Below are 288,358 nucleotides of genomic sequence, written 5' to 3'. Positions count from 1 at the left end.
CAGGAGATGAAGGGAAGACGTGTGCGGGGGGCCGTCTGGTTATTTCTTTACTCTTTTGCACTTGCTGTTAAGTGTTGGGGGAGGGGCACCCATACCAGCTCTAGGGACGTGTTATTCTAACCTCCTTTGTTAAAGGGAGGAAACCCAACCAGCTCAAGGGGCACAGCCTCTGGACCTTCTGCAGCCGCCTTCTAGAATATGGAGGGGAAGGTCTTTCTGTGACCATCATGATCAGTGTTGGTCAGGTATGCATACAAGGGCTCTTAAGGCAGGAGTCTGGATGGCTACACTCACTTTCTTCTAAATTATCTCCTCCAAACACAACCAAGAGGTAAGGAAGTATTATAGTGTATGCCGTATCTGCCTGAGTAAGATTCATTTGTTTGTCTTTTGGAGACACAGTCTCATGTAGCTCTGGTTGGCCTCAACCTCGCTATGTAACCGAGGCTGGCCTGGACTCCTGACGCTCCTGCCTCTACTCCTAAGTGCTGGGATTAAGAACACGTATCAACATTATCAACATGCCCGGTTCTTATTCTAGTTATTTTTTTTTCCTTTTTTGGTTTTTGCCCAATAAAGTCTCACCACCTAGCACTGGCTATTCTGGAACTCACTATGTAGACCAGCTAGCCTTGAACTCTCAGAGCTTCGCCTGCCTCTGCCTCCCAAGTATTGGGATGCTTATAGTTAACACACAGGAGGGTTACATACTACATTCCAGCCAGTCTTAGCTATATAGTAAGACTCCATCTAAAAAAAAAAAAAAAATTCTGTGCTGGTTGTGATGTCACATATATTTAATCCCAGCACTTGGGAGGCAGAGGAGGGTGGATCTCTATGAGTTTGAGACTAGCCTGGGCTACATAGTGAGTTTCAGGCCACACAAGACTACACAGTGAGACCTGCCTTAAAAAAAAAAAAAAAAAAAAGTCTGGCTAGTGTAGTGGTTCATGCCTGCAATTCCAACACTTGGGAGGTTGGGAGGTAAAGACAGGAGGGATTCTAGGTCACCCTCAGCTACAAGACCCTGTCTCAATAAACAACAACAAAACAGTCTAGGACTGTAGCTTAGCTGGTGGAGCGCTTGCCTCAGCTACATAAAATCCCAGCGTTGAAGTTAAAGTGTCAACACACCGAAATCTGTGACCCCACCATGGGGAAGTGGAGGCAGGAGGATCAGGAGTGCAAGGTCGTCCTCAGCTACACCGTGAGTTCCGGACAGCCTGGAGTACGTGAGATCCTATCTCAAAAAATAAAAACAGGGGTTGGGGATTTAGCTCAGTGATAGAGCACTTGTTTAGCAAGTGCAAGGCCCTGGGTTCGATCCTCAGCTCAAAAAAAATTTATTAAAAAAAAAAAAAAAAAGGGCTGGAGAGATGGCTCAGAGGTTAAGAGCACCGACTCTCTTCCCAAGGTCCTGAGTTCAATTCCCAGCACCCACATGGTGGCTCACAACCATCTGTAATGAGATCTGGCGCCCTCTTCTGTGTACATAATAAATAAATAAATCTTTAAAAAAATAAATAAAAAATAAAAACAATGATAGAAACGAAAACCAAAAGACACTTTTACTACAGAGGTGTTTTCAACAGCACCTCGGACATTACCAGTGTGGGATCCTGTACGGGTCACTCTCCTAAGTGTGCCTTCCAGTTATGAAAAGGAGCTGATACCATTCATTTCCCCCAAGGACTCTTGGGCCCAGCCAAGGATCTGACACTTGGAAAATACCGGGTGAGGTTTGTTCTCATTGCTCCCCAAAGTCCTGCGATAAGCCAGACCATTCTTTCCCAACGCAAAACACTTTTCACCATCTACAGTGAACTAGTTTTTGAGAAACACATTTGTCATTTCTCACTGTGGTGCCCTGGGCCTTGCCATGGACTTGTAACAGTGGCTCAGCAGCAGCCATGGGGCAGAGCCCAGAATTCTGCATGGGGGTGGGGGTGGGGTGGGGGTGGGGTTACAGGCACTTTGGCGGCGATTGCTGCCCCCCTTTCTCCCGTGCTCTCATTAAGCACCCCATTCCCGTTCCACACCACAAACCTCGGGATCTAGGTCATCTAGAACATTTTCCAACTGTTTCAGTTCCTCTTCTGAGAGCTTGCCAAGAAGCTCATCCTCATCGATGTTCTTGTATTTCTCCAGCTCCTTTTGAAAGGGGAGCGCCATGGCTTCGGAGAGGCACCTTCCTCGGGCACGTTCAAGTGGGCCAGCTTCCCGGGGGACTTCACACTACCACTGTTAAAAGAGCAATACTGTCATCATCTCCTTACCGTAACTGTAAAATTAAGTAGTAGATTGTACTATGCTGGCCATGGATTCTACCGCACAGATGCTTCCTCGAGAAGGCAGCATTACCTTCACTTCCAGAGCAGAGTACAGCCCGCGATATTTGCACGCACAGCCGTATTTCAGTTATTTTTTTTCCCTTTAGGGCAACCCTGTAAGGAAGCCTGCAAGATACCATCATCACTCAATTTTACAGACTACGACTGAGCTGAAGGTGACAGAGACCTAGCGATGGGATGTGTGCCTGGCTTCTGGTTCCCAGGGGAGTGAGTGCTTTTCCATTCTACTATAAGACTTCTCCCAGCTTCCCATTGAAAACCAGTGAAGAACAATGACTAATTGTATGGCGGTTGTAAGCAGCATACTTGTGCCCTTTCAGGGTTGAGAGTGCTGTGAAGAACACAGAATGGGATTCATTCAGGGAAGAGTTTAGAGGCTCGGTGTGAGAACACATTGTCCCATGACTCGTGCAATGAAACCAAGAGACGTTCTCAAGCCCTGATCAAGCCATAGTTACTCTCTCTACTTCTCTTTCTCCTTCTATATCAACTTCTATTTTTTTAAATGACGTCTTTGAGAGTATTTTAATAGTATATTTTATTGTTTGAAAGTTCTCACCTTTAAATAATGTCTTTTGATCATATTCATCCACTACTATAACCCTCCAACACTTTCTGTGCCCTGTACCCCATCTCCCTCCCAGCTTAATGTTCCCTTTCTATTACGGTTGCTATTGCTTATGTAGCCATTCTCCCTAATTTTTCTTTCTTTATATCCCTAAAACATTCTCTTTTAGTCCCCCATCCCTCTGAAATGCTTCATTTTTTTTTTTCAGAGCCAAGGGCCAAACCACTACCACTGAGCTAAATCCCCAACCCCGAAACGCTTCATTCTTAAACTTTCACACCAAATGCAAGTTTTACTCAGTCTCTTGAAGAAAATTCTACAGATCTTCCCTAGCAAGACAACTCTGCATTCAGTCCAGCCAGCTCTTCCAAGACAGTAAGTGTCAGCTGTCTACCTGCCATTGCCAAGGGCAGTTCTAGAAAAGTTCCCTCAGGAAGGTCCTAGTTCACGCAAATGGCAGTAATACCATGTAATAAGTTACAATAATGTCTGAAGTGGGAGTCACTCCAAAGAGAGACTGTCACTGACCCTTGAAGGAAGAGGTCCTAAGGAGGACATGGGCATGAAAAGGCCATCCAGCATAGAGAAGAGCATAAGCAGGGGGACAGGACAGGAAAGTATGTGATGGGTTGGAGTGGCTTGGAGGAGGATTTGTGGAGGGGGGGAAATGGGACCTCTGTGAAGGGGCTTCTTTACGGGCTCCGCTAAGGGACCTGGATCTTACCAACCTACACCCCCAATCCCTAAATTAAGGGCCTATCATAGGGAAAGTATTCTGAACTGTCCGAGTGGGCACAATTTATTCCAAAGTAGTAAGGTGACGGAAGAGGAAGACAAGTGGCCATGGCAGGGACGGAAGGTCAGAACCTCATGGTTTTCGACTTTGGAGATGCAGGGAAGGCCATGAGAAGAGGACTGTGGGGACTCCGGAAGTTGGACTTTTCCCCTGCAGCCTTTGGAGAGCAGCAAGGTCCCACTGACACCAGCGAGACCCATTTGGGTCTCTAACTTCTGAAGCGGCAACACATTCATACTGTTTTAAGCAATTGAGTTTGCTCTTTGTAACAACAACAACAACAACAACAACAACACAGAAACTAATATACTCTTCCCCCAACACTCTCATGTCCAGGGTAACTGTTCTAGAATAGTCCGCTCATCCTTCCATGTCTGTTCTCCACTCTGCTGTGGCCCAGGAAGTGTTGTCTACCTAGACTGCACCTGGGCTCCTGTCCTTCCTGGCTTCTGTCCTTCCTGGCTTCTGTCTGACCCACAGGAGGCAATCAGCCACAAAGCAGGGGACACAGTGGCATGAGGGGGTGTGTGGAGGGGGCGTTCCAGAAGAGCATGTCACCCCACAGGCCACCCTCTTTTGCTGGCTTGGGGTGGGAAAGGGTCTCTGTTATGACTCTTGCCGGCTTTCTGCCTCCTTGTTTCTCTAAAGCTTCCTACGTCCTTGTAAATAGCCTCTTTATCGAAACCTTCTCAAGCTATTCGGTCTGAGCCCACCCTCTGTTTCTTGTCGGGAAGTTGGCAGATGTGGCACCATTGCTTGGAATGTCCCTTTCTCTTTGTGCTCTGTTCCTGAGGCCTGGCTAAGATCCCAAGCTCGGCAGGGCCACAGGACTTCAGAGTGAAGGGAGGCCTTTGGCCGTTCAGCCCGGCTCCTGCGTCTCCCTCATCACTCTCCTCTTGCTCTCTTTTCAGGTTCTCTTCCTTCGACTTACATACTGGTATTCTTCAAAGTCTTGTCTTAGAAATTATTTTCTCATCCCTCACCAAGGGTGCTTACTTAACTTGAAATTTTAATTATTTTATTTTTTTCTAGAATTAAATTTGAAATTTTAATTATTCTCTATATTCTGCTAACTCTAAAATCTGTATCTGGATCCTGAGGACCAGATCTGAGTTACCTAGTCAAAAACCCTCCCTTGGCTAGATTCTTAAAATCTTCCCTCAAACCCTTAAAATATGTGAGAAGAGCTCTTGCCTGCCTGTTCCTCCTCTAGAATTTCCAGAAACCAGGGTGTCCTTCTTGTCATTTTTCCTTCACCTCCTTTCTACCTACTAGTCACCAAATCCTATCCTTGCAGAGTGACGAGGAGAACTCATCTACTTCTCCGTCCATTCCCAGCCCTTGACCTGTGTAGTTTTGGTGTCTGTCCTGGATCTCACTCTGTAGCCCAGGCTGGCCTCGAACTCACAGAGATCCGCCTGGCTCTGCCTCCCCAGTGAGTGCTGGGATTAAAGGTGTGCACCACCACCACCTGGCAGTGATTTTTTTTTTTTTTTGTACTAACTTTATTTTACTCTTTTAAGATCCCCCAGTGGCTTCTCATTGTCCCAAAGATGAAGTTCACATTCACACTCTGGCCTCTGCGGTGCCATCTTTCTTTCTGCACTGCATTCCCAATGTCCTCCTGGACCACCCCCAATTCCTGGCTCATTCATGTGCCCAGAATTGCTCAAAGCCTAAGAAGCCTTACTCCAAGCCCACCCCTGCTGACTCTGCCACAGACTCATCTTCCAGTCTCTATGTGAGCCCCATTCCTCCATCAGCTCAGACCCTGAGTCAAAATCTGGGTCCCGTCCCGCCCCCGCGGTCCTCCTCCAACTGCAATTTGGCTTCAGCACAATTACTTGCTGATCTCGGTGAGGGCGGGGACTATATAACTTTTATTCACCAATAAAATCTTGGCTCCCAGCACAGATCTTGACCCACAGTAGACATCCAATAAATACTGACGTCAAAGGGAGGAAATGAGCTCAGAGTAGTGAGGTGGCCATGGGTCCAGAGATCTTTTCCCTGCAGCCATTTTCCCCATCACCCCCACCCCCTCCTGGAGCCTGCTGAGATCACCTGAGCCCACAGAAGTTGCTCCGCTCCCTGAATTGACTTGGTCTGTAATGAAGCTCACACTGACACTAGAAGACGAGTCTGGCAGAATCAGTGGCGGGTGGACTTAGAGTTACCCGTTTAACATTCATCGCGTGTTATCTTTCACACATATTACTACACAGTTCTCTCTTCAGTTACCACAACCCGCCTCCCCCAAGAAAACAAGGACCACATTCTAGTTCTCGACGCTCCTGGGTTTCTCAGACTCAGGCTTGGTCATTCCACAAATGTCTACTGAAAGCCTGCCTTTTCCAAACACGGCTGAGACACAGCCATGGACAAAACAGATGGTTCTCTGGGTGCTAACTGAGCCTATAATTCACAAGGGAAAGAGCATTAAGTAATAATTTAACCACCAATCGTGCCGGTCAAAGCCAAGTTCACATTCTAAAGCACGGGGCCAGGGGGTCTCAGAGCCAGAGGAGGAAAGAAAGTAGTATGTTTCCAGTGCAACACTGACCTGAAGATCCGAGGAGAGCCTAGCTGTTACTGTTGTTATGGTGGAGTTTTTGTTTTTGTTTTTTTGTTTGAGGCAGGGTCTCATACTGTAGCCTTGGCTAGTCGGGAATTCACTGTTTAGCCTAGGGCTGGCCTCAAACTTACTGCAATCCATCCTCAGCCTCCTAAGCATTGTGACTATAGGCATATATAACCAAGCCCAGCTATTTATCATTACTTATTATCATTATTTTATTATTTTTGAGACAGAGGCAGGAGGATTGACACAAGTTGGAGGCCAGCCTGGTCTACATAGTAAGAGTCCCATCTCAAAACCAAACCAAACCCCTAAAACAAATGTAGGGGTGCTGTAGGGAAGAATCCAGCCTTCTCATAGCCTCTCAAGTCAAATCCCTGATTTCCCAGTGCTTGGCTGGCTGGCCTGCTGTACCCCACCCAGGCCCTGCTGGGTTCACATTCGTTTCCCCTCCCAGGAGTGATGAGGCAGTGGAAAGTTTGCAAACTGCTGCCACAGCCTCGCCTCCAGCCGGGTGTCTGTCCCATGGCAAACATTCAATACGCAACAGGATACGAATGCACACACTGGAATGGAGCATGTGCCTCTGAGGCTTCCAGAAGCCCAGGTGGGCAAACACAGAGCCTATTGGCCGAATGGAAAACAGGCTCAGCAGTGAGCTGAAGGAAGCGTCTCTTCCTGTTACCCAGAAACCCAAGCCTTGGGAAGGAAAGTTAAGAGCGTGGTGTTCTGTGCTTCTTTTTCCACTGTCTTGTTAATATAACTATGCTGAGAAAGAGGGAAATCAGCTACAACATGAAGGGCCCAGCCTTTTACTCTCTCTACATAAAGACAGACCTAACTCCAGATTGCTGCTGCTGACTTATTTCTGTGTCAGTAAATATTAATCTTCATTTGTTTAATATACCTTCATTATTTCACCATACTTGAGATTTGCACAAGAGTCAAACCTCATTTCCTAAAACTAACCAACAGAACAACATCAGTTTATCAAAGGTCCAACAAAGCGTGCACTGGTCCTGCAATTAATTCATCTCTATATTTTTTCTGGGTTGGGATGAGACAGGCTCTCACTATATAGTCTTGTCTGGCCTTTGGAACTCGCACTGTAGACCAGGCTGGCCCCAATCTCACAGAGATCTTCCTGCCTCTGCCTCCAGAGTGCTAGGACTAAAGGCAAGGGCCACCACACCTCGTCTTTAACTCATCTCTAGATGCTGGGCAAATATAAAGATGTGACAACTATAGCCTGTGTTCTGAAACCTAGCTATTTGAAGACAGGCCAGCAAAATCTTTTTCTTCGTCTCAAACTGCCAAGAAGCCAGGCATGGAGGTGCAGGCCTGAAATCGCAGCATTCAGAGGTGGAGGCCGGAAGATGAGGAGTTCAAGGCTAGACACAGTGAGTTGAAGGACAATTGGGCTCCACGAGACTCTTTCTCGGAGAAATAACTATCAGAAGATGAAAGACACAGAACACAAGATAGGGAAATTTTCTGGCAAAAACTTACAGCAAGGCAGAGGGCAGAAAGGGCAAATTGGCAGTGAGGACGTGACCCTACCAGATTCACAGTGTTTTTCCTAGCCGAGACTGTTCGTTCTTATTGCATAATTTTATAGCACAAAAACTGTCAGATTTTTTTTTTCAACTTGAAAACAGACCCCTTTTATAACCATGTACCCGCAAAAGAAGGTTCCTTTCTAGCTTGGAGAGCACAGAAGGCCTTGTAGCATTGGCTGAGAGCTTAAAGCGACAGACTCAAAAGCACAGAAGACTGAACGCAAGCCTTGAAGGTAACCAGCCCGAAGCCTTACGAGGCAGACACACATGAAACTGATGACCTGTCCTCTGGAAAACAGGCAAAAACAAAAACAAAAACAAAAAACAAACAAACAAACAAAAAAAAAACCCACAAACCAGTGGGCAGGGCAGTATTCAGAGAAATGCATCATCAGGCAATTTTGCATTGTGCTAACATTATACCGTCATGTGTGGTCTGAAGACAGCTACAACAAATCGGGTGATGTAATTCATAGAATCCCCGTCATGCATGTGTTCCACTGCTGACCGAGACATCATCACATGGCTGTATTTATCTTGTGAGATATGGGTGATACTTGGGTCATTATTGTATTATGAGATGCGGTGCCTAGTTCACACAAACTCTCATAGTTAATTCTCTCTTGTCTTTGGTCTGGGAGCAGTCCTCTTTTGGAAGTATTCTTCCCCTCGTTTTCCTTATTAAGATTAAATACAGAGAAGCAGCATCACACAAGGCTCTCGAATTAGCATTGTTAAGTGTAACGAGCCTCCATGGTTAGTGGCTGTCCAAACTGATGTAGATTTCCACCTGGGCAGCAACCCAGACTTCTGGGGCAGAAGCGCGCTCGCTCGCTCTCTCGCTCTCTCTCTCTCTCTCTCTCTCTCTCTCTCTCTCTCTCCTTTTTTGGTTTTTCAAGACAGGGTTTCTCCATGTAGTTTTGGTGCCTGTCCTGGAACTCACCAGGCTGGCCTTGAACTTACAGAGATGCGCCTGGCTCTGCCTCCCGAGTGCTGGGATTAAAAGCGTGCACCACCACCGCCTGGCAAGCTCTTTCATGTGGAGGTCTTATGGCCTTCCCATGCTACCTCTTGCTTCCTAATTTTCTTGGTGGATCCTATGTTCCACTGCTGCGTGTCCCTCGTGGTTAGGCTCTATTTTCTGAGGAATTCCCACTTCTTTTTCCCATTGTGCCCCTCTTTTTCCCTACTGTGACATGGTTTTGCCATTAGTCCTGGAAGGCCTGGAGCTCACGAGGGACCAGGTTAGCCTTTTCTTTGTTGGTTCTAGTGGGGTGAACCACCATGGGGTGAACCACCACCATGCCTCACTGAATTCCCGTTTCTCTGTTTACCGCTTTGCCTTGTATTTTGGCCTTTCTGGTTTTTAACTGTCTGCTGCTGGTGGTGTTTTGTTTTGTTGTTGTTATTACTTTAAAAATTAATTCGTTTTTATTTTGTGTATTAGTATTTTTTGCCTGCATGTATATTGGTGGGCCATGTGTGTGTACAGTGTCTGAGGACACCAGGAGGTGTTGGATCCTCTGGAAATGAAGTTACAGTTGTTAGCCGCCATGTGGGTACTGGAAATCTAACCCAGGTCCTCTGCAAGAGCAAAAAGTGCTCTTAACCGCTGGACCATTTCTCCAGCCCCATCATCAAGCGGGGGTGGGCGGTGGGGGGGTGAAGAGTGTCTCATGTAGCTCTTGCTGGCCTTGAATGCCTGATCCTCTTGCCTCACCTCCCAAAGCTGAGATTACAGGTGTGGGCCACCAGCCCCGGTTTCATGCTGGTTTTAATGTCCCTCATCCTGACAGTGGGAATTTAAAGACTTCCAACTTCCTGACAGCACGGGTTTCCTGTTTTTGTCCTTGGATGCATCTCTTTTCCTGGCTTCCGCCTGCTCTTGGACTCTCCGATCTACCTTTTCTTTGGCACTGATTAGCTAAGTTTTGATTTCTGCCTTGTTATGATCTGTGGGTACTCTGTGCAACTTGACGCAGGATTGCTTACAAACTGACTCAGGATGAGAGGTAAGCCATACAGCAACTGGTGTGGAATGGCGCTGCCAATCAGAACGGCTGTCTATAAACAAGGGTGCTGTCTGGCCCCATCCACAATGACTACATGACAGCCATGCTCATGCGGCTCCAGAGTCCTCCAAGTGCTCTCCTAAGAGGCCTCTTGGTTCTTCCTTCATGCTGGTGCCCCAGTTGTGTGGTATTGTCCTGTCCAGGCTTGGTAGAGCCGGTCTAGGAACTCCTGTCAATCACAGTTCTAGAATCAACCTTTCGCCAGCCTCGCTGCCACTAAGGGAATCAGGGAAACTGGTAATATACATGAAAGAAATAATTAGTAGGAAAGTCTTTCTTTCTTTCTTTTCTTCCTCTCCCTCCCTCCCTCCCCCCTCTCTCTCCCTCCCTCCCTTCCTCCATCCATCCCTTTCTCTTTTTGCAGGGTGAATGGCAGACTTAAAACAGGCTCTCACTATGTAGAGGCTGGCCTGGAACTTGCTATTCAGCCCAGGCAGACCCTGAAATTGTGATCCTCCTGTATCAGCTTTCTGAGGGGCTGAGATTACAACCATGTGCCACTATACCTGACTGACAGGGGAATCTTGATACTCAAACAGGAAGGTTGAAAATGTAAGAGCAAAAATACTAATCGGTCATAGCTCTCAGGAGGAATGTGTTGAAATACAGGACCTAGTTAAAAAAATTCAGACTGGCTTTGGAGGGAGAAGAGCCAGCGCAGGAAATGCCTCTCCCTTAAACTGATACGTAATTGAGTGCTGTTTCAGAGACAGGGTCTCACTGTGTAGCTCTGGCTGGCCTGGAATTCACTCTGTAGACCAGGCTGAGCTCAAACTCACAGAGATCCACCTGCCTCTGCCTCCTGAGTGCTGGGTTTAAAGGCGTGTGCCACCATGTCTAGAACTATAATTGAATTTTTGGAGTACTAAAAATAAAAATTATTGATAATAAAAAAGATTTTCTAGGAAGAAACAGAGGAAATTAGACTGGGGTTAAATGGTCCACTAAAACTAGAATCTGAAATTTGAATTCTAACCTGCCAGGCAATGAGAAACACAAATGACAATATTTATGATCTACATACTTATGAGGGTGCTCTGGCCACTCACTCAATAATACACTGAAGGCAGGATTTCCAAAAGTTGATTCCAGTCAATGCTAGCTAGTTTTTCAAAATGTCCATATATATGTGTATATATAGGGTACATATAGTATATGAAATACCTATATTATATACATTATATAATGTATAATATTTTGCACAATAGCTTGGAAAACATTGTATACAATATTCTACAGATCCAAGAACTGTAACCCATGAAAATCTCTGACCACAAAGAACAAACCAGCTTTCCTGGATCTGATTAGGTAGGTTTTTTTTTCTTTTAACACCAATAACATTCTAAACATTTAGAAACATAACATCTGAGAGAATCAGAGAACACACACACGTATATCACTACAGACACATATCCGAGTAAATGTGAATGCTTTAAATGGCCATTTTCATACACACGACACCTAGTTATAGAAAAATTAACCTGGAACAAAAGGGGTCTGTATCAGAGATTAAATGCAATATCTTAATTAATTAATTAATTAATTAATTAATGTTTACACAGGGTCTCACCCTATAGCCTTCACTGGGCTGGAACTCACTCTGTAGACCAGGCTAGCCTGGGACTCACTCATGATGTGAAGCAGGCTAGCCTGGAACTTTTGATGAGTCTCCTATCTCTGCCTCCTGAGTGCTAGAATTAAGGGGCATGAGCCATCACACCTGATGAGAGTTGACTCTGTTCTTTTATTCTGTAGTAGGAAGGCTTCTGCACATGCCTTCTAGAAATTTCTCTGAACAAGATATAGAGGGTTTTTTTTGTTTTTTTTTTACACAAGGTCACATGTAATTGACACACAAAAAGACTAAGAGAGAATTTCATTATCTATGTTCTGTCAGACACTAGACCAGTTATTTCACTAGCGTTTTCTCAACCAGAGTAAAACGAACGACCATTTGATACTAGTATATGTTCTCAAACTTCCTTACATACTGTCACAGACCTCAGATGTGGAGGGGAAAATGAACTACCCTTCAATCCTAGCTAGAACCTACTTTCTCAGATTCCCTTACATACGGACACAGATCTCAGATGTGGGAAGGAAAAAGACAGCTGGTCCTGGTAGAGCAGGCCAGTCACCCAGCTACTCGGGAAGCTGAGACAGAAAGATCATGAGTTCAAGGCTTGCCTGAACAACTTTTGAGACCCCGACTCAAAATAAAAAACGAAAGAAGGCTGAGGCTGGGTGTAGTGACATGCATCTTTAATCCTAGCCCTCGGGAGGCAGAGGCAGGCAGATTTCCGAGTTTGAGGCCAGCATTGTCTACAGAGCTAGTTCCAGGACAGCCAGGGCTACATGGAGAAATCCTGTCTCAAACAAACTAACAAAAAACATCACCATCACCACAAATAGAAAACACATACAAACAAAAGAAGGCTGAGGATATGGCTCAGTGGTAGAGTGCTTGCCTAGCATGTGTGAGCCTCCTCTTCAATCCCCAATGTGACTAGGGTGGACAGTTCTTTCAGGGTAGTTCTCAGATAGGGCAAGAATAATTGGTAATTATTAACACAGTTGGCTCCACTAATAACTGTGAACTCCACATCTGCTACTTTAATCAATTGCAGGTCAAATCATTCAAACAAACAAACAATGAGGGCTGAAGACATGCCTGAGTGGTAGACGGCTTTCCAAGAAAGACTGAGTTTATTCCTAGAGCAATCTCTATTTGTGGATAGCTTTTTCTTGTCATTCCATAAAAACAGCACAGAACATTATATAATTACACTATATTAAGTATAACTAATTTAGAAAGGCTTTAAATATCTGGGGAGAATACATTTGGTCACATGTAAATACTACAATATTTTATAAAAAGAACTTAAAAATCTGCAGATGGGGGGTGGTGGCTTTCTATGACAAATTTCCCATGGGTACCAAGGATATGATGACACTTGGAGTTAGAGCTAGGGGATTCATCTCTTAAGCATAAATGATCAACAGTAGCTAAGAAGAACCAAGAGAAATGAATATTTCCTGACTCCATGAACGTCTCTGAGAAGACTTATGTCTTGCTTGGGAGTATGGAGTTAAGACTTTTCTCTCAGCCTCACCACAGCGGTCTGTCAGTTACCATGCAGCCCTCTATGGGCCTTTCTGTTTGGTTGCTTATTGTTTTAAAACTCGCCTTCACCGGGCGGTGGTGGCGCACACCTTTAATCCCAGCACTTGGGAGGCAGAGGCAGGCGGAGCTCTGTGAGTTCGAGGCCAGCCTGGGCTACAGAGTGAGTTCCAGGAAAGGCGCAAAGCTACACAGAGAAACCCTGACTTGGAAAACCAAAAAAAAAAAAAAAACCTCGCCTTCAATTTCTCATTTAAAAAGTTCAATCCTACACAAGAGCGGAGCAAAATCCAGCTGCACACCGCTCTTTTGGACTCAACTGGCTCTCACTGCTGTCTTTCTGCTGTGCTCCTGAACGTGCTCTCTACCACCACGGACGGCTCTTCCCTCAACCTGCTGAGCGTACTGTAGATGTCAGTGAGCTTCACCTCTAAAACCCTAAGCTTTCATTGTGACGGAGGGTGCTTTGTATGCTGCTGGGGGAGAAGAGTCATCAATGGATCACCCAAACAGTGAACCCTGAATGCTTCAACACTGACCTGCCAGGAAAGATGTGCTCACCGGTACAACAGTGGCGCGAAGTTATGGGTGCAACCAACCAGTCTGACTAAATTTGAGGCCTGCTCCACAGGAGGGAATTCATGCCTGGTCAAAAGACCCTGGCTTGGGAGGTTATAGGCCCTATTGTAGGGGGAGCCTACTACTGACTTTTTTTTTTTTTTTTTCTAAATGGTCACATCATCAAACTGTCTTCTCAATACTTGTGGCTATGCCCCTACATTAGTGATTTGCTCTCAACTTTGGCCAGGGAAGATTCTTCAGCAGTGTGCAGTAGTTATTGCAGAGACTCATAAATGATCAAAGTGCTGAGAATAAGGGACTATGGAGTGCTCATCCCTTTATCAACCACCTCAAAGCTCAGGGAGCATCACTTACAAGGGAGTGGAAAGAACCCAAGAGCCAGAGGATGGGAGTAGTCCAGTGAAATGCTGGCCTCTAGACATGACACAGCTGTTGCACTCATGAACTCACAGCAGCTGTGGTTACTAAGGCAAGATCTTCACATCAAGCCAACAAGACCATTTTACTTTGGATTTAGTAGGTTACCACAGTTACCACCATTACCACTACAACCACAACCACCACCAAAGGCGTGAAGGTGGGAAGGGGATGTATTGGGGGTTAAGGAGGGATGGATAAGCTCAAGATACATTGTATCAAGTAATAAGTAAAGGTATTTTTTAAAAGACTTAAAATTTAAAAAATACAGAACATTCTCTTATATACTACCACACTATTACTGCACCTAAGAACAGTAATTGCACATTGTCTAGTATACAGCCCATATTCAGGTATCAAAATATCTCTACTTATTTCTTTATTTTGGATGCAAGGTTGAGACAGGGTCTCACTATATGTTGCTGAAGTTGGCCTAGAACTCACTACGTAGACCGGGCTGACCTCAAACTCACAGGCATCTACCTGCTGGCACTAAGGCCGGCACCACCATGTCCTGACCCCAAAATGATCTTTTACAGCTATCATTTTCTCATCCAGGAGTTAAAGTCCACATATACCAATCCACAGTTACTCCGACTGCCATCTATGACAGCTGTTCCCCTACCCCTGCATCATCTTGTCTGGAATACTACGTGGGTGAAATTATGGTCTTTTTATTAGAACAGGAGGCTCACCAGCAGGAGGCTCATCTTGACCTTTGGGGGATGATGGAGACTTCCTAATCTCTGCATTGTAAAGATGTGTTCTGAGTAAGACACTCTGACATAATACGAAAATCCTGCTCTAACCCTTTTTCACTCAAAGCTTTTGTACCAGTTGATGGGTTAGGCCAGTGTTTGTACAGTGCCTCTCTCAGACCTTCTATTGTGCATTCACTTTTCACACAATAACCCATCAGTACCATTTTCTCTTTCCTCACTGTATATTCTCTCTGGTTATTTCTTGCGGAGTCCCGTCCCCCACCCCTCCCCCGCCTTCTCACAGAGCACATTTGACAGCTCAGGCCCAGCCCTAGGGAGCCACCGACCTTAATCAGCTGATCGCACCTGCAAACAAAACCACCACACTGTGGCCTGCCGATTTACGGTTAACATAAAATCCAAAACCTTTGTGATAGTGAGCAAGGCTGAAGAGGATAGAGGGAACCAGGGAAAAACAAACAAACAAAAAACCTCGATTAACTAAGCCCTGAAAATCTTGCAGCTTCCTTCGGGAAAACTGTTCTTTCTGTCCTCATCAGCTTTCTGTAAAAGTGCCAAACACTCTTGCCATTTCAGTATCCAAGAAAAGAGGTCCAGAAACCATTTCACCAAATACCCCATTTTACACGGAGAACGCAGCTCAGAGAGGTGAAGAGTCTGGCCCAGGATCCCACATTTCCTCAATGGTGGAGATGCTACGGAAACCATGCTTTTGTAATACCTCCTCTGATGTTCTTTTCTCTCCTTTCCCAATCGCATGGTGAATCAGATATTTAATAGGAGCCGAAGAAGCGGTGGCGTTCTCGGCCTCTTTATTGCAATTTGCATTTTAGCCGCATCACCTTCCCACCTTCTGACATTTTAAAGTAAAAATTCCCCAAACCTTTACTATTGCTATTTTAAACCAACCTTCGTTTTTTTTTTTTTTTTTTTTTGCAGGCCAACAGGTTAAGGCAAGGAAGCCCCGGGGAAGGCACAAACCAGCATGATTTTTACCAGGAAGAATAGGAAAAAGATTCTCTAGGACCTGCAAAGGGCGACTTTGTGAAGGCTGAAGCGTCCTGTGACAGCTTTGGGGACCTCAGGAAAGAAGCCGACCGGAGTCCTCCCTTCCCAGGCTCCTGCTCAAATGAGGCCGCGAGATGCTCCAGACTCCGGAGCTTATCACACGTTCGCCGGAGAGGAGAAAATGGGAAACAAAGCCCAACCTGGAAAACCCAAGCTCCGCAGCCCCGGGCGATGGGAGACCGCGCCCTCTCTGCATCTGCGTGTCGTGTGCGGTGCTATGGGGCTGCGGGGCTTCAGGGCACCATGCAGCCGGTACCCACACGCGTCCCCGGCCGCCCCTCGCCATCCCCGCCTCCCCGCGCACCCGCCACTCGGGTGCAAGCTGCTGCGGGCTGCGCTTGGCCGCGTGCCACGCCATGGAGCATCCTCCCGTGGACACGCAGGGTGCGGCGGCCGCTGAGCTGCGGACCCGGGCGCTGCAGACAGGCTGCCCCGACAGTCCCCTCCCGTCCCAGGTTCTCACCCTTGCTTGCACCCATCCCGAAGCAGAAGGTGCTGAGCAACAGCCTTTAGAGCTCCGAGTGCTCGGGTCCGACCAACAGGGGCGGCGCCGTGGCCCCGGGCTTGCACTGCGATCAACAGGCGGCTCCGGGCCGGGCGCGGCGCGGGGCGCGCGGCTGCAGCGGGGCAGCCTGGGAAGCGTAGTTCCGGCGGTGCGCGGTGGCCACGCCGAAGCAGGACCCCAGCCCCGGCAGCAGCTGGCTCTCTTTCCGATGCGCTGGTCTCGCTGGGTCCTCCCCTAGAGTCTGGAGCTAGATTCGCGAGTGCGCAGCGGGGCAGGTGGAGCCTGGGCTTGGGGGAGCTGGGTAGGCGCTTTGGAGCTGCTCGGGATCACTGACAGCGGTGGGTGGCAGAGGCTTGGCAAGATTGTGGACAAGTGAGCATCCTTCTGTGCTGCCTTGTGAAGGCCAGCTCAGGAACAGACCAGGCCTGACCTAGGATTTACTGGCTGGCGTGGGTGTGGAAAGGACTAAATTAATGGATTAATTACTTAGGGAAGAGGAGGGGAAAGCAAGCTGAGGTTTAGGGAGCTTGATAAAAGTTTTGGTTTGAGAGTGTTGGGAAACTTACATGCTGGCTTCACAAGATGTGACCCAGGGCACAGGACTCGAGACTCAGGGTCCTCATCTGTAAAATGTTTACAGCTTAAAGATACAAGGTTGGAGTCAATGACCTCAGGCTTGTCTGTACTAAGAGCACACACAATAAGGATTCCTTCACCATGGTTACAAGAGACAGTGTTTGGATGCAGTCTCCTGATGGGAAGGCCCTACAAAAAATGCCATGCAAAAGATAGCTGCGTCTCATTGGCCTGCGACTCACTGGGTAGAGTTCAAACTCCCCGAGTTTATTACCATGGATCTTTTAGTTGTCTCACTTTCTCCCGAGTATATAGTGGAATGCTCTTTTCTCTCTGCCTTGTTCTTAGGAACCATAGAATATTATCTTGTTTCTAAAGCATGAGAGTAGGATGGGACGAATCCCTGGCTTTGGAAGTACATTGTACATGGGTTCCTTCCAGAAACTTATTTTTGAGGGTGAGCAGGGTCTTATAATGTAGCCTAAGCTGGTCTTGAACTCATAATCCTTCTGATTGTTTCCTGAGGCTTGGGATTATACCACACGCACAATAGAGGCATTTTCTAATTTGATTAGGTCTCTCTCCTTTTGACTTCTTGTTGGGTACTTTGAGTATATAACCTTTGCTAGGGTACTTGACCTTTACAGCTGTGTTGAGGTTTTTCCAAGTTGCTCCATGCAGTATTCCATTGTATGGTGGGATTTGTGTTTAGAAACATAGTGTAGGAACATGAACTAAAGAGGTGGATGCAGCAGGGCTGATGGAATCTGCATCAGACAAAGGACGAATGAGCGTGAACTTGAGTGGATGCTGTCTGGAGTGAGGTATGCAATAGTCATGTGGTTAAAAAAAACACGCGGCAGAGGAAAATCTATAGTTGAAAATAATAACAGCAACTTTGAATTTGTTCAGAAATCCGCTTTCCCATTCCTGTGTTTACTTTATTTTTGTAACTGCCCTGTGAGATGGGCAGAGGGAGTTTTTATCCATTCAGAGTCATTCAAGGCAAAGAGGTAGTAGTACTTACTCTGGCTCATCCAGCTTAGCCAGTAATTATGGACATCTCCCCTTCTCCCCTGGCTATATCAGCATTTCCCTTTGTACATTTCCAAACAGGGGTGGCTGGAGACATGACTCGGTCACTAACAGAACTTGCTACTCTTCCAGAGGATACAACTTCAGTTCCCAGCACCTACAAGAGACAGAGCACAACAGCTGTGACTCCAATTTTGGGGTATCTCATGCCCTTTTCTGGTCTCCTAGATCACCCTCACCCGTATAACATGCACATTAAAAACAAACAAAAAGCAGGCCAGTGGGGTCAAGTCAGAAAATAAAACTGATCTTTGAAGGCCCTGGAAACTAGGGTGGTGAACACAGGTATATCATGGCTGCTGAGAGACATCTGTGTTTCCATGGTCAGTTATAACTCTGCACCCCTTCTTAGAATGAAAAGACTGTGCTCTGAAAGGAATAAAATGAAATGGAAGGTGTGACCAAACCAGCTTAAATAAGGATCTCAAATTTGCTTTTGCATTTATTATGCCAAATGATCTATATAACAGACAGGATGTCTGATATATCTGTTCAGATATGTCATTGCAATCATTACAAATCATAGCCTTTTACTAAGTAAAAACAGGGCTGTTTACAGATCATTTTTACAAATCAGTCTTACTAGAGAAAGGTGTTGTAGGCATAAACTAAAGGTAATAGAGCCCCTTTGTTCAGACTGGAGGCAAGAGTAGCAAAGGTAGCTGGATGCAGACTGTCTTCTTTTGTGGCGATCTCATGGTTCTCCATGAAGAAATGGATGCATGTGATACAGTGAATGGAGCGTTACTTCAGAAGCAGTCTATGAAATGAAGCAGACACAGAAGTGATTTCTTACACTGTAGTCACAGTTGGCAGCCCAAGCAGAGATAGAGAGCCATGTGTGGGCTCTGGGAAGATGTTGAAGTCACACTAAAGATGCCTGAGAAAAAAAGAACATCTAGTCAACCTCTGTCTGTCCCATGAGGGTTAGAAGCAAGTAGATGTCAGTGGCTATACAAATAAGGAAGGCAGGATACTTCACTTTCCGATTTTTAACATTAGCAATCAATAAGCTAGGCATGGTGACGCACACCTAGCGCTTATAATTCTAATGTTTGGGAGATGGAAGCAGGAGGATCACAAGTTCAAAGTCATCCTCAGCTACATAGTAAGTTTAAGGTCATCTGGGCTACAAAGAGTTTGTCTCAGAACAAACAAACAAACATTGATAAGAAGCTGGGCTGTGTAGCAGGGTTTTTATTTTGGCCACCAACCCAAATCATGACACGGATACCTATTATTAGTTTTGTATGCTCATCCTTAGCTTATTTTAATCTGTTTCTCCTTATGTTTTGCCTTGGGATTTTCTACCTTTCTTTCTTTTTGTATACCTTACTTTCTTTCTGTCTCCATGTCTGGCTGGCGGCTGCCTGGCTTCTGGCCCCGGGCATGTCCCTCTCTTTCTCCCTCGTTCTCTCCTTCTCCTCCTTCTCCTTCTCCTTCTCCTTCTCCTTCTCCTTCTCCTTCTCCTTCTCCTCCTCCTCCTCCTCCTCCTCCTCCTCCTCCTCCTCCTCCTCCTCCTCCTCCTCTTCTTCTTCTTCTTCTTCTTCTCTCTCTCTCTCTCTCTCTCTCTCTCTCTCTCTCTCTCTCTCTCTTGCCTAGCTTTTTCCTCCTACTTACTCTTTCTGCCTGCCAGCCCCGCCTATCCCTCTCCTGCCTAGCTAGTGGCTGTTTAGCTTTTTATTAAACCAATCAGGTGCCTTACTCAAGCAAAGTGAAACAAATGCAATACATCTTTATATAATTAAACAAATGCAGCACAAACAAATGTAACACACTTTCACATAGTTAAAGTAACTTTCTGAAACATAAACAAATGTAACACATCTTTACATAATTAAAAAAGTGTAACACACCTTCACCTAGTTAAAGCAATATTCCACAACATAAACAAATGTAACACACCTTCACCTAGTTAAAGTAATATTCTACAACAGGGCCATGTAGTGGAATTCTGTAATTCTAGCGCTTGGTAGTTGATGCAGGAGGATTGCTGAGATATTAAGGTTAACCTGGGCTACACAGTAAAGTACGAGACAGCCTTCGTTACAGTGTGAGATGCTAGTTCAAAAAGCAAAATAGCAGCTGAGTGTGGTGGCGCACACCTTTAATCCCAACACTGAGGAGGCAGAGGCAGGAGGATATCTGTGAGTTCAAGGCCAGCCTGGTCTACACAGTGAGTTCCCAGAAAGCTAGGCTACCTAGTGTGACCCTATCTCACAAAACAAACAAACAAAAACAGCTACAATTCCAAACAAAATAAATAGTGGGTATGATGGTGCAAACCTTTAGTTTGAGCACTTGGGAGGTGGAGGCAGGGGGGTCAGGTATTCAGGGCAGCCTTTTCTATGGGAGAGGCAACAATAAAAAAAAAACCAAGCAATCAGGGCGCTAGTGGTGCATGCCTTTAATCCCAGCACTCAGGAGGCAGAGACAGGAGAATCCCTGTGAGTTCGAGGCCAGCCTGGTCTACAAAACGAGTTCCAGGAAAGGCACAAAGCTAAACAGAGAAACCCTGTCTCGAAAAAACAAAACAAAACAACAACACCAAAAACAAAAACCCAAGCAAGCAAACAAACAAAATAAACAATAAATTAATGGGAAGATGGGAAGATAGCACTGGTTCCAGTCTTTGTAAGTCTTCAAAACTAATGGCCATGTTCTAGGTTTTTTGTTTTTTGTTTTTATTTTTAGAAGATAGGACATGGTCATACCTATAACTTAGTTTGAACTTGCCAGCATTTCTAGACCATTTCTAGACCAGTTAAAAATGGTTTTCTTTTGAGAAAAGGTCTTATATAGCTCAGGCTGGCCTCCAACTTGGTATCTAGCTGAAGGTGACCTCGAACTCCTGATCTTGCTTCAACCTTCCAAATTCTGGTATTACAGGCCTGTATCACTATGTTAGTTTTGCCCTTAAACTTTAATTTTCTCCATGTGTGTGTGCATGTGTGTGCAGGTGTGCATGCACATATCTGTATGTGTATGTGGAGGCTGGAGGTCAACCTTGGGTGTCATTCCTCAGGTGCCATCTGTTATGATATATCATGCGGTGGACCCCCAGCTGGCTGGGCCAGGGTATCCCACGTGTGAGGGAAAACATGCTGGCATGCAGGGCAGATGCAGGGGAGGGTGGCTGGCGAGACACGCCATGCAGGCATGGCGGTGGTGGTGGCGGTGGCGGTGGCCATTTATTTACAACCCGGGCGCTTCATTCATGTAGAAAGAGTTTATTAGAAAGAGAAAGATAGGGACAGAAGGAGAGAGGAAGAGAGAAGGGAAAGCAGAGGTGTGCACACCTTATGGCGGGGAAGGAGGGAAAAGCAGAAGAGAGAGAGGAAGGGGAAGGGGTTTTTCCTTAAAATGAGGCTTTTATGTCTGGATGCAGGGCAGCGCCAAGGGGCGGGATTTTAAGGGGCCGGTCAGCACATTAACACCATCTATCTTTTTTTTTTTTTCTTCTGAAACAGATTCTCTTTTGGGACTGGGGCGGGTCAGTGAGCCCCTGTTTCTGCCTTCCCAGCCTTGGGGTCACAGGTACTCACTCACTGCCACAGCTGTCATTTTACGTGGGTGCTGAGGATCAAGCCCAGATCCTCAGGCTTGTGCAGCAAACACTTTACCAATGGAGTCAATTCTCCGGCACCTCAACTGCTTTCTGGACTGTGCAGATGTAGAATAAAGTAGAACTGCTAGATTGCAGATCGTCTGGTGTAGCCTCTTCCTGCAGATGAAGAAGTGGACACGCGGCAGAAAATGTCAGACAGTAGAAAATAAAAATGCAGTAGTTACAAGGAAGTGTTTTAATTATTCACGAAGGAATGTGTAGCACACCCCCGTGGGAGCCGGTAGCGGTATTATTGGTTGCCTGTCCCACATCCATTCTATTTTCTTCCTCTTCTCCTCTTTCTCCCTCCCCTCCTCCTTCTCCTTCTTTGGTTTTTTGAGACAGTATCTCTCTCTCTCTCTCTCTCTCTCTCTCTCTCTCTGGTTTTTTGAGACAGGGTTTCTCTGTGTAGCTTTGCGCCTTTCCTGGAACTCGCTTTGTAGACCAGGTTGGCCTCAAACTCACAGAGATCCTCCTGCCTCTGCCTCCCGAGTGCTGGGATTAAAGGCGTGCACCACCATCGCCCGGCATGATGTAAATTTTTAATAATGTTTATCCATCTCTAACTCTCTCCTACTCCTTCCAGATACCTCCCAATATGTCCCCCTCTCACTATTGTGTACCCCCTCATTGCATCCAATTAGTGCTGTGTGCTGAAATACTGATTTTGTTGGCTTGATCTCACAGGAAATAATAACTACAGTGGGTTCACGAGAGCAACAGCTACGTGCAGAAGACAGCATTTCCCAGCACTTTTCCTCACTTTCTGGCTCTTAGCATTGCTCCTGTCTCCTCTCCCGTGTCAAGGAGCTTCTTGCCCTTACACAGAGAGGCATAGAGAAACATGCCATCATCCATGAAGGAAGTAGTTCCATGGGGCTATTGGAATGGCCATCTTATAACCATCAGAAGTTCTAGCTGAAGGGCAAAAACACACTGATGATGTCCAAGGGAAGAGACAGAATGGCCTGGGATCTGCAATGCTGTTGTTGAGTCAGTAAGCCAACCACCCTGGGTGTTGACCTACTTGTAGCTTTCTTGTTGTGTGAGATAATAAATATCCTTACTGTTGAGTGTTATGGCATAGTCTTTTTGTACACTGAAGATGTGTTGCTCTCATTGGATTAATAAAGGGCTAAATGGCCAATAGCTAGGCAGGAAGAGGTTAGGTGGAACTGTAGACAGAGGAAAAGTATGGGGATGAAGAAGGGCAGAGTTGCAGGAGACGCAGGGAGAAGCAAGATGAACTTGCCCTGTGCTGAAAAAAGGTACTGAGACATGCGGTAGTACATAGATAAAAAAATATAGGTTAATTTAAGTTGTAAGAGCTAGGTAGTAACAAGCCTAAGCTATTGACCAAGCGTTTATAATTAACTATAATTCTCTGTGTGGTTATTTGGGAGTGGGCTGGCAGGTTTTCTATTACTTGGAGCTGAAAGCATCTCAAGTGTTATTTAGGATATGAAATGTAAAAGTTTTTTTTAGCTAGACTGAAAGAGTACTTCCTAGAGTCTTAAAACAACCAACCATCATGAGCCTCAGGCAAAGAGATGTGAGGGGACATTATCATACAATGGATAACAAGATGGGTTTTTAACATCAGATAGAGTTTGAGCCCAGGTATTTACTGGTGAATTAACTGTAGTCAAAATTCCTTAACCTCTTTAAGCTTTGTGTTCTTCATCTCTAGATTAGGGATAATAATAAGAACCATATGGGGTTGTTGTTAGGAAGATCGGATGAGATCACTAGCTTCAAGAATGCTACAAAGGGTGCAGCCATTATTAAGGACTACAAGAGCAACAGCATGTTGATGACAGACGGATTAAATCATATTTATAGCCGAATTGGCAGCAATCACCTAAAATTGAGTCACTGTATAATAGTGAACATGTTAAATGACACCCTATAATTCCACCAGCAGAATCCAGACTGTAGCAGGCATCTCAGCATTTCTTCCTGTAGCAAGCTACACGCCTAACATTGTATCATTTCTTCAGAAAACTGGAAGAAAAACAAAAGAGTGAAGGGAAGCTTGAAACTATGTGGAAATTCAATAGGTAAACCAAGTAGAATGTGTAGATATTGGTTTGAACAAAATCGCTATTAAAAAGTTACAGCAGTATCTGGCCATGTGGCACACACTGTAACCCCCTCTATTGGGAGGTGGAAGCAGGAGGGTCAAGAGTTCAAGGTTATCCTCAGCTACAGAGCAATTCAAGGGAAGATTGGGAGTACTGTACACACACATGCACACAGACACACACACAGACACAACACACACACACAGACACACACACACACACAGACACACACACACACACACACACACACACACACACACACACACACACACACGAGACAACCAGGGAAAATGTAAATCCAGGGCTGGGGATATAGAATACTTGTATAGCATGTATACCACCCAGCACCAAGATGTAAACACAGGATATTTGATTATATTAAGGTATTATTTAAAGATTAGGGGTGGTAATAATGGGATCAGAATCATGTTTTTGTAGAATCCTTATCTTTTGGAGTAATAAACAATATTTATGGGGGGGCGCTGGAGAGATGGTGCAGTGGTTAAGAGCACTGGCTCCTCTACCAGAGGACCTGGGTTCAATTCCCAGCACCCACATGGCAGATCACAACTGTCTGTAATCCACTTGTAGGGCATCTGACACCCTCACACAAACAAGAAAATAAATAAAAATATTAAAAAAAAACAATATTTACAGAAGAAATGGTTTCTGGGCTTTGCTTTTAAAATACTCGTGTGTGTGTGTGTGTGTGTGTGTGTGTGTGTGTGTGTGTGTGTGTGTGTATAGGAGCAAAGTACAGGTATAGATGAAATAGGTTTGTCTGTGAGTTGATAATTGTTGAAACCCCCGTAAATAGTGTTTTCTGTCTTAGGATGTTTTGTTTTAAAACAGGGTCTCAAATAGGCCAGGCTGTCCTCCAACTCACTATCTAGCTGAAGGTAGCCTTGAACTTCTAACCCTCCTGCTTCCACCTCCCAAGTGCTAGGATTGCAGAGGTGCACTGCCATGCCCAGCTGGTTTTTTGTTTTTTTGTTTTTTTGACAAATCTCCACTATGCATCTCCAGATGTATTAGTCTTCAGTAGTCTTCAGTTTTCTTTTCATGTCTTTGACTGGTTTCGGCATTCGGATAGCATTAGCTTTATAGAATGATGTTAGTGTTTTCTTGTCTTCTGTCCTTTGGACGTGTTTGTGAAAGCATGGCATTCATTCTTCTCTAAATGTTTGGTAGAATTTGCTGGTGAAGCTATCTGTAGAGTTGTTTTGTTTCTAAGCAAGGAGCTCACTATGTAGCCCAGACTAGCTTCAAATTTACGATCCCGACTCAACATTACTGAATGTTGGCATAAAGGCACGAGCTTGGATTCCTGCCTTTTGTTGCCGTTCTTTGTACTGATTTTGAGGCAGGATGCCACTGTGCAGTCCAGTGTAACACGAATTCTAATATAGTCTTTAAATAAGAAACTCAGAGCCTGATATTGGGGTGAATGCTGAAAGATCAGAGAGACAAAGGAACAAGCCACTGCCACGTCTCACCTCACCAACTCCACGAATCCTCTGGCTGAAATCCTCCAGCCAAAAAAGCCTCTAGCTGAAAGGGATGCTTCTACCAAAAAGCCTTTAGTACTTGTCTCCTCATGCCTTATATACATTTCTCCACCCAGCCATCACTTCCTGGGATTTAAGGTGTGTACTTCCCAGTACTGGGATTAAAGGTGTGAGATCTCAAGTGCTAGGGGATTAAAGGCGTGTGCCATCACTGCCTGGCTCTGTTTTCTCTTCTAGACTGAGTCAATCTCGTGTAGTCCAGGGTGGCTTTGAACTCACAGAGATCCAGACAGATCTCTGCTTTCCGAGTGCTAGGATTAAAGGTGTGTGCCACCACTGCCTGGCATCTATGTTTAATCTAGTAACTTGTTCTGCTCTCTGATCTTCAGGCAAATTTATTAGGGTACATAATATATCACCACAGTCCAGGAAGGCTGCTGACTTGTAATCTTCCAACATCAGTTCCTCCAGGGGTGCAGACTGTAGGCATGCACTATTCTACTATTCTGCTTTGGCTTTTCTCTATTCAGAGTTTTAAAATGACTAAATTGGTCTTTTTTTTTTTTTTTCCCCCAGAGACGGGTTTCTCTGTGTAGTTTTGGTGCCTGTCCTGGAACTCGCTCTGTAGACCAGGCTGGCCTCAAACTCACAGAGATCCACCTGGCTCTGCCTCCCAGAGTGCTGGGATTAAAGGTGTGTGCCACCACCACCCAGCGCTCTCTCTCTCTCTCTCTCTCTCTTTTTTTTTTTTTAAGACAGGATATCATGTAGCCCAGACTATCCTGGAAACTCACTGAGGCTGGCTTTGAACACCTCATCCTTCTGTCTATCTTCTGAGTGCTGGGGTGATGACCAGCGTGGATTTTATGCCTCTTCTTGGGTTAGTGCCATTAGTTTGTGTCTTTCTGATAATTTTTCCACTTCATTTAAGTTATCTTATGTGTTAGTGTAGTTGTTTCCAATGTGCTATCGTTATTCCTTTTATTTTAGTAAGTATTGATGTTGTTTTAGTCCCAATTTTAAGCACTTCAATGTGAGTTCTCTCTTTTCCCCCTTGGTTAGCCCATGTAAAAGTTGATGAGCTTTGCTCATCTATCAAAGAACTATCTTTTGGTTTTGTTGATTAGTCCACATTTTTCTAATCTATTTTTATTTGATTTTACTCCAACATTCGTTAGATTAATTGTGATTTCAGGGTGAATTTGTCCACACCTGTAGGGAGAAATTCTATCAGTTTTATACAATCTTCACACAATACTTGACTCCATCCCATGAGGCCAACATTGCCTTAATTCCAAACACTACAGTACAAGAGAATCACAGGCAAGCCAGTGCCTCCCACGGATACAAACACAAAAATCCTACAGAGTCTTAGCGAATTGGATGAGACCATATAGAAAATGAACTGCACAGCATGATGAAGTGACTGGATAGTCAGAAACAGTTTGATTGATTACATCAACAGAGGAAAGAAGAGAAGAGGTGACCACACCTATACATGTGTTTGTAAAGCTTTTGACAAAACTTCATGTATATTCATGTTAGAACGCTCCCAGCAAACTTGGAATAAAAGGATGCTTCCTTGATTTGATAAAGAGAGCCTATTAAAAAACAACATCTCTACAGCTAACATAACACACTGGTGAGAAACTATGTTTTCCTCTAGCTGCATAAACAAGGCAAGGATCGTCTCCCCCAGTATTCCTAATCAACATCACGGTGCTAGCTGAGGCAATAAGATTTTTAAAAAAGGGGGCAGGGTGGGGGGACTGGGTATAGATGGTGAGGTTGGGGTAGGGTGGGGTCAGAAGTAAGAGGATTTCCTCAAGGTTTGGGCTAAAATTCTAACCCCGGGGCTGCCCCAGCTGTCAGTGCAGCTGTGGATGCAAACATCACTGACACCCCAGAAGTCAGTCTGTCGGTCGCTCAGAGAGCCAAACACAGCCTCAGCCTAGGTCTAGTAAACCGTGCTCCTATAGGAGTTCAAATTTAAGACCACACATCAACCTGTACATAAAAGTTCACAGTTGCCCCAAATTGGAAGCAACAGAGAGGTCTTTCAGAAAGTGAACAGATAAGCAATAAAACATGGTCAAATAGTGAGAGGAAATGAGCTGCAAGATTATAATTTTGTGTGTGTGTGTGTGTGTGTGTGTGTGTGTCTGTGTGTGTGTATACATACGGTGTATGTTTGTCTGTAGTACACCAGTGCCATCGCACACATGGGGAGGCTAGAGGACAACTTTGTGGACTGGATTCTCTCCTTCCACCTTTATATGGTCTCTGGGGAAAGAACTCAGGACGCTGGCCTCGTGCAGTGTAAGTGCTACAGCTCAGAGGGGAAAGTTTCCCCTATACAAGCCTTGCAGCTCTGAGAGGAAATCCCCAGTGCCTGTGGAACAGCTCCAAGAGGAGAGGTTTCCCCATGTCAACTGTTACAGCTCTGAAGGTAACTATATTCCGGCAGTTCAGATCCCTTTAGAACTAGCCTGTCATCTTCCTCTAGCATCCTGCCCCCCTTGGGATGTCAATTGCTATCGCCTAGAGTTTAGAGGCTAATTATAGAATCTTGCCATTTTTATGACGTTGAGTCTTCCAGCATAGCTTGTTTTGTGTGTGTGTGTTTGTGTGTGTGTGTGTGTGTGTAATGGGTTAGTGTCATTATAAAACAGACCCAAGGGCTTTCATTGTCACTCTCCACCATCTACCACCATTTAAGAATACAACATGAAGGTACTGTCTATGAACAAGGACACAGTTTCACCAGACACTGGATACGCCCTCCCCCATCTTGGAGTCCTCAAGTCCTTCAATTGTGAAGAATAAACTCAGTATATGATATTTTGTCAGCACAATCCCGATGAACTAGGACAAACACTAACAAAAGAATCTTAGAAAATACCATTAAGCCATATCTTTTGAAAAAAAATTTATTGTTTGTTTTATTGAAACAGAGTCTCTCTCACTATATATTTGATATAGATCTGGAACTTGCTTTATAGACCAGTCTACCTTCAAACTCGAAGCAATGTTCTTGCTTCTGCCTTCTAAGTGCTTGTTAAGGAGTGCACCATAGTGCCTAGCCCATTGACTCAAATCTTGATGAACTCTTACTAGTTTGAACAGTTCTACTGTAGCTGTTATCGGTGTTGCTTGTAATTGTTTCAGAATTGCCTGATCTGTTAGTCATCTTCCTGTGGGAGCCCACAAAGATTCCAACTTGTGGTTTGACTCAAGGTCACAGAGTCAGAGTTTATCTTGCTCTCCAACCACATAAGAGGATGCAAAGGCATGGTTACCAGGTGTGTTCTACTTCAAGGTCTTATCACAGGTTGTTTTTCTGTGGGGCATGGTTACCAGGTGTTTTGAAGGGTCTACACATGGTTGTACATTGTGCGTTGATCTTGAAAGAGGGAGGTCTTTTGCCTCTCCCTTGCTATCGTATAAAAAGCCCATTAGAAATAAACTTGAGGCTGTTGAGTATTGACCCAGAGCCCTCCCGAAGCTATCCTGCGTCTCTATCTTTTTTCTCCGTCTATGTCTATATTTCCTATCTAACATTTCAATTCTTCACTCCCTTCTTCAAGAGACCCTTCGATAGGTCAGGGCTGAACCCCAACACTAGACCCCAACATCTTCCTGTCACCATAACAAAATTCTGAGGTAATCAGCCTAAAACATGGGAAGTTAGTTTTAGTTTACAACTTCAGAGGCCTCAGCCTACACTCAGTGGGCCATCTTGCTCTTATAGCAGAGATTTATCACAGCAGGGAGTATATGCTAAACCAATTCAGACCTTAGTATTTTCTACTGTACTTCAGCTACATGTAATACTCTGTATTTTTTATTTTACTGAGGTAGGCGCTGTTTGAGCTAAAAAAAAAGGGGGGGCGGAGGGGGTTGGTTGAGGGAAGAACCAATTATGCCTCCCAGGAGCATGCATCTGGTGGAGGAGATAAGGTAAATACACAAATGTTTCAAACAAAACACTGGGAGTTTAAAGCTGAACAAGATGTACAAACTACCCTGGAGGTTCAGAGGGGAAACAATAACAACTGGGCAGGCTAGGGCTAGAGACAACTGGGAGAGAATCAGAAAAAAAAATCCCATGGAGAATATATCACTTGATTCTAGCATATATACGTCCTCAGAGTTCTGAGAATACACTGTTTGAAAAGGGACCTTAAAGATTTAAGAAATCTGGGCACAGTGGGTCCCAGCATTTGTTGTGCCTAAAACTGGAGGATTACTTGAGTTCAAGAGCTTTAGACTGGCTTTGGCAACATAACGAGACCCAGGTAACACACACAAACAACCGAGATGTGGTGAGACACACCTGTGATCCCAGTACTTTGGAGGCTGAGGCAGGAGGATTTTGAGTTTAAGGCCACTCTGGCCTACATGGGCCAGCCTTGAAAATACAGGGAGATGTTGTCCCCGAAAAATCCCCCAAATGCTGGGGCTGGAGATGTAGCTCACTTGGTAGACTGCTTGCCTACCAATCCACAGGTTCAATCCACAGCACTGCATAAACCCTTTGGGATGGTACGTGCCTGCAATTCCAGTCCATAGGAAGTGGAGGCAGGAGAATCAGGAGATCTAGTCTGGGCTATGGGAGACCTTTTCTCAAAAACAAACTAATCTGGCTGGAGAGCTGGCTCAGCAGTTCAGAGAGAATGTTGATCATCCAGAAGACATGAGTTTAGTTCTCAGCACCCACATTGGGTAGCTCACAACCACCTGTAATCCCAGCTCCAGGGGGTGGCATCCTTTTCTGGCCTCCATGAGCACCTGAATGCACATGGAGCACACACACACACACACACACACACACACACCACACACACACACACACACCACACACACACACACACACACACACACACACACACACACACAAGTCTAAAAAAAAAAAAGAACAACAAATGAACAGTAGAGACAGGATATTGGGAGAATACTGTTGCCAATGGAGGGAACGACATATGCAAACATGAAGGTGGGAATCAGGAAAGAGTTTAAGTGGCTCTGCCCAGGATGAACTGTAGATGGGGTAGAGGCTAAAAGCAAAAACAACTAACTTGGGTGCTCATGTGGGTTTGTACTGATGCTGTTATTCTCAGGGAGCAACAGAAGAAGCTCAAGTGGTGATGTGAGGACCACTGCTCCTCTGAGTGGTGATGTGGGGACCACTGCTCCTCTGAGTGATGTGGGGACCACTGCTCCTCTGAGTGATGTGGGGACCACTGCTCCCCTGAGTGGCGATGTGGTGACCACTGCTCCTCTTCTTGTGTTTCCTGTGTGTCTGTCAGCACAGCAATAAACCAAAACTTTAGACAACCAATGACACCTCATTCTCCTCTTCTACCTGGGGCACTGGGTGTGGGTGTGGCGAGGGTGTGTCTCTCAAAACTCAGGGCAGAAGGTTCCGGTTAATTCCGCTCTGCACAAGCCCTCTCTCTGAGCCAGCATTGAGGAGAGGGTGCTGAGATGGAGACGATAGACAAGAGACTTTGGTGGTTTAATGATAACATCAGGGGAGTTATGATTTCAGGGTGTCAAAGAGGAACCGGTAACAGAGACACAGGCAGCAAATTACAAACAGTGTGCCAGGAGAATGAACCATAGCGGTAGGTTCTCAAGACAGTCTAGGCCTTAAACTGGCACTGCTTGGCAAAGAAGAAGGAATCCCAAACAACGGAAGGGTTAGATAGCGGCTACCCAGCAGGCCTAAAAACTAAACAGAAAGGATTGGTGTACGTGGGCATTATAGGTCAGTGACAGAGCGCTTTCTTGCTTAGCATGCGCAAGACTTTGGTCAATCCCCAGTACCAAGCAAGTGTGTGTGTGTGTGTGTGTGTGTGTGTGTGTGTGTGTGTGTGTGTGTGTTGGGAGGAGGGTGTCAGAAGAACCGTACCCCCAGGGTGGAGAGGGACCCTTGGAAGTTCTGTTCAGAGATCCTAAGGTTTCCTCCCACCAAGACTTTGATGTCACCAAGCAGGTACCACTGGGCAAGCTGGCCCAGCTGCACCATCGGTAGTGGGGGTGTCTACTGTGGCCAGCAAAGGCTGTAATCGGGCTCTTTTCTGTGCACGGTTGCTTCTGGGGTCCACCTGAGGCCCACAGGCCTCAGCGTGCTCCCTCTCCCGCTTCCGCAAGGCCTCCTCCCGCAGGACCCGCACCCTGCGGCGGGACCTCGGCTCCCTTTTTCCCCTCCCCGGCGCACGGGGAGCGCGGGTGCCGGGAAAAGCGGGCCTCAGAGGGCGGCGCACGCCATGCGGGACCCGCAGCTCCCCGCCTCGGCCTCGCGCCTGCCGCCCCCGCGGCACGGCCAGCAGCAGCAGCGGCGGCAGCGGCAGCAGCGGCCCCAGTGAGGAGGAAGAGGCGGAGGAGGAGGCGCCGCCCCCTTGGCGAGCTCGGCGCCCCGGCGGCCTTGGCAGGACCCATGGCGGATCTCTCGCCTGCGCCGGCCCCGCGGGAAGGCGGCCCCCGTGCGCACCGGGCCTCGGCGCCCTCCCCGCCGCCGCGCTCTCGCTCCGGCTCGGAGCCGGAGGAGGCCGAGCTGTCGCTGAGCCTGGCCCGCACCAAGACCCGCTCGTACGGCAGCACGGCCAGCGTGCGGGCGCCGCTGAGCGCCGGCGTCATCGAGCGCCATGTGGAGCACCGGGTCCGCGCCGGAGACACGCTGCAGGGCATCGCGCTCAAGTACGGAGTCACGGTGAGCCGAGCGCGCCTCCGCGGCCCGGGTCTGCGGCCTCCGGGCGGGGTTGGGGGACGGGGAGCGGAGGGAGGGGTGGGGAGAGCAGGCCGTGCGTCCCCGCGCCGCATCCCGGCGCGCGCTGCTGCAACTGCAATGGGAGTCTAAGCTGCTGCTGCGGCTGCTGCTGCTGCGAAGAGGGACGGTCTTGTGCCAGTCTCAGATCGTGTCTGTCGTGTGAGAAAACACTAAAGGAGGCCCGCGTTTTGGGCATAACCCATTCTGCACCTTTACCCATTCTGCTACCCGGGGCTCACTACATATTTACTCAAAGCCAAACCGATGCGAATGCTGCGCTGTGTAAACAAGCTGTGATGAGTCAGGATGTCCAGTTCTTCCCAGGGATGGTTCTGGTTCTATCGATTCTGCTTCTTTATTTAGAAGTGAAATTACACCCCTGGGCTCACTGGCAACCCTGAACGTGACACCTGTCGCCAAACAGCAGCCAGGAACTGTGGTCTAGGTGAGCTAGAGGGCTGTGTTTTTACAAATTTATAAGGGTTTGCATCTTGGGTATATTGCATTACACCTCAGAGAAGATCATGGAAACCTGAGGGAAGAAGTTCTTTCATTAAAATTACTTATAATTAACTGTGAACTGTGTGATAGCCCTTTCACATTGGAGCTCCGTATCCGTTTTCAGGGCTCTTTCCCGAAGCTTCGTGGGCAGCAAGCTTCGGAAGAAAGATGATCCCGTCTGCATCTTCAGAGTAACCTATTTTGCATATTTAACCAGGTGTTTGTTTACCAGCAAGTCTTTCTATCATTTAAGGGCACCGAGAGCATTAGCACCCCATTTGGAGACCCTTTGTGGCAGTTCTAATGTTAACATACATGTGTACAGCTGCCTTCATGCACATCCTTGGGGTCTGTTTTGGGTCAGAGCCAACGAAAAGCAGAACTGAGAAATCTCAGTGGCTGCTTTTTGCTGAGTACCCGCTGTGTGCCAGGCATCACATTTGCCTGTTTTCATTTGTAGGAAAATGATTTTCTTATTTTTGTGAGTGTGAGTGTTTTGCCTGCATGCATGTATATGCACCACCTGTGTGCATGGTGCCCATGGAGGCCAGAAGAGGGCGTCCTGGAAATGGAGTTACAGAGGGTTGTAAGCCATCTTGTGTGTGTGCTGGGAATTGAACCCTGGTTATCTGGAAGAGCAGCCTGTGCTCTCCAGCCAGCCTCTGTTTGTCTCATATTGATCTTATTTAATTTGACTTTCATAAGAAGCCTAGGGGAGACAGGTGTGGTTCATCTTCTTACAGATGAGAAGAGAGATAAGAGGGTAGGGTATTTCCAAGTATAGTTATCATCTAGACTGGCTTGTAGTAACACAGGGAAAAGTATTTTCTTTGCTCTAGATATTACTTCTGATCTTAGCAAGAGCTCTCAGCATCCTCCTCTCTGAAGAAGGAAGGTCATTTTGTCTGGTTTCTGTGCGTCTTGGCTACTAGGTTAGTATGTGTATACTTCCGAGTCTGCGATATCCAAGAGTCGTATTTCCTGTGGTCTCTTCCCATCGACAGTTCTTCTGAGACCCATGTTCTTCTAGAATTGCTTGCATCTGCTAGACACTTGCCTAGTTCTCCACTTTTGTTCAAATGCCTTCTTTTTTTAAAAAAAAAAATTCGGAGCTGAGGACCGAACCCAGGGCCTTGTGCTTTCTAGGCAAGCGCTCTACCACTGAGCCAAATCCCCAACCCCCCCTTTTTTGGTCAAATGCCTTCTAATCTACAATTTGTCTAATGTAGGCCCTGTTACTTTTAACCTTATTACCCTTTCTCATTCAAGTCTAACGCAGATCTTCCTTACTTTTATAAAGGTTTCTGATTTTATATTTTTTAAAATGCTATTTATTTTACGTGCAGGGGTGTTTTGCCTGCGTATATGTCTGTGTACTACATGCATGCCTGGTGCCTGTGGCAGCCAGAAGAGGGCCTTGGATCCCCCTGGGACTGGAGTCACAGCTTGTTGTGAGCCACCATGTGGGTGCTGAGAATAAAAAACCTGGTCCAGGGTAGAGCAGCCAGTGCTTTTAACTGCTGCAGTCTCTCTCCAGCCCCCAACTTCTGGTTCTAATGTGGTAGAGTCAGGTATAATGAGTTAGGCACTCCATCTATGGTTACAAGAAGTCTAGACGGTGACTTCTCAACCTCAGCGCCATTGTTAATATGTTTTTTTTTTTTTTTGGTTTTTCGAGACAGGGTTTCTCTGTGTAGCTTTGCGCCTTTCCTGGAGCTCACTTGGTAGCCCAGGCTGGCCTCGAACTCACAGAGATCCGCCTGGCTCTGCCTCCCGAGTGCTGGGATTAAAGGCGTGCGCCACCAACGCCCGGCTGTTAATATGTTTTTTATTCTCATTTATTTATTTTTTTCAAGCCAGGGTCTCATGTAGCCCAAGTTGTCCTCAAACTCCCTATGTAGGTGAGGATGACCTTGAACTCCTCATCTTTGACCTGCTAGAGTACAGGTGTGCATCAGTATGCTAAACTCTGTTGATACAGATGGTGAGACTCCATGTTTCAGGAGGCGGTCCTGTACAGTGTTGGATATTTAGCAGCACCTCTGTGTCTAACCAACAGATACTGACCTTCCTGCTCTCATTCATACATTGCTAGATGTTCTCTTAAAGGCAAACTCAGCCCTGGTTTTTTTATTTATTTTTCTTATTTTTAATTTAATTTAATTTAATGTTTTTTTTTTTTTTTTTTTTTTTCCGAGACAGTGTTTCTCTGTGTAGCTTTGCGCCTTTTCTGGAACTCCCACTGTAGTCCAGGCTGGCCTTGAACTCACAGAGATCACTCACAGGTCTGGCTCTGCCTCCCGAGTACTGGGATTAAAGACGTGCACCACCACCGCCCGGCTTTTTTTTTTTTTTTTTTTTTTTTTTTTTGAGACAGAGTTTTTCTGTGTAGCCCTGGCTGTCCTGGAACTCACTCTGTAGACCAGGCTGGCCTCAAACTCAGAGATCCCCCTGCCTCTGCCTCCTGAGTGCTTGGATTAAAGGCATGCGCCACCACCGTCTGGCTCCTATAGGCCAATCTTAGAGGAGACATTTTCTCAACCTGGAGTCCCTTTTCTCAGTGACTCTAGCTTGTGTCAAGTTGACGTAAAACTAGCCAACACAGGTGGGTTTTGTTTGGAGACAAGGTTTCCCTGTGATCCCAGTCTGACCTTGCATCTGTCATCCTGCCTCAGCCTCTGGAGTGGTGGTATGTGCCAGCAGGCCTGACTGTAAAGGGTCATTCTGGCTGCTGCTTTGATAACAGACTCTATGGACCAGGACCGAGGAGAGACCGGATAGGATGAAGGCTTCTGCAGTGATACAGATGTACTAGACCGGTAACTTGGATCAAAGCAGTGAAGAAGGACGGGTGACGTGAGAAGTGGCCAGGTTCTGGGTGATCTGTTGATAGGCTGTCAACTGTAGCCCAGGGCCACATGCAAACCAGCTACAAATGTGACTTAGTGTAAAATTATAAGCCAACTTAAAACATTATGGATTTGTTTTTTGGAAACCTAATTGCATCAGTCAAAATGTCAGAAAGATGGCTATGTTTGTGTATTCTGACTTGTTTACTGTTTCTCTTGAGTATATCTGACCTAGACATTTGCCTGGAGGCCCTGGAGGTTGTAGCAGGAATCTTAAAAGTTCTTATTAATAAAAACAAACCTGAAGCCAGGTATTGGGGTGAATGCTGGAAGATCAGAGAAGCAGAACAAGCCATAGTCACCTCACCTCGCCAATTCCTCAGCTGATCCTGTTTCCTCAGACTGGAAGGTTCTATGCCCTCATCCAAATGAATCTCAGCTGAAATGCTGCTCGAAAGCCTGAAGTTTAACCAGCTAAAAGCTTCTAGTTTCTGGTCCTCACGCCTTATATATCTTTCTGCTTTTTTCCATCACTCCCTGGGATTAAAGGCGTGAGTCACCATGCCTGGCTGTTTCCAATGTGGCCTTGAACTCACAGAGATCCAGAGGGATTTCTGCCTCTGGAATGCTAGGATTTAAAGGCGTGTGCTACCACTGCCTATCCTCTATGTTTATTATTGTGACTGTCCTGTTCTCTGACCCCAGATAAGTTTATTAGCATGCACAATATTTTGGGGAACACAATGCCACCACAGGAGGCCTCTCTGTAAGAAAGAAGAATTCTGCTCAAGACTTGAGCCAGGTCGATTGGGCCCAGTTCTTTCTCCAGTGAGTTAGAAAATAGGACATTTCCACAGTCTCCTTTCTTCAATGAGCCACTAATAGCTCATATTCATTATTTCTTCCTTTACTTGTATTGGAGCTGGATTATTTGAGGCCCTGGATTATTTGAGGCCCTGGATTATTTGAGGCCCGTGCTAGACGCCTGGGCACTTGATGGGTCTTCCATATGCATGTGGACCCAATCCACAGAAAGTCGGACTGGAATGAGATTTTTGCCCCAGGAGTTAAGCAGGTCCTGGAAGGTAGGATCCTGGGTTGGGACTATGAGAGGACACACAGCCTGCTGAAGATATGAACTGCAAGAATTGATTAGTGGGGCTGGAGAGACGGCCCAGTGGTTAAGAACACTTGTTGCTCTTGCAGAGGACCTGGGTTTGTTTGTCAGCACACACATGATGACTCACAACCATCTCTATGTAGTTCTAGGAGATCTGATACCGTCTTCCGACCTCCTTGGGCATCAGGCATGCACCTGGTGCACATGTATACATGCAGGCAATACACATAAAATAAATAAATAAATAAATAAATAAATAAATAAATAAATAAATAAATATCAAATGGCATTTACTTCTTTGGGTTGTGGGGGGAGGTATGACATGCACCTCTGTGTGTGAGTGGAGGTCAGAGTTCAACTTACAGGAGTCAGTTCTCTCTTTTCATCACGTGGGTCCCAGAGATCCATTTGAGGTGGTCTTACTTGGTGGCAAGTGCCATTAACTACTGAGCCATCTTGTAGACCCTCGTTTTTTGTTTCTTTTGAGATAAGATGTCAGGTAGCCCCAGCTATTCTTGAAATTACTACGTGGCCCACACTGGCCTTGAACTCCTGATCCTCCTGCCTCCATTTCGGCGCTTGGGGTTGTGGGCGTGAGCCATTCCACAGGGAAAGACCATTTCTGTCTCCCAGCTGCGGCTGCTGGGGTGCTCTGTTGGTGTGTGCTCTCCCCTCCTCCAGTGGTGAGTGTCACACTCATTTAGGCATCTCTACTAGAGTTTGAGGAAGTGGTTCTGGGAAACCGAAACCATTGGGGGGGGGCTGCTTGAGAAAACCATTAACTGCTGCCTGAGCCTCAGACAGAAGCTTGCTGGGGCTGGAATGTCCCTGGCTGTGTTTGTTTCTACGGAGACACGCAGTCCCCTTCCTTCGCTCTGGCTCTCGATTCAGCTATTGTTTTTTTCCAGCATCCCGGCCCCTCCCTGCTGTGTCTAAGCCTCCTGGGGACATTGGTCAGCGCTCTCAGTTACCACTTAGAATATTTTATTTGGGGACCTTGGAAAAACTAGAGGGCAGCATAGGAACTACAAATAGGAAGGAGGCAGCAAAGGAGATGTATTTGCATCCGCCCCCTCCTTCTTTGACAGAGTCTAGAACTCACTCTGTATCAGAGAAATGCTGAAGTTGATCTCCCTGCTTCTGCCGCCTGAGTGCCGCGATAATGCGCCACCGTGTCTAGCTTCAATCAGATTTAGCCCCAGGTCGTCATCCCTCGGGTCCATTTAGCTGCTAAGCTGAGTTGCTGCGCATGTCCCTACATAAAACTTCCCTGGCTGGGAGAATGTGGTGTGGTCAGGAAGAGGAGTCCTGGGAGTCAGGCTGAACTATGTGGTCCAGGTTAACTGTCCTAGTGGCACCCAGATGAAGGGGATGGCGGGGTAACCTGTAATTTGGGGTTTTAATAGTTTTTCATGTCCCCCCCCCCTCAAACACTGTCCCTGAGGTATAATTACAGAGCACAAAATTCACCCATTTATGTTTAATAAGTTTACAATTGTGAAGTCCTTGACACCGTTCAATTTCAGAAAGTTCTTTCACCCCAAAGATAGCTCCAGACTCATTTCACTCACTCACCGTTCTCCAGTTCCAGGAGATGGATAATATATATTCTGACATATATTTACCTTTTGGGGGCATTTCCTGTGAGTGGATTTCATATATTCTTTTGAGAATGAGGAAGGACAAACAAGCTACCTTTTCCTCCATGGACACATGGTGATGGGAAGGTTCTGGTTTCCACTAACACCTGGAATGGAACATGTCACAGATAATTATTTACTATTTACAGAGATAATCATTGCATGGCTTTTTCCAGTCTGTTTCTTAGTGAGCAGGTGGTAGGCTGGTCGCATTGGGTCACACTGCTCACACCTGGCTAGGAGAGGATGAAAGTGAAAGTGTTCCATTGCTAAACCTCCCTTTCCTGAGAAACAGAAACTCATTCTGTGTCACTTTGAAAGGTCACACTTTCTGTTCCCAGGATTGAATGGCCGTGAGGAGGAGCCAGGGACCTGTGGAAATGAGATTTCCAGCTCTTCCTTGGCTGGATCATGAGCTGTCTTACTTTCCTGTGAGGTGAAATTTCCAGACCTGTATTCAGATGGAAATAGAAAGCATTCCTCACAAGGTAGAGCATCTTCTGTGGCCTGGACTATCCAGTTACACAGCTACTGCTGTGAAGATCCCCACAACTCCAGAGTGGTTGATTTTTGTTTATAACTGATGATCTTTAACTATAATTAGATCACATCTCTCCCTCTTTCACCCTTCAGGAACTATCTTTTTGTTTTGTTTTGTTTTGTTGGATTATTGAGACAGGGTCTCATGTATCCCAGGCTCAAACTCAACTGTGGTTTATGCAGCTAGTGTGGGCTTGAACTTCCAATCCTTCACCTCCCAAGTGCTGAGGTTACAGATACACATGTTCTAGGATTACAGACATGTGCCACTGTGCCTACTAGAAACATCGCTGGAGACTGTACCTAGGACTCAAGCATGCTAACAAAAACTCTATCAACTGAACTATACCCTCCCCCTCCCACCCCACTCTCACTTTTTTTGAGACAGTTTCACTGTGTATCATAGGCTAGCCCCAACCCCACAGTGTATGTAGCCAGGGCTAGCCTTGAGGTTGCAGGGTTCTTCCTTCCTTGGCCCCCAGCACTGAGACTACAGATTTTGTATCACCACGCCTGTCCAAGGGCTTCTTAGCACATTCCAAATGAACTCCAGCTTCTACACTTGACCTTAGCGGAGCGGCAGGATGCAGTGAATTCCAGTTTCTTTACCATGGCTGGACGCTTGTTGTTCCCAAGCTGTGCCACTTTCTCTGCAGCAGAATTGGTGCTCTTTGCGTGGCTAGTGCCACACTTTGACATTAGGTAAACCGAGTCTGGCAACAGTGCTGTTGGTGCAAGCCATTGCTCGTGAAGAATATAATCAAGAGCATTACTTTTTGAAAACCCTTTTAATCTCATTTTTTTATGATCATATGCTAATGGTACAAAACCTCTGACATTTTCATGCACTCACACAGTGTACTTTGATCATATTCCCTTCTCATTCCCCTCTCCTGTCCCCTGTTCTCTCTTGCTGGGCCTTTTCTTCCCTCTTCTGTTTCCATGTCTTTCTCCTTTTGAATCTGCATGGGGCATATTTGTCTTTCTGAGTCTGGCTTATTTCTCTTTACGTGAGGACCTCCAAGTTCCATTCCTGCAAATGACATGATTTGTTTTTTCCTTATGGTTGAATAAAACTCCATTGTGCATAAATACCACGTTTCTGTATCCTAGCCATTCATCTATTGATGGTCTTATACCAGTTACATAACTTGGCTATTTTGAGTACTCACACTAAACTCTGTAGGGTAAAAGAATGATACACTATTTGTATAATGTCCCCTATCTCCTTTTCTTACCTGACCCGCAGGTACTAATTCTTTTTTTTTCCCTTGGGGGTTTTTTGAGACAGGGTTTCTCTGTGTAGCTTTGCACCTTTCCTAGAACTCACTCTGTAGACCAGGCTGGCCTCGAACTCACAGAGATCCGCCTGGCTCTGCATCCAGTGCTGGGATTAAAGGCGTGCACCACCACCACCTGACATTTTTTTTTTAAAGTAGTTTATTTTTATTTTATGTGCACTGGTGTTTTGCCTGCATGTGTGAGGGTGTTGGATCTTGGAGTTTCAGACAGTTGTGAGCTGCCATGTGGGTACTAGGAATTGAACTCAGGACTTCTGGAAGAACAATCAGTGCTCTTAACCACTGAGCCATCTCTGCAGACCTTCAGGTACTAATTCCTTAAGGCCCATTTGAAGTCAGAAGGATAAAAACCGGAGCCCACTGTCTTTGAGAGGCCCTTTTCCATGGTTGTAGCTCTAACCTACAACATTCTTTGACATTCTGCTCAGACACATGTCTCTACCACTTCCTGGGCCTATTAATTTACCAAGCAGAATTCCAGAGATATTGGGATCCCTCTACAAGTAAGAGTGTATCAATAGAAAGACTTTTAAAAAGCCAGGTAACGGAAATGTTCAAATAAGAATTAAGTTCAAATAAGAATTAAGTTAATTCCATGGAGGAGCGCTGCTTACTGGCTTGTCCCTCATGGCTTCCTCAGCCTGCTTCTGTCATCCAGGACCACCTGCCTAGGGGTGGCACTACCCCTGTGGGGCTCAGGGGTTAAGAGCACAGCCTACTCTTTCAGAGGTCCTGAGTTCAATTCCCAGCAACCACATGGTGGCTCACAACTGTCTTTAATGAGATCTGGTGCCCTCTTATGGCCTGCAGGGATACATGCAGGCAGAACACTATATACATAATAAATAAATAAATCTTAAAAAAAAAAAAAGGAATTAAGTTAGTCCTAAAGGGGCTGGAGAGATGGCTCAGCAGCTATTCTTCCAGATGACCTGGGTTTGATTCCCCAGCACCCACATGGTGGCTCACAGCCTTCTGTAATGGTAGTTTCACAGGATCTCATGCCCTCTTCTGGCCTCTAGGGAACTGCTTGCATGTGGTACACAGACATACATACACACAGGCAAAAAAAAAAAAAAAACAAACAAACAAACAAAACAAAAAAACACCCATTCACACAAAATAATAAAAAAGTGTGTTTTGAATGAACAAATAAATGATAAAAATTCTACATCTTTGTGTTTCAGTGGTTAAGGGCCGCTGATAGTAAAAGGTGTCTAATCGAGGAAATAGTAATTGTTAGAAGCTGCCTGTAGAGGGCAGGGATGGGCTCAGTTGGTAGAGTGCTTGTCTAGCATTTGTGAGGCTCCAGGTCTGATCCCCAGCATTATATAAACCAGCTATGGTGTCACCTGATGTTAGCACCAGGGGGGTGGGGACAGAGTCAGAAGTTCAGTTCAGTCATGCTCAGCTTCATAGTGAGTTCAAGGCCAACCTGGGTGACATGAGATCCCATCTCAAACAGACAAACAACCCTCCCCAAACCCCAAACAAACAAACAAACAACAAAAAGCCCCCAACAAAACAAACAAATCTGCTTGTAAAGGAGGAAATGACTTTCATGTTATTTTTGAAATAACAGGAGTTCCCTGCAGAGGGAAAGATTCTAGAATGCAGAGAAAGCATTTGCCGAAGAGTTTTTATTGCTGTGATAAACACCATGATCAAAAGCAACTTGGTCGATTTCAGGTTATGCTTCATCCTCAAAAGGAGGCAGGCCAGGGACTGGAGGCAGGAACTGATCAGAAGCCATGGAGGAGCGCTGCTTACTGACTTGGTCCTCATGGCTTCCTCAGCCTGCTTCTGTCATCCAGGACCACCTGCCTAGGGGTGGCACTACCCCTGTGGGATGGGCCCACCTACATCAATCACTAATCAAGAAAATGTACTACAGACTGTCTATGGGAAAGTCTGATGGAAGCATTTTGTCAATTGAGAGTCCCTCTTCCCAAATGACTCTAGCCTGTGCCAAGTTGCCGTAAAACTAGCCAGCACAGCATTGCACACAATTGTTTCTGAATATGTACAGTCCCATGTTTATATTAAGTTCAGCTCTGGAACTTAGTTGTATTTAACTCTGTGTTTCTTTTTCTTTTTGTGTGTTTTAGATGGAACAGATTAAAAGGGCCAATAAACTGTTTACTAATGACTGTATATTTCTGAAGAAGACCTTGAGCATCCCGATTCTATCAGAGAAGCCTCTGCTCTTTAATGGACTTAACTCCATTGATTCTCCAGAAAAGGAAACTGTTGACAGCAGTTTTTGTCATGAGGAGGAGCCTGTGTCGGCTGGGGAAGAACTGCCCCCTCCCAGCCCACAGGACCCAGACCCCGAACCTGCGCAGCCTGAGGAAGTGTCTGCTAGAGATTTCCTGCAGAGACTTGACTTACAGATTAAACAATCAACACAGGCAGCCAGGAAACTCAAAGAAGAGACCAGGTGAAGGTTCCTGGTAGAGGTGTCAGAGTCTGGACCAATACTCTATGATGTTCTTGTTTGAAAAAAAAATCTATCTTAATGGTAGAAAGTAAGTGTGTGTGTGTGTGTGTGCGTGTGCGTGTGCGTGTGCGTGTGCATGCCTGCAGGTGTGTGTATGCACAGGAGTGTGGTGGTCAGAGGTCAACTTTGGATGCCTTTCTTCAGGATCCTGTCTACCTTGTATTTTTGAGACTGCATCTTTTGGAAGTGACTAAATAGGCTAGGTTGGCCGTTTGGGGAACACCCCTGGCCCTGCCTCTCCAGCACCGGGATTATTATGAATCTGCCACCATGCCCGGCATTGTCTGTGGGTTCTGGGGATTGAATTCAGGGCCTCATGCTTGTGCAGAAAGTACTTTATGGACAGACAGCCATCTGTCTCCTCGGTCCTAGAAAGGCATCTTTGTGAAATCCAAGTGGAGCTGCTACCCACTACATGGGCTGAGTCTGTTACCCTACCTCTGTCTCTGCTATTTCACATAAAAAAATTTGCTTCTCTGCCTAGTGCTGCTGTCCAGCTAGTAGTCTGAGGTAGCAACTGGAACTAGAGCATCTCATGACACCTCCAAGGGAAGCAGTGCCCTGGAGAAGACATAAAATACTGATTCCTGGTTTTGTTTTCTATTATGTATTTATTTTTAATTTTATGTGCATTGGTGTTTTGCCTACATGTGTGTGTGAGGGTGCTGGATCCCCTGGAACTGGAGCTGTAGACAGTTGTGAGCTGCCATGTGGGTGTTGGGAATTGAACCTGGGTCCTCTGGAAGAGCAGCTGGTACTCTTAACTGTTGAGCCATCTCTCCAGCCCCAAAATACTGATTCTTATAATGCTTGTGCAAGACATGGCTGCTGTTGACCAGGATTCCCCTAAGATTCCTTTTGAGCAGTTTAAATTTGACCCTAGGGCAAACCTTTCTCTTTATGTATAATGGTTTTTTTTCTTTCTGTATGATTTCATGAAGGGACACAAACTACTGTTTCCTTTTTTTTTTTTTTTTTGTAAGTAAAATTGATACCAAGGTTCAACTACTATGTCTTTTTTATGGTTAATATATTGATTTCTTAGTCCTTGTTTTAAAATTTCTATTTTATAATACATACCAGTTGTCATATAGACTTCAAATCCTTTTTATTTTAATTTATTCATTTATTTTTGAATAAATACAGTGTCTCATTGTAGTTCAGTTGGCCTCAAAGTCTTGGCTATCCTCTGTCTCAGCCTTCCAACTGGCATGAGCTACCACTCCTGGCTTTTAAATCTTTTTGAGAAAGAAGAGGAATATAGACAACAAATATAACTTAGAATATCGTTAATACATTCAAATATTATGTAAACAAATGCTGTTGTTTCTTCTGATAATTGAGTGTCCCTTAGAAAGAAGAGGGAAGAAAGTTCACCTGAACATGGTCATCACCTGGCTTCCTAGGCACACATAATGCTTCGTCAGTCTATTTCTGCTGTTCTTTGACAAATGGATAGTAGGTCGTATGTGTGTGTTTCTGAGTACAGTTGTAAACACTGATTTCTGCTGTATTTCTCTTTTTCAGGGATGAAGAAAGCCCCTACGCTGCTTCGCTCTATCATAGTTAGTGACTGGTGGACATCGCTCTAACCCACATCACAAACTGGCTGGACCCTAAAGAATCCACCGACTGGGGGTTCCGGAAGTAACGCTGCTTCTGGACTCCCATAGCGCGCACCTTTGAGCCACAGATAGGTAGAGCAACCGCAGCTGCACTGAAGTGATCAGTTCCTCTGGCTTCCTGTAGTTACGTCCTCTTCTGGCATGATAGCAAAACTGTATTCTAAAGCCTATCACTTTTGTAGACGGCGGTAGTTTTAGACTGGCCTTTGTAGCTACAAAAAGCATCCAAGACTATTTATATATTTAAGCCAAAAGCAATGTTTATTTCCCAGTGAGATTCCAAGTGTATGAAAAACATGGTGGCTGTGAAGTGATAATGCCTTTGCTGTGTGTTTATAACCCAAGTGCTATAATATATATTTCAATATCGTATATTCTGTACTACTGTAAAGAATCAAATTTTGTCTGCTATTTTGTAAAAGTAAAATACAGATGTCTGGATGAGAGAATAAACTATGTTTTCACATAGGAGCCTTCATTTCTTCTTTTCAAAATGGGGAAACAAAGTTGATTTTTTTGTTGTTGTTGTTCAAAAGATAGGGATTCACATAGCCTCGGCTGACCTTGAACTCCTGATTCATTTGTCTCTACCTTCCACATGCTAGGATTGCAGAAGGACAGATAAAACTCCAGCCGTGTGAGACACACTGCATTCCATTTAGAGTTTATCTCTGTCACTTCAGACTCTTTACAGTGTGTCATCCATCACTGCTCCTTTGAATTAAAAGTTAGTTGTTTGTTTCAGTTAATCCATCTTGTCTTTATTACGTGTATAAGTTACAGCAGCAAACTTTCAGCTATGTACAGCTGATAGATTTTTTTAGTCTTGACATCTACTCAGTTACTAGTTTAAATAAGTTTAATGAGGTTAATGAGGTTTAACAAGGCTTCCGCAGGAATTTCCCATCGTTACCCCTCCCCAACATTCCCTAAAGAGCCTGATGTCTGGGGAGTAAAAGCGACTTTTTTTTTGCCTGCTCCTGTTGTCCCCTTTCTTTTGCTCTATTATTCTTTTCCTTCTTGTTTTGCACCTCTCTCTTTTGCTCATCAGGAGCCGGTGCCCTGGGGTATTAGTGGAGTGGAGGCTGCAGTCCCAGGTCCTGGTCTTAGTAACTTTTCAGTTGCTGTGCTAAGACACCATGACCAAGACAACATCTAGAACAAAGAGCTTTGGGGGGGTTCACAGTTTGAGATGGTTGAGTCCATGACCATTATGATGGGGAACATGGCAGCAGGCAGGCAGACAGACATGGTGCTGAACCGGTGCTGAGGGCTCACATGTTGATCCACAAACATGAGACAGAGAGAACTAACTGGGAATGGCCTGGGCTTCTGAAACCTCAGAGCCCTCCCCTAGACACACCTCCTCCATCAAGGCCACACCTTCCTAATCCTCCCCAAATAGTTCCACCATCTGGTGACCACAAACTCATATATGTGAGCCTCTGGGGGCCATTCTCATTCAAACTACCAGACTCAGCCTTGGGAGGGCCAGTCGATGCCATGATGGGAAGTGGAAGCTGTTTTTGTCTTGTTGGTTTGTTTGTTTCTCACTTAACATAATCCTTTGTGTTTTGTTCATTGTTGCTCAAAGCACCCTTGAAATAGGGTGTTTCTCTCTTGCTGTCTCTCTGTCTCTGTCTCTATCTCTCTGTGTGTGTGTGTGTGTGTGTGTGTGTGTGTGTGTGTACACGTGTGTTTGTGTGTTTCTGGAAGATGACAACGGGTGTCTTCCTCTATCGCTTTACATTTTATTTATTGACTCAGGCTCTCTCTCTCTGAACCTGGAACTCACCAATTCCAGCTAGTGGAGCTATCCAGTTTGCCCCAGGTTGCTTAGCAGGAAGAGATTTATCCCCTGAGCCACCCTTCCAGCCCCCATGCCCTTTTCATGTGTGCAAGAGATCTGAATTCAGTTCCCCAGGCTTGCACATGAGGCCATCTCTCCAGCTCAGAGTTGGGCTAGTCTCTTGGCAGTATGTTTCTGCTGCTGTTTTTTTTTTTTTTTTTTCCTCTTTTTCTGTTGTTAATACTTGAGCTGTGGAGGTTTAACTGGAAAAGGAGAAAACCAAAAGGAAGACAGAAGAGGCCTAAGCAAGCTACTGTGGATATAGGAATAATAAAAACATAGTTATGTCCTGTAGAAACATAATTTGGCCAAGACTGATGAAATCACAGAAGCTCAAATTTGAAATTATGACCATTGGCTCAAATATATTTCTCAAGTGTTTTATTTTTTTTTTCCTGTCAGCAATTTCTAGCTAAAATTATCTTGTCTTCAAACTGAGTAATTTTGTAGCCATGATTTAACTGTGCTGGACTAGAGGGATATTTTGTTTGTTCTGACAGGATCTTGTTATCTAGCACAGGCTGACTTTAAACTTCCTATGTAGCCCTACCTTGCCCCAAATGCACAGCAGTGCTGCTCAGCCTCCTGAGGTATGCCACACAGGCCAGGCTGCCTGGAACTGCAAGTTGTTAAGTATCCCAGGCAGCCTTCAATTCCCAATCCTCCTGCCTCACTCTCTCAGAGTGGGACTGCAGGCTTTTGTCATCAGGGTTGGCCATTTCTGTTTCTTTTTCTCCTGTGACAGGGTCTTGCTGTGTAGCTCAGGTTTCCCTCAAGCTTGAGCCCCTGCTGCCTCTGTCTCACGGACAGAGTACTGAAGTACCCTTGGAACAGAATCACTGTAGAGAGGCTCTAGATTCTCAAACCTGACTTCTGCTCCAGGGTCTCCACCTGTTGACCTCATGAATGTGAGCTTATCCAGTGTCCTTGATCCCTTTGTCAAGGGATATTCTTGTTTATAAAATAGGATCAAGTGTGCCCCTTCTGTCTTGGTTACCAAGAGGCACTAAGACGATTACAATAAGAGAAAGAAATTTCTTACTGAAAAAACCCTGCATAGATACTTAGTTAGGTACGCTTTGGAAAAGTGAGAGGCTAAGGTGATCCAGCCTGAACCGGTTTCCTATCTGAGGTAGGAGCAGATGTGTGCCATGGCTAAAGTGGAGTCTGTTGACAGAGCTGATTCATTAAACCGTTTGAGTCATGGCGCCTCGGGAAGTGCAGTTTGGGCAAAGGCGTTTTGAACCTCCCTCTCCACACTCACCTGCTGCTGGGTACTGGCTTCTCCAGAACGCCGCCGCCGCCACCGCTGGGAGAGATTAGTTTGTGTTCCTGACAGGCTTTGTGTTTTGTTTGCTTCTGTAGCTATCTTAGGTATGAAAGCCCAGTGTGACTGGCTTCAGAACAGCAGCCCAGGCGCCAGCAGGTCCCAGGAAGTAAGTGCAGCTAATTCACAAAGCCTGTAATGTTGATGGTTCCGGGCGAGCATATATAATGTACTTACGCAATTATCTCACACAGAGTGATGTATTCCAGTGCCACCTTTGATCTGGGAGCACCGACGTCCAGGGAGGACCACTGAGCTGTGTGGTTGTTTTTCAGTCCTGTGCTTGTGGTGGCGGTGAACACACAAGTTGCAGGAACCTAAAGTCTATAACCTTTTCTTTCGGGTGATTTTTATCCCTGTTGCTGCCCATACCTGCCTGCTCCTTTGCTGGCCGGAGAGAAAGCATGGCTTGTGTCAAATCCAGGTTAGATGACTGCAATGGAGCAGACACGTTGACGTTGCGTTTGAACAGTGTGTGACCTCATTTGGCGTCTTGTCTATGTAAATGTTCATCTCTATGGAGTGAGCAATAAGTGTTTGAAAACTCAAAGAAGTTTAAAAAAAAAGGGAAATATAGGTAGGGAATAAATTGTTAATAAATTCAATTTTGTGTGTGTATTTATGTGCATGTCATTTATGTGTTCATGTGTGTGACTGTGTGCAGGTATGTGTTCATATAGGTGTGCATTTATGTGAGTGTGTGTGTGTGGTGCTGAGGATTAAATCCAGGCCTTCACACAAGCATTCTGTCACTGCTATACTCCCAGGCTATATTCACTGATTCTTGTACCCATATTCAACCTCCTTTTTGTGTCATTGGGTCTAACAGAGAGCTGATTAAGAAGGGCATCCCTGCCGGGTGGTGGTGACGCACACCTTTAATCCCAGCACTCGGGAGGCAGAACCAGGAGGATCTCTGTGAGTTTGAGTCCAGCCTGGTCTACAGAGTGAGTTCCAGGACAGGCACCAAAACTACACAGAGAAACCCTATCTCGAAAAACAAAAAAAAATAAAACAAACAACAAAAAAGGGCATCCCCAAAAGGAGATGTTTTGTTGTTTGTATGTTGGGGACACAGAAGGGGCTGGAAGGAGAGTGGTTGGGACAGGCTAGAGCAGCAGTTTGCAATCTGCGGATCTTGATCTGTTGGGGGGTTGAGCGATCCTTTCAGTAGGGCTCACCTAAGACCAGTAGGAAAACAGATATTTACATTATGATTTGTAACAGCAGCAGAATTGCAGTTATGAAGTAGCATGGAAAATAACTTTATGATTGGGGGTCACCACCACATGAGGAACTGTGTTAAAGGGTCAAAGTACTAGGGAGACTGAGAACCACTGGGCTAGAGGGAGGAAAAATGATATAATTCTATTTCGATGAAAACCTTTTTTTTTTTTTTTTAAAGAAGCTGCTGTTTCTCAAGAGCATCAAGGCTATGAAGAAATGTGGATTTATTTCAGTGCCCAACAGAGAACTGCTAGTGGAAACATCGTTTAACAAACATCCAACAAGGTGCTCAGGTGTCCAGCATGCCTTGAGACAGGACCACTCAGATCTTCCGGGAGCTTCAGACAGTGGGAGGAAGGTTCCGATCTATGTGCAACCCACTAGAGGCTTTTCCAGAGCAGCACATCTCTGATTATAAAATGTAAATCCAAGAGGGAATACGGATTCTATATACAAAAACCTCAGCTTACGAACACTTTACTTTTCATAAGGTATTTATGGCAAGAGAGCTCTATTTTGCCCATTCCTAAGGGGTTAACTACTATAAATTCAGCACATTCTAATACTCCTGGGCTGGTAAATCTTTAACCGCCGAATTAGTTTTGAAGCTATATTGTTTTTGCTGGAACAGTTGAAAGGCTCGGGTTGCTTGCCATCTTCACAGGCTGCTGTAGATGCGCTTGATGGCATTGGCTTCATCCTTATCCAGGATGCCTTTCTCCACGTAAGCGTCAGCTTGCTGGTTGATAAAGTCCCTCATCTTTGAAAGGTCATAGCCTAGAAAATATGATTAGAATATTGTGAGCAAAGATCAGGAAAAAAGAAAACCCATCACTGTAGGTAGAGTTTTCTCTCCAGGACCTGCCAAGCCCGGCAGTCCGACAGCCCACTTATAAAATAATCACTCAGACGCTTATATTATTTAAACTGTTTGGCCTAATGGCTCAGGCTTTTTGCTATCTAGTTCTTCCATCTTAAATTAACCCATTTCTATCAATCTATACCTTGCCACGGTGGCTCGTGGCTTACCAGTACCCTACATCTTTCTTGTGGCGGTGGCTGGCAGCGTCTCTCTGCCTCAGCCTTCCACTTCCCAGAATTCTCTTCTCTGCCCATCCCGCCTATACTTCCTGCCTAGCTACTGGCCAATCAGCATTTTATTTATACAGAGTGATATCCACAACACATCACAGTATTTATCATTAAGAGACATTTTGTGCCGGGCGGTGGTGGCACATGCCTTTAATCCCAGCACTCAGGAGGCAGAGCCAGGCTGATCTCCATGAGTTTGAGGCCAGCCTGGGCTACCAAGTGAGTTCCAGGAAAGGTGCAAAGCTACACAGAGAAACCCTATCTCAAAAAACAAAAAACAAACAAAAAAAGAGACATTTTGTGTATTAAGTGAATTTCCAGCCTTGACCTTCATAATGGAAGACATGATGTTCTGGGCTTGAGCTGTACTGTGTGTGCTGTTTAAAGTGTTTTTGGGTACCATATTATCTCTCTGTTACAACCCAGGGGAATATACCATCATCCCTTCTGGCCAACAAGGAAACAGCTTCATAGACCAGGGCTTTATAAATTTTAATGTTCATGTGTGTGATTGTGTGCATGGGGCTCTTGGAAAGAAGCAGATTCACACTCAGGTCTGAGGTGAGGACCCGGTCTTTGCACTTTAAACAAACTCCCAGAAGGTGCTGCTGCTGAATCAAGAATGGTCCAAAAACTGCTGCTTTCACACATGTAGCAAAATTATGGTTAGAAGCAGCAGCTATTCCAACCTCCTGAGTTTATGATTTCAGCTTATGCCCTTGTTGGTATGATAACACATTTTTTTTTTTTTGCTTTGTTTTTCCAAGTTAAGAATTTCTGTGATCCTGAGTTCTATACATGGATTAAAAAGTCAAACCTTTCCTGCTTCCTATGTCCATCTTTAAAAATCTAGGCAAACCATCAAACCATGCACCCAAAATAAAGAAGAGGTCCTCAAGGAAGACCACACCATCTTTCTAAGACCCCCACACCCTTCCCACATCTCTTTGGTTCTTCAAGTATTAATTTTTGTTTTTTTGTTTGAAACAGGGTTTTACTCTGTAGTTTAGACTGGTTTGGAACTCACTGTGAAGACCAGAGATTTGAACTTGAGGCAATTCTCCAGCCTCAGCCTTCCTAGTCTTAGAATTACACATGTGTGACAGCATGCCCAGTTTGCAATTTACTTTTTTTTTTTTTTTTGATTTTTGAGACAGGGTTTCTCTGTGTAGCTTTGCGCCTTTCCTGCAGCTCACTTGGTAGCCCAGGCTGGCCTCGAACTCACAGAGATCCGCCTGGCTCTGCCTCCCCGAGTGCTGGGATTAAAGGCGTGCGCCACCACCGCCCTGCGCAATTTACTTTTTAAAAAGCACAGTATATATCCCTGTACCTGGAAGGTAGAGGCAGGAGAATCAGAAGTTCAAGGTCATTTCCTACTGTCTAGCAAGTTCAAGGCCAGCCTTGGCTACCTGGGACCCTGTTTTGAAAAACAAAATCCAAGAGGCTTATGGTTTGGACGATAAATGTCCACCGGAAGATCACGTTCAACACTTGGTCCCCAGTTGGTCATGCTTAGATGATCAAACTCATAGGAGATGTAGTCTTGTTAGAGGGAGTATGTCCCTGGGGATAGGCTTTGAGTGTTTATAGCCTTACCCTCCATGGGGCTCTTACTCATTCTCTGCTGTCTGTGAATGGATAAACTGTGATAGCCAGTTTCCTGCTCTGGCTGTCTGCTGCCATGCATCTCTTGCCGTGTGGACCCCTTCTCGGAGCTGTAAGCCCAAATCAACTCTTTCCTCTATTGGCTGCCTTTGGCCATGGCATTTTAACACGGCAACAGAGAGTAAACAATACAAAGAGCTTGTCAGCATCCTTGTAACCACACAGATTTTTCTTCCCCGGGTTTTAGAATGAGATTCAGGTCACCCAGGCGCCCGACAAACAGGAAAATGACAGAGGCCAAAGGTCAGAGTTCACCGTTAGTTGTCCTGTCTATACAGCTGCAGTCAAGGCAGGACCCTAGCACCTAGACCTCCACAGGCATCCAGAGTCACCCTGTGCACGCCAAGCAGCACTCATAGGGAAGCTGAGGAGGCAGAGCTCACTATTTACCACATGGTGTCCTTGCTTCTTGGAGGCAAAGGAAAGCAGAGACAATACCCTCATGGCGAAGTTTTCTCACAGTCCCTTCCTTCTTCAAACACAGAGTTCGAGGCTGCACTGGGTGGCTCACCCTGGAATGGGACTGGATGGGAACAGCACAGTGCTGGCTGTGACCAGAAGTCAGATGCACGTGTGAATCAGAAGTGAACACTCCACACTGGTGTGTCTGCGATTTGCACCTGCTTTTGAATGCAGTTTGGTGCATGATGAATTTCTTTGACACTCAGAGGAACATTTGCCAAGCAGTGGTGGTACACGCCTATAATCCCAGCACTGGGGAGGCAGAGGCAGGCGGATATCTGAGTTCAAGGCCAGCCTGGTCTACAGAGAGAGCTCTCGGACAGCCAGGGCTATACAGAGAAACCCTGTCTCGATAAACCAAAACAAAGGAACATTTTAATTTTTGAGTATCTGAAGTCCTTGATAGCTTTAGTGATACAGAAAATTTGCATTTTAAAACAGTGTCAGGGTTGATGAAATAAGGTTGTGTAAATTGTTTCGTATGTGTCTGTATGTATATGCATGTTTGTATGTGTGTGGAAACACCTGTGTGGGTGTGCATATGTGTATGCATGTGGAGGCCGGAGGTTGATGTTGTTTGGCTTCTTTCTGTCTGTCTTTCGAATGAGCACTTCCTTTGACCCGCTCCTTAATTTGTTTATTCACTAATTTATCTATTTTTGTGGTAATAGTGATTAAACCTTCTATAGGCCAGGAGGCTAGCACTAAGCTATATCCCCGGCTAGTTTTTTTCTTGTTTTGAGACAGGGTCACATATTGTAGACAGGACTGGTCTTACACTCACTATGGAGCCTTATCTGGCCTCGAACTCATGGTGATCCTCCTGCCTCAGACTCTCAGGTGCTGGGCTGACAAGTTGTGAGGTGCCGTACCAGACTCAGTGTATCACCTGATTGTATTTGTGTTTGTTTCATCTATGATGTCCTACAATGGCGAAATCCCCTGTTAGCACATTTCTTATATTCAGGGTGGCACACCCCGTTGCTTAGAAGATCTTTTGTGATCTAAATGATTCCAGAGCCTGGGGGCATTGCTCTGCAGCTGCCCTGGCTGACCACCTGGAATCAGTCTGAACTGCTCACACTCCTCCCAGCCCGTGAGCCTCTCTTCTCTCTTCATTTCCTCTGCTCGCTTATGTTTCTGCCTCATCTTTTCTTGCCTCATGGTTCTGCTTCAGATCTTGGCCCCCACTTGCTCTCCAGGGCCTTATTTTCAGTCTGTAGCTACACTACTGCTGGGTGCTTTTCTTTTAAAGACACGTTAGCTTCCAGCTTAGGCTCCTGTGGCTAAAACTTACCCTCCACTGTGGAGCATACAAGCCCCTTTCCTGGCCTGGCTGCCATCGCTTCCTATACCTGACTGCTGCCCCTCCCCACAGACACACAGGTTCCTGGGGGAAATAAACAGCTCCAGTTCCCGGAACACAATAGTCTCCTTGCACGCTTATTAACTATAGCTATCACTTCTCCTAAAGCAAGAGACTCGACCTCCCTGCAGCCCTTTTCCCAGCTGTCTGTGTTGCCAAGACGACCCACCCGACCCTCTCAGCTCCTTACTGCTCCTATGCCTGAGGAGGACAATACTGAGTAGTCCAACCAGGGTCCCAGGATAGGGTAAGCTCCCTGTGTGTGTGTGTGTGTGTGTGTGTGTGTGTGTGTGTGTATCTCTGTGTGTGTTTGCTGCATCTATTTGTCCTTTACATCTCTGGAACTCTGAACAGGGTCTGGTTCTTAAGTTTGTTTTATGTAAGTGAGGGACTGCCTTTGTGGCTACAGAATATACCCAATATGTGCTCAGAAAATACCCGTTTAAAACGCTCTAAGAGCCAGGTGAGGTGCCTCACACCTGTCATTCCGGCACTGAGGAGGCTGAGGCAGGAGGATTGCTGTGATTTGGACAACAACCTGGTATATAGAGTGAGACCCTGTCTCATAACAAACAAAAATAAATGACAGTGATATTAATAAACCTCGAAGAAAGCTGGGGTAGGTAAGACAGGATAGACAAAATGTCAAAAATCTGATCCTTATTCAAGACAGGTGCTAGAAACATGGGAATATTATATTGTTCACTTTGTCTTTACTTGACATTTTTCATAATAAGATAAAAAAGAAAATGCTTTGAAAATCTGATTTGAAAAAAAAGAAATGAGGTTTCATATTTCAATAAAAACAACAAAAACATACATGATACATACATATCAAACCTGCAGCCAACCTTATACTAAATAGAGAAAACCTGAAAACATTTCTTCCAACACTTGTAACATCTATCGTGAGATAAGTGAACACTCTGTCCACTTTTATTCAGTATAGTATTTAAAGGCATAAGGAGAGCAATAAATCAGGATAAAGAAAGAAAAGCAACAAAAATAGAAAAGATAGAAGTGAAATTGTCCCCATTTCAGAGGACACTGCCCTACATCGAAAAGACCTTAAAGACTCCACTGTCCCTCTTGGATCTGGTAAACACGTCGGCAAAGCAGCGGGACACAAAATCAACCCGCAGACAGCAGCAGCCTTTCTACAAAATAATAACAAACCCACTGAGAAGGGAATGAGGAAAGTATCCCATTCATAACAGCTTCAAAAGACCAACGAAACAAACAAGCCCCCAAGCGAAGTGTGGCAGTGCACACCTTCAATCCCAGCACCGCAGGGGCAGAGCAAGCAGATCTCTGTAAGTTCAAGGGCAGCCTGGTCTACATGGGTTTCAGGCCAGCCACAGTCCTTTACCTAACCAAGGAAGTGAAAGAAATTAGATGGAACGATGTCCCATGCTCATGGACTGGAAGAATTAATATTGTGACAATAACTATATTACCAAAAGTGGTATACAGATTCAATGTCATCCCTATCGGATTCCAATGACATTTTTCACATAACTAGAGAAAAAACATCTTAAACCTCACATGGAAACTCCAAAGACCCTGACTAACAAGCAGAAAGACCAATGTTGGGAGTGTAAAACCAGACCTCAAATTATACTACAGAGCCATGCTGACACACACAGTATGGTATCAATAAGAAAAAAAAAAAAAGAGAGAGAAATGTAGACAAATAATAGAATAGGGGACCAGATATAAATCCCACCTAATTTTTGACAAAGGCATTCAAAACATACATTGGGGAGGAAAACAAAAAATAGTGCTGGAAAAAAACCGGATTTCCACAGAAGAATGAAATTACACGTATACCTCTAACCTTGCACAAAAATCAATTCAAAATGATCAAGTAACTTTAAAAAAAACTTTGACTGTAACTATTTTATGTGTATGTCTGTTTAGCCTGCATGTAGGTCTGTGCCACTGGAGGTCATTGGCTCTTCTGGAACAGAGTTATATAATTGGGAGATGGCAGGGGGTGCTGGGAATTGAACCTGGGTCCTCTGCAAGAGCAGCACGTATTCTTAACTTTAGCCCCAGATCAAAGATCCTGATATACGACCTAGAGTGTTGAAACTGCTAGAGAGAGACAGCAAAAGCATTTCCAGATATAGGCATGTGCAAGAACTTTCTGGAAGGATTCCAGTGCTACAGGAAATACCTCCAGGGCATGACAAGTGGGATCACATGGAATCAAAAGGTTATCACTAGAGTGAAGAGGAAGAACGGAAGGAAGTCTTGGTCAACTTTACACCAGACAGGAAGTTAGTACCTAGACTATATAAAGAGCTACCAAAGTTAAACATCACAAATCTAAATCACGGCAGCTAGAGATGGAGATGGAGTTGGTAAAATGCTTGCCATGCAAGCGCGGGGACCTGAGTTCAAAGCTCCAGCACCACTGTGAAAAGCTGAGTGTGGTGGAGCACATCTGTAATCCAGTGCTGGGGAGGTAGAGATAGGGAGATTTATTGATTTATTTTTTTAAAGACAGCAGGCTGGCCTCGAGCTCACCGAGATCCACCGGTCTCTGCCTCCCAAGCCCTGGGATTAAAGTTGTGCATCACCACACCTGGCTAAGACAGGCAGATTCTTGAAGCTCACTGGCCAGCCAGTCTTGCCAATGGCTAGCTTCAGGTCCAGTGAGAGACTCTATCTCAAAAAATGATATAGAGGGCCAGGGAGACGGCTCAGCAGGTAAAGGTGCTTGCTGACAAGGTTGGCCACTTGACTTTGATCACCAGGACTCCATGGTGGAAGGAGAAAGCTGACTCCTGCAAGTTGTCTTCTGATTTCTAGAGACCTGCTGTGGCATGTGTGTACCCCCTCCCCAAATGGAATAAAAAATAAAGTGAAAAGCAATCGAGGAAGACACTTGATGCGACCTCTGGCCTCCCACATATATACATATGTACACTTGTGTAAATGCATCCACACAAATGGAAATCATCTGATCAATAAATGGGCAAATGGACTGAACAGGCAGGTTTTTTGTTTGTTTGTTTTTAGAAAAAGTGTCCCACTATTTAGCTCTGCTATCCCTGAACTCACTACTTAGACAGGGTTGGACTTGAACTCACAGAGATCCAAACAGGTGCTTCTTAAAAGAAGCACAAATGGCCGATGAATACTTGACAATGTGTTTCACATTCTTAGCTATCTTACCTCACTCAGAGTGGCTAAGAATGAAAACAACAAATGTTTGAGGATGTTAGGGAAGCAGGTCCTTATGGGGATATAAACTGCTGCATCACTACAGAAATCTGTACAGTGCTTTCTCAAAACAAAACAAAACAAAACAAAACAAAAAAACAACAACAAAACAAAAACTGCAAATAAAGTCCTTTGAATATAAACCCAAGAGTGGTATAGGTGGATCATGTGGTGGTCCTAGGCCCTGCCACAGGGTTATGTGTAGGTCTGTGTTTAGTGCTGCACCATTCATAGCAGCTAAAAAGTATAATCAGTCTAGATGTTCATCAACAGGTGAGTGGATAGAGAAATGTGGTTCATCTACACGACGACATTTTATTCAGCTGTAAAGAAAAATGGAATTATGAGAATTGCAGGGAAGTGAATGGAACTGGAGAAAACTATGTTAAGTGAAATAAACCAGACCCAGAAAGATAAGCAGCATGTTCTTCTTGTAGATGCAGATTCTGGATTTTAACTCTTGTATGTATCTCGTGTGTGTGTGTGTGTGTGTGTGTGTGTGTGTGTGTGTGTGTATGTGTGTGAGTAAGGGCATAAGACAGGAAACTAGAAAGGGGACCATGAAAGGTCAAGAAGAGATCTTATGGGAGACAAGAGTGAGGAAATATATGTGACAAGGGAGCAGGGGTGGAGCTACTGAAGGGGGGGACCAGCAGGAGGAGGGCAAAGAGCTGGAGGAGGTAGGGAGAAGACCAATAAGAAAAAAGTATTAGGAAAATGCCGTAATAAAACCCATTACTCGGGCTTGGTGTGGTGTGGTGTCGCACACTTTTAATCCTAGAACTAGGGATGCAGAGGCAGGTGAAACTCTGTGAGTTTGAAGCCAGCCTGGTCTACACAGAAACTTCCAGGCTAGCCTAGGCCACACAGTGAGACCTTGTCTCAAAAATAAAACGATCAAGCAAACAAAACCATTCTTCTCTACAATGACTTTAAAAAAGCCAAATAGAAGTGGGGGCATATCCCCCCTGACACCTGAGAGTCTGAGTTTGAGAGGAGACATTAACTCAGTCAGTTGGACTCCAAGGATCATAGTGTGATAAGACCCCGGGGGATGGGTGAGTTTGTGAGGTGTGGCTGCAGCAAGCTCCTACCTTCTTTGTTGCCTTTTTTGTTGTGTTTCTTCAACCACTCGATGTTTTTCCTGATGGCTTCCAAATAGGCTTCCGTTTTGCCTGGAAAAAGGAAGAAGAGAGTCAGAGCAAACATAAAACGTCACCGTACCTCTTCTTCAAAGGCACAGCCATGTTCAAAACCATGAATACTGAACCTGGAGAGCAACTGGTAGGTGGATTAACAGCTGAGTAGTGTTTATGGTTCTATACATGTGTGCACACATGTGTTCATGTGTAGGGAGTTTTTTTTTTTTCTTTTGAGACAGGGTTTCTTTGTGTAACAGCCTTGACTGTCCTGGAAATCACTCTGTAGACCAGGCTGGCCTCAAACTCACAGAGATCCACCTGCCTCTGCCTCCTGAGTGCTGGGATTAAAGGTGTGCACCACCACTGCCCAGTGTCTAGGGAGTTTTCAAAGAGAACACTTGTGGATAAGATTCCAGACACAGACCATGTTGCTAAGTATCAAGGATAGTTAGTTATACTGCACACAAATTTAGTTTGATGTCTGCTTAGACTTTTTTAAAAAATGATTTATTTTATTTTTAATTGTGTGTATTTGTGTGTGTGTGTGTGTGTGTGTGTGTGTGTGTGTGTGTGTGTGTGTGCATGTGTGAATTTAGGTGTCCATGGAGTCCAGAAGAAGGCATCAGATTCCCTGAGGCTGGACTTACAAGCAGTTATGAGTCGTCTGATATGGGGGCTGGGAACTGAATCAGGTTCTCTGCAAGAACATTATGTGCTCTCAACTGCCATCTCTCCAGCCTCTGCATAGACATTTCCATTCCATTTACCAGATCGATGGGTCCCCATGATTCTTAGACTGGGTGATTTCAGGTTAGGGATGGTGCTTCTGAGGAGCAGCCTCAAGTCAAGGGATGAGTCAGACTGGCAGATATTTACCACCTCCATCTGTTGAAGGTCCCAGATCTCTGGCTGTAGTATCTCTTATGACTCTAAGCCCAGTTTTGAGAGGGTCTAAGTCAACACTCAGATGGGAAGGTGGGACCAGGCCTTTGGTTCTGTCTGGATGGTGAACTTCTGAACCAGCTCTAATAAAACTCCTTCAGATATACTGATATATGAATATAAAACTATATATACAACTCTTGGTTGAGTTTCCCAGCATAACTGAGCCTTGGGATACCGGGTATTCCGGGATACCATTGGCGTCGGTGTCTGGAAGTAGGTATTATTACCTTAAGAATGAGGAATCTGAGTGTTTTGGCTAAGGCCCAGAAATAATAGCATTGGAATTTGGGCGGTGACCTGCTTGGTTTCTCATATGTGCATCATCTGAAAGACCAGATCCCACCTTCAGACACAGACAGTGATAGAACTCATCATACACAGAAGAAGTCGATCATCTCTAACCAGATGAATTCTCCATGTTCAAAGTGTATGCAGCAAGACACCAGGTAGCTCCTCCCCATTTCATCTAACAGTAGAGGCCTTCAAAGTCCAGAGCCTCTGTGGAACAGGCCCAGGCTGCCCAATGGCAGTATGGCAATGACATCAACCTGAGGCCACATCAACCCGATGCCACTCGTGACTGCCTAGAGCTCTGTCTGGTTGAGCTGGGCCGAGCGCTTACCAAGTGCCTCGGGCTATTCTTTCTGCTCCCAAAAAAAATGTATTCTCATCTACTCTTCTTGCTAAACAACTTTTTGAGGCAACCCTATTGTCATCCCTTATCTCACAGATGAAGAAGCTGGGCACAAAGAGAGCAAAGCAATATCACATATACACGTCCAGTTAGTCGCAGAGCCAGGACTGAGCTTGGGGAATCTGACGACAGTCCGTGTGCCGTGTATCACTGCCCTAAGATCTGCCAGGGTTCTAGTTTCCACAGCCGCCTTTAAGAGGGCTCTCTGGACGGCTCTCTGCCTGGCTTGAAGCCCATGCAGACTTCATCATTATGACCTCATGCTATCAGGTTTCCAACGAAGTGCTGAGAAACTTCTATGGAAAAAGGATAAATGGCCAATCAAAGTGATCTGCCATACTTTTCAGCCCTGTTCACTGTCTTCGCCTATGAGGAGTGGCTTTGGTTTCAATGGCTTGTTTTCATGGATGTCAGGGGATGGGGCTGGCAAAATGACTCAGTGGGTTATCAGCACTTGCTTCAGAAATCTGATGACCCAAAGTTTGATACCAAGAACCCACGTGAGGTGGGAAGGAGAGAACTAGTGTTTGAGAATTATTCTCTGACTTCCACATACATGCCCACTCCCCCTCTCATAAATAATAACACATTTAAACAAATAAAAAAAATCAGAACATGTACAAAACAATGTCCCTGGTTAGTGTTAATAATTCAGCATAAGCAACATGTACATTGTTACTGTTTGCTACTTGTTGGTGAGTTGGCCAACAAGATTTGGTAAATTAGCTTATTAATTTATTTGAGACAAGGTCTCTCCATGATTCCTGATTGGTCTGGAACTTTCTACGTAGACCAGGCTGGTCTCCAACTTGTGGATACCCTCTTGCCTCTGCCTTCTGAGTATTGGGACTATGATGTGATCCACCATGTCTCTTTCTGGATTTAGTAATATAGTGATTTCTATTTCAAAATAATTTAGTTAGATGAGGCATTTTGAAGAAGAAAATAAATCTTAGTGAAGTTTAGACTACTTCAGACTTAATTTTTCTTATAAAGAGTTTAAATCAAGTTAGTGATCTTCATATGATTTATTTTAATAAATAGATAACAAATTATCATATTAGATAATTAGGGTTTCTGAAACTTTTGAGTATATCTTAATAAATTCTTTAAATAATTTTTAAAAATAATTCAAAGCATTCTTTTGAAAATCTAATCTTTGATATCATATTACAATGTGGAAATCTTATGTGAGAAAAAGAAAATCAGTGCTTCCTCATTATTTAAATACTACATTAAAAATGCTGAATTAAGAAGGTTGAGACTATCTTGAGGGCCTGAAAATAGAATGTAGTTCAGTTCAGAGTGTTTGCCTAGCATGTACAAAGCTCCAGGTTCTATCCCCAGCAACACACAAACCAGGCTTGGTAATCCACGCCTGTAATCTCAGCACTTGGGAGGTGGAGGCAGGAGGGTCTGGAGTTCAAGGTCATCCTCAGCTACCTAGGGAGTTCAAAAGCAGCCTGAAAATTTTAAGCCTGGAGGGGATAGAGGCCCACTCCCCCCACCCCCAAGACAGGGTTTCTCTGTGCAGCTTTGCGCCTTTCCTGGAACTCACTTTGTAGACCAGGCTGACCTCGAACTCACAGAGCTCCACCTGGCTCTGCCTCCCAAGTGCTGGGATTAAAGGCGTATGCCACCACCGCCGCTGAGGTTCACATTTTTAATCCCAGCACTTGAGGCAGAGACGGGCAGAGGGGCAGAAGCAGAGTTAGAGGCAGAGCGTCTCCCTGAATTTGAGGTCAGACTGATCTACATGTTGAGTTTCAGGGTGGCCAGAGCTTCCTAGTGAGACCCTGCTTTAAAAAGACACAACACACATTCTTCACCTTCGAGCCCTCCCCATTGAAAGATTTATTAATTTTCATTTTATGTGTATCATCTTTGTGCCCCTTCTAGTTAATGATTTATTATTTTTTTATTTTATGTGTATGAGTGTTTTTTTTTCTTCTGCATGTATGTAAGTGCACTGTGGGCCTGGTGTCCCTGGAGGCTAGAGAGGGTGTGGGATTCATTGGAACTGGAGTTACATGATGGTTATGAACTGCCATGTGGGGTCTGGGAACGGAACCTGGGTATTCGGGAAGAGCAGCCCGTGCCCTTCACGACTGAGCTCCGGGCCTCTCTTTATTCACCTATGATAACAGGGCAGCTCTCAACTGATAGAAAATAAAACGACAGGTCAGCCCTTCGCCTCCTGGTTCCTCAGGCATAGTCATGGTCTCCTCAGTGGGTTTAAGTCTTTGCTGCCCACTGACGAACCCTGAAAATGAACACATATCTAGGGATAAGCAAGCATCAGCCTTTTAACAAATAATCCTGAGGTGGTTCTAATGTGTGGCAAAGTCTGGCAGCCAATGCCACTGGTACTGAGCCCTCCACACATTTACTGGGGCCTGGGCAAAAGCGGAAATGAAGTCAGGTGTCCTCTGCTCTCGGAGAGGAGCAGCTGGCTTTTATTTACATTTTCTCTTCTCTGAGCTCTAAAGTAAATCTTTTATTTATGCAGCATGCACTGAAAGCCCATGAGAGTCCACTTAGGAACATTGGGCTATTTTTTTTCTCTCCAATTTGTTTCAGCAGCCTTTGGAAAAAAATAGCTCATGGCTGAGGTAATATGGCATGAGCCTTAAAACACATGCTGAAGTAGGTGGACGAGAGCCAGAGTCAAGACGCAGGCCTGCCTCTCTGGTTGTTCTGGTCCTCAGCGCTTGAGGAGAAATACCCTCCTTACACATGGCTTTGTTGGCCCTGATACGCTATCCTCACCTCTTCCTGCCCAGGGCAAAAGCGTAGAAATCCATATGGTTAATCTACTGAGTACAGCAGACCCTAAAGACATTAGAACTTCAAGAACATTTACAACACAAACAACAATAGAAAGACACCCCCCCAAAAAAAAAGTGGGCCAGCAAATAAATGGACTTGCTGCCAAATCTAATGACCCGAGTTCAATTCCCCAGATCCACACAGTGAAAGAGAGAACTGACTCCTGAAAACTGTCCTTTGACCTCTGTGTGCCTGCTAGGGTGTGTGCTGCCCCATCAAATAAAAAAATAAACAATAACAACAACAACAACAAAAACCCAAGTGTTAATAAAGACGTGTTTTATGTAATGCTTAAAGCCATGTCAATATTACCCGACTAAGGTTTTGGAATGCACATATCAAAGCCACGGGCATGAACACCCGAAAGGGCCACAGAGCCACTCCTTGAGGTTGTGACTCAATTGGGTGAGTTCGTGCCTAGGATGCTCGAAGCCGGGGTTTGATGCCTAGCACCACATACATGGAAATGGTGATGCATTACTGTATTCCCAGCACTCAGGAGTTCAAGGTCATCCTCAGCTAGGGAGTCTGAGGCGGGCTAGGGTTATGTGAGATGTTATCTTGAGAAAAGAAGGAGGAGTAAAGAGTGAAGAAGAAAAAAGAAGGGACAGAAGGAGGAAGAACATTATTTCTCCACAGGGCTGGTATTTTGAATGCCCACAAGATGCTGTTGTAAACACTGGAAGGCCCGGGTTAGGAGTCAGGGGTCACGGGTTCAAGGCCCAGTTTTACTGCTCTCTGGTCATGAGCACTTATATTAATCAATTTGTTTCTTGCATGTTGCTTTACTGGTTTGTTAATTAGGGGGTGGGTTCTGGAAAGGCAATTTATGGGTTTACATAGGAGGAGACACTTCCTTTGATGTCCTTCGGAAACGTGGGTTGATACAAGCCTCCCAGGTTTGTCTGAGCTCCCATCTCTCTGGCTGGCTCAGAGGAGAAGACCAGACTCTGTTTTGCACATGTCTAACGGAGAGACTTGGGACCTGAATGGAGACATGTTCTTACGTTGCTTAAGAAAGAGGATTCACGTCAGTTGTCAGTTTATGAATTAAGTATCTGACATTTCTGGCTTCTATAAAAAAAGGGACGGGAATGAGAAGACATTTAGGTGAAAATCACCTCAGAGGCCACCTTTTCCAGCTTAATTCCATTATCTGGTTAGCAGCATGACAAATGGTGGTGCTGGAATGAGCCCTATGGTGCTACAATGCTTAGCTCATCCCTTGGATGAGTTTTCAAAAGATTTTCAGGGGCCGGAGAGGTTTCCCAGTGGTTGAGAGCACTGGTTGCTCTTCCAGAGGACTCAGGTTCCATTGCCAGCACCCAGGTGGTGATTCACAACCACCTCTGACCTCTATGGTCACTGTGCACACACACACACACACACACACACACACACACACACACACACACACACGCAAAACACCTTGTTATTTTATAAAAAATAAACCAATTCATTAAAAAATACTTTCAGTGACTCACACATCGTGAGTAAGTACACATCCAGCTGGCAGAAGGTTAAAACTTAGATAATGGAACATTTTAAACTGCATTCCTTTGGTCTTTAGAGACAAATTAAGCAACTCTCTGGATATGGTTAGAATTAGAATAAAATTTTCATTATTGGCATATTCCTAAATTTAGGAACAACTATTGAATCATACAAATAACTTTACCAATCAAAAATCATCATGTGAAAAAATACCGTTAATCTGTGCCAGGTGTGGTGACTCAAATCTGTGTTCTCAGCATTGGGGAGGTAGAGACAAGAGGGTCAGGACTTCAAGGTCAGCTTTAGTTACATAGTAAATTCAAGTTCAGTCTGGACTAGCTGAGACCCTGTCTTAAAAAACCAAAATAAATAAATACAAATAAATAAGAAAATATGAGTCCCCATAGAAAGCAATAGTTTAAATAGTATAAATTATATTCAAAAGTAAAATGAATTATTTTTCATTCATTAATAAATGTGTTATATTTTGTGGTAAAAATTCAATTTGATTTAAAATTTTAATTTTTGTTTATGTGTGTTTGTGTGAAGGTATGCCACAAGTGTGCTTGTGCCTGAGGAGCTCAGAAGAAGGCATTGGATCCTCTGGAGCTGTAGTTACGGGTGGTGGTGAGCCACTGATGTGGGTGCTGGGAACCAGACCCTTGTCCTCTGTAAGAGCAGCCAGTGCTCTTAACTACAGAGCCGGCTCTGCAGTCACTATACTGGATTTTTCATGAAACTAAATGCAAGTAGACATATTTTGTAAAGTGAAGTGATAAAAACCTAGGATATTGTTGTTGTTACTATTAGTCCTATATATATATTGCTCAGAGGTCCACAATCTGCTTGGCATGGTTAAGAAACATTTACTGTGATTACATGGGACCATCACCTCATATTCCCAAACCAAAAGAGACTCTCTGCAAACATTCTTGCCAGTGTGTCCTGCTTACAGTTATGTCTTTTAGCTGGGTCATTACCTTAGTCTACGTTCTACTCTGCAGTGCCTCCAACATTCTCTTCTGAGAAAAGCCCGTGCTCCACATGCCTGCTCACCAAAAAGTAGGATGTATGTGCATGTGTATGGCTTGTGTTTGCCTATGTAGAGAGGGGAATTATCTCTGCCAGGCATGGTGGCTCAGGTCTTTATTCCCAACACTCAGAAGACTGATCCAAGAGGACCGTTACAAATACAAGGCCAGACTGGGCTACAGAGTGAGTTCCAAGCCAACTAGGGTTAAAGACTTTATATTTAAAGAAAGGAAGAAAAAGAAAAAAAAGAGAGAAAGAAAAAGAAGCAGCAACCCATCAGTCTTGTCTTCAACCACATCCAGGCATGTACTTTTGCATAGAGCCAGTGGGTGTTCCTCATTGGATTTTTATAACAGAAGCCAAACAACCATTGAAAAACAGAGCAAACAAGCAACTGTAAGACAAAGGTCCTTAACTCATTGTTTACTTTGGTGTTTTCTAAGCTATGCTGGACTTGTTTGTTCTTACTGTAGAGTAATGTAGTCAAGGGTTGTGTGGAACAGGAAGCTAATTTAAACCCTAAATCTCTACCACCTTCCTAAAGACCGAGGAGAGCGAATATGGAGAGTAACACTAGATGGATGGAGTTTTATCCTCTTCTCTCTGCATCACTACCAGATGGAAAGCCCACAAAAGATGAGATCTCTCACCAGCACCAGTCTGCAGATGCTCTGCTACAGAGCAGATCTGGAAGGTCTTTCTAGGTGCAGGTTCCCAGGGCGGCACCATAGCTGGTTGTGGAAACTTTAAGAGGTGGTTATGGTGGAGGGGGGGGGGGCACACTCAATGGGGAGGGCGGGACTCCAGCCTCTACCTTGTTCTTCCCCCTTGAAGTGAGTGATTTTGCTCTGCCAGTGCCCTGCCTACGATGTCCCACCTACCACAGGCCCAAAGCAACGAGACCAACAGATGATGGACTGGATCCTTTCAAACTGTGAGCCAAAAACCCTTCTCTTTATGATTCTCAGCCATTTTGTTATGATGAGATAAAGGTGACTAATGTGCACTCCCATTCTACATAGTCGGTACCATCACTTCCTTCATGCTCCGTTACTCACAGTGTTTTCTTTACAAATAGAAAAGCAGAGGTATGTTACACCCATGCCTGGGGATGCTTGCACTGCAATACAGGGTGTCATCCTCAGCACTTGGCATGCTGCCCAAGCAGGTTAAAGGACTTACTGTGTGGTTGCTGTGCTCCTAGGGAATATGACTTTTGCACATGAAGGAATAAGAGAAGGTTTATTTATTTATTTTATGCATATTAGTGTTCTGTCTGCATGTGCGCCTTTATGCCACCATCAGATCCCACCATAGATGGTTGTGAGCCATCATGTGGTTGCTGGGAATTGAACTCAGAATCTCTAGAAGAGCAGCCATTGCTCTTAACTGCTGAGCTATCTCTCCAACCTAAGAGAAGGAAAGAAGGGAGGGAGGAAATGGAATTCCTTGAGGGAATTGGTCTCAAGTCTTGTGGAAAGAAAATCTGGAGTGGCTGCTGTGGGATGGTCTGTATGTCAAATTGCTCTGATTAGTCAATAAATAAAACACTGTTTGGCCAGTGGCTAGGCAGGAAGTATAGGCGGGACTAACAGAGAGGAGAAAAGAAAGAAGAGGAAGGCAGAGAGAGTCACTGCCAGCCGCCACCATGACAAGCAGCATGTGAAGATGCCGGTAAGCCACAAGCCATGTGGCAAGGTATAGATTTATGGAAATGGGTTAATTTAAGCTATAAGAACAGTTAGCAAGAAGCCTGCCACGGCCATACAGTTTGTAAGCAATATAAGTCTCTGTGTTTACTTGGTTGGGCCTGAGCTGCTGTGGGACTGGCGGGTGACAAAGATTTGTCCTGACTGTGGGCAAGGCAGGAAAACTCTAGCAACAAGTGGCTCTAGGATATCTTGTTAGCTGAAAGCGAAGATGGGGGACTGAAAAGGCAACCGCGGAATAATAAGGGGTTCCTACAGCCACACTGTGCCAATTTCCCCATAAAATTGTCACCAATGGACAAGAATGGAAGGACAATAGAAAAGTGTAACAGTCAGGCACGGTGGCAAATGTCTTTAATCTCAGCACTGGAGAGGCTGAGACAGGTGGATCTTTGTGAGTTTGAGGGCAGTCTGGTCTGAGCACTGAGTTCCAGGCCAGCTAAGGCTACATAGTTAGACTGTCTCAAATATTTTTAAAAAAATGTTAGCAAATGCAGGGCCAATGAGATGGCTCAGTAGGTAAAGGGCACTTCTGTCAAGCCTGTGAGTTCCATCCTTGGATGTCACATGGCAGGAGGAGAGAACAAGCTGTCCTCTGGCCACCCATGTGTGCTGTCATGTATATATGTGCTCCTGAGTGTTAGAAGTCGTGTGTGCACACACAATAAATAAATAACCAAATAGATAAATAAATGTAAAAAAATGCTAAAGAGTTATGGCATAAGCGTGAGAGGCCAGGTAATCATATGACCTCATAGCATAGGAAGGAGAAGCAAAGCCCATCCACTCATTACCATGGGAAGTTATACAAGGCCAATGTAGAGTCCAGTGCTGTGTTCTCAGATGACCACTTAGCTGAGTGCCAATTCCCCTCCTCCAGGAGGGAGAACTGACCCACTTTCACCCTCCTCTCTTCCTGAGGAATAAAATGCCCAAATAAACCTACTAACGAGACACTGGGAAGACCTAGCGGGCTCCAATTATGCCAAAGAGGTCAGCATTTCCTAAGGACAGAAAGGTAAAGCAGGAGCCAATATCTCTGCGCAGCTTCTGATAAAGATGCAATGTTTCAAAAGAGGTGTCTTGACGCACAGGGATATAATTTTTTCTATGCAGTAACAATGAAACTTGTAATTAAAAGGGGTTCAAACCCTGAGCACACCACAGGATCCACATCCTGCCCTAACCAAAAGATTTAACAATTTAAAATTTAAAGCACCAAGTCATTTTCCTGGAGGGTGGGTGGTTTCTGGGAAAGCTTGGAAAATTCTAAGAAGATGTGAATTTTGTAGGCCATGAATACATTTATTTTTATAAGGCAAATTGATGCATTGCATTTATGATTTTTATCAAGTTCTTAAGGATATTTCCATGCCACATCACTTCTTGAGTAAGTAAGAAGTTTGCTTTGTTAAACCTGTACACTTGAACGACCTGGCTGAGTAAGTTGTATTGTGATTATTTTGAAAACCATTAAACAATTTGAAGAAATATTGCTCATGCCCATAATTCTAGTGCACAGGAGGCTGAGGCAGGAGGGTTGCGATAATTTTGAGGCCAGCCTGGGTTACATAGAGTTCTAGATCAGTCTGGACTAACGTGTCTCAAAACACTAAGCCAAACCAACTAAACAAAATGTGGAATTGTAAGCCCAATAAATCCTTTCTTCTCTAGATAAATAAATAAATATTGCTCAATAAAGTAGGATTATAAACCCAACATCAAAACAAATATATAAATGACTGCAGATATTCCCTCAACCATGAATATCCATCCCCAAGCACAACTAAAGAACGAAACCAACTTGTCATCCCAGAAGACTGAAGGCCATTAAAACACACTGTTATTTAAGCAAAGGTGCCGCATGCTGATCTGAACTACGCAGACTGCACTGTGTGGGCTTGATGTTGGATCACCCTGCACTGTGAATCTCAACTGTGCAGATCGTGCTGTGGGGAAAGGGGCTTTGCTTTGGACTGCCCTCCTTGAGTGTTGAAACCCGCCTCCCCAGCCTCATCGCCAACCCGGAGCTGTTAGATCCAGACCTTTGGCTTCATCCGGCTTTCCTCCTACGTTGGAGTTGTCATCCTTTGTAGAATCCTTCAGGGTTCCGTATGCCTTTTCCATCTTGGCGGCTTCTTCCTTGGTGCTGTCTGCTTCTTCGTGACTCTTCTCTGACGGCACTGTGATCAGATAGTGCACTGTGGTTATAACACCATTTCCTACCTTCCTTAATTCTCAATACAGAACAAACTTTATTGAAAAGATACAGTTTGAGGTCACATTGTAGTTTTTGAACTGAAAGGGATCTCAGTGGTTATCTAATCCAACCGTCTACCTTCATTTCACAGAAGAGGAAACGGAGGCCCCAGGAAGAAAGAGATGCTTATGGTTGCCTCCCCCCCCCCCCGAATCAATAAGCTGGGCCCAGACTCTCAGCACTCCAAATTCTTCATGGGCACTCTTCCTTCAACCACATTGTTATTAGAGAGCAACTGTTTGTCTTGCTTGTTATTAACATATTAGAGATTGGCTTTTTCCACTATATTATCCTTGAATTCCTAGCCCAAGCAATCCTCCTGCCTCAGCCTTCAGAGTAGCTGGCATGTACAATCAAAACTGACTATTTGTCTTACTTCCCTTCCTTCTTCCTTCCCTCCTTCTCTGAGGAGGGCCTAGGCTGGTGATCAAACCCAGAGCCTCATGTATGCAAGTGTTCTACCACTGAGTTAAACCCTCAGCTGTTGTAGAATATTATTTTAAGATGTGTTACATTTATTTATGCTGTGGAGCATTTGCTTAAACGATGCAAAGATGTGCTGCATTCTTTTATGTTGCATTTGTTTAACTCTGTGAAGTTGTGTTACTTTGACTGTCTAAAATACCTGATTGGTCTAATAAAGAGCTGAATGGCCAATAGCTTGGCAGGAAAGGATAGGCAGGTCTAGCAGGCAAAGAGAATACATAGGAAGAGAAATCTGGCAAGAAAGATGGAGGAGCAAGGGAAGGAGGAAGACTCCAGGGGCCAGCCCCTCCCCCCCCAGCTATATAGGAAGCCACAGAGAAAGAAGTAAAGAAAGATATACAGAAATAGAGAAAGGTAAAAGCCCAGAGGCAAAAGGTAGATGGGCTAATTTAAGAAAAGCTGGCTAGAAACAAGTCAAGGTAGGGCTGAGCATTTATAAGAAATAATAAGCCTCTGTGTGTGATTTATTTGGGAGCTGGGTGGCGGGCCCCCAAAAGAGCAAAAGAGTAAAGACAACCAACTACACTCAGCCCTATTTATCTTAATTTAGTGTTGACAACTCGGATGTGCTATAATAGGTCTTGGTTACAAATAAGAATATATATATTTTTTTGAGACAATGTCTCATGTAGCCTAGTTTGGCTTTGAACTACCAATCCTCTTGCTGCCATCTTCTGACCTCTTGAGTTCCTGGCACTGGAGAGGCCACTACAGGGGGATTTCTGGACTTGCTGGCCAGTTAATGTAGCCACATGTATGAGCTCCAGGTTCAGTTAATGATTGTGTCTCAAAAAACAAGGAGGGAAGCAGTAAGGATGCCACTTGATGTTGACGTCTGGTCTGTACACACACACACACACACACACACACACACACACACACACACTCTCACACACTCACACACTCACACACTCATACACATAAAACAAATAAATACAAAAGAAAAAAATCTGTTTAAAGGCTTAACATGGAGCTGCGTGATAGAATGCCTGTCTAGCAAGCATAAAGGGCTGCCTTTGAGCCCTAGCATTAAAACCAGACTAAAACAAAACAAAACAAAACAAAACAAAACAACAACAACAACAACAAAAACCCTGCATGAAAGTATCATTCTGAAGGGCACACTACAGCGTCACCAACATATGTGTCATTTCTGTGCTGGGCGCACAATGGTTAAAGCATAGGAATCCACAGCCTGCAATCTTTTCTCTTTTTGTTCCTCCCTCCCTCCCTTGAGAGGAAGATTCTTCACACAGCTCAGTTCTGTGCTGTTTGCTGGGCAGAGCAGGGCTGCGAGTGGAAGGGAAACGCTGGAAAGGGGCATATTGTGGAGGAGCACAGAGCATCCCAGAGGGATAATCTGGCGGGGAGAGAGGAGATGTGGGGGCAGTGGGGAATGACAGATGGCCTGGGATGGTGGTCGCTAAGAAAGCAGCCCGAATGGAGGCTTTATGGAGGATTTGCTCAGGTCTAGTGACCAGCCATCCCCAAGGAGTCTTTGTTACAAATCCGCGTTACTTCCTAGTGCAGCGCCAGAGGTGTGGCTCTATGGTAGAATGCTTGCCTTCCCCACTGAGGCTCTGTGTTCAATTCCCAGCCTAGTAAAAAAAAAAAAAAACAACAAAGAAGACCCCAAACAAAAGAACTTTCCCATGCTTGTGGCAATACGGATTCTCTGCCAGGATGGGCTATCAAGTAGCCAAAGTTACATGTGGTTATTCCTATGGTTGAATTTGAGGATTTAAAATGTTATAAAATCTGTCATGCTTTATTAATGTTTACTGAGGCTCATTATTTACCACTAAAACCAGTTATTCTTTTCAATGGCTAGGAAAAATAAAACCCAGCCCAGTTAAGGAAATCCTACCTGGGTAAAGCTTGCCTTTGCTGTCAGTAGTATTTTTTTCTAGCTTGTTCTTGGTCTGCAGAGCAATTGTTTCATCCAAGTTTTCTAGGAAGAAGAGGAGAAGAAATATGCTTTAATTTCCTGAGGAACGATATTAAACGTTTACACCCACATGTGTGCCTCCCCACTCCTGTCTTAGATTTTATTTATTTATTCATTTTTATTTTTAATTTCCTTTAAAGCAGAGTCCCATTCTACCCTAGGCTGACCTGACACTTTCCCTGCAGCCAAGGTTGGTTTCCAACCCCTTTTTAATCCTCCTAACCCTAGCTTCCCTAGTGTTGGGATTATTACAGGCTTGGGCCACCGTGCCTGGCCACCTGGCTTAGCTAATAAGCACTTAATTTTAATGACTTTTCACTTAAGTAGTAACTTGTGGTTAGTGGTTACCATGTTGGACACTTAGCTTCAGGTAGAAGCGGGAACAGCTGCTTACACATAAGTCTCTGTGATATTTGGACCTGTTTCCACAGGAGAAATGACAAAGCACAGAATTCTCAAAGTCACATGGTTGACATTGTTCTGAACAATGTCTACTCTACTGTACGGCAGTGGTTCTCAACCTGTGGATTGTGACCCCTTTCACAGGGGTCTCCTAAGACCATCAGAAAACATAGATATTTACATTACAATTCATAACAGTAGCAAAATTACAACAAAATAATATTATGGTTGGAGGTCACCATAATGTATTAAAGGGGCGTAGTGTTAGGAAGGTTGAGAACCACTGTGTTAGAGGAATAGAGTTGGCTGGACAACACCAATTGTAGCATGAACATACTTCTTTTTAAGACAAAAGAACGTAGGTATGCACACATATATACCTATAGACAAGATACCTGGAAGACTGTAAATCAAAATGTTATGAGGGGATTGGTATCAGGAGTGATTTTAACTTTCTCTTACATTTCTTTTCTTTCTTTCTTTTTTTTGCCTTGAATGTTTTTTTTTTTTTTTGCATGTAATATGCTCTTTTTTTTTTTTTTTGGTTTTTCGAGACAGGGTTTCTCTGTGTAGCTTTGCGTCTTTCCTGGAACTCACTTGGTAGCTCAGGCTGGCCTCGAACTCACAGAGATCCGCCTGCCTCTGCCTCCCGAGTGCTGGGATTAAAGGCGTGCGCCACCACCGCCCGGGTGTAATATGCTCTTTTTATAATCCAAATAAAACCATTTTTATGTAGAAAATGCTGGGTTCCTGCTGAATGATTTTGGATCATGCTGACCAGTAGCATTTCTTCATTTATCTGTTGCTCTTTGCCCCAGGCAAGGAAGAGGCTATGAGGTCACCTTGCCCAAAGCACGTGGGGAGTGACAAGTACTCAGGGAAACAAAAGCCCTTAAAAATAATCAATCAATTGAGCACTTGCAATACATAACTGAGAAATCACATTTTAACTTTTTAAATGTATGTGTATGTATATTTTGCCTATATGTGCCTCATGTGTGTGCTGGCTAGTTTTATGTTGGCGTGACACAAGCTAGAGTCATTTAGGCAGAGGAACCTCAATTGCAAATATGTCCCCAACAGATTGGCCTGTGGGCAGGCCTGTGGTGCATTTTCTTGACAAATGATTGATATGGAAGTGCCCAGTTCACTGTGAATGGTCTCAGGCCTGAGTTAAGGGTCCTGGGTGCTGTAAGAAAGCAGGCTGAGCAAGTCAGAAAGAGCAAGCCAGTAAGCAGCATCCCTTCCTCCAGGTTCCTGCCTTAAGTTCCTGCCCCGACTTCCCTCAGTGATGGAGTGTGACCTGAGAGTTGTTTTATCCTTCATTTTATAGATATAAGAAGTGAAGCCTTGCAAGGAGCAGGACCTTCCAGTAGGGCAGAGTGAGGCTTCTGCTTTCCTAGCCAATTCTCTTTTTTCTTGCCACATACAGTACTCAGAGGGGAAAATCAGGATTTAATCCAGACTACCAAACACGAGTTAAAAAAAAAAAAGCTAATGAGTTAAATTGTAATAAAATTGCTCCCTGGAGAATATTTTAAAGCACTAATAAGATTTAATATAAAAAATGTAGAGGATTTTTCTTCAAACTGTATTTATTAAGATGAAAAGTAGAAAATGTCTAATGAATTTTATTTGTATGCATCACTAAGTCGAGCAATTCTGTTACCCTGGAGATCCGGGCTGCTCTGGCATAAATCATCAAATTAGTGTGGTGATTATTGCCAGATCCTTAATTTGTTTTGAACAATGAAAACGGCCATGGTAAAAATAAAGCAGAATTCTTACCAAGGTAGGAAACGCCTTCTTCTGGAGATATGGTGCCGTATTTGACCATCATTTTCACAAAATCAATCAACGTCTTCATGATGGTGATCAGCGTTTCTTTCTCTTTTGCTTCTTTTTCTATGTTAAAAGAACAAAAGAGTTAATTTAAAAATATTTATATTACTTTATGTGTGCATAGGTGCTTTGCCAGTGTACCACAGGCACGCAGTACCTGCGGAGGCCAGAAGAGGGTGACAGATCCCCTGGAACTGAAGTTACAAAGGGTTGTTTGTGGCCACAGTGTGGGTGCTGGGAATTGAACCTGGGTCTTCTGGAAGATCAGTCCATGCTCTGAACTGCTGAGCCATCCCTCCAGCCCCCATGGGAAAAAGACAACTAATAGAAAATTGTTTTAACTTTCACTGTCAATTTATGAAGTAAAGCTTAATTATTGAAATATCTCCCTCTTCATTTATAACAAACCTCACAAACATTTAACTTGCAAAAACAAAAAACCAAGACACAATTGGGAATATAGGGCAGTTTATAGCTGTATAAAACTGCTTTAGAAATGAGCACATTTTAACTTCCCCATGGGGCTTTAATTTCATCTGAAATATTGTAGTAATAAAATAGAAAAGAGATCACTTCTGGAGCTGAGATTATAGCTCAGTTGGTACAGTGCCTGCCTAGCATGTTCAAGGCCCTGAGGTTTAAATTCCAGCACTGAATAAACCAGATGTGGTGATAGATGCCTACAGTCCCAGCATTTGGGAACTAGAGGCAGGTGGGTTAGAAGTTCAAGGTCATCCTTGATACAGAGTTTGAGGTCAGCCTGGAATATATGAGACAGTGTCCTCAAACAAACAAACAAACAAATAAACCTGAAAGATAAAACAAAGAAAGAACATTCCACACAGTGGAATTTGAAAAATACCATAAAACTCACAGGTTGGGAGGAAGCTGAGTTAGAGAGATCTTAAAAAAGGCGTGACGAATGACTTTGGCCATCCCTCGATCAAGGGTGTGCCTGTCTATTTAGCATTATGCTGATGCCCTTCACTGATGAGAAGTGACTCAACAGAATGACACAGGTTCTGAGCTGGTCATTTGCCAGCCAATGGGGCAGGATGGTTCAGAACAGATCCCCCAGACACAGCCTTGCAGATTCAGGCAGAGAGGCCTGTGCCATCTGGCCAGTGTCTGGATCTGAAGGACAAACAGAATTCTCCAGGGATGGAAGTTCATCCTATGATCCCTTTATGAGGAAACAGATTACAACTCCAGAAATTTTTACACCATTGCTCACTTGGGGCTTGCAATAGAGACAGGAAAAGCCGTAGGGGCAGTGCTGGGCATCTGCCTGAACAGGAACAGAAGAGTTTAAGACCATTCATCATTGGCAGATTAACCAGAAACAAACAGGAGCCAAATCCTACAGACAGGTCAGTACACACGTGACTGACGAGATTGGGGGTGGGGGACTCATTTAAAAATGAACAATTTCCCAAATGTGTTTGGTCTCTGGCTTCCCTTCACTCAATGCTCATGTGAACTCACGGGAAAACCAAAGCAGAAAATGTCTAGTAAGCACTGTCTTGAATGATTTAGAGGAGTACAAGTAAAGTTTTCTTCCCACTAAGAGAAGAAAATGAAAGCTTTGCAAAAAGATTTAATACAATGGGCAGGATTTTGTCTTGATGCTTTGTTTTTGATAATGTGCCTAGAAAACACACGAGGTAAAACAAGTCAGACACAAAGGCAGATACAGCGTTCTCTCAGTTCCGAACCCGAAGCTTCACTATCCATGGATTCAACTTACTGATGATCAAAAATACTAAAGAAAAAATATGACTGCACATTTTCTGAGCATAGACAGGTCATTTTCTTCCATTATTCTCCAAGCAATTCAGTATAACAACCATGGGCATAGCACTTCCTTTGTGGTAGGCGTTGTATGTAATTCAGAGATGATTTAAAGTCGACGGAAGATGTGAGATGATTATATGAAAATACTCTATCCTACCCCACCTCTCTCTCTCCCACCTCTGTATATGTGTGCGTGCGTGCGTGCGTGCATGCATGAGCGTGTGTGTGTGTGTGTGTGTGTGTGTGTGTGTGTGTGTGTGTGTGTTCCTGTGTGTTACAGGTAATTAAAACCAAGCCTTGGACATGCTAGGCCAGCACTCTACCTCTGAGCTTCAGCTACAGTCTTTGTACCATTTTATATGAACGACTTGAGTATGTGTGGATTTTGGTATCAAAAGGAAGTCCTGACACCTCCTCTGTGCTTACAGAAAGACAACTGTATGTGGAATTTAAAATAGCTAAATCATAGAGGCAGAGAGGAGAATGTCATTGCCCAGGACTGGGAGATGCTGGTCAAAGGTATCAAGTTTCTGTTCTACAGTGTGAATAAATCTGGAGTCTGTGCAGCTTGGTCAGTATGGCTGACAACACTTGAAATTTGCTAGGAAGCCATATTCTTACAATAACAAGAATAAGAAAAGAGACAATGGCAATTACATGTATGGGTGACAGACACATAGTCATTGGCCTGACCATGATGTTCATTTCACAATGCAGATGAGCACCAAAACACATGTTTATGCCTATTGTATACAATTGTGTGTGTGTGTATCTGTGTGAGATAGGATCTTGCTATGTAGCTAAAGCTGGCCTCAAGCTCATGATACAGACCAGGCTGGACCCATGCTCATGGTCATCCTTCTACCTCAGCCTCCCAAGAGCTAGGATTATAGGGGTATACATATTAATTACACCTCATTAAAGCTGAGAAGAGCATTAGAGAAAGGTGAAGGGCCAGAGAGACAGCATGGGTGCTGGAGCACCTGCTGCCAAGCCTGATGACCCGAGTCCCATTCCTAGGACCCACTGCAGTAGAGAGAAAAAACTGATTCCAGCAAACAGTCCTCCAATTTTTATATGTGCCCTGTGGCATGCGTGCCCCCACACAAAATGAATGAACAAACAATTAAAATAAAAAGGGCTGCTAACAAAAAAGCAGCTATCCTAAGAGTGAAGGCTGCGTGGGGTCAGGGCAGGCTGGTGATTCATCTCAGCCTGTGACAGATTTGGGTACTTCTACACAGCAGATGTTTCATAACTGTTTATTGAACAAATAAATGAACTGTCTGTTAACAAGATTAAATTATCCAGAAACTCCATATTTCCTGATTACTCTTTCCATGACTAGTACACTGCTTTTGGAGAAAAAAAAAAATGATGTGAAACGCTTTTCCCAGCCAACAGTATATGTCACAGGGAGCCAGCCGCACTTGGGAACCACGAACAGGAAGAAAGCCACCCACACATTTCCAAGAATCACTGTTTCACTTCCCTTCCTCACGGTCATAAAGCGGCGGTTACCTGAGTCGATGCTTGTCAGTAATGCATAGAAGTTGGGGAAATACTGGAGTTCCTCAAAGTCATCTTCACTGTGGGGGTTAGTTCTCCTTTCCAAGCCATTCGACAAGGTCAAGGTGTTAGACACCGTTTCGTCATTTTCCCTGTTAGCAAAGCCATCTTGAATTGCTGCCACTGGAGTCTTCAGCGAGGGGAAAATTACAACAGAAAACAAACAAAGATGGTTTAGGACTAGTGTCATTCCAATTCTGCTCTCTCCTTTCTGGTGACCTTGGATGTGAAGTCTCAGGGTTCTTCCTCCTCCACAAGATCCTGCAGGTTCTAGGTATGAGCTACCTTGAGAAAATATCTTGATGTGGCTCAGGAGAGACTAGACTGAGGATGTCTCCGCTTTGGCCAAGTTCCCCTTCATGTGCCTTTCACTGAGGAGGAGAGAGTTTGGATTCACACAGTGCACATAGGTGGAGTGGGGTGGACCAGGAAGGCTTTTCAGACTGTCCAGCAATAACTGTACTTACACCTTGGAACTTTCAGGAGACTTTTGTGTCTGGATGTTACATAATATTTTTTCCCCTTTCCAGACTTGATCTTTGTTCCTATTTTGGTGAAAGCTCATTCAGTAGACTAGACAAAAATCTAAGAGATTTTCTTACTTTATTTTTTTCTTTATTTCCCCCCATCTGGTCTATCAGTATCCTTGGTGGCTCTACTTACAAATCTTATGGCAATTTTTGCATCTCTTTCTCCAGTAACCCATGTTAGTCCACACAGCCCTTCACGCCCCACTTTCGAACTGGTATACCATCCATCTCGAATGTCTTCTCAGTTCAGTATCTTATACTCTGTGGACCAAGGTATCTTTCTAGCAATTTGATCTTATGGAGCCTTTGCTTAAAATCTGCTACAAGGAGGCCAGAGACCAAGCTGGGTTGGTAAAGTGCTTGCTTTATGAGCATAAGTGCCCGAGTTTGATCTCTGAACCCACATCAAAAATAAAAGTCGAGCACAGTGGCACCTGCTTGCAACCATAGTGCCAAGAAGGTGGAAACAGGCAGACTTCTTTAGCTTGATGACAGCTAACTTAATTTGCTTGATGAGTTCTCAGTCAGTGGGAGACACTGTTTCAAAGCACACAGGGGATGATGCCTGATGAATAGCACTGGAAGTTGTCCTCTGACTTTCACATGACTGCATGCTGACATGTACACATGCCTACATGTCAACATACCCACATGTACACATGCACATGCACCTGTACACACACAGACACACACACACACACACACACACACACACACACACCTGCTATGGTTTGAATATGGTTTATATATTTCAAAACTCACATTGAAATTTAAATATGCTGGGGCTGGAGAGGTGGCTCATTGGTTAAGAACATTGCTGCTCTTCTAGAGGACCCCAGTTCAATTCCCAGCACCCATGTGGCAGTTCGCAACTATCTGTAACTCCAGGTCTAGGAGAGCCGACACCCTCACACAGACATACATGCAGGCAAAACACCAATGCCATAAAATAAAAATAAATAAATTAAAAAAAAAGAAACTTGAATTGCCAACAAAAAGGTATTGAAGGTGTAGGACCTTTGAAATGCAGCAAGTTCATGTAGGCTCCACCCTCAGGAATGAATTAATGTTTCTGTTGGTCTGAATGAGATGTTTTCCATAGTCTTGGACATTTGGATATCTGGTTTCCCAGGTGATGGTGCCTTCTGGGGAGGCTTAGGAGGTATGGCCTTATTGGAGGAAGTGTGTCACTGGGGGGGCTGGCTTTGAGGTTTCAGAGCTACATACCATTCCCACTTTTCACTTCCTGCTTACAGTTGAAGATATGAACTCTCAGGTCACTGCTCCAGCCTCTGCCCCGTCAGCTGGCTGGCTTCCTCATTGGAACATGATGGACTCCTATCACTCTGGAACTGTGAGCCCAAATCAACCCTTTGTAAGCAGCCTTGATCGCAGTGCTTTTATCAGAAAGATAGAAAAGTAACTGGTACAATGTCTTTCTGACTGAGGCAGGACAGAAGACAGGGGCAATTAAGAGGCCATGAGAAGGGAAGGAACCCCCTCGCTCACGCTGGGATCTACTTTGGCTTTCTGGCTGACAGAGTCAAGAAGCTTGAGCATAACAGATGAAGCCCAAACTGCCTGCAGAGATGATGGCATGTTAGTGGCCCGTCAAACAGGGGCATTAAAAGCAACAAATTCGGTGTTTGCCGAGGGCTAGAATTTTGTCAAATTAGCACCCTTCTCTCATCTCTAAATCTAAGCAATGCACCCAGTAAAACCACCTTGCGGTTCATTTTACAAAAGAGAACTGATTTACATATTTTACTTTATTTTTAAACTTTACTTAATGGTAAGCTTGCTTAGTCTTTTAAAACTTTTATTTATTTATTTTGTGTGTGTGTGTGTGTGTGTGTGTGTGTGTGTGTGTGTGTATGGGCGCATGTGTGTATGAGTGTGTGTGTCCAGTCATGTGAGTGGAGGTCAGAGGACAACTTTAGACACTCTCCTTCTACCACGTGATGACTTAGGTCACCAGGCTTGGCAGTAGGTGTCTTTATCTGCTGGGCCATCTTAGGGCACCAGCTTGCTTAATCTTTTAAACATGAAAATTGAATCCTTTTTGCTCTCTAAGGCACAGGGCCATAGACACAGACACGGTAAAGACACATGAACGTGACTCTCAGGGAGCCTGCACTCATACCTTAGGTGTGTGCTGTCTTTTTGCCCTGTGATTTTCTGTGTAAACAGTTACTACATTTGCTCACTTTGCTTCACTCTGGCTTGTTCTGGGATTCTTTCCTGAGCTGTCATCAAGGGTCCTGGCTTTACCTGGAGTGGAGTCCCTAGGTGAAAGGATGCTCCTCGGGCTGCTGGTGGCTGTGCTAGGCTGTGTCTCTCCACCGTTGACAAGACTGGGCTAGTTGTAGCAGTCTAGCTACTGTGAGAGAGTGTGGGTTGTTAAAAGGTGACTGTCGCCCCTCTGCCTCTTACACATACATCTGCTTGTCCTTTCCCTTTCCTGTCTCACAGATGAGCAACACATGGCCTCACCAGAAGCTTACCAGAAACTGTCCCATCTTGGGCTTTTCACCCTCCAAGCTGTGAGCCAAATATATTTATTTTCCTTAAGAAAGGGATTTATTTATTTTTATGTGTATGCGTGTTTTGCTTGCATGTATGTCTGTGCACTATGTGTGTGCCTGGGAAAGTGGAGGCCAGAAGAGAACATTGGATCCCCGGAGGCTGGAGTTTCAGAAGGTTGTGAACCACCATGTGGGTGCTGGGAATTGAACCTGGGTCTTCTGGAAGAGAAGTCAATGCTCTTAACTGATGAGCCATCTCTCCAGCCCCTGTTTCTTTTCTTAATAAGTTACCCAATCCTAGGTATTCTTTGGTAGCAATGGGAAGTGGATGAAGGCAGAGCCCTTCAGCATTTCCCCCTGGCTTTTACAGTAGGCACCAGACTTCATATATGGCTCTGGAAGCTTTGCATGGTCTGGTCTACTCCCCTGTCTCACATCACAACTCTCTTTCTGTGTCAGCTACAAGGCCTTGTTTTAGTTGCCTGGATACTCCACACATGTGACCTCTCCTGTTTACAAGTTAATCCTATTTGACTTTTAAGTTCTCAGCTCAAATTGCTTCCTTAGGGAAGCCATCTTTCAGCCTAAGTGCCGAACAGGTGCCTTTTCTCCAAGCACTCGATGCAGTCGCCATGAAAATGACCACTGTTTGAAGACAGTCTACGTCTTCGATGCAACTTAACTCTTGTGGGAGGGGAGAGTGTGTCTTTTAAAATTAGCATGGCATTCTTAGCACCCCATTCAGGACTGTGAAAGAATATTTTATTTGCATTAGTGTATTTAGATGACATGAGTAACAAGCCAAACATATGGACATTTTAGAAATGAATAAATGTAACAAGCGAAGGGTTGTGAAAAATCACAACTGTACATCTGTTCCGTCATGAATATGGAAAGTGTGGTGGTTTAAATAGGAGTGGCCACCATAGGCTCATAGATTTGAATGCTTGGTCACCAGGGAGTGGCACTATTAGGAGGTGTGGCCTTGTTGGAGTAGTACAGAACCAATCTTATTTTCTGGCTCTTCTAAAATAGAGTCACTGCAGGGCCTGGTGGGACACATCTGTAATCCAAGCATTTGGGAACTTGGGAGGTGGAGGCAGAAGGATTTGATTTAGAGTTCAAAGACAACCTGGGGTACACAGAAAGTTTAAGGCCAGCTTGGACTACATGAAAGAAACACAAACACACACCAAAACAAAACTAACCCCACACAAACATTACCACATCGTATGGGGTGGTTCATGCCTATAGCCTAGTAAGTAGAAGGTCAGAAGGCATATTTGCCATGTGAGACCTGACAAACAACCACCTTCCCAGAAAAACTAAACCCAAAGCAAATAACAGAAATGATGTGTTCTAGATAGCCTTGCTTTGTGTTGCAGAGGGTGCTGCAGGTGCTAGGGAGGGAGCTTTGGGTCTGGGCACCCTGGGAGAGGAAAATCAAAACCAAGGCAAGGGATCTGACACCCTCCTGTGCTCCATCTCTCCAGAACTATAAAGAGAACTGAAGGAGGAGGAAAAAGATCACAGTAGTTCTGTTGATTCCAAGAGGGAATTGCAGAGAGGAGTCCAGGAAGGGGAATAAGATTGAATGGCAAGCCCAGATGAAAGGTGACAGACAGGCTTCTGAACCAATGAGAAGGGGAAGGGGCAGGTGGAAGAGCACAGCCTAGAACAGAGGAAGGATAAGACTGGGGGTGTGAGGCTGCTGTGCAGAGGACTGAGCTATCCTCTCTCTCTCTCTCTCTCTCTCTCTCTCTCTCTCTCTCTCTCTCTCTCTCTCTCTCTCTCTCTCTCATACACTGGGAGTAGGTGATAACATTTATTGCAAATGAAAATTGAATATCAAAAAAGCTATGGAACCCTGGTTCCAGCACATCGGGATGGTGTAAATACTTGTATCATATGATATATGTTTCCAGTGTGCTAAAAATGATACATTTTCCAAATTTTATTTGGCATCAGGTAAGACACTAATTGTGCAGAAATACAAAAGCATACACACACACATGCCCATGCCATGAACACATTCCTAACACATTGGTACATACCACTTTCTCTGGTATTTTTCCAGCCTGATTCTCGGTCCTGCTTGTGGGTTTATCCAGGGCCTCCTCATAATTGTTGGCTTCTTTGGAGATCAATTTTTGTAAAGCCTCTGCTACTTCATCTTCCAGAGTATGTGCCTGACTTTCAGTGATCTGTTATAAAGAGACAAAGCATATATAGTTGCTATTCCCCTTCCTGGACATAAACAAACAGACACCTGAACTCGAGTTAAATCACTTCTTGGCCTTTTGGCTAAGATAAAATGCAAACCCCAGTTGAACATACAGGCACCATGCAAGCTTCTGTAGTCCAAGCTTCCAATCCTATGAACTACGTTAAGGACCAGCATGGCACACTTACTCTAAGGGTACAGTAGTGGCAGGCAGGCCTTCATACTAGCCAACAGCTCTCTAATCAGACTTAAGACCTGCTCAGCAAAAGGGAAACCATGCCTGGTGTTGGAAACCGAGCTATCTATTCAGTGCTAGTGAAGTCATGGATATTGGGGGAGAATCTACAACCACAACTTTACAAAACTAACATAATCCCTAACAACAACCCAGACATTTGTCCTTACACCCACAGATAAGTGCAGTCTTCACTCCTAATCAAGGACACTTCTCTTGCAACAGCCAATCCTTTCCTTTGCAGGCTGTGACCGTGACTGCCCAGCACTCCAGGAAGAAGTAGGCTACTCATGCAAACTGTCTGTGCCACTTGCTGAAACCCTACGGATGCTTCCTTAGAGAGACACCAGAAGGATGCTGCTCTACAGCTTCAGGTCCCATGGTTGGTTACATGACCCTTGTGACTGCAAAGTAAGAACCTCAGTAAAACCTGCTTTGGCTGTGTCAGGGCTGAGCAGCCAAGTTGAGACCCGGGGAGCTTCAGTTGCTCAGAGTTCCTCAAACACACCCTGCAAGCCTCTGCTGGTGTTATTTCTGGCTTTGCCACACACATCCTCTGCCTCCGCTGGTTATATCCTGACTTCCCTTCTCAGCTCATTTCAAACACCTCTTCCTCCGAAACCTGTCCTGACTTCCAACTGGGCACATGCCATTCTCTGGCAAGCTGCAAAGCTCATATGACTCTCAAACAGCTTGTGTGACGGGTGCGTGTGCTTATCTGGCTCTTCTGATGAACTCACGGGGATCCTTTGGAGCCCAGTACCAAGTTGGTGCCCCATGAACATTCGGTTACTGGAATTACGAAGACACTGCAGAGTCTAAGTACTAAGAAGACACTGGGTTCTAAGAACTCAGTTTGCTCTCATGCAAACAACTTACTAGCCCGAGATTCAGCAGTTTAGAAACAATCTTGTCAAACACTCCTCTGTCGTTCTCCTCATAAATCCTGGTAGCAATTTTGTGGACAATGTCTTCAGCAGTTAAAGGAGTTCCATCCAGTTGATGAAGGCCATCTGGGTCATCTACACAGAGCAAGTACAGCTTCACATCATGGCGAGTACAGACCTAGTCTATGCATCATAAGTTTTGAAATACTTAAACATTTTTTATTATATTCATTAATCATTTACTCATTTATCATTCATCTATTTAGAGATAGTGTCCTACTATGTCACACTGGCTGACTTGGAACTTTCAGCAATCCTCTAGCTTTTGCTTCTCCAGTGCTGAAATTACAAGCATGGACTGCCATGGCTGGCTGCTACAGTACCCCTATGTAGCAAAGCTTAATGTTAAAGCTTAATGACAATAATAAAACCCAATCTCCAAAAGACAGGGAACTTATTTTATGAGCTTGGACTAAAAAGATTGAGATAAATCAGGAGATCTGCATAAACAACATTCAAATTTTGCAAAGAAGCCTGTGAATGTATGTCCTTAGTTTTCCTGGGAATTCGTTTGGCAGCACAACTTCAGGCTAAAGCAAGGCATCATTCTGAGTGAGGAAATGGGGCTGCGTGGGATGCTTCACTCCTGCAATGCTAGCCCTTGGGAGCCCGAGGCAAGAGGCTTGCCATAGGTGTGAGGCTAGGCTGGACTACAGAGAGCGAGACCCTGTCTCAAATGAAACGAAACAGACTCAAACTCTCAACAACAAGAACGACGAGGATGACAATGACATCCAATACCGTGAGGGAGAAAGGGGCTGAGGGCAAGGACGCCTTGTTCAAGCCATACAAGAATCCCAGAGATCTATACCGCATTGGACAGACCCAATTTCCAAAGCGTAACTCTCCCCATCACATAGATGCAGATGGGAAAGACCGGTAGTTTAGCCTAGTGATATCTCTTGTTCTCTATACAACCCTGGATCACTGTGGAAAATAATAAGGGTATTGGGCTCTGTGCTTAGCTCAGTGGTAGAATGCTTGCCTAGCCTTTGTAAAGCCCTGGGTTAGAGTCCCAGTACTGAAAAAAAAAATAAAACAAGCGAATATGAATAAGGGTATCTTCAATTTGATTTTAATGGAGTTGTAAGGAGCAGATGAAATAAGATGTTAAATGCACCTTTTGAATCAATCAGTAGTATATGGAAGAGTGTGCTATTGTAATTATGCATAGTGGATTTAGATTTTTAAGGAAAGGAATTGTGATTATCTTCTGGAGAAAATGGAAATTGAATTCCTTGTCAGATATGTTGTAAATAATGCTTTTATTTTTCTTTTGAGATAGGGCTTCATTGTGTAGGCTGGCTTTGAACTCACAGAGATCTGCTTGCTTCTGCCTTCAGAGTGCCGAGATGAAATGCATGTACCATTATGCCCAGCACTATGAATATAATCTCTATCATTTTCCCTCAAAGAAAGAACAACTTAGTTTCATCCCAATTCTGCTCTTTTCTTCCAAGGCCCTCCGGGATTTGGCCAGGGAATTTCTCCCATGGCATGGCCTTTCCTCTAGACTATGGGGACGGTGGCATCTGCAGCCTCAGGCAGACACCTTCTCCTGCTTTTGGACACAGCCTTGTTAAGATGAAAGGCTGAGTTCTTGCTCAGCTGCGAGCCCTTTGAGACCCAAGTGCCAGGGTGACAAGAATCATAAAATTAGTTCCCCTCTTGTCTGGTTGGAAGTCGAGTTCTTCATCTTTTTCTCAGGAGCGCAGCCTCTCTATCACTTCGGCCTGAAATTTCCATTTGTGGGTTGCAAGCCAGGCCCTGGGGACTTGTCTTCCGCCTCTGCAGAGGTGGAAGAATTTACTTCCCTCTCCGCTTCTCCCTTAGGATCTGAGGAAGAAAGAATGTCGGCCGCCTGCGGAAGCTGGAAAAGAACCTAGATGACTGTTTTTCAGCTCATTTACTCCCCAACGGGGAGAATGCTGGTAACTCGGAAGAAATGTCTTCCTCCTCTGCTGCCGCGGCCAGCTCTCTAGCCAGGAACTCAGATCTCCCACTGTGGAACTTTGAGAGCTGCAGTTAAAAGTGAAGCACTTGGCCATTGCACTTACCTTCCACCGGTTTCCCCCAAGCTCTTTGAAAATGAGAAGAATATCTCACGCTGATTTCCCAGCTGCGCACAAAGGAGTGCTTTATGTTCCCTGTGTGAAGCCTCAGAAAGAAGCCAGCATGGATTCAAATTTTAAACCTTCAGGCAGCCACGGTGTTCTATACAGACATCAAAGGACGGTGCCCTGCCATTATCTTCCCTGTTATGGCTTGTATCCCTAATATCTCATTTAATACCTAGAATTCATTTCTCCAGTAACATTAAATCCAAGTCTTCATATGTGCCAGACACCAGAGGTAGAACGATGGCTGTATCTAGTATCTCATTTAACACTCAGAATTCATTTCTTCAGTCAAACTGAATTCAAGTCTTAATAGCTGCCAGACACTGGTAGAGTGATGATTGGGTTCAGCATGGTCCCTGGATGCACAGAGCTTGTTATCTAGTTCATAGCCCGCAATGTAGGAATTACACGATCAATTTCTGCTTCCAAACACACAAAGGAGCATAAATCACACAAGGAGAACTTGGCAAGACAAAATTTTGAATTTGGAGCTTCCTTAAAGACGGTTTGGGGTCTGAGAACATAGCCTGCCAAAGACACTCTCCCGCACTCTGCCTCCTGCACATCGCTAATGGTCTATTCGGATGTCTCAGTGGGTTCAGACTCGCTGGCTTTCTGGCTCTAGGATTGGTAGACTCTGAAAGGAAACTAGACCTTCATCCATAAAACATTCTCTTTAAGACCCTTGACTCAGTCTCCCTAGAATCTCAAGTAAAGTTAAAGTAAATCCTGGGATAAGCCTACAGTCACGAGGACCAGCCCTACAGTTGTAAACCTACGAGCCGGCAGTAAAGTGAATAATTTAAAAAGTAGCTGCTGGAGTTTGTGGTCAAGTCACAAGCAAATCCGTGTCTCTGCTGGTGCTTACAACCAGTGTGACTAATCAAATCAGGCAGATATTACATTCTTTTTTTACTTTATTAAACCAAATATTCTGTTCAACCAGAGTGATTAAATTTATTTTTTATGCAGTTATGCCCAGTGTCTATTTGCTTCTGGTCCACATACCTTAGGTTAAAAAGTAGATCCAAGATTTAAATTCCCCAAGTAGCAAAACATAAATCATTGCCTCTATCCACTCAACACATTTAAACTCTCCTCAGGCTATGATGTTCTGTGAAAGTCCTATTTAATTGGGAGTCGCACCCCCCCCAACCCCGAGATAATCAGCATAATTCTCTTGTTGCCATGAAACAAAATAAGGACAGAGAAGAAAGCCTGTACTCACTTCTAAGCACTCGTCTGCAGAATTGAAAATGTTCTCACTTCCTCAAGGCCTACTTACATCAGTTCACTTATTCCCTCACACATCCCTTCATTTCTTCACTTATTTATAGAATCGCGCAATGAATTAATGACTATTCAGGCACTGGCTCATAATGTCTCTGTTCTTGTGAGCTTTTCAGTGTAGTTTTGGATAAAGACAATCATAAGTGGTTACAGTCACAAATATAAAAGTTCAAACTACAGGAAGTTCAGTGAAGGCAAGGGGCAAAATGTCTATTGGATCATGGATGCTAGACAAACCTGGAAGTGTTTGACAGTAACTATGAAGACAGGAACTATATGAAGGATTTTGGTTTTGGTCCTAAGAGAAATGCGAATCCACTAAAAGAGATTTATGGAAAATAAAGAAGGCACGCTCTGCTCATCACATGGAATCCCAGCATCTAGGTGGAGGCACAGGAGCCTCATGATCCAGGCTAGCCTAAGCTACATGCAAGGTTTTGGCTAAAGCAAACACAAACAAACAAACAAACAACACCAAAATAGCAAAACAAAACAAAAACCTAATGGCATGCTGGTCATGGTGGCACATGTTTGCAATCTCAGCAGTCAGAAAACTGAGTCAGGAAGATCATGAATTTAAGACCAGCTTAGGCTATATAGGAAATACTGTCTCAAAACAAAAACAAAACCAAAAGCCAAAAACCAAAAACTCTCAAGGGCTCTGTGGTTGTAGTTTAATGGCAGAGTGATTAACCGCCTAGCATGCATGAGGCCCCAGGTTTGATACTGAGCACTCCCTGCAAAGAACGGCATGCATATATTTCAGTATTTTATATTTGTAAATTAAAAAGTCCACTACAGTTGTCACATCAAGAATAGATTGAATAAAGCTGGAGTGGTTGCTGGGAGATCTGTAAAAGATTTGATTGTAGTTCAAATGAGACATGATTGAGTATTGGGTAAGGATAGTGGAGATTGAGAACAGTAGTTTTTTTTTTTTTTTTTTTTTTTTTTTTTTGAGACAGGGTTCTCTGTGTAGTTTTGGTACCTGTCCTGGATCTCTCTCTGTAGACCAGGCTGGCCTCTCACTCACAGAGATCCGCCTGGCTCTGCCTCCCGAGTGCTGGGATTAAAGGCGTGTGCCAGCTGAGAACAGTAGTTTTTTTTTTTTTTGTAAAAATATGGATGATAACTTGGGAAGCAAAATGAATAAGTTTTGAAAGATTAGGATTGAAGAGGCAAGAAAAAAAGACAAATAGTTCAATCCTAGATTTTTGTCCTGCAAAAAAGGATAAATATCAGCAGAAAAGGAAAGATCTTTTGAAGAGGACTTGTGAGGAGGACAGAGGTCATGAGTTGACTCTGGTATATATTCAGTTTTCTGTGGACCTGAAATTTCTAAGACAAGATATTAAGTAGGGAGAAAATTGGTCTAGAGCCCAGAGAAGTCTGGGTTAAAACTGAGATGTAGAATGGCTAGATGAACAAGGGTAGGATGAGGAGATGGTCAAAAGAGAATAGTGGACATCTCACCATGGGGGGGCATATTTTATTCATCTGATTATTTGAAGAAGTAATATTTTACTTGTAATAGTTATTAAAATAAACAGAAATGGTAAAATGGATTTAATAATGTAAATACAGATACCAGATTTTAAAATTTTTCAAAGCATCAGTAAGGAAACTTATCATCATCATCATCACTTTTATCGCTTTCTTTTTTTTTTTTGATGGAGTCTGGCTGGCCTGGTACTTTATGTAGCCCAGACTGGACTTAATCTTGTGACAGTTCTGTTGCTTCAGCACCCTGAGTGCTGGGATGACAGGTGAGAGCCACTCATTAAGGGGAAAAATTGAGGCTCTAGAGTGGTTGGTTTTTTTTTTTTATATTACCAGTAAATGCTGGCTTTATGTCAGCTTTGGACTTGACAAATGAAAGGTTATGAGCATATTAGATATATTTTGAAAGTATGTGACCTTTTCTTAATATGTAATGAAAAAATCAAAATGAGGGAAAAAAGGTAGCAAAGCATCTTTTAAATCCTTTACCTTGAAATTTATGGTCCAGTCCACTCTTAGTAGAATCATACTCATCAACCAGCTTTCGATTTTTAGTTGAATCAACATCTTCCACATTCAATTTGTTACCAAACGAGGACCTTCTTATGGATTGTTTTTCTTTCTCAAGTTTTTCCTTTTCTGTTATTGCCCTTAGCAGGTTCAAGTTATCAACAGAAGAATAATTGCTTTCACTTGGTTTGCTTTCTGGAAGAAAAGTTCCAAGCCCAACACATCCATTTTAGTTTAGAATCCTGTGACCTACATTATTTAACTGAACAGCAGTGTGATTTCCTTTTACCTGGAGGGTATGTCTTTTTAATCTTGTCTGCTTCTGCCTCCGCAATCTGTGAAAAAACAAACAAACAAACAAACAGGAGACAGACCTCATTTTAAACCATTGCTTCACAACTTACCAAGTATACAACAAGCCAAATGATTTAATCTCTATGAGATTTAGTTTTGTTAGTAAAATGAAGGTATAAAGCACTGCTACAAGGATTAAATGAGATAAAACAAAGGGCTGGTGTACTTTAAGTATTAATTCCTTTCTCCTGTAATATTGACAAAAGATAAATCTTCAGCTAAGCTTGGTGGCATGTGCCTATAATCCCAGCATTCAAGAGGATAAGGCAGGAAGATCAAGGGTTGTAGGCCAATCAAGATTACCCAGCAAGATTTTGTCTCAAACAAAACAACAAAATAAACGACACAGCACTTCAGTAAATTAAGCAATCTTATGAGTGGGTACAGTATTGATCTTGCTGGTTATCATCATGTGGATGCTCTATATATTATACAGAACTCAAGGTACATAACTTTGAGAACATGTCATTATTGAAATTAGATTTCTCATCTTAATTTTTGTCAATTTTTATTAATCTCCCAGAGTTTGTAAATTCAAAATGGCCAAAATATCACAACATAATTACAATAAATGATAATGAGAATAAAACGACAAAGCAGTTATCATTTCACATCTGACCTACCTGTTCATTCAAAGGTCTTTCTGCACTTAATTCTCTATTATGCAGAGGTTTGTCTAGAATAAATACACACAAATATAAATTTAATTGTACATCTTGGTGGTAAGATATGTTTCTTGCTAAAATAAACACAGTGAAAAAAACTTTTGGAGAAATAATTCTGGGTGGTTATGAAATAAAGTGTATGTTAGCAAGATTATCAGTTGTATACATGATGAGTATCAATGTTGCTATGCTTATTATATTACTGCATTTCCTGAGTTAAATGCAATCACACTTTCGTTTTCTGATCAGAAATTTAACATATAATTCTAATTCTTGGCTTATTAACTCTTTTCAATTAGAAATACTAAAATTTGATGACCATTGCTGGCACATTAAAGGAGATCACAATATCCTGCATGTGTAATGAATAGATTACCTTAGGAAAACATTCCAAACCACTTTAAGAACAAGCACTTGCACCCTTTTCCAAAATAAGATCCTTATAAATAGCCCATGTTATTGCTCTATTATTTAAAAAGTGAAGCAGAAAAATCCATCTTCGTTCTCTGAAGTCAAAACGATTCTGCCAATACGCAGGGATAAGATCTGGTTAGAAAAACTAGGCAAAGCGATTTAGAGCTCACAGGTCACGCCGAGCTTTATCTTTGCTGGGCCAAATGAAAGAGAGCTCAGAAGTAGAGAAATGTCCACTTACCTTGGCTGCCTTCGGGTTTGGGAAAGGCTTGAATTGGGCCGCTATGGAGCACCAACACCAGTATCCAAGAGCCGGTCCAAAGGAACCTCATTCTTCTTTGCTCTTCAGCTCTCTGTTGGCAAGAGCCTGGCGCTGGGCCCCTGAGCTGTAGCTTTTGTTATGAATGAGAAGGGGAGTAAGAAGCTGGCAGGGACCGGAGCCTGGACGAGGGGAGGGAAAGGAGGGAGCCTGGACGAGGGGAGGGAAAGGAGCTGGGCCGCTAGCGGTTGCTCAGGGCTGGAGAGGATGCTCGCCTTTGAGCAGGTGAGCAGGTGCAGCGGGCGCTGTCCGCTCCGCGGGTGCTGAAGTTCCTGCACGGGCGGACGCGGGCCTGGGCGTAGCTTTACTCCACTAGCTCCTGGAGAGGAAGTGAGGAGGAGGCGCATGCTCCATGCAAACCAGGGGCATGAGGATGGCGTCAGCGACCCAGAGCTACTCCAATCCCGCGGGAACGGAGAGGGGAGGGGCGACAAGCAGGCTAGCGTATTTTCCATGCCGCAGTCCTGGGCATATTCCTATGTCCGAGTTCAGCCGGATTGCAGGACGCTAGGCATGGTTGTTGTATCTCAAGGACTAAACGCCCTCTCTACTGTGAACCTGTCAAGGAGAAATGGATAATCTTGACTAATTTTGACTTGTGATTCTTTTGCAGTATCTGCTCCAAAGTCACTTACTGTTATACTCAAAAGGTATAATTCTATTATACCTATATAATTATACTCAGGAGATATAATTCTATTATACCTATATAATTATACTCAGGAGATATAATTCTATTAAACCTTAGAAAGCCCTGCCTTTATATCAGTGTTGACATCCTCCTGATGTTTTTGCATCTCAGCTCCACAGGAGTCTTTTGATTGGGAAATTGTACGAATATTATTTCAAATAGATTGTGCATATAACTTCACTCTCGCAGATGGTGAGACAGAGAAGAAAAAAAAATCGTTGTCCCTCTAGGAGTGAGAGTCCTCACTAGTCAGGGAGATGAGCAGAAATACTCGGTTTTGTTCTCCTTATCCCAACGAAGTAGGAAAAATTAGTTCTCTTTCGTGACGTTCTTGCATGGATCTCATTATACCTGAGGATCTCGATGTTTGGGGAATCCTTTGAGAAAAGTGAAAGCCATGAAAAACATTCCTCTCCTCATAAGCAAGTCAGAGGGGTGCTTTCTATAAACCAAGAATATCCCCGAAGCCTGAGGTCATTGCCTACAACTTACTGTCCAAAGACTTTTAAGTGGTGAATACAAACAGCATAATGTGAGCAGGGTGCTGAGCAAGCTCTTTAGTCTGATTTTTAAGCAGAACTTGGATCTTTTCCTTTCAACTGCAGCCTGCTGGGAACCCAGTTGAATAATGACCACAAAGCAGGATCCAGACAATCAGGCCTTTGATTTCTGCATCTTCCCTTTCAAGGACCAAGTTACTTATTTAAATACCCCCAAACAAACAAACAAACAAATCCACTGACAAACAAATTTCCCTCTTTCTGGAGGTTTTGAGTTTAATGGTCCTGCAAGTTTTTCAGTTAAGAACCTAAAAGTCTTTTTGTCTCCATGTGAATCTTTTTTAAAAAACTGACATAAAATCTGAGGCTACAGAATACTTCCAAATCTAGCAGTTACTTCAAACCAAATAGGTCTTCCTTAATAGTGTATAACAGTATTATTATCCTAGTGTGCTGCAGTCTTAAAAATTAGAGCAGGGGCTGGAGAGATGGTTCAGTAGGTAAGAATACAGACTGCTGGTGCAGAGGACCTAGCGGCCACGTAAGTGCAGCTCACAACTGCTTGCAACTGCAGCTCCAGAGGATCTGACACCTTCTTCTGGCCTCTGCAGACAACTCATGTACACATACCTCCACATAGACACTCACCCATACAATAATTAAAATTTTGTTTAAATATTTAAAAACATTAGGTCGTATTTTAGAATAACAGCTGTGTGAAGAGTAATTTCTTTAGATCTTTGTTTCTTAAAATATAAATGCCAGCTTTGTTAACTGACATATCTATTCTATTTGTTATCGTACTAGATGGACACTTAACCTTGGAACATGTGATGATTCAGATTAGCTGAGTTATGGAGTAGGAAGGAACCACAGAGCGTGAATTAGTTTACACTCTTTAGTCTTATTATACATGATCGTACTGGAAAAGCATAGATTTGTAAATGGAGCAATCCTAATTTAATTCATGCATTTAATTTAGCAGATATATAGTAAGCACTTGAAATGTAGGAATGTACCAGGTCTTAAGATAGCTGTTTGTAAAATGACAAGATAACATTGGTTACTGCTGGTCTCTTGCCTCGTAAAGAGAAAACAAACAAACAAATAAAAACTCCAAAAACAAAAGCAAACTGTAGTGAAACCAACAACAAAACAACTATATAGTAGATAAGCTTCATGTGCAACATGATGTTTTTAGTTAAGTATAAGTGAGCAAACATACTGATCTCCTTTGTAAGTATAGAGTTCAAATGGAGTTCAAATAATGGAATTAATGACAAGGCAAGGTGTGGTTGTTTGAATAAAAATGACTTCCATAGGCCCATAGGGAGTGGCATTATTAAGAGGTGTGGCCCTGTTAAAGTAGGTGTGGCCCACTAGTGGAAGCCCATGAACTGTGGACTGGTGGCTGTGGTGACCCCATGGGACTGGACTAGGCCCTCTGGATACGGAAGGCGATTGTTTGGCTGGAACTGTTTGGGGGATACCCAGGCAGGGGGATCGGGATCTGTTCCTGGTCTATGGGCAGGCTTCTGGAACCCGGTGCCTGTGGTGTGACACTTTGCACAGCTTTGGTGCAGTGGGAAGGGGCTTGGACCGGCCTAGGTGTGCTGGGTTCTGCTGACTCCCCATGGGAGACCTCGATTTGGGGGATGTGGGGTGGCTTGGGAAAGAGTGCTGGGGGGTAGGAGGAGGGAGGAGGGAAGAGGGGGAATCTGTGGATAGTATGTGGAGTAAGTAGAAAATTTCTTTCTTTCTTTCTCTCTTTCTTTCTCTCTCTCTCTCTTTCTCTCTTTCTTTCTTTTTCTCTCTCTCTCTTCCTTTCTTCCTTCCTTCCTTCCTTCCTTCCTTCCTTCCTTCCTTCCTTCCTTCCTTCCTTCCTTCCTTCCTTCCTTTCTTTCTTTCTTTCTTTCTCTTTTTTTTTTTTTGGTTTTTCGAGACAGGGTTTCTCTGTGTAGTTTTGGTGCCTGCCCTGGATCTTGCTCTGTAGACCAGGCTGGCCTCAAACTCACAGAGATCTGCCTGCCTCTGCCTCCCGAGTGCTGGGATCAAAGGCGTGCGCCACCACTGCCCGGCTGAAAATTTCTTAATAAAGACAAATGAAAGAAAAAAAAATTAAAAAAAAAATTTTTAAAAAGTAGGTGTGGCCTTGTTGGAGGAAGTGTGTCACTGTGGGGTGGGCTTTGAGGTTTCAGAAGCTCAAGGCAGGCCTAGTTCCTCACTCTTTCTGCTGCTTGCCGATCCAGATGTAGAATTCTCAGCTACCTCTCCAGCACCTATCTGCCTGCATGCTGCCATGCTTCCCACCATGATGATAATGGACTGAACCTCTGCACTGTAAGCCAGCCCCAGTCAAATGTTTTCCTTGATAAGAGTTACTGTGGTCATGGTGTCTCTTCACAGCAATAGAAACTCTAAGACACAAGGTTTGGAAGAAAAATTATTTTGTTAATATTAAAAAAAGATTAAAATATTTCATTCTTATATGCAAAAGCATATAAACATTAAGTATTTTAAAAGTATGTTGAATTTGGAAGAGAGTAGCATGACCCAGATGATCATGGAAAGAGATGGAAAGAGTAGCATGACACACAGTGAGTCTGTCACTGTGGCCTGTGTGTGTCTTTCAGCACACAAGTGGATAAACTGTCACATGAGATGCTTTTTGAGCTGTGAGTCTTGAAGATGGAGATATCTACCTTATCTGGTGGCACACACCTCTAATCTCAGCACTCAGGCAATGGGGGTAGTAGGATAAGGCTTAAGGTCTTATTACATTGCAAGTTCAAGGCCAGCCTGGAATACATGAAGCTCTGTCTCAAAAAATAAACCAACAGCATGAAAATAGGTAGAGACAGTTAGAAGATAGGCCTACTTATTATAGAAAAAGTATGATATTAGTTATTATTAAGTGATTGTTATATTGGCCATTATTATGTATTTTATTATAGAAGATATCAAATATAAAAGTAAACTATATGGAAATGAGCATCATGAATCTGTTGCCCAACTTCAGTAATTATAAACTCATGATTTCTTGATGTTTGAATTCCCAGCCACTTACTATACATAATGAATTAATTACCCATAAGAGCCATAAACTTCATTTCATCCATGAATATATCAGTGCATTTATCTAAAAGATAAAGATTATCTTTCCAACATTATTGTAGCATCTTAAACGAACCTCACGAGAATAATACTGCTTTAGTATCATCAAATATCTAGAGTTTAAATTTCCTTATAAGTATTTTTACAGTTGGCTTGCTTGTACTGGTACTGAAACAAGACTGTTCACTGCATTTGATGGCATGTGACAGGGGAAATTTTCTAAAAATATAAATAAACAAAAGAGGGGGCAATAAGAATCATATGGTCACCCATTCATCTGGTAGAGATAACAATTGGTAAGTAGAACATGCTTTTTTTTTTTCTAAGAAAATATTTTGAATGAATATTTGTAAACCTGTGCCTCTTGCTTTAAATATATTCTCACATATCTGTCCTTTCTATACAACCAAAGTTGCTGAAGTTATTGATGATTTACTAGCTTTTCACACAGTATCTGGAAATCCACTTGTTCATTTAAATTAAGGAAGCAATAGAAGGTTGCCCACTTATTATTGGTTTCCAAGTGCTGAAACTATGCTGGTTGTCCCAGCTCAGAGGACCGTGACACCGTCAGCATGGTTCCCTGATCAGCATTTTCATTAAGAACGAGTCTTCTTTCCAAGGAGGTATTCAAGAAAGGCCCAAGAATAGAGCGTCTGAGCTGTTAAGACACTCAAAGCTGCAGAGTGATGGGAATGGATCTGTCACTGTGAGAGGAAATGACCCGGGGTGCTCACTCTTGAGAGGGCTAATGGTCCAGTGCAAAGGAGAAGTAAATGTGGGGTCTGGCAGTGTGCCATCAGAGGAGAGAGATGTGATAACCAAACATAATGCAGCAAATAGCATGACTAATGCGGTCAAGAAAGGGGAAATGGAAAAAGAATATAAACAAATAAACTAGCTCAAATGGACGAACACCGTAGGCCACCTACACGTGGAAAGTTCCAGGACCGAATGTGAGAGTGGGTGGCAGGAGAAGGCGGTTGCACAGGAAACTTTCGTGGTTCACTTACTTTGTGCTGTGGTTGAATGAGATTAAGCTAATAGCCCAGCTCAGGGACTGTAGGGGGAAGATGTGAGGCACTGTGGATGCTCCCTCTAGAACCACAAGGAAGAACAGTTTCCCAGAATGAGTCAGAGTGAGAGCGAAGGCAAGCACGACGTCAGGTGCTCTCCATCTTCTGATTTTTAAAACATTATTTAAAACACATATACAATACAATATTAAAACAGATCAAACAGAACTGCGTGGAAGAACCACTTTGCCCATTGACATTGATTCCCAGCACAAAGTGTGCCTTTCTCTCTGCATTTTTGTGTAGGCACAATTATAGGTAGAGATTTATCATGAAGTCTATTTCCCATCATCCTTCTGGTGGGTGCCTGGCTGGAATTTTAGTCCTTTTGATGGGCAGTTTAGAAGACCTTGAATTTTTAACACAAGTATGCCCTAACTTTGTGACAAGAAAGTAAAGCAGTATGGTCTATGTAAATACTTGTGTATATAGGACAGTGTTTTATATTCCATTACATTTCAGGCAGCTGTAAACTGTTTTCTTATGAGCTGTGAAGATGCTTTGTGATCAGATCAGCAGAAGGGAAATCAAAACCAGTAGACTGGTGCTTTGGTCTTCTCTGACATGAAGCTACTGTGTGAGTGGTGTTGGAAACGGTCTCCAAAGCACGTTGTTTTTGCTTAATAGTTCCTTTTTTTTATTGTGACATTCTTGATGGAAGGAGTGAACCAGGACTTGTTTATTTATCTCAGGGCCTAGCATACACTGGAAAGGCAGATGGGATCTTACTCATCGCAGCACAAAGGACTTGACACCTTTCTGTTAAGTCATTTATTTATTCACTGGAAGTGGCCAAACTTCCCCAGCTCCCCCTAAGCCCTTCCTGTCTTTGCCCTTTCCAGGGATGACGATGCCAAGTGGTTGCTGGCATGCTTGGAGTGGGCTAAAGCACCTCAGATGCCCTCGGGTCAAAGCCCCCGTGCACTCTGGCGGCCTCCGTGGCACCAGAAACTGGAATCAGGGCATGGTTCTAGTTCAGTGGTGCAGATACGGAGCTTAGAGTGAGTGAGAAATAAGAGTACAGGCTGGGTGTGATGGTTATTTTTGGTTGTCAACTAGACACACCTGGAATTAACTAGAACCCAAGTGGCTGGGTATACCCGAGAGGGATTTTTCTAAATTAAGTAATTTGAAAGATCCATTTCATATCTCTCTCTCTCTCTCTCTCTCTCTCTCTCTCTCTCTCTCTCTCTCTCTCTCTCTCTCTCTCTCTCTCATCTATCTATGTTTTTCTGAGACGGTTTCTCTGTGTAGCCCTGGCTGTCCTAGAATTCACTTTGTAGACCAGGCTGGCCTCAAACACAGAGATCTACCTGCTTCTGCCTCCCGAGTGCTGGGATTAAAGGCATGCACCACTACAACCCGTCTGCAAAGACTTACTTTTAATCCAGTTCTTTTGAGGAGGGAAGATCCACCTTTAATCTGGTCCACACCTTTTGCTGGCAGTCTAAAAGAAAGGATGTGGAGGAAGTAAGCTTGTTCTCTTTGCTTGCTTGCCCTCACTCTCTCTGGCAAGTCTATTCCTTCACTGGCATTAAAGCCCACTTCTTTGGGATTCTAGCATATACTAAAGACCAGCTGAGATACCCCGCCTCATGGAGTGAACAACTACTGGGTTTTTGAATTTTCCATTGGTAGACAACCATTGTTGGACTAGCTGGACTAGCCATTCTAAAAAATCTATCTATCTATCTATCTATCTGTCTATCTATCTATCTATCTATCTATCATCTATCTATTCATATTCATGCTATAAGTTCTGTTCCTCTAGAGAACCCTGACTAATACATTGGGTTTGTGTCCTGTAGAGTCTAGCCTTGGAGGATCTTGTAAAACACAGTTTTGTGTTGCTTAATGACAAGGTAGGTTCTGAGAATTGTGTCACAGGGTGATCATCATCGAAGATACTTCCACAAGCCAAGGAGGCTATGCTGTCACTGTGCTATATATGTGGCTACCACCTTCTGGAATCCATTTTTTGACCAAGGGGTTTTTATGCTGTACATGACTACTGAGGATCTTCACAAGATATTGACCCGGCAAAGTGCATTCAGCTTGTAAACTCAGGCCATTCTTGATTTCTTAGCTAGTGTGTTGACCAGGTTGGCACCAAGAAAGCTACCACAAACCATTAGGACTATTTGTCAGGATCCTATGGATTTCTAATGAGAGAATGCATCAGAACTTGACCTCTTGGTTCTGGAAAGCACCAATCTCAGGTTTGTGCGAAACTGAAGCTCAACCACTGCGTTGAGGTCATCCTTCCCCATCTGACTTCCTCATCTGAGGTCAAGCAGAGGACAAGGTAGAGGTGCACACCACACAACTCATTCATGTCTGGGAGGATTCAGGTTAGTAACCCTCGAGTGTGGCAAGACTAACTGAGTACCCCAAATAAGAGTCTTAGAGGGCCAACAAGATGGCTCAGTGGGTAAAGGCACTTGCCACCAGGGCTGATGACCTGAGTTTAATTCCTGGGATCCACATGGGAGAGAGAGAGAGAGAGAGAGAGAGAGACAGAGAGAGAGAGAGACAGAGAGAGAGACAGAGAGAGACACAGAGAGACACAGAGAGACAGACAAACAGAGAGACAGAGAGACAGCTGACTCTACATGAATTTTCATCGCGCGCGCGCATGCGCGCGCGCACACGTAAGAGCCCAAAGAAAATATTGTTCTCTAGGCCCCATGTGACAGGAGCCAGATGACACAGGCTTGGAGCATGAGTCATTTATAACTCATGGTTACCATGAATGATGATGGACAAGTAGCAATTAGCAAATCCCAAAGGTGGGCACGACTAGACTTATGGTAAGTAGTATAGAGTGGTCACCACTTCAGGGGCCTGAAACTAAGAACCAGAGCTCAGAGTTGAGGAGGAAGGGACATTCTAAGAACTAGGAGGAAGGCCAGCATAGAAGAATTTCTGATTTGTTAGGCAGACATCTACAGTGGCTTTTTACACAGTTCTTCTAGCCTGCCTGGTTGTGCCTGCCCTAATCAAAGGAACTGAAATGGAGTATCCAGGGATGAATAGAAATAAGCACGGGTTTTTAAATGCTCACAGAACTCAAGGCAGATCTAAGCTGCTTACTTCTCTGGTTTTCTCTTCCCTCTTCCTCACCCTTTCCATCTCTATTTTTGAAAAAGGGTCTGGATATGTAGCCCAGGCTAATCTCGAACTCATGATCCTCCTGCTTTGGCCTCCCAAGTACTAGGGTTATGGGTATGTGCCACCATGTCTAGCAGATCTTAATCTCTTCTATTTCAGTTTTTAAGAGAATATCTTTTATTTATTCTTTGACAATTTCATACATGTAAAGAATTCATCTTCATAATATACACCCTCAACTCCCTCAGGAACCCCCAACTCCTCTTTCCCACTCCCACCAGACACCCCTAAGACTCCCCTCTCCACTTCTCCTCTTATCCCCCCTTTTTGGTTAATAGCCCACTGAATCCAACTGGTGCTGCCTGTTGGAATGTTGATGGATCGTGTGGACTGATCTTGTGCGGGCAACCACAGCTGCAATGTGTTCACGGGTGCAATGGCAAACCCCAAAGATGACATTCCACTTGTTTCTTTTATTTAGGGACGAGATGAGAGTGTCCACAGGATGAACTTCTCAGTTAAAGTTTGCATCTATGGATCCTGAAGGGGTCTAACTTTCTAATGTTTGGATTCCATGGGAGATTCAGGAAGCGGCTCAAAGAGCACGTCTCTCTAGAGGCCAGCCAGACCACAGACAGCAGCAGCAGGAGGCAGCTCGAATCTAATTGTATCTGCCCTGTTTGACCGTGAGCTAAGTCAGGGACTGAGGGGACCACATCCAGGTACAGAGAGGCTCCAGTGGACTAAAGCAGCAGGCGGCTCTTCCTTGCTTAGCTCCACGTTTGGTTGTCCTGGAGGTGGCTTCCCAAAAATTTCTTCAAAGAAAAATGATTCTGTAGAGGCTGACGAGACTCCAACTCAGCAGAACTAGAGCGTTGCCTAGAGCTGAACTCCTCAGTGGTTGGGAATGGCAGGTGAGGAGCCTCTCAGCTTCAGTCTGAGCCCCTCTTCGTCGCATGTGGATTTAATCTGTTTACCTGACTTTCAGGATCTGGAAGGAAATGAAGAAGAGCTGGAAACCTTGTCTAAGGAGTTGAGGCCACTTGGAGAGCAAAGGAGTAGAAGGATCTTTTAGGAAATCCACTCCTCCCCTCCTCATCACATCTCTTTCTCTGTGTGTATGTGTATGTTCATGTTCATGGTATGGGTGTGAATGAATGCACATACGTGTGGAGGCCAGAGGCCAATTTCAGATGTTCCTTAGGTGCTATTCATCTTGTTTATTGAGCTGCCGTCTCTCACTGGGACCCGGAGCTCACCAAGCAGGTTAAGCTGCTGGCCAGAGCTCCGGAGATCTGCCTGTATTCTCTCCAGTGCTGGGGTTATAAGCACCTGCCTTTTCCTGTCTTTTTCTTTTGAAAACACAGTTGCCCAAGATTGAACTTGGGTCCCCGCACTTATGCGGCAAGCATTTTACCAACTGAACCATCTCTCCAGCTCCCTTCTTAAGAAATCCTTAAGCTCTTTATATCACTGTGAGAAAAATCTAAGCCCTATTAAACATTATACGTGTTTTGTGTGTGTGTGTGTGTGTGTGTGTGTGTGTGTGTGTGTGTGTGTGGTGTGCATGCCACAGATGCATGTGGAGGTCTTAGGACTACTGTTCATGGGTGGAGAGAGAGGTAAGACTGTTCTTTCTCCTTTGTTCTCCCAAAGGTGTTCTGAGAAGACAATTGCATGTCTTTCTTAGTGGAAATGGAAATCAGTGGCTTTTTGGTGCTACAAAGCCCATCCTCCAGCTGTTCCCACTGCAACCCAGAATGTTTTAGCTGCCAACTCCCTGCAATTTCCAAACCAATAAGGAATTGGGCCATCATTTCTTTCTAGACAGTGTCAAGGTGTAATTAGGTAGAACTAATGATGCCTTCTGAGAACAGTGACTATTGGCTCTTCCCACTCCCAACACACGGAGCGATGGTTGGAGGAGCTTGTGTGAGTGCGTCTGGGCTCTCTCTAGCCTCATTATCTCCCACTCTCTCCCGGGCCCTAGAGCTCCAGCACTATCAACCTCTGATGATTTTACCATGGCCAGACAGGTCCTCACATGGAAGCTGTCACTGAGATTGCCTCTCTTGCTTGGAATGGCTCATTCTATTTCCTCCAAACCTGAAGTCAGATGTCAGCCCAGTGATAGGCTGAAGTTTCGCCCTCTTTTCTATCGTGTACCCCAACCCTTTATCTTGTTCCTCATCATGTGTCTCTTTTGAGCATCCTGTGTTATTCATCTCTTTCCAGAGTTCCTGTAACAGTACTCCTCATATAAATACTCACTGAAAACATTGAATGAACAAGTGAATGAAGCTCAGACTCGGGGCCCTCAGTCTTCAACCACTCACACTTTCTTCAAGTCAGTTCTGGATTTAAGCTTGTTGCTATCAGGCCCTCTCTTCCACAAGACCATCAGTCTATAGTTTAAAGCAACCAGCATGGACAGTGAGTACAGAAATCGAAGATGTTCACTCTGTCCTCAGGCTGCTGCAACCCCATAACCCCCCTTTTTTGCTGAAACTTGGGACTGTCAATCTTGTTCTTCCTTTGGTGTTGTGTGTGTGTGTGTGTGTGTGTGTGTGTGTGTGTGTGTGTATGTATGTTTCGTGTAGCATGGGCTGACCTTCCATTTGCTAAATAACTGAGAACAACCTTGACTCCTGATGCCTTGTCCCCATCAATGCACTGATTCCTTCCAGTGAGCTTGCATAAAACAGGCCCTCTCAATAGGAAACCATGGATCACATGGGGTTCCATAGAACCCTAACACTTAATACAAACAATTGACTACTACCGATGAATAGTGGAGAAAGGGGTCTTTGCCTTGTGTATATCCAGTTGTGAATCTACCAGGCTGTGATGGACAGTTCCTACCCACAGACTGCCCTAGTAAGATCCAGAGGAATACAAATGGAATAAAAAGATGTTAGTTCATGGAAGCGATTAGCAGGGATGTGGGCAATGTGGTCAGAGGAGAGCAGTAGGTGCCTGAATAAGGGAATGAAGGCAATCAGAAGCGCTATGTGAGCGTAGGATTATGGGATTGCACTGCCACACCTGTCTTGTTCTTCCTTCCACTGGTCACACTCCTCCTGTGCATGGCTAGCTCCTTTTCATCCTGGCAAATGTCCCCTCCTCAGAAGGAGGTTCCTGGATTAGCATCCCACTGGATTGTCTTCTATTACATCACCTACCCCTTTCTGACTTTGAATGAATCACAACCTTCACTGAAAACATTCCACACCCTGCTTCCTCCTCCAGACTATTCAAACTCTTTGCCGGAATGAACCTCGTTTCTTAGATTCCAACACTTGGGAGAAAGTCTCTCATACAGTAAGGGTCGGTGCTCACTGACTAATATTTTGAGCAATGCATAATAAGAGAAATAATTAAGAAAACTCTAGAAGAAAGTATGGCAAGAGTGTCTCATTAGATGTTAAATTACAATGCTAAAATATTTTGACCTTGGTACCACAATAAAAGGACACTGTAACCTTCTCTTAGAGAAGCCATACCCATGCTCTCAGGGCTGTCTTTGTTCCCAAACACCTTTCTCTACTCTTGTGCTTAAGCCTACATTAAAGTATCTTTATTAACTTTAGCCCTCGCCCGAAGAAAACAGTCCAGAAATAGAACTATTACAATAGCTTCCAAACTTGTTTTCCGGGGATATGGTAATTTAGTATTTGATACAAGTTGTATTTAAAGACTGTAGGGAAATATAATTATCTCATGAATGATGTCAGTATGATTAGCTAGCATCTTTTTTTAAAATAGCAAATATATTCTTCACACTTTCACTGAAATAAATTGTATTACAGATCAGGGATTTAAATGGGAAGACATGAAAAGTGCGTGAATACTTTTATAACCTTGAAAGAGAAATATTATTCTAAACATTTCAGATAGAAAATATTAGGAAGGGACCAAAGAAAGACTCAGTGGCTGGGAGCACAGTCCTCCTCTACCTCCCCTGAGGGCTGGGATTAATGGTGTATGCCACCACATCTGGTGTTGGAGCGTGCTTCACCATTGGAATCAGACTGGACATAAAATCGCTTCTTATTTTCTGCCTGGCATCAATCACATTGAAGATATAATACATTGTGGTACGGTATGCTAAAATGTACTTAAAACTATACTTGCGTATTTACATATTTGGCATATATTAAAATGGACTTAGTCCTAGGAAAATCTGTTGAAGGTAGTTGCCATTTCTTTCTTTTTTTTTTGTTTTTGTTTTTGTTTTTGTTTTTGTTTTTCGAGACAGGGTTTCTCTGTGTAGCTTTGTGCCTTTCCTGGGACTCACTTGGTAGTCCAGGCTGGCCTCGAACTCACAGAGATCCACCTGGCTCTGCCTCCCGAGTGCTGGGATTAAAGGCGTGCGCCACCATCGCCCGGCGGTAGTTGCCATTTCTTTAAACAATTTTTAGTTTCTACTTTTTAAAAAAGATTATATTATGTGCATGCTTATGAGTGTGTTGCCTGCATGCATGTATGTCTGTGTACCGTATGCATGCCTCGTTCCTAAATAGGCCAGAAGATGATGTCAGGTCCCCTAGAAGTGGAGTGACAGACTTGTGACCTGCCATGTGTGTGGTGGCAATCTTTGATTCCCTCCCTGCTCTTAACTGCTGAGCCATCTCTCTACCCTCGAATATTTATTTATTTATTTACTTATTTTGGGTTTTTCGAGACAGGGTTTCTCTGTGTAGTTTTGGTGCCTGTCCTGGATCTCACTCTGTAGACCAGGCTGGCCTTGAACTCACAGAGATCTGCCTGGCTCTGCCTCCTGAGTGCTGGGATTAAAGGCATGCGCCATTGCCACCTGGCACTTGAATTTTTATTTTTAAGACAGGGTCTCATGTATCCCAGGCTGGCCTCAAACTCATTTTTTAAAAAGATGTTTTATATTTTATTTATATGTGTGTCTGCGCACACGTGTGTGGGTGACTGTGGAAGCCAGAAGAGGGCATTGGATCATATGGGAGAGAATGTGAGTACGTTGGACCACATACCATTTCTGAGAACTGTCATATGGATGGATGATGGACATATTGGCCCACGTGCCAAGCCTTTTCATATTGGTGGGTTATGAGCATGTCCTCTATGAGTGTGTTTGGGCATGTTTTCCCACATGTCATGTACCAGCTTGGTCACATGGGAGATGTGTATGGTCATGTTGACCCAGAAGCCATTTCTGAGATCAATCCTGTGGGAGTTGTAAGAACATGTTGGACCATAAGACATTTCTGAGCCTTATCCTATGGGTGGGTGTATGTGTGTTTGGCCTATAAAGCATTTATAAGCCCAGTTACATGGGGGCAGGTGTGGGCATTTTGGCACACATGCCATTTCTGGCATTTGTCAGATGAGGATGTGCATGTACATGTCCCACATGAAATTTCTGAGCCTGGTGATATGGGGGCGGGGAGTTGTTTGGGCATATCAGACTACATGCCATTTCTAAACCTGGTGACATGAGGGAGGGTCATTTCTGCAACCAGTCCTATGGGAGTTATCCAAGCATGTTGGCTCATAAGCTATTTCTGAGACCTGACCTATGGGTGGGTGTATGGGCATTTTTGTTAATGTGCCATCTCCATGTCTGTTTGCATGGGTGTGTGTATGGAAATTTGGACCATGCAGCATTTCTAAGACATTCATATGTGTGATTGTATGGACATTTTGGCTTACTGTGGGCGCCATGGGCCCTGACCCCCGACTGTGAGTGTCTGCAGCCTCGCTTGCTGACCAGGTGTCCTCCCTATTCAGATTCCCTGCCGGTGTCCTTCTCAGCTTAGGATCATCGGAGAGCTTACCGGAGGTTCTTTGTTCCTACATCCTGCTTGTGGTGTAAACAACTTAGGTGCATCCTGTATTTGGTGTAAACAACTTAGATGCAAGAATGCAGAACTTTGGGTCTAGATTGTAGACCATTGGTAGCGAACTTCTGCCCTCAGGGGATCCTCCATTTGTGCTGTAAGCCTGTATTTAAGGTTTCTTCCCCCTTTCAATAAACGGCATTTGGCATTCAGCCATGGCAAATGACTCGCTGTCTCTTGTCTCTATTTTTTAATCCGCAGCCCTTCGCTCGGACATGGTGAACGGGTATTGGTAACGCGGGCGTTACTGCTACAGCTTACAAGCTTCTTCTGAGATGGATCAAATGGAGGAATGTACCAGCGTGTTTGCCTACATGCCATTTCCAAACCAGGTCATATAGTGGGGTGTGTAGGTTTGTTGGCCTGCATGCCGATTTTGATCCTGTCTACCATGTGGAACTGTATGTTCACCCACACACTATTTCTGAAACTGGTCATATTGTGGCATGATTGTGCAGTTTTGCTCACATTCAATTTCTGTGCAGGCCACCTTGGGGTGTATGGGCTTGTTGGCCCACATGCCGTTTTTGAGCCTAGTCACATGTGGAGGTGAACACATGTGTACATAATGCACATTCACATTCCTACATGTCAGAGCAATTGGAAATTATAAGCATGTGAACATGCACAAGCATACTAACATAGGACTGGAATGGACAGTTTCATGCGTGAGAAATGCATGCACACATTGACATGTGACCATTCTTGGAAACTGCATGTATGTACACACCAATATGTGACTGCACCCAGTCTTCATGCATGTGACCATACATGTACATACCAACATATGACCACCCTAAAAAATTGCATGTGCCTGTACATGTGTGCACACATACTGAGGGTGAACATACTCAGAAACAGCATGTATTTGAACATGTGTGAATATGCCCACATGTGACCATGCTTTGAAATTCCATGTGTGTGAATATGTGAGTGCATGCCAATATATGATCATTCTTGGAAATTGGATGTGATAATGTATGTATATGCCAAAATATGATTATTCTTGAAAATTGTATTCATGTGGAAATGTACATACATACACACACACACACAAACACTGACATGTGACTACACTTGGAAAATGCATGTGTGTAAATCATGCATAAGTGCTGACATATGACAGTGCTCAAAATTGTTATGTGTGTGAATATGCACACGAATGATGACATGACAGCACACAGAAACCTCATGCAATGGATATGAATGCACATAACGACATAAGAGTTACTGGAGATTGCATGCATGTGAACACTTGACTACATGCTAACACACAAGAGTGCTCAGAAATTGCATGTGTATGAACACACATGCATGCTGACATATAACAGGGCTCAGAGATTGCATGTATGAGAACATGTGGGTAAATGCTTACATGTGACCACACTTGGTATATGCATGTGTATCAACATGTGTATTCACAGCAACATGTGACTGTGTTCCACAACTGCATTAATATGAATATGTGCATGCATCCTGATATATGACCACATTCAGAATCTCCATGCATGTGATTGCACTCTGAAACTTCATGTACATACCACCATTGGACTCTTCTCAGAAACTGCATGTGGGTGAACATGTATATATATGTTGTCAAGTGACAGTACTCAAAACTGTATGCATGTGAACATTCACAACATGCCAAAATGTGACTGTTCTTGAGAACTGCATGCATGTAATCATGAATGTACACAAAGATATAGGACTTCATGTGGAAACTGCTTGTGTGTGAAGATGTATAAACATGCTGACATTTGATTGTGCTCAAAGCTGCATGCATGTGAACATGCTCAGAAATTGTATGCATATAATCACCTAACATGAAGCTCACTATATGATAGTGCTTGGAAACTACAGGCATGGGAACATGTGCATAATGATGATACATGTCAGTACATGGAAACTTTATATGTGTGAAGATGTGTATATATGCCAACATGTGATTGTTCTTGCAAACTACACGGGTGCGAACATGTGCACGCCTTTAATGCCAGCACTCAGGAGTCAGAGGCAGGTGGATCTCTCTGAGTTCAAGGACAGCCTGGTCTACAGAGCGAGTTTCAGGACAGGCAAGACTTCCCTATAAATAAAAACACAACACACTAAAATTAACCGGAACCAAATTCTACACAACTTAATGAACTTTTACACAGTTAGAACTGGTTTTCAAAATGGAAGCAGTGGAGCTTCATGTTAAATTTTACACTTTTGCTGGGCAGTGGTGGTGCACGCCTTTAATCCCAGCACTCGGGAGGCAGAGCCAGGCGGATCTCTGTGAGTTCAAGGCCAGCCTGGGCTACCAAGTGAGCTCCAGGAAAGGCGCAAAGCTACACAGAGAAATCCTGTCTCCAAAAACCAAAAAAAAAAAAAAAAAAATCCATGAGAGAATTCTTACTAGGAAAACAATTAGCTTCCTATCTCCCCCCACCCCCTTTATTTAGTTGTGTTGAGACAGGGTTTCTCTGTGTAGCTTTGGTGCCTGTCCTGGATCTCGCTCTGTAGCCCAGGCTAGCCTCGAACTCACAGAGATCTGCCTGCCTCTGCCTTCCTAGTGCTGGGATCAAAGGCGTGTGCCACCGTCACCCAGCTTTATATCCTTTTTCATAACTTGTATCTATCACCTGTGTTCTTCCTCATACCTTTAGATTTAGCCTTTCTTGTTTTCTTTTCTTCATGATACACTAGATACACATGTGTATTTGTTTACATATTCCTACCTATTATTGTCTAGATTCCATACTGAATGAGAACATGAAAGTCGAAACAGGGAGAATTACACAATACTAAGAAGAAAAAGACTGAAAGTGTTTGATGAGAAGTTGTTATGGAGTTTTATTGTTGTCGACTTTAATTATACCTAAACTGGTGCCTCAGAATTTGAAGCCCGTGAAAGCTGTCCTGGGGCGGGGTGGGGGTGGGGTCACATACTTGATTCTGACGGGAGGGAGTGATCCTGTGTCTTGTTTGTTTTGGTTGCTCATTGTTTCAGTTCTGTGGGAGTCACAGTGGTGCAGAAGAAATACATTGTTTTCTACCCTAGAGTGCATGTTATGCAGACTGGAGTATTTCCACACATTTAGTTTTGGTTAATCCATATCCTCTCACCCCACCTCCCCATCTCCCTGGTCTTCATCCCCATGGTATCTAATCCCCGCCTCCCACCTTGTATTCTCCTTAAAAGTGGAATACTTTAATATTTGAGCAGAGTTTGAGAAATGTGGAGATCTTATTTTCTATTCATTTTTAGTTACTTTGTTCAGTTTTAGTTTTTAATAAAATGTGAAACAAAACCCTCTGGGGTGTAAGCTTGTTTATTTTACTGTGCTCTGTTTAGTTATTATTATTATTTTTACAAAAAGGTTATAAAAGTGTAATCATAGCCATCTGCTGTGTTTGAGTGAAATCCAGCCTGAGAGTCAGAAAAGCCCTGGCAGCATCTTACAGAAACAATGGCAACAATGTCACCTCACCATGGTTACCAGTGAAACTGTTTTCCTCCCAGACCCAGCACGCTTCCTTAGAGGATTATTTTAACATTTGATTTATATCATTATCCAATTGGCCTCCAAAATCATCAAAAATCTCTAGAAAAAAAAAAAAAAAAAAGGCCGCAGTTTAACTCTGGGCCTGATAGGAAGTTAGCAGATTTTTGTCACTCTGAATTAAATCTCACCCAAACTCCCTCTTTGGAGAATATTATTCTTAAGAGCTTCTTAGGGTATGACTTGGGGAGAAATTTGTGTTTGGGTACATTGCCTGACAGTATTAAATAGCTATTGTTACCTGCAAACACAAAACAGCAGACGTGAAGATGAGGTCAGCTGTGGGGTTTTCAGTGTGACTTAAAGTAACGTTCAGATAATGGACTGACTGCCTTAGACCATATCCTTGCTCCACTCTCCATGAGACACTAGCTCCAGGGCTGAAGATGGATGGCCATCACCCAAAGGCACTGGCTGCCAAGCTTGGGCTGAGTTTAATCCCCAGCACCTACATGATGGAAGGAGAGAACTGATTCATCCAAGATGTTCTCTGATATCCTATGAATGCACACAACAACACAACACAACACAACACACACACCCTTCTCATATAATAAATTTAATTTTTTGCCTTTTTCTAATTTTTAAGATTGATTTATTTTTATATGTATTGGTGTTTGGGCTACATGTACAGCAGGTACCACATGTATGCAGTACCCAAGGTGGCCATAAGAGGTCATCAGATCCATCCTTTAGACCCAGAGCAAGCCTGCACGTTCTTTGCCTAGGCCAAGCCTCTTCACTTGGTCTGACCCTTCCCTGCCTGCATGCTCTTTAGTCACCAGATTTAATCTGGTCCCCACAACCAGGCCCCAGACCCCCAGGAAAGTACCTTTCCCAACCTACAGATTTGGTCTGGGTGGCGCATCTTGGGCTCTAACACAGCCTGCTGTGTCCAAATCAGACATAAAAGCAACAAAGTAGTTTCATGTGCCTAGTCTTTTTTTTTTTTTTTTAAATTTGGCTTTGTTTTGTTTGTGGTTTTTTGTTTTGTTTTTGTTTTTTCAAGACAAGGTTCCTCTGTGTAGCCCAGCTGTCCTGGAACTCACTTTGTAGACCAGATCCACCTGCCCCTGCTTCCTAAATGCTGATATCAAAGGCATGAGACATCATGTCCAGCTCACATGCCTAGTGTTAATCACAAAAGCAATATGAAATTTCAGGACAGTACATCTGTCCCGCCTCTGTCCACCAAAAAAAAAAAAAAAGCCACCAGTCTTGTGGAATTGTTCTTTGTGAGGATTATCTAGATTACCCCAGGATGCAGAACTTAAAAACAATAATAAACTTCATCAAAGAACTGGAGGGGTGTAAGGAGGCACAGACCGTTCAGTGAGCTTAAAAAGAATGGATTTGAAGAAAACAAACACAAACACCCAAGTGATGCCCAAAAAAACACAAACATAAGACTAAATGAAATGGAGAAGACAATCGGGGATTTGAAAACTGAATTCAAGAGAGAGAAATAAAGCTGGAACTGAAAAACTCAATAAAGCAATTAAAAAATCAGGGGGAAGCCTTACAAGTAGAATGGATTACACAGAAGACAGAATGCCAGATAAAATGGCGCCTATGGGGCCATCCTCATTCAAGCTACTGAATTTCTCTCTCTGACTGCCATAGGCTTGTGGCCATATCACAATGCAAAAATACATTTAGTTCAACTTTAGAAGTCTCCACAGACTTTCAGTCTCAACACTGTTCAGAAGTCCAGAGTTTACCACACCTGTGAGACTCAAGGAAATCTCGTCTTAACTGTAACCCCCAGAAATAAAAAAGCAGTTCACACACTGCCAACATAAAATGGCAGAGGATATACATTAACATTCCAAACAGGAACAGTTGGGACACAGTGAGAAAGACATGGATCAAAGCAAGACCAAAAACTGGCAGGGTGAACCCCAAATCCTTTAGAGATTATTTGGCCTGTGACATGCATCCCTTTCTTAGGCTGGTTCCACTATTGGTGTGCAGTTTTCCTTGGCAAATGTCTCATGGCCCTGGCATCTCCAATACCTTGGGGTCTCCAGGACAATCCAGGCTTCAGTTTCACAGCTTCATACAATGGTCACTTAGGTCCTCTGCATGGGATTCCCATGCCTAGTCTCAGCTGCTTTCTGTAGCTACGAAGGAAGATTCCACAACCCTAGTTGCTAGTGTATTCTTCATGACTCTAATGCTAGCATTAGTGTAAGACACTACCAGCCTGGGGTCAACCCTGTGACCCCAAGTCAAATTTTCAGCAGCTTTGGCTTGCTGCTTTGTAGGAGCAGGAAATCCCTCAGGCCTTTTCCTTTCACAAGTTGAAGTACAGCTGGGTTGGGTCTTGACTTAGAGCACTCCTCCCTTAATTCCATTCTTGAGCTCAGTCTCCACAGCTCCAGGAGGTGTCAGCACTGTCTTCCAGGCTCCAATGAGGGTGGCCCAGTAAGCTCTGTTTACAGCCTTCAACCAATTCTCATTCAACATTCAGAAGCCTTCCACATTTGTTCTATCCTGCAGGGAAGCTCCTAAGGATAGAAAGTAAATAAGTCAAAATAGCTCTAGGTAGTCCTTGAATCTGACCAGATTCACTAGGCCCCTGACTCGTAAAAGTAAGCAATAAAGATTGCCAAAAGCCACTCTCAGACAAGCCAAGCTGCAAGGAAGACTCTGAGACAAAACCGGAAGAAACCAAGACCAGTGGAGCTGCCTGGAAGAGGTTTAGACCAACTGAGCCACCTGGAAAGGACACTCTTCAACCTGTTAGGCTGCCTGCAGGCTCTTCAGTGTGGTCCAGGTTCCCAGCTTTGTGAGCTGTTACCTGTGCTGGGGTGGGGTTTGGTGATGCCACTGTCTTTGAGTCATTCTGCTCCTGTAGGCAACCACAGTGAAACTCACTGGTTCGACATGTGGACTTTGATGACTTTGGTCCCTACCTGCATGTGGTGTGGTGGTTGTGGTGGTGGTGGTGGTGGTGGTGTGGTGGTGGTGGTGGTGGTGGTGGTGTGTGTGTGTGTTGTATTTCCTCAGGAAAAGTCTGTCATACAAGACACAGCAATAGCTTACTTTCTGGTACCAACTTCTATATTAGTGACTTTCTATTTGTCTGATAAAACACCATCATCTAGGCAACTTATAGAATAAGTGTGTAACTGGGCTTAGGATTCCAGAGGGTGATTGTTCATGATGGCAGAAAAAGTCACGGTAGCAGGAGCAGCTAGAGCTCATATCTTGATTGACACACAGGACACAGACAGCACATGGACTGGCAAGAGTCTTGAAATATCAAAGTCTGCCTCCCAGTGACACACCTCCTCTAACAAGGCTACACCTCTTAATCCTTCCCAAACAGTTCCACCAACTGGGGACCAAGCATTATGATGAGCTTATGGAGGCCATTCTCATCTAAACTGCCACTGCAGGGCACAGGTAGTATTCAGGGGGAAATGAAGGCATTTCTTTAACTGGGTAAAGAGGACAATAAGGGAGAGGAGGGAGAGGGATAAATAATGTTAGGACCTGCCCAGTGTTCTGACGTCATCTTACATAAAGCCCCCTTTAAGAGGAAAAAAACCCTCCCCTTCCTTCTTCTGCTCCCCCTCTCTCTTCATGAGTCTGCACAACCTCTGCTGTCCTTTCTCTCCTTCTCTCTCTTTCTCTCTTTTTTTCTCTCTCCCTTCCTCTTTCTCTCTATTTCCTCTCCCTTTCTCCTTTAATAAAACTTCCCATGTGGATGCCATGCCTGCATGGTGTGAATAACTTTCCATGCACTGTGCCCCTTGGCTTCCACCACATGGCGTGTCTCCTGGGCTCAAACCCGCCAAAGCCTCACATGCACCGGTCCACAAGAAGTAACACTAAGGAGATTTGAAATAGCCACAGGGAACAATTAATATTTATTTAAAATTACACACACACACACACACACACACACACACACACACACACACACACACATTAAAGTTATGCCACATGGTGTGATAATTCCTCCCCAAAGATCCATGAACTATCTAACAAATCCCCTAGGAATGGGCTTGAGAAACCTTTTTGAGTTGTTGGTTAGGGGAGTCCACAAGCTTGATTAAAATTAAATACCTCATCAGTACAGGTTTCCCCTTTTACCTCTATAAACAGCCATGTGCCTATGGACCTGTCTCCTCTCTATCCAGAGACAGTCCTTTCTCTCACTCCCCTCCCCCACTGGGACAAATACCCCTGCCTCCTTTTCCTTGTTCCCTGCTCCCTCATCCTCCATCTCTTATGTTTGTCTCTTATTCCCTGTCCTCTGTTGCTCTGAAGCAAATAAATATCCTTTGTGCTGAGAACTTGGGGGTCCTGAGTCAACCCTGATCCTTTCACCAACATCGATGTGGAAAATCTCATTAGGTCTCATCTGTGGATAAAGAGCTACAGGCAATTAAGACCTCGCAGAGAGACTAATTTTCTCCAGGGATAGGGCCCTAATTGGTTATCCATTCGTGGTGGTTTGAATGAGAACGGTCCCCATAGGCGCATCTGTTTCAATGTTTTGTCCCCAGTTGATGGACTTTTTAGGAAGGATTAGGAGGCATGGCCTTGTTGAAGGAGATGTGTCGCCAGGGGTGGACTCTGAGACTTCAAAAGCCCTCGCCAGAAGCAGTCTTTGTCTCCTGGATAAGAGGTAAGCTTTCAGGTACCGCGCCAGCTTCATGCCTGCCTGCCACCACCCTTCCTGCCATGACAATCATGGACTCACCTTTGAAACTGTGAGCAAGCCCCCAATTTAATGTTCCCCGTCATAAGCTGCCTCGGTCATGGTCGTCACAGCAATAGAACAGTAACTAAGGGATATCCTAAGCAGTCAGCCCTAAAACCATAGACACACAAGCAGCACTAAGTGAGCCCAGCAAGTTTCATCTATATATTTATTCTCATGTGTGTATGGTAAGTAATAATGAAAGAAAAAGAGGCCATGAATTTGAGAGGTAGTGAGGAGGACATTGAAGGGATTGGACAGAGGAGAGGTGTGGGGGATATAATTATACTTTAATTAAGTAAATGAAGAAAGAAAAAACTTAATGGTCCATCTTCTGTCAACTATTAATTGCCAAAAGCTCCTTAGCTAGGGTAGGATCTTGTGGCCACCTTCTTCCTCTAGGCTGGGATTGCTTTTCTGTCTTGAGATTTCACAGGTTCTGTGCATGCTGTCACCACTACCATGAGTTCATATGGAGAACTGCCCCGTGTCCAGGAACACTGTTTCCCATCGCCATCCACCACCTCTGGCCAAAAGACGCTTCTCTGATACAAGTTTACACTTCCACCAAAAGTGAGTAAGTGTTCTTTCGTAACATCCACGCCAGCACTTCTTGTTACTTATTTTGTTGACAGCCCCCTTGCCTTGGTTTCTTACCAACTTCATGATCTCTCTGGATATTACAACTAGAACACATGTATCTGAAGATTCTAAAACTAACACCCATAAGTGAGAAAACATGTGTGACATTTTTCTTCTGGGTCCAGGTTACCTCCCTTGGAGTGATTGTTTCCAGATCCATGAATTTACCTGTGAATATCTGCTACTATATTTACTCACTTTTCTATTTATTGCTATTTTAAATATATGTTTATACATAAAACTTTGAATAACTAATGTTTTATAATTTGTAGCACAAATTTACCTACATGGAAAAATATAATTTTAATTTATTTTTTTTTTACATATTTTAAAGTGACTATTTCCAACCATGTATTATATTAAACTAATAGGTTTCATTATGATAGTTATTTTTATTTTATTTAAGATTTTTTTTATTAATTTTACATACCAACCACAGATCCCTCTTTCATCCCTCCTCCCACTCCCCCCCTGCCCTCTACCCCCTCCTCCAAGAGGGTAAAGGCTTCTGTGGGGGGACAGCAAAACCTGGTACATTTAGTTGAGGCAGGTCCAAGCTCCTCACCCCTGCATCAAGGCTGAGCAAGGCGTCCCACCATAGGTAATGGGCTCCAGAAAGCCAGCTCATGCCCTAGGGATAGATCTGGATCCCACTAACAGGGGCCCCTCAAACAGACCAAGCTATACAACTGTCTCCCATATGCAGAGGGTCTAGTCCAGACTCATGCTGTTGGTCTAAAGTTCATGAGTTCCTATGAGTTGGTTCAGTTGTCTCTGTAGATTTCCCCATCATGATCTTGACCCCTCTTGTTCATATAATCCCTCTTCTCTCTTTTTGACTGGACTGCTGGAGCTTGCTCTGGTGCTTGGCTGTGGATCTCTGCATCTGCTTCCATCAATACTGGATGAAGGCTCTATGATGACAGGGTATTCACCAATCTGATTACAGGGCAAGTTCAGGTCAGGCACCCTCTCCACTATTGCTAGTAGTCTAATCTGGGGTCGTCCTTGTGAATTCCTGGGAATTTCCCTAGCACCAGGTTTCTCCCTAACTCCATGATGTCTCCCTCTATCAAGATATCTCTTTCATTGTTCCGACCCTTCCCCCAGCTCAAATATTTTATTCCCACATGTTCTCATCCCCCATCCCCTGTCCTCTATTGACCCCTAGCCTTGTTCCCAGTTTACTCACAGAGATCTTATCTATTTCCCTTTCCCAAGGTGATCCATGTGTCTCTCTTAGGGTCCTCCTTATCTCCTAGTTTCTCTGGAGCTGTGGGTTGTAGTCTGGTTATCTTTCACTTTACCTCTAGTATCCACTTATGAGTGAGTACATACCATGTTTGTCTTTCTTAGTCTGGGTTACCTCATTCAGGATGATATTTTCTAGTTCCATCCATTTGTCTGCAAATTTCATGATGTCATTGCTCTTTGCAGTTGAGTAGTACTACATTGTGTATATGTACAACATTTTCTTTATCCATTCTTTAGTTGAGGGGCATCTAGGTTGTTCCCAGGTTCTGGCTATTATGAATAATGCTGCTATGAGCATAGTTGAGTAAGTGTCCTTGTATGATTGAGCATCCCTTGGGTGTATGCCCAAGAGTGGTATCATTGGGTCCTGAGGTAGATTAATTTCCAATTTTCTGAGAAGTCATCATACTGATCCAGTGTGGCTGTATAAATTTGCACTACCACCAACAGTGGAGAAATGTTCCCCTTGCTCCACATCCTCTCCAACATAAGCTGTCATCAGTGTTTTTGATCTTAGCCATTCTGAGAGGTGTAAGATACTGTCTTAGAGTCATTTTGATTTGCATTTCCCTGATGACTAAGAATGTTGAGCAATTCCTTAAATGTCTTTGGGCCATTTGGGATTCTTCTGTTGAGAATTCTCTGTTTAGCTCTGTAGCCCATAATTGGATTGTTTGGCATTTGATGTCTAGTTTCTTGAATTCTTTACATATTTTGGAGATCAGCCCTCTGTCAGATGTGGGGTTAGTGAAGATATTTTTCCCATTCTGTAGGCTGTTCTTTTGTCTTATTTACTGTATCCTTTGCCTTAGTTCCATCCATTTGTCTGCAAATTTTTCAGTTTCAATAGGTCCCATTTATTAATTGCTGCTTTCAGTGTCTGTGCTACTGGTGTTATATTTAGGAAGTGGTCTCCTGTGCCAATGTGTTCTAGGTTACTTCTTACTTTCTCTTCTATCAGGTTCAGTGTAGCTGGATTTATGTTTAGGTCTTTGATCTACTTGGACTTGAGTTTTGTGCATGGCAATAGATATGGATCTATTTGCAATCTTCTACATGTTGACATCCAGTTATGCCAGCACCATTTGTTGAAGATGCTTTCTTTTTTCCATTGTGTAGTTTTGACTTCTTTGTCAAAAATCAGGTGTTCATAGGTATGTGGGTTAATGTCAGGGTCTTCAATTTAATTCCATTGGTCCACGTCGGTTTTTATGCCAATACCAAGCTGTTTTCATTACTATAGCTCTATAGTAGAGTTTGAAGTTAGGAATGGTGATGCTTCCAGAAGTTGCTTTATTGTAAAGGTTGTTTTAGCTATTCTGTTTTTTTTTTTTTCCATATGATGTTGAGTATTGTTCTTTTAGGTCTGTGAAGAATTGTGTTGGGATTTTGATGGAGATTGAATTGAATCTTTGGATTTTGATGGGGATTGCATTGAATCTGTAGATTGCTTTTGGTAAGATTGCCATTTTTATTTCACTGATTCTACCTATCCATGAGCATGGGATATCTTTTCATTTTCTGATATCTTCGTCTTTCTTCAAGGACTTAAAGTTCTTGTCATACAGGTCTTTCACTTGTTTGGTTAGAGTTACCAAGGTATTTTATATTATTTGTGGCTATTATAAAGGGTGATATTTCTCTGATTTCTTTCTTGGCCTACTTATCATTTGTATATAGGAGGGCTGCTGATTTTTTTGAGTTAATTTTGTATCCCGGCACATTACTGAAGGTGTTTATCAATTGTAGGAGTTCCCTGGTAGAATTTTTGGGGTCATTTATGTGTACTATCATATCATCCACAAATAGTGAAAGTCTGGATAGTCACCATTTCTTATCTGTTGTAGTTGCTTTTCTGTTGCTGTGATAAGACACTATGACCAGGGCACCTTACAGAAGAAGGAGTTTATTTGGAGATCTATATATATCTCCATGGTTTCAGAGGGTCAGAGTCGACAGCATTGCAGACAGCAGACATAGCAGCAGGATCAGGAGCCTGAGTGCTCACATCTCGAACTACAAACATGAAACACAGAGAGAGATCTAGAAGTTGTGTGGGTCTTTACATTCTTAAATTCTGCCACCAGTGACATGCTTGCTCCAATAAGGCCACACCTCCTGAACCTCCTTAAATGGTGCCACTAATTGTCCAAACCTAAGAGGGACATTTCTCATTCAAACCACCACCCTGTCTGTCATCTCCCCTGCATCTCTTCCATTTCCCTTTTCTTCATGCTACTCATAGTGTTCTTTCTACTCCCATGCCACTTTTATCCAGAATAATATTTTGGGTTGGCTGAGGCTTGTAAATTCAACATTAGTAAAATTTGAAATACTGTGATTATAGCATTACCAGAATTTGTGTGTGCACGTATATTTTGTTAGCAAAGAAAATGTATATGTTAAAAAAGGCATTCATGCGCTGGGTGGTGGTGGCGGCAGTGGCGGCGGCGGCGCACGCCTTTAATCCCAGCACTTGGGAGGCAGAGTCAGGTGGATCTCTGTGAGTTCTAGGCCAGCCTGGTCTACAGAGTGAGATCCAGGACAGGCACCAAAACTACACAGAGAAACCCTGTCTCTAACCCCCCCCCCCAAAAAAAAGGTATTCATTTAACACCTGCCTTTTCTTGTTTACTTATGTATGGGACAATGTGATTCTGGGTCTGGGATTCGTAAATTTTAAGAAGTGAATAGTTTAGATCAGATGGGGCAGATAGTATGCTTACACTACACTGCAAGCCTAGAAACACTTGTAGGATCCATGATGTATGTCTGCCATGTCTGTATGCATCTGTGTATGCGTTTGTTCTATTTGTGTGGTTCTGAGGTGCAAATGGAACTTCTCAGAACAGGACAAACAACTCGGATGTCTCTAAGATTCTGTAAGGCTTACCAAGAGATCACCATTTCTACAATTGTGGAGATCCCAAACATGGCAATTGTGGAGCCAGATTAACTTGGGCTTTGATAGCCCCGTAAATACTCACAGCTTGCTCACCTCTACGTTTGACCTAACATCCTTATGGTTACCAGGTAAAAGAATGTACAAACAGATCATTTATTTTCTACCAACCCAAACGCCAAGCATGCCACCACACACCTGAGGCCCTGCTTTGAAGTAGCCAAACTTCCTACCTGATGTTCACACCGATGTATTTTAAGAGTGCCTTGATTTATGATTTTTTTCTGCTACTGTATAAACATCATGAAACTTGTTCATATATGTATGGTATTTGGAACATATTTGTGGAAATGTGAACCTGTGTTCCTGATAAGTTATTCATATTTGACTCTAGCACAAACTATCTCTTATTCCCTCCAGGTAAAAACCAGTTGTGGGCTTTTTGTTTTTTCTTTTCTTTCTTTCTTTCTTTTTTGTGTGTATGTGTATGTGTGTTGACAGGGTTGAACTTAGGGCCTCACAGATGTTGGGCCAGTTCTCTGCCATTGAACTGTAGCTCTAGTAGGATCCTATTAAAAACAAACAACTATCATTCCTTTCATTGCATTCCTCTTCCCTAAAACTTTCTTTCAGGTGTTTCTTAGAGTTGTTTCTGTGATTAGTGTAAGGTGTTTTAGCTATAGTAGCCACATGCCATTTTTCACTTTGCTCTGTAACTATTTTGGTTACACATGTTCAAGGAAACTGGTGCATAATTTGTCTGGGCTATGAGATGCCATCAAAAGCTCTGTGTGTGTGTGTGTGTGTGTGTGTGTGTGATGTATGAGCTTTTCACTGTCTCTTTTCACTTTAAAGACAGCAGACGTTTTCTGCAATACTGCACTGCCGTATCCTCCAGACTCCCACACAGCAAAGCCATGAGTAACCACAGGGGATTTTATGTGGCCAGACATGCTGTACAGCATCGACTGACAATGTCCTGCCAAGGAGAAGTTTCAACTGCAGCTGCTCTCATGAGCTGTAAAGACTCTTCCTAAGCTGAGAGAGAGCTCATCATGTCTAGGCTCTGTAATTGTGGAATCCAGCCTCACATATGGAAAGTCTTTACTCTCTAGCTTTATGATGTGTACAACACTACTCTTCAGAATTTTAGCAAGGCAACCATTTATTCTTGCTTGTTAATAGCCCTCCCCACCCCAGTGTGAGGTTTATATACAAATTATCTGAAATAGGAAAGGAAGCATATAAAAAAATCTCTGACCCTCTGACATGGTCACCGCCACTGAACCAACCTTATTTATCTAACTCTTACTCACCTGATTAGAGTCCTCTTGATGGTGGTACCCACCTCTAAGTTACCGTCTTGCCAGCCTATCTGAGTTTGTCTAAACCCTTAAGTGAGAATGATCAGTACATAGCTGGACTCTCCATAACACAAGGGTTCATAGATGAGGAGGCACAGAACTTTACAGAAGAAGAAGAACACTGGACAAAGAGGGTTTCATGAGAAAAGCGATCACGTGGGCAGGCACCTGGAGAGGCAAGGAGAGGACATGGCAGACAGATGTACTCAAAACCAACTGTTGAACAGAGAGTTTAAGAAACGAAGACATGGAGTTTTACAGTTTTGAGGGCATGGGTGAATATGGATGCTTTCCACATGTAATATGATTCTATGGCTAATTATTTGTTTTACCAGCCGCACATCTCAGAATACCATTTCAGTTTGGATTAAAATAATCATTAATGATGGTTAGTATTACTTGCAAGTGGAAATATAAAAGAAAATTTTGTTGAAACAGTGTATATTCACGAGGTAGACTTTTCTGTTTTATATTACTATAAAGTTATTATAATATTAGTCTTTTAAAAAACTTGTGCATACCTTGGGAGAAAGTTCTGAAGTTTTAATGTTTTTTTTATACTTAATGATAGCTTAATTTTTGTTCATATCTAAGCAAACTTTTAAATCCGAAAATACTACTAAGTGAATGTCTGTTAGTCAGGGTGCTCTAAAGGAAAATAACTGATGGAATGGATATCTACATATCAAAAGGGGATTTATTAGAGTAGCTTATAGGCTGTGGACTTTGTCCAAAATTCAATTAATCATTTAACTACCATAAACTTCTACTTTAACTGGAGGGCTACAACGCTTTCCTATCTAAGCCTTCTAACATAGACATGGAACTACAGGATTTGGAGTTTGCCCTCTGGGTTTTGGTCTTGATTTGGTCTAATATTTCCTTACTATGCTGTTGTAGAATATTAGTTTAAAATGTGTTACATTCTTTTATGCTGTGGAACATTTGTTTAATGATACAAAGATGTGTTGCATTCTTTTATGTTGCATTTGTTTAACTCTGTGAAGCTATGTTACATTGCCTGTCTGAAACACCTGATTGGTCTAGTAAAGAGCTGAATGGCCAATAGTGAGGCAAGAGAGAAAAATAGGTGTGGCTGGCAGACAGAGAGAATAAACAGAAGGAGAAAAAGAGAAGAGGGAAGAGCAAAAGGAGAAGGAGAGGAGGACTTCAGGGGGCCATCCATCCAGCTACACAGTAAGCCACGGAGTAAGAAGTAAAGAAAGGTATATAGAAAGGTAAAACTCCAGAGACAAAAGATGGATGGGATAAATTAAGAAAAAGCTGGCTAGAAATAAGCAAGCTAAGGCCATGCATTCATAAGAAAGAATAAGTAAGACTCCATGTGATTTATTTGGGAGCCCCCCAAAGACCAAAGAGTAAAAAAACAAACAACTACACTATGCTATGATTCTTCCCCCTTTGGAATGGAAATTTGTATTTGGTGTCATTATATGTTGGAAACATATAATTTGCTCTGGTCTTACAGGGGGTTACAATTAGGAGATTGCCTCAAGTCTCAGTAGAGTCTTTTGAACTTTGGACCTTTAAGCAATGTTGACACTGAAATACTATGGGGACTTTTGAAGTTGAACCAATGGGATTAAACTCTCCCAGTCTCACACCTAAATTTAGGTTTCAGTTCTCTGAGAATAGAGAAACAAGTGTCTCTTCCACGAAGGGCCATTTATTCACAACGCCCTTGCACTCAGGGACAAGAGAGAACAAACACAGGCCTAAGTCAGGTCAGCCTCACAATGTCTCAAGGACAAATCCAGCAGCCTTCTTCTGAGTCACGTCTGAACTTGCTAAAGCTTGTGCAAGTATGTCCAGAAATGACACACTCATCGCCATTTTGTACAGGTGAACAACCCTGCATATGCTGGTATTAATAAACGTTCTTTGCTTTTACATACTGTTTGAGTCTGGGGTCTTCCTTCAGCATTTCCTCAGACCCTTACAGAACTAAGAGCAGTTTGCATTATGATATGGCCATGAGCCTCTGGGAGCCAGGGAGTGGAATATGGCGGTTTGAGTGAGAACGGCTCCCACCAGCTCACATGTTTGAATTCTTGGTCCCAGTTGGTGGAACTGTTTGGGAAGGATTAGGAGGTGTGGCCTCATTGGAGGAGGTGTGTCGTTGGAGGTGGGCACTGAAGTTTCAAAAGACTTGTGTCATTCCTAACGTGCTTCCCGTTTCTGGTTTGGTTTTTGGGATGTGAGTTTGCAGTATTCATGCTGCCATGCCCCCACCCCACCATCATGGGCTCTAATTTTTTGGAACTGTCAGTTCAGTTAAATGTTTTCTTTTAGACATTGCTTTGGTCATGGTGTTCTGTCACAGCAGTAGAAAAGTAACAAAGACAGGCTTTACATGGAAGACATCTCAAAATGCTTTGATTGTTTTTGTTTAATCAAGGTGAGAACATGAGCTGAGAGAGAGGGTATATGGCACCTAAGAATGGCTAGTTTCTGGTGATGCTGTCCTTTTGATGTTAGTTATAAGTGTTACTGGAATTTCTAGGGTGAGAGACTGAGCTCTGGGAGCCATATCAGGTTAGGCTCGGCCACCAGTATTCAACAGAACAATTGAACAAATGGAGCAAGAAAGACTTATTCAGTGCAGCTACCGCTTTGTCAAAAGCAAGACAGAGGTCCAGTAACATTTACCTAGCCTCTGCCACCAAGTCCATCTAGAGGCTCTGACATGAGGTTTAGATTTAAATAGAGGGTCAGAGGTGTGCATAACTGTAGAGTCCCAGTTAGGGTATGATCTTACACTTTATCTGTCTCTAATCCCTTCTGCAAGATAGCCTGACAGTTATAAACCCCCCTCTGGGAGATAAGCTTTCCTTCATACTCATACCAGGCATCCAGCTACTTCCTTCCCCCAGCAAAAGATGTCTGAAGAAATTATAATTTCTTGGAGTCCATATTTTGATAGTCTCATAGTCAAAGGCAGGAGCCCAAAGGTCTCTTTAGTACACCTTCATTCCTTCAAGGAAGGTTACATTTCCTCACAAATGAGTACATTTTCCACTATGCATCTCGTAACTATAATAACAAATACTCCAGGATTGCAAATTGAAGCCTTGCCCAGAGGCGACCTTTTTTTTTTTTTTAAATCTGAAAATCACTAGTAAAACCCCACAATAAATGTCAAAAATTTCATTGCATGTTTTATATGTTAATAATCCAGATATGATAGCCAGTATAAAATGTAATGGTCACTTTGTCTTAAGCTTACATGCCTTCAGTGGCAAACATTTTTAAATTATATATGAAATTCAGACACACAGCTACAATATTTCTAGTCATAGATAAACAGGGCATTAAATGTAATAAATCATCTTAAAATAGTTGCTTATGAAGTGGTCAATGAAGAGATTTTTAGCACGAACAGATTTTTTTTTTTTTTTTTTTTTTTTGGCTTTTCGAGACAGGGTTTCTCTTTGTAGCTTTGTGCCTTTCCTGGAACTCGCTTTGGAGACCAGGCTGGCCTCGAACTCACAGAGATCCACCTGCCTCTGCCTCCTGAGTGCTGGGATTAAAGGCGTGCGCCACCACCGCCCGGCCCACGAACAGATTTTTAATGATGTCATTTTTTCACACACTAACAGTGAGCGCTCCGCCCCCTCTCTCAGCACACTCCCTTCCCCTCCCAGAGTGATGCTTTTGTGTTTTCTAACATGAGAAATACGAGAGTGGATTGGTTTGAAGTAATAAACATTAGCAAAAATAAGAATTTTGATTTGTTAAGAGGCCTGACAACAGGGAACTTAAACCGTCACGTTCTTATCTTGTAAAATTCCTCACTTTCCTCTTGGGCTAACAATGTCTCATTGCGTTTGTTACTTGAGAATCCCAGCTCTCTAGTATGTGTTCTTAGTTTTGTTGCTAAAAGGATTTTAAGATGGGCTCAGAAAGAAGTTCCAGCACTGTTTTCCTAGCATTTAAAGAGAAACAACAGGGCAAGCTGGTTGTAAACATCTCTCCTGGCAGTTCTAGAGGGGCAAAATGAGGCCAAGAGTGACAGCGATGTATTTTGAGATCGGGTCTAAGAAAGAAGGCAGGCTCAGCAGTGGAGGAAGGCAAGTGGCTGGGGTTGGGGTTCTTTAGAGAAGGAGTGAGAATGTCTAGAGTGCCCGAGCATGCGTGCTTAGGATTTTGGCTGATACATGCATACATACACACATATGTACATACATACATACTGGATAGAAAGGGGTGGGGAATGAAAAGTAATAAGTTTTGAGTTACATCTCAGGAAAGTAGGTGGGCTTAGTTGTGAAAATATGTGTGCAATTGCACGGAGGAGCTCTGGAGTGTGTAAGGAGATCACTCAACTAAGGGACTTAAGATTCTTCCTATCTCCTTAGCGTTTCTCCGGGTGCTTAGCTTTCCTGATAGGTGGTCTCTTGAGTGTAGGTGACTGATAGACCTGGTTGGATTAACTCTTAAGGAAAGACACAATAGTATGTAATATTTGGGGCACTTAGAATGACATTCCTCCACAGAGGGCCGAGGGGAGAAATTAAATTATGTTATTTGGATGAGAAGGAAATAGCTTTCCTTCAATGGGTCCCAACAAAGCTCCAGTACCTTTACCCTCATATATATATATTTTAACGTCTTAAGGGAATGGTATGTCCTCAATGGCCTCCAAGCCTGTTAATATATGTCTAGCTACCTAACATTTTGACTACAAAGCTCAAAAAGTTTTATAAACAACATTTTGGTTGTATTAAATCTGCAATTCATTTATGAAATCTTTCAGTTTGACTCTAAAACTTTATCTAATTCCTGAAATTGCATAATTAGGGTCTTGGTTAACAGCCTCTTTATATTATAAACATTTATGTTATACATTTACCTCTCATTTCTTTTTTATTCATATTTGAGTTTGTGTTGTTATATATATATAGTATTTGTTTTATATGTCAGGTATAGATATATAGTTATTTTTATTATAATTAAAAAGTAAATTTGATTCTATGTATATGGATTGTTGTAAAATATTATTTTAGGGTGTATTACTTTTCTTTATGTTGCATTTGTTTAACTCTGTGAAGCTGTGTTACTTTGCCTGTCTAAAACACTTGATGGTCTAATAAAGAGCTGAACAGCCAATAGTGAGGCAGGAGAAAGAAATAGGCGGGGCTGGTAGGCAGAGAGGATATATAGAAGGAGAAATCTGGGAGGAAAAAAACAAAGAAGTAGCCAGGGAAGGAGGGGGACTCCAGGGGCCAGCCACCTGGCTATATAACCAGCTATGGGGTAAAAGTAAGATTTACAGAAGTAGGAAAAGGAAAAAGCCCAGAGGCAAAAGGTAGAAGGAATAATTTAAAGTTAAGAAAAACTGGCTAGAAACAAGCCAAGCTAAGGCCGGGCATTCGTGATTAAGAAAAAGTCTCCATGTATGATTTATTTGGGAGCTGGTGGAGTCCCCCAAAAGAGCAGAAACAACAACAGTGGACATTTTACTTGCGTGTGTGTCTGTGTGCCACATACACGTCTGGCACCCACGGAGGTCAGAAGAGGGAGGGTGTCTGATCCCCTGGAACTAGAGTTCCAGGTGTTTGTGAGCTGCAGTGTGGGTGCTGGAAATTGAACTTTTGTCCTCCGGAAGAGCAGTCTGCTCTTAACTGCTGAGCCATCTCATAGCACCCACTATAATTTCTTTATTAACGAGTTATTTATTATTTTTTTTACATGTATACACGTGTGCATGATATGTGTGCATGTCCACATGGGTATAGATGGACATGTGTGTCTGCCTGTGGATACCTGAGGTTGACATCAGGTGCCTTATCTGATCACTTTCCACCTTATAGGTTGAGGTAGGGCCTCTCACTTTGACTTGGAGCTCACCTGCTTGCTCTCGCGATCCTGTCTCCTTTGGCTGGCTCCTATGCCCACCTGGCACTCATGTGAATTTTAGAGATCAAACTACAGTCATCACACGTGTGAGCCAAACACTTTACCCACTGAGCCATCTCCCAGCCCCAAGATGTTTACTATTAAAAAGAAAATGCTAGTGTAAGACATTTTATTGCAAGGAATTCTCATCTATTGCGTTCTGGTGAGAGAACTTTTAGAAATTAAGCCAGTTTGTTGTGATTTTTCTGAGACTAGTTTATGGACTATTACATGATTAATTATCTGTGTTTAATTTAGTAAGATGTGTATCCCTTAATTGCCAGTTCAAATTATACATGCTCTCGTTACATAAAGTTTGTGAAATGTTCCATGTGATTTTTAGTTTGATTAAATTATCTATTACTGCTCCCATCATGTTGGTTGTTGGTAATATGTCCATTTCTTTTTGTGACTTCTCGGTTTTTGTCTTATCTATCTTGTGGCTATTTTCTTAAGGATGTGAAATTTTAGAGATTTTGATCTTTCTTGATATTTAAAACATATCGTATGGTAAATACCTCCATGTCAAATCATGCTTTCAGTTTTTAAGTTTTTGTGATTACCAGCCTCTTCATAGCTTTTGGGGGTGTGTGAGCTATTTATATGATTTATCTCCTCGTCCTTTACTATTTATCTTCTGGCCCATTATGTTTTATGATAACTCTTGAATGATACATAGCTTTATATTTTTAGCCAGTCAATATGGTAGTTTCCCCCACTAGTGAATAGATACATTTAATTGTAATTATTCATGTATTTGAATTTATTTCTACTGTGTGACTGGGGCAGGCAGGTCATTTTTCAGTGACAGGATCCTAAGGGAGCTAATCAGGGATGAGATCACAAAGAATATAGAAAAGCTGGGGTCAGGAGGTCTTGCAGAACCCACATCTTATGCCCACTAGGTTTATGAAGAAGTACAGCATCTTGTATACTATTTGCAGGAGGGAAATGGGACAGAGCCAGTGGAAGCTATCATATAACGGGAAGGCATGAAGACAGCAGGAAGCTAATTAAATAACGTTACACAAGGGGATCACAAGATGCCTCAAGTGTGTCTGTGACACACTTGAGCATAGAGTGGCCTTGGGACTGATAACTCCAGTCTCTTCAAGGGGAAAATCCAAGTTCTCAGGAACCAAAACCTTAACCCTTAAAGGCCCTGGCCTCAGCCCCAGACAGGACCTTGCCAAGTCTGCCCCTGGGACACAGGGCAGACACAAGACACAAGGACACAGAAGTAGGTTCCTTTTGTCCTTTTATCAGGGCCTCTGAGAAAGCCTTGGATTGGCGTGGCTCCTAACAGTGTTTTTCCCATGTTTTATTTTCTCTAGTTTTTCTTGAGATCAGTTGTTCTCAACCTGTGGGTCGCGACCCATTTGGGATCAAATGGCCCTTTCACAGGGGTTGCCTAAGACCATTGGAAAACACAGATATTTACATTACGATTCATAACAGTAGCAAAATTACAGTTATGAAGTAGCAGTGAAAATAAGTTTATGGCTGGTGGTCACCACAACATGAGGGACTGTATTAAAGGGTGGCAGCATTAGGAAGGTTGAGAAACACAGCTTTAAATGCATATGTTCCTCTTTAATCTCGTTCATTTTTAAAGACTCCCTAATTCAATGTCATTTATTTAAGCTGCTGTGGCACTCAGTACATGGAACCTAACCTTGATCAGTTCTAAGTGTATCAGTATATTGTGTAATGATACGGTGCATGGGGGAGGCCCTGGCTGGCCTGGCCAAGGTGTCCCACGGGTGAGGGAAATGTGCAAATGCGGCGGTGGGCTGCGGCGTGTGGAAAAATCACTCACCCCCCAGGCACTGCATCCACGCGGAGTTTATTATAATAGAAAGATAGAAAGATAGGAAAGAGGGGGAAAGACAGAGAGAAGGGAGAGAAAACGGAAGTGTGCACACTTCATGGTGCATGCGCGGGTGGGCGTGGTGGTGGTGGGGTGAAGAACGAGGGAGGGATTTTTCCTTAAAGGAGGCTTTTATGTCAAGACACATGGCGGGCCCCAAGGGCGGGTTCAGAATGCTAACATATTGTCTTCCACTTTCTGCCTTCATTGTCTTCACCAGAGGATTCTAGGCCAACACACTATTGTTATGCAGTGTTAGTTCACTGTTTCTTGTATCTTTATTCCTTAGAGACTGGGTGCATTTACATATATTCCCATGACTATCACTCCCTCCTTCCTGCCCGTCAAACCATTCTTTCGAGTATTTCCTTCATTTTCTGTCATGTCTTTAATAATTTCCTTTCATGAAACCATTCCCATATGCAAAATTTTCTCATTATTCTTGAGAGACAGTTTTGAAGGGAACACATTTCCTCCCCGCATTGAAATGCTGAGAGACAAGTGCTCCCACGCTGTTTGAAAAAAAAAAATCCACTATCTTATTTTTTATGTTGTTGCTATTCAACATTTTAGCTGAGAATTTGATTATCATTTTAAAAGGTTTATTTATTATATGTGTGTATGTGTGTGGGTACACGCATATGTGTATGCACGTGCATGGGCACACATGCCATGGTATGGGGTGTCTGATGTGTGTGTGTGTGTGTGTGTGTGTGTGTGTGCGTGCATGTGTGTGTAGGGTAGACAACAACCTTGTGGAGTCAGTTCTCTCCTTTTACTTCTATGTGTGTTATGAGGGTCAAACACAGGTAGTCAGGCTTGTGTGGCAGGCACTTGACCCACTGAACCATCTCTGAGCTCCTTGGTTGTCACTTCTTGCGAGGTGATCATTTCCTCCTAATCAATTTTAACTTCTTTTATTTTTGATCATGATATTTCTAACTAGATTTTCTTTCCTCACATTTAAACTTATTTAAGATTTATCTGGCTTCTTACATTTGAAAATTCTTTGCTTTCACTCTTCTGGAATACTGCCCCGAACCCCCAGTATTATTTCCTGTAATGGTTAATCCTGATTGTCAATTTGATTGGATCTGAGGAATCTAGGAGACAAAGTACACTTCTAGGAGTGCCCACAAGGATATCTGTTGTGGAATATTAGTTTAAGATGTGTTACATTTGTTTATGCTGTGGAATATTTGTTTAATGATGCAAAATTGTATTGCATTCTTTTTTGTTGCATTTGTTTAACTATGTGAAGCTGTGTTACTGTGCCTGTCTAAAACATCTGATTGGCCTAGTGAAGAGCTGAATGGCCAATAGTGAGACAGGAGAAAGGATCGGTGGGATTGGCAGGCAGAGAGAATAAACAGAAGCAAAAGAGACTGAGGAGCAAAAAGAAGGAGAAAGGACACCAGGGGTCAACCACCCAGCTACACAGACACGGAATAAGAAGGAAAGAAAAGATATATAGAAATAGAGAAAGGCAAAAAGTAGATGGGATAATTTAGGTTAAGAAAAGCTGGCAAGAAACAAGCCAAGCTAAAGCTGGGCATTTATAAGAAAGAATAAGCCTCTGTTCATGATTTATTTGAGAGCTGGGTGGTGGGTCCCCCAAAAGAGCAAAGAGTAAAAGCAACCAGCAACAGATATCTTTAGATATGATTGGCATGTAGAACAGCAACTGAGAAGAAAAGACAGTGTGGTAGTTTGAAAGAGAATGGTTTTCCATAGACTTGTAGATTTGAATGTTTAGTTCCCAGTTAGGGGACCTGTTTGGGAAGGATTTGGAGGTGTGGTCTTGTTGGAGGTGGTATGTCATGGATGTTGGAGTTGAGGTTTCAATAGGAAAGTTCCAGGAAGCTATCAAGGAAGGATAGAAGAAACAAGAGAGGAAATGTTTTAGCCATGGCTACATGTGTGCATATAAATCATGACACAATGTATTGTATATCACATACAGAAAAATTACAGTATTCATTAGATTAGCTTGCAAATCAGAGATTCAGCCTCTTTCGTAGCCTGCAACTCGTGGGTCGGGGCGTGAGCTCTCAGCTACTTCTTCAGTACCATTCCTGCCTTCTATCACACCATCCACCATGATGATAATGGACTAACCCTTTGAAACTGTAAGCAAGCCTCCAGTTACGTTCTTTCTCCTACAGTTGCCTTGATCACAGTATCTCTTTATAGCAATAGCACAGTAACGAAGATACACAGATACTGGATCTGGAAGGAAGGATCCAATAGGGGGCCTGGAAGGACTAACAGCAAAGAGGAAGGCAGCCAGAGTGTGCTCGCTGAGCTCTTCCCAATGGAGCGTATCTACGATTGCTGCCATCACCTAGAGACACCAAACTCCCGTTCCTAAGCAGCCTTCAATGCAGCCTGACAGGTCGACTCTCCAGGGGGCTTCAGGACCTCCAGCCTTTCGCTGGGGCTGCATTCGTGTTTCCCTTTGGAGGCGTCTATTTTCTTTGACTTCAGCAGCTGTGACATTCCCCCACTCTCTAGGGTGCAGACAGCCATGGTTCTGCTGCCTGTCTCTGATTCACAAGCTACTGATCTAATAAATATCCACTTGTAATTTTGTATATGTAATACACAATACATTGTATCATGATTTATGTGCACACACATGGTCCTGACAAATATGTTTCCTCTCCTGTTTCTTCTTCTTTTCTGTCTCCGCAGAACTCCAATTTGGTGAAATATTTTTTAGTCCTTATTTCAGGTCTTGTTTGATTACTTTCTTTTTTTAAATTGTTTTTTTTTTCTGCTAAGCGAGCTGTTCTCTCTCACTGTTTCTGAGATAGAGTCTCACTACATGGCTGACTTCCAACTCCTGCAATCCGCCTGCTTCAGCCTCCATGCACTAGGATGTATTATATGCTTGGGCCAGCGATTGCTGTAAGCAATTTCTTTATTAGTAATTTCTTTCCTTCTATCTCTCAGATCACAATGTGTCGTTTTGTTTCCGCCTTGTATGCTTTTTTAAAATGTAAAGTTGTTACATATAGACATAAAATTACAGAGTATGAATGCAATGATTAATTAGAGCACAAATTATTTTTCTTCACAATTAACATTATAGTTAAGACATGCAAACATCCCAGATGCCCACAAAATCACACCCCACAATTTTCTGGTGTACACTCACTGTATGTGGTTCCGGGTTTCAAAGTATTTCGTACAGATCCAACCCAACCTCTATCACTTTCTCATCACTTCTCCTTCCCATAACCTTGTCTTTATAGACAGCTTAACTTCTTTATGCCATATATACATGATTTTATAACCAGCGTGAAGTCTAGGAGCCACAAATGAGAGAACACGTGCTACTTGCCCTCCTTAGTCTGAATTAATCCACCTGATTAATGGATTAATCTCCAGTGGCATCTGGATTCCTACTGACAGTGTAAGTGTCTGTTTCTTTATGGCCGAGTGATAAACAATGGCTCTTTTCTTGCTTGCCTGCTCTTCTGGAGACAGACCCAGAGCTCTCTAGGACAGAGCTTTGCTTTTGCCCTTTGTATGTCTTTCTTAAATATCAGTTAATAAAGCCACAGTGCTGTTTAGTGCTCTTTCCGTTAGTGTGTGTGTGCTGTATTTTCTAGAGCAGTGAACATTCGAGGTTGGCTGTTATCTTCTTGAGAAACAATGCCATCCTTTGCTTGTGTGACCACCACAGATTTCCTGACCAGTTTTTAGTCATTTCTTCATTTACGAGCTCTTTTCGCCATCAAAATTCCTATTAGGTTTCTCTTCTTGCCTGAAAGACGTGAGTTTTCATAGAAAAAAAAGGCAGCTGCCCAAGGTAGAGCCTCTTCAGGCTCCTTTTCCTTTGTGTCTTTGCACCTGGACCTTGTTCTTTGAACAGATGAGTCACGTTTATGCTCACTTTACAGCTCTTATTTATTTATTCTTTTGCTCATGTTTTAGGTCTCTGAAAACCTGAGCCTAGAGTAAGGAAAACAAATGCTCTACACACTTTTTTCCCCTAAGAATGACTTCGCTCTCTCACTCTTCCTCTGTTATCTGCAGATAACACAAAGCCCCATGTCCATTTCACAGGGAGCGCCCCACCCCCAACCCCCTAGCACTTCATTCCAAAGTAGAGAGACAAGTTTGTGGTGATCCAGGGATTGCAACCCAGTAATTCAACTTCTGCAATGGGAATCTTACTGTTTAGTGTTTTGTCTCTGCTGATCTTACTAATCAATGTTTATTAAATTGGGGATGATCACTTTGACTTTGTGCGCTGAGTGTGGAGTTAAGTCATTTACATAGTTAAGTAAGAAGAAACAGGTTCATTAAGAAACGATCACCTCTTTATTTTCGTCAATGTATTTATGAACCTGGTGCATTAAGAAAGCATGTTCTGAGAATGGCCCTTGGATTTGACAATGCAAAAACAGAACAAAACAAACAAACAAACAAACAAACAAATGAAAACCCACAGCTCTCATCTTAAAGAGAGAGTTTATTTTAGAGCCAATTTTGAGTGACCATGTCCTGGGAACAAAGATTTAGGTTATCCCAAATTCCAACACGGAAGCAATTTCATTAAGTTTTTGTATTTTACAGAAAGTCAGGAATCAAAGCAAGTTTAAAATACAGGGCTGGGTGCATCAAGAGAGGTGGTTACAGCAAGATAAGGGATGTTGTTCTTCAGGCTTCCTATGCTGCAGGATACATTCTTAGCTGTTGCCTTGGTAAAAGCTATTTGCTAAGTTAATAGGTTTCAGAGAGTGTTTTAGCTATCAGTCGCAGGATGTTAGTTCTGACACAGGGGTGGGCAAGAAATGGCTATTCATGGGGCTAACACTAGCCCAGATAAGGCAATTAGCCTCTGGACCTGCAACATTCCAACTGCTCCACGTCACTGCAGTCCTAACCAGCTAATCAGTCTGTGCAGACATGGCCTTTTTCCAAGAATGCCCTTTGACAGATTAGAGATTTGGGTTCAGTTCTGTGCCAAGTAATAAATGCATAAGCTTTACAAAATATTAAGTACTGTTTTATGCAACAGATATTCTATAATACAAAATATGTATATAGAGAATTATAAAGTATTCATGATTTCATTTGAATTTCATGATCTAAGTTACATTATTAATCAGAGATTATAATATTTAACTCATGGAGTTACTAAGCAAAGAAATTAGATTATACATGTAAAGCACTTTGTTATAGAATATATTTTAACCAGGCAAAGATGTGTTACATTTGTTTATGCTGCAGAATATTACTTTAACTGTGTAAAGGTTTTTGTATTTTACAGAATACAAAAAAGGTGTGTTACTTTTGTTTATATTGCATTTGTTTAATGATGTAAGGATGTGTACTTAATTGTGTGAAGATATGTTGCATCTGTTTCACATTGCCTGCCTAAGGCACCTGATTAGGCAGGCTAATAAAAAGCTGAATGGCCAGTAGCTAGGCAGAGAAAGGATAGGTGGGGCTGGTGGGAAGAGAAAATAAATAGGAGGAGAAATCTAGGCTTGAGAGAAGAAAGAACAAGGGGAACAGGAGAAGGAGGCAAGAACAAGGGAGACACCTGGGGCAAGAAGCCAGCCAGACATAGAGAAGCAGTGAGAATAATATATACAGAAGTAAGAAAAGTAATAAGCCCCTAGTCAAAAGATAGATAAAGAGAAACAGGTTGATTTAAGTTAAAAGAGCTAGCCAGAAATGTGCCTAAACTAGGCTGAGCATTTAAAACTAATAATAAGTCTCTGTGTCATGATTCAAGAGCTGGTTGGTGGCCCAAAAGAAAAAGCCTGGTACAGCTCTTAGCTTAGTGCTTAACGTATATGAGTAGTCAATAAGTATATCCTGGTCTTCATTCAGAAGCTTAAAACTGCAAAATTCTTAGGCCAGAACAAATGTCTCACTCCTTATTTATTGCAATATTCTATAATAATGTCAAGCATTAAACTGGCTAAGTTGTAAAACAAGTCATGATAAAATTAAAAAGTTAAATTTATATATTTGGGTTTAAAGCAGCTTCTTCATTTTTTAATTTTTCCCCACTTTATATCTCTTGTGGGCTAAAAACATCATTAGTTCATCTAGGAAATAAGTGAATAACTATGAATTGGGTCCTCTCATTTCAAATAACAAAAGCAAAGGTAATGAAGACGTTCTCTAGGGATTGGCCATCTTCTTCAGCATGCCACCATTCTTAGGGCACAGGAACAGCTCAGAGCTCTGAATATTTTGAGAGAAGTAGTCAAGAAAAGTATAACTCATCTTAAACCATAACAAACTGGCCGTCTCCAGCCTGGGAAAAACCGGCTCTAAGGAAGTAAGTCTATCATTTTGCCCATCCTCATGTAACCTGCAAGATCAGGCCTCAGTGTCTGGGTGCCGAATTTGAGTTCATCTTCCTTATTTTTCCATGTAGCATGAAAGACCAGAAAAGCTGCTCTTTCAGAGCTAGATTATGCAAGTTGATGCTTTTGAAATTTGCTTAAAATTTCTAGTGCCTGTTGGACCCTATCCCAGGTCTCCTCTATTAAAATTATACTAAAAAGAATTAAAGAAATAGAGGCCATGAGTTTGAGAAGCAAGGAGTAGGAGTTACATGGGGAGGATTGGAGAGAGAGAGAGAGAGAAGGTTAGGGGAAATGATGTAATTGTATTTTAATTTTAAAAATGTATTTAAAAAGGTGTACTGACCTTTTAAACCTTTGCTCAGGTCATCAAATTTCTTCTTACCCATTTCTCCTTGTCAGTTTTTACTTTTTTCCCCTATAGCACTTATGCCTACATATCTAGTTCAGTTTTCTTTGCCTTTATCTTTCTTTATGATTTCATTTATTTTATTTTAACATGAGTAGTTCAATAATATTTAAAAACCTCACCATTGGTTAATCTTCCACAAAGGAAGTATCAGATCTAGGCAATATTAGAGATAAATTCTACAGACCTTTAAAGAAATGAATCATTTCTGTTATATATTGAACTTTCCAGACAGAAGAAAAACCAAGGAAATGACTCCCTTTTTACAGTACTAAAATAATCTTGATATTAAAAGTAGACAAAGTTGATAAGTTGTTACAGACAATCTGCTTATGAAAGTAAATGCTAAAAGTCTAAGCAAGTATCGTTAAACTGAATTCAAGGAGCATAAAAAAACATAATTTGAAATTTTTATATTCCAGACTTAAGTTGGGCTTGCTATTAGGAAATATATAAATTTCCTCAAAGATTAAAGATTAAATCTAGATTCTTTATGCAACAAAAGCACATAAGTTATTTGATAATTAAAAATAGCCTTAAGAATGGTGACTATAAAATATGCATGGTGATATTCCAGACAAATAATATATACTTAATGGGATAATGCTGGATGTACTCCTTTTTAGCATCAGGGGTAAGAGGCATTCTACATATTACACTGTAATGCTGTTTTGAATCTCTAGTTTCAAAAAGGAAATGAAGCAGGTAATGGTGGCACATGCCTATAATGTAACTCAGAGGGCAGATGCAGGGGCATTGCCACAAGTTCCAGGTCATCCTGTTTTACACAGTAAATTCCAGGCCAGCTAAGACTACATAGTGAGACCCATTCTCAAAAACATAAAGACAAATACATAACTATCTTTACACAATGCTTTCTACTGACAGGATCTGAAGAGCAACATGGATCCCCTCCACCAAATTTGCTCACTGAGAGTAGGATAGACAAGACACACTAATGCTGAGCTGTGATGTGCTATGTATCCCTACGAGTATCAAGTGCCACAGTCTCCCCATGTATGACAAATATCTAGAGCTGAGTGTGCAGCATGGCATCCCTGTGTACATGTTGTGTACATACATACGCAGTTACGTTACAGAAGCCACTAGTCAGCACTTGACAGGTGGCTGGTATGAACTGAATGTGTGTTAAGCATGAAAGGCAATGTTAGATTTCAAAGATAGCATAAAAATAAAAAATAGCTCCTTAGTGTTTGGTAACATGTTGAAATTCTAACATGTTGGATATATAGGGCTAGAAGAATACCTTATTAAATTAATTACAATGATTCTACTTAAAATGCAGCTAGTAGAAAAACTTTAAATTACATAGGTATTCCACTCTGTGTATGGAATTATTATTTCTGATAGAAAACTCTGATAGGAAAATCTGACTTGAAGAGCTCAAGTCCAGCATGCAAGGGGTAGAGGCCACATGAACATTCTAAGGATGGAGGAGACAAGAAAGACAACCTGGACTCTTTTCTGCACTGGTCTCCGGCCACCAGAACCCATCTCCAGCCACCAGAACCTGTCTCCAGCCACCAGAACCAGTCTCCAGCCACCAGAACTGGTCTGTAACCATCAGAACCCATCTCCGGACACCAGAACCGGCCTCCAGTCACCAGAACAGGTTTGTAACCATCAGAACCAGTCTCCTGCTGCCAGATCTGTCAGACCTCAGATGCACAGGCTGGGAAGCTAAAGCTGAAGTGTGTGGAACTGTCCACAGGACGATTCCTGGTTTTCATCTGTGAGCCTGAGCTCCACTTTTTTTTTTTAAAAAAAATTAATTTATTTTTTAAAAAAGTTTTTTTTTTCATTTTACATACCAATCGCAATTCCCCATTCCCTCCCTTCACTCCCCCACCACCTCTCCCAAACCCATCTCCCATCCACTCCTCAGAGAGGGTAGGGCTTCCTTTGGGGAGTCAACAAAGTCTGGCATACTAAGTTGAGGCAGGACCAAGTCCTTCCCCCACTGTGTCAAGGCTGAGCAAGGTATCCCACCTTAGGGAATGTGTTCCAAAAAGCACAGTTTTGATAGCATCAGATGGCAGCCAGTTCAGACTATCGTAGGGCAATGGTTAAGATTCCCTAGGCATGGTAAGTCTGAGGCTGTCCCTATGAGGAAGTGTTAATCTCATGCTGTTGCCAACTGTTAACTCTAAGATTCCTAAGCAAGTGCTGTAGTGTGTTGTTATTACACTGTGCTAAGCATCACAAAATGTTCTGGGTGTGAAATACACTCCACATTTACTTCATGAATCAAACTAGAGCTATTCATACAATTTCCAGGGACCCAGTAGTTTAATCCTAACTTAGTCCTCCTTTGGGATAATGAGAAATCAGGGTCCTCTAGCTTCTTAACTCGTCCAATATAGAAAACCCCCCAAATCCAGGTTCATGCATTTTAATTGTGTTCCGGAGGATCTACTGTGAGCACCATTACTACCACATAATATGTCTTCAGAAGCCTTTTGGTATGCAATCCATAAAAATTCAAAATAATAATTATAAAGAGATTTGAATGGCTCCATTACTGAATAGACAGTACCACATTTCTATATTATTCTCTTTACCTGATTTTTCTCTTGTTTCCTCCCTTTAACAAAGCTAAGAAATAGATTCTCAGATTTCTGGTGTTATTACACATTCACCAAGCAAAGCTTTGTGATATATATCTCATAATACAGGTGGTGTGTTTTCTATCTTCAGGCTATTTACTGTCTCATAGGAAACGTTTAAACACACTAATAACTTCAACACCTACAGCATGTGAAAAATGTGGGAGAAACTATGAAAATTCAAGACGATCAGATTGCTCAGTAGAAGGGATCTTTTGTTTTCTACCTAAGGAGATCAAAGCAAATATCCCTGTTGAGATGACATCTGGATTGGGTCTTAGATGGTGAGCAGGAATTGGATGAGAATAGACAGAATATTATCTCCAGACATCTAAAGGGAACCACAGAGTAGTCGTATCTCAGAGGAAAAGGGAATTTAAGTGTTTGAGGGGTATCAGCTTTGAAATTTCTGCTCTATCTGTAAACTGTCTGCTTTGTATAACGAGAAGAGGAAAGGATTGGAACACTGAAGATGTGTGAGATAAAGCAGCGTCTTAGTAGGTCGCTTATGTGCTTGTTACAGGTGACTTCAGGGAGATGCAGAAGGCAGTGTACTTAAGGGAGTCTTGACAGGAGAATTAAGTAAATAATGGGACACTTGTGAAAACTGCTAGAGGGGAGAGACTCACAGAACCCCCACCGAGTGTTATATAAGCGAGGAGAAACGCACAGCCCAAATCTACCTAACCCTAACAAACTGACCAGGGAAGCGTCTTCTCCTGTTCTGAGTGGAGTCACCATTCTCATTGTCCTTTGGATCGCAAACTCATCTGTCTCCTTCCTTTTTAGTCATAAGATATTTTGTGGGATAGTTGTCATCATATCAAAATGGAGTTTTGCTTTCAGTGTACTTGAAATCTGGTTTCTATCTGGGCTATCTCACCAGACATTTTTGAACGAAGGTCTCTCATGATTTCTCCATGGTGTTATAGGGTATATAATTTTTATTACTTGTCTTGGGTGGCTTCTCTGATATATTTTATAATGGTAATTTTTCCATCCCTTTGAACTTTCATCTTTGTTTCCATCTTCTGGCTGAGTGCCATCTGCACACAACTATCCATTTCTTTCCTATCTGTCCAGCTATTTAAGGAAAACTGCTTTCACATGGACTGATGTTTTCTTTCTGTTTACAGCTGGTTAGCCTGCTATTCTATTCTACTCTTGCATCCTCCTTGCTCCACTTGTTGTTTCTAATGGTGTGTGTCTGTCTGTTGTGGGTGTGCCTCTACATATGCATAGACTGGCAGCCAACAAGACCTGTGTACCTCTCCCCTGCCTGCTCTGTGCTGGAGTTACAGGCTTATGCTGCACTAACCATAGCCTGCCACAAGGGGGCGGAGATCCCAACTGCACACTTCACGTTTACAGAGCAAACATTTCATATAATGGTTTTTTGTTTTGTTTTTGTTTTTTGAACTATCTTGGCCAGGTATTTTGTTGGTGAACCTCAGGGAAGCCTTTCAGTCTTTTCCTGAGCTCTAGTTCTTAGATGCTCACCAGTCTACTGGAGTTAATCTCTTCACCCGGACACTTTGATGATAACACTTAGGACGTAGGATTTAGTGTTCTGTGGAAAGAAATATGAGAAGAAAGAAATCTTGTTATTCTTTAGTAGAGTTGGCTGAAGTTTTATAATGGAGATAGAGGATGAAATACAAATTTTTGGAAGAATGTTTTATTTTTATCTCCTTGAGTGTAAAGCTTAAAAACGTGCTCTTTTAGAAATTACAATATATTTAAAACAATTTTCTGAAGTTTTTTTATAGTCTTCAAGACTTTTTCCTGGGATATTGCATAGCCAACATTAATTTAAATGACTCCCATTAATTCATTCACATTTAGAGAATGACACACTAAAATATATAGTTATGTCTTCTCCAGTAGGTCTAAAGATTAGATAATAACATTTTCTAAGAGTAGGAAGCATGTCATATCAGTAAAACTAAGAATAATACCATAAACACATATTTAATAGCAATTATAATATATACTGTGTACATGATTACAGGAAGCTAATGACTTTCCTTTTATGCATAGTGAGGTGAAGGTACTACTGGCTGATATAACTTTCAACACCCAGCAAGTAGTGAGATATCAACATGAAGTTTCACGGTAAGCTACAACTAAAACTAATTATTTGTGAATAATTTTCAACAGGCTATTAACTGAAGTCATGAACTTAAGGATGTGGATGACTGCCATTTTATATTGAGACATTGGAAAGAGGGAAAAATGATAAAAAAAATTAGGGTCATAGAAAAGTTAAAAAGAATGAAGAGTGAAGGATCAATGTGGACGACACACTTTGTCATCATTTGAAATAACTTGCTAATTTCAGGTTCTGCCCTAAATGAAAATTCATATTAATCTATTACACCTCTTTTCTTTTTCACCCACTGCGTAGTCTCTCGATGTGCCTAGATCCTGTGTCATTTTTATTCTATAATCTATAACTACATACATGAAACACCCAGGGGGTGAGAAGCTGTGAGAAATGCAGTCATCGCTTTGATGATCTTGAGTGTGGTGCTGCGACTTTGCCCTGCAAGGATGGGCATGGTGTGCTAGGAGAAACACCACAGAAGGGCCTGGCTGAGTTCTGGGATGTGAAAGTTTCTCTGTGATTTTCATTACTATGTCATAACCATTCTTTACAGAATAAACAAGAACAGTGGTTCCCACATACTAAAATTCAAAAGGTTTTGGATGAACCTAGCAAAATGAAAAACTCTAACAGTTAAAAAAAAGTCGCATAACTGAGAAACAAAACTTTAAGGTCTATATTTCCAAACGAACAATAATAGGGTAATTGCTTATCAAAGCTGTCTATCTAAACGTTTCCAATCAGAACAGCACTGGTGACTTTGATAGTTTTAAAATTCATACAGCCAAAAGGTGGCAGTGTCCTACTGGGTTACTGTTGAAGCTTCATTTCTCTAGAGGTGAAATTTTCAAATGTGTTCTGCCTCTAATGGGCTTTTAAAAGAAATAATAAGCAATATCATTACTATCACATAACCAAACAATAATTGTAACTGAAGAAGAATGCTTTCCACAGTAACAGTTTTATAGAATTTTTGCATAGAATGATTTGATCTGTACAGCAGAAAGACAGAAACAGAAGAGAGAACAGAAGGGAGAGAGAGACAGAGACAGAGACAAGACAGACAGAGAGACAGAGAGATTGATTTTAAAAGCCACCATCCAATCAACATACAGGTTTTACACATTCTCCATATTTTGCTATTGCTTATCTCTTTGGGGTTCTACCCAGTCTTGGATATAAATCAGTTCATTGTTACGGCATGCAAGCAGTGATTTGTTAATGAAGGGAGCAATATAAAATTTGTGTTCCTGTCAGACAATGTTTTCCACTGTGATGCTCACTTTGGAAGATTTTTCAAGAAGCAAATAATAAACATTTATAAACAACAAAGAACAGAATGAAAGCATATGCAAACATTCTTTTTTAAAAATACTTTTATTAATTCTTTGAAAGTTTCCTGCAGGGTTTGATCATATTCATTCCCCTTCCCCAACTCTTCCCAGGTCCACCCTCCTTCCATACCCATGCAACTTTGTGTTCTCCCCCCAACCACCATCAACACAAATTTGTGCTGCCCAAATATTCCTGGATGTGTCACCTTCCCCTGGAGCATGGTTGACTTAGCGGTGGCTATACTCTCCATCTCCCAGCAACTAACAGTTGCCCAGAGTTCCCCAGGTAGGGAACTTACTGGCAGACACTGAGGAGAAGCCACAAACAATGGCGGTAGCTTGTAATGTTTGGGGTCTATGGAACCTCACCAGCCAAATAACACCAAAGACACTTAGAAAAAGTCCTACATAAACCTACTACTGTAGAATATTACACACACACACACACACACACACACACACACACACACACACACACTATACATACACACACACACACACACACACACACACACACACACACACGGTTAAAAATGAAATTATCCTACTATAGGGTGACCTTACTAGATAGGAAAGGCCAACAAACAAAGACCTTAGTGCCAGGAATGTGTTACTTCTTTTGGAGTCAATATATTAAAAGAAAAATCTTAGTATTATAATGAAAACAACTGAAAAAAATAACTGAAAAATAATTCTATCCAAATTTCTATATTTGTTCCAAAATCTTAAACAAATGCTGAGCCAAAATTTACCTGAGGCAAAAATTAGTTTGCAAGCATATTCTGGCAAGCATTTCCTTAACTGTCAGTTATTAGGAACAAAATGCTGTTTTATTTATTTTTTTAAGCCTAATGTCGCTACTAGGAACTGAACTCAGGTGTTTTTTTGAGAGTAATATGCACTGTTAGCCACTGAGCAATCTTTCCAGCTTTAGTTTTCTTAAAGTAAGAGTTATTGGTTTACCCTAGTAAACTAGTTACTCCAAAGTGACCGAGTGTCTTAAGGAGAATACTATTATAGTGATGCTTTGTAATATCATTAATAGTCAGAGCCCGTCAATATTTGGATAAAAACTCATTGCTTTCCACAGTCTTGCAACAGTGTCATGGACTGTTAATATCTTAATTAAAGCTTGACATCACAGGTCTAATGCAGTACCAGGAGTTTAGTTTTGAATTTGTCCGAACACCCAAGGACTTACATTTCTATTCTTACGTATGTAAGAAGAAAGTAAATGATCCCATTTGTTGTGACTACGGTTTTTTTTTGAGCTGAGGCTCAAACCCAGGGCCTTGTGCTTGCTAGGCAAGCGCTCTACCACTGAGCTAAACCCCCAACCCGTGATTACAGTTTTGAACTTGGGAATTTTATTTATTTCTATCTACTATATATAAATGGTATGAAATTATTGTATTTGGAAATACTACATGATGTAATCAATGAACTCCACAGAGCATTTTCAATTTTAAATAAATCTCAAACAAGGTTACTATGTGTTAGAATGATAGTTATTTTTAGTTGGTGAATCGAAATAATTTTTAATATTCAATTTTGTGAAAAAGGATAAAATGCATTAATTTTTTAATTATATGTGTTAGTGACAATGAGTTTTTAACTGACATTTTTAATTTAAAATTCCTTTAACAACATAACATAACCAGCATTTCTAAGACAGCACAGGATAGACTAGTTTTAATTTCATCACTCTTCTACTTCCTTGCCTCCCAGTGGAAAAGAGCCCCAGAGACAATCAAAGTGACGTTGGTTTTTCAGTGACAGAAGAAAATTCCAAGTCAGGGATTGACTCTATGCATTGGACTCTTGCTAGCACTACTTACCTATATATAGTATTTCTTTCTTTCTTTCTTTTTTCTTTTTTTTTTTTTTTTTTTTGTTGGAGCTGAGGACCGAACCCAGGGCCTTGAACTTGCTAGGCAAGCGCTTTACCACTGAGCTAAATCCCCAGCTAGTATTTCTTAAAGAATTTATTTAATTGAAATGTGAGACCATCTTTTCAGTTGAAGAGCACTCACTACATGTTTGGTTATAGCTCCTTTGGGGCATTTGGTAAATACTGGCTAGTATTGTCATGGGTCATTGGCAGAAGAAAATGTTCTTGAGGGAATAAATGTTTTGGCTGATTATTTACTATAGATAGGAGCTTTCTTTCCAACAAATGGCTTCTAGCTGTCACAGTGTAATAATACTTGAAAGAATTCTATAGAAGACAGTGAAATCTAAAGGTATCTATCATTATTATTTAATGAGTGCTAATTCCCATGCTAAATCTTTTTTTCCTATACACCCCAACTAAAATCTTCCTATGCTTATTAATTTGCTCAATCTTTATAAAATCTTATATGATAGGAGGTATCATATCTTTATCTTAAAGACCAGGAAACTCAGGCAATATGTGATTACAAAGCTATGGAACACAGGACCAGCATTTCCATTCTGTCTGTTTTCTGAGAACACACTTCTTAATCACCACATTATTTTGTCTCTCTAAGTAGTTTAATACAGATTGATTCTCCCTTAAAACATTCTGGTGGAGGGTCAGTCTTAGAATATGTTTTGCATAACAGTAACCAGGTGCTTAAATAAGTTACTTCATGGTAGAATTTGCTTGGAAAATGTTGCATACTGTATTTCCATGTCACTAATAGTTTCATTTATTCTAAATGCACAGTAGCATGCTAAATAGTTTTTTTTAAATAATTGCAGTGAAGGTGTGAAAATTAAACATCTGCCATGGGAATGTTGTGAATAATGCATTATAAATGCTGTTATGATTGCTTTAGTGTTATAAAAGAATATCCTCATACTATGTTATTGAGAATCACAATATTCTTCTAAATATATTATTAATAACCAGAGTTTTTAAACAAAGAAACATGTGGAAGTGTTAAGTAATTTTTTAGCACATGTAGCATTATAGATGGTAGCAAATCTAGTACATGAATCAATTCTGTGGTTCAAAGTAAGCTGAGTAAATGCCTCTACAGGCAGCCATCACATCCTTGCTATCTGTTACCTCTGGGCGTTAGAAACCCCCTTTCTCAGCCCAGGGTTGGTTGTACAATGCTGACTTGACTCAAAGCCAAAGAAATACCTTGTTTCTAAGCTGACTATATTCGTCAACAGCCATCGAGAACTTCAGAACAAATGTGCGCTGTATGTTTAACTATTGGTGAGTGATAGAGCAGTTAGATAATGAAGTTTTTAAGAATTATTTCTTAAATAATTTATTTTCTGCTCTAGAATTCTTGTGGAACAGATTTGAGATGGACCGATAAAATTGTGACAGAATGTCATGAAAGGGGAAAAGGCTGTATATCTTTCAAAATGTGAGCAGATTGTGCAGAAAGATATACTAAAAATTCTGGTTGTTGTATTATCTACAGACATGACAATGTTATTTCAGAGAATGGTATATTCTTTTTCTCTGATTAACTGATTAAAGAATATAAACACCATGTCTTAGTTTGTCAGTGTGGGACAACCAATACCAAAGTGAAAAAGAATTTCAATTTTACTGGGCCATGGTAACAAGCTATGAAATACTGACACTTATGAAACATATTCTCATACATCCTCTTACCTAATGAATTCAACACTTCACAGTAAGAGATTTTTCTCTCATTTCATCCTTGAGGAAACTAGTTCAGTTAAATTACTGTTTCTGGTTACCCTCTGGTTGTGTGATTCCAAAGCCATTCAGACAGTAAGATGGCAGCCTAGTTTCCTGGTTGTACATCTCAAGCAGATTCTTTGTTTAAACACTACACCATTACAAGTCCTTGCACAACTCATGGGTGTAGAAAAGAAATAAGTAAAAGGACAAAAGAATGTTATGATATTCTTTAGGCACATTAAGTGATAGTTAGTTGGTGGAAAGATTCTGGCAGCATTTGGATAATTGCAAAGATAATAGCATCCCTATTATTGACAATGAATTTTAAAGGTCATGCTCTGTACTTACTGGTTTTATTTGCCTAAGTGATTCTGATATTAATGTATGGGAATGATCTATACAGTTTGGGGAGGAAGTTATGCTAACAGATTCTTGTACTCAAAACTGTGGAGCCAAAAGCCCATTGACATCTGAAGATTGAAGAAAGTTGAAAATGTTTAAACTGCTTTAAGCTACCTAGAGGGCTCCTAAAAGCCCGACCAGTTTTGTCGCCATTTGCTTCACTGTTTACTGAATGTTGTTATACTAATCTATGTCCAAGAAAGGCTTTCTCACTGATTTTAAAAAGCATGTTTAAAAATATGTGCAAGCCTGTTGGTGAGGCTTGTCAATTAATATGTAAAGTTTGTTGATGTTAGTATAATTTTCTATTTGATATCCAGCATATAATGGTAAATAACAACAAAAACCTATGTGCAATAAGTAGTTTATTTCCATGTGAAGAATTCCAGAATAACAGTAGAAATGATTCACAATTCAGCTTAACTTTGTGTCTCTAAAATGGTTGGAAGGTAATAAACTATTGACAGACATTACACCTAGAAAAGTTTTCTAGAAGGGTATTAAAAGGTCTTAAAAAGACATTGATGTGACCTAGCATGAAATTATATTGTGTGTTGACTTAGAGCTCTGTATTAACACGAATGTGCCACAAATTAGGATTAAACATATTGAAAGCAAGATGCTATGCTTTCAGCCCAGGGACAATTATTCTTTACTCCAAGTGTGGAGTGACATTAGCTAGAACGTCAGTGATAATAAATAATTTGAGCTATTTCCTTGGATTTTACTGTTACTATCTGATGTTATTATTTTCACTACTGTAGTTTTAATTTTCGTCAGAAGTGTTTTAACAGTTATTTTTCCAAAGGATCCTATCTGAGCCTGAAAACTGCATTTTTGTCAGATGGTAACTTACTGTCATCACTCTTGTGCTAAGGACTGTGTGACTGGAGAAGATAAACTGATTCGGCAGCTCTGGAGGAAGAAGAAAGAAGGTGGAGGGCAGAGGAAAATCCTGCTCTCCGGGAAGAGTGCTGGCCAGAGGTGAGAGATAAAGAAAACAGTGACACTTGAGAGAGAGTTCCAGATAAGAGGACAGGGCTGGGGGCTGGGGTGGGTGGATGGGGGATGATAAGGCTTTTAAAATTAGGGGCACAGATACAGTTTATCGTAAATGGAGGAACAGATCAAAAAGAGAGAAAATGAAAAGTATAAAAACAGAAACAACAGGACTTAAATACAGAAAGTAACTTGGGACAGGGAAGATGGGGAAGAAGAGATCCCGTAAAGGGAAAGTTGAGAAGAAACCTTGCACATTGTGTCAGAAATGTGTACGCACGTGCCCCTCTAGACAATGAGAGTCTGAACCCTCCGAAACTGAGCATATTTAATCTAGGTGTGAAGGCTCAGATGACTGGATTTCCAATCGAATTGTGTAATGTAATGGAGGAGGCCTGATGATGCACACGATAGCTCTAGAAAGCTCTGCTAATGAAGCAGAATCGTGTAGTAAATAGACACCGTTTTAAAATTGATCTGTATCTATGTTACGGCCTACTGCAGACTTTGTGTAGGAAACTGCATTTTCACTCTGAATTTAAATATCAATACCTGAGCAAATCTTTTTAGAAGCAGCTGACCTGTAGGAAAAGCATAGACTGTTTATTTCTATATGTCTAGAAAGCTAGTATTTAGAGTATGGATTCCATAAAAAGCTTTCTGAAATAAACACTGTATATTTACTTAAATAACATTCATTAAAAACAATGAAATCTTATTAAGAATCAATGAACAATTTAAAAAACTTACTCTTATTTGGACACCTGTTTATTATAACCATGAAACATAGTTCTTTTAATGTACAGTCATTTACATTTGTCCCAGAATATTTGTTGAGGGTTTTCAACTTTGATACATATTAATAATTTAAAAGTGTTTGAGTCCCTATCAAAAATTGTGACCTCCTTGGTCTTTACATGGCTCACTATTGGCATTTCTTAAACTATCCTCCTGACTACAAGTGGTAATTCTTATGTTCATCCCTATCAGAAAACTTCTGTTAGAGGGATTTTTACATAATTACAGCTCAAATATTAGTTATTATCTATGTTACTCATTATTATATTTTCTAAGGATATTGTACATTACAAAGCAAAACCCATATTCTCTTAATCTGCAGAGGATTTGCATATATGTATAATTTAAAAAATTGTTAATGGACACTTTCTGTAACATTTGAGGATACTTTCTTAGGCTTTAAATTTATCGCAATGCTTCTGAGGAAAATTCCATGAAGTTATTTTTAGGATTTGTTCATTTTTATGTGTATGAATATCTCACCTGCATGTAGGTAAGTGCAGCACTTGTGTGCCTGGTCCCCGCAGAGGCCAGAAGAAGGAATCCTCTGGCTGGATCCAATTGCCACATGGATGTTGGGAACCAAACCTGGGTCTTCTGCAACAGTAGTATATGCTCTTAACCACTGAGCCATCTCTCCAGACCACAACAAAATGTTTTGTATTTACTATAACAAAAAATACTGTGAAAAGCTATAGTCATGTAGTTAAAGCAATTTTGCATTATGTAATTTTGATATTCCCTCTAAATTGTATCATTTTGACAATCAGTAGTGACATTTATGAACTTTATTTTCTTCCGAGGGTTATCTTGTTGTTAATGGGAATTATTGGGGTAAATTGGCAGCCATCCCATTGAAATGTCACACTCTTAACAAATTTCGAATTGTCCAATATATTGGTTAGAGTCAACCATCTGCAAGAGTGTGAAGTGTGAGCAGCAGTGTGAGTTTAAGAACTTGAACTCTGGCACTCATTTACATGCCTTGCTTAGTGCTTTTCTCCATGCTCCACACTGTCTGTCGGCCCTCTATGCAACTCCATTTTGCTGAGACTTTGCACTTTTCATTATTGCTAAAATCTAATTAATATACTGTCATCATTTTTAGAGTTTCTTGCATTGCAATATGGGCCATAAAAACAGCACGAGGGCCCAAACCAAACACATTATACTAATTAGAGTTCTCTAGAGAAACCAAGCTGGTAGAACGGGTATTAATTAGATGGATATGTGATATAGGTGGGTTATCTGATGTTACGTGATGACAGCCTGTGCTTTGGTGAGATGGACAACCCAGTACCTACTCAGTCCATGGTATGGATTTCTCAGCAGTTTCCATATGGCACAGAAGGCTTGAGGATTCCTGCAGAACTGCTGGTCTTCAATCCACATGGAAAGACCAAAGCATCTGGGTTGTGATGGTCAGAAAGGATGGCAGCAGTAGCAGCAGAAACTGCTGCAGAGTAGATGCATGCACCAAAAAGGAAGTCAAGCATCGGAAACAGGACTTTATATCTAGAGTGCCTGTTGAAGGGCACTCACTCTGCGTAATGCTTTCCCCTTCGGGTCATGATCCAGTAGACAGCTGCAGACTCACTGAGAATCGTGTCTCTTAGCTGATCCCAGATTCCGTCAAATTGACAACAAGATTAACTGCTACAAAAATAAGACAAGTCATTGCTACTCAAAAGAATGAGGTATTTGCTGACAGGAACAGATATTAATCACATCTATCAAGGGCAACTTTAATTCAATAGAATTTCCCTGTAATAATAGAGCAGAGGATTTTATGAATGTGAATGTAACTAGTTACACATTTTTTTTTCTTTCTGAGTCATAGCAATTGTCTAACACTGACAGAATTGGAATCTAGTAGTTATGGAATCATGAGACTGATGTTTCACTAAGAATGTCTACTTTTCAGTGGCTAATTGTTGCTTTATTTTCTCAAGAAACCCCCTCCCCCAAACAAAACAAAACCAACCAAACAACAACAACAACAACAACAACAACAACAACCCAAAACCTGTCCAAGAGTGGTTTTGCAGCATTGCTCTGCCCTCCTCTGGACACTATGGACTCTTGTAGATGCCTTCCCAGAATTCTCTTTGCTGCCAGTTCCACCAGCCATTTAAATGGTCTTATAGATAGATACCTGCCAACTTTACCCCTTCCAGATACTACTGGGTTTCTACATCAAAACGACAATAACCCAAGCTCAAGAGAGATGAGAAGCAAGTTCTAAAACAGAAAAGATTTACAAATGCTTCCCCTATCCATCGAATAAGTTTCTTTTGAGAAACTGGGAAAGCTGAGATTGGTAAATTGGGTATGATTGCTTCACAGATCCAGAGACAAAGGCATCAGATTTCCACGGGAAAAGAAACTTCCAAAGAAGTGACCTGTGGAGAGGCTGCTTGGCTGTTGCAAAGCCGCAAGGGAGGGAGTGGGTTTTTGTGGAAGTGCCTCTTGGTGATCGTTAAGAGTAACTCTTGTGATGAGCCAGGTCTGTCTCCTAATCTCACCTCTTTCCTGTGTGTGACGACACTGCACGTCCAGTCCCCTGTATCCTATGTACTCAGAAACGTGGATCCTTCTGAGTTTGCAGGCACAAAATCTACTTTATCTTTCAAGTTGCTCTCAAATGCTTAGGTCTAAATCTATCCTGGTATGGAGATGTGGTAAAAACACATTTACTTTCAGTTGAAAGTGATTCTAACTTTTCATATAGCAGCTAGCACTTCCTGTTTAGTCTTAGACTATGTTTTATTTTTCTCCTCTTATTGATCTTTTGAAAAATGAATGTGGGCTAAGTCTAGTCTGTATTGGAAGGGAGGTAGGGATAGAGTAGATACTGAAATCTGACCGAGCCTGTTAACAACTTAATGCCAATACTTGGAAGGCTGTATGCCTGGGTAAACCATTAAATTATAATTATCCTGATTGGTATTATAAATTATGGCTCAGGAAAAAATTTTGAGGCTTGTGACATCCAGTTTTATTTTCATTTTTCAAATGTATCTTAGGGAAAAAAAATCAAAACATATGTAATAGGAATTGTTCTTCATTTAGTGCAGCTGACTTTACTCTGTAAAATCATAAAGCAAATTCACAGCTTTGAAATGTATTTTAAAACTGAGAGTAAAACCATAGCCTACTTGATCTGTAGTATGTTTTATAAGCACAAAGGAGTAATCGATCTGAATGTGTACTGGTGACCAGAATTTGCTGTTTGGTTTGGATGCTAAAGCAAATAATCTCAGGAGTTTTAGCAGTTCAAACTACTGCTTATTATAATGGGATCTGGTCACTGCAAGTCTGCATGGCTTCCCTTCCTCGTGATGTCTCCTTTTTACAACAATGCCTGTGTGTCAGCATCTGGGCTGCTGCTATGACTGCTGTGGCATCCTGTGATGACGCAGAACTTTCAGTGAGGCAAACATTCAGCTGCCCTGTCAAGTTTTCCTAGTGAGTCTGTACCAGAGAAATGACGTATGTAGTCGGATTCAGAAGCCCTGTCAGTGTCTTGCATTTACCAGTGAGCTGAAGACCATGCGAAATAAGACTGTTTTATTCATGCAGAGGGAATATGCTAAAAGAAATTAAACAAGAAACTAGACACCTCTAGGCAAAGAAAAAAAAAAAACATTAAAATTTCACCACAGTTCTAGAATTCACTCGATAAGTTTACCTTGCTATCGGAATGCTGTCCCAGACAATGAGAGCTCTGTAAACGCTGAGGTTAAATGTGTGCCTGAGAAGAAAATTAGAGCAGGCAGAGAAATGTTGCAGACTTCCAAATTTTAAAGGCATTAACCATTAAGGATAAACACACACTCTGCTCATTTCTCAGATTAGGTATGGCATGCTAGAAAGGTGCACACTTTCTCTCTTCTACCCACCAAAGTTCCGGAATTCCACTTTTAATCTGTGTCGTTACGCAGGGCATTTGATCTTTAGCACAACTGGTGTTTATTTGCACAACTTGAAGTACTGAGTACACTTCGTCTAAATATCTCATTGTAGCTATGCCTACATTTCAGTGGTAATGAAGAAAAAGTTAAGGATGGTTAGAGTATATATTAGATATTTCTATTTCAACCATTGATTTAATCAGAAATAAATATATATTTCTGCTTCAATCTTTTCTATAGACAGTTAAATAGGACCTATCTAATTCCCATCCCAGAATTATTATAACTACTCTTTTTTTTTTGGAGTAGAATATATTTGTTAATGATTCATTATCTACTTTTTTGCTTTAAAATAACTGGTCACCAATAAGGATCAGTAAATTTATTCCAATTTTAAATTTTGTCCTTTCAGTTTTTAAGGAAGTAAATTGTAATGACTTTCAAGAGCTGAAACAATCTCAAGTATGGAACGGAGACATACCAAGTTAACTTGCTACAACCTGAGACTTAATACAGAAGTGTATTAAATGCATTCCACTAAAGACCTAAAACATTTCTGTATGGAAGGGTGGCAAAGTTTTCAGTCTGCTACTTGAAAACTGGCTTTTCCCCTCCCTGGAACTTGTACACTCCACATATTACTGTTGTATGTTACATGCATGGTTCTAAAATTGTGAAAATGGAGGCTTTTCTGGTAGCAAAAGGGTTAACTTCTTTTTGCTTTACCAGTTTCAAATTACAATGAGAAGCCTCTTCTTTCCCAGCAGGGTTGTGCTTACATTTCTCCTTAGATCTCTCTTGAAGAGGGCTGGTATATTTGTGCCTGCTGGAGGTGGAATTAACTGTAAGAAGGAGAAAAGATTGAATGGATTTACAGGAAGGATTTCAAGTAAACTCAGGGAAACACATTTACTTGAACAGTATAACCTTGGGTCTTGTTTTACACTGAGACCATACAAGAGATGTTCAAGTTATCACTAGGCTGCCGGACAAATATAATTCTAACAGCAAGGTGCAGATCAGCGTAGATCTGTGATTCTGACCTCAGGATTTGTCTTGGAAAGAGTTCAAGCAGTGAGAAGAAGTCAGAGCCAGTGAAGAGAACTTGGGAGCTACAGTTTATCAGAAGACCAGCTTTCGTCAGTTCAAATACCAAAGGCCTGATTATCATAAATTCACATAGGAATGCATAGGTTATTTGATCAAATAATTTTAGCCAGCTTTTGCTACATCAATACTGCAAGAGTTCTTAACAACTGTGGATAATTTGAAATCTGAATTTCAGCTTTCTTAGAAATAACTACTCTTGACGTATTTTAAAATATTTAAAACAGGAGAAGAAAATGGAGTGAGGCTGATGTGTTCAGAAATATCACTGTCATGAAGAATAGGTAAATTTGTTTTTACAACTTTACAGCTACTGGAAGAGCGTACCTCCAAGGAACCTGGATCATTATTATTTTCAAGTGGACAAGAAGGATTAAAAATACCGACTTTTGCTTTTTTGTACAAAAATGCGTTGGACTGTATTTTTACTTAGGGGTATTGTGGGCTTCCTCTGGAGCGGCTGGGTTCAAGTGGGTTGTGCAAAAGGAGGTTTGGGAGACAATCATGTTCACTCCAGTTTTATTTATAGAAGACTGCGGAACCATGAAAGACGGGAAATACAGAGGGAAATTCTCTCTATTTTGGGTTTGCCTCACAGACCCAGGCCGTTCTCACCTGGAAAACAGGCATCTTCTGCACCCCTCTTTATGCTGGATCTGTACAATGCCATGGCCAGCGAGGAGAATCCTGAAGAGTCGGAATACTTGGTGAGGGTATCCCTGGCAGGAGAGGCCAAGGAGGCAAGAAAGGGGTACCCAGCCTCTCCCAATGGGTATGCTCACCGTGTGCAGTTATCTCCAAGGATTCCTCTCACTACCCAGAGCCCCCCTCTCGCCAGCCTACATGATACCAACTTTCTGAACGATGCTGACATGGTCATGAGCTTTGTCAATTTAGGTATGTTGTTCGTTTGTTTGTTCATCTGTATTACTATAAAGTGGGTTTTTTTTTTCCTAATGGTAAAGAAGCTTCTTGGTAGGTGGCCATGTTTATATAATCATTTTATAAAACTCCCCTCAATAACTTCTGTTTCATTTTTTACAGTGATACAAGGTTTTGCTTTAGGCTACAGAGTTACATATATTTAACATGGATAGCTAAAATTAAACAGTCACAATTTGGGTAGAATTTGGTCCTTTGAGAGCTTGTTAAAATTTAATTTAAAGATGTGCATAAAAAGCAATATTATAAAAAGGGAAATTTATAAGGATAGCAATGCTTTGGGCAAAAAGGAAAAAAGAAAGAAAGGAATGAAGAAACCAGTATTATGTATGGGAAAATAAAAGTAACTTTCCAAACCAATTTTTTTGTTAGTAATTTAAAGAGCATGTGAATACATATTCATATGCTGCTTAAAAAAATCTCATCTAGAGGAAGAAATTATTGAAAAAAATCTTTAAATGGAATTAACCAAGATCAAATGAAGCTGTAAAATGTTAGCAGTCAGGGAGTTCAATGAAAAAATAGTTTAGAAAAGAAGTCTCGATCTAACTGAAACATTCCTTCCTTAAGTGTAATGATTCAAATGTAGTCAGACTTAGTTGATTTTTGACACAGGAAAGATAAATATAAAACTTGTTTTGATGGTATTTATCTATACAAAATTCTCCTTTGAGATAAAAATATTAAATTGATAACTTTCTATAACTATCAACAAGGTTATTAAGGAATAGGTTTTAAAATTATACTTCAATTGGTGCTGGTGCTTCATGGTAATTTTTAAATATTGACAATCTCAAATGGCAGATCACTGTCTAGTATTCCCTCTCACAAGAATATTACATAGCCCACCTACTTCATATGGTTTTACAAGGGCTGTTTTAACTTAAAATAGTTTGGTAGAAACTAAAGAGGAATTGACTGTCTTTAGATGTTTAAAGGAAAGTAACATTAAACATAATTTAGTTTTAAGACTTAAAATTTAACCAGCAAATTTAATAAACTTTAAAGAATCAAGGTCCCTATAAAGTAATAACTTTTAAAATTTTAGATTAAAATGCAATCTGGGTTGATTTCAAAATATTTTACTCTCCACCTAGTAAAAAATATCCTTGTATATTATCTCAAAGGAAATACTTTTTGAAAAGTCAGATAGCAACGAATCTTGGTGACGTGTGGCCAAGTTGGTAATGTATGTCTCTTAATATGCTGTGGTCATTTACTCTTAGCAATCCTGGCATGAAGGATAAGGGGCTTACTAAATCATATGTTTTGTGTTACCAGGGACAAAGCTCTTAGTACTGAGCTTAGAAAGCTATCACCTATGGCATGTCAGGTGCTCTGCAGCTCCTTCTGGTGGCATTTTTTTTTGTACATATAATTAGCAGGTCTCAGAGCTTTCATATAGAATGTAATTCTAAATTTGTTTGATTGCTTCTTCTTAGTACAAGGGGAATGAAAATATTCTTTGTAGAACATTTTACTTTTCAGCTTTTTTATTCAAGGATCCACATTACTATCTACAGAACAACTTTTGCTCAGCATAGCTAAATGTGAATCACTGAAATCACTCTATTTAGATGTCGACATCTTACATGGATTTAGACCGTGTAAACATCTAAATACAAAGCAAACCTCATAATTTTTACGTTTAAATTATTTTAGTGATTTGTTCACTTTAGAGAAACAAATCTAAAGTATTAGACCAACTTTGGTTATTTGCTTAGGTCAGCTAAGACATGACAAAAGAGAATTTGTGATTAAGCAATAATAGCTCAGTCATGAATCTGTCTTAACATATTTCATTAAACTGTATCTTTTGATCATTTGTAATAGGTATCTACTGTTATTTTAGAAAAAATTAGATTTTTGAAGTTGTATGCCATTACTTTTTATAAATATAGATAAAATAAAAAACAAAGCAAACAGAAAACAATTTATTCAATGATTACTAGAACCCTGTTTTATCATTAAGTAATAGTTTTGCTTTTAAATTAATGGTATTTTTCTTGTGTTGGTCATAGTGTGATGGCACAGCTGTTTATATGCTCATATCAACACATACAATTATTTATTTTATTCTAGGGGAATAATATTAGATTTAAATTTCAGAAACCTTATTTTGATCATGCTTAAACAAGTGATTAGTAATGTTTTCCTCAATAACAAACCATACTTTTTTTTTTTAAATTAATAATCCCCAAATAAATATTTCATAAGAAATTACTAGAAAATGACTTCTGATCCTGGGTGAATTTCTTGGAGTTGTCTTGAAGTAAAATTGAGGTACAATTTTATTGCTCTTAAAACATGCCTTCTAATATAACCGAACTTTATGGCCAATCACTACTTAGTATATAGCTTACTTCCATATTTCTTCTACACATAAAACAAATCAAAGCATATTCAGAAAGCTAAGTGTAGAGTATCATTATAAAGTGAACAAAATTCCTAGTGCTTTTGGTGTAACTCACCAGCATATATTACCTGCACTGTGTTTCACGCTGTTACAAAGCTCAAGAGAAATTCCTTTCTTTGGTATCTGAAAAAATGCCTATGTTGTGGAAACTAAGTGTAAATGAGTCCAGTTAGTAGCAGTAGGGGGCGTGTTCTGAGGAAGCCACCTGGGTGTATCAGGATGTGAATGGCATCTGTAACATTTCTCATAACTAATTTAACTTAACCCAGATTCAGAATCATATCCAACACAATATTTATTTTAAAATTTTCTTGTGAATTAGTATTGTTTTCGTAAGTGAAAAAATATTTTAATTTACTAAAAGTTGAAAATGAAATGTAAGTAACAGGACTTATGATATGTAAGATTCTAAATATAAACCAAGCTCACTCGCTATTCTACCTTTAAATTATTTTTAGCAACTTGTTAGGCCAAGTTTAGTTTCTGCTACAGTAAGAGAGTTTTGCAGATGAACCCGCTATCCTCAAACTGTTGAATATCAGCCAAAATTTTGTTGAATTGATAACACCTAATTTTGTGGGGAACAAAAATATCTTCCTGGTGAGTTTTCTTTTTTTATACTTTTTATGTCTATTTTTCCTAAATGTTTACTTGGTTTGTGTATGAAGTACTTATACAAATGCACAATTAGATTATATATACACTTTTAATATTTAAGTACAATTCCTGTCTTGGGACATATGCCTGTAGGATAGTTCTAAAATTATTTAAAAATTAGATAACAATGTTTCATCTAATTAATGATACAAACTAAATATTTTAGAGCAAATCATAAAAATGGGAAACTTGTGTTATTCATTGCCTACATATATTTTTCTGAAAGCAAAAACTGACATCTGTGTTTATTAGTAGTTTTTGGGTCACTGCTGCATTGATTTCAAATTCTTTTTAGATACATTTTAAGAATATATATTAATGTGTAAGTATAATGTATATAGATGCAACATTGAACATTTTCATGATTTATAACATGTTAGTATGGAAGGAGCAATACAGGGAACATAAAGTAAGGATCCCTTTTTAAAATCAATAAACTCCCCTGTTATTGGAAAAAAGGTAATGCTTATGTCCTCAATTGACAGCTTTGCAAGTCACCATTGGTATTTATTGTTGTTTTTGGCCAACTCACGTGCTCAGTGGAGAGGGAGTTGTATATAGATCTCTGTAAAGATGCTACCTATGGCGTGGAGCCTCTCCAACAGCATTATTAACAGGTGGAATATAAACACATCCATAAACACATGCAAATATTTTTTAAAAGACATTGTAGCACATATCCATGGGTTATGTCTGAAATAAGAAATACCGATACTGGGCAAAAACAACAATCATTCTTTAAAAAATTTTCCCCTCTGTTTGAAGAGAAAAATTATTGCTAAGGATGAAAACCTTTTCCCTCTTCATCTATAATCACTCTCATTTATAATCAAGACAACTAGACTGTGGTTCTTAAAGCTATTTCATTGCCAAATGACTGGGGCAGCTCCCGGAGGGAGGTTACTATAAACACAGTTTAATAAAAAAATTTATATCTTAATGGTCACTTACAAAATAGTTTCAAAAGCCTAATGAGAAGTAACTTGGGAATTAGGAAGAAATGGACATATAGCTAGAAGGAATTGGACAGGCCCCAAACACCACCGCTACCTCCTCACCCTCTCACTGCCTATAATTACACACTCTTTCCTCCCCCTGCCCCAACCCCAACACTTTGAATTCTCCCCGTTTAGTTTTGTAGTTTCTGGAGCCCCAGGCTTTCTTGGCTGTCTTTATTGCTCCCACCCTTCCTGGGAGTTGCCTTTGGTCCTACTTTCTTTATAACTAAAGGCTTAGATTAGTTGAAAATCAATTAGTTCCAGTTTGAGAATCTAGGTACAGCCTCCTGTTTTCTCAGTAGTGGAGGAGGGAAAGGTAAGGATGTGCCAGTTGCAGCCTCCACCCATGGGGAGGAGAGCACCCCAGGGCATCAGAATTCGCTGACTTCTGAAGTCCTCTGCAATGTTTCCCTGACACCCCATCTCTCCCCGCCTTCCTCTTTTCTACTCTACTTGAGGATGCCTTTGACAAAACTTAATTGATTTTTTGACTTTACTATCCTGAAAGATGATTAAAATTTAAAAGGAAAGAATTAAATTGTAAAAGGTTGAAAAGACTCCAGTACTGAACAAAACTAATTCAGCATTCAATTCCCACCCCACTTTTCTTTATATTGTCTTTAAGACCAACACTGCTAATATTAAGAAATTATTTCCTTTATTAAATTCTCAAGAGGTGATAATGGGCTAGATTAAAACAATGCAGATAAGGCTGTTAAAGAAATAAAATACTTCTTAAAAGTACTTTAAAAAGACAGCAAATGAGGTAGTTAGTCAAAGCTGTTCTTTGAGGTGTGCAGGTGGAGAATGTGCTGGGAAATCCTCAGTCTACCTCATGCTGGCACAGAAGCAAATTTAACATCCCCAGTGACATCAGCTCTAGCAAAAAGCCCTTTCAGCCTTCTGCATTGAAATACTGACTTGGGGAAAAGAAAGTATATGTCTCAGTATATGTGCACAAGGAACACACAGAGCAGCTACTATGTGCAGTCGTAAATAATGTAGTAGTTTGGCTTAAAAAAAAAACAAAAACAAAAAACAACCACAGGTCAAAGGAAGAGGCTTCCCTAATGCACAGACAGGGGCTGAGATCACAGGAGCCACTCCCAGGACTGGAGGGAAACAATGAATCCCTTGTTCTAAGCAGTATTTATGAGGTCTTCTTTGCACCTTCCGTTCATATTTTACGAGCCAGGCTGTGGTTTTGCCCCTTTGCTCATCTCTTAAAATAATACCCGTGGCTAAGATAGCCTTTAAAGCCGACGGCCTTGTCAAGAGGCTCATTCATTTGGAGGGGAAAGGGGTTTATTTTCATGTTGTGAGATTGGTATGTTTAAGGTTCAGCTCACAAAGTTTGACAGTAAGATTAAAAATAATGATGGGAAGATTTATCTGCCTCCTACCACCCCCAAGAAATGTTTAAAATCGTCCACATAACCAAGTAGTCGTCTTTGTAGTTTGTATGAGAATTGTTCAAACAGTGGTGGATAGATTATAATTAAAAAAAAGAAAAGAAAAAAATATTACTGTAAACAGTGTTTAAAATGTGGGCGAAGATATTTGTAAATTAATAAGAGTAATGTTAGGTACTTTTGGAAGAGAAGAAGCTAACAATGACAATATATCCAAAGAGTGCATTGTTCTCTGCCCAGAGGGCAAGGAGCTAAATAAATATTATGTGACACTTAGATAACAAGCCATGTGGGGTTTAAAATAGGTATCATAGAAGTTAAAGTAAGATCTTGCAAGTCTATAATTTCTAAGATAACGGTATCCTTATCTTCACAATATGTACTTTCATCTTCCTTTTCATAAGCAGTGGATAGTAAAGGTTCTCTTATTGCAAGAAATAATTCCATGTTTTAGAAACAAATTGAATATAATTAAAATATAGCTTAGGTATTGTGTTTATTTAATTAATTATTAGAACGAGGTGTTAACAACTTGTTAATATTGAATGGGTTTCCTAGAAATAAATATGTGTATACATACATACATACATACATATATATATATATATTATATGTATACTTATTTATGTTTTGGCAGTTGCTACCAAGCCTGACAAGCTGAGTTCCATCTCTGCAATCCACTTGGTAGAAAGAGAGAAGTGACTCCTTTAAATTGTCCCCTGATCTCCACATGCTGTGGCACACATGCACAAACCACACACACCCAAATAAATAAGTGTTTATATATATGTGAGTATATGCCTTGAGAGTCAGGATCAAGTGCTGTGAAATCATATTTGGACTTTATTTGGTACTACTGGATGTGTCAGAACAAGAAGAACTTGAAGTTTTGTAACTTTCACAAGACCCTTCAATAATGATCACAGTATTATTTTAAGAGAAGCTCAAGTTTCTTTCATGGTTATGACTCTGTCCTTAGCCTTTCTGGGTAGGAAACACAGTCCTTCCAGAATGTCAGTCAGTGGTAGGTTACTGTTTTTAAGGTTCATTTGTAACTTAAATGTAAGTGTTGTCTTTTCTATAATTCCATCACGGGGGATACCCGGCGTCAAGGGAGCTAGACAGTCTCATCTGGAGTTCAAGCTGGCAGGCCGTGTAGCCTTGAGCAAGTTGGTTGAGTTCTCTGTGGCTCTGTCCCAGTCACTGGATGTTAAAGGATGAAGTGAATTACTGTGTATACAGCTTCAAGAATAGTCTTTAAAAGACATTAGCTGTGGTTCTCAACCTTTCCGATGCTGTAAACCTTTGATATGGTTCCTCATGTTGTGGTGACTCCCACGCCCCATAAAATTATTTCATTGCTACTTCATAATTATAGTTTTGCTACTGTTATGAATCACAATCTAAATATCCGATAAGCAGGATATCTGATATGTGAGTCCCGTGAAACAGTCACCACAAGGGGGGCGTGACCCCCAGGTTGAGAACCGCTGCGTTGGGGCCTGGCAGTGCATCTGCGATTGTTATTAGGGTTGCAATTTGCGCTCAGCATCGATAGCAGATTTACAGGAGTGACTACAAAATCTGTGAAGCCCAGTGTGTGATTAAAACTGGGAGCCCTTGTCTAAAAATGGCTAGCAATTCAAAGATGGTGCTAGAGGAGCATGAGATCAAAGACAAGGCCTAGTTGGCCCGGGGCCCTTCTCCCTTACACCCGCAACCCTGGGCTTGCATATGGCGTTTACTTAACACTCCCTATTTATCCCTGTGTTACCCCAGTGTTTCTTCAGAGTCCCAGAAGAAAAGACGAAACACTTGTAAGCTGAATCATTGGAGGAAAATTTGATTACTATTTATATTGTTGTAGTCAGATCTTCTCCACAAAGTGTAGGCGATGGTTCAGTAGCCCAGCATCGCGGAGGGCTTTTCATTGCTCTTAGGCATGTAATAAAAAATGGTTACCAGAAGACTTGCTGGACAGATGTATGGGAAAGGTACCTTGAGGAACACTGTAACCTTAGGAACAAAAATGCCATCTAGCCGATAGATCCCCAGATGTTCAGCAGGGAAGGAAAGCAAGCAGTGAATTCCTAGACTGTATTCTTAGCCATGGTTCCCGTTCCTGCTCCTCACCGGTAGCCACAGAATCCACGGGCAGCCCCCCAAATCCTCATGATGCCAAGGGCAGAACAGCAAAATGTGGAAAAAAGCCAACCTTGAGGTCCACACTAGAAATGTACACAAATGAATAAACCAATGATTAGAAGCTTGGTCCATCGACTTCCAGAATTACTTTACTTTCAATGTAAGTTACATACATGTTGAATTCTTTTTTGTTGTTGTTGTTAATTTAACGGATTTTAAATGGCGGATCATATTTTCTTTTGAGAGAATTATTTCAGGAGTTGAAAATAAACTGATGAAAGCAACCGTGCTATTCTGGGGGCGGGGGGGGGGGAGAGGGGGAGAAAAAAAATCTGTAAATTGTATATAGGATGCCGATTTCAACATTAAAGCTACTTTAGAACAAATCGAATTTTTTAAAATTTGGGAAATCCCCAAAACTGCTAAAGAAAGAGAAATAGCAATTTTAGGAAGCCACTGTGTGATACACAGGCTTGAGTCCCGAGCACACTCGAGGACCAGCAGTCAGGGAGGACAAGTGTGGAGAGCATCACATTTTCCTTTTAAAGGTTTTCCTTAAGCTGCTGTTTTAAAATGATTCATATCTGTGCGTTAGTGTTTGAATTCTGAGTGCAATCATATAATATTCTCACATGTAGCATTCACATTCCACAATTAATGTTGCAAGAAAACATAATGTTATGGTAGGGTAAATTGGGATTATTGTCTTTCCTGCTTGCTACCTCCACTCTCCCCAGGTAGAATTTTTTTGAGTCACAGAAGTAGAATTTAGTAGAATAGCAGGCATTTCAGTTATGCATTTCTCATAAATAATCAACCCCTGAGCCTTGAGGCCAAAACTACCTTCCTCTACTTGAATCAGAGGAACCCTGACTAGAGAATGCTCATTCCCAGGATAGTTCTTCAAATTTATTAGATATTATTCTTTTATTTCTTAAGTTTTTATATTTCTTTCTTAAAAAAGATATATTTACTTTTCTTTTATGGGTATTCTGCCTGCATGTATGTCTGTATAGCGTGTGCATGTGGTGCCCGAGGAAACCATTAGAGAGTCAGATCCTCTGAAACTGGAGTTACAGACAATTCTTAGCTGCCATGTGGGTGCTGGGAATTAAACCTGGACTTATTCAGGAGCAACAAATGCTTTTAAGTGCTGAGGCGTCTACCCAGCCCCAAATTTTATATTTTCTTTCACTATTAAATGTGCAGTAAAAGACAGTTCAACTGGCTGGGCGGAGGTGGCACACGCCTTTAATCCCAGAACTTGGGAGGCAGAGCCAGGCAGATGTCTGGGAGTTCAAGGCCAGCCTGGGCTACAGAGCGAGTTCCAGGACATGCACCAAAGCTACATAGAGAAATCCTGTCTCAAAAACAAACAAACAAACAAACAAACAAACAAAAACAAAAAAAAAACCAACAACCCAAAAACAACAACAACAAAAAAACCAGTTCAACATGAACTTTATGCAAATAATCATGTTAATAAACTGGATGCAAGCGGGGTGGGCCAGCTAATACTCCTTAGATGTACTCTTTGAGAGGAGGGAGGAGAGGTTGTTTTATCTCTCCTTTGGCTGCCAATAGGGTTCAAGAGTGAGGGCTTTGTGGAGACTGTTAGTATACCAGCTTTGACTTTGAAAGCTGCAGATTCTTGAGCAAACCATTTCACTTTATTACAACTGTTTTTAATCCTTTCAAGCAGAGATCATAGGAGACAGTTGTAACTTGGATTTAATCAAGTACCGTCACAGTCCTGTGAATCTGCATAAGGTACACAGTCAATGAATATCCTCTACTGTTACTACCATTAGAATAGACCCCGAGGAGTCTAAGGCTAACAGAGATCCACAGTCCACTATGCTTTGGCAAGTAGATGCATCAGGGAAAATTTGAAAGACTCATGTAACTTTTCCTCTATCCAGAGAAAAACAAAATCGAAGCCTCAAGTTCTCTTGACTGCCTTCAGGCTGAACTGTTACGGTTTGATGGGAAGAGTGACCAAGGGCTCATGTGCTTGAGGGCTTGCTTCCCAGCTGCCAGTGCTGGATTGGGGGTGTGGCTAGTTTAGATAAGAGGCCTGACTGGAGGAAGAATCTTGCTAAGAGTAAACACTGAGGATTATTCCAATCCCTCTCCAGCAAAGCCTCTCTGCTTTCTAGCTGGGGTGACAAAAGAAGCCGCCACCCACTCTGCATTCAGGACGCTGTCTGCTCTCAAACCATCCTTAACCATGATGGAACAATTGTGTCTATTCAAATCACTAGTCAAGACAAGCCTTCCTCTCATACACTGCATTTGCCACACTAACCAATAGGATTCCTGTGTTCCAAGGAAGCCAGCCAATTCTTTCAGGAGACCTACTGAGACACTTCCCTGTGAAGCCCCACCGTGATGGATTCTGTGATAAGTGTCTGATAGGTGCTTTTCACACGACCTTTGTCACATTTCTGGAGCTATTGTATGATTTTAGTTTAGCTGAGAGATTATAAAGAAGAGGAAAGAATACAGGCTGAAGTTATACAACTGGAGAATACTTGATTGAGAGAAAATGGACATTCTTTAAATGGCCCTTTGAAGGCGGGGAAAACTAGGAAGTTTTTTATGTATATATTCATAAGTCAATGTGTTTTTTTGATCTTGAGTTTTATGACAGGCTCATGATGAAATTATTTTTCTTTTTCTCTTTTTTCTCTCTCTCTCTTTCTTTCTTTCTTTCTTCCTTTCTTTTCTTTCTTTCTTCCTTCCTTCCTTCCTTCCTTCCTTCCTTCCTTCCTTCCTTTCTTTCTTTTTTGTTTTTTTTCAAGACAGGGTTTCTCTGTGTAGCTTTGGCGCCTTTCCTGGAACTCATTCTGTAGCCCAAGCTGGCCTTGAACCCACAAAGATCCACCTGGCTCTCCCTTCTGAGTGCTAGGATTAAAGGCATGTGCCACCACTGACCGGCTCTCATGATGAAATTTTAGGTGAACAAACTCCTGAGTTTCAAGAAGGAAAACTACTGTGCTCAACTAATTATGAAATCCTGGCTTTGGTGTTGTCTGTAATTCAGATTAAGTTTGAATTTATGCTTTCTCATTCAGGGGATTCTCATTGTCATTTTATCCTTATTGCAAATTTGTTCTGTTTAGAATTCAGCCTTAAATTTTGTGACTTTGTTAGATTATTTGTTTGGACTAATTTTTTCCCCAGATAACAGCTAGGTCATTGTTAGTCTAAGTTACAATAACTGTTATAATATTTAAAACAGGTTGAGAATTTACAAGTTTCTCCTCAAATTACCCAAAAGGCTATCCATGAAGTATATGAACTTAGATCATAATATTTATATTGACTCAATATTTCATAATACATTGAGTGGAAAAATATAGATTTGATAAAAATCCTAAAAATAGCTAAATATAACTATCCTGAATCTTTAGTAAATATCTTAAAATACAAAGACTGCATATTCAACGTTAAAATTTTATCTCTTCCACATTAAATGTTTAAATAAATCCAACATTGAGTAAAACGAAGCATGCTAGCAAACCTGTAAAAGAGTGAATTGTTATTTAAGTACCTAGCTTGAATTAACCTCTTGTGCATAAAAAATACTTTTCAAACCTCAGCCCTTTTTACATAAGTGTGTTATCTTGAACAAAAGCTAAGGAGGCCTTTCAGTAGAAAGAACAAAAAGGAGGGGTGGAACTGTGTTGCAGCAGAGTTGAGGGAAATATCTTAGCAGGTTTACACTTCACCGTGGATCCTAACTGGACATTCCAGATATGTACAGTCCAAGTACTCACAAGTTATATGTGTTGTCCTCAGGAAATAAGGGCAAAAGAACATCTAAGTTTTCAAAATTTAGTTGTTTGATCTGTCTATGTCTTGGCCTTTAGGTCTACCTTTCTTGTTTAGCTGTATTTGATTAAGCTTTATACCTGCTTTCTATCGTTAACTAAATTATGCTCAGTGTTTACTTTGTATTTTATACCATGAATGTGATACAGTTTCAGTTTACAAGGAGTCAGTGGAAATACATTTCACAACTTGTAAAGAAAAAAAAAATTCCAAGAATTGCCGTAAGGATGCTTCCCCCATACTTCCTTGAATCTGCTCATGCTACTGCAACATGGACAGTAACTACTAGTTAATAGTTAAGAAAAATTGACAGTATTCTATGACTGTCTTACTCTTTACCAACAGTTGACTGTTGTCATGGAATAAAATACCAGCAACTTGCAGATATTTTTCCTGTTTTACTCCTTCCTTCCTTCCTTCCTTCCTTCCTTCCTTCCTTCCTTCCTTCCTTCCTCCCTCCTCCCTCCCTCCCTCCCTCCCTTCCCTCCCTCCCCCTCCCTCCCCTTCCTTCCTTCCTTCCTTCCTCTCCTTCTCTCCCCCTTTCTCCCCACCCCCCCCCAAGTGGGAAACCTTGAATCTGGGAATTGTGTTTAGTGGTAATGACCTTTATCCACTCAGTGATTTCCTGCCTCAGTTGTAGGGCAACACCCCAGTTGTTGGTGTTGACATAATAATTCACTACAAAATGCCAGACTATCAAAGTGAAATAGCAGAAGTAGAACATAATGATTTTTATTGATTTTTGCTCTCTCAGACACATATCCATTGTCTTAAGTATATAGCAAGCGTTCCTTGCCTTGTAATAGGTGTAACTGATTGCGAGAGTCTGCAACATTAAGTCACATGTTGCAAATCCTATGTCTTATAATAAATAGGACCCGCTAGAGTGAGAGCTCAGACAGTTCACTGTTGTGTTGCCCTGCCTTTGCTAATGCGGTGGGACGGCTGTGTGGGAGTATTGCTTTACCTCTGCAAAGTTCCATGTACATTCCAATGCTATTGTTTATTGGATATGGAATGTTTTCAACGCATCAGTAAAGGCAGAAAATATTAAAATACAATGTAAAATATTTTAGGAAAAAAGTCTTTAATAATGAATGTACCAGTCTTGAAGTCCAACTGGTATAGACTTTTGATTAAGGAATTACGTGACTGTAGCCTTCTGAAGGAAGCAGCTGGTTATGAGGCAGAAGAAAGTAAGTACTCTGTAGCCAGACTGAGGGGACCAGTCTCCTTGCAACACTGTATAACCTGCCAGTTACAAGGGACAAAACTATGATCGATCTGTGTTGTTGATTCTGACAAACCTGGCGTGAAGGAGTAACATTTGGCAAAACAGGAAACAGCTAGAATGTCAGAATTGCAAACAGTAAATTGGCCTTGAAGGACTGGCTGGAGAGCGGGAGGAAGGAATAAATCAGTTCGGGGCGGGATGGGTCCCACTTCGTTGGCTGGCACAAAAGGCCACACAGGAAGAGTTGGTCTGCAGCTAAAGATCCCTGAGTTGTTTCAGCTTTTCAGATCCACACGGACCAGTGAATCTCATGAGAAACCTTCTAGAGTGGAAGCAAAAATGTAAGACAATGGGTATCTATAAATTAGGGAATTCCTGCTTCAAATAGAAACAGACAGGCCTGGTCTCACTCACCAGTTATGGCTGAAACTGCCTCTGTGTTGTAGGCAACACTAACAACTGTAAATATCGCTTGACTTATAGTCATTAGGAAGTGAATGTCATAAGTATGCAAAGTGGGTTCTTAGCTAGCTTATTACCCCTGTGTTGTACAAATGCTAACTACTTTTTTTTTGGTCCCTCACACATTTTATTAACTAAAGGCTGAGATTTAGGATAATTAATTTTTTTCCCAAAGAAAATATTTCTGGAATAAAAATATTTTCCAAAACGAAGTGCTGAAGTACATCAAGGAAATTCACCCAATTACCCTTAACTTTCATTAGCAAGCAGGGAGAATAAAAAAATGTATTTGTTAATTTACCAACATTTAAAAAAATGTATCGACTTTTAACTAAGTGCCTGAGAACCAGATGAGTAATCTCTGCTTTTAGAAGAACACCAGGAGGATCTTGAAGGAGAACACACTTTACTAAATGGGGGTAGGCCTTGCTACATCCTAAACACTATCCTTATACCCACAGGTAGATGTAGTTCTCTCTGATCATCAAGTAAACTTCTCTCTGCTTTTTAAATTAATTTTTAAATAACTAAAATAAAATATAATAAGATAAAACAAAAACTAACACATTGGAATTGGATAAAACAAACCAACAGAAGGAAAAGAGTCCAAGAGAAGGCACGAGAAACAGACCTACTCATTCACATACTCAGGAATCCCATAAAAAACAGTAAACTGGAAGTCACACTATATACACAAAGAGAGAAGAAAAAATTATAGAAATAAAATAGCAATAAAAGATACTAAGATAAACTTTAAAAAAAGTGTGTGTGTGGGGGAAGCTATGCCATGACAGCATGAGACAAAGAACCTTCATAGATGCTGCCGAGTTCAATCTGTGGGCCAGCTACTGCTGGGCATGCAGCCTATGCTTAAGAGTAGCTTGTTTCCTCAGTGAGATTTCCTTGGAGGAAACTAGTTTTTCTCTCCAAAGAGTTATCAATTGGAGATAGCTTCTGGATGGGATGGGGGCCTGTGTCTACTTTTCCTTTCAGCTCTAGGACCGCATCTGGTACAGTCCTGTGCAGGCCCTGTGAATGATACCCCAGTCTCTGTGAGTTCCTATGTGCATGGATCATGTTGATTTAGAGGGTCTTGTTTTCTTGGTGTCCTTCATCCCCTCTGGCTCTTTCAATTCTTTCTGTTTCCTCTTCTGTAGGGATCTCTTATCCCTGAGGGGAGAGATTTGACAGAGACATCCTGTTTAGGGCAGAGTATTCCAAGGTCTCTCACTCTCTGCATATTGTCTGGCATGGGTCTCTGTATTTGTTCCCATCTGCTGCAGGAGAAAGCTGCTCGGAGGATGGCTGAGCTACGCACTGTTCTATGAGTATAGCACAATGTCAATAGGAGTCGTTTTACTGCTATTTTATTTTATTTTACTTATTTATTTATTTTTGTTTTTTGAGACAAGGTTTCTCTGTGCAACTTTGGCACCTTTCCTGGAACTCACTCTGTAGCTCAGGCTGGCCTCGAACTCACAGAGATCTGCCTGCTTCTGCCTCCCGAGTGCTGGGAATAAAGGAATGTGCCACCACCGCCCGGCTTGCTATTTCGTTTTTTTGAACAGTAGCATTTGGTTACCCTATATCCATGAGCTATCTAGTCTCAGTTTCTTGGTCATCTAAGCCATGTTGGATATGGGTTCTGTACTGGCTGGTTTTGTGTCAACTTGATACAAGCTAGAGTCATCAGAGGAAGGAACCTTGGTTGAGGAAATGTCTCGATGAGATCCAGTTGTAAGGCATCTTCTCTTTTAGTGAACAATGGTCGGGAGGGTCCAGCCCATGGTGGGTGGTGCCATCCTTGGGGTGGTGGTCTTAGGTTCTATAAGAAAACAGACTGAGCAAGCCATGGGAAGCAAGCCAGTAAGCAGCGCTCCTCAATGGCCTCTGCCTCCGCTCCTGCCTCCAGGATCCTCCCCTGTTTGAATTCCTGTCTTGACTTCCTTTAGCGATGAACAGTAATGTGGAAGTGTAAGCCAAATAAATAAACCCTTTCCTTCCTGACTTGCTTTTTTGTCATTGCATTTTGTCACAGCTATAGAAACCCTAAGACAGGTTCCATCTTGTGGAATAGGACTTAAGTCAAATCAGATATTGGTTGGTTACTTGCTCAAGCTTTATACCACCATTGTACTTGCATACCTTGCAAGCAAGACATCATTGTAGATTAAAGGGTTTGTGTTTACATTTCTCCTTTGGTAGCATGCGGAATACCTTCCTGTACCTGTAATATGTAGGTCTGAAGTCTCTATATAGGCACTGGTCAACTTCTCCATGTTTAATTAATTGTATAGGTGTTATCTTAATCAATGGGGTCTTGCTGTCTGTGGAGAGAAAACTATAGTCTTGGAAACAGCCTAAGTTGTTTAGGGGTTCCCATGGGACTCATTTGGCTAACAACTCAGTTAGATGTAACCCAACCCCAGCAACTGGAAGCTTCATCTGGTGACAAGAAATGTCCAGTTTGGCCTCTGATTTTCCCATTATTTGGAAATTTCATTTAGATCACCTTCATTTATGCATATTTTAGAAAGCTTCTACTGTATTAGGTTTCTTTTTTTTTTCTTTTTTTTCTTTTTTGGTTTTTCGAGACAGGGTTTCTTTGTGTAGCTTTGCGCCTTTCCTGAAACTCATTTGGTAGACCAGGCTGGCCTTGAACTCACAGAGATCTGCCTGCCTCTGCCTCCCGAGTGCTGGGATTAAAGGCGTGCGCCACCATCGCCCGGCAGTATTAGGTTACTATACTACCCCTCAAATAGGCCTTAGCTTTAGCTGTCTTCTAGCATTCCCTCCTGGTCCACATCTCCCTTTCCCCTCTCCACTTCATCTTACCCATCCATCCGTGACTATCTGTTCTATTTTCCTTTCCTAGGGAGATCAATCTGTCCACATCCCAAGTCCCTTATTCTATACTTAACCTCTGTGGTTCTATGGATTGTAGCTGGGTTATCAATGATTTAACAGCTAATACCCACACATAAGTGAATACATACCATACTTGTCTTTCTGGGTTACCGTACTCAGAATGATTTTTTTTTTCTAGTTCCATCCATTTACCTGCAAATTTCATCTTTTTCAGCTACTGATTAATACTCCATTGTATGAATGTGCTACATATTCTTATCCATTCTTTTCCTGAGGGATATCTAGGTTGTTCCCTATTTCTGGCTCTTATGAATAGAGAAGCCATGAACATGGCTGAGCAGTGTCTCTGCAGTAGAATGAAGCATCCTTTGGGTACATGCCCACGAGTGGTACAGCTGGATCTGGAGGCAGCACTATGCACATCTTCCAGAGGAAGCATCTCACTGATTTCCATAGTGGCTGTACAAGTTTGCATTCCCACCAGCAATGGATGAGTGTTCCACGTATTTCCTGTCCTCACCAGCCTGAGCCATCTGTCATTTGTTTTATTGATCTTTGCCCTTCTGATGAGTGTTATATGAAAACCTCAAAGTGGTTCTGATTTGCATTTTTCTGATGACTCAGGGTGTCCAACATTTCTTTAAGTGTTTCTCAGCCATTTAAGTTTCCTCTCTTGAGAAGTCTCTATTTATATCTGTACCCCATTATTCAATTGGGTTACTTGTTTTCTTGATATTTAGTTTTTTGAGTTCTTTATGTATTTTGGATATTAGCCCTCTATTGGATATATACTTGGTAAAATCTTTTCCCATTCTGTAGGCTGCTACTGCATCTGAGTAACAGTGCCCTTTGCTGTACAACAAATTTTCAGTTACGTGAGGTCCCATTTGTTAATTGTTGATCTCAGTGTCTGTGCTAACCGTGTTCTGTTCAGAAAGTCTTTTCCTGTGCCAGTGAGTTCAAGGATATTCCCCACTTTCTCTTCTATCAAGTTCAGTGTATTTGGTTTTAAACTGAGGTCTTTGATCCACTTAGACTTGAGTTTTCTGCAGGATGATGAGTCTGGATCTATTTTGTATTCTTCTACAGGCAGCCATCCAGTTTGACCAGAACTATTTGTTGAAGATGTTGTCTTTTGTTTTTCCCCTTTGTGTATTTCAGGCTTCTTTATAAAAAATTAGGTGTCAATATAGGATTCACGTGTAGGGTTTCAATTGGACTCAGTTGACCACTGTATCTGTTCCTGTGCCAATGCCTTGCTGTTGTTATTACTATAGCTCTGCAGTGCAACTTGAAACTGGGGATGGTGATATTTCCAACAGATCTTTTGTTACAGAGGATTGTTTTAGTTACCCTGTTTTGTTTTTTGTTTTTGTTTCCATATGAAGCTGAAAATGGTCCTTTCATGATCTGTGAAAAACTGTATTGGAATTTTGGTGGGAATTACACTGAATCTGTAGGTTGGTTTTGCTAGGAAGGCCGTTTTCACTACGTAATGGGTTCTGAGAACCAAACTCAGGACCTCTGCAAAAGCAGCATGTGGGGCTGGGCGGTGGTGGCGCATGCCTTTAATCCCAGCACTCGGGAGGCAGAGGTAGGTGGATCTCTGTGAGTTCGAGGCCAGCCTGGGTTACCAAGTGAGTTCCAGGAAAGGCGCAAAGCTACACAGAGAAACCCTGTCTTGAAAAACCTAAAAAAAAAAAAAAAAAGGAGCATGTGCTTCTAATAGTAGCGCTGTCTCTCCAGTCCCTGACTTTATTTTTTCAAATTGCTTCTAGAAACTTCCAAGTTTTCACATTTGAAAATATTCTACTAAAATAACCTCACTAGACAATTCATAATAAGATTTTTATTATATTTGTTTATAATTTCATAATTATCTGGAATTTTTGGCTTCTTTATATTGCTGGTCGATTTGATATAAACAATGGCTAACATGATTGTTACAAAAAGGTATAATTGTGCTTAAATTCTTCTCTGTTCATTGTGTCATTGTGCTGGATTGTAGGTTTCCACAGAATGCAATGCTTATTAAAAGAAAAATGATAAAAATGTGCCAATTGGCAATTTTTGAACTTTTACCAACACATTTATTTTTACTGGAAGGGATGTTTTATCACTGACATTGTCCAGAGTTTCTGAGGCATGATAACGATAAAAAGCAGAGTGAATATAATTGCTTGTGCTCTTGTTTTTAAACTCTCTACAGAAAACAGACCTCTTTTCCAGACTGAGAGTGGCTCATAAGTTAACCTCCTACCCACAGTGATCTTAGTAGAAAAGTAATGACAGTCAGTAAAACTTCAAATTGGTTGACGGCAGAGAAGATATCATAAATTAGCAGTAGATATTTATTTATTTATTTTTTATCTTTGAGATTATAATTTGATTGAAGCATTTCTCCCTTTCCTTTCCTCCCTCCAACCCCTCCCATACTCTCCTTCCTGCTCTCCTTCAAATTCATGCCCCTTCCGCCTTTTTGGTTGCTAATTGTTATTACATGCATATAAGTATATGTATATACATTCCAAACCATAACAACAGCAGGCATTTTAACAATCAGAGTGTGTCTGATAAACACATTCATTTTTGAAATTAGAACAATTCTTAAGTGGGAGAACTCGATACAAATCTTAATGTATACTGTTGTAAAACTCTACCCAAAGTCTTACAACTTCATTGCAGCAAATGCAGTGTAACATTTGGGCACAACAGGACAGTCATGAAGCGGGGGGTGGGGTGGGGGGGGGTTGGGGGGGGGTGGGGCGCGGCGCGGCGGCGGGCAGCGCACGCGCGGAGGGCGGGGAGGGGGTCAGGAAGGAAATGCTAGCACATACAGAAACGACTGTGCAATAGGTCATGCTTACCACTAAAGGGGAATTAGGTGTTTATTATTTAAATGAGTCGCTCTTGTTTTAGAGTATTCACTGGAATAAGGATGAGCTGCTAACAGAAAGGGTAAAGTTATACTAATAGGTTAGGTTTGACTAGATCACTACTAAATAATTTTCTCCCCAAGAAAAAGTAAACAAAAGGCCAAAGTCAAGAACTGATTTGAGTAAAAACATTTAGAGAATACTTGTAGGTATGCATGTGGTTCAGTCTTCTAATCTCAGGGCTTGAGTGTTAAAAGAAGGAGAATCAAGTTTAGCCTGGGCTACACAGTAAGTAGGAGGAAAGCCTGGGTTACACAGTAAGGAGGAGGCAAGCCTGGGCAATGTAAAACCTGTCTCAAAAACAAATGGCGTGTGCATAAAGTAGAGATATTGTCTACTAAATATATAGTTATGTAAATTAACAAACTTAACAAAAGGATATAATAGACATATGCAACCTATTGTTGAGGCACATAAATGACTTATGGATATTTTGCAAATAATCTCAAGATGTCTAAGAACAGTGAACCAACATCCTTTTTAGTTTAGCCTATGGGAAGTAATGCCTTCTATTTTATTTCTTTAGTTTTTGGATTATTTTTCCAAATGGCATATAGATGTATCTATATCATCATAAGTGAATGTTATTAAAATATCTGTACAGATCTCTTTATTTTGGGTATTGTGTAAATTCTACATATTTTTGTATGCTTTCTTTTTATAATTTTGATTTCTTTTTACCAAGCACCTAATATTCACACAGCACAGTTTTATATATCATACTTTCTGAGTTGGATTCATTTCTATACAGTGAAGATAGCTAGAAATATAATTGAAAAGAGATTCTGAACTGTTAAACTGTTAAGTGGTTGGTACCTAAGGATAAATGGCTTTTTTGGTTTGTTCATATCATTGGTGATATGCATGGAAAATTGAGGTTCAACTCTTTGAGTTTACTGAGACTATGATAGAGTCATGCATTTGTGATATAGTTATAATGAAATGTACTTCTTAAAAGCCTCAACTTTTAGAAGACCGTTCATTCCTGACTTTTGTAGGAAACATGCTGTCCTCTCTGTACCCTCAGCCCACAGAGTCCTCTGGAGTCCAGTGGCTCTGCTGCCCTTCTCTCCAGGGGTGCCCCAGTGGTAACTGTTTCCCTTTCCACACCACTTTCAGAACTGCAGCCCATCTCCAGGAAAAAAAAGGACCCTGCTGGGCTCCCAGGGTGGAGGTTCTGCTTACTGTTCCTTCCAGTCTCCCTTAATACCATTAGCCAGCTCCCCTCCCCCAATGTGTGTATATAGCACAATCTGTTCTAAGACATGCCAGAAGTTTTTTGTTTGTTTGATTTTTGTTTTGTTTCGTTTTTACAAGCAACTTCTGTTTTCTGTCATAAAAGACAACCATTCCCTAAAAGATACAGGCCAAAGACCTGTTTAGCTTCTTCGGATGGGGAAAGAAAAATTAAGGAAACAAACAAACAAACAAACAAACAAACAAACTGATAAATAGCTCCTTTTCCTTATTCCATTGAAATAACAAAGCAAGCAAAACACAGTAGTAAAATACCATGACATGGTGCTCTGGTTGTAAGGATTGTATGGAAAGAGGAGACAGGGAATTTCTCCTGAGAAGTGCATCTTTTATCATGAAGTTAAAACAACTGGGAATAACTATGATTTTCCAGATGTCTGCTGTGATCCATACATTCACGATGGCTGTGTATGTATCTTATTTAAACCATTGTAAAGCCCGTAATGCAAGTTCACTGTGAGGAACTTGCAGTTTGGACAAGCTAGTATTATACAACTAATGAGGAAATGGGATTGAAACATATTCTCTTAGTATTATGTGTGTGTGTGTGTGTGTGTGTGTGTGTGTGTGCGTGTGTGTAATATAAGTGTATAACACATATTATACAATATACTTATATATAACATGTAATAATATATGATTATATTTCTAGCTTGATCCAGGCTAGCAGATGACACCTGGCCTTTGAATCCCAATCATTCAGAAAGAATAATTGACTTTTAAAGATAAATCCAAAGTTCTGCTCCAGTTCAAAATAAAAATAGAGCCCTAAGAGACCTTGACAAATAACATGTATGCAAAAGGTTTGAAAGTTTGACTACACGTTCAAGAAGAGACATATTTCACCAGAAATGTAATTTGAATGTAGGCTTTGTGAATGAGTAGATTGTCAAGAGTAGATGGAAATAGTTCTGTTCTGGTTTCAAAGAGAGATTTGAGATTATTTTCACTTACTTTTGGTCCCCATGGTTTAAAATAGGTGTAGAGAAAGCACAGGTTAATAAGGAGTGAATGCAGACTGTGAGTCTGTTCCAAATCAGTTAATTGGTTTAAGAACATTTGATCATGAAAAATACAAAAACCCTCCAAACTCCTTACCATGTTCTACAAGTGATCTAGATTCTGGGTAGCACTCTTATTTTTCTCTCAACTCTGCTGGTGGACCACAGCTCCAAGTGTGCTCACTGAGATATTCTTCAAGAAGCCAACCACTCCCCTTCTTGGGACCTATGCCAAGTGTATTGAGTAAGCAGTGTTCTGATTAGATCACGTTACCCCAGAGTTCTTCCTTGATCACCTTACCTGAAATAGCACTCATATTACTCTTTATGCCTTTGCATACCTCTGTATGTGTGTGTGTGTGTATGTGTTCATGTACATGTACACAGAGGCTGGTACTAGTCAAAACACATCTGTACTCATCAACTATTAACCATTAAAATACAGTTGTCTACAGTGGAATATGAATCCCATAAAGATAGGCTCATTGTATTTATTGCTGTCATCCCAGTCCCCAGAAATGTGCCTTACATTCAGCAATATCATGATAAATACAGATCAAATGGATAAATCATTTACCATTAACTTAGAAAGGGAAAATACAGTGGTGATAATTGCTATATTAAAATATTTGAGTTATTGCATGGGGCATGCAGCTGGGTATCATCTAGAATACAGTCAGGTTACTGACATTCACATTTGGGTTTGAGGTGAAGTGGATATACAGGTGATGTTTATTCTGCTACTGACACGTTCAAGCAGTTACTGCCTTTTTGGGGTACAATTCGAAGGGACTCTGTTAGTCTAGGTGGACTTAAAAGATGGCCTAATCATGTATCTTTTGTTTAATGGTTGGAAAGAAAAGGAATATAACTGTGTGTGGTGTGTGTGTGTGTGTATTCTTTGATAATTTTGTATAATGTGTTTTAGTCATATTCACTCCTCACCCAAATCTTCCAGGATCCATGCCTCCTTCCTTACCCATCTAACTTTGTGTCTTCTCTGTCTCTCTGTCTGTGTCTGTCTCACACATCAAATCCAATATCTGCTGTTCATATATACTTGAACGCTTGGCCTCTCCTGGACCGTGGTTGACATACAAACGGCTACACTCTTAGAGAAAACTGATTCTCCTTTTTCCCACTAGCTGCCAATAGCTCCTCGGCTGGTGGTAGGATTCCAGTAGCTCTTCTATGAGGGGCAGACTTGGTGCCTGACTTCTCCTCACATGCTGAGATTCGGTCTGACTTTAGCTCACAAGGTGTGTGTGTGTGTGTGTGTGTGTGTGTGTGTGTGTGTGTGCATGCTGTCACAACTGCTGTGGGTTCATGCATGCAGCTGTCCTGTTGTGTCCTAAAGACACTGTTTTCATAGAGTTATTTGCCGCCTCTGGCTTTTACACTCTTTCCTTTCTTCTGTAATAAGCGCAGGAGATTTGATCTAGGTATCTCATTTAGGTCTGAGACTTCTGCAATCTCTTATTCTCTACATGTTGACCAGTTGGAGTCTCTTTGTCGATCACCATCAACTGAAAATACAGTTTTCCTTGTGAGGGTTGAGAGATGCGTTAACCTGTGGGTATAAAGATAAGTCATTAGGAGGCAGTTTAGTAATAATATGTCCATTTACCGGAAGAATAGTAGTAGGTTCTTCTCTAGAGCCTACAATCTGTCTAGCAACAAATTCTTGGTCTGCTGATGGTGCCGTGTGTGAGTGTCTCCAGAGAACTAGTTGTCCTAAAACTTACTATGTAGACATGATGGCCTCAAATTCAAGAGGTTTGCTTTCTTTTGCTTCCCGAGTGCTGGGATTAAAGTGTGCACCACCAATCCAGAACTGAGAAAAGCTTACCTGGCTGAGGATCCAGGCAAGCTTCTGAGTCTTAACCATGAGTACACCAGGGAGCATCAGTTTTCAATACTGATGTCACAGAAGCAAACCAAATAAACAGGCACTCCCCTCTTCTTATTGTGACGCTATTTACTCTCTGGTAGCTGAATCTAATTTGGTTTACGAGCAGTATGACTATATTGAATTATGTGTGGTGTGCCAATCAACTACACTGTGTGTGCTGTTGCTAAGAGAAAACAGGAAATAAACTGCAGGAGCTGGGTTGTAGTGTTTTCGTTTTGTTTACAAATTTGCATTCTCTTGGCGACTGAGTGATTATAACAAAGTCACAGCAATTGGTCAACCAGAAACTAGGAGTCAGCCAGATGTTTGCAGGTGTTTATTCTTCTATTCCGGTGGTCTTCCAGGAAAATGGGCAACAAACAGCATTTTACAGGCAATGCTACGGAAGTATACACAAAGAAGGTTCTGGATTAAGTAAAAACTTTGACCTCGTGCAGGAAGCGTAAACATACCAGTAGTTTTGATAAAGTAAATAGTTCTTTAAAAAATAAAAAAAATAATTTCATAAAATTCTAACTATTTATGTTGGAAGCATTTATCATCCTTACCCAAATTAACTGGTATATAAATAACAGTCCTTTCTCTGAGAGTGCTCTGGTCCAGATGAAAAACACAGAAGCCCTGCCATTTACCAGGGAGTCCACTGGGAAATTTTGAAGTGATGTTTTACTTTTAGGATATTAAGATGTAGTTTCAATATTTATTTCCTTAGAAACCTACCATTGGGCTGGGGAGGTGGCTCAGCGTGTAAGGGTGCTTGCTCTTATGCCTTATAACCTTAGTTCCACCTGGGACTCACATGGTGGGAGGAGAGAATGGACTCCACAAAGTTGTCCTCTGACCTCTACATGAGTGTGTGTGTGTGTGTATGTGTGCGTGCGCGTGTGCACGCATGCGCTCGCACACACTTTACAAAAAAATAGAAACCTTATAAAAATGGACAGTCAATACGAGGAGTCTACTGTCCCTTACATAAACATCCAAATGTCTAAGTGACATGGGAATCCTGGGACATGACTGGGAAAGACAGAGCTTTGCTCATTGTAGGGAGCTAGGTCCCAGAAAACTCAAGAGCTACCAAAGCCAACCCTAGCCAGTGCCTTTGGGGTTCTTGTCTCACAAATTTGAAGAATGAAATTCTCAGGCCACAGAGGGGAAGCGTTAGGAGAAGTTTATTATAGATCCATAGGTAGAGGCATAGGAGGGAGAGAGAAGAACTCCTGTACCCAGGAGTCCCAGGAAATACGGAACCATGCAACTGCAAGTTTGGGAGACTTTTAAAGGATTTAGGGCAGAGACTGGGGGGAGGTATTGGGAAGGGAGTGAGTGGGTGAGGCCATGTGAAATAGCCAAGTGTCCATGTGCCATCTCTCAGTCTCAGTCCTGTAGTGAAGTATGGCCTCTAGGCAGTTATCAGCCAGATAACAAAGAAACAGGAAACAGACCTGTCTTCTGGCATTCCTGACCTCCACCAAGGACCCTGGGGTCTCTCTCCTACTTAATAAGCTTCTAGCTCCTGTTCTTATCGCAAAGGGAAAATCATGTAAAATATCCTGTTTATTGTTCTGTGATTTACTGTACACAGGTACCCATGTATTACAACACTGCACTTGTGCTCCATAAATATGAAGTTACCATGTATTTAAATAAGGATTAAAAAAGAGCATATATATATGAATATATAATTGACATTAAAATAAATAATCACAAATTGTGTCAGTTATACATGGCAACAGAAAGAAGCGAGCAATTAATGTGCATCATGCAAGTTTAATGAAAAGAGATAAATGCCAAAGGAGCTGATCTGCTACTAAAGAGATGCGTGAGCAGTAGAGTTTCTGAAATGAGGGTGTAAACAATGCCATCCCCAGACCCCAGGCTGCCGTCTGGTCTAAACTGTTTGAGTGACATTTTCTCTCTAATGATGTAATCAGGACCATCTGCAACAATGATCACGTGTCTATAAAAATAACCCACCAGCAAGTAAGAATTACCAGATCAATAGCTGAAGTCCTTTTTAAGTTACTTATTGTCAGTATACAGAATTTAAACTGTTCATTGAAAATAGGGAGGAGAAAGTAACCAAAAACCAAAGACAATGCCTTTGCTTCACTTCAGTGTTTCTTTTTCTGTTGAACTTCCAGGTTAGCATCCATAAAATCTCTCTATTGCTATTGAAGGCTGAAGTCTGAGCAATTTATATTTATGGGGTTTAATCTGCTGAGACATCCAAAGGCTGTGTGAGGCTGAAGACAGTTCTTCACTGAGAGAGACTTATATTTCAAAATATCCCTTGCTTTTTCCCATAGAATTCCAATGCTCCACGAATTCTGAAACTGTGTTTTATGGGACACCACTACTACCTCTGATCCTCTTAGCAGGAGACAATGAATGAGTAAGGGTGAATGTCAGTGAGAATTGGATTTGGTGTTCTTGTCCTGGGCAGCTTATTCTGTATGAATATACAAACTAAGAGTAGAACAACTGCCTTGTTAAAAGGAGTCCAGAGGGGCAGAGCATAACTTCCATACCACAGAGGGCAGAGTACCATAGTCTTGTCCCTTGCATGGAAGGAATCAATTCTTGCTTCTCTATGTTCCCTGGGAAGGATTCCTGTAATATTTTTATGGTAGTTTAACCTCATATTTAACTAAGATGAACCTAAGTGACTGTGTAAATAATAGTAAAATCAATAGTTGCTATTACTCAAGAATTTGCATAGTAATAAAAACCACGGTAAAGTAGTAGTAGACATTTCACAGTAAGGGAATTGATGCAAATTAATATCTCTTCAATTCATTAATGCAATCTACCTTCTAATGAGCTGCTTACACCAAACCACTCACAACATAATTGTCTTATAAGAATTGTTCCACAAACTCACGTTAAAGTTTAGGTGAATTTTCACTATTTACTTGGAGATAGCAAGTAAATTGTATGGAAAAATCCTACCTTGGAATGTGCATAAAGTTTCGTGTTTGTCTTCTATTGTCTCAGCATATCTGTTGTGAAACTCAGACTTCTTGGCAAAAATATAAATCTCATTATAAAAGTCCGTTGAACGAAATATGACAGCTCTGTTTCTTATTATGTGCAAGTGCAGTGTAAAGATATTAGCCATAAAATTTGGTGAATGTCCTCTGGGGGATTTAAAATTTTACTATGCTGCAAATAACTTGCAGAATAGAATTTGTTTATGGGTTTTCATGTGTATAGGAAATAATAAATACAACTGACAGTCATGTACATGGTGAATTAAACTGAAGCTATGTGATATATATACAAGGTGTCATTTTTTTGCCTTTGAAATAAACTTGAATTAAATGTGACAAAGTCAATATTTCAAACTGCACATTTTAGATAAACATTTAAGTCTTTTAGAAAATATTTGGTTGGTGTTGATCACCATTAATACTTTTTGTCTACATAAGTATTTCTTTGACTGTTTCATTTATACAAACTCTTAAGGACTATTTTGTGGGCATTCAAGAGAACTGTGCCAAAAATTAAAGATACTAGATTTAAAGGATAAAGAAAGGAAAGTTGCAGAATGTATATGGAAAAAAGCAAAAAATATTGGCTTTCTATTTATTAAATACACATTAAATTTTAATGGTTTGCTGTGACCTGTTTTGGAGGTCCTGCTCAAGTAAAAGATCCATTAAAAATTAAAATTAATTCTAACTCATATACATACCATCAAAGTGTATCAAAGACCCATAGTCCAATTACAAAACTGTATACTTTCATAATATGACATCTTTCCTATAATAATTGCACTTTTTCTTAAAATTTTATTTTCCTGATGTCCAAAGGTTACTATTGTTGGCACTTTTTCCATTTGATTAACCAATTCCGACTGAGACTGATGGAGTCTAATGGCGGTCTCACAGTTGGCACAGGAGACCAGGAGACATGAGCGGGCTATCTCTAAACCCCGATTCTCTCTTAGGAGTCTAAAATCTTCTTATTGGGAGAAACGAGTCAATCCAGAAGACAGAATAATCAGCATTTATGCCCATGTTGTGTTAAGATAAATAATCCAAAGTTTTATCCAGAGGGTGGGCAGGAAGCTCATTAAACATGAAGCAATGCCTCCAAAAAAGGCAGGTTAATAGAAACAGTCACAGGCTGCAGTTTCCTCAGCGCATGCGCTGTTCACAAACAATCGTGCAGCCAAAGCTGACTTATCTTGGGAAACCATGATTGATAACAAATTATAACTTAAGAAAATTTCTTTTTAATTAAAATTTCACTGTTTAAAATTTAAAATTACTTAGAGAATTCATTATTCTCTTTTGTTTTTTTAAGGACATGTAGCAAGAGCATGCACATTGGATCAGGCAGCCCTACATTTGACTCTCGGCCCAGGAATTTTGGAAAAGCCTTCTTTATTTATTCACTGTGTATTTAGTAAGGGAACACTGGGTGGTGTCAAAGGTTGTATCTGAAAAGGATATCATACCAGATAAAAAGTTTCAGTCACTTCAGGCTAGGATTCTTCTCAATGAGAATGAAGTTCTTCCAGAATGTTGAATGAAATATTTACACAAAACCTTACTTTATAAATTGCCTAACTGTTAAGTTTTTCTAAGACTAAAACCTATACAAAGTAGAAATTAGAGTTAGATTTACTTCTGACGTTCAGTTATTAACACTGGAATACTAACAGAAATACTCTATAACAAATCTATCAGTGTTTTCAAATTAGTAACTTGTTTATTATAGACCTTATCTTAGCTTAATCTTTTCCTGAATGTTTGTGTTTACTGATCATCTAGCTCTCTAGAAATAAAGGTCGCCTAATCCTTGTGAAAACCAGCTTCTAAGAATTCAATTAATTCTGAAGACAATGTAACTCTGAATTGGGGGCAAAAAGAAAAGTACAAGCATAATTAAATGATTGATACAACATGCGAGAATTTGAAGATTTAGCTCCAATTGACAATATAGAGATAAACTATTAGTAATTTAGTTGGTTAAGTTTACTGACTTAAAGAGTAGTTTAGTTTATCTAGTTTTACAAAGGTTAAATATTTAAAAGAAACTATTTGAAAAATTTTATGTTTCTTCCAAGCAGCGGAATAAGATTTAATTATTTACCTGTAAATAATTTATCTTGGGCTAAGGGTGAAGATCCACCGGTCAAGTGCTTATGTAGCCCACGTGAAGCCCTGACTTTGGTCCTCAGCAACACATAAACTAGTGTGCTGTACACAGCTGGTGGAGGCAGGAGAATCAGAAGTTCAAGGCTATCCTCAGCTACATACCAAGTTCAAAGACAGTATGTGATGCATGAGACACTGTGTCATAAACAAACAAAAATACATATCTTGGGCTGCCAACAAGATGGCCCAGTGAGTAAAGGCACCTGCCTTCAAGACTTTAAGATGACCTGGGTTTGAGTTCCAGAACCCACAGGGTAGAAGAAGAGAATTGCTTACCACGAATTGTTCTGCCTCTACATGCAACACACACACACACACACACACACACACACACACACACCCTCCCCCCACCCCCCCACCCCACATGTGCACTCCCCCAAATGTGCACACACAAATTAAAAAAATTAAATATTTTATTTAGTAATATTGGAGAGAAATAAACAGAGATCTTTACACAGTATAATGAAGCAATGCAAAATTGTCTTGTCAGTTTACTCATTTTATTTTTATAATATTAGTGGTCAAAATTAGGCCCTCACACATGCCACACAAGTACTCTACACTGACAGGCCCAACTTCATGTCTTTTTTTAAATTTGCCTTTGGGGAAAGAAGATTAGGAGGGCCTACTCATTTTCATTTTATTTTAAATTTTGCTTTGAAATTTTCCCAAGACTCTGTTATCTATGGCCAAGGAGTGGATTTAGTGATCTTATTGTCAAGATTCTGTGCCTGGTATAAGCAATAAATTAAATTCTTTTCAGTTTTACAGCAAAGAATGAGTGTGGGAAACAGTACTTCTAGTTAGTTTATATTATTTTAGCTTTTATATTTAAAGTTTATATAAATGGGTGATTTGCTCTTTCAGCTGTAATGGACTAATTCTGTACTTAAACATTCAATATTGGCAAGGCCAAGCTAGTACTCAGAAGGCAGAGCTTCAAGGATTGCTAGTAGATCCTGACATCATGGGATATACAGTGGGGACCTGTGTTAAATAGTAACAACCAAAACATCGAAACTAACACCCAGTGAATGGGGCCACTTTTCTAAGAAGCTCAGCTCCCAAACTGGATGTTCTTTTTTTGGGGAGGGGTGGTGGTGATGGGAATCATGACTTCTTTCTGTGCAGTGGGGGCCACAGGACTGAGCCAAGGTGCCAGGTCACTGGTGCAGGTAGTCAGGCTGAATGCTGGCGGAGATCTCGGCCTCCCACTTGTCCCCATTCTTCAGCCCCTTCTTGTTGTACAGCAACTCCTCATGTGTCTTGGTGGAGAACTCAAAGTTGGGGCCCTCCAATGGCATCAACAGGGCAGGCCTTCTAGCAGAAACCACAGTCGATACACTTGGTCATGTCAATGTCGTAGCACATAGTCCGGCGACTGCCATCAGCTCTTGGCTCAGCCTCGACGGTGATGGCTTGTGCAGGACATAGCTTACAGGCAATGTAACATCCCTCTTGAGATGGGTAGCGGCACAATGCATGTTCCCCTTGGAAGCATGGACTCAGTGGGCCCTTCTTTATTGGGTAGTTGGTGGTGGCAGGGTCCTGAAAGAGGTAGCTCAGGTTCACGCCCAGACCTTGGATGAGTTCTGTCCACATCAGAGTCCAAACTGCATGGTCAGTCATGGACTTCATGTCCATCTCAAGCTACTGTACATTCACACACTTGTAGGTGGCTACCACTGCACTGCTATGGAGGCTTTGGCCATTGAGATGTCCTGTGTGCATGGCCTGGGCCAAGGCCCGTGTCAATATGAATGAGGTCAGATGGTAGGTACATTTTGAGCCTCTCCGGCTCGTTCCCTGGCCCAGGTGCGGGTCAGCCGGGAGGCCCAACTGGATGTTGTTACTCGGGCAGAGTGGAGAAACTTTGATGACTACTTCATATTCAGTTAGGATCTCAGAAAAGTGACCTCTTGGGAGAAAGGATGACTAAGGTAGGATCGCGTCCTAGAACTAACAATGAGTTGAAGTAGGTCCATCCTAATAAATTATAAGTATAAAAAAATTCTGAGAGAATTGAGAACCACAAGGCATTTAATTCTCAACTTGAACAAAATTCACCATCCTTTAAAGAATGCAACTATACAGACTCACACAATGTCTAAATGAAAGAAAACATGGCATGGTCATAACCAAATCAATAGAAATCGACTCTGAGGCGATATACCTAGTCACATCAAGTTAAGCTGTTAAAAACCACAGGTAAAGAGAATTATTGAAAGCAGTCAGAGGAAAACATATACTGTAGTTGGTAAGACAAGGACTCAAGTGACGGCCACCTCCTCCTCTCACACGATGAAAAACAGATGACAAACAGAATCTTTAAAATAATGAATTAAGTCAAGCCAGCATTTGAATATCAAAATATGGTTAGAATAGACACATTCATTTTATGAGTGAAAATAGAGATTCTTCAAAGTAAGAAAATAAGAACTATAACATAATAAAAGCTGGAGAATTTGCGGGGTGGAAGGTTGGCTCCACGGTTAAGGGACTGTAACACTCTTGCAGGGAATACAGTTCCAGCACCTCTGTCAGGCTGCTTACAACACCTTGTAACTCCAGCTTCAGGGGATTCTGGCCTCCATGGCACCTTTGCCTTTACTCATCACACACACACACACACACACACACACACACACACACACACACACTCAGAGGGAGAGACAGATGGGGAAAGAGAATTAAAAACAGTAAATTCAAAATTTTAGTATATTAAGTAAATATACCAGCATCACAAGAATGTTTACATATAATCTGTAGATACGTTATATCAGAAGATAAAGCCAGAAGGTGAAATATTGAGTGATTTCTTTATGAGATAAGAAAGAAAATGAGGCTAACTATGAACACTGTCTACTCAATATTGTACTGGTAATCTAAGCCAGAAAATGACCCAAAAGAAATAAAAGGCATAATTATTAAAAAGGAAGTAAAACATTTTAACTTTGGATAATGTAAGTATGTATAAAGTTTCCCAAGAAAGTCTATAAAATCAATAAAAGGAAGAATAAAAGTTGTAAAAATTATAGAGAATAGTGAAAATGAAGACTTGAACAGTTAAAGGGTATGTCAAGTTTAAGACTTAGAGAGCCCAACCCTCTTAAGATGGCAATCTTCTTTGAGTTCACTTATAGAGTCAATATCAAAATCGAAATATTCAAAGGCTTCAAAGAGATGTAAATTAATAAACTGCTCTTAATTGGTCTGTGGGAATGTGAGCAATCTAGAATATCAAAACAGTCTTGAAAAAGTTAGAAGATTTTTCTTATCTATTTTCAGAATTTAGAATAAAATCACAATAATCAAGAGAGCAGAAAAAGAATAGACAGATGGAGGAATAAAGCAGCATGGAGTTCCGAAATAACCTGATAGATTTACAATGGTTCATGAGGAAAGGAACTTGCATGTATCAAAGAAGATGTTCTCAACAAATGATGCTGAAACAGCTGGACAAGCATACAGAGAAGGAAATGCACTTCAACCATTACTTCCTACTGTATGTGTATATTCCTTAGAGATAGATTATAGTACTAAGTGAAATGCTCAAAGAATCACACCTCTTAAATAAAAACACAAAATTGTCTTCATGATTCAGAATGAAATAACCATTTAAAAATAGATCATTGTGCTTCATCAAAATGAAAATTTTCTGGTTATAAATTACCAGTAAGAAAACGAAAGCAGGAGGTCTGGAGATGGCTTTGTTGGTAAAATGTTGCTGCATATGCACGGGGCATTGGCTTTGCTCTCCAGTGCCTTTGTAACAAGCCAGGAGCAACAGCACTCACCTGCAATCCCACACTAGGGAGGCAGAGACAAGAGGATGAAGGAACTAACTGGCCAGACAGTATGGCAGAAAGGTCAATTCCTAGATCACTGAGCGATCCTTTCCAAAAACAGGTGAAGAGCAATTGAGGAAAACACTAGATGTTCACCTCAGGCCTTCACACACCTGTACACACATGCCCAGGAATATGCACACACAATATACCACATACAAAGAAATAAAACGAAAAGTAAAATTGAAATGTATGTTAATTCTATAAGCATGTCCAATAATATAGAAATAAAAATGGAACTGTTACTTAAATAGCTGTATGACTGACAATAATATGAGAAAGTATTCAGTAGTCAGTGGTGGCAGATTACAATTTCTAGTGACACAGATTAGAACAGCCATCTTTAATCAGAATGACACCACCAATGAGTGGCACTCTTGCTGATTTGCTAGCAGGACTGTGACATGGTTTGATTGTTTTGGGACAGTGTTTGGCATCCCTGCCCCTCCCACCACCCCTCAAATGAAATATGTGCCTATTAGAAGTTCTTTAGACTTAGGCATCATTCAAGAGAGATAAAAAGCCTATGCTTACAAAAAGATTTCAACTAGAATGTGAATCACAGATTAATCCATCTCAGCTTCCAGCTTGATATGAGTACAGATCTATTAATAGGCTTATAAGGCGTGGAGGGCTTTGGTATATTCACAAAAATGGAGTGAAAGCACCGAGAAAGAATGAATAGGCTTGAGTGCATGAATGGGACTGTGTCTCCCAAACATTGCTGAGGAGAGGCAAATTCTGTCTTCATTGGTATTTCTCTATCATGACTGTATTCATTTGTTCAAATTCATCAAATTGTATGTTTAACATCTGTGTATTTTGCTGCATTTAAGAAGACAGAGGCATGGACAGGCCTGATTTTGTCCAAAACCATCTGTCTTTTAATGCTATTTCATTAAATATTGCTTTAAATACTTCAGGAGTATTTTTCAGATCTGGACCTTCTTCAAGTCATTCATATCTCTGAGTCATTTGTCTCATTAAGAAAAAGCTCTATGGGCTGGAGAGATGGCTCAGCCATTCAAGGCTAGGCTCACAACCAAAAATATAAGAAAAAGCTCTATTAAAAAGCATCACTCTATGAATTTCAACAATATATTCCTCAGTTCTCTTTACAGTTCTAAAAGCAACATACTTTGGCACAGATAAAGATGCCAGCATGTACTTTCTGTTTGTGTTGTTTAAGTGTGGGTGTCCCTTAGCACCTGAAAGCGCCCCACAGCACAGCAAAGCAAGGATGAAGTTAGCATATGTGTGAGCCTGTGAGCTGCGCGAGCCTGCCTGTGAGTCTGTGTGTATGTAAGGAGTTGAAGTTTGGAGTGTTTTGTTGTTCTGTTTGGTGTGAATCACATGACCAGTAGTTCTGTTGTTTTTCTATTACGATTTCTTTGCCTATATAGTCCAATACCACCTCAGTCTAACTGAGGTGAAGAATATAATCAATTATTTAAAAAATATTATCAAACTATATTTATGTTTCTTTATCTACTTTTTGTTAAAGGTTTTTTTAAGTTGAGATTGGGTGAAATTATACAACCACCATGAGAAGAGATGGATTATATTGTTTCTTGCTTGCTTTAATGTGCTACATGGGCGTGGCAGTTGGCTCCCCATGGCACTGATGTGAGAGAAATTTCTCTAGGGTAATAATAGGTCCAAGAGGATGTTTCAAAAAGATATGAAAGACTTGAAGAGGCTCCACATCTGAAAAGTACCCCCAGAAGTGTTAAAGCACTATTTAATGAAACAGCATTAAAAGACAGATGATTTTGAGTGAAATCAAGCCTGTCCATGCCTCTGTCTTTTTTGCTCAATTCATTGTATTTTATGAAGGCATAAATGTTTATTTTAAAACTTCAAAGCGCCCAAGACTCTATCTAGTGGCCAGGAAAGTTTTTTACTCTACCTTGGGTGGTTTGTCAATGAAATCAATTTTACATTTAATTTTATTAATATGTGCTTGACGAGGGTCAGGTGTTAACTCAATCAGCCCTTGTCAAGTCCCATGATGCTACTGGGGGTGGGGTAGACAGCGTTTACTTCCAACTGTGAGTTCCTCCAGAGTGATGGAGGAAAGCTTTTCTTTAATGAATTTTACTTTTAAACATAACTTTGTTCTTAAGAATATTTATATACACATATAAATAAACAATAAACATTTAAAATAGATGGTATAGGGTTTGGTTCACACTTAGTACTCAGTGCAAACTCTGCTACTGCACAAATGAGGTAACAGTGACTTTTGAGATAATTTTGAACTGTAATTATTGATTTTTTATATAGTATTAATAGTACAGTGCATTTGTAGTTTTTAATTTCTGGTATGGCTATTTTTTGAACTTTTGGTGAATACTACCTACAATTAGATTATTTGTTCATTTTTCGGATGTTTTAATCTTTTATATATTTCCACTTCACCAACTTGCTAATTACATTGCTTTGTTTGGAGAAATTAAGCCATGTGGCTCATACTTAGATACACATTTATATGGTCATAATTTCATTTAATATTTAAGAAAGAAGAAAGCCAATACTTCATTATGCCAAATCAAAACATATTGAAAACATACCCATGGTGGTATTGATTATATGCCTGTTTTTCAAAGTTCTAAACTAGAGCTGTTTAACTTCAAGTTCATCTCCCACTCTGGTTTTATATTTAAATTGAAAAGTGTTTGTAACTCCTTCCCCTAAATTGTTTCTGACAGAAAATTCCTTTCTTAGTCCCTTGCCATTGATGTGATTTTGAAGTGTTGCAAATTTCCTTTATCTGTTGCTTTCCCCCTGAACAAAATAAAAGCTATAATTGGCATTCTAGAAGGAAAAAATGGGTTGGTGGAAACTGGACATAATCCAAGCCTCAGACAGAGAGAGATGGAAAAATAGAACCATATCTCCCATGAGCCCTAAACAATGTGGATTAGTATGTAGCTCAAAAATAGTGTCTATAGAGTGTATTCTTGACAATGTAAGCCGCTCTCCTCTCATGGCTTCAGTGCGAACACTTTAGACTCAATAGGTGGTCAGTCAACACGAATTAAGTTATTTAGTTATTTGCCATCGAGTTATTTGCAAGTTAATGCACAGAGTGGAAGAGGAGCCAGATTTGCCCAGCTAAGCTTTTTCACACATGCCTTGGAAATCAGAGGGATTCTGTCCCTTCAGTCATCCTGTTTGTTCGTTCCATCCACAACACCATGTGTCTTTAAGCTTTTAAAGAACTGTAGGCATTATCTCTTCTTTGTTCTGAATTTGATAGAACTTTGGGTTCTTGGCTTCCATAAAATTAATTGTGGAAAGTATTTTTAAAAATGAGGCATTGTTTTCTGCATTAAATATGTTAGGCAAGATGAGATTATTGGTGTTTGCATGAATGTAAATTATCTCAGTGTGTAAGCTTCATGAGCTCCCATGACTAAACCTGGGCTTGCAATGAGAGAAGACGTTACCATGAGTATCACTGGCTGGCTTTCTTGTTCAAGTAAACAAGAATAACTTGTCAAAAATTATTGAAAGACCTTTTATGATTTTTATATATCCATGTATGGAAGCACTTTCATTTTATTTAATATTTGGTGATATGGCTGAATACTAGTATAAAGCTATTTTGATTTTTTATAATTCTTACCCAATATGTTTGTTTTTCTTTTTGATTCCTAGAAGCTTGTAGTATCTTCTGTTTGCCTCCAGGATCCTAAATTTTCAGAATTGTGTGTCCCGTAGTCTAAGAATGCAGCGAACATTTTTACTCATGAAATTCATTATTTCAAATCAATGATTTGCATGATCTTCTCTTTTTTCCTTCCTCATTATTCATTGCAGGGACACTATTTGGGTGAATTTAGAAAACCATTTCCCCGTTCCTGCTTTCTTCTTTTGTGACTATTTATTTCTTTATCCCCCTTTTATTAAACATAGTTTCTTTTCTCATACAATATAATCTGAATATACTTTCCCCTCCCTCTACTCCTTCTAGTTCCTCCCCACCTCCTTTCTCATCCAGATCTACTCCCTATTTTATTTCTTTTACTTGAAAAATGTTGTCTTTCAAACTGAGCTTAATTGTCGTTATATTCTTTACTTCCAAGAGATTAATTTTGTCCCTCCTTCCTTCCTTTCTTCCTCCATCCCTTCCCTCTCTCCCTCCCTTCATTTCCTTCTCCTTTTTCCTAATTTGTAGTATAGATAAAATAGGCTCTCTCTCTCTTGTCTGTTTTGGTTTTTGGTTTTTCAAGATAGGGTTTCTCTGACCTGGAGCTGACTCTGTAGTCTAGACTGGCCTTGAACTCACAGAGACCCTCCGCCTCTCTGCTTCTAGAGTGTTGGGATTAAAGGCATGTGCCACCACATCAGACTACAATAGGCTCTCTTAACACTCAAACATACTCATCATTTCTGTTGCTGAACTCAAGTGTTTCTGTAATAATACATATGTATTAGTTGGATTAATATTAAATAATGTTAAGAATATGTGTAACTTTAACAACAATAGTATGAGAAAATGCATTTTTTGGTAATTAATATGGAGTTGGATTGGAGACTTAAGAAATTATTAAGTTTGAATATATAAGGAGTCTATTCATAGATGAACTTTACTCTGTATTTTCTGGTTGACCTTAAATTCCAGTATAGAAGGGCCTAGGAGCATGAAATCAGATCAACCAAAAATCTGAGACCATCTACGTAAACAAACTGACCTGAGACCAATGAGGATCCCTTGGCTCACATTACAGTGTAGTCTCACTGATAAGATCAATCAATAATGAGGCAATTGTGTGAGTGTTTTATTGATTCTGACACCTGCTATATTTTTATTAAACCATTCTGTATTTGGTCTCTAATTATATAAGATTTTTAAAAATATTGATGCAGTGATTCATCTCACTCATAATTTGTAAAAATATGACATCAACAGTTGTTAAATATGACATATGCTATGTATTCCAGTTTCCATTTTTAAATATAAGGACTGACACAATAAGTGTTCACTCTCAACTTATGACAAGTGAAAATAGTTATAAGTCACGAAACCATATTTTTTGGCATTTTATTTTTCCCCTTTTATTGAAAATAGATTTTTTTTTTATATAATGGATCCTGACTACAGTTCCACCATATTCCTCTCAGTTTCTCCCTATCTTCTCTCCCCTCTAGATCTACACCCTTTCTATCTCTCATTAGAAAAGAACAGATGCCGGGCAGTGGTGGCGCACGCCTTTAATCCCAGCACTCGGGAGGCAGAGCCAGGCGGATCTCTGTGAGTTCGAGGCCAGCCTGGGCTACCAAGTGAGTTCCAGGAAAGGCGCAAAGCTACACAGAGAAACCCTGTCTCGAAAAACCAAAAAAAAAAAAAAGAAAGAAAAGAAAATAATAGGCTTTTATAAGCTAACAACCAACCATGACAAATTGAAATATAATAAAATAAAACAAAAACCATCACATCAAGACTGGACAAGGCAACCCAACAGAAGGAAAAGAGCCTCAAGAGCAGGCACAAGAATCAGAGACACACTCAATCACACACTCAGGAATCCCATAAAAACACTAAGCTGAAAGCTGTAATATATACACAGAGGACCAGGTGAAGACCCTCATGGGCCCTGTGCTTTCAGCTTCAGTTTCTATAAGTTCATATGAGCTTTGCTTATTTGATTCACAGGGCCTTGTTTTCCTGGTGTCCTCCAATCCTTCTGGCTCTTACACTCTTTCTGCCTCTTCTTTCATGGGGTCCCCTGAGTTCTAAGAGGAGGGATGTAATAGAGATAACCCATTTAAAGCTGTGTGATAAAACCATATTTTTAGTAAACAAACTATTTTCAATAATTTTAAAGAAAGTTTAAAATTTATAATTACACATATTACACATTTATTATGGAAGAATTAACAAGTATTTTATGTATAAATAAAGGATGGGTTGTATGAACATAAGACATAGATTATTTGCAAAATATCTTTTCATCTTCTACAACACACCATTTATTCTGTAAATTATTTAGAATTTTATTAATTGCTCTCACATAAAAGAAATACATTCTTTCAATTAGGCCTTTCTTCTCTCCAAATGTAATAAACTCATAAAGAATCATAATGATTCTACTAGGTTAGCATGCATTTTTAAATCACAACATAGTGTGCAACTGAAAATAAATATATAGCACAAGGATTCTATTTAAAGCTATCATTATTTATTTGAGTTTTTTCCCCCAAAAGAAAGGGGATAAACATACTATTTCCTGAGGCATGAGCACAACCAACTTAAGCAAAGGTGATTGAAAAGCTCTAACAATGTCTGAAGTCACCTCCTTAAACACCCGAAAAAGCATCCCAAATCCAGATCACACATATCTATAGAACAGTCACTGTGGGACAGAGATTGAAGCAGGGACTGAAGATACAGGAGAGAAGGTGTAGGGCCAGGTAGAAGCACTGTACAGCATTACATGGTGGGAGACAGCAGATGTGTACTCCCTACCTGCAGCCACTGGTGGCATTCACCTAAACTGAAGTAGTACGTACTCCCATTTCTTAGTGCACTTGTAATATGTTCTTGCAGTGTGCACCTTAGGGATTTATTTATTTTTGTTTTATATGTATAAGTATTTTTGCCTGCGTGCATGTGCAACCAAATGTGTGGCTGGTGCCGCCTGAGGCCTGAAGAGGGAGGGCGTCAGATCCCCTAGAACTGGAGTTATTACAGATGGTTGTACGCTGTCTTGACTGCTGAGCCACCTCCCCAGCCCATATCCTTACAGTTTTATTCCTTATTGTAGAAAGCATAAAAACAAGTCACTGGGTCTCTCTTGTCATTTAGGTTCAATAAGGCACATAGGCTGATACGCCTACAGCTTCCTAAAAGAAACTGGGAAATAAATGGAAAGGAACTGGATTTATCTGCAGTTTGGTCAAGCCCAGAAGAGGGAAAACTAGTTTTTTCTGACTTTTCTTGTAGACCAATGGTTCTCAGCCTTCCTAATGCTGCAGCCCTTTAACACAGTTCCTCATGCTGTGGTGATCCCAACCATAATTTTCTTTTTGTTGCTACTTCATAACTGTAACTTTGTTACTGTTGTGAATCATAATGTCAATATCCAATATGCAGGATGTCTGCTATGTGACCCCCAAAGGGGTCACGACTCATAGGTTGAGAAATGCTGCTGTAGATCTTTGATAATTTTATAGAAAAGATGAAACACAAGACAAATACACAAGTGTAGAACAGTGTGGAGTCTCTTCCTCTGTTGCAAGTCCCTCCTCAGGCTGGCACCCATGGATTTATCCCTTCTCTCCCCCAGCATGGTATACAGAGGGAAATTTTAATTCTTTGGGATCTTTTATTTCACTAATACACTTTCCAAAAGTAGAGTACATGTCAATTTCTTTAGAAAATCTTTTCCCTGCCGGGGCTGTTAACACTGTGAACTTTAGATGTCAGTGAATAGTCACACTTCTCTGTGGCTTTCTTCCATGTGTCAGGCGATACTGAAAACTCATAATGTGTGCTTTAAAGACACAGCAGATTGAATTGTAAGTTTGAGCTTGAGTAAACTCCATGAATGTTATCGGACAGAATTAATAGTTGAAGCAGCAAATTTGAGAATTGCATTTGTTTTCTCATTTTAAAAAATTCATATACACTTTAGCTATACAAACTCTGTCTTACACTCACTTCCTTTATCCCCCTTAGAGAGTCTGGACACACTTAATATAATTGTTAACTTTTCATTTTTTCAAGACTTCTTTCAGATGGGTATAATTTTTTTTTTTGTTGAGTAGGATGTTGCTATTTTTTTCTAAATGATTACTTCATATACTAAAAGTGTGATGTAGAAAGTGTTATTATAGAAACAGAAGCATACAAACCATAACCAATGTCAGAGTTATAGCATGTGGCTTCACTTGGACACTGGGTATGAGATGGCAAGCAGATCATCTCTAAACTGCAACCAAAGGAGGCAAGAGTGGATTTCAGGCTTGAGAAAGAGGGAGAATAAACTTTTACGTCTGTTTTTTCACAGTAGCACAATGGTGAGCGAGGTCTTGTGACTCATGACCTTTCCAGTGTCTTGGAACCAAGCATGGGCACAAAGTTAGCTGCTCCTTTGCCACCCACCCACACGATGCTCCCACTCTTTCTTTACAATATCAGCTACTAGAGGAGCTACAGAGCAACTTTTAGGAGAAAATTCCCCAAACTGTTTACCTGTGTTTGTCAGATAATCACAAATATTCCCTGTGGATAAACTGTTATTTCACCAATTTCAAGATGTAAAGCGAAATGGCCTGTTCTGGGTGAACTTACTATAAGCTTCACTTTGGGTCAGTTATAGATGGGCTGTTTTATTTTAAAAATTCTCAAGGTCATTCAGTGAAATCTGATGGAATCATATTGGTCACTTCTAGATGCAGGCAATTTATAAAAGGATCCAGTTTTTCCACCAGAGAGACTAGGAGAGCTAAACACTAAACATTTACTGAAAGGTGTCTGTAAGAAAGTTGTGCCTTTGTCTTGTTCTCAAATATTTTTTACACATTAAAATCACAATCCCTTATTTACATAAAATTTATTAATCAAGTATGATCTTCTATATTATTCTACATTAATTTTAACATTAGTATTGATAGGAGTATTTAACCCATAAGTATGAATACTTGTCTTTAATCTCCAGTTAATAATTACTTTTATAAAATGACCACAATATAAAAAGAAAAGCATTTTCCATATACTAGACTACATTTAAAAATAATGAGATGACTAACCTTTAGGGAACTAGCAAATTTCATTGGATTGATATTTCTGGGCAACACAAGAGCAACTAAAACATGTAGCACTTTGTGGTATGCCTTGTGGGAATGAAGTTTTGAGAGAGGATGTCAAGTAAACATTATTGCTTTGTGTCTACTAGTGTAGAATTTTAGTCTGAATTTTCTTTAACTCTACAGTAACACAATTAAAAAAAGTACAGCCGCATTTTTTTTTAGTTAACAAAACTTTATTCTACATAAAGAAACCAATATTCTGATAATTAATTGTTATTGACCATTTACTATTGGTGTAAATCAAGAAACATATCAAGACAGTGCAAATGGAGAAAACAGATAATTCTCTTAAGCATTTTATGCATGTGATAGATTTATAATGCAAGAGGTAAGAGATAATTTTTTTTCCAAGATAGGGTTTCTCTGTGTAGTTTTGGTGCCTGTCCTGGATTTCACTCTGTAGACCAGGCTGGCCTCAAACTTACAGAGATCCGCCTGGCTCTGTCTCCTGAGTGCTGGGATTAAAGGCATGCACCACTACCCCCTGGTGAGATAACTTTTTTGTGAGAACTCCTTCTCTTTCTCTTTCTCCCTCTCTCTTTCCACCCCTCCCCATCCCCACCCTCCACCTCTCCCTTTTCTCTATCTTTCCATTTCCTCCTATTTTTGTCTGAAAAATAGCATTTATCTTTATCACAACACTTTGAAAAAGGACCACTCTTCATGATCATCCTGGGCTCTCTTACATTCTCTTCGATCTCCTTAACTACTAAGGTTTGCTTTAGAGCATGCAAGGGTCAATTATTTTAGAACTGAATAAATAAATTGCACATGGTAGCTACTTTTAGGACAAGCAAGATGAGTGAGGGAAGTGAAAAAGAGGAAGGCAGTAGTGGATCTCTCAGCCCAGCATGGCGTTGCTAGGAGATCCTGGCACAGTTCAGGTGAGTGGAAATAGAGCCATAGAGCAGCAACAATGGACAAAACTTCTCTGTGACAGTGAGGGAGGAAGACGGAAACAAGACCACGTCATAATACATCTGAGCACAGATTAGGAATAAGAGCTTGATTGTATCTCAAAAACGACCATGCGTCATATCCCATTATAGATTATATTACTGGCTGTTATTTCTTTACCAACGGTAGCTCTAGTGTATGTTTCTAATTTGTGAGAAATGGTAAAATTACCTCTTCTTATAGAAGGAAAGCAGTACTGGGTTGAGAAAAGTGGCTCACATGTGGAGGGTCAACACTAAGGAGGCTGAACCTGGATCGTCATGGGCTTGGGTCGGTGTGGGTTCCATTGCCAGACAGTGCAGCAAAGCAAAACAGACTCCGGGAACCTTCTCCCAAATCACCTGTCGCACAACCATGATTCCTTTCTAATACTCCCACTCCTGTGCTATTTACCTATCACATTTATTGAAAAGAGTCAACAAACCCAACTTTGTTCACACACAGATGTGTTTCCAGGATTCTGCTATACCCTGGGAATTGATACAAAGGGGAGGGAGAGCCTAAATACATAAAGAAGGAAGCATGACAGGAATGATGACTTGTTGTCCTATAGAAATGTTGGTTTTGGAACATTTCACACCGAGTCAGAAGTGGTAGTCATTACTCGGTGAAACTAATGTCATCAGGATGGATGGCTTCCATATGCAATCCCTGTACTCAGGAGGTTTAGGAAGGAAGATCACAAGTTTCAGGCTAGTCTTGTTTCAAAAAAAAAAGCACAAAACCATACAAAACAGTAACACAACACATTTAGGAGCTCTGGTGTGAAGGATATTCAATTAGGAATATAAGACCTAAAGACTATTCTTTTGATTTGTAATTAACATTTTAGTATTGAGGAAATTAATATTTTACCTATATTATAGGAAGAAAAGGAAGATGCTACCTTGTTTTATCAGCTAAAGGAGAAACAAAATTTTAAATCTATTAATTTTGTTAAACCAAACACCAATTTGTTTACTGCTTTCATTGTTTATGATTAATTATTGAGACAGTAATACATGTTTATAGCTATTGTCATAGTATTCTAAATAACCCCGAAGGGTACTCAGTTCTAACGCCCAGCCATTCTCAAATCTTTCCTTCTTTAAGAACTAATCATTTGTGCTTCTAAACTCTTAACGGTTTTAAAACAAAATACTATATAAATATTGGATCATTAATTGAATTTCTTAAGTTTCAAAATCACATTTATCATGAGGATTTAGGAGTATGACAGTACAGCAATTATGAAATATGAATAACAACTCATACTGTGCTTTGCAACATTTAAGGAGACAACTAATTCTTGAAGCTACACACTACAGTGGTGCTAAGAGGCTCCAGGGGCTCCTGGAATCTGGGGTTTGCCACACTTCTGGAGTGATTGTCCATTCAAAGAAAACCTGCACATATGCATTCATTGACCAATAAATAGGTCTTTACAGGGCCAAGTTTATGCTTCTCAGTGGATCAAGGAAGGAATTCTTGAAAAGTCATACAGGTTAGCATTCCCATAGTAGCTATCTGTTTTCTCTTTCATACTTTTATTATCCCGCCATCCTCTTAGAGAGTGTTGTTTATGTCTTGCAGCTACCCAAGCTATTTGTGTTTTCTCAGGCACAGCTCATGAGTAGGAGATTAAGACAGACTGCCCAAGGTTGTATCTTTCTAAAACTGCAATAAATTACTAAATAAACTTTTATCTTCTGTCAGCTAATTTCATTCCTCAGTTATTGCAGACATGAAGATATTTAGATCAGGACATGTTTTTCCAGTTTCCAGCAGTTTTGAAATCACTAAGCAAGGCATTTGAGAATAAATACATTTATCTCAACAATAAATGTCTTTGGCATGTGTATCTTGAGCAGAAGCAGCTTCATATTTATTTCAGAATTCTGACAATTTACAACTTTTAAGCTATAGTTTGGTCTGTAGCTTAATCCTGGTATTCAAGAGGCAGAGGCAAGCAGTGCTCTGTGAGTTTAGGCCAACCTGGTCTACATAGTGAGCCCTGTCTCAAAAGAGTGGTGGTGGTGGTGGTGGGGTTTGTAGAGATGGCTCAGTAATTAATAGCACTTATTACTCTCGCAGGACTGGGTTTAGTTCCTACACACACGGTGGCTCAAACCATTCATAGCCCCAGTTGCAGGAGATCTAGCCCTCCTTTTGATCTGTGCTGGCACCAAGCATGTGCACGATGCATATACATGCACATAAAACATTCATACACATAAATTAAATCAGTAAATGTAAAAAAAATTAAAGCAATTTTTTTTACTATAAATACATTTTACTGTGGAATATGAATTTCTTGATTCAAATTTTACCTCTTGTATGCTTTTATTTTACCATGTATAAATGTTTGGCTTTAAAGCTGAACATAATAAGAAATTATTTGTGTTGGTGTGCTAATGTAGTCAAGATTTTTGTTGCTGTACTCAGATTTGTGATCTGGAGTTTTATGTAGATAAAAATGTTTGGGGCATACATAAAGCCTAGAAACAAAGGCAAGTTTAGTCAACCCTTGTGATTCTGACTTGACTGTGTTTGTTTGATCACATTTGATAGTTTTTTTTTTTCTTTTTTGGTGTGTGTGTATGTGTGCTCAGTAAAACAAATCCTTGGAGTTTTTAAAAGAACATCATTAGCAATCATTAGCTCAAATAAATAATTCTGTGTTGATGGATTTATTAGTAATTCCTCATGCTACCATGTAGAATTGTCTACATAATCCCATTCATTGGAATACACAAGGTGTACCATCATATACCATATGAGTTTTTTTAAATTTGAAACATTCTTGTAATATAAGCAGTAACAGAAGAATGTGTTACAAAGTAGAATCAATATGTGATTATCAGACAAATGCTCCCTGCAGAGCTTTTGACATATGTCATCAGATACTAACATTTCTAAAGGCTCTAGAAATGGGGAAGCTGACTGATACAATGTGCTTTAAATGTAGTTATATTTCAATATATCATAGGGAATATCATAGGGAAACTGACTGATACAATGTGCTTTAAATGTAGTTATATTTCAATATATCATAGGGAAGCTGACTGATACAATGTGCTTTAAACGTAGTTATACTTTTCCCTATAGCTTCATTTTTGCTTCATACAAAAGAAATAATGTGTGTTGGCCAGGCGGTGGTGGCACACGCCTTTAATCCCAGCACTTGGGAGGCAGAGGCAGGCAGATCTCTGTGAGTTCGAGGCCAGCCTGGGCTACCAAGTGAGTTCCAGGAAAGGCACAAAGCTACATAGAGAAACCCTGTCTTGAAAAACAAAACAAAACAAAACAAACAAACAAACAAAAAACCAACCCCCCCCCAAAAAAAAAAACCAAAAAAAAAAAAGAAATAATGTGTATATGTTTGGGGAATGAAATGGTCTCCACTAGAGCTCAGAGCTGTATTCTGTGTTATCCAATTCTGTTTGACAAATCTGAGTTTGATTTCAACCAGCTAAGTCCCTTCAGTTGATGGTTTTGTTTTATGTATATAGTCATTAAGAGAATCTTTTGTGTTTTTATTACCATATATTAATTATACATAGTAATAGATTTCAGTCTGGCATTTTCATACATGTACATGGTGTATTGTGATCAGTCATATTTACCCATCTCCTTCCTGAGTCCTCCTCCAACTTAGACTGATCTCAGTTCTCCTCCTGACATTCACATCTCTCCTTCTACTTTTCTGTCTTTTTACAAAAGCTTTATTTTATGTTTACTTGCGTGTGTTCATGTGTCTGAGAGTTTGTGCGTAGGAGTAGTGCCTACAGAGGCCAGAAGAGGTTGCTGGATGCCCTGTTGCTGAACTTATAGGCAATTGTGAGCTATCTAACATGGTTGTAGGAACTGAACTCCACAAAACCACCCAAACACTCTAAACCACTTTGCCATCTCTCCAGCCTTCTTTCATGTCTTCCCCCACCCCCATTGACTGAGTGACTTTCATTAGGATATTGGGGCTGCTCATAGGAGCATGGGTAAGAGTTTACACGATCCTGGGTGTTTCACCAGTAGTTACACCAGTGAAGAAAATGTTTCTTCTCTCATCAATCATCATTTGATGTATAAATCCTCAGGGAGTGGTGAGGTCCCATGAACCCTCTAGACTCCATGACAGGATGTGGAAGGGTCCCATAATCTTAACTTCTGTGAGTTCAAGTGTGAAAACCACCACCAACAAAAGTATATGCCCCAGAAGTCAGTGTTTTAGACCCCCCATCTTTGTTGTGACCTTACATTCTTTCCACACCTTCTTTAATATTTCCTGAGCTTTGGAGGGGATTATAATATGAAAGAACTCTTTTTCCTCAACAAAATAGGATTATGGATTTCTTAGTGATTTGAAGGTTTTGATCCAGTGAAACAGACTTTATTAAAAATGATAGAAAAAAAAGGGTGAGGAAACCACTTGCATTTAGTTGATTCAACAAGTACGTTAAGGAGTAAGAAAAAGGAAAACTTTAGAATAATATGGCTATAAAAGCCGACAACAGAGTAAAAATTTCTGACTTTTTGCTTTTGTTTATTTTATATCTTTTAATTTTCCCAAGCCATTTAACACAGTGTGTTATTATGCATTGTAACCATTAACAATGCTTAATATTTACTAAGTTGTCACAACCTGAAAGAGGTAAGACTTTGGCTTGAAGAAGACTATATTTAAGGAACATTAATTGTATGTATATTTCTGTTTAAAAAAACTGCATTGGGATTTTTGATTTTCAAGAGGATCTCATGAAGAAGTTAGAGGTACAGAGCAATACAGCTGAATAGTTACAAACATTTCATAATTGAAAGCAGTTACATTCCAAAATATATTTATGATACAAGTTTAGTGTTAGGCATCTTTACTTGAACATTTATGCAAGGTTTATAATGATGTCTCAAAGTCAGATGTCTGTTACCACCTAGTTGTCATTATCTAATTTCTTATTTTTAATTTAGAGATATTAATATTTGCCACCTTCTAGAATTATTTTTGTAGTAACCCAAATTACCTTGTTGGATATTTATGGACATCATTTAGAGCTGAAGTCTATATAAATACGTCTTTTTCCATCATTAGCTTCAACGTCCCATGAAATTTTTACTGCTGTTCTGATCAGAGAATATAATAAGAATGTGAATCACTAGACATATTTACAATACAATTTTATTCTGTTTATACTTAAAACATATTTTATTAAACTCTGAACATTTGTCTTCTCAAGGGTTACACAGCCTAGACTCCAGAACGGTAGATGACACATATAACATGAATACAAATTATCTACATTTTAGAAATACATACTTTAGATTGGATTCTACAAAGCTCACATCTCAGCTCTTATGTCCAGGACTGTGGTATGAGTTTTGACTTCAATTTCAATCACAAAATTATTGTTAAGGAAAACATGATTAATGGTTGCTATAATTTAGAATGCCGGATGTTGCCTCACAGAATGGAGAAAACATATTTGTGAATGTCCAGTGAGTCCATATGTATGGAACTACTTACATATGATCTAGGAGGGGGTTACTCAGATAAATACAGATCTTCTACAGCAAAGCAATACATATTTAGATAAACCAGGACAGATAGAGAATTTAAGTCACATTATACCAGTTGACTTCCTTCCAGTTTAGTCATCAAATGAGGCTGAAACCAATCTTCATTTTATAGAACTCTTTAGATATTAGAGTTGTTAAATCAAGATTTTTATTCCTGTACTAATAAGATAGAAGAGATCATAGTGTGTAAGTGGAATCAGCAAGTCTGTCATTAGCAACCCTGGACAAAACTTGTTTCATATTGCTCTTTGCTCCCCCCATGTTCAAAATGAGAAAGGCAGCTCTATGTTATAGGTTTCACACAGAATATATTAATTTGTTCCATATAAGTGTTATTAACTATTGTTAAAGTATTACCATACCATCTCCCCATCCCTTTATATCTGCCCTCTGCCCTTGCAACCTCTCCCACAAAATGCAATAAAACAAAATATAAAAGAAAAAAGTCTCCCCATGGAAGCTGTAGTGTCACACAGTAAACCCTCTAGTCAATACATCTTGACTTAAAAGTGTTCATTGCAATGAGTCATTGGTCTGGTTCAAGACCTCTGGCTTCTGCTACACTATTGACACTGGACCCTCATTGGGACACTTCTTGGATATCCTGTTGTGGCCCTGTGTTGTGGAGAGCCTATAGCTTTGGGTCTGCAGGACCAGCCCCTTCATGTGGTCCAGCAGTTCCTAGATGGGGTGGATATTGGGGTGGGCCAACTCATAGCTCTGGTTCAGGGCCTGGGTGATAGCTGAGTTGGTCAGCCCACCAACTTTCCCTCATCATCACCACCAGGGGGAGTTCTCCAGTACTGCCCTGGCTAGCTCACTGAATGCAGCAGGCGGCAGCAGGGGTGGGGATAGTTCCCCTGCTCTCATGCCCTCAGTCAGGACTCACCTGCACCCAAACCACCAGGGCCAGCTCTGGTATGGTGCCCAGGTGTGTGTGGGGCCCACTCTCCCGAGTAAGGGGTGAGGGATGAGGAGGGCGTCTTTCCATCGTTCACACCATCATATGGCAGATGAGGGCGAGGCAGGACCATTCTCCGCCTCTCAAACCCTCTGGGCCAGCTCACCCATGCCCCTGCCAACAGGGTCAGCTCTACTGTGCTCTCCAGGTGAGGTGCAGGACCTGCTCTCCTGAGTGCTGCAGCCTGACGGGCAGGACCAGCTCTCCAGCTCTCATGACCTCAGGGCCAGCTCTCCCATCTGCTATAGGCAGTGAGGGGAAGGTGAGGTTGATGAAGGCATCTCTCCCTTGCCTATGGTCGCGCATGGCGGATGAGGGGCTGGGCCAGCTCTCTCCCGTGCTCGTGTTCTCAGGGTCGGCTCACCCACACCCCTGAAAACAGCATCAGCTCTACTGCTAACATAATTTTTAAAATTTATAAATCTGGCAGTTATGCATTTTTTTTTATATTTTTGTACTAAAATTTTATCAGTGACACAAGTCATTGGGAAAAATTTAAATTACTGTTGACAGTAATTATGAAATGCCTGAAATATTGTGTATTATAGCAGTTTTTGTTTTGTTTTCACAACATGATCCCATATTATTCTAATTCAGATTTTGAAAAATCAATAAACAGAAAAACTTAAGTCCATAAAATAACACTAAGTGTCCCCTAAATGAATTTTTTTTTTTTTTAGCTAACTCATTAGGAAAGCTGTGGTAGCCACTAGGAGACTGTCAGACAGTACACTAAATCATATCAGGTCACAATGTATTTGAAACAGTGTTCTAAATCCCTCAGCATTTTTTACTATCCTTGGGAGATCTCTATCTTTTATTTCATTTGTTAGAAAGATAGCTAAAGAAGGGAGATCGTCTCCTCTTCAGCCTGAGTGAGATGAGACAGTTACACTTCTCTAGAACAATCATTCATGAAAAAGCCTTAAAGTATAGGAAAGTATTTAATTCACAGAAGCAAATGAATAAATAAACAGCCTTCACCTGGGGAAGCCAGCTCAGAATTGACCCTTCTTTTGGTATCCACTGCAGTCAGGTGGAGGGAGCTGCTTTCGTATCCTCTCCCACAGAAGCAATTTTGCTTCCTGGCTGCTTCACAAAGATGCGAGAAGGATTTTGGATTTTTTTTTTCTGTGAAGAAAGGATCACCATTAGAGGATATGTATTTAACTTGAAACATTAGACAGTGCATACATCACAATCGCACCATTGAGGCATCACAGGATGAACGTGAACGCTGTTTTTATGAATCAGCTAAAAATAAACTTGGTTGAAATCAGAAAAAGAATCTGCTTTATTTATTTGTCTATAAAACTGCCACCAATAAGGTCCCGTGTTACAGATGCTTCGTCCTCTTCCCCTCTTTCCTCTGTGGCTGGGTGAAACATCACCACTGACTTCACTTGGAACTCTGTAGGCTTCTGTAACATCTTTTAAATTCCTGAATGAAACCTATGTTCCAGAGTTGATCCATATTGGCAATCACTTTACGACCTTCATTTTTAAAAACATTTTTGGACAGTCTTTCCATTTAGGATCCAGGAATTGGTATAAAACCAGATGGTTATATTGCATTTGAGCTAAAAGGCTATTGGTCTGTGGAATTTCCTTTAGCTGGGAACACCTATGAGTCTGTGGTTTCAGTGTTTTCACAGTTTTATACTGTCCTGTTTGTTTTCACTTGAAAGGCAGAGAATTTATCATGAATTTCCATGTTTTATGAAGGGTTAACATTTTTCCTTTATTCATTCCTTTAATTTTTTTTCAGTTGAAAGAGACAAGGACTTTTCTCATCAGAGAAGGCATTACAAAGAATTTCGGTTTGATCTGACCCAGATTCCACACGGAGAAGCAGTGACAGCGGCTGAATTCCGGATATATAAGGACAAGAGCCACCATCGATTTGAAAATGAAACAATTAAGATTAGCATCTATCAGATCATCAAGGAATACACAAATAGGTATCAAATTCATATTAATTATTTATCCTAGCAAACAAAGACTGAATTTTACTTTAGAAGCCATTGACAAACTGTATGATTCACAGTATGCTTTACTTGGGTTAAGGGAGATTCTGAGCCAGGTAGAGGTCCATTGAAAAGTAAGACTCAGGAGCTGCTGAGATGGCTCAACAGTTAAGAGTTCTCAATCTTTTAGAGGACTAAAATTTGCCTCCCAGCACCTATATCAGGCAGTCCACAACCACCTTTAACTCCAGCTCCGGGGAATCCGAACCTCTCTTCTAACCTCCTTTGGCACCTGATACACATGTGCATACAAATACACAGATAGACACATATACATAAATGAAATTTGAAAATACGTCTAAAATATAAAAAATTCCTCCAACAGTTTACACATTTTGTCAATAGTAGAATTGGCCAATCTGTGTACCAAAACAGTATCTCTATATAGTCTTTCTTTCTTGGGCTTTTGTCTCATTTTGTAAATTTGCCTTCCAGTCCAGAAAATTTGTATTTTATTCTATCTACATAAAAGTTTCATATAAATTATTTAAATAATATAGTATTCTTGTACTCAGAGAAGGACTGGTTTGCTGGGTAAAAGGTGGGATATTATATAATTTGTTATGTGTATTTTGAATAAAGATAATTCTACTTATATTAGCATTTGACAAACAATCAGTATATATCCTGATGAAAGATATTTGAGAACTGTATGAAAACAGATGATAGACCAAAACATTAAATATATGAAAATGTCACTGATAATTGAATGCAAATGAACCATCAAGTTTGAATTTCTGATCTTTAATCTAACACAGAAATCATGTGGATAACACCTTTCATCAGTGATTAGTTATCTTTGTTGGACAATTGACATGTTATAGCAAGATGCTCTTCCTCTGCCAGTAGCTTCCACTCATGAGAGCAAACCTTTCTTATGGTGAACCACTATGTCCTTTGATGAGGCAAATACTTAAGGGTCAGTTTCTTGTTCCTCTTTACCTTGATATCTCTTTATAGTTTCCTAATATAGTTTTTAGATGTTTCTTGTTGTTCTACTGAAATAGTTTCCCAAAGAACACTCCATTGGTCTCTCACAATACTCAGTGAAGATAAAAGGCTGAGGTCAAATACCTCCCTTAGACCACCTGGAGAAGGCTCATAATGAAAAACAGAAAGTCTTAGTCAGGCTCATGGTTACAAAAGCTATTAATTTTCTTTTAGCTGGTCTTCTTCAAATTATTTGTTAATTGAATTTTGGATGTGTAGCACTCATTAATATTCCATGGAACACTAATTAAAAAGGGTCATTTTAATGAATATTACTCTATATACACTGCTATTTTTTTTTAAGAGAACTAATAAGAAAATCAGAAAGATCCATGTCATTTACTTAACCTTAGTAATTGCTGGCCATGGGTGAATATATTTTTTTTTTTTTTTAAAATCTTACTATAGTGCTGTTTTTGCTCATTGATTTTTTTTTTGTTCTTTTTGAGATAATCTCTTGTATATAGTTCAGGCTAGCTTAGAACTTACAGATCTGTCTCTGCCTATCAAGAGATGGAAATTTCAGGTGTGGCTCATAATGTCCAGCCAGTGGTTCTACTTACAAAGTTAAGGCACAGGGCCTGCATATGTAATGAGTCCTAGAAAACATCTGTTTTGTATTAAGTAATGGTAGTATCCTTTAGAATCAAGTGAAATTTGAAAATAGTATTTTGAACATTACTTAATATTTCTACAACTATATAATTTTATCCTATTTATTACTATTTTTCTACAGTGGAAGGAAGAGTATTGTGTTTGTTTTTATCCTCAGCACTATTAACTTGTTTGATCTGAATTAATATTGTGACATTGCTATCATTTATGGTGGGGAGCTATGTATATTTTAATGGACATTAAGTTGTACTTGGTTATTTAATATCTCAAGTCTTTTTCAAAGGAATCCTTGATATACCTGGTATTACTCATTGGTAATATTTTGATTGGCTCTAAATATAGATTTTTTTTAATTGACCAAAATAAAAAGATAACTTTTATTCGGGTCCTGCTATAGTTTTGAGGTTGAATGTCCCTCAAAGACCCATATGTTAAAAGTGTGATCTTCAGCATGGAACTGTTGAGGGGTGCTCTAGGTCTTTAAGAGTTCATGGGAGCTTTACTAGAGATCCTTCTTCAATTGGGGGATTGCCTTGAAGAGGAATGTGGGACCTTTACACTGTGTTTGTTCATACATTGACTCATGACTGACGAACAGCTGGTTTAGCCACAGGATCCTACATGCTGTATTCCTTCAGACAAGGTTCCAAAGGTATTTATTGAGCCATTTGATCAGGGCTGACTGGAATTGATAAAATTACAAGTCCAAACAATGCTTTTCTACTTATACATTTATTATTTTCAGTATTTCATTGTAATGATGGAAAGCTGAACAGTACGAGTCAACTGTTTGTTTTGCTCAGGATGTTTTTGCACACACACAGAGAGAGAGAAGGATAGAGAGAAACAACTTTGTGTTATATATATGTTAAGTACAATTCCCAACCCCTCCTCTGCTGTGGGATGTTCTGTATGTCCTGTGGGAGCCCGTTCTCGGGTTCCTCGTGGCTTTACCCAGCAGGTCGGCATAGAGGATGATTAGGACCACGGGCCTGAGTGCAGGTGTCTGAGATGGTCTGCACTTGGCTGTGCTGTGGGATGGTCTGTATGGCAAATGTGTTGCTCTGATTGGTCAATAAATAAAACCTGATTGGCCAGTGGCAAGGCAGGAAGTATAGGTGGGACTAACAGAGAGGAGAAATAAAAGAACAGGAAGGCAGAAGGAGTCACTGCCAGCTGCCACCCTGACAAGCAGCATGAAAAGATGCCAGTAAGCCATGAGCCACATGGCAGGGTATAGAATTGTGGAAATGGATTGATTTAAGCTATAAGAACAGTTAGCAAGAAGCCTGCCACGGCCATACAGTTTGTAAAGCAAAATAAGTCGCTGTGTTTACTTGGTTGGGTCTGAGCACTGTGGGACTGGCAGGTGACAAAGATTTGTCCTGACTGTGGGCAAGGCAGGAAAACTCAAGCTACACTCCTCAGTAAGAAGGACCAGCATCAAAATATCAGGATTTAAAATAAGTCTCTCTTGTATTTCTCAAGCTGTGGAAGGAATTTTTCCCCACTGAGAACTAAGAAATAATTCTCTTTATTTATTCTATTGATTTTTTCATACTAATTTGACTTTAATACTGTGAGAGAAGAACCAAGTTAAAAACTCCTCATTTCCACATTATATGATCACAGTTAAAACAGAAAGAATTGTAATACAAGAGTAATTTTAAAATTCAAATAAATCTTTGAAATAATTTACTCTTGTTCTTCACACACACACACACACACACACACACACACACACACACACACTTACACACATGCTGTTCCTTAAATAACTAAAATGGAGGTAGGAAAAGAAAATAATATCTCATGTTTTCAAAATATATGCCATCCCTCGAAGTTTTCATCATCAAACTTGTAACTTTTTTTTTTTTTTTGGTTTTTCGAGACAGGGTTTCTCTGTGTAGTTTTGGTTCCCGTCCTAGATCTTGCTCTGTAGACCAGGCTGGCCTCAACAATCTACCTCCCGAGTGCTGGGATCAAAGGCGTGTGCCACTGCCGCCCGGCCCAAACTTGTAACTTTTTAAATGTAGTATTTCCAGTAAAACTCAGAAGTAATTGAAATCCTCATGATCTGCACTTTTTAGTTCAGTGTCTCTAATGGCATGTATGCATTGTCTTATATGGGAACTCATCGTCCCTAGGTACTGCTTTTGTGTGTGTGTGTGTGTGTGTGTGTGTGTGTGTGTGAATCCTCGCTATCATTCAGACTGATATTTTGAATATGTTTCACATTTGAGACCCCAGCTGATCTATTAACCAGCTAGTCTGTGAATCCTCCATCAGTGTCATGTAATCACACTGAGAAGTGGACAGAGCTGTTATATCATCTGCATCCCCACTTGTTTATTCTATATAACTTACAACTCTTTACATTATACATTTCATTCCTACCATCTCTTACATCCATTATTTATGCTTATACATATTTAAATGTGTGCAATTTGAAGACGTGTTCTGATAGGTATCCAAGTCTTTATTTTTCCTTCTCAAGAGGTAACACATTTTTCTATCATTTCATTTATTTTAATCGTTTTATATAAAACCAACAGCTCCAAATTCCATATAGAATGCACTACTCTTCAGTCACACCTCATATATTGACATTATTGAGAAATGAGGTTTCCACACTATTAAATTTTCCAGATCATGCAGCTGAGCGCCACACGCACGCTTTTGTTGAGCAGGCACAGAGGACCTAAGGCAGAGTAAATAAGATCTCAAAAGCTCATAGCCTGGGGGACACGGGATGTGGAGAGCCTGCCTCACACCAACTTTAATAACAATAATACAATGTGCTAAGAACTATGATGTAAGTATGCACTAAGTGATGTGGAAACATGAATGAAAGGAAATGAGTTCTTCATGTGGGTGGGTGAGGAGCCTCAGGGGAGGGCTCTAGGGGCTTACCTTTCAGGATGGATAGGAACTTTTTATAGACTGATGAAGGGGCGGATTTCAACTTTAAAATATTATACATTGAAATGTTAAGAGGCCTAAATATCTAATTAATTAAATAATATACAAATGATATGATCAACAGCAAAATAGGTAGTGATGGTTCATTTAATGGCCACTCACTGTGTCTGATGCTGCACTGAAGTGCTACGTTTGAATTAGAAATCATACACACACACACACACACACACACACACACACACACACACACACACCGCCCCCACTTCCAAAGAAAATGAGCTTTTTAGGAGTCAACATTTTTTCCTAATGCCTAGTATGGACATAAATTTCTGTCATCCCTTGTAAAGGTTTTAGGCTTGACCGCTCTCCATCATTAGCTTCCTCCCCTCCTTGGTGTGTTTAGTTCAGCTGTCTTCATCCTAGTTCCCTTTGCACCCTCTCTACCCCTTCTTGCTTCTTTCAGATTTGAAATTCTTTTGTGGACATTCTTCCAAATATATGTATGTTGACAGTTTCTACACTGGAAGATTTCCTGGTCCCTTGAGGAGAGCAGAGCAGAGTCCTCAGAGGAGGCTGTGCTGACTCTGTCCAGGACAGACAGCCCTCAAACACAGCTTACATTTCTTAGTATACAGGGATCAAGCTTTATTATATCAGTGGTTCTCAGCTAGGGCCACATGGCTCCCTAGGGACCATTTGTCAATGTCTGAGGGTAATTTTGGTTGTCTCAATAGTGGGGATGGTGTGGGAGCTGTTGTGTACACCACTGGCATTGAATGTGCGCATATGCTGAATTTTCATAGAGCTTCCTGCTAAACCTTCTAGAAGACCCAGGGCATCTCTCTTAACCAACAAATAATGATCTGATCCCAAATGTTCATATTTCCAAGGTTAGGAAGTTCTGCTGCATTGGAAGATTTAAACTATAAACATGAATGTGGAAATGATGTGGTTCAGAAAACAGCGAATCTTTTGATTTTTCCCTGAAGGTTTCTCAGGTGGATCGTAAGACACACCACATTTTCCTGAGCTCTGGAGAAGTCACCCTGGGCACAGTGTCCATTTTCTGGGGGTTGAAAAATGATTGGACTGTCTGTGAAATAATTTTATCTCCTTTTTTTCTTATTGACTTGGAGGAACTTCTGTATATTTACTGGGTAGCACATAAACAATTAAAAATTCTTTTGCAGAGTAAAATAGGGTATAATGATATTTGACAATTTACTAAATATTAAAAATTTATTGAACCGGGTGGCATTGGTGCATGCCTTTAGTCCCAGCACTCAGGAGGCAGAGCCAGACGAATCTCTGTGAGTTCAAGGCCAGCCTGGTCTACAGAGCAAGATCCAGGACAGGCACTAAAACTACACAGAGAAACCCTGTCTCAAAAAACCAAATCTATCTATCTATCTATCTATCTATCTATCTATCTATCTATCTATCTATCTATCTATCTATCTAACTATCTATCTAATCTAAAACCCTACAATGTAAAAATAATGATTTTCTCAATAGAAATCCAACTTAAAAATTATTTGAATAATGATTTCCATTAATTTCAGTTAATATTACTCTTTTACCTTTTTTTAAAGACAGGGTCTGTGTGGCCTTGGCTGGCCTGAAACTCATTACGTAGATGAGGCTGGCCTCATACTCACAGAGATCTTCCTGTCTCTGCCTCCTGAGTGCTGGGATTAAAGGCATGTGCTACCATGCCTGGTTGCTTGACCAATTTTTTTATCTAAATATTTGAAACACATTATAGAATCAGATATTCTATAACAATGATACTCATGATTTTCAGAATTTTAAAAGTCCATGTTTGTTTTGTATGAAATTAGGGTCATCTGAAAACATTAATCAGTAAACAATCTAAACTTTAACCTTTCCCTCGTATTTTTTTTATTTTGAGATTATAATATAATTATATTATTTTCCCCTTCCTTCTTCTCCCTTCAAGCCTTCCCATATACCACTCCTTGCTATCTTCCAAATTCATGGCCTCTTTTTGCACTGTTGTTACATGCATATATGTAACAATATGATATATATGTATGTATAATGTGTTTATATTCCTAAATATAACCCACTAGTTTATATAATGTTCTTATATGTATGTTTTCAGGGCTGACTGTTTGGTATCGAATAACCAACTGGTGTGCTCTTCCCAGGAAAAGCTATTTCTCCCATCCTCGGCATGTCTTTGTTGTCTGTTCATTGTGTAGCATTGAGGCCTTGGGGGCTTTCCCCATCCACACTGGCATGTCCGTGACTTTCCCCCATCCACACTGGCATGTCCGTGACTTTCCCCCATCCACACTGGCATGTCCGTGGCTTTCCCCCATCCACACTGGCATGTCTGTAGCTTTCCCCCATCCACACTGGCATGTCCGTGGCTTTCCCCATCCACACTAGCATGTCCGTGGCTTTCCGCCATCCACACTGGCATGTCCGTGGCTTTCCCCCATCCACACTGGCATGTCTGTAGCTTTCCCCCATCCACACTGGCATGTCCGTGGCTTTCCCCATCCACACTAGCATGTTTATGGTTTTCCCCCATCCACACTGGCATGTCCGTGGCTTCTCCCATCCACACTAGCATGTCCGTGGCTTTCCCCCATCCACACTGGCATGTCCGTGGCTTTCCCCCCATCCACACTGGCATGTCTGTGGCTTTCCCCCATCCACACTGGCATGTCCGTGGCTTCCCCCCATCCACACTGGCATGTCCATGGGTGTCATCCTTGTACAGCTCATGTTTAGGCGTGGTGAGACTTTATGGGTATAGATTCTGGTGTTACTAGGAGACACCATCTCACAGCAAACTCCCTGCTCCTCTATCTTTTACAGTCTTTCAGTTCCCTCTTCGGCAGTGTTCGCTGAGTCTTAGGTGTGGGAGTGTTTTGTAGATGTTTCCATTGGGACTGGGTAAACTTTTAACTTTAAGACAAAAAAAATCAGAATTATCATTTATTATTGTGACATATTTTGTTAATGTGCTCAATACTAGAATCGTTGATTACTTCCTCATTTCCGTGGTGGTGATGTTTATGTGAAGAGACATCATGTCTTTTGTTTGGTAATTGATTATGTTGCCAGTTGAGTCCCTGACCTGATTTCCTTGCGTCATGGACTGTGATATGGAAGTGTGAGTTATGTTTTTCCTAGGCTTGATAAGTTATTCAAGGAGATATGTTGTGAAAGAAGATGAAATAGTTTCAATTCTAAAAAGCTTGGGAAATATGGAGACATCAGAGTACACTGTAGAGATGAAGTAGAATGGCCAATGTTCTGGCAGTGTCTCCAAGCTTCCCTTGACCACACTTTGTTTTACTATAACATGTCCCTGTAGCAGGGTCCTTGCTGTTGTTCCCTTTGGGGGTGGGGGTCAAGTTGGCGCAGAGTCAACGGCACACAGACTCTGGGAGAATGTCAAAACAACAATCCTGGAGAATGTTGAAACAACAAGCTCAGTTTATTCAGTTAGAGGCAAGTCTTATATATTTTCCACCCTTCCCTGGGGGGAAGTCTGATAAATATGCATCTGCTGGTGTGACATGGCTGCCTCTCATTGGTCCAGGTCATTTCCAGATCATTTTTCAGCTGCTGTTGCTAAGGCCCTTAGGCAGATCCAGGCTGGCTCTCAGAAAGTATCTTTTTTACTTGTTTAGGCCGGCTGGCCCTCAAGCCTGTTAGGGATGAGTCATCCCACATGTCCCTTCTAGGATCATGTGTTTGAACTCTTGTCCTTCAGCTGGTAAGTTTGTTTTGGTAGGAAATGAAGGAAGGAGGGGGCATGCTGCTGAATTAAGAGGAGGAATGGGGGTGGGCCTCAAGGCTCAATCAGCCTCACTTCCTGTCTGCGCTTTGATCCACTATTGTGGATTGAACGTGACCAACCAGAGCATGTTCCTGCAGCCACGTCTTCCCTACACTGCCGTAATTCACTGTGTCTCCTTAAATTGTAAACCAAAGGAATGCTTTCTCCCTCAGAGGGTTTTCTGTCCCAACAAGAAGTAAATCAACTGATATATATATATATATATATATCCCATACAATATATCTATTTATATATTAATAATATATTATTGGATAATATATTAAATTATATAGTAAATTTACCAATTTTATAATATATCTTAGTTAATTATTATACATATATATATAGAGAAAGATTGAGATCTGTATATCTACGTAATGTTCGGCAATCAGGTAAATTTCTTACATTATCCATCATTATTGATTATATAGATAGTTTTACTTCTTTGTGATATTTCAAATTAATATTGTTATCCTAATTTGACTTAGGGGTTAAAATCCATTATGAGAAATGTATCAACAAATTTTCCTAAAGTTTAAAGAAATGAATTAATTCACAGATCCAAAATTTTAAGTATAGATTTTAAATGAATTTCCTAAAGGCATTTGCATAATTTCCCTTGAGAGTTATCATGCCTGGCTTTGGGAAAGTATACTTACCGTGTGTCACTTCAGACTGTGCTGGCTAGTTTCATATCAATTTGCCACAAGTGAGAGCCATTTTGGAAGAGGAAACCGAAACTGAAAAAATGTTCCTATCAGATTGGCTTTTGACCAAGCCTGTGTGGCACACTTTCTTGGTTGATGATTGACGTGAAAGGGGTCAGTTCACTGTGAGTGTTGCCTCCCCTGGGCTGGTGGGTGCTGTCAGAAAGCAGGCTGAGCAAGCTACAAGGAGCAAGACTATAAGCAGCTCCCACCCCCATGGCCTCTGCATCACCTCCTGCCTCCAGGTTTCTGCCCTGTTTGAGCTTCTGCCCTGACTTTTTTTTTTAATTAAGTTTTTTTTTTTTAAATTCATTTTAACATACCAATCAAAGACCCCCTCTTCCCTCCTCCCACCCCTCCAGTCTCCCCCTCCCAACTCAGCTTCATTCCCTCCTACAAGGAGGTATGGTAAGGCCTCCCATGGGGAGGTACATCTAGCAGAGGCAGGTCCAAGCCCCTCCCCTTGCCTCAAGGCTGTGAGAGATGTCCCACCATAGGTAGTGGGGTCCAAAAAGCCTACTCATGCATCAGTCTGCCCTGACTTCTTTCCATCATGGATGGTGATATGATAGTGTAGTGAAATAAATCCTTTCCTCCCAAGTTTCTTTTGGTCACCATGTTTTATCACAGCAATGGAAACTAAGAAATAGAGGACCCCAAAATATTATACCTCTGCTTAAGTGGATGGAAAATACCAATGTGAAATATGTATCAATTGTACTTAAAAGTAAGCAAGAAAATATATTATCCACAAGCCACACACTATTCTTCATAAAACAATGCAGCAAAATATAACTGGAGATGCCATCTATTGCAAGGGAAAAAGAGTACAAAAAATAAGAGCAGTATAAATATTACTATAATTGTTAGTTTATTATCAAAAGTAACTATATTATCTTACCCATTACCTCTTGTCAAGTGATTTGATTTATAAAGAAATTTTGTATTTGAACTCCAAGTGTGGTGCTATGGACAGATAATTAAGTACATGCTGACTTTAGGGGATATTCAATATTGTCCACCTTAATTTATCTTGTGTTAAAATGATAAATGCTTAGCTGGGCGGTGGTGGCGCACGCCTTTAATCCCATCACTGGTGAGGCAGAGGCAGCTCTGTGAGTTTGAAGCCAGCCTGGGCTACAGAGAAACCCTGTCTCAAAAAACCAAAAAAAAAAAAAAAAAAAAAAAAAAAAAGGTAAATACTTTGTCTTGTGAAGGTGTATTTAAACCATCCTATAAGCAATATTATGTAATTATTTAATAAAAAGCCGCTCCTACCTGATTCTGTAGCCACTTAGTCCCCCAAATTCCATGCTGGTTCCTCTTTCTAATCCTTCCACTTCCTCATTCACTTCGCAGCCAATTGCAATTAGATTTCTAAAACTCCATTTATTTTTTCTATCATCCATTGATAACCTCACTGCTCAAGGATCTTAAAGACATGCTTTCTTTCTTTCTGCTTTCCTTAGGGATTTTACATTAGTGAACTCTCCATTTCATGTGTGAAAACTTCCAAGTAAGTGAGTGTATTGAATTCTTGAAGTTGCTATAGCAAACAACTAAAAGTGTGGCCACCTTAAAACGAGAATTTATTCTTTTTCAGTCAAAGTACCGGCACCGTGGTAGAGCTCTTGACTAGCATGCATGAGGTCCTAGGTTCAGGAAAAAATGTCAAATGAAAACAGTGAGACGGAGTAACAGGTTTATTTTAGACTGTTCAGAGGAAATGATTAGACTTTTCTACTCTTCCTGGTGATAAAAGTTCACGGTAGAGAAATTTTATACTTCAAAGGAATTCACACCTAATTTTGTATAGACTTAGAGAGGGTTTATTTTAAGTTACAATCATGAATGGAATTGCATGAATGAAATCACAGAATAGCTGCCATTGTGTTCACTGATGATATACTTAATGATCCTGAAGCGAATTTCATTGTATGAAGGCAATATAGAAATTTTTTGTATTAAGAGAGAAAGGAGAAATAAAAGAAATTATAAGAATAAAATAGTTTTGTTCAAGACTAGGAAAATACACTGATGCTAATGAAATCAATTAAATATAATTCTTCAGAGGTAAACTAGACTAAATGGATTTTTGAAACCACACTTTACAGATTAGTGTATTGCAATTTGTATCAGTGAAATGCAGACATTTAGAGCTTGCACACGTCATCCTGTGGTATGATTTCCCTTCTAAACATATGCATTAAGTCTATAGTTATTACTGATAATGGACATGTTAGAAAGATTTGTGACTTGACCTTGGATGGTACTTTTTATTTTTTGAAAAGATGTTGTAATACAGTTTTAAAATAATAGAAAATATCACCTAAATGGCTATCTATAGAATTTTGTTAATTTAACCTATCAAAATTACCCCTTGTGAGGACTCTGGGGAGATATCTCTGTTGGCGCCGTGTTTAACACATAAGCTTGAATACTCAAGTTTGGATCCCCATACCCATGTTAACAAAATAAAAGTAAAAAGCTGGGTGCAGTGATGCCCAGCTACAGTCCCAGTACTGAGGGTCAGAAACAAGATCAACTCTGGACCACCCTAACTGACTTCTTAGAATCAGGGGTCTCTGGCCGAGCAACAGACCCCATCTCAGAAAATAAAGTGGAGAGTGATTGAAGAAGGCCAAATTTAGGTTTCCAAATGCATGCACAAGCATTTATGTGTATACAAACATGTATACAAACACGTGTATACAAACATGTATACATACATTCATACATACATAATATACACAAAGCCATCTCTTTTTATTGTTTTTCAAGTGCTTCAATAGATGGAGTTATCAGTTTTGAAGAAATGATTGGGGCACTATATCATATTTCAAAAGAGAGCTGTCTTGAAATCTGTGTAGCCCTTGAGTCTTTTCCAAGACACAATGACTCCTATTTAGGAAGTAAGCAATGTAGTTAGTTAAAAAGATTACAACTTCAGAGATGCTAGTCAACTAGCTCAACACTAAGGGCAATCCCTATTTTCTTAGATTTTACTTATTCTATACATTTGATGGCCTTCTCAAGTTAGGAAAGGAAAACAATTGATTGACATTGTCTAAGGGGAATGGATAAAATGGGTCCTGAACACTCAAGTGGTACTGTGTGACTCTTTCCTGCCCTGCCCTTCCTGCTCATCAGAAGTCTGTGATCTGCCAAACTACATCCCGCATCGAATCTCAGTGTCTGCAGCCTTTCTATGAATTTTGCGGATTTACAGTGTAATATTAGGTAACTAGATGATTTGACTCTCATAGTCACTTATTTTAATTTCTCTGGTTACTGAGTGAATAGTATAGATCAAGTAAAATTGAAGAAATGAATATACAGTGCTTAAAATATCGAAAATATTGACGTGGAGTTTCACCTTCATGTTCATTAAAAATATTTCAACTTTCAGTTTTTCTAAATTAATTTCTGTGTCTGACTTATACAAAATTTCTTTTCTGTATTTTTGAGATGCCTCTGAAGTGCCATTATACAACTTCTTATGGCATAGCTTTACTTTTCTCTTTATACAGTATGCTTTTTAAAAGATTCAGAACAGTAGGAAAGTCCATTTAAAAATGATATTAGTGTTTTTTTTGTTGTTGTTTTTACTTTAGGTTGGAGGAGTTTTGGTGTTTTACAACTGATTAATCTGAGCCCCAATTCCATTAATGTAAAATGACAACTTAAAGATGAAATGCCAGGAGCAGGCTACATTTAGCTCGCTGTCCGGTGGTAGTCGGGAAGGAACAGATAAAGCCATTCTCTATAATCAACAAACATATGTTTGTAACATAATAGCACTGTCAAGATTCAAGATCTATTCACAAATATTAATTGTCGTATCGTTCAGATTGTACTAGTGCATAATGCACTTCTGTTCACTGCCATGATTGTTGGAAGGGAATGTCGACTCACAGAGGACGTGAAAGCATGCCACAGTGGGCTGCACCTCTCCACTCATGAGACTGACCTCTTCATGAAGTGGCACCCTTAGTGACTCCTTCTGGACTTCACTACCCATAAAAGCATTATATTAAAAATGTAAAGTATACAACCATTATCCCTAAAACAGATGCTGACACATCCCCTCTCCAGGCTCCTCTGAGAGTCTGCATTCATCCAAATTGGAGCAGCTACTTTTGTTTCTGTCTCAATTCATTTTAATAATTTTTCTTTTCTGTTTTTAAGGGGTACTAACAGATTGGTTGGAGGGAGCCCTGATGATGACCAGGGACCAAATTAAGGCCATTAAGTTAGCATGAAATGACAATGAGAAACAGAAAAATAGAAATTACTTTCAGATATCCCTAATAGGTTCCAGGTTTGGGTTGCGAGGTAGCAATGTCTTACTGTTCATCATTAGAGTCCCCTGTCTCCTTGTTCTTTAACTCTGGTTACTTTAAAAGTGCTTTTGAAATGTTTTCACTTTCATAGGAGAAATTATGGTCTTCACTCAAAACTTTCATTTATTTTTTTCATTCCTTTCTTTTTAGGGATGCGGATCTTTTCCTGTTGGACACGAGGAAGACGCAAGCTTTGGATGTGGGTTGGCTTGTCTTCGATATCACTGTGACCAGCAACCATTGGGTGATTAACCCACAGAATAATTTGGGTTTACAGCTCTGTGCAGAGACTGGGGATGGTAAGTCCTGACTTGGATGTTTTTAATGGGCTTTGCTTGGACCCATGGCTTTTTGTGTTATTTGATTGATGCTTCATTGTTATGTACAAGGCAACACAGTCCTTAGGATAATGCAAAATATTGATAAATTAACTCACAGAGATGTATTTACTTTCTATACATGAATTGACTGGATTTAGGCATGGGTGGGGCATGGTAAAACGCAGGTACCATTTCTGCTCTCAGGAGATTTTTCAGGCTGGCATTAAAGACCAACATGGTTACCAAACTAGTAACACTACTACAATACAACCAGTATGAAAAGGGCTACAGACCTATGGCTTGGTTGTGGTTATGGGGACATACACATATTTTTATCTGAACGTAAGTCTAAAAAGAGAAAGTATATTGAACGTGGTAGGGAAACAAAAGAACTAGCAATTAATAATAGAAGGAAGGAGAGGGGATATAGATGGAGTCAGGGTCATGAAAAAATTGTGCAAAGTTGTTAACATGCTGTGATATTTGTTCAAAGACTAATTTGCTCTAGTGTCACCTATGGAAGAGCTCATTGTAGGAACCACAGACAAAATTCTAATTATTCTGCACACACAAGTGTTCACTGAGGACCTACTAAGTGCTGTGTTCTTTGGTGCTGGAGACACAATGGCAGGAAGCATGTGCAGAAACGGCTTCCCGAAGTTTGCCATGAGTAAGACTCAAAGTAATGATCACATGGTGATGTTACTGAGCCTGCCATGGGGTGGGGAAGAATGCAGTGAGTGAGAGCTATAGTCCTCAAGACAAGGAAGATATGATTAATGGTAGAAGTCATAGGGATGGACATTTCAGACAAATGGAGCGGACTCTGTAGATTGTATAGAAACAACTTTGGTACAGTTAGATAAGGGCAGAGAGGCCTAAGCCAATTTTTTTCAGAGCCTTGTCAGTCCTTGATCACAGAGAGTTCAAATACTGTCATTCAAACTTACACTTCTAGGTCACTCAAAATTTTATGTGTCATGATAGGAGGGTAGAACATGGTTATTCAATTTATGTTAGCTTGTTTTGTAATTTTTAAATGCTTTAAATACCCTCTGTGGCTCTCCATTATCTCATGCTCTACATCTAATGTTACACTTAGGTTCAGAGAGCATGGGGTTTAAAGGGTTTGTTGATCAGAAGACATCCTCATTTAAGTTTTGCTGCCTTTGCTTTTTCCCAGAATCAGGCAGTGGGCATTGCACCTAGAATGTGACTCACGTAGTTCTCCTCCCTGTAATATACTGTTGCCTTCCTTAATAGACTCCACACTTAAATCCAAACAGGGTCTGTCTTGGTCTCTCTCAAAGGAAGTAATAGCTGTATGTACAAAGATTTCCTGGTGGTCCTGGTTCACCGATAGCCAGCCAGCATCATAGCCTGTTTGTGACATCACGAACAATGTTCTGACTCCAAAGATTGTGTATGTGGAACGAGGTTGACAGTCACAAATTTAATATGTCACCAGGTTAATCGAGTGAATGTTTCACGTGCTCCCAAATCTTGTTCTGAAAAAAACAGTTCCCACTGAAAGTGTTATTGGATAAAGCCTCGAATTCTTCTGCCTCCAAATAAAAACTTTCTACAGATTTTCATTTGTAATACTGAATTTTAGAATTTTGTAAGCAATTAAACTAGGTTGGACTGTAGAATATTTTCTAATTATGGATTTGAAGTTATTGTTGAAAATCATCAAGTTTAAGTGTTGTAGATGTAAGCCAAAGAAAAGAACATATTTAGATGAGTTTCCAATAATTCTTACAGTCTTAGACTACTGTACACTTATGGTCAGAAATGTGACTGGGAAATCAGCTTTGTGGGGGTGGAGCCAATTGTTTCTTCCTTGGTATGTGGCCCAAAGGAGAGAAATTGAGTTAGTGGTGTGTACTTATCCAAGCGTTCTCCCAGGGGATATGCCTGAAATGTCTAACTAAACAAATCAAGAAATCTATGAAACATGATCAGCTTGTTTGTTTTCTTTTAATTTCCACTCCTCCTCTTACCACACATGCATTTTCTGAAGCTTTGCTTTTTTTCATTCTTCCCCTCTACTGCTTTTCTATTTCTTTTACGATTTATGCAATTTAATTTCTGTTTTACTGTCAATTTCTTTTCTCTCGAAGAACTTTATATATTGAGTTTCTAATTGCTCATATTTATTTCTCTTATAAGTCATAAGTAATTATGCCTTAAAGAACTATTATATTATTTATCATTTTGAGCCTAAAACAAACTAGCATTAAACTCTTTTCAAATACTTCAACTTTTTTGAATTTAGGTTTTTGGTTTGGATTCTGCCTTTTGGTGCTTTTCTTTGTTTCTATAGATGTCTAATATGAAGAATATTAAAATAATTAAATGTTCCAGGCTATCTGATCTTTCGTGCATAAATAATCTTTAAGACAATATTTTTAAAAAATAATACAAGCCAGAAAGGAAATACTTTTCAATATGGCCACACTGGTAAGAGGGACAAAGACATTCAGTGACCCTTGCCCATCCAAGTCTATCTTCAGGGTCTTGACATGAGAATAAGGGTTACATAGAGATACAGTTGGCAAAGCAGGACCAGCAGGTGTGGCCACCTGCCCAGCACTGTCTCAGTGCCAAGTGTTTTCTTTGAGGTTAGTCTCTATTTCAACATCACCTGGAAACTTCCTTATTTGGCTGCCACCAGGGTTTTGGCCCCTTCTTCTTCCAGCAGGAGATTTTTTTTTGAGAAATTCTCATTTCATGGGTTCCATTCTTTTTTTTTTTTTTTTTTTTTTTTTTTCCTGAGACAGGGTTTCTCTGTGTAGCTTTGCACCTTTCCTGGAACTCACTCAGTAGTCCAGGCTGGCCTCGAACTCACAATGATCCGCCTGCCTCTGCCTCCCGAGTGCTGGGATTAAAGGCGTGTGCCACCACCGCCCGATGGGTTCCATTCTTTCAATGGTGTGACAACCAAAGAGGGGAGAATAATAATTCCTTTAATATATTAATGTCCCTCTCCCATACAGGCTCAATATGTTTTCCCAATCTTGATGTGAAATATGTCCATGTGTGATGCTTGGGGAGATGGCTCAGCAGTCAAAATCACTTGTTGCTCTTGCAAAGGACCTGGGTTTGTTTGCCATCACCCATATGAAAGTTCACAACAGTCTGTAACTCCAGTTTTGGGGGATCTGGCAACCTCTTCTGGCTCCCATGTGCATTTTGTTCATCTGGTACATGAACTTACATGCCAAAAAACCACCCATACAAATAAAATATAAAGTAAGTCTTTAAAGAAATATGCCTCTGTCTGAAACAAATCTCATAAACAGAATATAAGTAGGAGTCCTTGTTAGAACATACTCAGTTAGTGTCAGGTTACCATGTATAAGAACCATTTCTGCAGAAGTCCTTGGTAGATCCATGTTGTAAGTTTGACACAGAGTCGCTCAATGGAGCCTAGGTGGTCTCCAAACATATGGTCCTGCTTCAATTTTGCAAGTGCTGAGATTGTAGGTAAGCACTACCATGCCCAGTATGACTTCATTTCAGTTATAGTAACTTCCTTCCTTACCTCTGATCAGTGTTCACAAAGACTTAACAGATTAACTCTCTGGTAGCTCCTTTTTTATGGTCCCTTATGGCTGGGGCCAGATTTGATTTTAAGCAGAAATGGAGCATGCATGGCCTTAGGAGAACAAGGACCTTCCTGGTACCTTAGTTTTATTAACTGCAGCCTCATAGCAAATATATATGTGATATTATTTTCCTATAAATAGAATTATAGGAATTATAGCTCTTTGCAGTTTCACTCATTCCCAATGATGGTGTAGGTTCTCAAAGTTCTCAATTAAATTTTATTTATCCTTGCCTATAAAGAAAAATGGCAAAGAGGACATTACTTCAAACAGAGCCAACAGACCATCTTTTATTTGCAATATTAGATTTGAACATATTTTTTAAAGTAAAATCCTTTGTTTTGTTAAGGCATGGCCTTATGTATCCCAGGTTGGCTTCAAATATATTAGGTGGCCAAGGAGACATTCATTGTCTTAGCCTCCTGCCTCCACTTCTGGGGTTACAGACAAGTGCCACTACCCTGGGTATATGTAGTGATGGGATAGAATTCAGGCATGCTAAACAACCATTCTACCACTGACTTGCATCTATGCCCCTGGCTTTGGGGTAGGATCTTAAGAAACAGAGGTGAAGAAAGAGAGAATTTTGGGGGTGTGAGGAGTGGCAGTGGAAACTGGAGGGGTGATTTATTTCTGGATGAGGAAACAATGTTAATAAATGTGTAAAATGGCAATGTGTGGTCAGCTCAGGAGAAGTTAACCATCTAGAATTGGGTAGAACAACTTTCGTGAATAAAAATGGCTGCAGATTCCATTAAGAAAGTGAACAGAGTCATGCAAGAAGCATGGAGTCAAAGTCAAGTATTGTATACCCTTGCAACTAGAGCATAAGTTTAGGAAAGTATAGTTGCCACTTTTTTCAACCATCAGAGCCAATCTATGATTATGTTTGAATGAATATCAATTTCATGGTGTCAAGGATTGTGCATCGCTCATTTTCGGTTGTATCTACCATGCTTGGCACAATGCAGGACACATGTATTAGAAAACTGTCTTGAGGGATAGTGAAGTGGGTCAGTGGGTAGAGTCACCCTGTGCCACACCTGATGACCTGACTTCAATCCCCAAGACACCTGAGGTAGAAGGAGTGAACTGGTTCCTGCAAACTGTCTTCTAACCTCCATGAACATGTCATAGTATGTACAGTCCCCCAAACATAAACATAGACACACAAAAGTAAATGAATAAAATGCAATTAATTACACTTGAAAAAAGCTATGTTGAAATGACATAAGTCAGGTCTTTGTGGCCCACATGTCCACAAGAGCAAACCACAGCCCTTTAGTCAAATGTCTTCAATCACAAAATGAGGAGAAAGTTCATGAGATATACTATTGAATTTTATATATCCTCTCCTGTAAAGAAAAATGGGAAACAGGTTTAAATATATTTTGGAAATCAAAAGGCTATTGAAATAAAAAGCAGGATTGTGACTCAGAGAACCTGTGGAAACTATGTGATTGTGAAATAATCTTTTTAGAAATTTGACAGTGAGCTGCAATGGATGCCATGAGAGTTTAAGGATATTCTGTTGAATTTTTCATGCTTAACAGATGATTTTCTGAGCTCCGTTTGTTTGTTTCCACAAAACAAACCAAACATTTCAAACATATCTCTTTTTTTTCTTGCAAAATCCAGAGACTTGCAGACAAATTATTTTATACAATGTACAAAATCATTTTCAAAGTTGTTCATCATTCTTTCATCATAGCTACTAGCTTCTGTGGTAAAAATAGGTACTATTTTTTAAATAGTAAACAGGCTTAGATCTATAACTTAAGACCTCCAGTCTCCTAAATTGTAAAGATACAATTATCTGACTTATGTGGTTCTCACGAACATTTCTAATACATATATGTAATTTTTTACCCACATATGTACATAGTTTATTAGATAGTAATTTTAATCTCACTTTTAAGACTTGGGTCTCCCTCCAACACCCTATTTTCCATTGTTTTGTACTTCATGTGTTTAAGCTCTCCAAGTAAATTAATTCCTTCTTTTTAAAACACAGATTTATAGAATATTTTAAGGATGGAAAAACAAAGATAGTATTTTGGGGCTCATTAGAATGTTGGTTTAAAAGCCCTGTTTTCAGACATTTTATATTTGGCAATACTCAGGTTGAATTTTGCCAATGACTTTTTCCTCTTTTATTCAAACCTGCTTGTGTGTCAAGGAAAATCCAACCCATATGTTTCCGATTCATTTGTGTTCAAGTCATCAAAATGTTGCTTAGTTAGTGTACTGTTTAATGTCCCCAAACAAGATAAAGCTCTTTTAAAAATAAACCTATAAAGACCATTTGCCTTTGAAGGAAGTCATGGGTCTATTATCCATTATGTTAAGGTAAAACTTTGGGTTTACAGTAGGAGATTTACAAATGCCACTAAATTTTGAACCCAAATCAAAAAAAGACTACTGAAGTATTAATCAAAATTAAATTCCATTGTAATTGATGCATGTCAAAGACAGAAATTTATAGTTTATAGATGAATTAGGATTTAAACTTTTGACATTTGATTTAAATGAGATGAAAACTGAATAGTATAACTACTGTAGATATGTATGGCCCATAGGAAGAAGATGGATAGATAGATATTTTAGTTTGGGTTCATATTGCTATGATAAACACCATGACAAAAGGTGACTTGGGAAGAAAAGAGTTTATTTTGGCTTATAGTTCCACATCATGTCTGTCATTGAGGGACATCAGGACAGGAACCCTGACACAGAATTGATGCAGAGGTCATGGAGGAGTACCACTTACTGGTTTTCTCTTCTTGGCTCATTCATCCTGCTTTCTCACACATTCCAGGACCACTTGCCCAGGAGGTGGTACCACTCACAATGGGCTGTGCTGTGGGATAATGCTCTTGTACACTGGTTTAATAAAACACTGACTGGCTAGTAGCCAGGCAGGAAGTATAGGCAGGCTAAGCAGACAAGGAGGATTCTGGGAAGAGGAAGGCTGAGTCAGGAGATGCCAGCCTGCAGTCCAGGGAGCAGCATGTAATGGCACACAGGTAAAGCCACAGAACATGTGGTGACATATAGATTAACAGAAATGGGCTGAGTTTAAATGTAAGAGAGTCAATGGAAAGCCTGGGCTAATGGCCGAGCAGTTTTAATTAATATAAGCCTCTGTGTGTTTACTTGGGTCTGAGCAGCTGCGGACCAGGCAGGACACAGGAAAACTTTAGCCACAGGGCTGGGCCTCCTGCATCAATCATCAACCAAGAAAATGCCCCACAGGCTTGCCTGCCGTTGTGGTGGGGAATTCTCAGTTGAGGTTGCCTCTTCCAAAATTGTGTCAAATTAACAAAACTCTAGTTCACACAAATGACCCCTTGTCAACGTCACACAAAAACACAGAACTATTCAACTACCACCTTTCCTTTCTCACTTGTCATCAAGATGGTATGTTAATATTAATATTACAATATAAAAAATTATCTCAAAATCTAAAAGTCACACAGCATTTAAAAATTCAAACAACTTTAAAAGGTCATTTTCTTTAAAATATACAAAGTCTCTCTAAAATGCCAAAGTTCTTCTAAAATTACAAAGTCTCTTTTAAAGGCTCAGTGTCAACTGTAGGCTCCTGTCAAATCAAAGTAACAAGTTAAGTACTTTCTTATTTCAAGAGGGAAGAGCCAGGGCGCAGCTGTAATCAAATCAAAGCAAAACCACACTCTAACAGTGTAAAAATTTCAGCGTTGTGGTCTGGGACCCTCTCACAGACCTCTGAGCCCCAAAGGGCTCTACTTCTCCGGTTCCACAGTTTGCTGCACATGCAGCTTGTCTGTCAGGCTCAGGACGGCTTTACTCCATGGCTGCTGCTGTCCTTGGAGGTCATCCCATGGTATTGGAATCTCTAATATGTTAGAGAATCTGCTGCAAGTGGACTGTTCTTCACTGATAGCCTTTCATGGGTTCTCTTCAGGGACCCTGACCCCGCCACATGGTGCCAATCCTCACCTTTCCCCTACTTCTTCAATCCTCGTTTTTTACTGTGACTAAGACTGCATGTTCAACAATGGCCTCTTTCAGTGCCAAGCCTCAGTGGCTTTCCATGAATCTCTCATGCCTTCAAAATGGGAACTACCTCGGAGATTCTTACCCATTACCAAGTTCGGCTGCTAGCCCAAGGTACAGCCTTGATCTCTTTGGACCACAGCTTCTATGTGCTAACACGGAGAAAACACTTCCCAGTTAGTCTTTTCTTAACCACAGCTGATTCTCATCCCCAGCTGTCCAGTATCAATTTTCCCAGCAAAGCAAAGGTTTCACTTTAGTGGTTCTTAATTCCAAATATCAAATAAATGGCCCTGAGAATCTTGAAGGGACTCTTAAACTTCCCTCTGAAACTTCACCAGCCAGCCCTCCATCAGCTGCACTGCTCTCCAAATAATCTGAGTTCCCACAACAGCACATTAAGCTCTGAGCACTCAAAGGCTTTCCTAGCCCCAAATTCCAAAGTCATTCCATAATCCTCCCCAGACAGAAGGTGAGGTCTCACAGGACCAGTGCACTCTTGGTACCGATTTCTGTGTTAGTTGGAGTTTCTGTTGCTCTGATAAAACACCATGACCAAAAGCAACTTGGAGAGAAAAGGGTTTTTCTCAGCTTACAGTTGCGCAGTACAGTCCATCACTGAGGGGAAACCAGGTGAGGGATCTGGAGGCAGGAGCTGATCCAGAGCCCATGAAGGAGAGCTGCTTACTAGCTTGTTCCTTGTGGCTTGCTCAGCTTGATTCCTTTTATACCCAAGATCACCAGCCCGGGGGAGGGGGGCATCCACAATAAGCTTGATTTCTCCCACCTCAATCATTGCTCAGGAAAATGCTCCCAAGGCTTGCCCATATGCCAGTCTGGTAGGAGATGTTTTAATTGAGCTTCCCTCTTCCTAAAAGACTCTACCTTGTGTCAAGTGGAAAGAACACCAGCCAGCACAATAAATTAAAATCTTATATCTGATAAAACATTTACAATCTTAGTCAAAACCACAACAAAATGAATGTAATAGTGATCATTGGAAGAAGTGCAGAGCTACCTTGGATGGAGGCACCGGGCACCCAGTAGGGTAGGAATCAAAGTCTGTTGTTCTGCAGTGGGGTGGAGGTAACTCTGAGTGGTGCAACTTTACCATAGGAAAAGCTCTTTCCTTACAGTGGTAGAAATGATGACATAAATGTGTTTTTTAGGTAAATTCACAAGGGAGAGTTAGTTCATAGAGGGAAGGTAGCATGGGTAACCTTCCAAAGTTAAGTTAGGAGCATACCCATAGATAGTGCTTTGGTTTGTTTGTTCTGACTTTTCATGAAGGGCATACTCAACCATTCTGGCTGATAAAATACTTACTGGTAAGACACTTTTAGATATGGTTCAACTAAGGATATGAAGGAAATGGAAATCAACACATGAATCATTGTCAACTTGTATTTACATTGTTTGAAATTTATAGGCAAAAAATATCAAATGTGGTAGTTTTCCTGAGTGCCAACCTTTTTGTTTTTTTCTTGGAAAAAGTAAGTTATTTTGGGGCAACTAATTGTATCAGAAAGATAAGGGAGATAAGCTCCTTGTCTCTCATAGGGACATAACACACACACACACACACACACACACACACACACACACACACACACATGTGCAGACACACATATACACACATGCACGTGCACACTCACATACACACATGCATGTGCACACACACATGCACACATGGCTGATTTATGAAGGGCTGACTTACGTTGACATTACAAACATTTTCCAATGCAAGAATGCCTCAATGTAAGTTAGTAGAGATACTAAATGTATTAGTAAGCCTTAATCATCAAAACCACTTCTCAAAAGATAATAGAATACAAGTAGTTTAATGTTCAGAGTCACAATTCACAAATTCCTCACAGTCTTTGCTAATGAGCAAGTACTAAAGGTTCCTAATGTATGTAGTGCTACCAGTTTTAGAAATCTATATAGCAACATCGTTGTGTAATGATATTCTCCATAATAGAATCAGAAAATCACTTGGCATGGTAGTGCAAGCCTTTAATTTCAGCACTTGAAAGGCAGAGGTAGGTGGATCTCTGTGAGTTTGAGGCCAGCCTGGTCTACAAGACAAGTTCCAGACCAGCCAGGGCTACATTTCCTCTTCATAAAATAAAGAGCATTCATAACTGATTGGTTGGGGGAACATCAGAGGAGGCCCCTGTTTGTCAAGGCAGCTGCTGTTGGGGGGTATTGTTATTTATATGGTAGCCCAGGCTGGCTTTCTTTGTCTGCTTCTCAGATGTTATCACTTTTGTGTTTATTGGTTCACAAAAGCTTTCTTTATTCTGTTTTCATAGTACAAAAATTCATCCTCCCCATTTCTCACCAAGATTATTGTGAAAATTTAAAAAAGTTTTTAGGTTTCAGAAAATAAATTGGGAGTATTTTAAAACTTCAGTTGCTCAGGCTTTTTTTTTTTTTTCTCCTGTTCTCTAGCCTCTAACTTCAGATTTTTATTTTTTAATTTGTGGAATTCCACAACTATTATAATGATGCTAAAAAGGGCTAGTAGTTTCCTTTTTCTATACCTTAAGGGATTAAAAAAATATTATAATCTTCCTTCCTATATGCAGAATATTTTAACACACTACTAAATTACTTCCCCAATATTGCATTGTCCTATGTCCCCTAAATATACCCTTTTAACATCAGAATTTCCAAAATTTGTGATGACTTTTGATATGTAGCATATTTATAATTGGAAACATGTTACAACATCTAATGGTTACAAGTACCTTAAACCAATGTGCAAATTACCAAATACATTCTAAAGTCTAGTTTGTATGAGTGAAGATCTGTTCTTATGTATGATCTAAATTTAATATCCTGAATCTTTTTCCCCCATGAATCTGTTTTTTTTTTAAATAGAACTTTCTGGTTAAGAAAATTTATTGCATTTTCCTTAATATCCTTGGGACTTATATATAAGGCCATTTATACTTTAGGTGAAGATATCCATATAAGTCCTCTGTGTTGCCAAATGACTATTGATCTGCTTCAAGGCTAAGAGGATCTATGTGGCTGATTAATCTGACTATCAGCTGACAGCGTTAAGTAGCAGAAGAAATTATAGACCAAGGGTGGTGTTTTCCTTTTGTCTCTATTGTTTTGAATGCAATATCTCACTATTATTTATCCAAGTCCAAAAAGTTGAATTATGTCTACTTAAGGATTTTAGAAAACATATTAAGATTTAATAGTGTTCCTTCTTATTATCTGAACCTTATCTTAGAAGGCAATTAAGTCATTTTTTTATCATAAGCCCATATGGCCCCCTTTTGGTAAATTTATGGTAATGAAAATGACTGCTGGCTTTAAATCAATAGATAGCCAAGTCTCTGGACCCCCAAACTGACATGACTCACACATCTTGTTCACTGTTCCAGGTGGAAAGGGAACATACACTGCCATGCTTTTTCTAGATGAATATATGCCCTCTGTGCATTGTTTAACGTTGAAGATAATTAGAGCATGAGTTTTCAATGAGTAGGTAAGAATAAACAAAGAGGTGAGTTGAAGAAGGTTTATCTTTACACACTCTGAGAAATAGAAGGCATAAATAAAAGTAGATGTATTTGTTATAGTCCTGACACTAAATTAATGTGTAAAACAAGCAGATTTTAAAACCCAAATACAAGAAAAAAATGCCTGACGATGACAGCTAATGGCCGTGGGATTGTTCTGTGATGTCATGAACTATGTGTGACCGGAAGCATTTTCTATTTAGTTGACCTTTGGTCTAGAGATTGCTGTATTGCAGAAGGTCACCACTCAGGAGCTTCCTAAGACCATATCAGATAACAATAAGCCAACTGTAACCTGAGCACATGCTCACACTTTGAGCACCACTCACATACTGTATGCAGAAAGAATGCAGTGTGCAGACACCCACCGTCTTAAACAAGCCACAATATGCCCACAACTCAAAACATTTTCTTGCGTAAATCAGAGATGGAGACATTTGTGGAGACAAAGAGGGGAAGAAAGGTCAGACAGCTTTTCTTGTATGTGTAGAGGAGAAATGCCAAGCATGCACGCATTTTCAAGTAGTGACGTAAGAGACCACATAGACATGTAATTGAAAATCTGTGATTGTTAACGTTTCCAGAGAACCCTTACCACATTCACCAGATTAATGTTCTTTTCTCCTTAAGACCCTCAGAAAGCTTTTAACAAAACAAAACATGACATTCAATCTAAAAATTTCCACATTTCAGAGTGGTTTCTGTTTCTATCACACTTTTATATAATTTTAAAAGCAACAAAGCATAACCTAAAACAATGTGTTAATTTCTGAGAATCACTTTTTTTGTTTGACTAAAGGCCCTAGATATTTAAAAGGCAGTTAAAGAACACAAATACATTGGTCACTTTAGTATTAGTATTTGTAAAATTATCCATCGAGAAAAATCCATATATCTTCATGGTAAAAATGATAAGATTTATACTAAAAAATAAATATGAATGCGATTTCTCTGTGGTTTGTTAATGTTCAAAGCCATGTGAGTTGTGTTCCAGGGGCTTTGTAAGTGGGGTAACATTTTAGAAGGCTTTGCAGGACTCAGATTTCTCGCTTTTGTCTTACTCGCCCCCTGCCCGTTGCAAAGGAATGAAGAAAGCCTCAGCATGCCTTTCTCTTTTCATGACTAAAGTAAATGAACACGAAGATTAGTGTTACATTTATGTATCGTTCAACCAAATAATACATTGTGATTTTCATAAACAATACATGCTATGTTTTGAGCTCACTCTATCAAAATGCATTTTTTTTCTGTATAATTCCATGCTTTCCTATGTTCTCATTCTGGGCATGGCTCATACCGGCATCAATTGCTCTTTTATGCTAAGAGTCCATGTCCTTGAATCCTGCAAAGCAAATAGAGGTTTTCTGTTCCAGGAGTACCTTTAGTTCATTAAAATTATTGCATGAATTGATTTCTTTTGTCTGTGGGAGGTGTCTAGGTCGGATGCATGCCACTTTGCAAATGTGGAGGTTAGAGAACAACTTGCAGGAATCTGTTTTTTCCTTCCACGGTGTGGGCTCCAGATTGAATTCAGGTCGTCAGTAAGCACCTTCATCCACCGAGCATCTTGCTCGCTCCTTAATTCATTTAAAATAGATATTAAAATAATATTTTCTTGGGTGGTTAGCTAAGATCATGCTAATGATATTAATGGAAATGTAATATTTGCAGGGAGCTTACTAATAGCTGATGAGCATCATTTTGGGCTTTTAAAACCAGGTCTTTTAAAAATCACCTCTGTTCTTTCACTCTGTACATGAAGGTACTAAGTCATAGGAACAGGAAGAATCTGGCCCATTAACTAAAACCATTTCAGAGGCAGATTCTTACACCTTAAATCTTGTACTTTATAGAAGCCTCATATAAGGTCCAAACTGAAAAAAAGTACATTTTTTAAAAATAATTTTCTAATGAAACAATGGTATTGAAACAACCATTATAGGAGAATAATGAATGTCATGTGAGCTCTACAGAAAACTTCTTCTGAGCTTTTATACTTTCCCCGCTGAAGTGCAATTATGATTTGGCCCCTACAAAATGACAACATTTCTGCCATGTTTTCTTTTTCAAAATTAAATGACTTCAGTATTTCTTTCAGCTCCTTATAGTATCATGATTTTCTAAATTCATATTAGAAGAAAAGATATTTTTCTTATGTCAGTCATTGACTCCAACATTAAATAGAGCCAGATTAAGTTATTATGAATGAGCCTCTCTTTTTTCCTTTTCCATGTTGATGAATAATGTTTTTGATTGATTTCTCTTCCTTTTTTAACTTAAAGTTTTATTTTTTTTTGAGAATTTCATGCATGAGTGCTATATTTACATCATTTCCACCTCTACTTCTCCATACTACAACTCTTCTTTCACTCACCTTTTAAATTATTTAGTAATTATTACACACACACACATACACACACACACACACACACACACACACAACTTACTGAGTCACTCTAATGTTCCTTGTATATACATGTGTATAGAGCTGACTACTTGGGATTGGATGACTTATCAGGACACATACTTGAAGAAAACTGGTTTTTCTTGTCTTAGCAACCATTGATACCTTGGGCTTATCATGAAGTAGTAAGGGCTTTACGAAACTTCCCCTGTCTTTGTTGCCATGTTTTCTGGTATTGTTGTCATGTAGGTCTTATTTAGGCAGCTATATGTGAAGACTTTATGGGTGCAGCATATCTGTTCTATCTCTTTGTAGTAGGAATCCTGATTCTCTGGCTTTTACAATCTTTCTGTTCCTTCTATGACTTTTATGAGTCACAATGCAGCATAACTGTAGTAGGAATCCTGATTCTCTGGCTCTTACAATCTTCCTGTTCCTTCTACAACTTTTTTGAGTCTTAGGTGTAGGGATTGGATTGTAGATGTATCATTTGGTGCATCCCATGGTGCATTTTGGACAGTTGTGGATCTTTGTAATAGTCTCCATTTGCTGCAAAAGAGGTTCAAGAGACTCCTCAAACAATATAAGGTATTGCCATTGCCTTTGGCTGCCTCCTTATTGCTGAAGAATCACACACTTCTGCAACAGCTTGGAGGATTGGAACTGAACTGACCTGGAAACTTCCTTCCTGAGAATCAGTTTCAGAAGTTATGCTATGCAAGCTGCTAAAGTACAAGAACAATTAATAGTCCCATCCAGATGTAAAGCCTAGAAACCACAAAAGTAACTGGACCAGCAAGATCTCCCTAGTAGTGCATTAGTGGCACTTTTGCCTTGGGAGCAACCAGTGACAGTCTATTTGGACTTAAGTCCTGTTCAACAAGAGAGAATTCGTGCATGGCACTGAAAACTTAGACAACTACCAGTGGCTGGAGAAGGCATAGACCCTAGAGGAGAACTTACTACCACCATTGTCCTAACATAGCATAATTTGATTGTTTCTTTTGAGACATCCCTTCTAGAGTGGCACATTTATTACTGTTGAGTTCCTACAGTGACTCATCATTATCCATAGTTACATTAAGGCTCACTCTTAGTTTGTAATCTATGGATTTGAGAAAATCTTATAAGGGCATTTTCCTATTTTTAGTAAATAGTAAAATACTACCATTTTACTATTACAGAATATTTTTTTTCTGTTCCCTGAGGCTGTGCTGTGACCATGCATATCTCAACACCCAGCCCTGGACAGCTGTTGATTTTTAAATTCACCATAGTTTGCCTTCTCAGGCATGTAATACAATTAGAATCATGCAGTAGAGAGTCTTTTTAGTCTGGCTTATTTTATTTTGGACCATGTATTTAAGTTTTCTCCAGGTATTTTTATTGCTTTATATCTCATTTCTTTAGATCATTGAATATTATTCTATTATTTGAATATATTGTACTGCATTTAATCACTCATCTAATGAAGCATACCATGGTTGCTCCCACCTTCAACGTGGACATTTAATAAAGCATCTACAAATAGTTTTTGTGGAGACAGAAGTTTTTAACTCTATGCTAAGGTTTGTGGCCTCATGCAGCAAAGGAATGTTTAGCTTTGAAATAGAGTTGGTAGCACAGGCCTGTGATCATAGCCGCTTAGGATGCTGAAGACCTAGGATGGCCAGTTCAAGGCTTTCCTGGGCTGTAGGGAAAGCTTAAGACTGGCTAGGACAACTCAGATAAACCCTGACATAAAATAAACACAAATCAATGGGCCAGGGATATAGTTTGATGATAGTGTGTCTACATTACTTGAGGGCTTGTGTTCAATTTTTATTACCTGAAAGAGGTTTCATAAAAATTTACCAACCTTTTTCCAAAGGAGTTTTATTATTCTTGATTCCCACAAATATGGAATAAATGTTCTTATTTTGACTTTGACCATTCTAATAAGTGTGCATATCCTGATGACATAGGATGTGGAACACCTCCTCATATGCCATTTAAATGCCTTATTTGGTATAGTGAAAGACACAACACTGCCCCCACTTTCTTTTTGAGACAGAGACCCTGAACATATCTCAGTGTCCTCCAACTTGTGACCCTCCTGCTTCAGACTCTGGAGCACTGTGTTACAGGTATATGACACCACTCCTGGTTTAAGAGTCTTTTCTTATTGAGATTTTAGAGTTAGTTATTTAGGTATTCTGGACAATAGTTTTTCAGCAAATATTTTCTCCATGTCTGTAAGTTGTCTATTAATACCTTGATAGAAAAGAAATTTTTATTCTAATGAATTTTCATTTATCAATTCTTTCTTTTTATGGGTCAAATCTTTGGTAAATCCCACTACCAACTCAGATTTTGGTAAAATATCAACTAATATTGAAGCTTGTGGTTTAACTAGGGTAAGCAAATTCACTCTGAAGGTAGTCCAACATGCAGTTTCTAAAACTCGTTATCTTTTTGCAAAAGGTCAACCTTTAATCTATAATTCTCTGCTCCCATCTACCCTCCTTCCAATATCCAAGATGAGAGGGAGACAGGGATGTTTCTGCCTTGAGATCTTGACTACCAAGATTATGTTTGGGAATGCAACATATTAGAATTCTCTTCCCAAAAGTGTTTAAAAGAAAATTCTGTCAACAGAGCCTGTTATTTACTTGTCACAATGCTTGAATATCTTTTTTCCCAAAGCACAATTGCTTTTCTGAAAGATTTGTATTCTGAGAAAGATCATTGAAAATACAGTCATGATTCTAATTTTTAAAATCCTTTTTTTGTTATGTGTACCTTTTGCTAACTAATACTTGTAAATATACTGTATTTGTAGTCCTTTTTTATTCATGAATAATTTTTTTCTAAATAACTTACTTTTTAATTTTTGAGATTATAGTATAATTACATTTTATCCTTCTCTTTCCTCCCTCCAAAGCCTCCCATATACCCCTCTCCACTCTCCTTCATGGTCTCTTTTTTTAATTTTTGGTTTTTTGAGACAGGGTTTCTCTGTGTAGTTTTGGTGCCTGTCCTGGATATCTCACTCTGTGGACCAGGCTGGCCTCGAACTCACAGAGATATGCCTGGTTCTGCCTCCCGAGTTCTGGGATTAAAGGTGTGCGTCATCACAGCCCAGCCCATGGCCTCTTCCTTTGTTAATTGTTATTGTGTGTAGACCTTCAAATGTATATACATGTATATTTGTAAATATAGCCTGCTCGGTTAATACAAGGTTACTTGTGTGTATGTTTTTAAAGACTGACCAAACTGGCACTATACAGCCAATTGGTGCGCTCTTCCCTGGGGAGGACCACCTCTCCAGCTCCCAGCTTTCCTCAGCTGCCTGTAGTTCTTTGTGGAGGGTTGAGGCCTCTGAGGCTTTCCCTGATCCACTTTGGTATGTCCATTGGTGTCACCCTTTTTCAGACATTTAGGCAGTTATGTTGGTGAGATTTTATGGGTGTGGCTTCTCACCGCAGAGTCCCCATTCCTCCGACTCTTACCATGTTCCTGCTCCCTCTTTCAGTGTTCTCTGAGGCTTAGGTATGGAAGCGTTCTGTGGCTGGATTCATCAGAAATAGGTGCAATAGAATACATTTCAGTAGTCTATTAAAAGCGTTAAATTCCTGGGTAGGGTGGTACACACTTGTAACAAACAGTGTTTGGGAGCTGGGGAAAGGAGGGCCAGGCATTCAAAGTCCTTTTTCAATTGTATACTGAGGTTAACCTGGACTCACGTGAGACATTACCTAAGAAACAAAGCAACTGAATAAGCCAATAAAGAAAAATCTCTATTTATTTTTGTCATGCTCATATAATTTAAAGACTAACTTTTAAAATCAATGTCTTTTGTTTTGATTTATAATATATTTATAACTGAATGAGAGATGTTTTATAACCTAATTTACTTACCCAGAGTTTAGCATCACAACTCAAGAAGACACATGGAAATAAGTTTTAAAAGCAGCAATTTAAAGATACATGGCACTTATTAGTGGTGGATTAAAAAATCAGTTGAAAGGTATATTTTACCATTAAAATGTTATTTATTCTATGTGTATAGGTGTTTTCATTTCTTCATGTATGTCTGTGTACCACATACATGCCTGGTGTCCTGAGGAAGGAAGAGAATGTTGGATCCCTAAGACTGTAGTTACAGACAGTTGTGAGTCACTACATGGTTGCTGGGAGTTGAACCTGGGTCCTCTGGAAGAACATCCAGTGTTCTTAACCACCGAGCCATCTCTCCAGGCCATTTCACCATTTTAAAAGCTTTCATTTAATGAAAATGGATATGAAAGTATTCTGATAAATCCATATTTCCGTGTTTTATTTTCCCAAAATTCATGTCAAGAACATGTTCTAGTGTTTTTCATGGCCTCGTTCTAGGCTCTTGACTATGGCTATATGGAAATTCTGCAGGGAAAATATTCTTCACAGTAATGCTATAGCCACGAATACTGTGAAATACTTACATAAGATACCATGTAACCGTGTTTTTTTCTAGCCTTTACATATGAGTTTAACTTCTTGAAGATACCTGCTTTTCCAAAATAAATTATAAATTCCCTGTAGTGCTGGCGTTTGCATGCTTCACAGACAGCACGCTGGGAAGAAGAAAGAAAAAGTTCATTAGAGTCAGGAGAGCTCTCTGTGGTGCTGTGTTGCTGACTTCAACCATAGTACGACTGCTGTAGATTCACAAAGTTAAGGGGGAAGCTGAAAATCGTGACAGAGAAAAAGCCAACAGCGAAAGCCGATAGCATGGTTGTTAATATTTAGAGAATGGGGATAGAAATGTCACTTAAGACCTCCCCCAAAAGAACATATTATTTTCTCCATTGAGTGATATTTCAGTTTTTGTGAAATAGAAACTTGGGGGGAATGATTAACCTTCCCAGGATTGGCTATTTCTAAATTTAAAAACGATTTTTGTTGACAGTTACACTCATGTGCCATTGATAGACTATGAAGACAGACCTTCGTCTTCACATGTGGGAAGTATTTATACAGAGAGACCTGAGAGAAAAATGTTAGCTGTAATAAATTCCTAGCACCGAGAGGGAAAATGATCCCATTTTAGGGTTGAAAGTGTTGAACTCTGACCCTTCTCCCCACCCATAGCTGAGGCCCTACTGACAGTGAATGGCTGCTGGAGCAGGTTTAGTCACTTTATTTTCGGAGTGTGGCTGCTGGTGGGATGCCCACGCCCAAGTAGATGACATACAACTACGTGCATATGGTTAGCACAAATCAGACTCAGTGTGTAAAATATAACAATCAATTACTAATAATCAATTTTAAAAGGAGTACATGGTGTTGGAAGGGTGATGGGATGAGAGGCTCTCAGGGGTCTGGAGAAGAGGATGGGTATAATCAAGATACCTTGTATACAGGTATGAAAATTTCAAAGAATAAACTAAAAATTTTATTTTTAAAAACAGACCATTCTTTGAGTCTCATTTTAATCATTTTGAAAGATGTGACCATTGCTTTGTGAGGAATAGATGTGGTGATGCTTGTAAAGCAACAGATAAAATACCTGGCTTCAATCCCGGGTGGCTGTTGCTTTGGTTTTAGTGTTAGAAGTGCTAAGTTTACAGCACAGAAAAAGTGTCAGTGAATTGTATGTTTTTTTTCTAAGAAGAATGTTGTCTTTCTATTTTATATGTATGAAGACAATGAAGAAATGACTTTTATATGCACGTCTGTTCACTTGTTTGTGCTGGATAAAGCACCTTGCTATATAGCTCAGGCTGTCCTCAACCTGGAAAAGCTCACCTGCTTCAACCCTAAGTTCAAGATTACAGGAATACATCACTAGATCTGACCCAAATGTCTTCAGTCAGTATTTGGGAAGAGAGAAAAATGTGGACACTGATTATAACATATTACATTAGGGATTTTGTATCAGTCCTCTTCATTTATTTTTCTGTCCTCAGTGTATTTTAACACAGTGTATTTTATTGATCTATTTTCATGGTGCTAGAAGTAGCTTATGATTGTTCACAAAATGTAAAATTAAGGTCAAATCTTTAATGAACTGTGCTATTCTCCGCGATAAAGACCTGAATAAATGAGTACAGAGAAATGCTTCCTTCAGACATTCACAACTTTACCATCACTGTGTTGAGTTCATTTCCAAGACCCTTGTCACCGTGTAGACCTAATACCAAGTATTAAGCAAATCTTACTGCTGATAAATGTGAATATAAATTTCAATTTTAAAAGTGCTTCCATGTGGATACCACAACATATAGAGGTTTTAAAGACCTTTGGTAGATTCCTGCTAGTCTGTGGTTTATCATAGTTTTATTTACATCTATCCTTTTGAAGGAAAGAATTTTCTCAGTGTAATATATTTTTTTTTAGTATAAAAAGTCACATAACTGGAAGGAAGACTAAAAATAATTCATTCTTCTTAGGGTTTTATGAAAAGAATGTTTTTGCTTTCTTTAAATAAATGAGGGCTATAAGACAAAATGCTAGCCAGTCTTTCTGGGGTATGTGAGAGTTGATGTCTGCAAAGCTCATAGGGCCCCAGGGAAAAGGGGCTATATAAAGACAAGTGCTATTAAAAACTAAGAACTTTTGTGGAGATACAATGTAATTTTTAGTATGTGATCAATATTTCCATCATGAAAATTGAGGCCAAGGAAGAAGCGCTTGTTGGGTTTGCCATGCAGGAGGCAGTGTACCCCTCATTTCAGGCTGATGCCCCTGGAAGGAGAACATTTGTTTCTCTACTGCCTCAGCCCTGCCTTCCAGACTGTAAAATCTTTGAATCTGCTGAAACGCTTCCACTCTAGACATAGACCTCTGGCTCTGCTCCTGTGTGCGTCTCGCCCTTTCTGTTCCCAGACCTTCCTTTCCTGGGGTCTCTTGAGTATTGGTTTTCAAGGATTGTGTTTCCTGCCATGCCCCAGTTACTTGCCAGTGTTTCTGCCCCCCCCCCCATTTCTTTTTCCAGCCCCATCACATCTCAAAATGAAGGCATCAGATACTCTCCTGCAAAGTGTTTAGAGAGGGTAGCAAATCTTGGTAGACCCTCTTTTCCCTTCATGCTTCTCTACTCTGCATGTGCCCAGTCAGAGGAAAAGGAGTTTCTTCTGATACTTTATATTACTTGGAATTGTAACTATTTATTTTTCAATTTAAAAAATTAATTAAAATATAATTATATCATCCCCCCTTTTAACCATGTGCCCTGTGGAGATTGAGTGTATCCTTCCCTGAATCAATGAGTATTGTTGACATGAGAAAGACCATGTTAAGCCCACCAATGCCTCACATTCATGGGAATGGCAAGGCGTTCACCAGGTCATGTTGAGTAGGAGGCTGGTGAGAGAATGGCAAGGTCTTTCCAGAGTCCAAGTATGGATGCTGATAAATGGCTAACTTTTAGCTAAAAGCAGTACAAGCAAAGAGTACTGCCCATACAAAAGTACCCTCAGTAGCATCTGTGTCCCTTGTAACTGTAGGATCATGCCTCGCTTAGACTTCTCTTCTGCAGAGACTTCTTACCAAGGTTATCTAGCTCACCTCATTTTTCAGCTGTGTATATGTGGGGACCTAATTACTCAGGGTCAGAGAATCTGAGCTTGCTTTACCCAGCAGGGCTGCATAATAGGATGATTTTGCCATAGGGATGTTTACCAAGTGTTTGGAAGTGTCTGCACTTGGCTGTAGGGTGTGCTTTGACTTGCAAGGGGGAGGTCTTTTGTCTCTCCTCTTAGCATATTATACAAAGCCCTTTTGAATAAAGCTCTGGGAGGCTGGGTATTGATCTAGGGCCCTCCTGAAGCTATTCTGTGTCTCTGTCTTGTCGTTTAGGTCTATATCTTTCTATCTGATATTTTCTCATTCCTCTCTCCTCCACCTAAGAACCCTTCAAAAGGTGAGCTGGACTCCCACATATATAGGAAACCTGCCTCCATGTCTAGCTGTATGTATAAAATGCAGTGAATTCTGGAATCTGGAGCATCTCCATCAGTGTGTACAACTTCCTGATTTCAGCTGTTCTCTATGTGCATAGCATCTCCATCAGTGTGTGCATCCTCTTGATTCCAGCTGTTCTCTATGTGCATCTATAATTTCTTTTTTCCCAGGTTAATCTCAAAGCTGTGTAGGTCTTGGCAATCTCTCCCTCCAAGCTTCCTCATATGCTTCTCTCACTCCTTTTCTAAGTCATGGACACTTTCCTCTTGGTGTGTATGTGTGTGTGTGTGTGTGTGTGTGTAAATATACAAATAAAATCTGCTGTGTCAGTTTTGTGTTGCTTGTATGTATACAATTTCAGGGCTGACCAGTTGATATTGGAAACCAGCTAGGGGGCTAATTGCTGGGTTAGACTAATTCTCCTACTCGCAATAGTCTTTATTTGCCTGCAGCTCTTTGGGTGGAGCCTGGTTTTATTCTCCCCCTTTCACGATAGCGTGTCTATTAGTGTTGGCCTTGTTCAGGTCTTTCTTAGGCAGTCATACTGTTGAGGTATCATGCTTGCAACTTTCCTGTAATTTTTAGGAGACACAATCTCACCACAGAATTTCTGGTCCTCTGGCTCTTACCATTTTTGTGGCCTCTGTTTTGCAATGTTCACTGATGTATGAGGATAGTTGTATCCACTGGGCAACCCAAAATCAGTTGATCTCTGTATTACAACCGGTTGTGGTCTCTGTTTGCTACAAAGAGAAGTTTCTTTGATGAGGGTGAGAGCCACATTTATCTGAAGATATAAGGATAAATATTTAGAATACAGTTAGGAATTATACTGGTTTGATAAAGTTGCAGTAGCAGGTTCTCCTCTGAGATCCATAACCTTACTAATCCCAGAGAGTTGGCTGGGTTTCCAGTACCAGGCAGGATTTCTCTTCTGTTGAGCAGGCCTTAAGTCCAATTAGAGAGCTGTTGGTTACTGCCAACATATGAGTGCCTCTATTGTACCATTGAGGATATCGTGGCAGTCTGGTTATCCTTGTGGTTCATAGGCATCACAGATGGTTAGGACTTTTGAATGATTTCCTCCCTTGGCAGCTTGCAGAGCACCATCTGGTACTATGTAAGGTAGACCAAAACCTCAGACAGGAGGCTTTCCAATCAAATCCATCTCAAATCTTTCGAGCCTTATGTCCTAAGTGTGTGGCATCTCTAGCAATAGAGACATATCTCCAACCTCTGGGAGGCAACCAAGAGGAGTAGAAATAGCTTGTATTATTTTTGCAGTCTCTTGGAGTACCCTGACCAACAACTTGAAAGGAAGTTTCTCACGCCTGGTACCTTTTTTTTTGTATGGCTCTTGTAGGGAACATTGTCAGCACAAATGGTGTGGCATAACTTTATTTAAGTGATATATATTATTAATAAACATGCATATATATTAATTTTAGGTAAATATAAAATAATGATTCCCTAAGGATTCTTTTGTCCCTCCTTCCTCCTTCTCCTTCTATATTGACTTCCTTCTTCCTCTCTGTTTTCTCCGTGCTCCATCCTATCACCCAGACCCTGCTAGTTCTGTCTCTAGTCCATCCTTCCCATGCCCTGTTTTCACTTTATGGCTTCTCTGGTTACTTGACATCATATACTCACATGAAGATTTGAAGCTAGGAACCACAGATGAGAGAATATATGGCATTTGTCTTTCTTGATTTGGGTTACTTCAGTCAAAACTATTTTCTTGTTCTATTCATTACCTGCAAAAGTCATGATTCCATGTTTCTTTATTGCTAAGGATATTGGAATACTATGGATATAGTACTCCACAGTGCAGATGCACTACATTTTCATTATGAAATTCTTTTCTTAAAGGGCATTTAGGTTGCTTCCATTTTCTAGATATTGTGAACAGAGCAGCAATGAACAGTGTTGAGAAAGCACCTGTGGAGTAGGATGTCTAGTTCTTTGGGCAAAGCAGTGGCAGAGCTGGGCCGATCAGTAGATGCCATTTTTAGACTTTTGAGGATTCTCTATACAGATGTCTAGAGTGGCTGCACCATTTGTATCCCTACCAAGCTTGTTGCTATCTTGCCCTCCTCCTGTCTTCTTTGTGTTTGCCTCCCTGCCCCTCCCCTGTCCTTTTTTGAAAGTACATTTTGTTGTTGCTGTCTGAGACAGGGTCTTTCTGTGTAGCACTTGCTGGCCTGATACCTACTATATAGCTGGGTGCAATGCACAGCAGGTCTTCTGCCACAGCCTTCCAAATGCCAAGATTAGAACTGAGCACCCCTACAATGGGCTGTAACCATTTCTTTTATTATTTATTTATTTTTGTTGTTCTCTAGGTATTGTGTAAGAGAAACATTTTTCTTTTATATTTGTTTTCACATTTTTTAATTGTGTAGAATCCATTTTTATCCCTTTCTCTCCTCCCAAGTTCCCACCCTTTCATCCCCACCACTTTTCACTCCCATTTTTAATGTACTCTATTTTTTAAAAAATAGACCTACTTAGTCCACTTAGTGCTGTCTGTATGGATGTAGGACCATCCTCTGAAGCCTGGATGGCCAGTCAGGGCTGCATCCTCGAAGGAAACTGGCTTCCCCTAACCCCAACAGCCATCAGTTGCCAATAAATCCTCGGCTGCAGGTGGAGCTTTCTGAGCCTCCCTTTCCCCATCCATGCTGGGTGTCTGGCTGGTTTGATATTGCAGGTCTCATGCCACTATTGCATCAATGAGCACATTTTATCAGGGCATTTGTTATTGTAGTTCCCAAGGTTTGAAGCTGGTAGACTGTTGATCACCTGACCCTGCTGGTAGCATACACAGTACCTTCCAGCACATCAAAAGTTAGTCAGTAGGAATAGATAGAGCTTCCAGGTCAGTGTCAGCTTGGTTTCTTCATAGCCTATGACTCAAATATATGGTTTCTTGATAATGGGGGTCTTCCCATCAAGTGCTGGAGGGTAACCAAGAGAAATAGCCATACTCGGTAATTGTGAGGAGGGTCAGTCTATGGGGAGTGACTTTGGGGAGGCTGGACTTCATCGACCAACAACTCAAAAGAAGTAACACACATTGGGCATAAGGATATTTATTTGATTGCCTATCTTGTCTCGGGAGGCATTGTCCAGGTGACTCCATTTATACTCCATTTAAGTGTGCGTGTGGGTGCTACTGCACCTTTGTGTGTGTGTGTGTGTGTGTGTGTGTGTGTGTGTGTGTGTGTGTGTGTGTGTGTAGATTTTAGGAAGTTTCTATAGTAATAGGTTTCCATAGAGCATTTTCCAAAGTTCTTTAGTGTTAGTTATTCACCTCCATACTCAGTCTTCTATCCTGCTGTATGTTTCTTTTCTTTCTTTCTCTCTCTCTCTCCCTTCCTTCCTTTCTCTCTCTTTTTCTCTCTTTTTTCTTTCTTTCTCTTTTTCTTTCTTTCTTTCTTTCTTTCTTTCTTTCTTTCTTTCTTTCTTTCTTTCTTTCTTTCTTTCTTTCTTTCTTTCTTTCTTTCTTTCTCCCCCTCCTTCCTTCTTTCCCTCCCTCCCCCTCCTCTTCACCTTTCGTCCCTTCCTCCCCTCCTGTCTTTCTTTCCTTTTGACACAAGGTCTCACTATGTAGTCCTGGCTGTCCTGGAACTCACTATGTAGACGAGGTTAGCCTTGGACTGAAGTCTACCTGCCTCTATCTCCCCAGAGGGCTGGGATTAAAGACGTGCACCACCATGATCAGCACCTAGCTATTTCTTCATCACAGGCAATTCCCAGCTCTTAGGACATATCAGTGTCTCAGGACATACTTGTGGATATTTTTTGAGACTTCTATATTTTGAAGTTTTTGAACATGTGTGTGTGCTTCTGTGTCTATGCAAGTATGCATATACGTGGTGTGTGTGTATGTGTGTGTGTGTGTGCACATGTGTTTGTGCACAGGCATATACAAAGAGGGCAAAAGAGGGAATCAGATCCCTCCAGAGTGGAATTGCAGGCATTTGTCATTTGTGCTGCTTATTAAATAGGTTCTGAGGGAATTCTAACTCTGGTCCTCATGGCCATACAGAAGGGAACTAGCAAGCCATTTCTCCAGCTCCTTTAAGGTATCATTTTACCTTAATTTGTCGGTCACAGAGTCCTGCGCTTGTTTAGGCGTACCAATTATTTATTCTCATTCACTCCATCTTTTGTTTTTGACACATTGAAAGTTATAGAATTCTAAATATATAACTTATACAGGAAAATAGTTAGCTTACAATTTTCCTTTAAATACCACTGTAAAGATGAGAAACCAAAGTTGTAGGGAAGACATTGATTTTTAAACTCTATCTAGTAACTATAACCTGAGAATGACTAGAAAGAATTGTTTATAAAAAAAACTTACCTTGCATTCTAAAGTTCATAAAAAATTTCAAAATACCACTTACCTTTCAGGTTCCAGTATCATTAAAATTAAAATCTAAGCCTTCTTTGTTTTTGTTGGAATTTATAAGTCAGTGTAAATAATCTTAAAAATTTGAGCAGCCATGTTGAATTATGTTTGGAGTACTCGAAGTTTGTATGCTTATATCTGGTATGGCTCTGTTTTCTGCTATACCACTAAAGCTATGCATATTTTCATCTAAGTTGAAATCTGAAGCTGGATTAGAAGATTCATAATTTAAGGCTACACTGACTTGAAATATGTTTGGAATTCAAGTAGATAAAATTATATCTCAACTACATTCCTTAAAATGTAATATAAGCATGATTTAGTATATATGGTAGGAAGAAAATTCTATACATTTAAAATCATTTGTTTCCAACAAGGGCAAAAATCCTAGTATATTTTAGTTACTGAATCCATGATTTATGTGTACTAGGATCAGTCTTAACCACAGGCTGAACATAACTGAGATCAAATAGACATGTCAATGAAAAACGAGATTGATTTGCTTTCTGTGAAGTCCGCTGTAAAGGGTGCTATATGTCTTGCTTCAAAAGAAGGGAAGTTAATTTGTACACATTCTGTCACAGGTGTTCTGGGTTAAACAGTCAGCAGCAATAGGTTTATAGGAAGAAAGTATTTTGGAATTTATGCTAACGTCTTAGAGTGATATCAGCACTTAGACCCTGATAACTTCTCAAATGAATGCCTTTTAGATCATATATCCTTCAGGGAAACAGAATCAGCTAGAGTGAAAGCAGTTAGCAATGCATCAGCGTGACTCTGAAGAGCTGCTTTTGGTCAGAGTATCTTTAATAACTCTGTTTTTAAAGAATTAATGATTTTAGACTTTACATTTTTTCCAAAAGGAATCGCCTAGAAATACAAGCCAGTAAGTTTAGGATATGTGTTTGCTGCAGCAGTCTACTTCTCTGCTACTATAAATTTGAAAGAGCCTCAGTTGTATTCTTGATGAATTTGCCTTAATGCTCTGTTCCCAGTACTTGCTCGAATCAGTGAGTTCAGAGTGGTAGAAATTGAAACCTTAAATAGCCATTCTCAATTATAACAAGATTAGGGGAGTAGAGTTCTGTCTGATTCATTTTCCTAATGATTCTTATTTGAAGGCAATGATCCTTTCTTTAGAAGACACCTTAATCCTGTTTTTATTCACACTGTAATTAATAAAACAGTGAAAAATTGCCCATGTATCCACTAATTTTTTCTCTCTTTATTACCTGGGACCTGCACAACAATCTTCCTTCCTTCCTTCCTTCCTTCCTTCCTTCCTTCCTTCCTTCCTTCCTTCCTTCCTTCCTTCCTTCCTTCCTCCTTTCTCTCTCTCTCTTCTCTTTTTTCCCAGGACAGGGTTTCTCTGTGAACTCACTTTGTAGACCAGGCTGGCCTCGAACTCACAGAGATCCACCTGGCTCTGAGCCACCACTGCCCCGCTCCTGCACAGCACAACAATTTTAAGATAAAAGAAAGGATGGTTTTTTTTTTTTTTGCATGCAAAGACTGACTTGACATTCTTAATTTTACAGGCAAAAAGACAATACCTATGCCAATATCAAATTCTAGGCTTCTATACTTCTTTTTATTAATTACTGTGCTTCAGAGCTCAAGTGTCCTATTGAGCATCAACTGAGCTTATTCTCCACAAATGACATTCCTTTCTAGCAGCCATTGGTGAGATCACTGGAATGCCGCCACATCCTTCAAAGAGACTTCAGCCCTCTTCTTACCCCTCCTCCTCCTCGTTCTTGTGGGAGAGCACACGCATATCTAAACTCCAGCAACTCCTGGAAAGCAAGTTCCTTGCCTCCTGTTATCTTTCCCACTGCATCCCCGCCCCTTCCCAGGACATAGCTTTAAGACGTGGGTGGTTTTCAAGGGAGCCGTTTTCTCTTGGGTAGCATTATCTCTTGCGTCAGTACAGAACCTCTAACGTCTTCTGGTTGCTGGTCTATTAACCTTCCAGAGAACCCCTCCCACTCCCAGAGGTCTCTGATGATGCTGATGTAGAAAACTGCTTTAGGGCTTGTTCTGCTGTTACCATGCTGACCCGTTGCAGAAGTATTCATGGAGGGGGAATCTATCCTTCACTACTGTGTCACTCTGCTAACCAGGTTCTGTAGTAGCCCTAGTTCCCAACGTTTTACAGACACTTGGGTTTAAAAAGCTTGCTATATTTCCTTTGAATTATTTTTGTTTCTAGACTTAGAGATGAAATGTTTGTATTAGAGCTAGAAACAACTCTACTTACAGGTTCAAAAGTCACTACTTCTTCATAGTCTTTGGTACCTTGCTCTAAGTAGCTCATCTCTCCACCTTTATTGGAAATAGATGTTTTTTTTCCTCACATATTATATCCAAATATGTTTTTCCCTCTCTCTATTCTTCCTAATTCTTCCCTACCTCTCCTCCTATTCAGATTCACCCCCTTTCTGTCTCTCATTAGAAAACAAACAGACTTCTAATGGATAACAATAAAGCAACATACAACATACGGTACAACAAAAACTAACACATTGGAATGGTAGAAAACAAACAGAACTAAGAGAGCCCAAGAGAAGGCCTGAGAAACAGACCCACTGATTTGCACACTCATGAAGCCCATAAGAACAGGAAGCCATAATAATACACAAATATATTATGTATATTTATAATATATATACATTTATATAAACATATAAATAAAATTTAAAAAATAGACAAAATGAAGAAGAAGAAGGAGGAGGAGGAGGAGGAGGAGGAGGAGGAGGAGGAGGAGGAGGAGGAGGAGGAAAAGTCCTGATATGACATTATGGGACAAAAAGTCTCCAAAGATGCTGCTGAGTTCATTTTCTGTTGGACATCTCCTGTCGGGCATGAATACCCTTAAGAGTATTTTGTTTACCTAGTAGTCTCCTTGGAGGAAACTAAATTTTCATTTGCAAGTGGTTATCAATTAGAGATGGCTTCTGGGTTAGGGATGGGGCCTGTGTTCACTTCTCCTTTCAGCTCTAGGACCCTATTTGGTGCAGTCCATGCAGGCCTGTGCATGATATGTACATGGATCATGTTGATTTAGAAGGCCTTGTTTTCTTGGTATCCTCCATCCCCTCTGGCTCCTCCACTTGGGCTCCTTTTCTGTAAAGATCCCTGAGCTCTGAAGGGAGGGATTTGGTGGAGACATCCTGTTTAGGGATGATTATTCCAGGGGTCTCTGTCTCTGTCTCTCTCTGTCTCTGCTATATGGCTGTGGGTCTCCCATCCTAGAGAGAGCTATCTTTCTTCCTAGTCCCTTACTCTATACTGAACCTCTATGGTTCTATGGATTGTAGTTTAGGTAGATTGCTTATATGTGTAGTTGATAAAATATTTCCCCATATTGTATGCTGCCACTCTTTTCAAATGTATTCCTGTTGGATTGTACCTGTTAAGTTTTAGATATGCCAAGATATGCATGAGTCCTAAAGTGCTTAACTGTAGACTTGGGCTGAAATCTTCATCACTCCTATATTAATGCTCATTTAATATCACATTCCATTTTAATTTCCATTTTTATATTCAGTCTGTTTTTCTGTTGTTGTGTCTATTTTTCTAACTTGGAAATAACTGTAAAACAAGATCAGTTTTGAAGAGAATTGGTAATATACAAACACAGTTTTCTTAAATCAAAATGGTTTAGGCTTCCTCTATTTCATGTTTCTAGTACCTAACACATATTATACATTTATTATAAAATGAAAAATAATTCAATATATTTTAAAAGTTTCACTATCTTCATTACATGCAATATATCCTAAGATCCTGTGAGCACTTTGAATGAAAACAGCTGATCAATCATTCAAAAGGTTTAACCAATATAATCAATGTAGGTATATTTTGTCTAGAGGAGTAGATAAAATAGATAATGCTTTAATAATGTAGTTTAAGCCCAAGGGTAACTGAGAAAGCATAAATTTATAAAATCTTAATTGTCACTTCATTGCTGAAGTGAAATACCAAGAAGAAATTTAGTAATATCTAAAGTAATTTTTAAAAGGAAGTCACATTGATTTGAAGGGACACTTTGCTTCATATACAATATCTTCTTTCGCAAATCTCAAGAGCACTCTTATTTGTAACATACATCTTTAAAAATTTCAGAACATAAATCTTTAGAGCAGTATTGTTTCTCCATAGCTAAAAATAAAAATACTGAGAATCTTTGTAATAAAAAAAGAAACGTTGCAAACTACAGGAAACTTGGAGCTTTGAGTTAAGTGCTTATTTAACTATAAAAGTCAGTGTGTATTGTATGAATAGAAAACCAATTTTACCACTGTGAAGTCCTTACAGTAACCCTTTTCAGAATCAGAAAGATCATATATTAAAAATGGTCTCTGCAGTCATCAATGTATACAAGTAAAGTCTAGCTACTGTTAAATTAACACTTCGTTAAAATATCAAAGTAAAAGTTTCAACAAATAGTTTTTTATGTTATATTTCAAAACAGGACAAAAAAATGAAGAACAGATTGCCAGTTCTTCTATTGCACAGCAGTTAAGTTTCTCAGTTCGCATTTTCTTTTCTTTTGCCGAGCTCTCTGTTGCTGGAAACTCTTAAACCGATTTCAAGGGCTACACCTGAATAAACACATTGTAAAAGTGTTTATGTATTGAAGTGGGTCAGTTCAAGGTATGGTATTTGGCTGGAACTCCTAATTTCTCTTTTTACAGCACAAGGGGCTGCCAGAAGGAGGAAGTCTGAGCTGAATTAATACATTTGTTGCAGTAGAAGGAAAATGGAAACTGCTCTAACCACAAATCAAACTGCCTCTTTCATTTATGCCAATGATAAAGTTTTCCTAAGAAGTATATACACTCTGGCACAGAGCCACCATAAGTTTGCATTTGAAAGAAAAACGTGTATGCTTATTTGTTTAAGGTTTACTGCTTGGGTTATTTGTAAGTCCTTTCCCTGGTAGGACGGAGTGTGGAGGGGCTTGTGAGGCAGATGTCCATTTTCATTCCTGGAGACAACTTTTCTCTGTTATAGGACAATTGTGGAAGGTACCCATGGAGCTTGGATTGGTGTGAACTTTCTTTCAAAAACTGGCGTCACAGTGTGTGACAGACCTCTGTCTCCCTCACAACAGCTGCATGAACTCTTATGACACGCTCTCATTTTCTGATGGTAGAGAAGTCTCTCTGCACAATTCATGTGCACACAAAACTGTTTTTGCTGCCAAGATACACTGTGTTAAGAACAAGGGCTGATTTGGTGAAATGCTGTCGGTGCCATTTTAGAACTTGTTCCTCTTGTCTTTTCTCTATGGTCGGTGAGGTCTTGTAGTGGACTGAGGTTGCTTCACAGTCTTTGTTGAATAAATATTTTAAGAAAGCATACACATTTTCTCAAGGGGCATGCCAGAGTCAATCATGCACATATTTCAAGCCATGTTATATATTACTCTTACAGGATCAGTAACTTCATATCTAGAATAGATAGTCTGAATAATTTCCAAGTAAAGTTACAGCATAAGACTAAATAGTTCACCTCCTTTGGGTGATTTCCATAGAACTAGAAGGCAATCAATGGTTTTCATTGTGTATATAGGTATAGAATATATAATAGGTCCTTGTATTTTATATATATACATACATATATAGTTACATATTATATAAACATATAATTTAAAATGACAATTACTTTAAATTGGGAGCATAGAAGTACCTCGTTCCTATAGTGTTTGTGGAAGCATATTAAATAATGCAGAGGAAGTACCCAGAAAATTATATAGCATATTCACAGGAAGTACTCCAAACATATTGGTATGATTATAAATATTGCTATTCCATAGCAAAAGCACTTTAAGACACCTCACTTTCTAGAGCCTAGGACACTCTGACTTGTAAAACACTCTGGTTTCTCCCTCTTTCTTTGATGTACAGCCACATGTACAGATTGACAAGGGTCTAAGATGTAAACTGAGTACATATCAAACATGAGTCTATATGCTCACTTAGGACTTCATTTGAGTCTCCTGAAATCTTCTCAGCCAACTTTCAGTTTGTGGAAACTCCCAGGGAGAGGAATTTAGACATTTTCCCGTTTGTTTCACAGTGTTTTACAATGGGCATGGAGTTCACAACAGGCCTACATTCTCAGGAAAAGTCTCCCAGAATGGCACAAAAAATGTTCACTCGAGCAAACAACTTTGTAAAGGTTACTGAGATGGCCAGAAGTGAGTGGTGGGAAGGCTGTCAGTATTGACCTGCGTGAGAGAAGCTGAAATTAGCTGGAAAAAGTGGAGATGCCCTTCAGACATTTGATTCTCATTGTTTAGAAAAAAATTATGGGGTTTTTAATGCAAAAAAGCTCAGAATTGACTTTGGAACCTGTGTTTGATGTGGGTATTTCACGTTTGATGGGTAAACAAATCTATTACTCTTAACATTTCTCGCTGTCCGAGGAAGTATCAGTGAACAAGAGCAGCCACGGGATATTCCCTGGTGTACTTCTATGTGTTTTGTGCTGTGGTAGACTAATAAGACAATTCAACAAATATGCCTGGATACTTATCTTTAGTCATAAATATCAAGGTGTATAAGAATCTCGGTCTATAAAGAAAACATTCTGATAATGCTTAAATATTTTTCTCCTTTCCAAAGAACTGTAGAACTCATTCACACTACTTTATCTCTTTCCCACAAACCAAATGTTTATATGTTATGTCCTAGGACGCAGCATTAATGTAAAATCTGCTGGTCTTGTGGGAAGACATGGACCTCAGTCAAAACAGCCGTTCATGGTGGCCTTCTTCAAGGCAAGTGAGGTACTTCTTCGATCCGTGAGAGCAGCCAGCAAACGGAAAAATCAAAACCGCAATAAATCCAGCTCTCAACAGGACCCGTCCAGGATGCCCAGCGCTGGAGGTAAGATGCAATGAGAGTGGCGTTTGTGTTCAGAGAATTATTGGGTCATACTCTGCAAGTCAAGTTGCCACGATACATTTGCCAGCTGCGTATACCTTCATTTGGTATATGAAATCTCCTAGCGATGTTTCTAACATCCCCAGAATGTTTCACCAGTGAATCACTCAGTAATTCATTTAAAAATAACTACGATGTGCCTTCATGTGTTGAAAGATTCCATTCAAATTAAAATCAAGCTGGCAGTAACACAGTTATGAAATGGCTAAGTCAACAAAGTGTAGCCAAAGTGAAATGGCACATCTTGAGGGCTAGCTTCCCCAAGGAATGGTCAACCAGGTGAATTCAGCATTTAGTCCTTCCTTTAATTTTTAGATGTGAGTCATGTAGCTCAGATCCTTTCTAGAACATAGGAACAGGGCAGATGGTCAGAGAATCAAGGTGTGCATGTATTTCCCTTAATTATCTGGTGGGCTGATATCTGAACTATCCAATTACATGTACACATAAAACTTTTCGGCAAAATATTACAAATGGGTAGCTGATATCAATCTACTTTGATTTTAATTTATTCTCCTTCTGGTTGGAAAAGGAGATAAAAGTGTCACTAATTAGAAAGTATGCAACTGCCAGTGACCTAACTGCACACTTTATGCTGAGAAGGACCTTGGTTAGTCTAGGATATAAGACTAACCTCATGTTTTATATGAGGTAAAATTAGGTAAAATTGATGTCTAGATTATTACAAGAATCCTTTTCCATTATGAAAAATAAATTTGGATCATAACTATTTCTAGAACTTCTCAACTTAGTAAAAAAGTATTTGTTTACTGATAATGATGTATATGGTTCTCTTAACAGGTAACATATGTACAGTACTTTGCCCTAGCAAAGGGTGAGCAGATGCCTAGGACAGCCATGAGTCCCACTAGCAGTATTTTGGCAAATTAGAAATCTAATTTCAAATAGCCTTTGCTATTATTAAAAAAAACTTCATTTTTTGAGGTTACTTCAAAGTAACAAATCTCCTAGAACCTGAGATCGTCAAAGATGGAATTCATTCACCTTCCCGAATGTAGTTGCCAGATCACCTGGCATGTCTAGAAACAGAAGCAATAGGAGAGAATTATATATGGTACTACATTATACTGAATTAAATGCTACATATAAAATGAAGCTTTCAAATAAAGTTTCATTGAAGAATAATGGTAGTTTTATGCTACTTTGTTAAAGATACTCAGAAAATATTTAGTTTGGCAAAAAGTTATAGTCTCTGAATATGAAAATGGAGAAAAATAACCTTCTAAAGCCCCCTTTCCTTGCAAATACTAGCTTGTCAAAGTTATAGATGTATATTTTTCAGCGAGGAGGTTTCTGAATTTGACTGAAATGTTTTTAATTTAATGTAGCACTTTGCATCAAGAGAGGGGTTTTCTAAACTCTGAATAGAATAGTAAACAATTTTTGAGGAAACTGGAAAGCAGAAAGCACAGCCATGCCCTTATTATTCGAGCTTATAATTACTCTGGCAGAAGGTTCCAGTGACAGAATCATCAAAGTCCTTTTCCCTCTGGGCCCACTCTATTTATCTTCTCTTCTTGACCACAAAGTAACAAATGTACTTCTATAACCATAGATGAATAAAACACATGGAGCAAAAACCAGCAACCCTTTCCCCAGTTTCCTGACACATTTAGTGTACATGCTTGTTATAGTATAGACTGATATTTCCCCTTGCAGAGTTGGTCCTTGGCAAGCATCTCTGTGAAATATGTGGTGGATGGTTTTGAAGCTAGTTCATATTTTGATAATAAGAAAGTAGCTGGTTTTCTATAAGACTTAACCTTTCAATAGGTAATAATCAAGCAGACTGGAAAAGCCTCGTAGGATTTGGGCTAAAAGGCGGGACTGAAGGAAAGGGAATGGTAATATAAACAGAACACTTGATATTTGGGGGACTGGAAATGCCAGGTAAAATGTAAAATGATCCAAATATAAATAGTAAATGCCATAATAATACCAGGCTTTCATAATAAATGATGGAACAAAGGCTCCCTGACTAGTGTATGGGTGGATGCAGCTTTAAGAAAGAGTAATGATAGAGGTTTGTCAAATTGCAGCTCTTTTAGTGCATCTCATAAAATATTGGAAGTCTGAAAAAGCACAAAGCATAGGAAAATTATAATCCAGGTCAGGTCATTTTGACCATTTTACTTCACTTTTTTTCCTGTTTCAAGAACTTCTGTATTGGACATGGTGGTGTACTCACGTAATCCCATTACTCAGGAGGCTGAGGCTAGGAAATCCAGAATTCCAAGCCAACTTGAGTTATCTAGGGAAGCTGCAGAAACATAAAAAAGGAGGGGGAGGAGGAAGGGTGGGCAAAAAGAAGGAACGAAAGGAGGGAGGGAGGAAAGAGATAGAGGAAAATAAGATTCTTCCCTTAGGACTTTTCAGTGCTCTCTGTCCCATTCGTAATCCCATGGGAGAGCCTAGAAGAGTGTTTACCCCAAAGTAGGAGCCTACCAAATACCTACTAAACAAATCACTGTGTTGATCGCTCCCGGAAAACCAACTTCCTCATTCAAGTGAATATTCTTAGAACCATTGCTTCCAGAACTCTGTGGAGTTTGCTCCCATCTCAGTTCCTTCAGCAAGAAGGCTGGGCAGCAGTCCTGTGGATGATGTTGACAGTGTCACATTGACCATGCACAATGAATTTTTTTTTTAATTTTAAGTTTGGGTGGTAGAGGAAGGAAGAAAAAGCATTAGCCAAGTTTTAAATCAGCCATCCCTGTAGATACAGCAGCTATAGGTTGATAAGGTTTTCAAAGAACTCATGGACCTTGATGTTGTTTCAAGAGTTACATAAAGTGCTCAAAACAGCAGAGTATTGAGAGTCTGTGAAAGCTGACAGGAAAAAATGCCAAGTCTCAGCTCACGCCAGAACTGCTGGAAGACATTCTATCATGTGCTTAGTACGAAGGACCCTTGAAAGTGGGTCTGGTCTTGCAGTGGTCCTGCTTGAAGCCTTGATAGCTTCTCAGGGTAGTTCTCTCCCATAGTTAATCCTAACTCAAACATTCTGCACTTATTCTCAAATCAAATAAACATTACCTCTTGTCTAATGTATACAATGGAAACCTATGCCTCTTGAAACATATCAATCCAAACAAGGAAAGAGAATTAATTAAATTATCCAGAGTGCTCAATACTGTATTATCAGTCAAACTACACAAATGATATGTTTTGTGTATTTTAGAAGTGATTTAGTCATCTTCCCAGCAAAATGACCTGATTCTTTTAAAATGTTGCAGATTAAAAAAAAAAATACTAGAATTAGTGTAGGTAATCACATCACTTTTAATGAACGTTTTGCTTGTTTCTAAATGAGGTCTTTAAAATAAATACTGTACTGAAAATCCTGCAGTGCTACATGCAGGAAAATGTTTCCAATCTAAATGATTCCTATAGAAATTAACATTAAAAACTGATTATTCTGTGAATCATGAAATGTTTTAGAAACCTTTCTCAAACAATTATTCTGGCACACCCAATATGTCATTAGCTAGCCTTATTTCTTTATTGACATAATTTGTTTTTTTCTATTGTCTATCATTTAATACTGACTACATCACTTGCTAGTTATGTAGTTTTGGATATGACTGCCAGGTGACTGTTGATCCTATTTACTCAGTTTGTGAGTATGAAAACAGCGCAAGACCAGAAGTAGAAACAGTGAGTGGGAAAGATTTGGGAAACTTTCGTTTAGAGAAGTCTAGCAGATAGTAGGAATCTAAAGTTTGTAGACAAAATTTTATGTTAGTAGCCTCTAAGGTGTGAATGACATTTGTATGAGTACAGGGATGCTTGGCTACATAGAATTAAGGGAACATTCAAGGTAGGTGTTAATTTATCGGCTAATGTTTTGTGCCACAAATTTATACCCAGAAAAGCACAGATATCTCTATACAAATAGCAGCAACTCTTCTGGGTCAGGTTATATTTATTCAAGTTGATAATTTGCTGAGTATGGCCTGTCTCCCTTTTCAGGCTTATCAAAATTGCCCTCAAGAACATATCAAATTCACTTTATTGAGTAGTCTATTGTGAGCTTCCTTAGACTGTGTTCATCACTTTCTGTGAATAAATTAAATTTCTTGTCCTAATTCTCTAGTTGTTCACTTCCTGTTTTCTTTTAAAAGCTAAGAAAAAGAAGGCTAAAAATCTCTTTTGTTTTGAGACAGGGAATTTTCATTATCTAGTTCATTTAAATTGTTGTCATGCTTAAATGTTAAGTTCTGTTTTGGATTTCTCTCTTTCTCTCTCTCTCTCATATATATATATATATATATATATATATATATATATATATATATATTCATATATTCTATATATCTCCACACCTATGTGCCATTTATCTATCAACTCTATCTGCCATCTACCTTCTATATATCATCTACCTATGCCACCTCTTAAATGCAAACATTGCTAATACATACATGGAGTTTTTGATTACTTCAGTAGATTATCATCCCTTCGACTTTTGTCCAGCCTCTCTTCACATGCCCTTCAATAGTTAGTGTTCAGATCACTGAAAGCTTATGTAATCTTAGGATTTCTTTTTCTTTTTTTGGTTTTTCCAGACAGGGTTTCTCTGTGTAGCTTTGTGCCTTTCCTGGGACTAACTTGGTAGCCCAGGCTGGCCTCGAACTCACAGAGATCTGCCTGGCTTTGCCTCCTAAGTGCTGGGATTAAAGGCGTGCACTGCTGCCACCGCCCAGCATAATCTTAGGATTTCAATTTCCCACCTTTTTTTAACCACCTCCTATTTTATTGCCTTTTTGTTATTATTAAGTAAAAAATATGATATTTAAAAATTGAATTAATTTCACATTTTTGCTATAAATTGACCATGAAAATACTTAGTATTTGCAACGTTTGACATTATTTTCCCATTACTACCACAATCAAGAGATAAACCAGAGAAATATTATAATGCATGCATATGTTTGAAGTACGTTAGCTTACTTTTTGTAGTATTGACGTACCTGAACTCATTAGTAATTTCTATCATGACTTCATTTTTAATATTTAATATATTTTTATTCATTAAAATATACCATTTCCCTTAGTTCTTTTCCTTTCATCCCAGTCTTTCCATACATTTTTTCCATGCCCTCTCAAACTCCTGCCTCCTCTTCTTTAATTACTATTATTACACACACACACACACACACACACACACACACACACACACACACACATCTGTGTGCACATACAAGAATATATAAGTACAATCTCCTCAGTTCATTTAGTGTTATTGGCATGTACATGATTTTGGGGATCATCACTTAGTATTGGATAAGCATTTAGAGGGCTCATCCCTAGGGGAATATACTTCTACTTTAAGCATCCCTTAGTTACCTGGAGTACTTTGTTTAGGGGTGGAAGGCTTGTGTTTTTTCTTCCTTCCTCCCACTCCTTCTGTATTGACCACCTTACCCCAAGTAAGTCCCCTTCAGTCCCCCATTTCCCCCTTCACGTCATGTGTAACCTGCTATCTCAACTCTAGTGTTTCTTCTCTCTTCCCCCATGGCACCTTTTTGATATCTGAGTTTCTGTGGTTTCTCTGGGTTATAAAACTGACATGTGACACTATGGAGCCACAAACCCATAAATGAAACAAACATGTAGCATTTGTCTTTTTGAGTCTGGGTTACCTCATTCAGTTAAAAATATTTTCTACTTCACCATTCTGACTGAAGTGAGATAAAAGCTCAAGTCGTTTTAATTTGCATTTCTCTGATTTTGAAGGATGAACACATATCTCCTAACCATTTTTTACTTTTTCTTCTGCGAATTCTCTGTTTGTAGTCCATGATTTGACTCTGATTTTTGAGTTCATTGTATATTCTGGATATTAACCCAGCCATCAGATGTACAGTTGGCAAAGATTCTATGGGTATCCTCTTCATTCAGTTGATTATTTCTTTAGGTGAGATGAAACATTTCAGTTTGATGATGTCCCACCTGTCAGTTGGCCCTAATTTCTGGACAAATGGAGTCCTTTTCAGAGGTTTGTTTCTTACATTCATATCCTGTGGTGTGGCTATGTTTCTTCCAGAGATTACAGTGTTTCAGGTTTCGTATTGAAGTTTTTGATCCATTTGGAGGTGGTTTATGTGCAGGGTGATAGTGCAGGTCAAAGTTCACTTTTCTTTATATGGACATGGTGTTGTTCTAGCACCATTTGGTGAGGATGGTTTTTTTCCCCAGTGTATTTTTTGGGCATTTTTTGTTGAATATCAGATGGATGTAGTTACATGTACTTATGTTTGAGTCTTCTATTTTGTTCCATTGGTCTACATGTCCATTTTTGTGTCAGTATCATACTGTTTTTACTATTATGGCTCTGTAATACGATTTGAAATCTGTAATGGTAATCCCTACAGCATTGTTCTTTTTGCTCAGGATTGCTTTGGCTATCCGGGGTCTGTTGTGGTTCCAAATGAAATTTAGGGGTAGATATTTTTCTTAATTTCTGTGAAGAATGAGACAGGGATTTTGATCGCACCAAATCTATAATTTGTTTTTCAAACAGTGTTCATTTTCATATTATTAATATTACAAATAATATAATAGTTACAATTATGTACACATAATAATTATCATATATTAACATTAATGCTAATATTAATCTTACAATTGTATGAGCGTGGAAAGTGTTTGCATTTTACAATGTCTTTCTTTAGATATTTAAAGTTTTTGTTATAGAGATCTTATTACCTCATTCATTGTGTTTCTTTCTAGTTGTTTAATTTTCTTTGAGTCTATTGTAAGTTGGAATGTGTTCATGATCACTGCATCTATTGAAATTCTCATGTGATTTTTGTCTTTAAGTCTGCTTATGTGATTTATTACAATTATTTTCTTGTGTATGTTGATTCAACCTTGTATCTTTGGGATAAGGCAAACTTGGTAAAGACGAATAATGTTTTTGATATATAGCTGTATTTTGTTTTCAAGCATGGTACTAAAGATTTTTGAATCATGTTCATCAGGATTATTGAACTATAGTTTTCTTTTTTTTTCCCATTGTCTACCTGGTTTTGGTATTAGAGTAATACTGGCTTTGTAGAATGTTTGGAAGTGCTCTTTCTGTTCCTGTTTTTTAAAAATTATTTAGGAAGTATTGCCTGTAGATCTTTATTTGAATATTTGATAGAATTCTGCTGTATATGGGCCTTTTAGAGTCAGAAGCCTTTACATTACTGTTTCAATCTTCTCATATGTCGTGTTTAGGTTGTTCATCTCTTTTTGTTTTAACTGTGGTGGTTTGGATGAAGCTAGAAATTCTTCCTTGTCTTTAGGTTTGAACTGAATGGAGTACAGGTTTTTAATATATTCCCACATAATATTCTGAATTTATTTGGTGTCTGTTGTTTCTCTTTTTATTTTTGACTGTGTTGATTTGGATCATCTCATTCTTTTAGTTAGTTGGACCAAACATCTTGTTTACTTTCTTTTAAAGAACCTGTTCTTAGAACCATTGAGTCCTTGAATTATTCTATTTTTTCTATTTCTTTAATTTCTGCTCTGATTTTTATTTCTTGCTGTGTACTGGATTTGGGTTTGGTTTGTTGTTTTTCCAGATTCTTGAGTTGCATTGTTAAATCATTTTTTTGATCTTTCTTATTTTTTTAATGTAGGCACTTGGAGCTATAAATTTTCATCCTAGGGCTCCTTTTAATGTGCCCCAGAGGTTTTATTGTGTTGTGTTTTCATTTCATTTAGAGCCAGGAATTTTTTATTTTATTCTTGATTTCTTTTTTGACCCATTCATCATTCAAAAACAAGATTTTAATTCCTATGAGTTTGTGAACTTACTAGAGATTTGTTTGCTGTCTACTTTAAGTTTTATTGCATTATGGTCATATAGAACAGAGGGAGTTATTTCAAATTTTCTGAATTTTTAAATACTTGTTTTGTGTCCCAGAATGTAGTTTATATTATAGAAACTTCCATGGCCTGCTGAGTAGAATATATAATCATTGGTGTTTGGATAGACTATTCTGTAGATATGTCCATTTGATGTATATCATTTAATTCTGATGTTTCTCTATTTATTTTTTTGTTCAGACGACCTATCTATTGGAGAAGGTGTAATATTAATATCACATACTGTTATTGGTTTGATGTTAATCTTTTTCTTTAATTCTAGTAGTAATTTTTAAATGAAATTGTGTTTACCAGAGCTTGTTGCATATATACTTAGGATTGCAATGTCTTCTTGATTAATTGTTTCCTTTAGAAGAGTGAAGTGTCCTTGTTTATCTGCTCTGATAGGTTTTAGTTTGAAGTATATTTTGTCAGATATTAGGAGAGCAACACCTGTTTGTTTCCTGGTCCCATTTTATTGGAATCCCTTTTTCCATCCTTTCATTTTAAGGTGAGGACTCTCTTTAAAGCTGAGTTTCTTGGAGACAACAGAAGGATGAATTTCCATCCAAACAGCCTTTGTCTTTTGATTAGAGAGCTTAGGCCATTAATGTTTGAAGTTATTATTGAAAGGTATGTGTTGATTGTAGTCTTTTTTTGTTTTGCTATTTTAAATCATACTTTGTGTTTCAGTAATTGGAGGAGTTTCTACAGTCTCTTGGTTATGTTCACTCCTTTCTTCAGTCCAAAGTATTTCTTCCTATATTTTATTTAGAGTTGGTGTGATGGACATCATTTGTCTTAGCCTGTTTGGATCATGGAAAGCTTTTCACTTTTCTTCAACTCTAGTACATAGTTTTGCTGGGTTCAGTAATCTTAGTTGATAATTGTGGTTTTTAGAATTTTGAATACATTGCTTTGGGTTCTTCTGGGAAACCTGAAGAAGTTTCTATTGAGGAGTTAGCTGTTATTCTAGTGGGTTTTCTTTAGGTGTGACTTGTGTTTTTTCTTTTGCAACTTTCAAGAAAATTTCTGTTCTCTGTATATTTAGTGATGAAATTATGATTTGCCACAGGGTCTTTTCTGGTCTTGACTAATTGTTGGGGTTCTGTTTGCTGGTCTTTTCTAGTTGGGGTTCTGTTTGCTGGTCTTGTCTAGTTGGGGTTCTGTGTGCTTCTTGTATTTCTGTGGATAGATACGCTTTTTCGTAGTTTATGGAAGTTTTCTTATATGATCATGTTGAAGATCTGGTCTTTGCCATTGACCTGTGATTATTCTCCCTCACCTATGTGTATAAGTTGAAGATTTTGTCTTTTGGATGGTGTCCCACATTTCCAGCTTGTTCCTTTCCCATGCTTTAAAAAATTTAATATTCTCTGCTTCCTTGTTCTAGTTCCTCCACCTTTCTTCAAGTCCCAAAGTTCTGTTTTCTACTTGATCCATTGTGTTTACAGAATCTTTTGATTTTTTTTAAGTTGAGTTATTTAGTTTTTCAGTTACAACTTCATTTCAGCTTGAGTTCTTGTCAATGTTTCTATCTCTTTATTGAATCCTGTCATTTCATTCAGACTTATGCTTGTATTTTCTCTCATATCCCTCAGGTAATTATTCACTCTGAGTTTATTCTCTTTAATTTCATGGAGCTGTTTGTATCTTCTTTAAATTCCTTGAATTCTTTGATAAAGTTTGTGATTTTTTCTCTTAGCTTCTGTGTCCTGGGTTTCATCTATGTAACTGATGGAGAATATTTCTAACAGGACTGGTGGATTTCGCAGGAGTGTGTATGGTGTCTTGATCCTTTGTATTATTTTTTTATATGAGATCTGGTCATGTGATCTTCTATTGTTGGTTGTAGATCTGATGTGGACACAACAGGTTAGGCTGGTGCCTAGGATGTGCCACCCGGCCTAAACCTGGAGGTTAGGAAATGTGTAGATTGGGCTCATCAGGCTAGGCCAGGCTTTGTTTGTGAGTTCAGGCATAGGGCTGGGAATTGGTAATTTACAGACAGGGTAAGGTCAGGAAGACTTGCCAGTCTTGGCCAGTGCACAGGATTGTGGGCCTTTCTGAGCCTTAAGGATGGAAATGGCACCAACTGCTCCCATGGTGATTAGAGTTGGGAAGAGTTGTGAAAGGGGGAACTCATGGAGGTCACATGTGTCTTCATGTCAGGTGGCCTGGCCTGGTGGGTATGGGGTCTGATGAGTTACAAGGAGGGAGAGAGAGTGGTATGGGGTCTGATGAGTTACAAGGAGGGAGAGAGAGTCCAGGAGAAGGTCAAGATTCCTGGCAAGAAGCTGTGGGCAGAATGGAGTTGGGCACATGACTTCATTTGTAGACCTGTTCATCAACAGTAGAATTATGTCCACTTCATTTAATCTACTAAGGACTGCCAATTGCTATTTTTAAAGCTATAAACATAATTCCCTTGCCCCTTTCCCTGCAGCTTAGTTTGCCAACTATGAGCATGCACCTAACTCCAGACCTTGCTGATGTGGCTAAAATATTTACTTCACTCAGTAACCATTAATTTTTATTTCTGACAGAGTAAGCATATGGATACAACTCTCCATGACATCAGACTCTTGGAACAAGAATCCATTATAAACTTAATTACTCATTACATTTATGTGAGATAATATATATCTCACTTAGTCTTTATGAAACTACATTAATTAAATGAGATCTTTGGGCTTTTAATTTTATTCACTTTCTTTTTTTTATAAACATGTAATTCTAATAACCATACATGTGGTCTCTATCTGTCTGTCTGTCTGCCTGTCTATGTATGCATGTATGCATGTATGTATGTATGTATGTATGTTTCTTTCTTTCCATCTATCTATCTATCTATCTATCTATCTATCTATCTATCTATCTATCTATCAATCAATGTGCATGTGTGTGTTTGTAATGTAGTCATTTAATGTTAATCATTAAAAACACCTTTCCACTGCCTGAGTAGAATTGTTGAAAGCTATTATTCAGATTAAGGTAGAAACTTTCCTGAAAGCAAGAGGACATAATCTTAAAACAAATTTTCTTCACTTTTCACTATTAACATATGTTTATTCAATTATTGCTTAAGAGGAAAATCTGCTCAAATTTTAATTACTCTTTTATTTTCTAAATTGACATCAAATAAATAACAATTTGAGGTAATCATAAAGACAACTGAGTCACCATTTGGTTCCTGATGTGAGACTCTTTCATTAGCAGTTGAATCATTAATTTGGAAGGTGAAATAGTCACACAAGCTTTCTTTGAAGTAAATTATATTGCTTTCCAATTTTCCCTCTTTCACAATAATAAATAATAAAAATCTTTTATAATGGTATTTGTAAAAACTGAGAAAATTCCAGAGACAACATCAAAAATGTTCTGTACAGTTTTATATTTTTGAGATATTTTTCCTTTATTTCAGATGCAAGAGTAGAGTTTTACATTTATATTTAACTTTTTAAAAATTATAAAATTTTTAATATTTTGAATGCATTGCAAAATATATAATAGAAACAATGTCTCTGTCTTAATTACTCATGGAAACTATGGAAAATAAGTTCATTAATTCTCCAGATATTTATGAAATGCACATTATGTATCAATTATTATTTCTCATACTTGGTGTACATCAATGAACCAGAGTTAAACAGGTTGTCTTGGTGAGGATTTATTCAATGGAGGCAATACAGATAAGAAGTTATGCATGTGATGAATAAATAATGGCAGAGAATTTCCCAAAGTGTAAGTGAAACACTAAATCAGCCTAACCAAGGTAAGAGCAATGAGAACTATCGGGGTCAGAGTTACAATATTTAAATGTGCTAGTTAGTGAAAGAGTCCTTCAAAGATGGTGCTTAAAAAAATACTAAAGATACAGCAGTTAGCCATGTGGATGTCCAGGCAAGAAAATATCAGGAAAAGACGACAGCAAGCATAAGGACCCTAAATGAGGTCTAAATTGAACTTTGTGTGTGACAGGAAGTAGTTGTTATGGCTAGAATGAGGTGAAGGAGGAGAAGGATGACTGGAAATGAGTGAGAGAGGAACTGGGTCCCACACACACCAAGCCTCTAACCATTGTGCAGACATTTCCCTTTCGGTGGTATTAGAACCAGAGCAGGGTTTCTTTTGGACAAATGCATAATTAATTTGATAACAGCCCACTTGGGGTACAAGAGGAGAAGGGGAGAATACTGGTCAGGATACTTCGGTAATCCTGGCTAGTGATGGTGTTTTGGTCCAGGAGCAATGAAGGAGAGAGTGAGCAAGTGGGGTTGAAATCTGTTTGAAAGTTGTGTGGGTGAATTCCTGATAGATTGGATGTGAGAATGAGAGGAAAAAGGAGTGGGTTTCCTGAGCTTTTCGTTTGATTGATTTTTGCCTGGATTCTTCCATTAGCCATGAGTGAAGATGCCTAAAAGTGGACGTGTTTTGGAGTGCTGCTCAGAAACTCAAAATAGAGTATCTTATATTGATGATACTTATTTAAATAAAATCTCCAAAGACACTGGCATCTTCTCTGAAAGCTCCTCTTCAGAAAATATTGTACGAATATGCACCACATACTCATGTGAAGTACCACTGATGTGACTGAATTCATGAAGGATCACACAGTTAATAGTTGGTACTGTGAAGGGCAGCACCAGCCTATGCCTGACATATAGGTGGCAATAGAATTTTTTCAGAACCTTCTAAAGCAAATACTATTCTACATTCTACAAAAGTATCTTCACTGAGTGATACAGCTAAAATTCTCAGTTAAGAGTCAAACTCATGCTTAACATGTACAATCTCTTCCTTATCCATAATCTCATAACAGAAATTGTATAGCTCTATACCCAATAGGCAGTCATTTGTTTAAAACAGAAGTTTTGGGTTTTCTTTAATCTGCAGATTATAATACCAGTGAACAAAAACAAGCCTGCAAGAAGCATGAACTCTATGTGAGTTTCCGGGATCTGGGATGGCAGGTAAGATTGTTCAATCTATGTGTTTCTTTTCTGTTTTACCTTAAGTGCTTAGCAAGTCATAGTCTTTGTTAGTAATTGTTCCAATATAATAATCATTTTTGAAGACTATTCAGCATGTGGCTCACACACATCATTTTCATTTCCTTATTATTATTTCCTTATTGGAACATAATGAGTTGGGTTTAACAACCATCTAGGGAAATATAACATTCTTAAATTTAAGAATGGATAAAAGCAGTATTGTTCTTTAAATATCCCAAGTCTTTTGTTTTGCATGAGTCAAAGTCTCATTATGCAGCCCAAATGTCTTTGAGCACTCCTTCTGCCTCAGTGTCCCATGTACTGGGATTATAGGCGTGTATTACCATGCCCTGCATATATAATAAACATTTATTAATTTATTTATTTGCACACACATGCATGTAAATGTCTGTGAGCATGTGTTCAAGCCAGAAGAGACCATCACATGTCTTGCCCTATCACTTTCCACCTTTACTCTTTGAAATAGTTATCTCTCACTGAATCTGGAGCTCATTGTCTTTGGGGTTATGCTGGCTGCCAGTAAAGGCCAGTGATTGTTATGTATCTCCTACACCAGTGTAGAAAATCCTGGGATTATAAGCAAGCATGAAAGACATGCCCCCCACCTTCCAGACTTTTACCTAGGTACTGGGTACCCAAACTCAGGTCCTCATGCTTGCCCACCCAGCTCTCTTACCCACTGAATCATCTCCACAACACCTGCAGAACTTTTAATGTAGTATAGATGTCTACATTAGTTCCATTAAGGATCACAGTTCTGTCTAGGAAATAGAATTTCCAACTATAAAGTTTAAATCATAAGGCAGGTTTGCCCAAAATATTTTTCTTTCACTTATAATTCATATTAAACTCAAATGATAGATACACATACAGAAAAGCTGGGATCAGGTGCACTGAGTGCTCCTGATGGAGATACACCAGCAGTAGCCCAGAAACTCAGTGCATTTATTACATAAAGTGTGAATGAATCTAGGTGTGTGTGGGGGCTCTATGGAGGGGAGACGACTCAGGCTGTAGTCATCCTGGAGGAGGAAGCTGCAGTTGATTTTTTCTGTACATAGTGTCAACATCTGTACTCATTCCAGGGGAAGGCCTTGCCATTCCCAGGAGTCTGAGGCACTGGGGTCTTTGACAAAACCACACTCATGTTAAAAATATACATTCACCCTGGACTTCATCTGCTCTAAATATCTCCCCCTTTCTTATTGCTTAGATGGTCAGGGTGTCTTCACTCTGAGTCCCGGGTTGGTTTGGTTCAATGCTCAATGCCAGACTGTAAGGACCACAAAGGAGAAACAAACAGCCATCACGCCCAACACAAACAACATGGCAAGCTTTACTCAGTTAAAGAGATTGGAGCCTTGAAGCTCATCAAGGATCACTTTTGCAATATTAGCTGGGGAGACAATCTGGCCATAAGCCTTTCGCAATTCTAGGCTGTGCCAATGTATTTGGGCCATATCTACAGTGTTGTTATTGTGTGTTCAAACATGCTAGAGGTTGGTATTGACTAATTCCCAATTATATTTGCTTTCATTATAAGAGCTGCTGTCACACATATGTGTTGGTAAGCTGTGGTAATCAAATCCAGTCTGATATCTGGATGCAACCCTCCTTTATCCACACTGATGTCAGCAATGACCAACTGATAGTATTAAAAATGTTGGTGACAGCTGCCAATTTCCATAGTTCCATATAATATCCTTTGTCTAGCTGGAGACTGGATGAATGCCAAAACACTGTATTGTTACTTATGTGGAGCCATTAGTGGTCCATTGAATGACATTAGTGCCACTAACATTATGTGTTTGAGTGGTGTCTAACAAGCAATGTCTCCAGGGAGCACAGCCAGGGACCCACTATGTGCACTACAGCTTTTCAGTGGGGGTGGGTGATGAGAGATGTTGTATTCTGTGGAGGCCTCAAATTCATATTTAACATGGGTACCATTCCATAGCAGAATGGCTCTCCAGGTCTCTTTAAGAGGAATGCCCCAAGGGGATGATAAAGAAAAACCACATTTGAGTAAAGTCACATCCATTTCAAATAGTTGAATGGAGCCCATTAGGACACCAGGTAGTTAGAGAAGTGCCCTCCAAAACTGAGGGAATCATTAATATAAACAAGTATGGAAAGATGTGACGAAGCCATTGGATGGATAGATAGACCCAGCTGGCTTCTCTTTGAACTAGGCTTATCTGCATGGGCATAACCACTAGATGTATCAGAAATATAACTGCTGGGTTATTTCTCTACCCTAGGTCTTATGCTCCCTCTTCTAACATTTGGTTTTGATTCTATGGATTAGGTCACCCAAACACAGGAAAGCAGTTAAAACCATTAATATCTTCCTCCAAATCTCTTGCCCTAAAAGAAGTTTGCTGTCAAGGAGTGAGTTTATCTCCCCTTAAACCTCCCTGCAACCCAGACCCAAGGTGCAATTCCACCACAGGTTGGAGACTGCATCCCCATAGCTCCTTCCTCAGTATGAGTGTCTGGGCATGTCTCCTGAACACAGTCTAAACACTGATGCAGTTGTAATGTTCTTACCCTTTTACCTTATTACCATGGTTCCTCCAAACTCCTTCAGAGCACAAACACATAACCATCTCTAGAGCCTGCTCATCCTGGGGTTTACAGTCAACGTACAGAAATGCTCTTCCCCTCACCTTTGTTGCACACTTGCTCTGGTCACTGTAGTTTTCCCTTGCTTACCTGATGTGAGTTCCCTGAAGTCAAAGACCCACATTGGATACCACAGGCCTTGGCCTGCAGGGCTTTGGTATTGACCTGACTGGAGTGACTGGAATGAAGAAATGACAGATGTACAAACAGAAAAGGTGGGACCAGACGGGTCATGTGCTCTGATGGAGATGTACCAGCAGCACCCAGGAAACTCAGTGCTTTTTATATCCAGATGAAGAAGGAGATGTGGGCTAACGGATCTTGATAGGGGCGTCTCTGGAGGTGAGCAGTCGCAGCTGTGGTCATCCTGGAGGAGGAAGCTGCGGCTGATATTTTCAGCACATGTTGTCAACATTTATACTTTGACTGGGGGAAGGCCATGCCATTCCTCTGAGCCTGACCCAGGGAAGGTTTTGCCATTCCTCTGAGCCTGACCCAGGGAAGGCTTTGCCACTCCCATGTGTCTGAGTCACTGGGGTCCTTGACATAGCCATGTTCACATCAACAACACAGATTCACTCAGGACTTCATCTACTCCCTGCATTTTCTGGTTCACTTCAATGCCCCGGAGTTAATCATTTCCAGTTTAAACAATATTTAGAATGCTGTTTTGTGATCATAGTTTTATTCTCAAACATAGAATGATTAATGTATACTTTGTTTTATATACTAACCTCTTGGGAGAAATTGGAAATGACCATTTCTAGTGAAAATATTTGTACTTTTGTTGTAAATGTCAACTAAAAATTAAAGGATGTAGAAGAAGCTGGATTTTTTGAATAATGGTTGGACTAAGGAAGAAACTTATTCAGGTAGAATGTCTTCTGAAGAATTATCTGTCTTGACTGTCACTCATCTGATATTACTTCTCTTGATTTTATACATTTCAGGATTGGATTATAGCACCAGAAGGGTATGCTGCGTTTTATTGTGATGGAGAATGTTCTTTTCCACTTAATGCTCATATGAATGCCACCAACCATGCCATAGTCCAGACTCTGGTATGTTCTATGCTTACGGTATAGAAACTGGTTTATAATACAGACACAGTAGAGGTTTGTTTTAAAGAAAATTTATTTATCAACCTCATGTTCTTAAATTCCTTTGTAACTTGTAGCTGGGGGTGACAATGGTGGGTATGGTAAGAAATTCAGATTGGTTTAAAATCAATAACCCTGGTTTCAGAAATGGGACAAATTCAGCTGGGAAAACTGAAGTATTAAATAAAGTAGCTACTCTGTACAGATTTCATTACTACACAGTGATTAGCCAGATGAGTTTTAAACAATAATTCACTAATCATCTTTGCTGAAACATTGAATAACAACTGCACTGAACTTCATCTGAGAGCTTTTGACATAATTATTTCAAGCAAGTTCTAAATATATATTGGTATTACAGTCATTGAATATCATGTACAAGTAGTAGAATAATTTCTATTGATTTTTCTTTCTCAGTTCTTTTTTTATGTCATTTTAAAAAGAAAATTATCTTATCTTTTTCTTCTTCCATAGTTCCAAATATTTGCAGTGATTACATTTCTAGTAACTTCAACATATTCCTGTGCTTAAGACAGTGAAATATTGACTCAGGGATCTGTGATTGGATTCCATTTAATGAACACAATCCAGCCTCTCTTGACATACTGATGTACTAGAGGGTAATCTCTGGAAGACAGAAGTCTCCTAGGAGGTGCACTAGATTATGTTATAGGATTGCTGTTTAGTGTCTGGGTTAACACGAAAACCATGATTATGTATCAAGGAGAAAAAGTAGAGAACACAGTTGTAGGACCACAAAGCCCTGATAGAAGTGGAGTTCTTTTGTTGATGGCAGAACAACCCTATTGTGCAAGGGAGGCTTATTTAGTAACCTCTGCTGCAAACTCTTAGATTTGGTATTTGACCTCTAAAGTTTACCTTTCCCCTTAAATCCATTTAAACTTGAAAGCTGGTGGACAGAGTAGCTAGTTTCTAAATAAGGACTCACATTAATATAATATAATATGATATGATATAATATAATATAAAATATATAAATATAAGCAGACATATCAAATACTTGAATTCCTTGATGCTTACCTGGTTGCACTCTTGACTTAAAAGATGCTGTAGACTCCCCTGGCTTGTCTGAAGTGCTTGTCTATGGTGGGTAAGCATGGGTTTTATAAAAACTTTTAGAAATAAAACCAGGGAGAGGAGAAGAAAGAAAGAAAATAAACATTTTAATAGGCAGTGGTAGTGCATGCCTTTAATTCCAACACTTAGGAGGTAGAGCTCAGTGGATCTCTGAGTTCGAGGCCAGCTTGGTCTACAGAGTGAATTCCAGGACAGCCAGGGCTATATAGATAAACCCTGTCTCAAAACAAACAAACAAATGTTCTTTTCATGAGATAGTCCATTTTAATGACAGTATGTGGATCATAAAGTTAATTCCTGGGGAGAATTAGCATCAGCTGTGCCTCACTTCACAAATACTTATTATTATGGGTTAGTATTTTTGAGCAATGAGGTGCAGACAGGCTCTGCAAGGGCACTGTACTCAGACCTCTACTGGTAGATTGAGAAGTATGCTGATGATATGCTGATGATTCCTCTTTTGAAGGAACAGTCATGATCACTATATATGTCGTGACAGAGAGGAACAGCTACTGTCTATGTGCTGAATAGTTTTATGCCACCTTGACACAAGCTAGAGTCGTTTTGGAAGAAGGAACTTCAATGAGAAAATGTGTCCTGCCCCATTCCCTCAGATTGACCTGTGGCCAAGCCTGGAGTACATTTTCTTGATGGATGATTGATGTGGGAGGGCTCAGATCATTATGGATGGGTCTCCTCTGGGCTGATGGTACTGAGTGCCAACAGGCTGAGCAAGCTGTGAGGAGTAAGCCAGAAAGCATCATTTCTCCATGGCCTCTGCTTCAGCTCTTGCCTCCAGACACCTGCCCTGATTTCCTTGAATGATGAGCTATAAATTGTCAGATGAAATAAACCCTTTTCTCTTTAAGTTGTTTTTGGTCATGAAGCATCATCGCAGCAATAGAAACCCTAACTAAGACAACTTGTGAAATAATGCTACTTGATTTCTCAAAATTCTTGATCTGTTTTTGTTTTTGTTTGTAAAATAATGATGCCTGACTAAGAAGGCAGAATTTTGCTTTCTTAGATATGTATCCAATATGGCAAAGTTCCCTCAGGCTAAGCATTAATACTGTTGGAAAAAAAAATCCTTCGTCAAATACTCCTCTTTTCTTATTTGCTTTTTCTTATAAATACATAAATATCTTAGTTCTTATGGCTATAGTCTAGAAGTGGTATCAAAGAGAAAACAAAAAGAAATCCTCATGTGACATTGGAAGACTTTTTTCTGTGTTGCACATATTCTCCTGGTATAGAAGACACATCATTGCAAAGCCCAAGCTCACAGGCAAATGTGACTTTCGTGTTTGTGGTGCTGTGAATTTGTAACATTTGTCCCGTGAAGGACGTTGAATGGGAGGACAGGCATGGTTTTTGTTAAAGAAGAGCATGTTGTGACTAATACGTTCGAAGAATCATTCAAGAACAATCCATTTTGTTTGGAGTGGCTGCTTATTGAGGCTGCCAAGGCCATTGAAACCTGGGGGTTATCAATCATGCCTGTGAGGGTTATGGGAGATAAAGCTGATGGGGAATATAAACTGCATCTCAAATCCGGAAAAGCTCTCCAACTTTTAGTTTTGTGAGGTCTTTGGAAACTTCACGTTCCTGTGGAGTCACTCTTCGGTCCGATGTTTTTGCTCTCATGCAGGCCTCCTACATCATTTCAGCCAGAGCATGTGAAGCCAAAACTCTAAGAGGCTGTGTTTGCTTTTTTGTAGATCCCTTAAGGCTCATCAAGGGGACTTCCCATAAACTCCTTTGGGGGAAGGGCCAGAGTAGGTGGGAACCATATTCTGGCTTCTAGCTCAATTATAACTTACAGGCAAACTGCCAGTCTGGTCAAAATGAGTACCAAGCTTTTATTTAAGCACTTCACTTTTCCATATAGCTACATTTTCAGTCTTTTAAGGGAATGGATATTCAATTTGCCAACTATCTGGACCCCTTGCTTCAGCCTCAGCTTGCTTTTTGGCAGTTTTCTAAGGAGTGTATGGGGAAAGGAAAACGGTGTTAAACTCCAGTCAGTCCAGTAAAAAGTCTATGAAGAAGAGTTGAAATTGTTGCTCTAAAACAAGTACTAGATTTATTTTAGATCTTTATTCTCCTCTCACACATTACATCCTGACCACAGCTCCCCCACCCTCCATTCCTCCCAGTCCTTTCCTCTACCTCTTGACATCAGATCAACTCCTCTTCTGTTTCCCTTTAAAAAAAAAAGGCCTCCCAGGGATATCCACCAAACATGGCCTAATGAGCCTGGGAACACACCCTCATATCAATGGCTGTACACGGCAACCCAGTAGGAGAAAAAGGGTCCTGAGTGCAGGCAAAACAAGAATAGATTTTATTTCATTGTGGTTTTTAGCTTATCTTCACCATGTAGGAGTAAGACTTGGCACAATGTTTGTGATGCATTGTTTATCTATCCTATTACAATATCCTGCAGACTTAAAACTTTCTGTCATCCAAGTGTGTCTGCACTCACTTGAGCCCACAGCCTGTTATTTTTTGTAGTGTACACAGAAGATACCCACTCAGTTAAAGCAGGGCAGTGCTAAGTGTCATGTTCTCCCCCCCACACTCCCCTAGGAAAATTCCACTGAATATTCCACACAGAGCTTGCCTTATCTGATGGGCTGCATTTCAAGCCCCCAATACTAACTTAGAACAGTTTGATTCTTAGTGCTTGTTGATGGGGAACACATCCTGTTGAGCGGCCCTCTGATCCCCACTCATCTCTATTATATACAGGAGTCAGATGATGAATGTGCTTGCCTGAGAGTCATAATAGAAGCATTGGATTCTTAAAGCTGTAAATAAAATGTTTACCCCATTTCTCCAAAAGACACGTTTTTCCTTTTTATTTTCTTTCTTTTCCAGGTACACCTGATGTTCCCTGACCACGTTCCCAAGCCTTGTTGTGCTCCAACCAAACTAAATGCCATCTCTGTTCTGTACTTTGATGATAGCTCCAATGTCATTTTGAAGAAATACAGGAACATGGTAGTACGTTCATGTGGCTGCCACTAGAACTAATTGTGGTAATAACAAAACTGTATTGTTTTCATGACTGCAATTTTAAAAAAGGAGATAAATGGGGACTTTGTTAAAATCTGCCCGGGTCATTTCATCTCTCTATGTATAATATTATGTATATACACTTTTTATTTATTTAAAAATATGTATTCTCTTTTGGATGCCTTACCAGTAAAATCTATTTTAAAGGTTCCTATATTATAGAACAGATTCCTACTCTAACTTTTGATGGGGTGTGCTGAGTCCAGCTTAATTCTATGTCAACATTTTCCCCAATACTATTATAAATAATTTTCTGATATTAAGTAGAACTCCTTTGACAGTTTAATGTTGTTGAAGGGAAATGAATACATTTGGTTATATTGCACCAAAGAAAACTAAAATAGAGTATTTAGAAATAAAGTTTTAAAAACTAGCAACCAAAACTAAAAAACCAAAACATTGCTTGGCTAAATGAATATTTTCTTTTAGCACTTACACTCCATTGGCTAAAGAGAAATGTTGAACTGGATTTGAATAAATAGACGGTAGGCAGGACACAGGAGCTGCAGGACTGCATAACTGTTCGAACTGTTCTCATTAATGCAATTGGTGCAACTCTAGGAGCATGCTGCTTGTTGCTTCTGGGTTGTAGGTTTTTGTTTTCTTTGCAAGAAGGTCAAAGCTTCAGAAATTCTCTTGGCACAGGCTTGAGTCTATGTCCACAAGTTTCCAAACCAACACTAAAAAGCACAGTACAACCTTACCTCAGATGAATCGTACCTGACCATTGTCTAGAACACTGCTGCTACAGTGTTGTTTTTTCCTTGTTTAAAACTTAGTCCAAAGTAAAGAAATATTTGCATGTACTCCATTTCCCTCCCCACAGACAGGAGTCACTTCATGCATAAAATGTGTTGGAATGGATGATGCCAACAGAGACATTCCCGTTCACTCACCTTTGTAATAGACTTTGCTGGTTGATGTGATGCAAATGATTTTATTTAGGGTGAAACCATTGAAATTAAGCCGAAGAAAAAAATAAATCACTGAATGGCTTTGACAGAATTGCCTTTTTAAAGCAGCTAAAAGCCATTTTTCATATTTTTGAGAATAAGTTCAGTTGCAAACTTGATTTTACAAAGGGATTTTGAAAGCCTTCCTCTAAGCTATGAATAAGGACAATAGGGAAGGTTCTGGAGCGGTGTGAAAGTGTGTGTGTATATGTGTGCGCATGCTCTTCTCTCTGGTGTTAATTTATTTTATCTGTGTTGAAACGGTTACTGGTAACTAAGGTCTTCAGCACACACTGACTTGTTGAGGAGCGGGTTTTCAGGTTGATCACTTTCTGCTGCTGTTAAGCTGCATGATAAGGCTTGTAACAGTCGACTGAAAATATTCGTAAAGCACCGTTTCTTAACCATCATCCACAGCCTTCGAACAGAAGTCTATCATTAGGAATTTCCAAAAATTGTGGCTTGTTTATAATTCAGATATTTTACAATGTTTTTAAACACAGTTTACAGTATAGAAAATATGGTATTGACTATATTGGGGGGATACATTAAGTAATATATTTTTAGTTAATAAGTTAATAGTATACCATTGAGGCTAAGACTAGAGGTTAAGAAATAGAAATCTATTATATTATTCTTTAAATGTGCTACTTGAATGTATGTTTACATTTAAAATATATTAAACTTGTGATGCCAACCTCTGTTGTTTTTGTTTTTGTGTGTGTGTGGCATAGTTCTTTATTTAAAAAAAATATAAAATGTAAGTGTATCCTATACTAAAATATTTACCAGATGTAAAACATTTTAATTACATGGGTCATCACTTCCTTTCAACTGATAAGGCCCTTTTGTACTTTTCATGGCTAACTGACTATTGAGAGGACAAAACACCAGCCTATGAATTACAGTTAAAAAAAAAAAAACCCTGTCCAAACAAAGAAATATTTAAAATAGCAAAAATAATCAGAGTGGAAAATATCTTAGCTTGTTCTTGCTCATCTAGAACAAGAAATAAGAAGGACTATAAATGGGGCTGTGAAGGTGGCTTAGTGAAGTGTTATCATGGAAGCCTGAGGACCTGAATCCAGGCCCAGTACCAAGCAGATGTGATGTGACTTGTAGTCTTAGTGCTGGGAAATAGAGCCAGCCAGCCATCCCAGTTGGTAAGGCTCAGGTCCCAGTGAAAGATCCTGTGTCAACAAACAGTGTGGGTATCTCCTCAGGAAGCCTTCACTTGTGTGTGCACACATATACACATGAAAACACATGAGCACATACATGCATGTATACATAGAAACACTCTAATTGACGTTGATTTTGTATCTTCCAAAAATTATATGTATGTGTACTCATGGTGGTCTCAAATAATTGTCATAAATTCTTAGTGTTAATGTAGTATTATTCTAGCTATTACAGAAAGAAATAATTAGTTTTAATAGATCTAAGTCATTATAAGTAGTTAGCATGATGACATTTTTGTTTGTGCACTTCAGAAATTTTTCTACTTTACATATGTTCTGCTTTGTGCAAGTGCTTTATCCAGTTTGGAAGTAAGAGGACATAAATCATCAATACACAAGTTTTAAAAAAACTAAGGCTAAAGATTTTTACATAGAACTAAAGAAAACAGACTGAAAAACCAAAATTATTTTTCAGCTGAAGGACCATCACTCCATATTCCCTATATCATCATCATCATCGAACCTGAGCCAGAGCCTCCTGGCAACTCCACAGTCTGGCAACTGTGATCTCTCAAGACATTTCCAATGAATAATTAGCTTACACTGCAGTTCTGCTCAGGGCAGAAGAAATCCTCACTCCCAAACACAGGCAAGCACCTCATAACCGTCGAGTCTAGTGCTCAATCTATCATTCAAAGTCTGTCTTGAGTTATGTGTTTTCTTATGCTTTCTTGTTCACCCTGTTTGAGGGGAGGAAAGCTGGGAAATTTAAAAGTTAGGAGGGAAGATGCCTCTGCTGATAAAGTATACACATTACTAAGTATACATCTGTGTTTTATCAAGTTGAAGAAGATGAAAACTGAGGAGAAAATATGAAAAATTACAAGCAATGCCAGTGTTTTCTCTTATTTAGGTAGAAAACAAGGCCACACTAAGGTGGCTGTTACAGAAGGGGCATAGGAGCCCAGAAGATCAAGCCACTACAATATTCGTGAACAGCATCTGAAAGACAATGATCTCAGAGAGGAAAACCAAGAGAGCCTGCAGCCTTTATAAATCACAAAAGTTCAGAAAACTAAAACCCCATATCAAATTTTTCTCCTTAGTTTCCATTTTACTGTAGAGGCAATGTTTGTACACAATGGGGATGGAGATGCACTATACATTCAGTTCTGGAAATTATATCATTTATAGAGGAGAGAGAGAGAGAGAGAGAGAGAGAGAGAGAGAGAGAGAGAGCACACTATGTTAAGTGCCTCAAGACTTTAAGTACTGAAACAGAAGCTAACCTGATGTTTTAGCAGATTGTAATACTTTGTCATTTAAGCACACTGGGGATACTAATGAATAGTGAAATTTAGGAGCAGAGAATTTAAATTCTAGATTGCATTCATTTTCGTTAAAAAAAAATCCCAGAGTAAAAGAGCAATTTTAAAAACTTGAGTCAAAAGATCAATAAGGTGCCTTAAATTACACGGTAATTGTTATCCTTTCCTAAACAAACAAACAAAAAAAACCAAACCACACACTCAGTTTCATACATGTGTATAAATTTATACTAAAACATGCTCTTTTTCACATGCATTTTTTATTGAAAACAATTTTTAAATTTGAATATATTTTGGTTATATTCTAAGTCCTAGATCCTCTCCCTGTCTCCACCAACCCAACTGTAAATTCCTTCTCACAAAATGAACAACCCCCCCCCCCAAACCAATAAGATAAAATAAAACAACAGCCCCAAACCAAGCCAAACCTCACCAAACTGTAATAAAAGCACACACACACACACACACACACACACACACACACACACACACACTTGTGGAATCCAGTTGTATGTTGGTCGGCTACTAACATGAGGCTTGCCCTGAAGTGCTGATATACTTAGTGTCACGGTATTAGACAAAACTGATTTTCCTCTCTCAGCAGGTACAAATGACAGTTCAGTTGTTTAAGCTTTACCCTAGTGGCTAGGCACTCACTAATTAATTACTTCATTCTTTCTAAAATATAACAAAATATAAAACAAAGACTATCACATCAAAGTTGGACAGGACGAACCAACAGAAGGAAAAGAATCCAAGAAAAGGCACAAGAATCAGAGACCCACTCATTCGCTCATTCAGGAATCCCATCAAAACACTAAACTGGGGGCCATAAAAGATATGCAGAGGGCCTGATGCAGATCTGTGCAGGCCCTGGGCATGCTGCTTCTGGAGTTTACATGAGTATTGCTCATGCAGATTTAGAAGGCCTTGTTTTCTTTGGTGTCCTTCATCCCCTCTGGCTCTTATACTTTTTCTACACTCTCTTCCTTGGAGTTTCCTGAGGCCCGAGGGGAGGGATTTGATGGAGACATCCTATTTAGGGCTGAGTGTTCCAAAGTCTCTCACTCTCTGAACAATGTCTGGTTGTGGGTCTCTGTATTTGTTCCCATCTGCTGCAGGAGGAAGAGTCTCTGATGATGATTGAGCAAGACACAGATCTATAAAACATCTCTTAAATGCACTGTAAGGCTGTAAACAAATGGAAGGAACTGTTAAAAGCAAGGAATTAATCCAGGGAAGCCAGAGTAAAGTTCAGGGGAGTGAGTGGAGTGTTCAGTGTTGTCTAGAACTTTGGTTTCAGCCACCAAGTTTAGAAGCAGGAACAAATCCTATGCAGTGAAAGGAACCAGATCAGAAACATAAATCAGGAAGTCAAGCAGACCAGATAGCAAGGAAATTTGTCTTGGCTCTGCATGATGAGAAGAAAACAGCATTCTGGGATATTCATGTGAACTTGTGACCAGAAATCACACTTTCTGTGCTCAGACTTTTAAAAATCCCCTGGAGAATCTGAGAAGGCATTGGGGGATAGAACATGGAAATCCTGACTGGGGACTACTGTGCCATCTCAGGCATGAAGGAACACCGCTGAAAGCATGTCACAGCTAGAACAGTGTCAGGAAGTGTCACAAAGGTTCAAAGAAAGAACGAAGGTAGCCCTGCTCAGATAGCTTCTCCAGGGTACTGAGTATTAAAATTGAGAATATAGTAAGTAGATGGCATGTGCTTTTTGAGTTAAAAAAATTAAGTATGAAAATATTTTAAATGGGCTGATGGATCCAAGAAGGAAAAAATTCAAACTTTATTAGATGAGCTGGTTCGTGAGTTAGAGGAGCTAAAAGTTAGATGTGCAGATATTTTCCCCAAGACAACTGCAAGTTCATATATATCAAAGGAGGTTCTGCCATGTGTCTATTCCAGAGAACTGAAGGTGAGTTTTGGGCAAATAATTGACCCCATCAATCAAAGCTTGATATGAAAATTCTAAATCAGTCAACACATAATTTCTGTCTTTGAATTTTTGCTAATGAAAAAATATGTCATTTAGAATAATGAATTTAGTCAAAATTATCTGTCAGATCTTTGGGCAATATAAAAACATTTCAAGTCAAATAAAGGAGGAAACTAAAAGAAAATATATTATTAAAAGTAAGTCTATTGCTAAAAGATGTACATTGAAAAGAAAGAACAATTGTATCATGTTCAAAATAGAATTGAGATAGAATTAATGGTAGTGTTGTCACAGAATACACATGCTGAGAGGCAGATGGTTGGTAATATAAGTGGATTTTTGTTTTTGTTTGCTCACTATAGAGTGAGACTGTCAGGGGGGTGGATGATATATTCTTATGTTTTGTCTGATAAAGACTAAATGAACATTTTTATTTTTGTCCTCAAAATTCATGGTAAAGTTTCCAAATAAAACCAGACCAGAAAATCAATATATACCATCTAAACCAGAATCGAACATTTTTCTTCCATGAAAAAGTTTGTTAACAACTTTTAAGTTTTTGTAGGTAAGTATTCAAACTTGCTTCTATATTTTCAAAGTACTAAAAGAAATTATTTAAAGAACTGGGTATAGCCATGGCATAACATTTCATTTGCAGAAACAAGGAATGAGCAAAGTTGGCCTTGAGCTATACTATTATGACACATATTTTATACCAGCATGGGAGATACTTGTAATGTGATAAAATGCAGTTTGTTCACACAAATGGAATAGAAAAGGAAGGCAAAGAGATGTGTGTGAAGTGTGCAAAATATTACACCCAGAAACAGGATGGAAAGGGCTCCATATAGCCATATAACATTTAATGCAAATAGATCAAAGTGATCATTGCTGTCCTGCTTATTTTTAAATTAAATTGTTTCAACAAGCCTTCACATACCATGCTATTAAAAAATGACTAAAATTTAAAATTACAGGAAAGATGAGGATAAAACAAAGGAACACACAAATATTAGAACAGTACCCACTAAAGGGAAATGGGCCAATTATAGTAATAAAATATATTACAGTTTTAAAAATCTTTACTAGGGGCGGTGAGAGACATTACATCACAGCTTTCAAGGACATCGACTCTTAAAACTTTAATGTGCTCAGTACCATAGAATTGGGGCTGGAGAGATGGCCTAGTGGTTAAGAGCACTTGTTGATTTTTCAGAGGATCAGAACCCTGCATCCCTTTTGGCTGCTTACTACTTCCTGTAATCCCAGCTCCAGGAGGATCTGACTCCCTCTTCTAGCCCCGTTGGGAACTGCACTCACGTGCACAAATCCCCAAACACATGCAGCGCACATAGTTAAAAGTAAAATCTTTAAGTAAAAAAGTTGTTAGATTCATAAAGAAATATGAAATATACTCTTTCACTGTAAAGTTTTTAGCAAATTTATCATAAGAATTGATAGACTATCAGGAATTAAAGGATAAGTTACAAGACAGCAAATGTACCTGGTTAGCAAATATGATTTAGTCGTCATGTGCAGAACAACCACACTATATTGCATTCAAGTAAACGTTTTACTTAACTTCAAAACATAAATTCACTAACTTAAAGAACATTTTTGGCAAGAATATATGAGTGTATTGAAGCAATTTATCTCTTCTTTTGTCCCTGACATGTACAAATAAAACTCTGAACTAAGTTTGACTTTAGAAAAAAACTATACCTGTAAGTAGGGTGCTTTCTTTTAAATATGAGGGTATATAGATTTTTGACATATAAGATCAGAAGGTACTGTCTATATTGACTTTATTAATCCGAAAACAATAAGCTGGGTGTGGCTCAACAGGTGGCAGTCAGAGGCAGAGGACTGGTATGTTCCAAGTCAACCGATCTTCATGGCAAGTTCCAGATAAATAAAACGTTAATGCTAAGAATCATCTCGGCACACATCGTCCTGTTTTTAAGGTTACTGACACTCTATTCAGTATTTATGTTGTAAGAACTCACAGGATAGCCAACACTGGCTGAAGACTTTTTAAACTATTTTGGATTCCCCAGCTCCAGCACATGAAAACAGCCTTTGGGTCTTGATAACACTTCTTTATTTACCACACATGCCTTCCCCACAATTGGCCTGTCCATTTAGTTAGTTCCTAGAGATCCTTCCCATTTGCCACTACCTCCAAGAAGACCAAGTAAGAACCATCAGAGCAATATGTTTGATCCCCAAATAAGCTAATTCCTCACTCATAGTTCTGAGAAGAGCTACTGTATTTATTTGGAAACATCTTGGACTCCTATAGGTCCTGTAGGTAGGGTAAAGAAATGCTACCATTAGATCATTTTACTCATCCCTTCAAAAAGTCATCACAATGACGTCCTCAGAGTTGAGACTAAACAGATCATTTGCAAATGGGTAGCATATAGACTTATTTGTGACTTCAGTGAAAAAAGTGCTACACTTGAAAGGAATCTATCAGAATTAAGACAGTGAGGAGGCTAATTTTTTTGTTTTAAAATCTACGGCCCCCAAAGGCAGTTAACAATGTAGACAGATGTTCCTTATGCCAAGGGCGTTTTTGAAACAGGTCTTCATTGTTTGTTGAGAAAGGTCAGTTATGACTTCAATTTAAGAGTTTTGTTTTTATTTTTGTTTCTTTTTTACAATGTTGAAATATTTTAATAAACCATTTGTTAGTAATTATATATATTCTCAAGATGACTATTTAACCAACAGAATCGTATTAAAACACTGTCTGTAATATCCTAATTGCCAAATCATGCTTTTATTGATCTTAGTCCAATGAAGGAAAAGTACTTAACTAATACATTTGATGTATTAAATATTGTCTATTACATATACATGTCTATATATTTCTATTTATGCCTCTGTATTCATGCTACACTATGGTACCATTTCTTGATGGCAAAGGTTATTTGTGAATGTGGGTACTATTATCTCCATGATTTATATCTAGCCAGGTACCAACATTTTATAAACATCAATCAAAAACAAGTAGATAAAAGATTAAAGAAGTTTAACAACATCATTTAATTTGTTTCATTTATTAAATAAAGGAGAAAACCTTATATTTTGGGCTATATACCATTGCAAATAATGACTTTAGCTCAACATTTAGTGTTTATATTTGTGGGGATTTTTTTTTCTTTGAGCTTCCAAATTCATAATTCATGACCAACCTCTCAGCTTTTATTTCCTTATGCTACATCTACTGTTTCCCAGCATCAGATTTACAGTATCCTGAGTATTTGATTACCAGTGGCCTCGGATAGTAGATTGAAACAGGTGCCACTATTTCACACTGCAAGCTGTTTGGTTCCCACCTAGAGGATTAATGAAATGACTTTTGCTGCCTCTACTGCATCCCAGTTGCTTGACCAATTGTAAATCCTATGTTTCTCTGAAATATTCTGTTTCTCTCCCATCATTCCTTCTGTCTCTGTCCCCCACCCCAAAGATGGGTCCTCCTAGCATTCTCACCACATTCTCACCACAGCTTCCCTACTGTGGCATTATATGCATGAGCGTTGACTTGAGGGGATCTTTTGGTCTGTTTGTTTTTCAGACGTTAAGTTGTAAGAAACAGAATGTACGAGAAACCAGTTTCCGTTGATTGTTGGAAACCTAGGCTCGGGTCACAGACCTTAGGGGAGCTTCATTTCTCCAGAGTTCTGAAGGAAGGGAAGACCAGATAAAGTTGGTGCTTTCCCCATAATTCTTTTAATCTTTTTGGTCAATGTTCTACTCTCTGCCACAGGCAAGAGCCAGAAATATCCAGAAATGTAACCCAAACTCATATATAGATGGAAGTTTCTGTCCCACTTGGCCCTGAAACTATTCAGTTCCAAATAAACATGCAGAGGCTTTTATTAATTATAAACAGTTTGGCCTATTGCCCAGGCTTATAACTAACTAGTTCTTACAGTTAAATTAACCCATAATTCTTGTCTATGTTTAGCCATGTGGCTTGATACCTTTTCTCAGTTCAGCATTCTCATCTTAATTCCTCTGCATCTGGCTGGCGGCTCCACCTCTCCTTTCCTCTTTCCAGCCTTCTCTTAGTCTGAGCACCCCTGTACACTTCCTGCCTGGCTACTGGTCAATCAGCGTTTTATTAAATCGATAGGAGTGACAAATCTTTACAGTGTACAAGTGCATCATTCCTAAGTACTAAAAACCAATATGGCAAGTTTGTTGGTGTCTGTTTCAGTAGGTAGAGGCAACCTGGAGGAAACACTCTCTCCCTGAGATTTTCCTGTGGGCTCTAGTCAGAGATTTGCTCATGGAGCTTGCTTGAGATTTCACCCTTGCCTTGGGGATTAGTTGATGATTGCTTTTAAAACATGTTGCTATAGAGGCCATGACTTCAAACCATTCAAAACTATTAGCTTACCATCCTGGAAGTTGAGTCCAAAGTAAGTTATTCTGAGCTAAAATCCATGTTGACTGTTCCGTGATTCTTGTCCTGTCCATATCTAGCTTCATGAGAATATATGCATTCTTGATTTTTGACTTCCTCCTTTCATCTTCAAAACCAGAAATACAGTTCTTCATACTTTCACCTGCCTCTTTGATTTGTAAAGTTTCTTACAATTACACTTTACCTACACAGCAAACCTAGCACACCCTCCCTCGCTGCCCCAATTTGTACATTTAATTACAACTGGAAGATCCTTTTATCCCATTGAAGTAACACATCCATGGGGTCCAGAGTTAGACTTCAATCTCTCAGGAGTCTTACCAGCCTGTCCTGACATCTCCTTCCTAGATCAACTCTCACACCATTTACATAGCAATGTTTCTCAGGAAATGCACTGTAGAGCAATTGTCTCAAAATTTGCTGCCCAGAAACATGACCAAATATATCAGGTTGACCCTAAAAATGTGCCAAGTATCTAGTAAGGCCAATATTGATTCTGTAATTAACCCTGAGAAGTTTTTGAGATTTTCAAGTTTATTTCTCCTCCTGCTAATTATTTCATTAAAATGACCATGATACCATTTAAAATGGGGAATTAACATACAGCAGTGTTGACAAACAGAAGGACTTCCAGTGGACCAGAAAGTTAAACAAACTTTGAAATCTGAAAAGCAGGTGGGGTAAAAGAATCTACGTAAATATTGCAGAAATGAAAGCAATCAAAGCCTAACAGTAACATCAATATAAAGAAGAAAAGGGGATAATCAGGGAAAAAAGCTAATTAATTAATTGATTGATTAATTGAAAGCTGCTTCAGTAAGACCTGGGTCTGAAGAGACATAGGCCCTCTTCCCCTCCAGCAAATAAGGTGGCAGTGATATTTCTCTCTAATATCCAACTTAATGTTTGTCTGGAGAGCTTTTCTAGAATTACTTTGAGCTTGATAAAAAGGCAGAGGAGGGCTTGAAATGAATTAAAACCTTCATGTAAGATAGTAAAAAATATGAAAAATCTAAAATGTAGAAAACAAAGGTTTATTTTATAGTGGAATACAGTAAACCACTTTACTTTGATTTGATAATGGCCTGCTTCTACACCTTACTATCATGTTGACCTCTTGGTATGATCCCCCCCCCCCTTTTTTTTTTAAACAAACCAATGTCTAGTTCTCTCATTCAGCAAAGACAAGTACAATTAGGGGGAAAAATACCTATAAATCAATCATGTATATTTTGTGTCAATGTGTCCTCAGAGGTAAGACCAACATTTGTGTAGAGGAAAACAATATAAATGATGTAATGGAAAATATATCCACTAACTTAAGTATAACAGATGGAATTAACAGAATTTTCTATATTTCTAATAGGCTTATTCTAGGACTTTTCAAACCTCCAACTGATGTGTGTGTGTGTGTGTGTGTGTGTGTGTGTGTGTGTGTGTGTGTTGGTGTCTGTTCTCTAAAGTGTGGGATATTTGTTAACACTTGCCCCCCTTTACCCATTACATCCTACAGCATTTCTCACAGCTGTGACAAGTTAAAATCTCTCCAGATCCTCCCATGCATTCCCCTGGGGAGATAGGTTATTGTAAGAAATGCTGGCTTTATTCAATGAGATATGTGGGAATTTTATATCAACAAATTAAGAGCAGATCATAACTAAAACCACCCAAATTACCTATAAATACACCAATAATAAGAAATACATATTATCTCCCAAATTTGAGACAAACCCTGTGAATGGGATACAGGAATGGTGAAATGGTAGCTAATGATGCACAACAAAGAACTTGCCCCTAGTGAAGAACTCAAGACAAATATTGCAGCATTAGGAAAAAATTGACAGATCTTGATGGTGAGCTAAGACATGCAACAGCAGCGAAGAGGAAAGAGTTTATGGAAATTAAATAATCAATAAAAGAAAATGTCCTTACACTGCAGTAAGATACTGTGAGCTGCCAAACAGATGGACAACAGGACATCTGTGTCCACATCACAGCTGAGCCAGGGCAGAGATTAGGAAAATACTCAGAGATGGTTTTGCAAGACAAGTGTTTTTGCACTTATTAATAGGGAAAGTCCAGTGGTGGCTGGCTGGATAAGTAGTGCTTACTAGCTCATAATGACCCATACCCAGTCACTAACCAGAGAGGGATTTCATTTAAATGACATCAGCATGGGTGTTATTAGCTTGCATTGTTTTTTGTGGGATCTGCATTCTAAGAAACACTGCCTTTAACACACATGCAGGAAAGCAAGTGTGCCCTGTCAGATGTAGCTCTGGGGCACCCAGCTCCCAGTGTCCTTCAGATAACAGACCTGGCCTGCTGTCACTGATTCTTTTTGTTTGGTATGATAATGATGTTAGGTGTCCTACTTTTGTTAAGAATTTTGTGGATCTGAATGCTTTTTTAGTAAAAAAAAAAAAAAAAAAAAGTCAAATTCCAAAGACCTTTAGCCATGATGCAATTGTTTATATGGAAACACCCTTAGCCCATGGGGGAGGACCACAAGCCACAATTATCTTGACATTCTATCTCATCTAGTGAGAACAATATCATCAAGAAAAACACAAACACAAAAACAAAAGCCAGCAATTGTTTGGGGGCAATTCTTCTCTACTGCTGGTGGCAATGTAAACTACTGCAGCCATTCCATAATCTTAGAGTAGAATCATCGCATGATCTCAGCACAGCACTTCACATCATCTGAGGGGGGTTGAAGGCAGCACACAGTAGAGACACTACACAGCAAGATTTAGTGGCATTGGTCATGGCTCTTAAGTTATGGAATCAATCCAGTCGCCCAGGTATTGGATGGATAAGGAAAGTGTGACAAGGGATTATCACTCAGTCATCAGAAGCAAACCCCACCGTCTGCAGGAACGTGAATGGAAGTGTTGATCACCACGCTAAGCAACACCAGGCAGAGGCAGGAAAGAAACAGGTATAAAGTGTTTCCTCTCATGTGTGGGGTGTAAAACAAAGCAAAACCAGACAAACCCCAAACCTAAAAAACCCCAAGCCCCAAACAACGACAGCAGAAGTAAACCACCACACACACACACACACACACACACACACACACACACACACACACACACACGGAAATAGAAGGGGAGGATCGGAGGATAGGAAGGAGGGCACGGGGAGAGATGTGTGATGGTAAGGCACTTTATCTGTGTGTATAAAAAAGTCACAATGAAACCCACTACTTTATACAGTTATTCTATACTAATAAAAAGACATGGAACCAGTGATGAAAGTGGATGCTAGGAGACTATAAAATTATTTTAATTTCTTTTAAAAATAGTTTAAATTTATAACTCCACACCAATCTTCTATCAAGAAAACGAGCGTAAGATAAAAACCTTAAAATTTCATAACTTGGAATATTTCCCCCTTTGGAAGCCCCAATGAAAAAAGTTAATGTAAGAAAAACGAAAAGGAAAAGCATTTATAAGGAGAGGCTACAGACCGGAAAGATGGCTCAGAAAGTTGGGTGCTTGTCATCAAGGCTGATGACCCGAGTTCCATCCCCAGTATCTACGTAGTAGGGAGAAATCTAACTCCTGTAAGCTGTCTTCTGATCTCCATAGCATGCTGTGACACACACACACACACACACACACACACACACACACACACACACACAAATTAATAAATAAATAAATAAATAAAAATCATAAAAGAGGATTTCCTTAGATATCAGAACAATGATAGCTGACTATAATAAAAAAATTTGTGAGGGGTATACAGGACCTTCGTGTGTGGAACCATTATTTGGTGGCAAGAGTTTAGAGACAGATACTAGGGATTTAATTGTGTTTCTTAATTTTCCATGGTTTCAGTTATAGGCTCACAATACAATAAATTCTGCTTATGTTAAAATATTCAGAATGAGCCGGGCGGTGGTGGTGCACGCCTTTAATCCCAGCACTTGGGAGGCAGAGCCAGGTGGAGCTCTGTGAGCTTGAGGCCAGCCTGGTCTACAGAGCGAGATCCAGGACAGGCACCAAAATTATACAAAGAAACCCTGTCTGGAAAAACAAAACAAAACAAAACAATTCAGAATGAATACATAGGGAGTAATAGAATAGGGCATTCAATTTATTTTTGTCTTGTATTACACATACCCAGTAAGGTCTTTAATACCTGTAAAGTATTTGCTAAATATACTTTCAAAACATAATTGTAGAAAAGATGTAAGTATTTTCTAACAACTTTGTGTCTTATGTTTGTTTGGGGAAATGAACTCATTCAGCCATCAAAATTGGGAAAAGCTGAGTTAGTATGATTGACATCAAGGAAAGACAAAATTTCATCAAACCAACAAGTATTTAAAAACTCATACTGCTTGATCCTGACATCAATCAAACAGGGAGGCAGAATAGGGAATCAAATAGGTAGTTATGAATAGTACTTTGCAAAATATACTTTATTTAGAAACTTAAAGATGTTAAGAGATGAAAATGATTCAAAATAAACTTTATTTTTTTACAAACTAAAATTAAACTTAGACAGAATGTTGAAATAATAAAATATAACAATACAGACAAAATGCAGCTATAACGGTTTCATGTACCTATTGCTGACCCTCAACCTAGCATCCTAAAACAACCACATTGTTCTGTCTCCTGCTTCTGAGAAATGGCGGGGCTCAGCGAGCTCTTCACTCTGGGTCTGTCCTGTGGTTACAGACAGACAATGGCTGTCACTGGAGTCATCGCTGAGACTGCCTCAGATGTCTGGAAGTTGATCCTGGCGGTCAGCTAGGACCTCAGCTGGATCTGTTGGCTGGAACATCGACACATGACCTCTCCTTGTGCTCTGGGTTTCCTCAGAGCACGATGGCTGCATTCCAGGAATGAACATCCCAAGAGAATCATGAGAAAGCTGTTTTGTCTTTTATTGCCGACCCTTAGAAGTCAAGTAGCGTCAATTCTGCTGTTTCCAAACGCCTGTGAGAATCAGGGGAGGAACAAATATTCCATGTCTCAATGAGAAAGAAAGTTTTGCCTTGTCCGATGAGGGATGGGAGAGCTTAATGCAGTTATCCTGAAAAAATACAATCTGACAAGGTCACCAACTTACGAGGCGGGGTAAGGAAGTGGAGAGGGTGATGAAGTGTGGTTTTGGTAAATTCCTCTCTTCTTAGGTAGCTAAGCAATAGATACATTCTACATCAGAACAACTGTACAAAAGATGAAAAATCAGGATACAGCGGTTCAATGTGGGCATCTAGGCATAAGGAAATGAATAATAAAGTTTGTGTGATTTAAATAGTGTTCTTTAAGGATGCTATGTTAACTTGTATTTTAAAGTAAGATTAAACGTAAAAATATGTGATTTTTATTAATATATTTAAAAATAAAGCCAAAAAGAATGTGACAAATCGAATATCTAACAGTTATGAACATTTATCACAAACAGCTATTCACCGAGCACTAGCTGACTGCTTGGCCTCTATGCTAGGGTCCTTGAATGTAGATAGAGAGCTAGAGAAGGAAGCTGGCATTTGTTTGGCCTGCAGGGGAACCAATCAGAGAAGAAATTCAAAGCTTGTTTGCCTAGCCCTGCTCACATTTTTTTTTGCTAGTGCCACTGCTCTAGGCCAATTTCTAAGGACATCACTCTATGATTCCCATTCTGTGTCACAGTTTAAAGACCACTCTTGGTCTCACTGAGGGATCTTGAAGATGGGGTGGCTACTCAGAAGACTGTAGAACAGGAAGATTGACCTGGACCATTTTGATGGATCCAAATAATCACCTGAAGTCTTGAAAGACAACTGTGGAGACAGAAGAGTCAGAAAGTCACATGCATCATCATTATTGCCAACCTTTCCTCCCCTCCTCCTCCTCCTCTTCCTCCTCCTTCTCTTCCTCCTCCTCCTCCTCATTATCAGCAACAGCAGTAGCAGAATGAAAAGGCAAAGCAGGAAAGGAGATCAAACTGTGAAAAAGCAAGGCTGGATCCAAGGATGAAGACAGAAGGGCTCGTGTTGGCAACATGGAAGAATCCAAGAACATCCATCAACACCAACCAGTGAGCACTCGGAACCCCAGTCCTATTGTCAAGAGAAACTGGATGCTGCCAAGGAGAACATGGAAGCAAAATCTTCCAGAGTCTCCCAGTATTGCTCACCTGTTGCTTTATGAAGCTCAGAGACACCAGTTGAGCCAACCCAGACTCCTGGCATACAGAATTTGGAGTTAAATAAATTTGTGGGGCTCATTTGTGTCTACCTTCTCCTTCCAAACAGACTGTTCAAAGTTAAAGTGTGCCTGGTACTTCTTTTGTTCATGTTGAAATTTTCCATAGGAAAACAGATTGAGTATTTGCAGAAATCTATATTAATGCACCTGGACTGTGTCTCAGCCAACAGTATAGAGTCCCAAAGCATTATGGTCCAGATTCTTCAATCTTTTTGTTTATCCCAACACCTCTCCCTATAAATCACCCTTTTGAGAGTAAATGCAGCAACTCATTGTTTGGCCCATATGGAAAAAAAAAATCTATCAAATACTATCAGCCCCCAAACACTGAAACTTGAAGGTGGTTTTCTGTTCATACTTTCTAAGACTCTTTCCAACTTACTCTGTTCAGCTATATAGTTAACTAGTGTTTCTTGAATAAGTCAAGATTACTTGTTCAGGTATATAGTTAACTAGTGTTTCTTGAATAAGTCAAGATTACTTGTATAAGTTTTCAGTATTTTAATTGCTTAAAATATGTTTTATTTAAATAAATATATTCTTCTCTTCTTCTTCTTCTTCTTCTTCTTCTTCTTCTTCTTCTTCTTCTTCTTCTTCTTCTTCTTCTTCTTCTTCTCTCCTCCTCCTCCTCCTCCTCCTCCTCCTCCTCCCCCCCTCTTTCTTTGAGACTATCTCTCACTCTGTACCACAGGCTGACTGGAGCTTGACATGTAGCCCAGGCTATCCTCAATCTGTGGCAATCTCCATGTCTATGCCTCCCCAACATTGGGATTATAGGTGAGACACAACACACCTATCTTAAATAGTCTCTTTTAGTTAATATTTTGAATGCTTAACTCACTAGTAAGTTTATTTAGAAACAATACTATCATGGCTGCTATGTAAAGGAATGAAACTAAATTTCTGAATATGAAATTGTGTTTGGTGTTGATATTATCAACGAAAAAATTATGATATTCTCAATGAAGTATTTTTGAGGAACTTCAGTCGTAAAAAAAATATGCCTTTTATAAATATATTTTTTCTTCAGGAAAATAGACTGAGAGAATTGAAATTTAAAGTTGAAGGATAAATTTGTGCTCAAATTTGAGGCCAAATGTGAGGAGCTGAGAGTGATCTCCTCAGAACTGGTGGTCTCTTCCAGATAATTTAACACACAGATTCAAATGTGGAAATTATGATGGCAATTGGAAATAATATATAATGTTCTTCTAGATTTATAGGTTCTGTTGACTTAATTTAAAGCAATTATTTTTTTTTCATATTTAGAAATTCTCTAGCAGTTTAATTGAGACAAAGTATTTCTAAATTATCACTGCATAAGACCATTTCAATTCAGTGTTAATACTTGCATGTGTGTGTATGAAATGCTGAATTGTAAAATTTATTGTCATATATTTTTTATTAATTTAATTTATTCATGCCAATTTCAAACCTGTATACAGTGTATTCTGATTACCCTCACCACCCACCTTCTCTTGTTTCTCTTCCCGTACCATCAAACACCTTCCTTCAGAAGTTCCTTTCTCACGTATGTCTTTTAGTTTTGTCTTGTGCCCTACTGAGTTGAACCAGGGCCATGTGTTGACCATGATGTGAAATTATCCATGGAGGCTGGTGGCCTCACCTCTGTATATACTACTGAAGGCAATGATACTGCTTTTCCTACACATACATCATCAGCCAGTAGTTCCCTGGGAAGGGCCTGGACTCATGAGCACACCCCAAACCCCATCAAATCTCTGAGTGATTGTTGAACTACTATATAGCAGAAAGAGGGTAGGAAATAAGGAAAGGAAATTGTATACATGTATGAAAACATAGAAAGAAACCTATTCTTTTTATTATTAACATGCACTATTAAGAAACCAAACCAAACCAACCAACCAACCAACCAACCAACCAACCAACCAACCAACCAAAGAAATCAACTATAGTGACATTCAGATACAGATTTCTGTGACAATTGTTGTAGATCTTTAATACTTATGTAGTAAACCTGATTACTAAGATGGTCCTCTTGTCTAAAATATCATCAAAAGTCAGCAGGAATGGAAAATTAATATTTCATATGATGATAGAAATATTTTCAGACCACTGATCTTCAAATGTTAAAAAAATCATGTTCTCTTATAGCATGATTACAAAATATATGTACCTTTATTTATATGTACATGATATAAACAGGCCACTCTAACAAACAGATCATAAGCATTGTGCAATGTTACCATATGTGTATGTATATATATGTACAAAAATATGTAAATATGTTTGAATAGCTGGAATAAGTTGAAACACTTGTAAACTGGTAAAAATTTTAAAGAAAAAATAAGTATGCTTGAAAACAATATTTAATGAGTTATATATTTTTGCTGAAAATGGCCATAAAATTCTATCTTCCTAAATACCAACAGTTCCTGATGCTCTTGATGTTAGACTATTTTACTAATTTTTGCAGTAAAAAAAATCCACTTTACTATTTTTTTTTGAAAAAAAATTCAGTACCTTATAATTGGCCACAAAATTCTGATACTGTAAACATTTTCTAAAATAAATTTTGTAACTTTTTTTTAGTATTCTTCATTATCAGTAGCATCTATTCAGTGTACAGGCTACAGGTTTCATTGTGATGTTTTCAAGCCCGTGTATCATGTGCTTTAGTCCTGTTCAGCACCCTCTTGCCCCTCCCTTCCCCTTCTGATCGGTCCTCTCCCTCTTTGCAAATGACTCCCTTTATCCTTTCATGCCAGTTTTATACAATCCTGACCCCACATGTAGGAGAGAATATCTGAGTTATTTAGCATGAAATGAAAATTTTCAGTTGCTTTTATTTTCCTACAAATGATGTAATTTTGTTCTTTACAGTTGAACAAACTTCATTGCCTGTATATATACTACATTTTATTTTCTTACTTTTAATTTTTCTTTATTATTACCATGTGTACAATGTGTGTGTATGTGTATGAGTGCAGCACGTGTACAAGGCACACATGTGGAGGTCAGAGGACAACTCTCAGGAGTCAGTTCTCTCCCTCCATCTCAGGTTACAGGGATCAAACTCAGGTCATCAGGCACGCACAGCAAATGCTTTTACACATCGAGACAGACTTTCCTCATTCATTCATGAATTAGTGGGTATATGGACTAGTTCCATATTTGGCCTG

At 40.3% G+C, this 288,358-nt stretch overlaps 4 protein-coding genes and 1 pseudogene across 7 annotated transcripts in view; 2 read left to right on the top strand and 3 right to left on the bottom strand.

Moving 5' to 3' along the window:
- The window catches only part of Tmod2 (tropomodulin 2), a 53,446-nt gene extending 36,966 nt beyond the window's left edge, over window positions 1-16,480 (bottom strand). The window contains exons 1-2 of one of the 3 annotated variants that reach the window (XM_028864998.2): window positions 16,298-16,480; window positions 2,047-2,241 (exon numbers count right to left, since the gene is read on the bottom strand). In XM_028864998.2, the coding sequence (XP_028720831.1) occupies window positions 2,047-2,172 (126 nt within the window). In that variant the 5' untranslated portion in view covers window positions 2,173-2,241; window positions 16,298-16,480. Of the gene's footprint in view, window positions 1-2,046; window positions 2,242-2,361; window positions 2,382-15,793; window positions 15,883-16,297 lie in introns of those variants that run through there. The other 2 variants (XM_028865007.2, XM_028865017.2) reach the window with 2 other exon arrangements.
- A 15,099-nt stretch (window positions 16,481-31,579) lies between these two features.
- Lysmd2 (LysM domain containing 2) lies at window positions 31,580-44,528 on the top strand. Of its 2 annotated transcripts, none has more exons than XM_028864985.2 (3): window positions 31,580-31,924; window positions 42,041-42,372; window positions 43,960-44,528. In XM_028864985.2, the coding sequence occupies exons 1-3, from the start codon at window positions 31,652-31,654 to the stop codon at window positions 44,000-44,002; spliced, it is 648 nt and encodes a 215-aa protein (XP_028720818.1). In that variant the 5' UTR covers window positions 31,580-31,651; the 3' UTR covers window positions 44,003-44,528. The 2 variants fall into 2 exon arrangements, with proteins under 2 accessions (XP_028720818.1, XP_037066841.1); XM_037210946.1 differs by lacking the exon at window positions 31,580-31,924 and adding an exon at window positions 32,084-32,426.
- Window positions 44,529-48,660: 4,132 nt separating this feature from the next.
- Window positions 48,661-90,183, bottom strand: Scg3 (secretogranin III). The gene is made up of 12 exons (XM_028864972.2): window positions 89,978-90,183; window positions 89,281-89,333; window positions 88,593-88,638; window positions 88,283-88,498; window positions 82,816-82,958; window positions 81,532-81,681; window positions 76,375-76,552; window positions 73,006-73,122; window positions 70,735-70,818; window positions 68,167-68,304; window positions 57,371-57,451; window positions 48,661-49,237 (listed from the first exon to the last, which is right to left on the bottom strand). Exons 1-12 carry the CDS (start codon window positions 90,066-90,068, stop codon window positions 49,119-49,121), a joined length of 1,416 nt encoding a protein of 471 aa, XP_028720805.1. The 5' UTR covers window positions 90,069-90,183; the 3' UTR covers window positions 48,661-49,118.
- Window positions 90,184-149,963: 59,780 nt separating this feature from the next.
- Bmp5 (bone morphogenetic protein 5) lies at window positions 149,964-270,772 on the top strand. Its single transcript, XM_028864962.2, has 7 exons — window positions 149,964-151,199; window positions 201,452-201,644; window positions 215,259-215,407; window positions 248,071-248,265; window positions 261,100-261,176; window positions 264,794-264,904; window positions 268,925-270,772. Exons 1-7 carry the CDS (start codon window positions 150,710-150,712, stop codon window positions 269,072-269,074), a joined length of 1,365 nt encoding a protein of 454 aa, XP_028720795.1. The 5' UTR covers window positions 149,964-150,709; the 3' UTR covers window positions 269,075-270,772.
- LOC114691827 lies at window positions 180,711-199,756 on the bottom strand (annotated as a pseudogene).
- Window positions 270,773-288,358: the final 17,586 nt, after the last annotated feature.

Source organism: Peromyscus leucopus, chromosome 14 (genome assembly GCF_004664715.2).
Source record: "Peromyscus leucopus breed LL Stock chromosome 14, UCI_PerLeu_2.1, whole genome shotgun sequence".
NCBI lineage: Eukaryota > Metazoa > Chordata > Mammalia > Rodentia > Cricetidae > Peromyscus > Peromyscus leucopus.
Note: the sequence above shows the minus strand (reverse complement) of the source record. Positions and strands in the feature narration are given on the sequence as shown.

What these genes read in the sequence shown, in the direction of transcription:
- Lysmd2 (XM_028864985.2), top strand. Translation starts at nt 31,652, where the DNA reads ATGGCGGATCTCTCGCCTGCGCCGGCCCCGCGGGAAGGCGGCCCCCGT. An exon ending in CGCTCAAGTACGGAGTCACG is followed by an intron (nt 31,925 to 42,040) that starts GTGAGCCGAGCG and finishes TGTGTGTTTTAG; the next exon opens with ATGGAACAGATTAAAAGGGC. An exon ending in AAACTCAAAGAAGAGACCAG is followed by an intron (nt 42,373 to 43,959) that starts GTGAAGGTTCCT and finishes TCTCTTTTTCAG; the next exon opens with GGATGAAGAAAGCCCCTACG.
- Scg3 (XM_028864972.2), bottom strand. Translation starts at nt 90,068, where the DNA reads ATGAGGTTCCTTTGGACCGGCTCTTGGATACTGGTGTTGGTGCTCCAT. An exon ending in CAAACCCGAAGGCAGCCAAG is followed by an intron (nt 89,334 to 89,977) that starts GTAAGTGGACAT and finishes TATTTATTCTAG; the next exon opens with ACAAACCTCTGCATAATAGA. An exon ending in ACTGGACCATAAATTTCAAG is followed by an intron (nt 82,959 to 88,282) that starts GTAAAGGATTTA and finishes TGCTCTGTGTAG; the next exon opens with ATGACCCAGATGGCCTTCAT.
- Bmp5 (XM_028864962.2), top strand. Translation starts at nt 150,710, where the DNA reads ATGCGTTGGACTGTATTTTTACTTAGGGGTATTGTGGGCTTCCTCTGG. An exon ending in CAGGATGCCCAGCGCTGGAG is followed by an intron (nt 248,266 to 261,099) that starts GTAAGATGCAAT and finishes TTTAATCTGCAG; the next exon opens with ATTATAATACCAGTGAACAA. An exon ending in TCCGGGATCTGGGATGGCAG is followed by an intron (nt 261,177 to 264,793) that starts GTAAGATTGTTC and finishes TATACATTTCAG; the next exon opens with GATTGGATTATAGCACCAGA.